Source organism: Chrysemys picta, chromosome 20 (genome assembly GCF_011386835.1).
Source record: "Chrysemys picta bellii isolate R12L10 chromosome 20, ASM1138683v2, whole genome shotgun sequence".
Classification (NCBI taxonomy): Eukaryota; Metazoa; Chordata; order Testudines; family Emydidae; genus Chrysemys; species Chrysemys picta.
Window position 1 is genome coordinate 19,046,789 of NC_088810.1, and position 284,708 is coordinate 19,331,496.

Sequence of the window (284,708 nt, forward strand, 5' to 3'; positions counted from 1 at the left end):
AAACCACGTCCGGCTTGGTCTCAGTACCAGACAGGACAAAACCATAGAAAAAGAGGAGGGTGCAACTCAAAACCGGATGAAGGTCAGCATACCTATGGGGTGCTTTAGGAAAGCCATGCGGCTGGGCTAGGAGCTCTGCTTGAATACGTTCCCACTGGGCTACTGCGAGAAAATGTTGGCTCAGATCCTTGGTGGGGTTATACGGGCTTAGCTCTAATGAAGCCAGTGGGGCTATAGAGATTTAGGGGCTTAAATTCAGGTCTTCAGGGGTCAATGTGCAGGGGGAGGGGAACCAGAGGAAATGCAACTTCATTCCACACTGTCTGTTCCCGTGCTCTAAGTGATCAGTAACCTACCAGCTAGTGCCGTGGCTCTCAACCGTTCCAGACGACTGTCCCCCTTTCAGGAGTCTGTTTTGTCTTGCGTACCCCCAAGTGTCACCTCACTTAAAAACTGCTTGCTTCCAAAATCAGACCTAAAAATGCAAAAGCGTCACAGCGCACTAGTACTGAAAAATTGCTGACTTTCTCATTTTTACCATATCATTATAGAATAAATCGATTGAAATGTAAATCTTGTACTTACATTTCAGTGTATAGTCTATAGAGCAGTATAAACAAGTCATTGTCGGTATGCAATTTTATTTGTACCAGCTTCACTGGTGCTTTTTATGTAGCCTGTTGTAAAACTAGGCAAATATCTAGATGAGTTGATGTACCGCCTGGAAGACCTCTGCACGCCCCCAGGGATACGCGTACCCCAGGTTGAGAACCACTGAGCTAGTGGCCTTATCCCTTACTCCATTGCATTAGCCTTTACCCTGATAAATATGCTTGTCCCATGGACGCACAGAAACCACTTTCACGGAAATCAGTGGACATCACATGACTCTATATCTAATGGGAGAATTTAGCCCCATTGTAGCTACTAATTACCTTGATCCGTAGCATCGTGTCTTTTGTGTAGATTGTGTTCTCAGGTTATTTATATTTCCAGTCTCCCTTTATTGCGGTTGCAGGAAAGATAAAAAGTAATAATTGTGGTGTAATGAGGACTGTGTTGCAATTGCAACACAATCGCTTTGAGTGGGGCGGGGGGTTTCCTGGTCCTGCTTGCAGGCTAAAAGGCTCTGTAGGGACATGTGCAATCTGGGCCTCACAGCACTCAGTGTGCAGATGGACTATAGTAAGGTGGGGTGAGCTGGGCTACTCTGTGTTGGGGAGCAGCCTGTTTTGTCTCTTTTTTGGTTATTGTTCCGAAGGCAAAGCAATAAAGTCATGTTACGTTGCAACCTTCCACCAAAAGTATCTGTTATCTAACTTCTGTTTGTATGCTGCGAAATATAACCAGAAATCACATTTAAATTAATATTGACATAAGACACAGAGGCCTGAACAAAGGCATGTGCATTAGCCAGGCAGAGGGAGGCATAAATATTGAAACTATAGGAATCCAAAACTATTATTATTTATTATTATTATTGAGTTCTGAAGGAACTCAAATATGAAATTGCAGAACTACTAACTGTAGTCTTCAACCTATCATTTAAATCAGCTTCTGTATCAGATGACTGGAGGTTAGCTAATGTGATGCCAATTTTTAAAAAGGGCTCCAGAGGTGATCCTGGCAATTACAGGCCTGTAAGCCTGACTTCAGTACCAGGCAAATTGGTTGAAACTATAATAAAGAACAATATTGTCAGACACACAGATGAGCATAATTTGTTGAGGAAGAGTCAACATGGCTTTAGTAAAGGGAAATATGCCTCACCAATCTCCTAGAATTCTTTGAGGGGGTCAACAAGTATGTGGACCAAGGGGATCCAGTGGATATAGTGTACTTAGATTTTCAGAAAGTCTTTGACAAGGTCCCTCACCAAAGGCTCTTATGCAAAGTAAGCTGCCATGGGATGAGAGGGAAGGTGTTCTCATCGATTGGTAACTGGTTAAAAGATAGGAAACAAAGGGTAGGTATAAATGGTCAGTTTTCAGAAAGGCGAGAGGTAAATACTGGTGTCCTCTAGGAATCTGTACTGGGACCAGTCCTATTCAACAAATTCATAAATGATCTGGAAAAAGGGGTAAACAGTGAGGTGGCAAAATTTGCAGACGATACAAAATTACTAAAGATAGTTAAGATCCAGGAAGACTGCGAAGAGCTACAAAAGGATCTCTCAAAACTGGGTGACTGGGCAACAAAATGGCAGATGAAATTGAATGTTGATAAATGCAAAGTAATGCACATTGGAAAGCATAATCCCAACTATACATATAAAATGATGGGGTCTAAATTAGCTAAATTACCACTCAAGAAAGAGATCTTGGAGTCATTGTGGATAGTTCTCTGAAAACATCCACTCAATGTGCAGCGGCAGTCAAAAAAGTGAACAGAATGCTGGGAATAATTAAGAAAGGGATAGATAATAGGACAGAAAATATCATGTATCAGGGAGTAGCCGTGTTAGTCTGTATCCACAAAAACAACAAGGAGTCCAGCGGCACCTTAAAGACTAACAGATTTATTTGGGCATAAGCTTTCGTGGGTAAAAAAACCACGTCTTCAGATGCATGGTGTGAAAGTTACAGATGCAGGCATTATATAATGACACATGAAGAGGTACTCCCTTCTCTTCATGTGTCATATAATGCCTGCATCTGTAACTTTCGCACCATGCATCTGAAGAAGTGAGATTTTTTACCCACGAAAGCTTATACCCAAATAAATCTGTTAGTCTTTAAGGTGCCGCTGGACTCCTTGTTGTTTTAGAAAATATCACGTTGCCTCTATGTAAATCCATGGTATGCCCACATCTTGAATGTGTGCAGATGTGGTCGCCCCATCTCAAAAAAGATATATTGGAATTGGAAAAGTTTCAGAAAAGAGCAACAAAAATGATTAGGGGCATGGAAAGGCTTTTGTATGAGGAGAAATTAATAAGACTGGGACTTTTCAGCTTGGAAAAGCGACAGCTAAGGGGAGATATGATTGAGGTCTATAAAATCATGACTGGGGTAGAGAAAGTAGATAAGGAAGTGTTGTTTACGACTTCTCATAACACAAGAACTAGGGGTCACCAAATGAAATGAATAGGCAGCAGGTTTAAAACAAACAAAAGGAAGTATTTCTTCACACAACACACAGTCAACCTGTGGAACTCTTTGCCAGAGGGTGTTGTGAAGGCCAAGACCATAGCAGGGTTCAAAAAAGAACTAGATAAGTTCATAGAGGACAGGTCCATTAATGGCTATTAGCCAGGATGGGCAGGGATGGTGTCCCTAGCCTCTGTTTGCTAGAAGCTGGGAATGGGCGACAGGGGATGGATCACTTGATGATCACTTGTTCTGTTCATTCCCTCTGGGGCACCTGTCACTGGCCACTGTTGGAAGACAGGATACTCGACTTGATGGAGCTTTGGTCTGACCCAATAGGGCCAGTCTTATGTTCTTATTACCTGTACGTGGGAGGGCCTAGGAGCTCCAATCCTGGACACTGGCCTCACTGTGCTAGGTACTGTACAGACTATACAAAGAGCTGAGCTGAAACGCAAAGTTCTTCTAGCTGTGAGGCAGCCTGGCCCAGCGGGGAGCGCACTGACCTAGGACACCTGGGTTCTATTCCTCACTCTGCTGCGACACAGTAATTTCCCCTCTCGGTGCCTATGTTTTATCTTCGTGCCCTTTGTCTTGTCTATGTCGATGGTAAGCTCTTTGGGGCAGGGACTGCCTTCACCAGCACCTCGCACAACCCGGTCTCAGCTAGGTTTTGCTGGGGAGGGTTAGCTCAGTGGTTTTGCAGGCTTTGCGGACGGAGGGACAGCTCAGTGGTTTGAGCATTGGCCTCCTAAACCCAGGGTTATGAGTTCAGTCCTTGAAGGGGGCCATTTAGGGATCTGGGGCAAAATTAGTACTTGGTCCTGCTAGCAAAGGCAGGGGGCTGGGAGCAAAGGACCTCCCGCCGAATTGCCACCGTAGCATGAAGCGGTGCTAGAGCTGCCGCCAAATTGCCGCCGATCGCGGCTTTTTTTTTTTTTCCTCCCTGCTTGGGGCGGCAAAAATGCTAGAGCCAGCCCTGGTACAGCTCCGAGCACTAGGGTGACCAGACATCCTAATAGTATCAGGACCGGCCCGATATTAGGGGCTTTGTCTAATATACACAACTGTACCCTCACCCCATGAAAAAAAGGGTCCCACTTTTTCACACTTGCTATCTGCTCACCCTACCTAGCACCCGGGGAGCCTGACCCATGACCGGGGGTCCTGCAGTTTTAATAATACCAGGGTGATAGGCTCTTTGGATTTTTACCAAGGAGCAACCTTGGAGAGAGGAATGAAAAGGGAAAAGGAACGTGTGGCTTCTGAGCTGGAATGGAGTTCCCAGGCCACGTTTAGCAGCACAATTGGATTTTATTTTTAAGGGATAGTGGATTAGTAGGAAGTCACTGGTAATCATGCGTTTTGTTACATGAGGCACAAAACTGGCATTGTTTAGAAGGGAGGCGGGGGGGGGGGAAGACCTTGAAAACATCAGGCAGAATGAAAGGAGGTCTTCTTCCTAAAGAAATTATCTCTTGGCTTACTGTCCTCGAACCTCCTATTCATTCACTTGGGCTCGGATGTTGCAATTTCATTCCCCATGATGCGCTGATTCATAATAAACAGTTACCAAAATATCTTCTTGCAGCAAAATCAGAGGAACAAACGCTCTGGGTTGTTTGTTTTTTTTCTTCTCCCCCTCTTCCTTTTTGCATAATTTCGCCTCAGGACAGCGAGCGTGTAACTGCACGGGCTGCTGCTTACAACATGAAATGAGTTAAATTAGGGCATATGGATTTTCTTGCTTCTGAAGATAATCGCTGCCTGACAGGGAGCACAGGGAAAGGGGAAAATATACTCCTGGGCAAGGCAACTGTGCCACTGAAATCCCATCTAAGGGGTGAAATTCACACACACACACCCCCATCTGCACAGGGTAAATTTCACCCAAAGTCTTTTTGGGCCTGGCTACTCTGGTGACATGGTTATCTACTTTCCAGTACCACCTAGAGTCCTTACCCAAGACCAGGAGCCCCTTGTGGTAGGCATTGCATGTACACATCATAAAACGGGCCTTGACCCGAAGAGTTTACAATCTAAATCACCCGGGCAGACAAAGGAGGAATTATTAATCCCATTGTACAGATGGGGAAACAGAGGCATAGAGAGGGACAGTGACTTTCCCGGGGTCCCCCAGCAGGCCGGTGGCAGAGCCAGGAACCAAACCCAGGTCTGCTGAGTTCTAGTCCAGTGCTCTCTCCTCTGGGAATGTTAGGGACGGGGCACAAGCTATTCTGGCACTTATCAGGCTCCCGCATAACTGCGTCCACATGAGGGGTTGTACTGGCAAAACCAAGCCTGTTAAAAATAATCACACCTCTAAGACACAGGGTGTGTGCACACTACAAGCTGGCAATCACAGCCCCAGCTCGAGGTGCAGACATCTCTCTCCTTATTCTGGCACAAACACTGTGTCTAGAGCAGCCGGGGGGTCCGATTCTCATTGCTTCCCGGGCCCTTTTACCCTGGCATGCCAGCGGGGCCGTAAACTGCATCTAAATGACACACTCTGCCTAGGTGCCACTGCCTTAACCAACTATCCAGGTTGCCAACCCTCCAGGATGGTCCCGGAGTCTCCAGGAATGAAAGATGACTCTTTAATTAAAGATTATGAAACCTCCAGGAATACGTCCTGACCCGAAACTGGGCTGAAGGGGCCGTGCTGTAAATGAGAATCAGGCCTGTGTTTCTCGGCAATTGACTGTAATTTAGAGACTAGTTTTGGAGGGTTTGTTTTCTGCTTCTTCCATCTGTTAAAGGTGCCTGCTGCAATACCTCTTCCTCCTGCTCCCGCAGGTCCAGCGTGAGTGGAGAGGTCGAATGTAACGAGCTGAAAGGGGGAGTCAGCCAGCCTGCTAATGAAAGGGGTAGAGAAGTACTGAACTGGGAGGTGCTGCAAACTCGGCTCAGGACGGGGAGAGGATGTGAAGGGGGCCGGGGGTGGCTGTGAAGGGGCCACAGGATGCCCTTGGGCCTACGGCCCGGCCTCCTGGATGGCTTTGCTGGGAAGCTGTGTGCCAGGGCCCAGCAGCCATGGTGCAGATGAAAACGCAGCTGTGTGCCCTGCTTTGCCCAGCAGGGTGAACGGGGTCTCTCTGCTGACTACGTCGCTGTTCCGGGGTCAGGCAAAGGGCCAGCGAGGATGCACTTTCAGCGGGTAACGCCCTGGGCAGATGTCAGTGCTGGCCAGATTCTAAGTAGCAGCTGAAGCTTGGCTCGGTTCCTCTTTCCAGGGCACGAGGCTGGGTGCATCTGCCTGGTGGATTGCAGGGACAGGGCCTCTGCAGGGTGGCAATGCTGCCCCCAACTCACCAGGGGCTCTGGTGGGGTCGGGGTTGAGTTGGGGGCTCTGGAAAGTGTTGCTCTGTGGGTATCCCACGCCCGTCCCCTAGGGCATCCCCTGGGGCCACGCCCAGGTGTTTAACTCAGATCTGCTGCCTATTGCAGCACGGCATCAGCGCAGGTGCTGGGCGGGTGCTTGGCTTCAGCGTGGAATTCAAATCACTTTTTGTGGGGGGTCCATTTGACAGCCCTCCCGGCACCTGCTGTCGCAGGAGTTTATCCACTATCTGCCCAGCCTCACGCAGACCCTCTCACACGCGTGCATAGTCACATGCATGCAGGAGCCGGCCAAACTGCACAAAAACGGCTTGAATCTGAACTTCAAGGCAACAAAAGCCAAGAAACTTTGGAAGCTCAGATGGCAAAAGGAAAACACTGGTGGTTCAAAGCCTCCTGTCGTGCCAGGGAGCCGCGGGGCTGGCGCAGCCGCTGCCTTGCTGTCCTCAGGCCCCTGTTCTGCTTCCCGTGCACAGAATTTCTGGGTGAAGCCGAGATAATGAGCAGGGACCGAGTTTGTTCACCTGATCTGACTCATTCATTCCCAGCTATATCGCCGATCCGAGGCCGCGCCGTCTTTGCTAATAATGCCACAGTTTGACAGCGCCTTATAAGCATCCAGATGCAGGCCTGGGTCTAGTAACCGCCCCGGGATGACAATTAGCGAGGGCTGGTCGGGCCTTTGAAGGCAACAGCTGTGGTTCGAGTTGCTGAGAGGGCACGGGCGGGCTGTAGCGTTATGGGCATGTCACGGGGCGGGGCACGGGCTCTAGTGGAAAAAGCAGGGGCTGGGGAGTCAGGATTCCCGGGTTCTAGGCCCAGTTCTGCCGCTGATTTGCTGCTTCTTTCGCGCTTTAAAGCGGGAGGATCGGTGGACGGGGCCATTGCACAGGGCTTCGCTCCCTAACAAACCCCACTACAGCGAAGGGCCCTATGGAAACCTTCCTGTCGGAATAACGCACCGCCCCGGCTTCACCCAGTAACTCCACTGAAATCGCTGCCCTGGGCGGGGGGCTGCAATATGGGCGTCTTCCTTGGCGGCTGTAGCTCAGTGGCCTGAGACCGGGGGAAAAGGAGGCGAGCAAAGTGGTGGTGATGCAGGCACCGGAGAGCCGACTGCAGAGCAGGTGGGGGGGGCGAATTCATGCCAATGAATTGGGGGAAGGGAGGTTGCAACTCATCTCACGTGCACACCCCAGCAGTGAGGAGATGGCCCAGTGACAGTTGCTGGAGAGGCCATAAATCACGCCACACCCCCCCCCCCGGCTGATGCCTTATTAAGGAAACAAGGGACCCAGAGACACCTCCTGCCAGGCTTCCTCTCCCCGCCCCTACCCCGCTGGATGGCAGCGGTTCCGAGAGCTGGGAACTCGCAGCATCTTTGTCGCAAGTCTGTGAGTGGCCCAGCCGGCCCCCAGCTGCTGTTCATTAGAAGGGGACGCGGCGTCTGGCTGCAGCTGCTGGAGAATCCAGGGTTTGCAGCTGATGCTGGTTGCTTTACCCCACGGGCCGATTGCAGCTTGGCACGGAGCTGCTCTGTGGCGGAGGGGAGAATAGGGGACCATTTGAAGAGATATTAAGGAGGAGGATCAGGGATTCAGCAGAGGCTGTGGTAGGGGAGCCCGTTCCCAACTCCTCTCTGTGAATGCGTCTGTTTTGTATCGTACCCGCTGGTAGCTAGAGCTGAACAAACCCCCCGGAGCCGTGTCCATCTCCTGGGATTGCTCCTCCCTGCATGGCTTCGCCTGGCCTAGTCTGGAAAGTCCGCTCTGGCTTCCTGGTTTCTCTCATTGGCTCCGCCGGCTCCCCCCACGCGGGGTTGGGAAAGATTTTGCGAGAGAATCTGGCACTTAGGAAAGTGATTTAACAGCCCTAGTGCCAGACCCTGGGCAAGCTTGTTCCTTCAGGCTCTGAAAACATCTGTGCTGACCCACAGCCTGCCTGCTAGCCCAGCCCTGGGCTCCCACCCAGCTCTGCTGGTGCCCCTCAATACCGATCTGCAGCCCTGGGCTCCTCCCCTAGTTGTGTCTTGACTCACAGCCCCCCCCCGCCCCATCCCATCCCTGGGCTCTCCCCTTCCCACCCCAGTGCACTTCAATCCTGAGCTGCAGCCCCATCTGCTAGTCCAGCCTGGGCCACTCAGGGCCTGGGCCAGTCTCAAGCCTGAGTCCTCAAAACTAGGCTCATAAGTGGTGTATTGGCCTAATGCTGCTGCTCCCTGCAGGGCAGAATCTTGTCCGTTCTCCATCAGTGCATCCCCCCAGCATCGTCTACGCTATATATATATATTTACTTCACTTCCTGCCCACAAGTGCTGCTGTGTCAAACAGCTGCCACATTCCACCCCAGAGGTGGCTGCATCCTGTCAGTGGAAGTGTCCGCCGTGCGCATCCGGCGGTTGGGGACGAAAGGCTCTCGAGAGCTTATTCAGCCCGCAGTCCCTGTGGATCACAACTGCAGCCTGGAAGGATGAATTACAAGGCCCTTCCTGTTGGGCAGCGAACGCCTGCGATGAACCAATAAATCCAGATCTGTGGCAGGATTAATCACGCATGCCAGGGAAAGGAGTGAGAGTCTGAATGGCGGCGACTCCGCTCCCGTGCTGCCTTTCTGAGCACAGAACAATGCTGGCCGAGCCATGGATCCGCGGATTGACAAAGGGAACCAGCCTAGCGGGTGTTCTTCCCCCCTCTCAGCACCAGCCCTACTGGTTCCTCTCCAGCCTGGAGCTTTCCCTTGAGAAACTACCCTGGGAAGCGGGTGCTTCAGTGCAGGGGATTCGGTTCAGGATGCCCTACACCAGACAGTCACCTGCTCCTCCGTCCGGCAGGGAGAACAAAATTCTCCTAAAAGCAGTCCCAACAGGGGCTCCCGGACTTTGTTCTCCTCTGCCTTCCCCTGTAAGCGAGGAGGCTTGTAGGTGGCTGTGCCGCAGGTGGAAACTGACTGGATCCCGGTCTGTAGGTACCTTCCTGGGAGGACGTTTAGAGCGGAGAGCTCTGCAATCCAGCAGACAAAGGGAGAGTGAGATCCGGTGTCTGGCAATTGAAACTAGACAAATTCAGGCTGGACATGCAGGACAAACCTTTTAGGGGTGAGGGGGATTAATGATCGGAACAACTCACCCAGGGAGATGGGGGATTCTCCGTTGCATAGAGTCTGTCGCTCAAGGCTGGGTGTCTCTTTCTAAAAGATACACGCTGGCTCAAGCAGAAGCGAGGGGCTTGATGCAGGAATCACTGAGCGTGATGCTCTGGCCTGGGCTAGTTAGGAGGTCAGACTAGAGGATCACCATGGTCCTTTCAGCCTTTAAAAATCTGATGGTGACATTTCTGTCCTCTTTGAAATCAATGGCAAAACTCCCATTGACTGCCAGGGGTCGAGGAGGTCGTCCTATGGCGTCCTTGCATTTAGCTGTGCTGGAGGGGGTTTATTTATTTATTTCGCACCGGGTGTGTGATCCTGGACGGCCCGAGCCTTTGCCTGGCCTGCCCGTTGTGCAGTTGTCTTACACCAATGCGAGTGTAGAACTGCAACCCGCAGCGCTATACGCCCTGCACCTAGCAGCCCGGGAATTGTTCATGAGGAAAGCCCAACAGAAGCAGAAGCAGGTGGCGTGAATTGTTTTGTTTTCTATAGAAGGGGGGGGTCCCTCTGCGACTTCGGTACTAGTGCTGCAACCTCGTTTGATTTTTTTTTCCCCAATTCCCATCAGCTTAATCCTGGCAAAAGAGCGGGACTGGGACTGGGACATACGTCTTTCTGCTCCAGCGAACGGCTTGTAGACTAGCCCAGGTTGGAACAGGCCAAAGGTGCCTTTTAGGACCCTGGCTTTGATGGGCGATTGTCTGCTGGGAGATGGACTGAGACCCAACAGCCCTAGGAGGGAATGGGGACTGAATTGCTCACTTCCCCCTAGAGCTGGCCCACGCAGAGTAACCCACTGGTGTGTACGGGGGAGCCCTCCCCCCCCCCGCCTGGGAGATGAGCCTGTTCTGGTGCCAGCCAGGCAGGCTTCACTCTTCAGCTCACGCGGGAGCAGCTGATGCTTTTAGCGGTGGAGGTCCCCAGTTCAGTCCTCGGTCTGTTGGCCAAACCAAGAGAGGACTCGCCCCATCATGAAATCAGTCTAGCTGCTGGCCACCTTTCTAGGCTCTCCCCGTGCCTCAGTTTCCGTACCAGGAACAACAGCGAGCGAGCTCAGCGGGAGAGGAAGAGGGCGGGAAGGATTCGATCACAGCTCGCCGCCTGGAGACAAACGCAAAGTATCCTGTCCTTAGAAAGAGAAATTACGCTCCCAGCTGTGCAGGGGCCTCCGCTGGCGCCGGCCCAGCCCAAGCCCAGTCTCTGTCGTTTCTGTTCACCTGGTTTTGAACAGCGATTTGTTTTTCCCACAGGGGAGGGCTCTGCCATGGCGCGCCAGGCTGACTGTCTGAGGCCTAGGGGAAGGGTCTGGATTCCTTGGGGCCAGGGGGGAAGGGCTTCCAGGTGAGAGAGCCAGAGAGCCAAGGCTTGAATGGCCCATGTCTGCTTCGGATTAAACTGAGCTGTTTGTTTACCATGACACTTCAATCAGAAAGGAGGCCACCTTACGTGTTTTACTCTAATCTCAGCTTGTGGGAGGGGGGCGTTCTGATCCCACGGGCTGTTATTACTCTTCAGCGGGGGAAGGCGGGAGAACCTGGATCAAATATATGTGTGGGGGGATGGGTCTGGCAGATTTCCCACCAGGCTTGTTTAACCCCCAAAAGCCTGCAGTTGCCAACCCCTGGGAAGGAGACTGCACACCCAAATGCAGGGGAAGGAAACTGCCTAGAGCTGGTTGCAGCTTCAGAAGGGTCAATACACCATTGCAAGCAACCCCAGTGAATCCCCCACACCAAATCCTCTGCGGTCACTTCAGGCAAGGCAGCTCTTTGCTATGGAGTGGAGCTGCCCACTCCCGGCGTGGCCTCCTGGCTGAATAATCCAGCCAGGACATCTGGCTTCATTACGTCTGTCTGTCTCGCTCCTGGCTCCAACAACACTGGTAGCCCCTGCCTTTGAGCTCCAGGGGCTGATAACGCTGGGTGTTCTTGCTGTACGGAGTGGCTTAGTAAGCAGCATAGACTTCCTAGATGCAATCCCCTCAACAAGGCCGGGAGATAAAAATCGTGCCAGTTCCCCGTTGCCACTAAAACCGTGATATGGGAGAAAGGCGGCGATCGTAACCCAGAAGTTGAACAGGGAGGATATCCTCAGCCGGGTGACGTTGTGGGAGCTCGAACCTCTTCCAGTGCCGCTGCTCTCACGTGTGTCCTGGAGCCGGTTCACAACATACGTACGTCCGCCCAATAGGTTCTTAAGCGGGTGGAGAAAGTCCGGGATCCGAATGTCCTTGCTTTGGGGAATTAAACCAGACAGTTATGAATTCAAACACCATAAGAATGGCCACAGCGGGTCAGACCAGTGGCCCAACCAGCCCTATATCCTCGCTTCTGACAGTAGCCTGAGCTAGACGCTTCAGAGGGAATGAACAGAACAGGGCAATTATCAAGTGACCCATCCCTTGTCATCCAGTCCCAGCTTTTGGAAGTTGGAGGTTGCATCCCTGACCATCTTGGCTAATAGCCATTGAGGGATCTGCCCTCGAGGAACTTGCCTATTTATTTTTTTTAACCCAGTTATACTGTAGGCCTTCACAACATCCCCAGGGCAAGGAGTTCCACAGGTTGATTGTGCATTGTGTAAAGAAATACTTCCTTAGGTTTATTTTTAAATCTGATGCCTACTCATTTCATTGGGTGACCCCAGGTTCTTGTGTTATGTGAAGGATAAATAACACTTTTTCTTCACACTATTTGATTTTATAGACCTTTGTCATATCCTCTCTTACTCATCTCATTTCTAAGCTGAACAGTCCGTCTTTTTCCATCTCTCCTCAGATGGAAGCTGTCCCATACCCCTAGTCATTTTGTTTCCCTTCTCTGAACCTTTTCCAATTCGAATATAGATTTTTTTTTTTTAGATGGGACGACCAGAAAGCCCGCAGTATTCAAGGTGTGAGTGTACAGTGGACTTATATAGTGGCATGAGGATATTTTTTTGCCTTATTATCTATCCCTTTCCTAATGGTCCCTAACAGTGTTCGCTTTTTCCCCTCCTGCTGCACATTGCGTGGATGTTTTCAGAGAAGTATCCATAATGACTCCACCATCTCCCTCTTGAGCAGTAACTGCTCATTTAGATCCCATCACTTTGTATGTAGAGCTGGGATTATGTTTTCCAAATGTGCATTACTTTGTACTTAGCAATGCTAAATTTTATCTGACAATTGTTGCCCAGTCCCCCAGTTTAGTGGGATCCCTTTGTAACACTTTGCAGTCCGCTTTTGACTTATCTTGAGTCATTTTGTATCGTCTGCAAATTTTGCCACTTCCCTGTTAACCCTCTTAACACCCTCAATGTGCCATGATAAGAAGTTAATAACTCCTCAGGGTACGTCTATACTACCCCTCGGATCGGCGGGTACTGATCCATCTATCGGGGATCGATTTATTGCGTCTAGTGTAGACACGATAAAATCGATTCCCGATCGCTCTGCCGTTGACTCCGGAACTCCACCGTGGCGAGAGGCAGAAGCGGAGTTGACGGGGGAGTGGCAGTGGTCGACTCGCCGCCATCCTCACGGCCAGGTAAATCGACCTAAGATATGCCAACTTCAGTTGCGTATCTTAGGTTGACCCCCCCGCCCCAGTGTAGACCAGGCCTCAGACACTCTGTGCAGTAGCTAAGAGACGTTCTCTCTGTTTTACAAGATGGGGACAGTGAGCTACAGAAAGACATGCTTGAGGTCACGCAGCAGCTTGATAACAGAGCTGGGAATAGAGCCCAGGTTCCCACTTCCGGTCCCTAACCCACGCCCCTCCCACAGCTGGGAACAGAACCCGGGAGCCTGGACTCCTGCTTCCCTGGTCTAACTGCTAGACCATTCCCCAGCTCCCAGGAGTCCAGCTTCCCAGTTCTAGCCTCTAGCTCATTCCCCTCCTAGAGCTGGGAACAGAACCCAGGAGTCCTGAACTCCAGTCCCCTCTTCCAAGCCCTAGATCACACTGCTGTGCACAGAGATTTCCGGCAACTTCCCCAGGATTCCCCTGTGGACAGGGGCAGATCCAAGCTTGCATCAGCTGGACTCTACCTTCCACTGGCTGCAGAGGAGAAATCGGACCATCCAAGGGAAGCTGTTGGAAAACAGATACCGCGGCTGGATTACAGCAGACAACCTCTCCTAGGCCAGGGCCATGGACGGTCTGGCAGCTCCTGAACTGACGGCAGACGGAAGAGCAAGGGACATCGTCATGGGATCTCCTTTGGCACGAGCTGCCGGTGGGCTCCTTTCTGGTTCCAACACGGTGCATTTGCTTCTCTCCAGAATGCAACATGTTTGAGCTGGCATCTCAACCTCACAGCTGGAGCTGCCTTTAGGAACCACGTACCGGAACCAGAGCAGGGGCCTGCATGGCTCCCAAGGCCTGAAGTTAGCACGTTCTAACCCTCCCCGCTACCCCCTCAAGACCAAGAGATCTAAAGAGGTCACAGCCCGAGGGGACAAGGGAGGGTAGGTTTTTGCTGGGCCGGATGGTCATAACAAAGCAGCTACGTTTCCGGTGCAGACGTTCCCTTACCGTGGGCTTCACACAGTGGCTGAGTCACTGGAAAGTCTCAGTTTAACTTAGAAGGATCTCAGAGGCTCGCTCCTATGAAAGGAGGCTGCTGTGATCCACTGGCCAGAATGGAGTCATCACACACTTCTACAAATAGGGAAACTGAGGCACAGAAGCAACTCCTCATTTGGGGTCACAGAGCCAGGGTCGGGACCACAGTTAGCACTTGCTATAGCCTGGCTGCCAGCCCTATGATCAGGACTCTGGCATGTTCCTCTCCCCCCTCTGCCCTGGGGTTAGAATTCAGGCTACGCTTCCCAAACCATCACAAAACCAAAACCGTCGTTTTTGCCAGAAAACTGAATTTTATTTTTATTAGTGTCACACAAACTTTTCCCGATCACAACACGGGAACAGAAAGGGGGAAGGAGTACAGGGGCCCGTGCTGCTCTCTCCCCCCTTGACGCAGGGGCTCAAGAACGGGGTCAGTCAGGAAAGTAGCTAGTTTTGTGGATATTATAAAAAGGGGGGGGGAGGGGACAAATATCTGGAATCATTTAAAATATAAGAGCTGGTCAGAGTGGGATGTTTAATGAACTTCCAAACATACAGGCCCAGGCCCTGAAAGTTATCGGTGAGGAGCTGGGCTGCAGACAAACAGAGCCAGGGACTGCGAGAGCCCATCCAACCTTTACCTTGGAGGGACCAACACACACAGGAAACTGGAGATTCTGGGCAGCCAGTTGTGGTTATGAAGAGACACAGAAGTAGCTGGGTGTTCAAAGGCGCTGGGCACCCACAGGTAACGTTTTCCCGGGATCTACGATTCCGCCACCTCCCTGCGGTTCTTCCACCGTGCCCCATTAAAGAGCCGAGCAGGAAGGTAACGCCGAGGATGCTGGGATTCCGGGCACGGCGTGGCAGAGGCCATCTTGCGTGTCGTCCAGCAGCAGGACGGACCGCAGGAGCACCCAGCGCTGCTCCGCCGCCACCTGGTCAGTCTGTGGGAGCTCCAGATGGGAAGCGGCGGCGGCCCCCCGCGTTCACCGCCTGCTGCTCGCTCTCGCTGTAACTTGAGAACTCTCAGCGCCCCGGCCGCGGAACCCAGAGGCTGAAATTTCCTCGAGGAAGCTGCCAAGCAGAGAGTCAAAGTTAGTGGAACCCAGAGCCAGTGTTTCATTCTCCAGGCAGATAGTGCCTGGTTTTGAGCCTTCCCTGCAGGCAACGAGCGCCCTGCAAGCTCCGAGCCTACTCTCAGTACCCCGGGATGTCCCCACCTTGCATGTGGAGAAACTGAGGCACAGAGAGGGGCCGGGACCTGCCCAAGGGATAGAAGCCAGGAGTCCCAGCTCCTACGGTCATGCTCAGTCCCCCAGACAATGCCCCACCTCACTAGCAGGTTTCCGCCAGACGTGCTGCTTCCTCTCCAAGGGGGAGGCCTAGAAGAGCCGGGTCAGTGGGCGGAAGGGGGAGAACAGGTGGGCATTGGCAGTTGCTCAAGGTTTGTCTTCACTACGGAGTGCACCCAGGCCTGGGCTTGCCAAGCCAGCCTGTGAGCGCCTCCGCTACTCGTGCATCCCTGGGGCCGGCAGGGACACAGGGTTGGCTCTAGGATTTCTGGGGGTGTCAGAGAGGAGTTATGCAGGGGGAGATCAGAGCAGCTTTCTTCCCTCTCCTATAATGGGCCTTGGGGATTTAACCCTGGGCACACTGAAGTGCAGAGTGGGGGTGAGGGTGCACGCACTGCCCACCTGGTTGCATACACCAAGTACCATGCCAGGCCTGGGGACTGACTGCCCTGACGACCAGCCTGCGGAGCAAAACCCACTGATGCTTTCACTCAGCCCAGCCGTTCAGAATTAAAACAGCAGGGCCCTCCTCCTCCTCCTCCTCCCAGAGGAGGGCTCAGGTCTCTCTCCTCCCCCAGGCTATGAACCACAACACCGCCTGATCAGGGCAGCATTTACTCATCTCCCCGGTTCTGCCCCTGCTCTCCCTTGCCAGGATCCACTCGCTCAAAAAGCCAGGAAGCCACTTGCTCTGGTTTTTCCCGAGCAGCTGCTGGAGCAGAAAGAGGCGAGGGTTGTAACCTCCGGCTAATGCTTCCTTGACATTTCACGCTAGGGGTTGGCGGGGTTCCTGCGAGGCGGGCCCTCTGGCTTCTCACTGCTTCTCGGCTCCCTTGCCACTCGGCCGGACTTAGACACAATGCAAGGGTCTCTTTACTTCCCGGCATTCACAAGTCTATGCGTTCACTTGAGAGATCATTGGTTTAGATTTAAATCGTGTCCAGACTCCTTGGGAGCCCTGACAATTAATTCAGCTGCACGTCCCATTAGACAGAAGGCCCCAATTTGGCAAAGGGTTTAAGCACGTGCTTAAATTTATCCTTAGTGGGTACGGATGGGATTGGCAGGGGAGCTTAAGGGAGTTTAGATTCCAAGGGCAGCTGAGTGCCTAAATCTCTTAGGCAATGTTAAAAAGCCCCAGACTTAAGTACACACTTAACTTTAAACATGTGCTGAAGTGCCAGTGAAGCCAGTGAGACATCAGCAGGCACCCGAGTGCCTCCAGAGTCCAGGACCATTAAGCCAGGCTCATTAAGTGATCACATGCAGATGAGTAATTAACAAACCTGGCCATAAATCAAAATGCTTTCCACTCCCCGACCCCAACACAGCCTTCAGCCTTTCCCCAAACCCTGCCAAACAAAAAGCATAGGGAGCGCACCCTCATTACTGTGGGCCCAGATATCACAATGACAGTATAAGAATTTACACAGAGCAGAGTCTGCAAATCAGTGACCCGCTCCTTGGAGAACCTACCCGCCAGAGGCCAGCTCCTGTGAAACGCACGTGGTTGGCCCTCCCCCCCAAGCAATCTCTGTGAAAGGAGCTTGCGATGCGAAGGCTGGGGTGGTGTGTTAGTATAATAATCTTCTGGGGAGACGGCGGCTCCCCCTGAGCGCGTGAGTTCAGGACTCCTGGGTTCTACTCAGGGCCGGCTCCAGGCACCAGCTTGTCAAGCAGGTGCTTGGGGCGGCCGCTCCGGAGGGGGGCGGCACGTCCAGGTATTCGGAGGCAATTCAGCGGATGGTCCCTCACTCCGCCTTGGAGCGAAGGACCTCCCGCCGAATTGCCGCCGCAGATCGCAATGGCGGGTTTTTTGGTTTTTGTTTTTGGCTGCTTGGGGCGGCCAAAAACCCTGGAGCCGGCCCTGGTTCTACTCCTGCCCCGACTAGCGCACGCCCTTGGCCCATGACTTCCTCCCTCTGTCTCTCAACCTGCCCAACTGCACAGCCGGGGAAAAAAGCTACCCCTCTCGCAGGTTGCAGAGAGTTGGATTTTCTGAAGTGCTTGGTAATGGCCCGACTCGGCTCCGTAGAGGTCCAGGGTAAAACTCCCGTCGGTTTGGACAGGAGCAGAGTTGGGGCAAGGCGGAGCACTTTTAAAAGTCCCGCTCTTACTGCCTGCAAAGCGCTGGGAGAGCTGGTCGTGGGCAGGGAATTCACGGTTATCAAGCACGTCGAGGCGTTACTGTTGAGCAGTGTTTGCTGTAGTGCCTCGTGCTCCCGGCTGAGATCAGGCCCCACTGGGCCGGGTGCTGCTTCGAGGAGTTGGCAGTTTCACCCCTTCTGTGATCAGACGGTCTGAAGAGGCTGGGATTATCCAAACCCCGAAACGCACCCCTGCTGCCAGTGTAAAGGTTTGCTCCTGTTGGGAGCATGGAGTCACTTAGCAGCTGGGAGAAGGCGTAGTTGGAAGAGGAGGTTGCAGGGGGTGTGTTAGCAGGAGAAGCAGGGATGTGTGAATGTGGGTGCTTGTTAGAGCCAAACGGAGATTGTCTGCATTAAGGACCCAGTCAGGCAACCTGACCCATCACAAATCACAGGGAAACTTAATCCGGGGATGAGCGCACGTGAGCGAGAGGCTAAACCTTAGGAACACATTGGTTTAAATACGTCTCAAAGTGGTTTACGGGTTGGGGCTTTAATTCAATCCCTTCAAGAAAAACAAACCCCCAAAGGATAACGGGCTAAAGCCACTTGCATTGTTTTTGATTCATTGTCGGCTTTTTTCTGGCTCCTGTGGTATCTAGAGGCAGTGTGGTCCAGTGGGGAGAGCACTGGACCAGGCCTCAGGACACCTGCATTCTGCTTCCACTTAACCCAGCCCATCATAATTAAAGAAGCAGGCATCCCCACCCCAGCAGGCCTTGGTTCTGTTCCCAGCTCTGCCACTGAGCTGCTGGATGACCTTTGGCAAGTCACGTCCCTGCTCCGTGCCTCAGTTTCCCCACCCATCTTTTATTACCATCCCTTCGAGGCAGGGTCTGTGTCTGTGCAGCACCTGGCCGATGTGGCCCTGGTCTCAGTAGGGGTCTCTCACACTACACCAATATAAATAACTATAGCACCGCGTTGCATCTGGATTGAGGACTATCCTCCCAGCCCCCATATGAGGCAGGGAAGGAGCGTCCTCCCCATTGTACAGACGGGGAACAGAGGCACAGAGAGGGGAAGTGACTTGGCCAAGGTCACAGGGAGTCTGTGGCAGAGCCCGGAACTGAAGCCAGATCTCCTGAGGCCTAGTCTAGTGCCAAGAGCTCCCTTTTACGCTCTTTCTGGACCCCCCTCCCCGCACACAAACACTTTACAGGTGTGAACTACAGGGCAGACATGGTATGACTCTTATGCAAAAGCACTCTGCTGCTGGTGGGATCCCATCTCCCACTGGTCATGGAATGGCAAAGGAAGGAGAATACCCACCAGCCGCTAACACCGCGGCAAGCAAGCAACTTAATTTTGTTCACACAGCACCTTCCAGCCAAGCATCTCAAAGCCCTTTACAGACAATTCATTCAGACTCACCACCTCACTGTCAGTTGGCTTTCATTGCCCGGGGAAACCTGAGCTACTCCAAGAAGTAACTTGCCCAAGGTCACATGGCAGGCAGTAGCGGAGGTTTGATTAGAACCCAGGAGTCCGGCCGACCAAGTCCCTTGCTCTGATCTTGAGACAACACTGCCCCCAGCGTAGGTAAGGCAGGAGAAGAATCGCATGATTGGGTTGAAGTGCTGAGCCAGGAACACACCCCTTTAGCCCTGTATGTCCGCACGAGCACAGATGCGGCCAGAGGCCGAGCCGATGTAGATCAGTGTTGCCCCGCTCAAGCCAATGGACTGACACCAGCTGGGGATCAGGCCCCACCGACTCCAATGGAGCGATGCCCCTTTACACCGGCTGGGGATCTGGCCCGGCACAGCCTTTGTGAAGCAGCTCTTGTTTTCAAAACAAAAGGGACGCCCCCCTGTAAGATCTAATCAGGACCTGGGCTGCATGGAGGATGGTTACGCACGCAATGTTCTACACCGTTACCAGGCTCTGGGTTGATTCATTCCCTCAATGCGCTGATCAAGTTACTTTCAGTGTTAAAGTCCCTTTAAAAAAAAAATAATAATCAGGTGACACTGCAAAACAAAACAAAAGTCCTGTGAAATGTTATTTCCCCCAAAATAGATCGTCAGAATCCAGGGCTGCCTGCCAAGGTGGTGAATCATGAGGCTTTGAAATCAAGCACCGAACCAGATGCAAATGCCTGCACCATTTTAAGCCCTGCATTCTGCAGCGGGTAACGTCCCGATTGATGGCGAGGAGAGCCGGGCCCGCGCACGCGGTGGCCGCTCAGTTCTTTGAATGCAGCTGTAAAGTTCCGCCTCCCCGTTTTATTTTTAGGTATTAAAGGCAGCAGATGGAATCCATAACAAAACCACAGGGAATGACTTGCTTTTCAGTTTAAAGGGGACTCTTGCTCGTTAGCTTTATCTCCAGGAGCTGGATTCACAGTCTTAACTCCCCTTCATGCCAAAAGGGGCCAGAACTGGCCCCTTGGGAATCTCCCCATGGAGTGACCCTCCCCAATTAGAGTGGAGCTGATGAGGGTCCTGCTCCCAGCCCCCGCAACAGAGGGTGGATCAGGGGCACAGCTACCGTGCAGTGTGCTGTAGCTATCCTCCACTTCCCCGGGGAATCAGAGAGCAACTCGGAGCAGCCTTGAGGTTGCTCTAACTCCTACTCCAATTTATACGGGAAGCCAGGTGGGCCTCTGCCCAGACCAAGAATACAAGGAGCACAAAGGAGTCTTGAAGCCCCAGATACAGGAACAAAGTGACTGAGAAGCAGGTGCCTGTATCTATAAAGATCAGAAGCCCGGTAAAGATCAGGAAGCCGAGAGCTGGGCAAAGCTCTGCCCAGTTCACATACCCCTAGCCACACATTTACTCCTACATCCATGTAGCTAGCACGGGTAACCAGCCTCCAGCTGCATGTTAAAAACCACATTAAGCACCAGATACTTCTTGTATCCACGCAGCTCGAGCTATGGGAGCTCTGCTGAGTAGGGACACCCTGGCTGGGGAGTGGCACATGGAAAACAACAGGGCTATTCCTGTAACTGGGTAACTGGGTCACCCTGTACATTCCCTGGGATTAGCCGCAGCAGGATTGTGCTTAACCTGCGCCCTGGACCCGTTGGCTCCAAAGCCGGATGTTCCTACCACTCTCTCTCTCTCTCTCTCTCTCTCTCTCTCTCTCTCTCCTCTTTTTAACCAAATATCTGTTCTTTCCCCGCCACCTCCGGCGGCCCTGAAACTACCAGTCCAAAGCACACAACTCTCCAGTGCTGGAAAACAGCCTTATGGCTCCCTAGCAAAGGGTCAACCCTCCCTGTGAATTTCGTTAAGGGGGGGGGGGAAATGGCTCTCTCCACCCGCAGCCCAAGGAAAGGGAGGGGGAAGGAACGGTGATGGCAGACCAGGGTTTTAACTGCCCTGGTGCAGTTTCCTCTTCCTGAGGTGCTAGGCAAGTTCTGAGAGCTGCAGGGTGTGGGCAGGTTTGCACAGAACAAGCCAGCAGAGAAATTGGTCAGGTGGGCGTGGCGGAATTGAACAGGTGACTCAGTAGGGGGCGCTCTTCCGTCCCTGTCAGAACTGACCCCAGTGGCCCAGCGTGGGATTAGGGGGTGCTGTGCTGCAGGACAGGGCGTGGGGGAGTCACTCGTGGGGGGCTCTCTTTGGAGTCAGTGCGGACTCCAACGCTTGAGCATAGAGGTACGATGGAGCTGGAGATGCAGATTTTTGGAAATGAGGGAAAGCCATTGGCACATAGATGGGAACAATTCCAGGGAATTTCAGTATGAGACAGGACATTAGACTCCAGAATCCTGGCCAAATTCCATGTCAGGGAACTCCATTCTAGTGGACTTCTCCCCCATTTCAATAGTGTTCCACATTTCACTGCACGCTCAACACTGTTGAACAGCATTGCAGGTGGCTGTTAAACAGCTGCCACGTTCCACCCCAGAGGTGGCTGCCTTTCAGTGACGAGCGAAGGACTCTTGTGTACATGATAGAGATACAGTTTTAGAATCCTTCAGGATGGGAAGCAGTAGATAAAGACCAAGACATTTTCCTGACAGCTCTGGACTTATTCTGTTGAACGGATTCGCCCCGAATCATGCAGGCAACTGCAAAGATTGTTAAGATCGAAATTCAGGACTGGAACCATGCCAGGCAGGGACATTTGCCTGCACAGTAAATAAAATTAAATAAAAAAAAAGACTAAATTATGTATATATATAAAAAGAGGATCTACCATTAATACCCCAAGCTTTTCAGCCCTTCCATTACTGTTCATTATGCTAAAGAAAGAAGCAGATGGGAGCTCGAGTCAGAGGTTTATATTTAGCAAGTGGTTCCACCAACGGGTAGATGCAGGGAAATTGCCTTGAACCTAATCTTCAACGTAGGCCTGCTATAAAAGAATTTCATTAAGTGGACAGATGTGGCAGGTTGTCCCTCATACACCAGGTCTATCTTTACAATGAGTCACTGCCTGGTGTTCTTCACGCACAGAACATGGCCACAAAGGCCCTTTTACCTTTTTGATAAGTCATAAGGGTATTTTTAAGCAGATCTGCCAGCTGTAATTTAAAAACAAGGGAGGGAGCCCGTCTGATTTTATTATGAAGACATGGAAAATTCCTTAACAGGTATTTATACCCTGCTAGTGTTGTCCATCAGAGGCTCTGAAAGCATTTTGCAGTCATGAATTTTCAGCTTTGTGGGGAGATGAGTGAATATGAGCCTCTGTTTACAGGCAGGTTAACTGAGCCACAGAGAGGATAAAGACCTGGTTTGCACTAGACTCTCAGAACTGGAAGGGACCGCGAGAGGTCATCTAGTCCAGTCCCCTGCACTCATGGCAGGACTGAGTATTATCTAGACCATCCCTGACAGGTGTTTGTCTAACCTGCTCTTAAAAATCTCCAATGATGGAGATTTCACAACCTCCCTAGGCAATTTATTCCAGTGCTTAACCGCCCTGACAGTTAGGAAGTTTTTCCTAATGTCCAACCTAAACCTCCCTTATTGCAATTTAAGCCCATTGCTTCTTGTCCTATCCTCAGAGGTTAAGAAAAAATACATTTTCTTTCTCCTCCTTGTACAACCTTTTACATACTTGAAAACGGTTACCATGTCCCCTCTCAGTCTTCTCTTTTCCAGACTAAACAAACCCAATTTTTCCAATCTTCCCTCCTAGGTCATGTTTTCTAGACCTTTAATCATTTTTGTTGCTCTTCTCTGGACTCTCCCCAGTTTCTCCATATGCTTTCTGAAATGTGTCCAGTTCTGGGTGCCACAATACTCCAGTTGAGGCCTAATCAGCACGGAGCAGAGCGGAAGAATTACTTCTCGTGTCTTGCTTGTAACAGTCCTGCTATTACATCCCAGAACGATGTTTGCTTTTTTTGCAACAGCGTTGCACTGGGGACTCATTTAGCTTGTGATCCCCTATGACCCCCATATCCCTGCTGCAGTTCTCCTTCCCAGGCAGTCATTTCCCATTTTGTATGTGTGCAACTGATTGGTCCTTCTACATGGAAGGAAACTGGGCATGCATGACTCCAGATGAAGTCAAGGGGATCTGTAGCAGGGCAGTGCTACTACCCCGCATTGTACAGGTGGGGAAACTGAGGCACGGAGAGACAAAAGCGACTCCTTCAAGGTCGCATGGGAAGTCTGTGACAGAGCAGGGACTGGAACATGCATCTCCTAGCTTGGGAGTTGGAGCGCCAACCACTGCACCATCTGCCCTAGTTCTGCACAGATACTCAGTCTGAAGGTCACACACCGGGCTGAATTCTCCTTTCCACCGGAGCGATATAACCAGGCCTTAGTGCAATCAAGAATCAGTCCCCCTCCTTTTAGACTTGTGCTGATGACTTGCCAAGGTGGTGAGCACGGACACGAGCCAGATCACAAAATAAGGCAGCGACACAACAGCGAGGAGTACGCTGCAAGTACCCGAACAGAGCCGAGCCCCTAGGCTTCCAGACCTCTGCTCTAAACACTAGACCACAAAGAACGAGTCCTCTACAAAACTCACACCCCTAGGTGTGGCTATGTCCCTGCGAGCTGATCTATGCGCACAGCCCCTGATTCAACATACAGCAGAGCTCTCGTGTGACCCAGCCATTGGCATCTCTGCAGGCCAAGACATCTTCTAGTGTCGCCTCCCTGCGATGGCTTTCTGGCCATGCGTAGCTGCACAGGCCAAGCCAGGAGTTACCCCTTAGAGTTTAGTGCTATGGTTACGCTCATAAACTGAGCATGTGTCCACAGCTCTCGAACACTATGGTAAGATCTGCATATCTCAAAGACGCTGATCAGATGCGACGCGATGCCCCTCCCATGGGAATATGGGGCACTTTGTCATTAAGGCAATTCCAAATTAATAATAATAATTAAAAAAAAAATCAGCTGTTATTATTTTGCGGCATCCCAGGATAAAAAAACCACACAGGCCTGCCAGCACTCAGAACCCCCGCCAAGCGACACCCCCTGTGATACGTACAGAGTGCTCCCGATCTCTCATTCAGGAGAGGAACACGTGAAGCAGCGAGGCAGGCAGAGGAAGGGATGGAGACAAACCCGCCGGGTTGGAAGAAGCTGCAATCTGGCCCTAGAAGCTGGCCCCGCGCTACTAGATATCAGCGGAAACTAACGCTGCTGAACGGTTCTCGCCCTGGAGAAACGCTACTGGAGTCAGAACCGCTCCGGGCAAACCGCCCAAAGAGAAAAGCCTGCTTTCGTTGAACTTCATCGATAAGGCCTTGACCAGTGACTAAGGCGCTGGGATGCAGGGGGATTCTGTCAAGCCCAAGCTTGAATTTCAAATCCGTTGCAGGCAGGGTGTTGAATTCCACACAAAAAGGAGTACGACGCTGATCATTTACCAATGGAAGGAGCCTGGGCCAAGCCCATGTGCTGTCCCAGTGGAGGAAGGTCACATGGAGGAACAGATGTCCTGAAAGGTCCCAATTAAATTTTAAATGGGAACGCACCCTATTCAGAGCTAAGTTACCGCTCTCTCTGTGTGCGCTCAGGCCTAATCCAAGCGGACGCTTTAATGTTTAAATAGCTCCAGGCTCTACAGAGGAGCTGTTGCTACAACACTAATGCGGCTAATGTTGCAAATGTTTTAAAAGGGCAGGGTGCTGGAGAAACCCGACCCAGAGCTTTGCCAGCAAGGGCGAGCACAGGGATGGCAGAGCAAATCTTAAAGCTGCTGCAAAATGACATTTGCTGCGAACAGACTGTGCAGGAGACAGGGATACTCGGGGCTCAATCCTGTGCAGCAGCCGGCTCCTTCAATGCCTGTTAACACTCAGCCTCTCTTAGGAGCACTAAGTACTTCACAGGATCAGGCCCCGTGGCCCCTGGATTCCAACCCTGCTGAAGCGGAGAGGGGTCCTATTGATTTCAACAGGCTTTGCATCAGGCCTTAAGGGATAGATTTTTAGGAGCCTAGCTCCCACTAAAGTTAGATTTTATCTGCTGTTTTAGTATCATTAAGGCCCGAGGGCCTCCAGGTTGGTAATATTCTAGCAAACAACCCCCCTGTTCCTTGTCGAATCACGGGCATTTCATTCATTTGCAAGGATGGACTCGATTAGTGGAACTTGTCACATTTTTGAAGTGTAATTTACTGACATGGAATTCCTTGGAATGCATGCTCCACTGCCACACACACACACACACACACACACACACACACACACTTCGCTCACTGTGCATGTATGGATATATACACAAAGTGAGCGAAGTATAGTTGTGTGTGTGTGTGTGTGTGTGTGTGTATACACACTCCCCTCCCCCCCAGCTCTGCCCGGCCAGATGCTCATTCACACTACGGTTCCTTTACGTTACACACAGATTTTTGCCCGCTTTAAGGCCCCTTTACACTGCCGAAGTGGAGCAAAGGGGCCTTAATGCCAAGGAGAATAAAGGCTCCCACGCTGCAAAGCCGCCATTCCCCAGACCTTCGGCTTACGCCTATACATCGTACAACGCGCGGGGTATTTTAAACAAACCTCACAAAGATACGCACCACAACACCACAACCAGCTCCAAAAGCGCATTCGTCTCCTGCTTAGTTAAAAACAACCAAGAAAGCAGAATGGCTCCCCCTGCCCAATAGACACAGCTGTTGATCAGGGAGCGTAAGCTGGACTGGTAAGGACAATGAAAGCGGAGAATTAACGTGCTCACGCTGGCTGCTCAGAGTATTAATATAAAAATCTCTTTGTTTATTGTGAGCGATCAACTCTAATCCAGGAGGAATAACAGATAGTTCATTACAGGGAGGCCGGTGGATTACCAGAGTCAGAATGTGATGGAAATACAATAAAACCCTGGGAAGGCTTCCTTGTATTAAACAGCTCGGTCACAGCCTTCGATCCCACTGCACTTTGTTAAAAACCTCCTCTTCATGTGCAGTCAGTGAGATGGGGGTGAAGTGGAATTGTCTAGGTCAGGGGTTCTCAACCTTTTCCTTTCTGAGCCGCCCCCCCCCCCCAACCTGCTGTAAAAACTCCAAGGCCCACCTGTGTCACAACAACTGTTTTTCTGCATATAAAAGCCAGGTCCGGCTTCAGCTTTGTCCTGGGCGCAAGCAAGTCTAATACCAGCCCCCCTGAAACCTGCTCACGGCCCCCCAGGGGGCCCCGGATCCCTGGTTGAGAACCACCGGTCTAGTGCACAGATATCACAAAGAAACCCCAGGGGATAGATGTGTGTCTGATTCCCTCAATAATTAATAATGAGGAATCTGCCTTGTTTGAAGTTTGGGCTCAGGACAGTAACTGGAGGAAAGTCTCTGGCCTGGGTCACGCAGGAGGTCAGACAAGAAGATTAGAGGTTCTCTTCTGGCTATAAAAATAAACCAATCTACAAACCTCACATCCTGGGATTTCTAAGTAAGTTGCAAATATTTACACAAAAAAAGCGATGAATCCAAAAGGATCTGAAATTAGAACCGTTTGCCCTTTTCTCCGGAACAGATCATTAACAAATCCCCCAGACTCTTTAGAATGGAGCCATAGGACGACATGGCTTTAGGGTTCTGTTCTTGCAGGGTCAATACTGCACTGGAAATTTACCAGGTCTCGCCAGATTTAATATATAAAGTCCATTAGTAAATAATCTTACATTGCCGTGGTGCTTTTTGTCTGAAAGGCTCCTGAAGTTTGTAAGGCACTAAAGGAATTACGGAGTCTACTGTCCAAAGGCAAATCACCTCTGGGGTGGAACGCAGCAGTTGCTTTCAATGGACGGCAAATGCTTTGCAACAAGAAAAATGACATACCCAATAGATATGGCAGGAGGAATTTCAGGTGGGAAGGAGTATACAGCGTTAGCCAAATTGAAAGTTAGCTGCAACACTGGGATTCGCTGAATTGTCTCAAGGGGTCAGACCCTCCATTTGGTCTCTCACCTCCAGCAATACAGCTTCTCCTAGCACCGTGCGGGGGAACATTGGTTCAGCACGAACCTGGGGAAGAATACCTCCTGCTGTGCTACCTGACCCTCTCCCTGTAGCGTGTCGGATTTTCCCCTCGGAGCTCTCCCATCCAAGTACTGGCCCACGCCCAGCCCGGAATGGTTTATAAGACCAGAGATCACAGCCAAATGCAAAACGACGGGATACCCTGTCAGCCAGCTCCTTTCAATGCATTGCTCACGTTGTTACAGACGTTCTCCCTGTGGCCTCATCCTGTATCACGGCGCTTGCAGACATGCTGTAACTACCCAGAAATTCATAGACTGTACGGTCTAAAGGGACCGTTGCATCATCTCGTCTGACCTTCTGTATAAACCCAGACCAGAGAATGCTTCCCACTTACCCTTGGACTGAGCCCAGTAACTTGTTTGGCTAAAGCAGCTGCCAGCAACACACCCAGTCTTGATTTGAAGACATCAAGAACTGGAGACGCCACTGCTTTCTTTATCAGTTTGTTCCAACAGGGACTCTCCCTTGCTGATAACGATTTGTGCCTTATTTCTAATTTGAATGTGTCTGGTGTCAGCTCCAGCCCAGGGGTCTTGCTCTGCCTTTGTCCGCTGGATTAAAGAGCCCGTTAGTACCTGGTACTTTCTCCCTGTGAAGGTCCTTATATTCTAATGGAGTCACTGCTCAATCTTTTCGATACCCTATCTGGCAGGCGTTGTTCCATCACTCAGCCATGGCCTCATCTTCTGAGAACGCCCAGAGGGAGCCAGTTGGTGCCAGCTCTGAAGCGGCTGGCTTTTGGGGAGAGGAAAGCCTGGCCCCTGGGAACTGGTCTGAGACACCAACTCCTTTGGTCTATGTGACACCAAAGAACCATCAGAGAGAGAACTTTCAATCCCTACCAATCCGGGCTGGATCTGAACCAGTGACCTGCAGAGGAACAGGGGCGTGGGAAAGATGTCTGAGCTGCCTACGGCACTCAAGTTCATACACTATGGGTTGGACCCTTCTGTGTCTTGCACCTTGTGTCATAATTTACACCAACGAAGAGTGAGTGCAGAGGGGGTGTAGGATGCTGCTACTCTGATCTGGTTTCATTTTACCCCCACCATGCACCGGTGTGAATGACTCTGTAGGGCACAAGAGAAGTGGAAAACCAGACCTTTGTGTATTTGATGGTCATGTTGCCACAGCCACTTCCCTTTACTTTTACATCTAAGTCTCAGATTTTAATTAAAACTGTATTTTCTTTGTCACGTCACGGCTCCAGTGCACAGCTTGTCATCCACCTCGTTCCCTGCAGAACAGGAGTTGTAAAACATCCGCTCTCCTTTGGAGACTGGTGCAGCTGACGGTATTTTCAACGTAACTGGCTTTTCTCCTCTTCCTGGTTTGCCTGCGATCTTGCCCGATCGTAGGAGTGCCGGAAGTGAGTCACTTTGCTATCGGCAAGCTATGCATCCACAGAGAGACGTTATTCTCTTACCCAGGGTCTCGAGTAATTGTGCTCGGAGTCTTATCCGTGTCCTTGGTAAGCCTCCAGCTCTCCCATCCGTGCAGGACAGTTGACCACATGCCGCACGTCAGCAATCTCGTGCAGATTTTTAATAAGAAAAGTCCTGACATTTTGCCCAGACACGACTGTACCCCAGTGCTCTGCAGGTCAGAATCACAGGCCTTTTCAACTCCCTGGACAAAGCCTGCAGCAGCAAAGGCACGGTCCCGAGGCTACACTGCTAGACTAGGAATCGGGAGACCTGGGCTCGGCTCAGGTCACTTTGCCCTTCTCTATATCCTTCAGCTTCTGATACTTGACCTTCCTTTGGAAAATGCTTTGAGATCTACGGATGGAGAGCACTGACTTCATCAGCATTACGCGGATGCTTGCCTCACCCAGTGGGTGAAAAAGTGCAAAATAAAATAATCGAATTCATGTCCTTTTCAGACGAGGCTCCCTGCTAATCCCCATCCAGGGATGTGTGGGCAGGAGCCTGCGAGAACACGACATCCATCTTTTTTCTATCCTCCTTTGAAATGCAAATGGTGTTACTGCATCCTACCTTTTCTGTAAATAATTCAGAGACGGCGCCAAGCGGCGGTCAGGCGAGAAGGCCTGACGTTACTCGGTACAGCAGGAATCTAAACACTGTAAGGGTGGCTCCAGCACTCGGCTTCTGGGATCCCGTACCAAAAAGACAACGTGCCAGCTAATTTACAAAAACCAGCAGCACTTTGCCTGGAGCTACAAGAACAGTCAGCAGTCTGGCATCCTCTCGGGTGATCAGAGCAAAGAACCCCTGTCTATATCCCGGTGTGGCATTTTCACTGACAAATTCCTTCTTCTTGACCCTTCAGCGAAGGCCAAATGCTCGATCAGTTTAATATCTGGCGTGCACCCTGGGGACACCCAGGTAGAGAGAGTGCTTAGATACTATAGTGATGGGCAGTGGTATACATGTCTAAGAGAAGCTTTTCCATCTCTGTGGTTTACCTTCCTCGCAGGGCCCTGGTAATTCTAACACCGTCGCTACGGCTAATATAGGTCCTCTCTTAGCAAGACTGCTCCATGATTAACTGAATCACGCTAGTGCCTAGAAGTCCCAGCCAGAATCGGGACCCCACTGAGCAAGGCCCAGACACAGAATCAGAGAGGGTCCTGATCGAAGGGTGTGTCTGCACTGCAATCTGAAGTGTGACTGCAGCACAGGTAGCCAGACCTGCACTAGCACAGCTGAAAAAAAAGCAGTTTAGATGCAGTGGAACAGCTGAAGCATGGGCTAGCAATGCAAGTACAAATTCCGGGTTCTGGGCAGCTTGTACGGTGTAGACATACCCTAAACAGACCAAGGGTGGGAAAAGAAACTGAGGCACAGACAGGGCAAATGACTTGCCCAAGGTCACACAACAGATTAGTGGCAGAGGTGGGAATGGAACCCATATCTCCTCATTCCCAGTCCAGTGCCTTATCCATTGGACCATGTGACCTCTTCTGCCCTCCTCTCGCCTAATCAATACACTGCTGCCAAAGTCCTCTCTAGCCCAACCACGTCACCCCACTCCTCCAAGCCCTTGGCTGACTTTGATCTGTATCAAACAGAAGCTCCTTATCCTCACAACCAGGGACCCTGCCTATGTGTGTGCCATCGTGACACAAACACACACCCTCTCTCTCTCCCCGCCTGCTCCCCAACCCCCAGATGCAGAACCATGCAGCGAGTACTAAAAATGAAGGGGTGACATTTTCAAAACCAAGTAGGTCAGCGGTTCTCAACTTGGGGTTATGGGCTTTGGTGGGGTAGGGTCCGGGGTCACAGCCACCTAAATTGCTAGAAGGGAGACAGTAAAGAGCCTCTGGAGGAAACATCTGGAGAAGTTCCCTCGCTGAGCCAGTGAAACTTTAAGCCTACCATCAAACAGACAGGAAAACCTGGTTAAAGAGCCCTGCCTCCCCTCTGCTCTAGGGACACAGCTAGGAGATGCGGAGCTGTTCAGCAGAGCGTGTTAATGGTATTGCAACGACTTTGCAGAGCCTTTCCAATCCGCGTTGTCTCCAAGTGTTACAATGTACATGTAGTTTAGTTCACTGGTGAATCAATTACACAGATCCTCTTTCAAGGCAGGGCTCAGCCTTCAATACTGGGTGAAAGTTATACCCGTCAGGAGAGCTCGGCTATCGGTTACGCTCTGCCATTGCTCCGTATTTCATTACGGCGCAAAGGCGGTCAAGCCATCAAGATTTGCAATGGGGCTTCTGTTATAAGGCTAATTTTGCCATTCACCAAAACATCTGATCAGTCTCAGAATGGGGAGACTGGACCCGAGGCAGAAGCTTTTCCCAAAATTTCAAGTGACACAAATTGGGGATTCTGGGATTATGGCGCCCTTAGAGCTGTTCAACACTTGAGCCTGGTCTCTACTGGCAAAATTACCTCTCGCTGACAACAGGTGTCAGCGACGGGTGCATCGAGACACGGATTAGCTGCAAATGTAACACAAGATTTTCAGGACCGTTTCGGAAACATCAATTAAGAGCTGATACGGGATTCAAACGGAAGTGGGGACAGGACCTCGAGGCAGGTCCTACAAAAACAAATAGCCGTGTGCTTCGAGCACGCTGGCTGAATGGCACCATGCAAGAGCAAAGTGATAGTGGTACAAGAACGAAGAATCGAACATTCAAGAGTGACGAGTCCAAAACATAGTCCCTTGTTCTAAAGTGCACTGTGGATTGTAGCCGAGTTGCTGGGGGGGAAAAGGGAGGGGGTGGGAACTCTGTCATCCTCAGGAGCAAGGCCTGGGATCATATTTTGGACCCATCACCTGCAAGTGGAGTCATGACAGGAAGGATGGTTCAGTGGTAAGGGGGGGGGGGATTCTGCTCAATTCCTAGCTCTGCCACAGACTTCCTGGGTGACCTTGGGCAAGCCTCTTAAACCTCTCCGTGCCTCAGTTTCCCATCTGGACAACAGGGATAACAGCACTGTCCTGCCTCACAGGGGTGCGCAGGATAAATACATGAAAGATGGGGAGGCGCTCAGCTACAACGGTGACAGGGCCAGACAAGGACCTTAGCTAGACAATGTCCTTTTAACGGTGCTGTGCGATTGTCCAGGTTATGCAGGTTCTCCAAGCTGGGGAGCACCCTCCAGCCCTTCTCACGGCTTCTGTTTCAGGGTCATTAAAAAGGAGGGATTCAATTGTAGGCAGTGCATGGCCAAGTACGCCAGTAGTGAGGGGAAGATGTGCAGTGAGGGATGTGCCAGGACTAACTCACTAGCTGGAAAGGCTAAAGTTTCACGTCTCTGAAATAGAAGCCGCCGCCCCCCCTGCCCAGTCTTCTCTGGTAACTGTCTCTGCCCTGCCCCCCCCCCTTTTTCCCCATGCACCCTGGGAAGAGCTTATATCAACAGCAATGATGGCACTTGGCAGGCCAGCCCTCTGGGCCTCTGCAAAATGCGGATTCTGGATTGTCATCGTAGTGCTACCAAGGCGTTACAGGACAGCCTGGGGTATGTGTACACTGCAGACGGGGCATAATTCCAGCTTGGGCAGAAGTCCACGTGCTAGCTCTGCTCGAGCGAGGGCGGTACAGAGAGTGGCACGACAGCCCTGGGAGCAGTTTGGACTAGCTGCCTGAGTACGTACCCAGGCTCTTAGATGGCGCTGTACTCTGGTAGCTAGTCTAGGCTGCAGCCTGGACACCGCCATAGATGTAGGCGATTAAGCTCAGGCCACGGCCAGCCTCCTAGAGCGAGGAGCTTAGCCACAGGCCTTCAAGAGTCATAGACCAGGAGTTCTGTTCCTGGTTTTAATACTGACTTGCCATTAGCCTAGGGCAACACCCCCCCCTTCCTTTGTGCCTCAGTTTCTCATCTGTAAGGCAGGGATAGTTACTGCTTACTTCAGAGAGTCCCCCCTGGGTAAGGAAAGGCTCCCTGTTCAGCACCACGCTAAGTAGATGCTTAACTCCGACAAAGCCAATGGGAATTCAGCACACGTTTAAAGTTAAGCATGTGACTAAGTGCTTGGCTGAGCAGGAATGAACTTAAGCAGATGCTTAAATGCTTTCCCGAACCAAGGCTGCTGGGAGAGGCGGTATGATTTAATTAGCCTGGCATTTTCCAAGGGGAGTTAAGTGCCTACCTCCTTTAAGCTCTTGGGGGAGAATCACAGCCCCCAGGTGTGTAAAGCGCTCTGAAATGATCTGGCGGACGATGTTATAGAAGCAGTAGTATTAGGTTAGCTTCAATAGTAAACAAGCCACTGCTGAGAACGTTTTCCGGGTTCAGGCTCCTTTTCCAAACTAGAGATCTATAGGGTGTGGGTTTTACTTTGTTTCTCTAATTTGGGGACCCAGGCTGCTTATGGTATCTATCGCCTCTAAACATTCCTGGTGAATAGCCACCAGGTGGGAGGGCTTTGACCCAGTTTCCAATCCTGCAGGAAGCTGTCTTTCAGCTTGGAAATGGATCTAAACAACCACAGGTGCATTGCCGGCCTCTGCGCCACACCCTGGGGTTTCTTGGCTCTTGCATTTGGGAGGGAATGTGCGTTGGGCTGCTTGCTGGGAATTAGAGGAAATGGAACTCCAGGAAACTGGTTTTCAAAGTGATTCAGGAGCAATGGAGCCAGTTTACAGGCCGGGTGCATCTTTCCAATTTTAGCAATTCCCTTTTTCCTGAGGGCCTATTGGACAAGGAGCAGTGAGCAGGACTGCAAAGTACTTTATCTTTCAGTTTCTAGCAATGCCGTTTAGCTCAAAGGCTAAACGTGGAGAGGGGGGAGGGATGAGACTGGAAAGCTAGCTAGTTTGGGTCGGATTTGGTCACAACGTGGGCTAATACACACTTGCCTTTGTAGCCCAGTTCATAAGAGCCACTTGCATCTGGACTGGTGTCCAATTCGAGGGCTTTATTAACTGAAGGAAAAACTAACCGATTTCAGAGTGGACACTGCTGCACATATGTGAAAAAATATGTTTGGTGGGAGTGGGGGTGAAAGCCACTGGATCGTGCAATACGATACAAATTATTGCCGTGCAACCTGAATATATCTCGCGGGAGACGGAATTAGGATGGAGGTGCAGAAATGAGGCATTTAAAAGTCCAGTATAATAGGTATGGTAGCAAATATGCGTCTATGTGGCGTAAAAACCAAGCCACTTTATTATCTCTGCCTATACATACACTCTGCCTATACATACATTTGAACTCCGGCCTTAGAGGCACAGATCCTGAGGCCACGGTGGCCATCTAGTCTGGGCTCCTGTATAGCACAGGCCAGAGAACTTCCCCAAATTAATCCCTAGAGCAGAACTTTTAGAAAAAACATCCAATTTTGATTTGAAAATGGGCAGTGATGGAGAATCCCCACGAGCCTCGGGAAAATGTTCCAGTGGTTCATTAGTCTCACCGTTAAAAGCGTGCACCGCACTGCCAGTCTGAATTTGTTTAGCCTCAACATCCAGCCATTGGTGTGTCAGACCTTTCTCTCCCAGACTGAAGAGCCCATTATTAAATATTTGTTCCCCCTGTTGATACTTAGAGACTCTGATCAAGTCCCCCCTTCGCCTTCTCTTCGTCAAGCTAAATAGATTGAGATCCTTGAGTTTATCACGATCAGGCTTAGTAACAGAAAGATCAAAAAAGTGTTCAGGAGTCTAACTTTTTATAATACACTCCATTAAGTGGAGGTACACCCACCCACCCACCCATTAGGCTCTCTTATAAAGCCGTGTGAAACTTACGTAAGGAAATCCAAGTGAAGCCAATTACACATTCAAAAACCTGAATCGAGGCCATGAACCTCTGCCATGGTGCCTCTATGAAAATCATTCACTTAATAGCTTGAGGGTCAGATGGGGTAGTTGGCATTTAGTTTAAATATTTATTGGGCTAAAATTGCGAGAGAGAGAGAGAGTGTGATAAATTGAATGTACCCAAATGGATCCCTCCACAGGCTTTGATGTCGTTTAGACTGCAAGCTCTTCTGGATGGGGACTGTCTCATCCTGTGTGTTTGCACAGAGATAGCACAATGGAGTCCTGATCTAGGCACTACCAGAGATAGAGGCTCACAAACTTTTCGGAAAACTTGGTCCAGCTGGTGGACAAACCTGGGACAGATTTATGGCTTCAGCAGTCCGTCCAACCTTGTGGGTTGGATGGCTGGACCCAAGAGCAGACGTGGGTCCTTGGGGCGTGGGGGCGTGCACTGCAGGCCAGTTAGAGTGTCTATGAGAACGTGAACACTCAGGAATTGCAGAATGTGAGGCAGAGATTTTCAAAGCTGTCTAGGGGATTTGGACGCTCCACTCCCGTTCCTTCTAAACAAGTCCCATTTGCCCAAAGCCCTTAGTCAGCTTTGAATATTGCAGCCTGAATGTTTAAATGTAACATCGCCTTAACGATACGGTTTGCATTTACGTTTAATGAGGTCTAAGCCTCCCCTCCATCCATCCCTACAGAGCAGAGTGGGTGCGTTAAGTTCAGAGCAGCTGTTGGACAACTCCAGGGACTGCCCCAGCTCTTAGATTTCACCACATTTTCTGATAGAGCACATGGGATGGATTCAGGTCACCTGTCACATTCCTTCTAACTTTACCCTCCTGTTCCCAATCAACTGATTGGCTACCGGCCAAGGAGACTTAATTATGAAAGGGGAGAGAATGGGATATTTGGAGGGATGTGGAGGAAGAATTGAAAGAATTCTTGGTTCTCTGCTTAGCTTGCAGCTGGCATGGGAGAGAAGGAAGTACTCCCGTCTGTTCCCCCGCTCCCTGGCAGGAGGTGGTACAGATGTATGGTCTAATTTCCCCCTTATTAGGATAAGGGAATCCTGACTTGGACACTTTGATCAGCACATAGGCCTGTGAAATGGTGCCCATGTTTGGAAACTGGGCTCGTAAGTTTCGTCAGCTGATCACATCACACAAGTCCCAGTTGTTTTCTGGAGAAAGCAAGATGGTATTCGTAGGAACTAACAGGGAATTTTAGGATTGATCACCTGCTTCCATTGCTGTGGAAATGCTATGCCATCGGCACTGCCCAGCACAAACCCACTAAGAAATTAGTTGCTTGGAATGTTTCAGGGGCGGCACCGGCAACATAGGAGCAAAGAGAATTAAGGGTGATCAGCACACCCAAGAGTCTTGCAGGATCAAGCCTGCACAAATGACTCATCTCCTAAGGGAGGAGATTGAGGTGCATGGTGGGTTGGGAATGAAAGCTCCTTTCGTAAGAGAGCAATGCGAAGAGCAGTCGGTACTGCGCAGATCTGCAGAGATTGCAAGCACAGAGCCTGCTTCCGATCTCACTTACACCAGTGGAACCCAACTGACCTCAGCAGATTCACTGCTGATTTATGCCGGAGCGACTGAGAGCAGAATCAGGCGTGTGGTCTGGATTTCCGGGCATTCCCTTACCTTCCCATTCATACTACAGTGGGCAGCAAATTCAAAGCAGGAGAAACTATGCACATACGCCTCTCTGTACCCAGAACTTTTATCTCTGACTTTCCAGTTCCTTAAACCTTCAGCCTGACAATCTCTCCCAGAGCCAACAAGGCACTGGGGCGACACCTAGCAGGCAGGGTGGTTAGACCAGAGATCTGACTATTCAGCGGTGCCCTGGGGCGCTGAAATTCTCCTCTGTGTCACAGATCTAGACTCAGATCAACCATTTTCAAACCCATGGGACAGGGCTCCGGGCGTCGTTACCTTTTCGTGTTGTGGATGGTGGTCCCGCCCAATACGATCCGGACCCCAGGGGTGCTGCGGTTAAGGTTATACACAGTTAACGCCTCTTCATAGGTTGCTCCTCCAATGATAAACACAATAATATCTTGAGGCCTGCAATGAAAAGGGAGCGCTCTTGAAACGGAGCAGGACAAAGCATTAGACAACACAGCCTAGGGATAAATACCGCCCTGGCCAAGGACACGGATTGAGCAAGCCAGTGGATGTTCCCTATAATCGAAGGTCTGTGACGTACAGGGCCCTGGAGGGGGCAATGATGCAGTAGCACATAATGTGGCATTTAAACAAACACGTATACAACGTGCTAACGGTTCTGAAAAAGCAGTAGCACCTCGAGCGACGCCCAGGCAGGATCTGTATTCCCCCCCGGGCTCCACCGTGACACATCCACCAATGTTTAATGCATGAGCATGACCCTGCTGGGGCTGTTAAATTAAAATCAATTTAGGAGTCAAATGAGGGCAGCGACCCGTCTGGGTTTTGGCTCGAATCAGCTGCAGCCTTTCTGGCTCATTACGGAATTGGTGGGATTAGGCCTAGTTCACCTCGGAGATTATAATCCCTAAGGAGCCTAGGAACACAGGATTTTACAGGGAAGTCGCAGGGCTGGGCTGCCTTCACCTGGGTACATGCAGAGACAGACACATGGCCCTGAATATTTTGACTTCCCCCAAGAAAGCCGGCACCTCGATCTCTTCCTCCTCACACCCACTACCCCATTTCTCACCCCCCCCGCCCCCCTCCCAAGTCACCCAACTGGCTCAGAGGTACAAGAAGTTGGCCCTGGCTTGTGAGCCACCTTTGCTGTCGTATAAAAGATCGGTGAACCCTGGAGTGCACTGCGTGGGTTCTACAGGATACGGTGCCGTGCATCCTCTCGGGCGACTCCAATAACGTCCCTTGCGGAGTCCAAAAGCATCTCTCGACAGGGCAGGTAAGTCTGGACACAACCTCCTGGTTCCCTTGCTGCTGTGCTCTCTAACCCCTCAAGCTGGTTCTCTGTACTGCAGCCAGGTATTCTCTTAGACCAGAGCGGCTTGCTTCAACAGTCGGAATCGCAGCAATTCGTCTGCGTCGGCCACGCTAGCTCCTGGTCAGAAGCAAGGCCAAAACTGTCAGAAAGTAGTTTTGAGTATAAGGTGCCCAGAATCTGGCAACTCAAGCCAGATTTTAGAAGTTCTTGGAAGCTGCGGGTAGTTGGCCCATCTGAAAATCAGATCCTGGGTGCCAAAACTTTAGGGGCCTAATATTACAGGGCACTTGGGAGAACATGGTTCTCCGAGTTACGTTAAACAGAGAAATTGCTTCCTGAGGCATTCAACAGACTTCAACACAAGTTTCATCTGCAGTCAGTGTAGAATCTTAGCTTCAGCTGTGTAGCTCTCTCGAAAGGACAGGGTTTTTAAATCAGAGAGGAGTCCCTTGTAGAAAAGGCCTGAAAAGGTACATGAACACGCCAGCCTGGCTATTCCACACTTGAGCTCTGCAGACGCAACGGTGCGATTTATCATGCAGATGTTTTGGGCCGTCAGTCGGGAGCAGTTATACGGTGGGAGAACTCTCAGGATTTCAGCAGCACAGCATTCACAACATTCCCAGCGAGCCAGGATTCTGTGCAGCGATCGCTCCCCGAAGAGTCACAGAGTCCCTTGAACAAAAGCGAGCTGTGAAATCTTCTGCACTGCAGCCGGAAGATAAGCAGGTTATATACAGCGACTGCATGTTCAGACGGTGCAGGTTCACATGTTTCACTACAGCAGACGACAAAATTTCTACGCACGAGCAAGGATGCGAGTCACTGAGCCAGCCCTGGAGGATGGAGACTGCTGTGCCGTGGCTTTTAGCTGGGTTCAGACATGCCTCTTTGGAAACTGCATGCAAATTTGCCCAGCTCTTTTGGGGATGGAGGAGGGGGAAATCGAATAAACCATACTTTGCTGTATTGGAGATACTGGGTCTTCAAGACCCAGTTCTGCTGTGATGCCTGGGAGAGATCAGCCAAATCACTGATGGCTAGAAAGAGGGGCCAGTGGCACCAGTTGACAGTGTACTTTATAATAATTGAAAGAGGGGTGTGTGTGTGTGTGTGTGTGTGTGTGTTGGGGGGGTGGGGGTGCGTGGGACTGCAAGGTTAATAGATAAAATCCCTACTTTATTAGAGAGTTGGAAGTGTGGTTGCAGGATACAGCACACTGGGAATCAGGACTTCGGGCTCTATTCCCAGGTCTGCTAGCGACCTGCTGTGTTACTCCCGGGCTCTTTTGGGAAGTAGGTATAACACCGATCTGCTACGGGGGTCACAGTGGTGATGTCTCACAAATCCCAACCAGCCAATTACATCTGTTAAATTGAACTAGTGACTGTAACTGGATCAGTAAAGCAACAGGCAAACAAAAGAAGCAATTTAGCAGAGGGTGACAGTCCCTTCGTTACAAGCGCCACCCACCCCCACTTCATCCACGGGGTCGGGCTCCAAGCAGCTCCAGCTCACAAGGCCTAAGGCAGGGGTCGGCAACCTTTCAGAAGTGGGGTGCCGCGTCTTCATTTATTCACTCTGATTTAAGGTTTCGCGGGCCAGTCGTACATTTTAACGTTTTTAAAGGTCTCTTTCTAGAAGTCTATAATATATAACTAAACGATAGTTGTAGGTAAAGTAAATAAGGTTTTTAAAATGTTTAAGAAGCTTCATTTAAAATTAAATTAAAATGCAGAGCCCCCCGGACCGGTGGTCAGGATCCGGGCAGTGTGAATGCCACTGAAAATCAGCTCGTGTGCCGCATTTGGCACACGTGCCATAGGTTGCCTACCCCTGGCCTAAGGGATTTACGTCCCCAAATCCCCAACTACCTCCCTTTGGCTCCTTCAGAACGCCCAGCCTGAAACTCGGCATCCCAGCATGCTCCAGGTTTGCTTAGTCACCGCACAGTCACCCTTGTTTCCAAGGCTCCATGCACCACCACCATACAGTGCTTTGAGATCCGCAGATCCCGGGAGGTACAGTAGCCCCAGGCAGGCAGCGAGCCTGCCCTAGCAGTCAGGGCTACGTTACTGTGCAGGAAGTCGATCCCAATGCACGAGGCCGAGAACGCACACTATCAGCCTAGCGGCTCCGGCACGGCAGGGCACTGCATTCGCTGGAGGGAGCAGCGGGGGGCTTACTGCCCAGATGAAGCCCCAGACAGAGGGGTCCGGCATTGGCTGTTCTTGTCCCTGGGTCCAGAGACAATCAGATCTTGGCTGCTTCCAAACAGATTTTTTTTTAAAAAATCACCCCAGCAAAGGAGGTACCCAGAATGCATATGAACGTATCAACGCAGCTCATCCTGACATTACTCCTCCGCCCACGCTACCCCTGCAGTAGCTGCAGTGACAGCACTAGCGGTCTTACAAATACATCGGGGAGGTCTAGTCATACTTAACATCATGGCCCAGAAGAGGCAGATCAGAGTCAGGCTGTTTAGCTCTGCAGTTGATAGTAACTTGGGAGGAGAGGTGAGGACTGAATTACTTTGACGGTGTCAACCCCTCTACTGCTCCCCCTTCTCTATCGCAACGAACCTAAGCTGATTGAAAGTGAATACCTGGCCCAACCCCCACCTATCTATCATCTCTCATTTGCTATGGTGCCGGCCTCCACTGCCCACTTGTTAAATTTTCACACAAGCGAGGAGGGCGCTCCCCCTAAACATCTGCCTTCAAATCCCTCCTCCTCCAACCTCTCTGCCCTGGGGCCTGCTAAAACCTTCACAACAGTTCGGCTGCTGGTGTGCTGAGACCGCTGCCTATTGTCACAGACTAAGATTGTCTCATTGGTTAGTTGTACTCCCTGGCCTGTGGGTCTCCACCCATTTGTGGAGAAGAAAGGACCTTACCCGTTCTATGGAATCCTGGTCAGACCAGGTTTCCAAACATGGGGATATTCTTATTCTGAACAGGACAAATCCTCATTTGAGTGGAGTCCAGGTCACAGAAGCCACCGCAACTGGCACCCCATAGCGCAGCTCTAGCTAACACAGTAAGCTGAACAGCTGCACAGCAAAGCCATTGTCAGACAAAAGTGTGGCAGAATCGAGCCTGACAAGCATTTTAAGAGGAAAGATGGTCTTGTGGGTAAGCTGCTGGGCTGGGACATGTGGGATCGTAGCCCTGCTACAGATGCTCTCTGACCTTGGGCAAGTCACTTCATCTCTCTCGGACTCAGCTCCCCACCTGTAAAACAGGGATAATCATCCTTCCTTTCTCCCACCCTGTGTGTCTTGTCTATTTAGACTGAGAGCCCTTTGGGGAACAGACCGTCTCGGACTACATGCACGTACAGCGTTTAACACAATGGGGCCCTGATCTCAGCTGAAGCGTCTATGAGCTACTGTAATACAAACAATGAGCTTTTGGAGAGCTGTAGCTAGCATGACTCAAGCAGTAGTGTCGATGGGCCTGCATTTGTATGGCAAATAGGAGGAGAATGACATTTAAACAGCAGGAGGAGGAGAGCTGGAAGCGAAAGATTAAGTGGAATCGCTTGGAACTCTGCTCAATACTTTACAGAGATTCCCCTCCCCCCTTTGCTGCTAATTTGGACCAGAAGCTTCTCCTCCCCCACAAGAGCATAATATTTATTACGGAAAGACTCGTCCACTCACACGGAGAGGCCTTTAGAAATTCTTCACCGTTCAAGCGGTTGCCTCCCTTTGATGGTGAAATCCAAAGCGTTTCATCCTGCCCTTTAGCTGAACTCGCGTCAATCACTGTAACGCCGTCCGCTGAAACCACAAGCAGCAACACAGTCTAGTCCCGTTTGCCCTGGGCTGGGTTTTACGGGATTCCCTGACATGTATGATCAATGTTGTCAAGTTTATAATAAGTTTAAGGTGGCTCCTCTCTCAGTTCCTTTGGAACGTTTCAGGATAGATTTTAAGACCTAATTAATTTTCCATCAATCTATCTAAGGTACGTCTGTGGCCCCCATGACCCTGGAACCTAAGTACCTCACGATCTAAGATATTTATCCTCTATGGGAGAGCTGGACTGCGATCCCCATGGTACAGACAGAGTGAGCTGTGTTTATAATTCCTGCACTAGGTCTGATTGAGTGCATGGGCCGCCGGGGCTCGCCGCTCAAGTACATCGCTAGGTTCTCGGCTGGGACTGGACTTGGGGTGGCTAGCTTGTCCCGCCACCCCACCGACACGTCTATTTTCAGTGCGCTAACTTGATCAGAGCTAGCATGCTTAGGTCTCCTTGGGCCGGGAATCATCCCCAGCTTGAAGTGTAGACGTACCCTAAGCGACTTGCCCCAGGTCAGACAGGAGCAGAGAACTGAATGCAGGTCTCCTGAGTCCCAGGCTAGTAGCATAACCACTGGGCCATCTGTACATTGAGCCCTGGATTTCCAGTGCCCCAGCACCTTAAACTCACTGGGGTACGTTCTCCCCCATCAGTGCCTGCAGCCAGACCATCTAGTGCTCTGAGCCAGCCTCATGAGGCAAGGTGGGCCTGGAACCAGAGATCGGTGCATGAATCTCCAGGGGGCGCTCCGCCCCGAGCCAGTGCTGCTGAACCTCATGCCACAGTGGCACTGGGGGAAAAATACACTGCCACCCTCTGACCTCATCTTGCATTTCTGCTGCCTTCATCCCCATCCTGGGACAATCAGATGCCTTTCCCTTTCCAGCAGCCCCTCCCACAAGCCCCAAAATCCACTGCTGGATTTTTCAAGGAGCATCTGGCATGAGGCAGAGATTTCCTGGCACGTAGACAAACAATTCATCTCTGATGCCCATAATTCTTTTCTCACTCAGAAATAAAGTGGTTAATGGGCCTGGCTGTCAGGCTGGAATCTGGACGCCTTTCCGGTCTGAAATATGTTTTCACTTGTATCAGCTGGATCGCGACGCCCTATGGTGGGGGTAAGGAAGGAAGCGAAAGCCGTGCAGGGTGTACCTCCTAGAGCCAGAGAAATTAACGAGCACGTCCTCCCCTCCCACTGAACCTCGGTCCCGAAGTCTGCGTCCCTTCTGCTCTAAAGCGGTGTGCAGTTTTAATTTAACCCAGCCTGCCCTGCAACAGCCACCCAATTTGTTGAAAACGTTTTAGCTCGCAAAATGTGGCAGCTGCTGATAAAAGCTGGCAGGATCCAGCGTGCGAGGGGAGTGATGATCGTTGCAACGCTCTGCATGTAAAGCGCCTTCCCCAGAGGGCAGCTGAGCGCTTCACTGTGCCAACCCACCGGAGCTCATCACCGGGAAGTGAACCTGGGGTATTCAGCATCAGAGGCACAGGTGTCTACTATTGGAGCCAAAGGAATAACTCTAAGCTTGCAGCAATGGTAGGCTCGTATCCTCTAAGCAGATCGCTCATTAGAAGTGGCTTGAACACCCTGAACCAGTATATTATAGAAGCAGAAACTCTGATTTACAGATAACCCCTCCATGCCTTAGTTTCCCTACGTAACTGGTCCAAGAGCTGGGAATAGAAACCAGGTCTCCAGCCTCCCAATCCTGTGCCTTAAACCACAAGGCCATGACTTCCTCTCAGATGTCATTAAATCATTGGAACCTATACCTGCCTTTAATGGCTATATTGACAATGGACCAGCTCAGCCCTAAAAGGGCAGACGCATTCTTTTTCTGTTAGGACTACTAGCCAGCTTACTAGCCACACTGGGCAAGGTCAGATTCTCACCCGAAATAACCACCACCAGCTCAGGAGGGCGTTAGCCATTGGGCTCTTTTTGGTTCTCTCCAAATAAGGCCCCGGTGCCTTGGAATGGGGTTAGAGCGCACGGTGACTTCAGCAGATGAACACCCTGGAGGCGTGGGGCAGTGGTCTACGCATCTCATCCAGGCTCTCTAGAAGCACCTGAGTGCGGTACAGCCTAGCACGTGGCCTAGCAAATACCAGGCTGACAAAGAACAGAGCAGGTCATTTCAAGCCTTCACCCTGCTCAGCCAATCCAGCAGGTCAGAGAGAAGCTGTGTGATCAAGAGAGCGCTCGAGACATTTCCCCGGCAGTTCCAAGGACTCTTGTTCTCTTCGTGCCAAGGCAGAGGAGGGCAGCCGGAGAGGGAGGGAGTGCAGCCGGGTTTGTCCATCCATCTGTGTGTGTCACCAGTCTGTCCCCATGCCCCTTCATGACTACACCATCCTGGGAAGAGCGGTACTAAATTCTAACTCTTCCAGCAAGCCCTGACTCCACTGGCCAGAGATCTGATCCATCAGTAGCCGCACAAAAAGCTGGAATAATCACACTTTACACTTGCAATGCTAGCGGCTCTCAAGGGAGGCTCTCGAATATTGCAATGAAGCCTCACCACCACCTTGTGAGCTACGCCAGGCGTTCTCCCCAATCTACAGGCAGGGAAATCATAGACGATCAGGGTTGGAAGGGACCTCAGGACGTCATCTAGTCCAACCCCCTGCTCAAAGCAGGACCAACCCCAATGAAATCATCCCAGCCAGGGCTTTGTCAAGCCGGGCCTTAAAAGCCTCTAAGGATGGAGATTCTACCACCTCCCTAGGTAACCCATTCCAGTGCTTCACCATCCTCCTAGTGAAATAGTTTTTCCTAATATCCAACCTAAACCTCCCCCACTGCAACTTGAGACCATTACTCCTTGTTCTGTCATCTGGTACCACTGAGAACAGCCGAGCTCCATCCTCTTTGGAACCCCTCTTCGGGTAATTGAAGGCTGCTATCAAATCCCCTCCCCCCCAACTCTTCTCTTCTGCAGACCAAATAAGCCCAGTTCCCTCAGCCTCTTCTCATAAGCCACATGCCCCAGCCCCCTAATCATTTTCATTGCCCTCCGCTGGACTCTCTCCAAATTTGTCCACATCCCTTCTGTAGTGGGGGGCCCAAAACTGGACGCAATACTCCAGGTGTGGCCTCACCAGTGCCGAATAGAGGGGAATAATCACTTCCCTCGATCTGCTGGCAATGCTCCTACAAATACAGCCCAATATGCCGTTGGCCTTCTTGGCAACGAGGGCACACTGCTGACTCATATCCAGCTTCTCATCCACTGTAATCCCCAGGTCCTTTTCTGCAGAACTGCCGCTTAGCCAGTCGGTCCCCAGCCTGTAGCAGTGCATGGGATTCTTCCTTCCTAAGTGCAGGACTCTCCACTTGTCCTTGGTGAACCATATCAGATTTCTTTTAGCCCAATCCTCCAATTTGTCTAGGTCACTCTGGACCCTATCCCTACCCTCCAGCATATCTACCTCTCCCCCCACAGCTTAGTGTCATCCGCGAACCTGCTGAGGATGCAATCCATACCATCATCCAGATCATTAATGAAGATGTTGAACAAAACCGGCCCCAGGACCGACCCCTGGGGCACTCTGCTTGATACTGGCTGCCAACTAGACATCGAGCCATTGATCACTACCTGTTGAGCCCAACGATTTAGCCAGCTTTCTATCCACCTTATAGTCCATTCATCCACCCCATACTTCTTTAACTTGCTGGCAAGAATGTTCTGGGAGACCGTATCAAAAGCTTTGCTAAAGTCAAGATATATCACGTCCACCGCTTTCCCCATATCCAGTTATCTCGTCATAGAAGGCAATCAGAGCGGTCAGGCATGACTTGCCCTTGGTCAAATTGAGACACCGAGATGTTAAGCGACTTGCCTATGATCAAACAGCAAGCCAGTGGCAGAGCTGGGAAAGAGAGACCAAGTTTCAGTTCCCTGCTTCGCCTCTAGAGAGCGCTGCTCTCTCAAGGCAACTGGAAGGAATCAAACTGACAAACAGGCGAATACTCTTAAAGCAGAGCTACAGGGCAATTCCATGCATGCGGCTGTCTGAAGGCAAAGGGAAAAATATGGGGGGACGATTTCCAGAAACGCTCAGCAATGGACTAACTCTGCTGTTATTACTTTTACCGTTGATAGGCCAAGACCAAGTGCTATGGAGTCCCCTCCACATCATATAGTGGTCATTAAACAAAACAGCACGATGTTTCCTGAGCGTATGGACATGGGTATTAACGATCCCTTATTTACCCCAAAGGGGTTCTCCTGTCCCCAACCCGCCCCCTCCGTACCTGTCCCGGAGCGTGCTGGGACCCAGGTAGGGGTACTGGCCATCCTTAAGTTTTCCTTTGATGAGCTGATCTAGAGTCTCGTGCAGGAAGGGCTGATGCTGTGTATACACGTTCTCAACGCCCTGCAATACAGAAGGAAAGTGCTTTGAATTCCGATGCCACAAGGCAGGAAGCAGAGAGAGTGGGCCAGCGAAACCACGATCCAGAACCAACAGCAGCCAACGGACGCAGCGATTGTTGGCCCAGACCAACTGCCTCGTGCCCTCGCAGTGCGCTGAGCGCACAAATACTTCAACCTCTGGAAGCCAGGAAAGAAGGTGTACACCGGCCCCACCCCGCAACCTTAGCTCCATGCCCAGAGCTGGCAAGAGCCACTGGAGATTGTTTATTAAAGGGCAGCCTTGGCTGAAATATACACAAGCCGACTAAAGGTGCCACTGCCCCCTGGCATTGCCCGCTCATCGACCTGCATGCAATCCATCCGCCCTGCGCTGCGTTAGGGACAGCTCTCGAGTGGTGCTGGCTCTCATGCGACGGCCACACGGCAATGCTACACGGAGCCCCTGGGGTCCCCTGCCTGCTCCCTGTCCTTGTCTGGGCTTTGCCAGGGACCACGTGGCAGAGCTCTTAATACCTTCAGTCCTTTGAGGAACTGCTTGGTGATGGCGACAGCATCCTTGGGGCTGAAGAGATCGCTGCCCCGGACCCGCTTCCCACCGTATTCCACAACCGCTGACACCAGCTGTCCAGAGAGAGAGTGGAGACCGGCGACCAATTAACATGGGGAACTAGCTTCAGGAAGGCTTATGGGGATTTAACATTGATGAAGGTGCTGAAGCGATGCCCAAGGAGCTAAAAGGGACTCCAGCTAGCCCCCACCCGACACACACCATGGAGAGGTGCAGGGAAGTGTCCCCCATATACTCCCAGCAAAGTACCCCTGGCCTACCTTGGTGGGGTGCCTTCAAAGGGTTAAGAAGGGAGTTTAATCTCCATGGTCTATTCAAGCCACAACTTCTCTGCCAAATGGGGACCCACCCCCAACCAAGCCTCTCTTGGTGTTGGGTCGGAGACCAGTAGAAATTACAAGCAGAACACCGCAGCAGAGAACCGAATAGGCCATGGGGCCAGAACTCCTAAGTGGGTTAGCAAATCCAGCCTACCCCCGTGAGAGTTCGTACAGCGCCTCGCACAACGGAGCCCAGGCATGGATCAGGGCCCCAGGCACTACTGTAATAAATACGAACAGCAGGGATAGGGATTTTGAGTTGGGTTTGAATTGTTCGAAATGAGTGGTTTACTTGGGAGGTGGGAGTGGAGGGAGGACCTGGGACATGGACTTAGGAGGATGCCGCCAGTCTATAGCTCCATTCTCACAGCGGCTCTCAAAGCGCTTTGCAGACGTCAACCAAGGCCGTTGGGGGCATTTCAAAAGGCAATACCAGGATTGTCCTTCTAATTATAAGGCTCTCGTCACCCCAGCATCTGATCACCCATCTGAGCCAGGGGAAGAGTCGCCTCGGGCGGGGAGAAGTCAGCAGTATCCAGAGAGACGGGGACAAACTCCAGAAGCAGAGACGTTCTCCCAGATCATTAATTGTATATTTTACAGTAATGTCCAGACCAGGGCCCCGTTGTGCTAGGTGCTGTACAATGTGTGAGGCGGATACGGTGCCCGCCCCAGGAAAGCTCACAAGGAACACGAAGGATGGAGGAGAGGTACGCAGACAACATCTCGTAGTAATTCAGATATTCGCTCCCACCCGGGGACAGATCCATTGACTCCGATGAAGCTATGACAATTTATACTAGCTGAGGATATAACCCCCCCTCCCCCCGACCCGCGGTGTTTTCCTATCCGCTGCCTATTTAACCCATCCTTCCAGAACCAGGACAACAGCTGCAGCTACCTTCCGATACTTCTCGGAAACCCCTTTGTTCTTGAGGTCCATCATCAGGCCGGGCAGACTGTTGCTGCTGTGTCGCTCATAGTGCAGGGCGTAGAGCATCACCAGCCGCGCGGCATCGAACTCGGTCACCTTGGGATTCTGCAGGAGCCGCCGCACGTTCTGCAATGATAGAAGGGGGTGCCCCGAACGCAGCATTCAAGGGCTGGGTTGTTTTTTTGGCCCTGCGCATTAGACCTGCATTTCTAGAGCAATTGGGTAAATCCCGTCTCAAACCTGCTGCGTAAGGACAACAAAGCCGCGTGTGTAGAAGGCAAAGTCTCGGGCAATTTTTGGGCAGGAGGAAGCATGCAGAGGGGAGAGGAGGAGAAAGTGAGAGGGCATCAGAAGTACGTGATAGGAAGAGAAGAGAGGGAGGAAATGAAGCACTAAAGGAAAGATGGTTTTTGCACCAGAGGCAACAAAAACGTACTGCCATCCCGTTTCCAACATTACGTTCCCAGGCAATCCATCGCTTTAGCTGCTACAGGGACATGAAACTGCAAACAGAACGGGAGGTGTCCACTAGGGAGTCTGCCTATTAAGGGCTTGTCTACACTACAAAATGAAGTCAACCTAACTTACGTCAGCAGACGGTCGTGGCAGTAATGACATTGCCCGTGCGTGTGTGTGCGCACACTTTCTCCTTGTGCCGGTGTTGCGCGGCCTCACCAGGAGCGCTAGTATCGATTGTACTGTCAGCGTGGGGCATTGTGGGAAGGCTCCTGAAAGCCAGTGACAGTTGACGTAGGCAACACAGCAACTGCACTGACACTGCACTGTCCTGAGTACATCGACTGTGACTCCACGCCGCTTGTGGAGGTGGGATTATTAAATCACTGTCGCTGGGCAGTCAGTTTCACTCCCGCCAACATGAAGTGCAGACACTTCCATAGTTAGGTTGATGTAAGATGCCTTGCGTCGTCCTAACTCTAGTGTAGGCCAGGCTAAAGATGTGGTCCACGTTATAAAAAGTTTCAGTACCCCTGCTGTATCCCACTAGCTCAGTGGCCCCCAAACTGTGGGGTATTCCCCCCTACGGGGACACAGCAGGGCCTGGGCCAGCCCCCATGGGAGGGTGGGGCATGCCACCCAGCCCCGCTCTGCCCCCAGCTCTGCTCCGGCCCCACCCCTGGCCCTGCCCCAGCCGCAGCTCCAGCCTCAGGCCCCACTCCCGGCCACGACTGCGGCTCTGCTCCCAGCTGTGGTCCTGGCCCTGCTCCCAGATCCCAACCGTGGCTCCCCGGGGGCCCAGACAGATTCCATTATGGGTAAAAGGGGGGGGGGGGGACCATTGCATTAGCTGCCTAGGGGGTTGAGATGGGCAATTATATTCTGTGCAAATTGGCCTTTGACCAGGATCTACCAGCCCAATGTTATTCCTTCCCATTACAAGAAACAGCACCATTACTTCTCTCCTCCCCCCCCTCCCCCCCCCCCATCAGTGTGCACTTGCTGTCGGACTCTGCAAAGTTGTACAGTCGAGATAACGGTGCAAACAGCGCAGCCAAGTTGGCAGAAGCTTAAGGGAGCATGGGGACGAATAAACCTCTTAACTCTCTCCTTTGTGCTGGATGCCAGAGAACAGGCGTCAAGGACTGAACGAGCCTGCAGTCCTCCTGTTAGGGGCTGATAGCTTCTGGAGGATCCTCCAGACACTACAAATCTGCCACAGATTCAAAAGAAAAGCCAGCCTGTGTCACCTCAAAGGCACAGAAACGAAGGAGGCTCCGTCTTTGTGATGAACTAGAGAACGTGGTCTCACCTCCTAAAGGGAAAGGCCAGACCTCCGAGTGTTCTAGCCCTTGCTAAGGCGCTATGGGATATCCCCCAGAACGCACTAGCGCAGACACAGTCAGGCAAAGCGGAAGCACAAATCTGGTTGAGTCGAATTGCGAACGGGTTCCCGTCTTCGGACACAAGTTGCTGTAACTGGATTAGGTGGCAGCCATGAAAACGTAGGGGGAAATCCTGGCTCCACTGAAGTCAACAGCCAAACTGCGGTTCATGTCAACGGGCTTTCACCCGCAGCATGGATCCTGCAGGGATGTTTGCTTGCGGATTTTGGATCCCTGGCTGGGTGCGTCGTGACAACGTCCATGTAAGAAAGTGGGCAGCAGATGAAACAGAAAAGCAATTGTCCACTCAGGAGAAAATGGGATTCAAAAGCTTCCAGGCAGTCGTCTCTTCAAAGACTCATGTACAATGTCACACTTACTAAGAGACCAGGACAGGAATAACCGAAACGTACTGTACTCCAGGGGCCTAGGGCGCAAGTGAAATTAGCCATTGCTGAAGTGACATTAGAGGGAGAACAATTCCTTCTTTCTTTGGTGCACTGGGTTATTCTTCATCGTTTCTGTGGCCTTTCCCCTACGCTACCAGTAGGAGACTGTGACAGAGAACAGCCTGGGGCAACACAGCTAAAGATATACCGATCACAGGCATTTCCATGTTAAAAAAAAAAGCCAACTGAATGGTTTGCACGTATTTATTTTCTAGCAGCTCCACAAAGGTCCAGTCAGGCACTGGCTGTACCATAATCTCCTTTAGCCAAGTGGCCGCAGCACACTCCAGGAGAGCTTGTGCAGTGGAAGTTGGAGCAATACTCCGAAAGGTTTCTCAGGTGTGCAGTTCATAATGCAGCTGCCCCATTGCTCGTAAAGGTGCATCTCGGTCCTGCCAGGATTAGGGCCAAGGGGGGATTCCATTAATGGTAGAACATTAAGAGGTGAGACCTATATTTTCACGAGTGGGCCTTGATTCCAAGTGCCACCTAGGCATAGATTTTTCAAAGGCGCCAAGAGCCTGCAGCTCCGGTTGGCTTCCATTGGAACTGCTCAGCCCTGGGATACAAATGGCTCTATCCGTCTGAAGATGGGCACCCAAACACTGAAGCATCCTTGATTAGAGGCCACTTTAAAAAAAAAAAAGTCACAGCAGATCTTCCAAAGAGTGCATCTGTTGTCAGAAAACACGGCACGTTCTTTGTGTGCGCTCGGGCCCTAAGTTCTCAGTTACAATAAAGCGCGTTTACACCACTCTGAGTGCATCAAGGGTTCTTAGGGTGGGTGCACCTCACCCTTTGCACTCGCCTTGAATCCCTTTCATACTATGGAAGTAAAACCCATTTATTCACGTTGGGATATTGGTGACATCATAGCAGAATTTTCAGAAGCTCTCTCAACCTGTTGCTGGCTTCAAAACACTTCCAGCGTGATCTGCCCGCACACCACCTATCCACCTCCTCGCTGGTCGTCCCACCACCATTCCTTCCATGCTAACTTTCTCGAGGTTATTTCCATTTCTAGGCCTGATGTGACCAAAGTACACTAGTTTGCGCCTGTTCATTTCCAACAGCAGGATCAGCTTCTCTCCAATAATGCTTCTAACAAGCTTTCATCTTGTTCTGAGTCCAGAAGATATGCACAAGATACCACATCTCAAACGTTTACATTTCTTCTTGCCAGCAGCATTAATTCCCTCATAATCCCTTCACACTGCCATGGCGGTATACATGGATTTTAGTGCAAGTCCTTGTCTACACACAAAACATTATGCCATCTTAACTGTAGCAGTATAGTTAAAACAGTATATTCCCCTAGCGGAGCCCAGTTACACCAATATAAATGTGCTTATACCAGTACAGCTTATTCTCACATGGGAATGAAAACCAGTTATCCTGCTATAAGGCATTTTTATTGTGGAGCTCTTTGCCAGAGGATGTTGTGAAGGCCAAGACACTAACAGGGTTCAAAAAAGAACTCGATACATTCATGGAGGATAGGTCCATCAATGGCTATTAGCCAGGATGGGCAGGGACAGTGTCCCTAGCCTCTGTTTGCCAGAATGGGCGACAGGGGATGGATCACTTGATGATCACCTGTTCTGTTCATTCCCTCTGGGGCACCTGGCATTGGCCACTGTGGGAAGACAGGATATTGGGCTAGATGGACCTTTAGTCTGATCCAGTATGGTTACTATTATGTTCTTATATCTCTGTACCTGCATCCACAGTAAGGGCTCTCTTGGGGAAAACAACTGTACACACACTTCTAACCAACGTAGTTACGCTGATACAAAAACGGTGTGTAGACAAGACAGAGGCGAGAACTGGGCTCTTAGCATCTGTGTTTTCCAGCCCCATCATTGCTACCTAACAAGTTCTTACTCCCATTTCCCCTGCAAGGGCTGATACGGCTACAAGAGAGGAAGATGGAGTCTCTTCTGCCTCCTCCATCACGGAGCGCATCACCAGTTAACAGGATTTATTTTGCATTTTTTGTTAGCACTACGTGCTGGGCACTTTGCAGAATCTCTGTTACTGCTGATGTGAGAGGCTGAAAGATGGCAGCAGGTGCAATGTGGTGCTGGCAATGAGAATTCAAACACTGATTTATAAACAGCTCCTAGATCACGTTTGCTCCATGAGACAGCATAAGCCAAGGACTCCAAGGGGGTGTTTTAGCAAGTCCCTTTTATGGCTAAGACGTCACATTAGTACATCCTTATCAGAACACAGCAAATGAACACAAGTCAACCAGATTCACAGCTGGCATAAATCTGCATTGACTTCAACCGCATGATGCTGATTTATGCCAGCAACACGGCTATGCTGGGCTCTGTACGTGCACATCCGAGGCTCTGGCCTACAGATTAGACTATCTGGACAGCTAATATCACATAGCCACCCTCTTGGAGCACTGACCACCACAGATTAGAAAGAAATGCCTTTCAAATTCTTTGCAAATGCTGATCGCTAACGTAATACTTTCCTACTGTGGGACAGCATTCATCACACTATAGAGCTTTCCTTTTAGTGAAATCTCTTTTTGAAAGTCACATTTTCAGGACATAGACCGGCAGCGTTTTAAAAACGATAAATACGGAGTCTGTGGCTGCATTCTGTGTGTGTCATAACACAGTCCCCCTCAGGAAAAAAAACAAACCAGCAGCATTGTTTAGTCAACAGCCTCAACAGATCATTATTGACGTACTGTCAGATTCTGGGGCAGGTCATGGAATTATATGAGCCATCAAGGGGTCAGAGCATCAGTCTACACACTCAGCTGTCAAACAGAAGTCCCTTTTCAAGGCTTTCTGAGCCTTTTGCCAAAGAAATCCTTTATTTAAGCAGCTCCATCCTGTGTAAAAAACACCCAAACCCCAAATAAGGGCAGGGCTCACAGGCAAGGGCTTTTCCCAAACACAATCTGATCACAATTGGATTTCATGTTTTAGATGGTTGATTCTTTTCAGTTTCAAAGCTGTAAGGCCGGTTCATTCTTTCAGTGACATAGTCATAAATTACGAAGTTTGTTAATGCTATTTTACCAGTACTGTGTGTACAGGGAAGAGTGGCAGAGACACACTAGCCCTATAGTTTTGCTCCATTTAGGCTGGTTTCAAATATAAAGAAGAGGAATTGGGATTTTACAACATCGAACAGGAATAAAAATGCTTGGGATTTTTTTTTTTGGTGAATGTTAATCATAGTAATGTAGTGGAAGGAACCTCGAGAGGTCATCTAGTCCAGCTCCATGTGCTGAGGCAGGACCAAGTAAACCTAGACCGTCCCTGCAGGGGTTTGTCAAACCTGTTCTTTAAAACCTCCAGGGACGGGGATTCCACAACCTCCCTTGGTCGCCTGTTCCAGAGCTGAACTAGCCTGGGAGTTTTTTTCCTAATATAATCTAAATTCCTAATTTAAATCTCCCTTGCTGCAGATTAAGCCCACTACTTCTTGTCTTCTCCTCAGGAGACATGGAGAACAATTGATCACTGTCTTCTTGAGAAGTCTTCAAATATGTTAAGGACTGTTATCAGGTCTCCCTCAGTCTTCTCTTCTCAAGACTAAACATGTCTAGTTTTTTTTAATCTTTCTTCAGAGATCAAGTTTTCTAAACCTTTTCTCATTTCTGTGGCTCTCCTCTGGACTCTCTCCAGTTTGTCCACATCCCTCTTACAGAGCGGCGCCCAGAACTGGACACAGTACTCCAGCTGAGACTTCACCAGTGCCGAGCAGAGTGGGACAATGACCTCCCGCAGCTTACATACAACACTCCCGCTAATACACCCCAGAATATTAGCCTTTTCCACAACACCATCACATTTTTGACTTGTATTCAATTTGTGATGCACTATAATCCCCAGGTCCTTTTCAGCGGTACTTCCAACTAGCCAATTATTCCCTATTTGTAGCTGTGCATTTCATTTTTTTTTCTCTCTAAGTGTAGTATTTTGCACTTATCTTTACTGAATTTCAGACCAATTCTCCAATTTGTTAATGAAAAATCTCTTGATTTTGTCTTAAGTCATTTCCTTGTGGCTTTGGAAACCCAAACACAGAAGCATGGTGCTAGTCCAGGAGAATCAATGGGACCTTAGTCAGTTGCAATTCTGTAGCTGGACCCCATAGATCACGTGCAGCCTCATGGACACCACTGGGGCTTTTCATGGACAGAGGGTTCCACCCAAATGGGAGTTCATTGTGTCATAGAGGCCTGCGAATCCTACTGTGAAACTGACTAATCTAGTCACCTGCAAAATGTGTGTGCGCGCACGTGTTCACTCGCACAGAGCTCATTGCATGATCCCGGCCTGCAAACCACAATGTGAAACCAACCAGTCTAGTTAGGTCAAAGTACCACGCACACCTACAGTGCTATAGAAGCAATCTCGGTTTCACATGTGAAGGCGAGTGAAGTGCAAAATGCGAGCAAACAGCCCAAATGAGGAAAAGAAAACTGTCAGAATCCTTTCTATTCTAATCATCCTCTGGAGTATTAGTAACCCAGGGAAGGACTGCTACTGACAGCGTCCCTTTTTAATCAACTATGCATGGGGCATTCATCAGATGACTAATTTTAAGTCAAGGCAACTGACACTTCTCTCACCACCTGCTTTACGTGAACATAGCAAATCATACATGCCCTTGCTCACACTTAGCAACTGTCTCAAAAGGAGCTCAGAAGCGACCCCCAGGGATTGAGAAATAACATTCTTGTCTCTAGCCTAGTAAATGTGACGTGGGACTCGCACTCCAAAAATATACATGCCCAATAAGGACGCTTGGGCATAGCTGTCACAGAGTGAACACCAATAGGAATAGTTGGAGCGCTAGCAAAATCAACCCAAGTCCCCCAGCAAAGCACCCCTACTAGCGTCTGTAAGCACCAAAGGTCCCACCATAGAGGGATGCTCAAATTTCATCCGACCGATGGCTGCACTGGCAACTTGCCATGAGACGGGGGCTGCACATGATGAACAGACAGGCGAAGGATAGTTGTATTCCAGGGTCCTACTCTTCAGGCATGATTCAGACGCTCCCCAAATATAGCAACAGAGCATGTTCAACTGATTGGGGCTTGCAAACTGTGACAACCATTTGTGTTAGTTATCATTACTCAGGATTCATTCCCGTCTGAATTATATGGATGGCAGTGGAGAAGCTAGTTCTACCATCCGAGGTCCCAGCCCCGTAGGCTCCACGTGCACAACTCCCACTGACGTTAGCACTAGTTCCACAAGCAGAAGGGCTGCAGGATCCACCCTGCTGGAAACAGATAAAGGAGGTTTGGTTTCTGGGCTTTGGGTTACCTGGTGAGCACTGGAGTGGTCATTCTGGCAGGCCAGTTCCTGCTCGACCTCCGACACCTCCAGCAGGTTCCGCTCGCTGGCCAGCCGGGAGAGCTCCCCCACCACAGTCACATGCTTCGATACCGTGCCCGACATCTTCTTGAACTGCGGGTAGTTCTCCACAAACGCCTGCAACGGGGAAGTTGAAACTCAAACCTCTTGAAAACGGCGAGCAGAATATAGTAACCAAGACTTGCACCGGGTTTGCATCAGTGCATTTCCACTGGCTTCAGTGGAACTTACCTCCTGATGTACACCGGCCTGATGAGATCAGTGCTGCAGGGCGGGTACTCCAGGTCTCCCCAGAGAATCTCTGCATGGTGTGCCCTGCAGGGGAGCTCTGCAGCTGGAAGGAATCTTTACAGGGAGCAGCTGCTCTCAGCAGCTCACTCTCTTGGCGTCCGGAGGGTTTCCTAGTGGAAATCCACCCAGGTGTTGCTGCTACTTCAAATCCTGAACCCTGGCAGACTGGGGGCTGGAGAAGCCCCCGTTGCATGGTTCATTGGAGGTGGGTGGCTGTGCTGAAGAGGATCTTATTAAGCAGGGAGGAGGGTGCAGGCGCAGAGTACTGGGATAAAAACAAGGAGTCTGGTGGCACCTTAAAGACTAACAGATTTATTTGGGCATAAGCTTTCGTGGGTAAAAACCTCACTTCTTCGGCTGCATAGTACTGGGATAGTTATTTGTGTTGCAGTAGCACCTAGAAACTCTAGTCCTTGACCAGGACCCCGTTGTGCGAGGGCTGTACAAACCAACACAGCCCAGAGAGACGGCTTCCACCCCCAGGAGCCTACATGCCACAGAAGACTGAGTCACCAGTATCAGAGCACGAAGCAGGGATGTGGTAAACGCTGGTGATTTGCAATGTCCTGCAGTGGATTGTTTCTAAGATGCCTGGTCAATCACATATGTCCTCTTTACCTTCATATCCGCTATGGACTCCAGCTTCTGCTGCTCCTTCGGTTTCCTCCGCTGGAAATCCTCCATTAGGTTCTTGATATTGCTCCCGATCTCTGCAAAGTTCAGGTACATGTTCTGTGGACGACAGACAGGGGGATGGTAGGGAAGGCGGCTCCCAGGAGAGCGGGTCTCTTTGGAAATCACCGCCCCCAGCTCCCAAAGCTCGAAGAGGGTCTATTGCATACTCCCATGCTGCGCTCTGAGGGCGAGCGACGAGCTCTGGGATACAAAATGGTTTCATTTAGGCAATATGAATGGGCACTAAAGCCCGCCTGGGACACTGCTTGCTTAGAATTATGAATTTACCTGGGACATCGGTCATCATCATCATCATCATCTACAAATGGGGAAACTGAGGCACAGAGCAGGGACAGATCCTGCCAAGGTCACATAGCGACTCAGTGGCAGAATCAGGAATAGAACCCCCAATTTAGACCGCCTGAGAGCTCTCCCTCCCATCACAGCACCCAGCTACCTACGTTGGCGTAAAACTCGTCGTTCTCAGCAGACAGAACCACCTCCCTGAGATCCTTGCTGATGCCGGGTACTCGAGAGAGGTCGATTCGGTTGTTGTTAATCCCCAGCAGCTCATGGACCATGGCCTGGTACGTCCACTAAGAAGGGTTGGGGGGTGGCGGGGAAGGAGAGACAAACATTTGACTTAAATCACAACCAATTTAAATCAAGACTAAAATATAAAGGACCTAATTTGTATTTACAGTAAGGCCCCTTTATACCACTCTGACATATAAGGGCCCACCTCCATGGCAGCTGGGAGCGGGCTGTTAGCTCATGTAGACGTACCTGTTCTAGCTGCGCTCTAGCCAGCTTGCTAAAAATTGCAGTGAGGACGCTGCGACGTGGGAGGCAGGGTGCTGCAGCCCACGCTGAAGCCTGTCCCATGGCACTCGCTCACTGCTATTTTTAGCGAGCTAGCAAGAGTAGAGCTAGCATGGAACGTCTACACGAGCGGCCATGCGCAAGTAATCGGACCCCAAGGAGACCCTTAAAGTGAATTATGGTTGTACCTACTTTAAAGCACCTCTGCACTGCCAGAGACGTAGCGTAAATGAGAATCAAGACCAACGTTTTTTAAAACGAAACTGACAACATTCCCGATGCCTTACACCTTGTAAACTGGAAACTCCCCAGGCCGACTGCCAGCATCTTGTAACAGATATCACATTTATTATTGCTGATAAGTTAGCACCTGGGGCCCCCAATCCAGGATCAGGGCCCCACTGGACTGACACCCAGGAACACAGTCACGGCTCCGGACAGCTTGTTGTATTTGTATTCAAAAGCAACCCATGTACAGCAAAGTAAAGACACCAAGACGTGACAATGGGGGATTAATATTCCTGTTGGAACCCATTTGCTTACTACTGTCATCTCTGCCCGTGAACAGGAGTGTATTTTTGGCTGCAGAGCCACTGCTCTTACAAGCTGTACCGTCTCCCGCTTGCTCTTCTGCAGGAGGAGGAGGAGGAGGAATGTGTGGTTTTGGAGATCAGTGCGTTATATATTTAGCCCGAGAAGCCTAATGTTATCGGAAGGGAAGTTTGCGAGCTGATCAAAGCGTTGACACGTTTGCCACCCCATTTACTCTCATCTGAATCTCTGCCCTGGGTCTAAAGAAGTCTCTGTACCACAGGTAACGTTCTCCTGGGACCTCTCCTGCCTGCAGTCCTTAGCCCTACAAACCAGGGCTCCACTGGGCTTCTGACACTGCCAGATCACTCTGGTCGATGAGCCAGAAGGGCCCAGGGCAGTAGAGAAATTCTTCCCTACCTTTTGATCTGAGTAGCAGATGAAGTCACCCTACAGGCACATTTAGCATCTAGTGGGAGGGGGGGCGGGAAGCTGTCTACGTGCTGAACGAGCACAGGAATGTGTCTAGAGAGACCTTTAGAATCCAGCTACGCTAAACACAACTGCATCAGGGACCAGGTTACTCCCACATTCCATAACTAGTGCATGTCCCAGGCTTTAGGTGACAGAGTCCCATCTATGCTACAAACTGGAACAGCAGGAGTGGGCCAAGGAGTAGCCGTGCTGTAACCAGGTCTCCCGACACAGTTGTGTTTGTAGCATAGATGGGGCCTTACCGGTAAAAGGGGAGGTCAGTCTCCATGGCCCGCTCAGTCCTTGGCCTCTCTGCTAAAGTTCAGTGCCAGCGGTGATGGTGGCTTTTGTGGCTGGGGCATTGGCCTGTTGAACTGGACTGAGACTCAATGAATTGATTTTACACAGGCCGAAGAGGCTAAGCGTTTACTGCCCTCACTGACCTGTGCTGGATTTAAATCAGTGCCCATGCAGGGAACAGAGGCTCCTTTCCCAAACCACTGAACCATCCAGTCACCTGAGAAAATTCCCCCGGCCAGAAGGAGAAAAAGTACTGGATGAAAACTGAAGAGATGTTTCAGCTCCCAGCGTGTGTCCCACCATCAATCCAGATGCCCTGGCTGCCCTGTGAGAAAGCATTGCTCTAGAGACAGCTATTACCCACCCATCAGGCCGACTGGCGCCCGAACACATCCAGATGAAATCAAAGGAGACAAATAATGGGCTGTTCGATGCCAAAGTCTGCAGCACAGCCACGGTACTGCTCAAAAACCCACCACCCGCCACACAATCCATGCTAGTGCTCATCCATAACGCAGCAGGGAGAACACGCTGATGCAAGGTCATTTGATAGATGTGCTGCCAAGGAGGCGCTGCAAATAATCCGTTAAGAGGGGCACGGCTAAGACGTTTAGGACCTGCATTTAAAGCGTGTTTTACGATACACAAATGGCTGGCGTTTCCGGAGGCCACCTGGATCTGGCGATGCTGAAAACTAGGCCAGAGACGGTGAGAATTTTTTTAAGGAAGTGCTTTACTTTAAATCTTTCCCTTGAGTGCTCTGAACCAAACCCCAGGACCCTGAGCTAGTGCCAGAGCGCCATGGGCACTTCAGCATCCCACGTTCCCATCCTCCCCATCACTTCCAGCCGAGCAAGAGCTACTTTCACCTGGTTCAGAAGTGGGGTGATGGCATCATCAGACCGGTCCAGAATAAGCAGTAACGGAGGAACTTCGGTGCGCCGGAAATCAAACAGCTCGTATTCTTTAGTAATCACTTGCTGGAGGAGAGAAAGGCAGATAAGTCAGTCAGTCCTAACTGCAGAGGGGAAGAATTCCCTACAGCCTGGGTGCTAGGCAGTGAGAAGCAAACAGAGAGCGCAAGAGAGAGTGTGCTGTTATAAGTAAGCACTGCTAATGGAATACCTTGCATTTTGCCAGGGTTCTCAAAACGCTGGACAAGAATCTATTCGTTAATCTCCACAACACCCCTAAGAGTTGGGGGAACAAGCATTCTACCTGTTCCACAGATGGGGAAACTGAGGCACAGAAAAGGGAAGCGACCTGCCAAGGTCATGCAGCAGATCAGTGGCACAGCCAGGAATCTCAAAAAACAGCCCCCAAAAGAATATTTTTCTCCTCTTAAACGCTGCAGATTTGTGACAGGAAGTACAAGTAGATTGCCAGGATCAGTGCAGGGCAATTCCATACCTTGACGCATTCAGCGAGCCTCTTTGCAGGATCAGAGGAGAGCTGGTAACGAATCATGGGGCACTTCTTCAGAGACAGGAGCAAAGCGGTCAGCCCTTGGGCTGTTCTGGACAGCTGGGCCAGGTCCCAGCTGCGACCCTGAAAATGAAGAATACTTTTGATTCCTGGCAACTGCGTCAGGAAAGAGGGACCGCAGCCACCATTTGCTGAAGCAGCTGCTAATTTGGGGTGTCGTGGTTTTTGGGGTGCTCAACCTGAGGCCAGATTTTCAGAGGTCCTGAGCAATCCAAACTGAAGTCAAAGGAAGCCGAAGGTGCTGATACCTCGGAGTTCAGGATGAAGGGGGTCTCAAATTGAGTGTCCAAAATGTGATACACAACACAAATTAATGGATGCTTTTCAAAGCTATCTAGTCATATATACAGTTCCCAGAGCCTATATTCAAAGGCAGAGCAGCAGCACTATTAGATATTTACTGGACACAGCAAAAAAAAAAAAAAAAAAAAAAAAAAAGTATTTAGGATTAATTAATTTGGATCTTCTGAAGAATTTTATTTCAAAGGTGTCACACAGGCCTCAACCCTGCTGTTTTTGCTTGTGTATAATCTCTGTCGATTTCAATGGGAGTTCTTCCTGAGTGAGGACTGCTGGAGGAACATAGGAATTGCCAGACTGAAGGTCCATCTAGCCCAGTGTCCTGTCTCAGACAGTGGCCAGCACCAGGTGATTTAGAGGAAGGCACAAGAAACCCACATTAGGAATCATCCTGACCTCTACTGGCTTATACCCTGAAGCATGAGGTTTTATAAGCATGAGGACCTTAGTATTTTCTTAATTGACTTCTCTCTCTTTCAGGTTCCTTGCCTCCTCCAGGAAATGATCTAGGAGGTTTCCAAGTAGCCCTATGTGCATCTTCACTCATTCTTTCTGCTTGGTCGTTGCCTTATGGAATGGCTTTGAACGGTTTCTTATTGAAACCGTCCAGGCGGCTGCACAGAAGACAAGCTCCGTGACACTTGAGAGATGAAGGTGTTGGCTTGACAGCTGTGGGGTTTGAAGTCCACAGAGCAGGTGCAACATGGGCAGCAATTCAGGCTCAAAGTAACCCATCCCTGCCCCTCAGGGAGTCCATTTAACACTAAGGGGGAGGACGATCTACATAGCACCTCCAATCCATCGCCTTTCATTTATTGACAAAGTGATCCGCTCCACAGTAAGGGCTGCTAGCTAGAACATCCTAGCTTCCCAGGGTGTCCAGTTAGTTGTGACCATGTTCTGGTGTCCTTTAATCCCAGCTATCAACCAAACTGAGACCCTAGAGGAGCATTAGCCTTTTCCATACCTGGCAGCAGCCCAGGAGGTTGAGGGAAAACACGTGTGGATTCACGGCAATATAATCTCCGTAGAACTCCTGCCAAGAAACACAAGTAAATACAGTTAGCGTCCCACCAACACTTACACCTCCTATGCGAGCAAATGTTTCAACACCAGCAATTCAGCCCGAACACCTGAACAGAGGGACACGTCCTTAAAGTTGTAAGTGATTCACAGCCCCACTGACTCACAGCGTCCTCACTCCTCCCCCTACAACTCTCAGAGTTCCTATCTCTGCTGGCATTTCCACTCTGTTCCCGATATATGGCTTTTACTCCACCTTTTGCGTGTATGCCTGTCAGTCACCGCTATGGGAGACACGTACCAACCCTGCTATGGCAGAGGAGCTCTGGCAGCTTGGGGCAGATTATTTTTAGACAGTGTGTACATTCTTCTAGCCCTAAATTGCTGCATAGTGTTGTTGTGCGTGTACTGTTCAACGGCTGCTGAGGTTATTCCCCAGAGGTGGCTGCAGTGACAAGTATATGTAGCCTGTTGATCAGTTCTGAAAGTACTTTGCGATGGGGAGAGTCATGTAAAATATTAAATAATATTACACACACCTGAATTTCCGCCACAACTTCCTGCTCGTCAGCCTCAGCCAGTGACTTTACATCACTCTTACTGATCACGTTACTGAAATCTGAAAGGAGACACGCGAGACACAGCAGGTCAATAATGGCGGTGATAATTATTGTAACCCGATTTCCCCCACACGAACATCACGTGATGATTCAGGGTGCTGGGTTGATGGCCATGGAGACTGAAGCTTTCCTGTGTTTAGACACAGAGCGGGTACAGCATGGATAGTGGCACAGGATGTTTCCTCTTTATGTTGCTCCCAATCTAACATGTGTCCAGCTAGGGCACTTTGAACTACAGCAGCAGCACCAAGCCCATGATATACTCAGTAAAATCAATAACAGCATCTCTTGCAACGTGTTTGTACAGCACCCAGCACAATGTGGCCTCGATCTCAGCTGGGGCATCTAGGCACCACGGTGTTCATTTATTTCTAATCTGTATTGAGCCACCATCACCTTTTACTGCATTTTTTTCAATCTAGACAAGTGTTTCTTCTCCGGCTTCATTGTGTTCGTACAGATCAACAATGACATCTAGTGGCTGGTTGAGCCCACTCCCATGAATCTCACAAGGCAGAAAGAAAAAGGGTTGGGAACCTGTTTTTTCAAGAGAATTTAAACCCAATACTAAGTGTGACTAGAAGTTCTAGAATTACACAGCATGAACACAATACTTGAGAAACACCAGGCTGGGCCAGTAGTCAGTGAAAGGTTCCGTCTAGTTGTTCTAGGCACCCATGGACCAATACATTCCACTAAATTCTAACCTTGGCTCTGGTTCAAATCCAAAGTGAAATAATGTCACTCTCTCAGCCTACCTACCTCAGTTTCCCCATCTGTAATATAGGGATGGAAATGGCCTACTTTTCCCGCCGGTGGGAGGTTAAATTCACGCCTGTAAAGTGTTGTGAAGATGTAAAGCCCTAGGAGTGTGAAGTGTTATTGCTGGTTGTGGAATATACTGCCAACTGGGGTCAGCGTTCATGTTGTCAGCCCACTCCCTCAATCCTAGGGCAGCCGGTTTGGTCGTGTCAGAGAAGAGAAAATGCCGAGGAAGAGGACAAGAATCTCTCATAATTTTACAAGAGACTGCTCTGCACAGCTTATGAGCATTGCTGATGTGGGCAGCTGAGAACGAGATCTGGTTGTAAGATTGTGGTACTAGGAATCACAACCCCTGGACGCTGTTTCTGAACATGACACGTGCTTCTTGTGTGACCTTCCAGTAAGCGGATTCACCTTTCTGTGTCTCAGTTCTCCCACTGGAGAATAAGAGCGACCCACTGCCCAATTGCTTTGAGATCCTTGGATGAAAGAACTTTGAAGGACAATGCATTTTTCAGTGCCCGAAGTAAAGCCTGGAAGGACGAGTAGCTCAGCATGAGGTTACTTGGAGGGGGGAGAGGAGGGACATATTGCAAAAAACTCAAGACTAGTGGCACGCAGGAGGGGAAGTAACATCCAAGGGCTTGTGTCTATGTAATGCTTTAACTATATGGTTTCAAACCAGTCTAATTGAAGTGGTACAACCCCCTAGTGTGGGCACAGTTATACTGGTGCTTAAACTAGTATAGCTTATTCCCATCAATTGGGGGGGGGGGGAGGGAATATGCTAACCCTGTATAAAGTTCATTTATGGTATAGCTGTATCTATACTTAGGGTTGTACAGATTTGACTCTCTTGATAAAATGGAAACAAAAACAACCCACACCAAAAGAGTTAAATTGGTACAAAAATCTCTATGTAGATCAGGCGTTCCCGAGGTGAGACTGAGCATCAGAAGGCTACTGAATGAGTACAGAAACAAGGACTTTAAGAATGCTTCACATTTAGAAGAAAATATTTGCATTATATCAGAGTCTGCCTAGAGGGTCTGAAATACTTGGTGAACCAGGACATACGTACAAATATAATAGATGCTGTACTTGGGCCTCCGTAGCTCCTGAATGAGGTATTCCACATTCTCCTGGATAAGAGGAAAACCCAGACGGAGAAAAATCAGAAAATGTCCCAATAATTATGCAATAGGTGATTAGACTAATGCTTCTAAGCTGGCAGCACTCTGGACCTGATTCTGCAAATCACTGTGCTCTTGCTAAAAATCACTGGAGGCCAGGGTTTTGCAGCAGCACCACCATTCTGGGCGCACTCAATACCGGAGCCGGGTGGAAATTGGTTTGCCGGTCCTTTGAATATTTTCAAGATATTGAGAATTTTTCCCCTCCCGAATCAGGACAAAAAGCCAAAATTCTGAGAATCTTCCCAAACTGAAATTCCAGGGGAAAAAAAAAATTCAGTTTGGGGCAATTGAAATGGACTTTCAAACTATAATTCGCTTCAATTTTTTAATGGAGGCATTTCAACCTGGGATTTTTCATTGAAACTAGTCAAAACTAAATGTTTCAACAATTTCTAAACTTATTTTTCAAAAAAATTGCAAGTAAGAGAATTCATCAAAACTGACCCTTCACTGCTAAAGGTTTTGGTTTTGACTAATTGGCATTTTCAGATCAAAAAAGTTTGAAAAAACCAGCTCTTCTCAATATTTAAGGATTTGCTCCGGCAAGAGGCCAGACTGGAATTCTCCTCACTCGTAGAAGAGGGAAAATCTACAGGAAGGATCTCCCTGCATGCAGCCCTGGACGCAGCTGACTTGGGGTACGTCTATACTACCCGCCGGATTGGGGATCGATTTATCTAGACGCGATAAGTCGTCTAGACGCGATAAATCGATCCCAAAATCAACACCCGTATCCACCTCGGCAGGAGGAGTAAGCGGAGTTGACAGGGGAGCCGCGGCGGTCGACTCGCCACCATGAGGACAGCCAGGTAAGTCGAACTAAGATACTTCGACCTCAGCTACACGAATAGCGTAGCTGAAGTTGCGTATCTTAGTTCGACCCCCGCCGCAGCTAGTGTAGCCCAGGCCTTGGCTGCTAGGCCCATGTCCTCCACAGTGGCCATGCATCAGAGCTCGTGGCTCCAATCCTCTGGCCTCCCTCAGAAGGTACAAACCCTCCAGGACCCGCCCTTTGAGGCTTGACTATCGGCCTGATTTTCAAAGGAACTCACGGCCAGATTTCCATGTGCTCAGCGCCACAACTGGAACCAAATTTTCAAGAGGTCCCATTTAGGCACCTAAAGCGGGGCCAGATTCTCCTGAATCCTCAGTAGCTTCCAGGGACACAGTTAAGAGCAGATTTTCAAGAGTTCAGCCCCTGATATGACTGACTGCTGAGCTCATCTGAAAAACTGGCCATTTATTTACAGCCTGGCTCGGAACTGGGCTCTTTTCAATATTCTGACCTACATTTGTGCTAAGCAGTATTAATAAGAAAGAAAAATTAAGCCATGAGGCAGATGTCTCTCTCCCTCTGGGAATTAGACATGGGAAAAAGCCTACAGGATCATTGAACCCATCCTGCAAGTTCAGCAGACAGACCCCCAGCTACTACAGTGAGTATTATAGACACGTATTATAGACTAAATAAATGTGCCATTTTGCATGGTGGGTCGTGACCCACAAAATTCTGTTTCATAAGAATACTGCTCCAACATGATGCCACCTCTCACAATTCTGCATTTTTCTTACAGCCCCAGCTCCTGGAGTCATGTGACTACATGAAAATTCCATTATCAATTAAAAGAAAAGAAGGAAAGAGTAAGGTTCTATCCCCTTGTGGTTGAAGAAAATAGCTTGAAAGCATGAACCTTACAGGATCTAAAATCAGATGTTCAAACATCAATCATGATATTTTTCCATTTTGAGTTAGCAATACTACTCCAAATCCAAAGTTCCTTCAACTTAGACTAAAGGCTGAGCATTCTCAGTAAGAAGTTACAGGGAATTGTTGGTGGCTTTCATTATCTAATTTATTTCATGAATGAAATAGTTTTCATCTTTGCAAAAACTACCAGGAAATTTACCAGCCCAGGTACAACATCAACTTGCCCACACTGTATAATGGGGCCATTTAGGGGTTGGGGGGAGAAGGGGAGGATTAAAGGTTTTTGTTTGTTTGTTTAATTATTCACTCCAGGAAAGTGGACAAGGTAAAGTTTGTACAGCTATCAAACTAAGGCATTGATTGTGAAACACAAACTTGTTCTTAATTTTATACACATTAGACGTCCTGATGAATTCATTGGCACTGCTCAGAAGCATAACTCTAAGCATGTGGGAAAGTATTTGCAGGATCAGAGCCTTAGATACCAGCATTATCTGCTCAACTTGTACATAGGACCGGGGCAGAACAAATGCCAATGCAGACAGCAGTTGCTTTTACAAAAGAAGCTTACCTTTGTCGGTCGCAAAAAACAGATTGCTTTCAAGTGTTTCATAGTCTCTCTGTTCAAAGAATCGATGCGCTCAAAGAGGTAAACTTCCTTCTGAAGGATTTCTGACTGTGTATACACCATGCTCACGATACTGGTCTGCAGGGAGAAAGAAGGAGAAGCCAAGTTATGCTGGACTTGCTGGGGCAGGCTCATGAGATACTGAGACAAGGGAGTGTTGACTAATGGTTAGTGCACAGGATTGGGAGTCAGGCTTCCTGGGTTCATTCCCCCTGGCTCTGCCGCTGATTTGCTGTGTGACCCTGGATAGATCATTTCACCTCTTGTACCTCAGTTTCCCTGGATAGTTCATTGCAATTTTATGTCAATATGCAGGTGTGCGGCAGCCCTCGGTGCACTGGGCTAACACTGCAAAGCATGGTCTCCGCAGTGTTCATGGAGCGGGCGCGGCAGAAGATTTATTGGTGTTTGAGAGCAGCCATCTCACACCATTCCTTGATACCCCATTCTCCAACCTCCTCCTCGTCCCACTAAGGATACAGAGCAGAACTGCTTGCAGCCTGCTCCCTCGTCCAGCACTGGCGGGATACTCCCCCAGGAGCAAATTGCTTAGGAAAGGACACCAAGTCTGCAAATTATTAGAGCCAAGATGAGGAAAGAAGGAGGGTCTAGGAAGCCATACGCTCCCTCTACTCCCTGGGCAGGGCATGCACACCATCACAAGAGGAAGATTGCAGCCTGTGGTCGGGGTAAAAGCCAGTGTGACCCCAATAGCTCACGAAAGACAAAATGACAGAGGCAGTAGGAGATGCCATTGTAAATACAGAAGCCATAGCGGCCTAGCTCACCGTTTCTTTATCCATCAGGAGGACCTTCATCCCAGGCCCGCTGTCTTCAATCATCTTGGACACATATTGCTTCACTGCAAAGACCACGTTCATTTTTGCAAGCGATTGGCTTTCCCCTCCCCGTCCCTTCTGCAGTGGGTAATACTAGACTAGGCACGGAGCAACCAACTCCTCCTTTCTCCTGTGCAGCCAGTTGCTTCCTTCCTTGTTTCCTCCTATTGCAGCACTGGGAGTTGTAGTTCACAAGGCGGAGGAATGTACTGCCAGGCAACACCCATCCTCTTTCGTAGGAAGGGGTTGCAACTACAACTCCCAGCAGCCTCAGCATAAATGCAGTCAGTTTCCTGCAGCGTGGGTGTGTTTTCAATGTACTTTACGCTGTGGAGCTGTCAAGTCTTTCTCCTGTGGAAGGGGGAATACCCCACTGGGGATTCATTTTGGAACAGTGCTTAAAGGAGCACCCTCTTGCAATGAAGCATTTTCCTGCAGGATTCCCTGAGATGCAGCAAATCACCCTCAATGTTGTTATCACTGCTTGACACCTGGGGAGATTTTGTTCCCTTTTGCCCCTGCAGATCATCAGGAGCTAAACTTTATTTAGGCTGCAAAGAAAACCTTCCAAACAAACAGTGCGGAGGCTGTTGCAGCCATTGAACGACAAGACAAACAGTTGCACAGAATCCCAAATGACAATTCTCCCACAACCCTTAATTCTATTTATTTTTGGCCTAAAGCTCTAGCCTGAACCCTGAGAGCCTGCACAATTTTGACGCTCAACCTGCGAGAAAACAAGGGCATGCCTAAGACCTGGAGAGAGGAAAAAAGAGCTGGGTTATGCTATGGACAATTGCAGACCTCATTAAAGCTGATGGGTGGGCTAACCACCCTTCTTTCAGGAGCAATTAAACGCCCCTTTGGATAGTGATAGCTGGAAATGGTGGGAAGCCACATCCCAAGACAATGGGCTGCATGGCAAGGATGACGGAAACTTTCCTGGGGAAAGATTGCAAACACTGGGGCTAGGCGTTGCAGTGGGTCTGTGTATGAAAGGCAGAAAGCAAGAGACGCTGTGATGAGCGTGGCCCTGGGACAAAGCCAAGAGACGGAGGTTCTTTTGGACACAGGGAAAAGCAGACCTACATTTCTGAGCAAGGAAACTGCCTGCTATTGTTTGTTTCTATTGTGTTTAGGGAAACAAGACTTTGTGTACGTTCTTTGTAAATAAACAGGATAGCACCAAAGAAATATCTGACTCCTAATTTCTCCTCTTGACAGAAACAATCTGCCAAAGTCCCAAATATTGACTAGGTGCTTGGGCCAAAGGGGGTTGTGTAAAGGTTGAGCAACAACCTTGAACTTCTGTTGACTCACACTGAGGAGAGTAAAACCCCCCATATGCTGCTCCTGCCCCCCCAGTGTCAAGCCCCCTGACTGCTCCTGCCCCCCCGTGCCAATCCTCCCAGCTGCTTCTGCACCCCCGCAGTGCCAAGCCCCCCTACGCTGCTCCTGCCCCCCCATGCCAACCCCCTCTGCTGCTCTTGAGCACACACCCCAGTGCCAAGTTCTATAAGCCAAATTTGGCCTGAAAGCTCAAAATTTGGGGCACTTGGGGGTATAACTGAGGGCAGCCTTTGGCTGTACGGATCATCTCTCAGATGGAGGGCAGCAGTCAACTGTGCCACATGCTGACAATAACGGTGTGAATTTCTGCCAAGAATAAATGGGCAACCCCCTCTCCGCTAATGAAACCACAAGATCTTAGAGATACAGGACCTCTCCTTAAGGCCCCTCCCCCCCGTACACTCAATTTACCCCCCACTGGGGAAAGATGGAGGGGGTGGGGTGTAAGTCTGAGTCATATTTTGCCGTAGAAAGGAATCCCCTGTGAAATACTGGAATTAAAAGGGTCCGTTTCCAAATGCTGTGTCAGTTTGAAGGTGCCATGGCCGAGTTATTTGGTTTCCTGGCTGCTGGCTGCAGCGTCTTCTGCCCAGTTTAGAGCTTCAGAACAATCGTTCCTCTGCTGACCATTTTGTTTGGCTTTGTGCAGGAAACGCTGGTTGTTGCCTCGGAGCCTTGGGCAGGGCTGACCTGAAAGGGCTTCACTGCACCCGCAGTGCCAACCTGCCCTCCACCCTGCCCCATTCAGCTACCCAAGTGAGCCAGCTCCCAGTAGGGATGCTCCATTAGCTGCTCCTGCCCTCAATGTGCCATTTTCTCCCCCAGCTCTTCCTATGCCACCAGTTGCTTGTGCCCCACAGTGTGCCATTCCCCTTCATGCTTGCTCCTGTGTTCCCAGGGTCATGCCCTCTCCAGGCTGCACCTGCGCCCCCAGTGCCAATCCCCCCAAGTGTTCTTATCCTCCCCCTAATACCTAGTCTTTCCCCCGTTTCAGTCCCTCCCAGCTGTTCCTGTCCTCCCCTGCAGTGCTAATCCCCCAGCCCCAAAGGCTGCTTCTGCCCCCAGAGGCCAATTCGCACGCATGCCACTCCTGCCTGCCCTGCAATGCCAATCCCCCCACAGGCTGCTCCTCCCTGCCCCCTCAATGCCAATCCCCTACCCTCCCAGGCTTCTCCTGTCCTCGCCTGGCAGTGCCAATCCCCCCTGCTTCTCCTGCCCCCCCCGTGCCAATCCCCCGCAGTGCCAAGCCTCCCCAACGCTACTCTTGCACTTCCCCCCTGTGCCAAGCCCCCCCATAGGCTGCTCCTGCCCCCCAGTGCCAAACCCCCCAACTGCTCCTGCCCCCCAGTGCCAATCCTCCCTACTGCTCCTGCCCCCCAGTGCCAAGCCCCCCCATAGGCTGCTCCTGCCCCCCAGTGCCAACCCCCCGACTGCTCCTGCCCCCCAGTGCCAATCCTCCCTGCTGCTCCTGCCCCCCAGTGCCAATCCCCCGACTGCTCCTGCCCCCCAGTGCCAAGCCCCCCCATAGGCTGCTCCTGCCCCCCAGTGCCAAGCCCCCCCATAGGCTGCTCCTGCCCTCCCATGCAATCCCCCTTGCTGCTCCTGCCCCCCCATAGGCTGCTCCTGCCCCCCAGTGCCAACCCCCCGACTGCTCCTGCCCCCCAGTGCCAATCCTCCCTGCTGCTCCTGCCCCCCAGTGCCAAGCCCCCCCATAGGCTGCTCCTGCCCCCCAGTGCCAAGCCCCCCCATAGGCTGCTCCTGCCCTCCCATGCAATCCCCCTTGCTGCTCCTGCCCCCCCATAGGCTGCTCCTGCCCCCCAGTGCCAAGCCCTCCCCCCGCCCCAGCTACAGCCCCCTCCCCGCAGCGGCCTCGCGCTCCCCCCGTTCCAGCCCGGGCCGTTGGAACGCGCGGCTCGAGCGCGGAGCGGCCGTTGCAGACCGGGAGGCCGCCGCCAGGGCCGGGTGGGTGCGGGGCGGGGAGAGACAGGCCCGGGGGGTGGATATAGGGATTTTCACTGTGCACCCCAAGTCCCTGGGGTGCATGGGGGTGTCTGGGGAGCCCCCCAAATCCCTGGGGTGAATGAGGGAGCTGTGGGAAGCCCCCCAAGTCCCTGGGGTGCATGGGGGTGTCTGGGGAGCCCCCAAGTCCCTGGGGTGAATGAGGGAGCTGTGGGAAGCCCCCCAAGTCCCTGGGGTGCATGGGGGTGTCTGGGGAGCCCCCCAAGTCCATGGGGTGCATGGGGGTGTCTGGGGAGCCACCCAAGGCCCTGGGGTGCATGGGGGTGTCTGGGGAGCCCCCACATTCCTGGGGTGCCTGGTGGCTGTGGGGGTTTCACTATAACCCCAAATTCATGGGTGAATGGGGGAGCTGTTTGTGCCTCCCAAATTCATTGGGGGCATATGGGGAGCCCCTGAAATTCCTGGGGTGAGTGGGGCAGTGTGCGGGTTTCACTATAGCCCCCGGGAGATAACTAAAGTGGAGGTTGTGAGGGAGCCTTACTATAGCCCCTCAAATTCTTGGGGTGCAGTGGGGTTTTCCTTAAGCCACTCCCCAGATTCCTGGTTATGAATGGGGGGGGCTGTGAATGTTTTGCTGTGCCCCTCCCAAATCTCTGAGTGTGATTAAGGGGGAGATTGGGGATGTTTCATCCCCACCCATTACATGGGAGGAATTCGTGTGAGAGCCTCCCGTTGCCACCCCACAAATTACAGGGAGGTAAAGAAGGATGGGGTGGACTTTCTCTTACAGCGTCCTCCACCCCAAATTCCAGGATGAAGAGCAAGGGGGGGAATTGGGGTTCTCCCTTTAGCACCCCCTCCCCAAATTCGTGGGGAGTTCTGGTCATCTAGCTCATCTCCTGGAAAGTGAAGCTATGGGCTACCCCCACAAGTACTTATCCAAGGGTCCAGGAGGGTTTGTACATCCTGCACCAAAGCTGATCTGTGGATTTTGTTTTACTTAGCTCTTAGAAACAGACCTGATAGGGTATGAAGGTTAAAAATGGTAGCATCCCTACAAGGAAGGAATAACTGTAGATTGTAGCCTAAACTCATCTCTGTTTCTGATTTCAGGTTCCACTCTCAAAATGCCATTACTTGAAAAACATGGTACGTTCTAATCCTTGGATCTATTTATGTGAAGTGTCTCACACGGTAAGGTATGAGGCCAAAATGATAGTTGTTAAAAATCACTCTTCAGGAATGACAAAATAATCAGATCAACCTTTCCAATCAATAATTTATTTCCGACCTAATATTAGCCAACAAGCAACTACGGATGAGAATGTAAGGTCCAATTCTGCAAGGTGCTGAGCATCCTCAACTCCCACTGAAGGCAGTCTCAGAAGAGGTATTCAACATCTCAAAGGATCAGGCCCTTAAGAAGCCTTAGACCTGATTCTCCATTCACTCACGTTGTTGTAAATCAGGAATGATTGCATTTAAATCATTGGGGTTACATCAGTGTGAGTGAAATCCAAACTCAGGCCCTTGGCTACATAAGTCTCCAGGTCAGTCGAAAGACAAGTTTAAAACAAGCAGTTCATTATACTGCTAGGACTTAACATTGTTTTACTGCAAACTGCAGCCCTGCTCCCATAAATTGAGCCGCATGGGCAGATCTCTGTTCCCACATGGCGCCCCACTGAAGTGAATGTGAGGGTGCAGGGGTCCGCCTGCATTGAAAAACTTGCAGGATTGAGCCCTATATAGTTTTTGCTTTAAAGCCCTGGGTCTGTGTGACACTTATTCTGCTACTATTGTTATTCCTGATTATGACATTTTTGGAACAGGGCTATGATGTTCATTCAAGTCTAATAATATAATGCATGCATGTTTCATACAGAAAATGGTGAGCAGGTGCTGGTGAAAAATGAAACCTATTTGCAAATCTTGTAAGTACCTTTTCTGAGAAGCTGAGCTCTTTCATATGCTGTGCCTTTGTACTTCTAGTTCACTTTTTATTCTGTTTGATTTACACTTAATGTACATCAAAATACATTTAAAAACATGAATATAGTCTAAAATTCCTGTATTTTGTAGGAAAAATAAGGATCAGAGAAAGAGACTTGTCCATGAAATCTGTTCGTTTTTAGACAGCAGTCAGTCTGTAAGTAATACAAAACCAAAAAAAAAGATTTCTGAAGACATTTACATATGCGTTATTAATGTTCAGCCTGTGAAAACCAAGGTTCGTGTATGCAGCTGAGACTCTGTGAGGTCTGGTCCACACACTGTTTTCAGATTGGTATAACTATGTCTATTAGTCGTGTTGTGTTGTTTTTTTACTAATATAGTTATATTGTACAATCACTAGTGTGAATGCTCTTATACTAGTGTAAAGGTGCCTTATATTGCTATAACTTATTCCCCTTCCCATATGGAAGGGGAAGGAGCTATACTGGTGTAACTGTTAAAATAATAATAATAATTAATAATAAAGTAGTACAACTTCTGTGTGTAGGCAAGGCCTTCTTTTGCTAAAAATGACTCCTCTGTTCACCAGATAACACAACATAAACCAACAGAACCAGCAAGAAAGTAATTTTCCTACATGTGAAGGGACACAGTGCTCAAGCCAAAAAAGTCTCCTTCCCCATTCTCCTTCTGTAAACATGGCATATTCCACTTAGATGCACAGGGAGCGGATAGGAGAAGGGAATCCAATAGTATCTCCAGAGTGAGACAGACTGTAACAGTCTTAAAATCCCAGTTTATAGTTTGAACAACCAACTGAATCAGACGAGGGCACCTCAGTTGGGAGTCAGGGGGTGCTGAAGTTCCCTGCGATGGGGTCAAGGGATAGGAGGGGGAGTGAGGGGCGGTATTGAGAGCCAGCTCTTGGCTGGGAAGGTGGGTTCCAGGGATTGCAAACTTCTCCCAAGCCTGTTCCAGCACCTCTGGGTCCCATTCTCCACTCCCTACCTAGCCTGACCCGGGGTCCTGCGGCAACAGCTCCAGCCCCTGTGGATCTAGCTCTCCCCCCGCTGCCCTAGATGCATGCAAGTTTACACAGGGGTGGAGCTCCCACAATATTTCCATTGCAGGGGTGCTAGTCCCCCCTACTTCCCTTTGTTCCACCGCCCCTGACCTCGGTGTCACCTGTTCTCTGCCTGTGGCACACAACTGTTTAGTCTAACTCAAGTTATTGGGCTCAATAGAGGGGTAGCCGGGTGAAACTGAATGGCCCATGGTACACAGGAGGTCGGACAAGATGATCCAATGGTCCCTTTTGGTCATAAACTCTATGAAATCTGGATTTGTTTTTAACATGGCATGACTGTGTGTGTGACATTGAGGAAGGAGTAAACCTCACAACAGTCATTACATTTCTTTGCTGGCTTCATTTTTGTGATCCATCTGGGTAGTAACATTCTGCTAATTACATTATACTTTTAAAACAATGGCCCTGTTCCTGGAATATACTCTCTGTGTAGAATCCTGCTCTTGCATGGAGCACCAATGAAGTCATGTCACAGGATCAGAGCCTGTGTGATTACACTATTTATTAACCCAATGTGATTATCATATTTATTCAGCATCAGTAAACGAATTAACTTTCTTAAAGTTGTTTACAGCATATACCTAACTATAGAATTAAGAACAATATTACAGGTGTTTTAAAATTTGGCAAGTATATTGTAATAAGCCCTGAAAAAGCTGACATTAATTTCAAGAGCTACAAAGGTGACCCAGATGTTAAAATTTTCCCAACACAATTATTGATATATTTATTTTTCTTTCTTAGGTCCAAGAAATTGATGCTTTGAGGACAGAAAATAGGAAGCTAAAAAATGCGGTATATATTTTTACATAATATATTTCAATTTTTAAGTGGTTAAATGAATGACAGCTCTCTGCAGTTGCTCAGGGAATAATTACAGAAATCACTTTAGCTAATTCTGTTTTTTCAATATAGAGAGATTTCAATATTAATGTTTCTATATTTGTGCCTAATACCATTTTCATTCTGTTTCGTTTTCATTAGAACTCAAGGCTGCGTTATAAAACTAAAGGTACGTAATCTAAAAAGAACCTAGAAGTTTCCCAGCTGGATTAGAAACAGAAATTGAAGATGAAATGTGTGGGTTTGAAAAGGTTTAGATGCAAAATTATGGTAGAAAAATGATGAAAATGAAAAAATTGGATATGTATTTTAAAATTAACCACTGATAAAAATGAATTAGACTTTCAGGTATATACTCTGGCCAAAATGTTTAAACTTAGATGCCTTAAATTTAGCACCTAATATGTGTCCTGAGCTTCAGAGGTGCTGAGCACCCACATTTCACCTTTAAGTCAATAGAACTTTGCCTATAAATCCATGGGTAAGGTATGGCTGTCTTAGACCCCAATCCTGCAACATGTAGCATGTTGACAGAGGACTGCACCTGCATGGAACCACGTAGAAAACAACATGTTGCACACCACATTTTACAGGATCAGGCCTTAAATTGTTTGTGAACAGACTTAGTGAAAGACAAAAACGTCCACACACAAAAAAATTATCTGTGGAAAAATTTGCATAGATCTTTTAATGTTGGAAAATAATGGGGACTTGTACGGAGTTTGATAAACAGAACTTCACCGGGTTTTTTTGGTGGAAAAATTAATTACTCCTTTTTTCTCCCTTCTCTTCCTAGATTGGGCATTAAAGAAAGAAGAATATGAAAAGTAAGGTTGATGCACTAGCATTTTCTTACACAGGGTTTAAAATGGTCCACAACTGTGCTAAAATGTATTTGTTTTCAATAGCACTTCCAAATTTTGCAAAAGATGGATTCTTTCCTATCAGAGGTCATTTAGAAAAATCGGCTCACTTTTGTGCCTGTTTTGCATCTGAATTCCCCTTGAACCACAGTTTTTGCTTGTTTTCCTTTTTCCTACATGAGATGAAATTAAACAAATGCAAATTTAGGCTGAATAGCAGGAAAACTTCTCAACAATGTGTTCTGGTATACCATGGAACAACTAAGGCCATTGTTTAAGTCACTGAAAACTTGAAATGAGAAACCACTAGAGAACATAAGCCCATCTGACTTAATTGGGACTTAAGCACATGCTTAAAATTAAGAATGTCGTGAAGTGCTCTGATAAATTAGGGCCATTGGGAACATCTCTACATTGGCTGGGGTGAAATTCCCCCAGTACAGATGAGCCAGCTAAAGTTCTAGAGTGCATTTAAGCCCGTAGCATGAAACTTAAATGGACTTGTAATTCCGCTGCCCAGGGGTGAATGAATTTCAGCTAGATAAATAATTTTTTCCAACTTCTAGCTGCTATGATTTGAGGATAAACTGATGTCTTCATCAGTTTTGTAAGTTAAAATAGTTCTGGTGAGTGACACGTCTACTTGCATTTTGCTTTGTTTTCAAAGTGAGATTGAGAGGCTTTCTGGCGAGATATCTAATTACTTAAATGTCACCAATTTCTGGGTGAGTATATCTGTATTACTAACAGTTCTGGGGGAGGTGGTTGATGGGATTACCTCTCTGGAGTATGTTGTTGTGCTATCAGCTAGTGTGATATAAAAATAGTCAGACCCAAGAAAAAAAGCCCAGGGACATTAATTCTACCATTGATTGGAGTTCATTCCATTTGTTTAGCGGGATTAGAAGACTATCAGAGACAGAAAAAGTATGAATCCCAAAATGAAGCAAAGAAAGACCAATTATAAATCTTTGTTTTATCTCCTCTACCTGCATTAGGGAAACAGATGCAAGTGATGCATTTAGGAATGGAGTACTTCTGGTTATGTCCCAAAGTGGATTTTTTTCACAAAAATGCCTAACTTTTTCTTACCCACGAAAGCTTATGCTCCCAATACTTCTGTTAGTCTTAAAGGTGCCACAGGACCCTCTGTTGCTTTTTACAGATTCAGACTAACACGGCTACCCCTCTGATACTTAACTTTTTCTGATTGACTGAAATGAACTGTCTCTCTTCTTTAGTATGAAGAGTCAGAGCTTTTGAATGGCCCAGGTATGTTATTTTTAGAGATCGCGAAGAACATTTAAGATAGTTATAAAAGTACTTTTCTCTGTCTGGCTGTCATGTTTTTTTGTTTGTTACAAGGCTACAAGTGTGTACCTCAGCTGTCTTATACCCTGCCATAATTTTCACTGGTTTGTACTGAAAACATTGATCCAATATTCGAGCATGAACAGCAGCATGCTAATTTAAAATATATCACAAAGCAAATAATGTGAATGTGGTGTTAAGGCTGAGAAATCAAGCCTTAATCGGGAAATTCTAACATTAGAGAGACCATAATACATTTGTACATTTAACAGATAAGAGAGCACCGAGGGAATCGACCAAACATGTGAGGTGAGCAATGGAGCAGGTGGCATTTACTAGCTACCATTTGAAAGGAAATGATAACGAGATAATACCATGATGTCATCGCTCCGCATATTGTGGAGTTTGAGCTGAATAACTCTCAGGTGAACTTTCTGAAAATAGATCGTGTCTGATTTGCAGAGGTGCCGAGCACTCACAACTCCCATGGACTTCAATTAAGTGCTGGGTGATGAGCATCACTGTAGGTCAGGTCTATACTGTCTCAGGACCAACACCCCAAATTGGTAGTCACTGTTGAACCTTTTGTCTTTGGCTTTAAAATGTTCAAATGTAAAATGCATTTTGTGTCTTAAAGGAAAATCTTTCAAAGAAAGTTGCAATGCCACTTCAACATTATTTAACTATACATTTTAATTTTGAAGTACCTACATTTAGCATTAAATTTGTAGGAGCTGAGGGCAAATAGGAAGTTAAACATAAACAGTCTGGGGGTTTTAATATTATAAATACCCAAAAGCTGCAGTTTAAAGGGCTAATCCTGAATGATCGATGTCTTGTTGAAATGATTGTACTTGCATTTGAACTTCTACAGCACTCAGACAGAGGGCGCCCTTGGATCGGAGAAAAGGTAACAGCTGTTCTTTCTATTAATTCATTAGATAGATATAAACTCACGTAAATGTTGTGTTTTTTGTGGTACTTACACTAGTGGGATGGTTTCCATGTTGAATTAAGTGGCCACAGTCTTCCATCGACTGTAGGGATGCTGTAAAGGGCCAGCACTGCCCGAAGTGTGGATGATGCTGGCAGGGCATCCTCTTAGCTTTTGGGAGGATTGGTGAGGAACTCCCAGTGGGATTTAAAACTAGTAAATACCGCAAGCAGTGTCACTACCATGCCCCTCCCTTGGGGTAAATCTCTTCTGAAAGAGAGGATGTGTCACTTTCATCTCCCCTTGCACCTGGTTTAGTGAAGATCCATAGGAGGGAATAATAAGAAAAGGTGAATTACAAGTTGGTAAATATAATGAGAAGATCTGCTAGACAGCATCTTTTGGAAATGTTTGGACAGGATTAGCCAGTCTCAGAGTCCTTTGTATATAGCTGTGATACATGGGTCCCTAAATCTGTGTGTGCATTGAAATAGCAATAACTTGTGAAGGATTCTGCAGCCAACTATAGTCTTTGATTCCTTAAGGCGTGAACTTTCAGTGTGGTGCGTTGGGAGTCCAACCTTCCGTCTGCCTTTACTGTTTGAAAGTTGCATAGCTAAATCTCTGTGTATCTTGCTAAAAATGTTTGTGCAACCAGTTCTCAGTATGAGAGTGGTCTATAGATTAGAACCTGGCACTGGGATTCAGGAGTTCTTATTTCTCCCCCTGACTCTGCCACCCACTCAGTATGTGACACTGGTCAACACACTTAACTATCTCATGCCTTGTTTTTCCTATCTACAAAATAGGAATAATACTAAGACACTTTTCTAAAGTGCTTTGAGATCCTCTGAAGAAAATTGCTATATACATGTCTTTATTGTTAATTTGTCACTAAGACATCTAGTGAATTATCCAGATTTATCAGCATCCAACCTCTTTGCCTCCGCATGGATGTGCAATAGAAAATGTATATCCAGAATTAGATCTAAATTAAAAATATCTCAGTTGCATTGACCTGAGAGACCTTTATTAAATAAATGGGGATGGTTTAGTGGTCTGAACATCTGATTTGCAGTTACCAAACTCCCTGTCAACACAGATTCAGGTTTTGGCAGGGTTCATACCTGCAAATACTTAAGACTTGGGAGACTCGAGTTCAGTTCCCTGCTCTGCCACAGACTCCTTGTGTGACCTTGGACAAGTCACTTAATGTCTCTGTGCTTCAGTTCCCCATCTGTAAAATGGGGTTAATAGCACTTCCCTGCCTCTCAGGAGAATTGCAAGGATATTGCATTAAAGACTGTGGTGCTCAGGTGGGGCTCATGTAAGTACCTATGACAGACAGACATAGCTCTTCATTTTTGTAAGCAGGGATGGGTGCTTTGCTAAATGTGTGATAAATAAATAATGACCACAGTTGCTCAGGACCTCAGTTTTTCTAACTATTGGTATCATTTCTGTTCTTTTCTATGGATCTTATTTAAGGAGTGTGTTTGGAAGCATCCCTAGCTTTTATTACTTGCTTTATCTAATTGCTACAGCTATGCTTGGTCTCAGTGGAGTTATTTGCAGCTACATTTGTCCTTAAAATGAATGTGAATCAGTGAAGGGAGTGGGAGTAACCATTGAGCATACACCCCGGGTGTCAAGTGGCAAAGGCATTGGCTGGCAACCTTCTCTAAGCATTTGGCATTGAGAGTTGCCACCTGCTACTTTCCTAATTAATTCTTCAAGAGTGTAAATGTGGGAGCAGCTATAGGTGTGACACAAGCCCAAATGCCATTCTAGTTAGGTATTTCCTGTGCTGAGGATACAGGTAATAAATAGGACTCCACAGATGGAGAGGGCTTATCAATTTGCTCAGATGTCTTGTATAACCAGTTATTGGGACGTCATGCCTAATGAGTAATTCAGCTAGTGAATAAAGGTTTTTCATAAGAGGCAGTGAGCAGAGACTTATCTCGAAACCAAAAGCGAACATTAAACCTAGTGTGAGAAGGATGGGCCTTGAGACATGTGGAACAAAGGAAAACTCGCCACCGCTGGAACTGGTCAGGCAGCCAGCATATATGCAAGATTGGTTACCATGTAATAGGAGGAGTCTCTCAAGGAACAGAGTGGAAGAAATCCAAATGTATTTTGAGTAGAGTAGAGACATCCTGAAATCCCTTGCAGCTTTTCTCTTCAGTGTTGTTAAAAAGCAGATTTCTGGGAGCATTCTATTGTTTCAAAAAGCTATGACGTTTCCTTTTGGCCATTAGGCATACAACCTATATGAATAAATCCCTGTCAAACAGAAACTTGTACTTTAAAATCAATGGGAGTTAGGTGGCTAAATACCTTTTGAGGATCTGGGCCTAAGTCCAGTTTTTATAGGTGGCAAGGGAGTATTATACTGACTGGTCCACTTATTTCTTTCCTTTGTCAGATTCTAGTATTCAAGGATGCCTCTTTTTGTCCTGTGCTACCTATTGCATCTCATCTGTTCAGTGGTTCCTGGTCATAACGCTGACCATAAGAAAGATGGCATTACAACTTTGTTTTTCTAAGCCACCTGGTTTTTTTTTTTTTTTTTTTATAATTCATATTTTAAAAGCTTTCTCACTCGCTTCTTTTCTGTGCTTCCCTTCCTCACCTCCTCCAACTTCTCTGTTGCTTCTGCCCCTAATTTGAGAGTGGTGCATTCAAACAGCTGCAGAGATATTTTCCTTCCAACCCCGGGAAGTGGCTTTGGCTTCAAACTGTCACCAAAGCGGTTTGTATCAAATCTGAGTGATCAGATTGTTTTGTACGGGGAAGCGGCGTCTTCAGCATTGTAACTTCTGTATTACAGGCTTTTATAACTGCCTAAGAACCAAGTGTCTCTGTTACTCAGAACTAAACATGGAAGTCAGCGCCTGGCAAATCAGACTGTTGTAGCCCTTGGTTTGGAGTACCAGAAAGGTTTCTGTTTTTACAGGAAAGGAGCTAATACTTCTTTTAAAGAATATCAGCTCTGATTCATTAATATTGAAGAACAGAGAACAGCTCTTGGTCCTGTTAATCTCAGTAAGAATAGCATTTGGGATTAGAAGCTATTCCTAGCATGAGAGAGCTAAGAAAAGAGGTTAAACATAGTCAATCCAGTGCACCTCCATTATAATGTCACTATTTATAGAATAATTTTGAATGGATAAATCCTGCCTTTCAGCTCAAATTAAGCAATTCTCCTTATCTTCATCTTGTAAAATATGTATTGGTTGCCTTTTTGATCACAGGTGTGACTGTGTTTTATTTCACTTTGCTAATTTATGAGCTCTCAGATATATTCCTATAAGAACTATTGTAGGCCAAGAAGCTACACACACTTAGAGATCTTTATACTGTACTGTTTTGTATGTTTTTAAAAGATCCATAAGAAGGTATTTTCTAAAGACCAAATTTTACCAGTCATATTCCCTTACTCTAGGAGTCAATGGGACTGCACTGCACATAGCATAAAGTACTACTCATCGTAGCATCAGATTGTAAAATCAGGTCTTGAATTAGGGCTTAATTGCATTTTGTTGTTTTCTGGGCCTGTTTTGGTTTAAAATGCTTTGATAATGTCTGGAAAGCACTTATTTAATTATTTGTTCTGTTTCTGTGGAAATGCTTTTGTAATGATGTCAGTGATGTGACTTTTGACTAAATAAGCGTAGTATGTTGTCTCCTCTTTAGAAATTCATCTTTGTAATCGTCCTTGAAAGAATAAGAAATGTCTTTTTGTTCATTCACCAGCTTGTATTGTGTTGGATTTGCCAAAGTGAATTTTAAAAGCTTAAAGTAGATTTAATTTTCTGATCTTAAAACTAATATCGTACTTAAGAAGGATGCAAAAGACATGTAATTAATCTGCTTTTGTTTGTTTTTGCAACACAGGACTGTTGCAACTCAGACTGGTGAAGATAGCTCAAGGTACCATATGATGACACTGAATGTTTCTTAAAAACATTGCACTTCAGGTGTTAGCAAAGCACTTTGTTTCTAAGCTCATTGTACATAGGTTTTTACTTAATTTCACATTTAAAAGATGCAAAATACACCCAAAAACTCAAGTTCAAGTGTTTGCTGTTAAAGTATCTATAATCTGGGGCTGGACGACATGGGATGATCACTCAGTAATTGCCCTGTTCTGTCCATTCCCTCTGAAGCATCTGACACTGGCCACTGTCAGAAGGCAAGATCCTGGGCTCAGTGGACCATTGACCTGACCCAGTATGGCTGTTCTTATGTAACCACTTCATTGGTATCAAAGGATTTGGCTGCCTCTTTGTATGTTTGGATGGCCAACTTGAGACACATAGGGCCAGTTTTTCAGAAGCATTAAGCATCCATAACTCCACTTGAACGCAATAGGAGCTGCAGGTGTTCAGCACCTCTGAAAATCAAGCCTAAGGGTGAAACCTTGGCTCTGCTGAAATCGCTGGCAAAGCTCCCATTCACTTCAGTGAAGCCAGGATTTCACCCTATATGTTTAAAGTCAGGCACTCAAAAATGGAGACACCCCAAATGAGTTTTAAATTGTGGCCTGAGCCTTGAGCCTAGCTTATAAATCAACGGTAGCAGGATTGTGGTTTTTTACGTGTCTTGAAAGCTCTTTGGTCAGGGAATGCCTTTTTGTTTTCTGTGTTGTACAGCACTTAGTAAATGGGGCGCTGGGGCTCCTCCATGCTACTGCAGTACAATAAAAATATTTTAAAGCATCTAGCACCCTCTTGGTGCAATACAAATGCATAGTCATATCGATTATAGATTAGTCTTATTGAAAAATGTAAGATACGGTAGCAAAAACTATAGTGCTTTGAAAGGAGTGGTGTAGTAGTTGTTCAATAAAAGAGTTTAGTAGTTGAATAAAAAGGTGGCGTAGATCTCATGCTGGAGATATTGATATCTCGTTTATTTGTTGTTTTTCTTCTAAACGCAGCTGCATAGTTGAAGAGTCATTGGCACAGGTAATCAAGATCTCTTGGCTTTGCCTCATTTGAATCCAGCAGACTGTAGGCAGGTGCTATGCAAACTTCCTCCTACCGAGTTTTGTCAATGCCCCTCACTCCTGACCCTGTGCTGTTCAGACAGCATCAGTCAGGCCAAAGTAACTGTGAACATACGGGAACTAGAGCGAGACCACAAAATTGATTCCTTTGCCATCTTAACTGGGATTTGAACTGAGATCACCAGAACTTCAAGGCTGCTTTGGTAGGGTCAGTGCTGCAACCCATACTCGCTCTCACATACAGGCCCATTGAAACCAACAGGCCTACTGTAGGCACTAAAGATTTCTTAGAAAAGAATTGCAAGATCAGGCCCAGGGTTTTCCTTAAATACTTTTTCACTGTGGCATTTTTCTAACTGCAGAAGACTGATATCTTAATGCCACTATTGCTTTGAGGAAGAATCAACAAAAACATTATCTAGCTTTTGGGATAAACTGAAGTCGTGCTTAGACTTCCGCGGCATAAAAACGAAGCACGTTTTATTAACTGGAATTGGTTTATTCTGATCTACTGATTTTTTTTTTCCAAATTAGTTAATAAAGAATATGATAAAAATTTTCCACCGCTACCAGAAATGAAGTGGTTCAAATTAAAAATAGCTCAGATGGTTCTTTTATTAAACATGCAGAATGAAAATTTTCATGTACCCTTATAGGAAGTTAATATGTTATGTTTAGAAAAGACATTTCCAGCAACTGTTTTGTATTTCAAGGAAATGGTAACCATCTTGCCTTCTCTTCACAGGATGAGTCTGAATGGTAGAAGAACAATTTCACTTTAATTAGTCTGGCTGCTGGACAACATATTTGACATTGTTTCACATTTAACTCTTATTGAACAAATTATTCAAATATATATATTAAAAATAAAAACCTATTCTAATCCCACTGATTCTTTATTTTAGTTCAGTTATTTTTAAAACATTCTGATGACAAAAGGATTTCTTGGAGCCAGATTGTGTACCCTTATTTTGAATGGCTCCCTACTCCAATCCCAGTGAAGTCAATGAGATTTCTGGAGCAGTAAAATGCTATTCAGTGTGAGTAAACGGATCAGAATCTGGCCCTTGTCATTTAAAACTAAATAGATTTTCCTTTTCTCATTTCAAAAGGAAGGATGACAGAGGCAGATTCTGCATGGATAAGGGGGTTTACTGTCATTTTCTTCAAAATAATTTTATTAAATTCTCACTTAAAATAACCACCTTCCACTAGTTGTACCTTAGCATATAATCCTGGTCCAATTTGTATAGCTGGCCCGTCTCGTCAGGTTACAGATTTCTATGCCAACCATTCAGAGCAACAAGTTTCCAGATACTGACACAGCAAAGCCTAAGGGATTGGCTTGGGGGTGGTTTCTCCTGATAAGAGTGAGACTCCACAAAGTCATTCTTTACATGACATTCATTCTCTTTGAGTAACTTACTTGACCTGTATCAAGTAGCTTCCTGCAGCTATAAAATTTATGCCATAGATTTCTATCATACCTTTACTTGTGACATTCATATATAGCTGCTCCAGTTGGCTTGTTTAATCAGAAATCTATAAATGAATTCCCAAAGAGAAGAAGTAGTACTGCAAACTATATCTGGGAGGACAAGAAACCATCCTGCACAAAACAAAAACAGAGTTACGGAATAACTTTTCATGTTATGTTTACATGTTGCCGCTTGAGATGTTATAAACACTGAGATTCACTGTTTGTAAAAATTTTTCTAAGTAGCAGCCGTGTTAGTCTGTATCTGCAAAAAGAACAGGAGTCCTTGTGGCACCTTAGAGACTAACACATTTATTTCAGCATAAGCTTTCGCGGGCTACAGCCCACTTCATCGGATGCATAGAATGGAACACACAGACAGAAGATATTTATACATACAGAGAACATGAAAAGGTGGAAGTACGCATACCAATTGTAAAAGGCCAATCAATTGAGATGAGCTATCAGTAACAGCAGAAGAAGAAACTTTGAAGTGATAATCGAGATGGCCCATAGAAGGTGTGAGGAGAACTTAACATGGGGGGAAAAAATTCAATTAGTGTAATGACCCAACCATTCCCAGTCTCTGTTTAGGCCTAAGTTAATTGTGTCTGAAATAAATTTGTTAGTCTCTAAGGTGCCACAAATACTCCTGTTCTTTTTGAGAAAAAAATTTGGATGTGTCCACTTGAACCAGCTGTCTCAGTTGTTCTGACATCAGTGTCTGTTTTCCGCTAATATCAGATCTGCATGATGAACTGGTTAGCAAATTACAACATTTCAGTTATAAAGCTCCCATGCCTGCGGGTGGGAAGTACCAGAACTGCAGTGAGACACATGATCAGATATCAAGCCATAGAAGATAATCCTTCTATACATTCTGTCATTGTTTCATGTGCAAAGCTTCTGTTGAAAGCAATGACAGCACTGCATGTGAAAGGATTGCAGGATCAGATCTGTGTATAATCATGCCACACCCAGCATGTTAACCCTCTTGTCAGACATTAGGAGTGAAATGAGGTCAGTTTCATCTCTGTGAGGGATAGAATAATTTTTAAAAGCAGCGGAGTCTTATGATGAGAAATGCATGTTGGAAATGTTTCCTTGGATCTCATTCCTGCCTGTCTGTGTGTGTCATGGGAGACTAACCACATTCTAAATGTGCAGGTCTCTGCATGTCATCAGAAAATCTATTGCCTCTCTTGTACTTCTTAGTTTGACATCCTGGGCCAAATTCATCTTTTGTGTAACAGGATATGGCTCTGGGATTCCACTCACACACCAGGTCTGGATCTGGTCCCGTAAATTAATATTTTCAATGCACAAACAAAACTATTTTCCTATCCTATCACTAAAGGGGTAATAAGCTACAGTGGATCATTAGATCACCAGCAAAAGTAACAACTTGTTTAAAGAGCTGCTAGTGGAATGGAGCTCATGAAAAACTGATAAATATAGTAGGTGCTTAGCGACAGTAATGCGTCTATGTCCCCTTCTTTGTGATATTTCTCCTTCCTCTGGTTGTCTGGAATATTTACTAGGAAACATTCTAGTATATTTAATGGGTTCATTTTCCTTTGCTATCTAAGGTACTCCAATGGGATAGTGCACTGGACTGGGACTCCGGAGACATAGGTTCTAGTCCTGGCTCTGCTGCCGGATTCCACAGTTTCTCCATCTGTAAAATGAGGATAATGATACTGACTTCCTTTGTAAATTGCTTTGAGATCCATTGATGAAAAGTGCTAGATATTATTACATGGCCCCCAGTGGTGTAATGTCTGTCACCTCTCAATCATTAATGTATTTATCCTCACAGCACCCGGGGGAGAGAATGATTACTATTATTCCCATTTTCCAGATGGGAAACCGAGACACAGTGGCTAAGTGATTTGTCCAAGGTCACAGAGGAAGTCTGTGGCAAAGAAAGGATTTGAACCCAGTTCTCAGGTAGTGCCATTACCATCGGACCATACTTATTTCTCTACTGAGCTCCTCATCACAAGGCTGATCCAACTCCCATTAATGTCAGTGACAAGACTCCTGTTCACTACAATGGGACTTAGATCAAACCCCATCTTTGGAGAGCTGATGGTCCATAAAGCCATAACTTGATTTGACTTGATATGATATATGAGATGTCATCTGCCATTTAAACCTCTCATTTTCTTATCTAGTAAATCCATCCGTCGTACCATGAGTATGCATGTCTTTTTTTCTACCCAGTTATGTCATTAGTAAATATGAATAGCTGTATTCAACTGCCTTGGGGATAGTCTGTATTTATTGAACAGACCTACAGTAAAGTGTGTTTTATGGTTTCCTGCTGGTCATTTGGAAAATGTGCATATTCATTATCTGGAATGGGCTGCATCACTTCATTATTTTTTTTTCATAATCTAATTCTTGCTTCCTGTCTTACAGAGAGGAAAAACAAACAAACAAAAGGTCTTTTTCTATCCAGAACGTTATCAAATGCCCTTTGGAAGCTGCATAGATATGTCAATTGTATCAATTTAATTACCCACTCTATGAGCTGTTTGGGAAAAAGTCAAGTAAGTTTTAAGGCAAGAAAAGCTTTCACTAACCCCAGTGCCTTCCGGTTAGCTAAGGCCCTTATCATCAAAGTCACTTCTCATTGTCTCCTTCACAAATCAGTCCAGTATTAACTGCTCGATTCTAATTCAAGCTGAAAAGGCTTTATGCTCCAAACCCCGGTGCTTTGTTGTGATCTTTTTCTCTCCACTGAAATATTTTCTATCCAAAGCGCAGACAATAGCAGTCCTAGCTTAACAAATGTCTTCCCTCACCTACGGTAGTATGTTGGCACGCAGGCCATCTGTTCCTGTGTCTTTATCCCCTTTTATTCCAATCCCTTATCCTCTTCATTGTGCTCTTCTTACACTAATGTCCCCTAACATATCCATGTGATCTCCCACTAGTCATAGCATTGACTCAGGACCTGCATCTTAATCTCCCTTAATATCACTGATGTAAATTTCCATAAAGGTTCCTGTTTGCCTTGGTGTCAGCCTGTTGTGAAGGTGGTAAGGGCAGAAACACCAAGCCCTGAAACAGTACAGGACTTCTGCCAATGGGCAATGCCTGATGCTTCCAAAGGAAGCGGAAAATCTCTATGCTGGGCCTGTTCCGTGGAACCTGAGCTTTGAGGTTTTTATTGCCTGTGGAGCCATGGAATATTGTTATCGAGCAGAGCCTGTTTACATAGCGTCTTAGTAACTGGGAGACTCGAGCTAAAAAGCTTGACTGCAATAAAAAATAGCGGGGGTGGCAGGGGGAAAGCTGGGTTGAGATTTGGATATTCAGGGTCAGATCCACAAAGGTATGTAGGCCCCTAACTGCAGTTGATTTTAATGGCAGTTAAGAGCCTAAATACGTTTGAGGATCTGGGCCTCAGCTCTCATTAATATTAAGAGGAATGGGGCATTCTAAATCCCCTAGGTCACTTGAAATACTGAACCCTACAATATAAGCAAAAAGTATTTTACTGATACTGACCAATAATAATATAATAATCATCATCTTTATTTGCCTTGCTTCTTCTGTATCTACATTACTGACTCAGTTGTCATTGGTTATCCCTTATAACTCACTCCTCATTCGAGTCCATTCTCAAACCCCATTTCTTCAAGGAGCCTTATGAACTACATTTATCTCTCTTATAAATGAAACAGACATAGTTACCGTCAAGCCGCATTCATTAGTCTCTGAAGTGACCATCTTGTTGGGGCCTCCTGCACTTCCTTCTCCACCCCATAGTATTCTCAATATAGATTGCAAACAATTTGGAGCAGGGATTCCATTGTCATCTGCTTTATTTAGTGCCATACATAGAGATCTACAGTGCTGCAGAACTACTAAAAAAAATAATACAATTACCCCCTGGCCCAGTTACAATGTTTAGTGTAGATGGGAATTTAACTATATTGCGTAGCTGACCTAGAGTCCCAGAAAGTGGCTAAGGTCCCAAATACTCTGCTAATTGGAACTGCACTGTTACTTAATCTCCTGCCTCAGCTGCAAAGCCACAAAGACCCCCTCTTAGGGACAGAGATATAGCCCTCTCAGAAATTAACTGAAATCTACAACTTGTTTCACATCCGATGGGAACAATCTTTAGTAAATACCAACCTGGGTTGTAGTTGAACTGGCACCATGGAGATGAAAAGGCTCTACATCCAGATACCCACCCCCTGAATTCATCCAGGCGAACGTTTTAACCTGCTGTTATAAAATTCAAGTCCACTACGTAATGCACCATATGTGAACACAGGGGATTCTCAGTTTTATTTCCTTAATTCCCTGAGACCTGCAGTGACCCAAAGGGGAAAGTCCGTATGCAGACAGACAGACAAGAGACTAGATTCTCAACTGGAGTAAACCAATGGATGTCCATAGAGCTATGCTGATTTACATCAGCTGAGGATCTGACCCAAGAAGTTATTAACTTCATGCATCGCATCTTCTCTTTTTGTCTAGCTATAGCTTATAGCAGATGAAGACAATAGGTCCAATATACCCAAATAAACGCAAACTTGGTGTTTTAGTTCAAAGAACATACTGTTCTTGTGAGTTCTTCATTTTTTTTGCTTCCAAGGCATTAAAACCCAGACAAACAGCACCAGCTGTAGCCTAGTTAAACTTAACAGTTCACAGGTGAGCGAGATTTATCCAAATCGATCCACTCTAGTCTAATATTTGCTCCTCCTTTGGGGGGGAAGGGGGTTGCAAAGAAAGGGTCATATGCCAGGGTGCACCTGCTCTGGCAAAACCACTCCTGGGCTTCCCCCAGGTGGAGCAGCCACCTTGGGGAACTGTATATCTGGCATTTGCCAGGGTAGCCACACCCGTGCATTTCCCATCTTTCTCTTTTGATCGGTGTAGCAGGATGGTCACCCGCTCCTGCCTTAAAAGGCTTAAAACAGCCCAGGGAGAGTGCTGTGGCAGAGAAGGAAAAGCGGGCTGATTGGGGAAAGCAGCCTCAGTTGGGGGCCATGCCCCAATCAGGCCGAGGCTGGCTTAATGAGGGCCCAGCTGGGCCCTTATAAGAGGGCTGGGGCCATAGACTCTCTCTAATTTTGAGAGAGAGGGACCTGGCTGCAGGGAGCTGAGAGAAGGTACCTGGAGTGGAGCAGGGCTGGAGGGAAGGCCAAGGGAGCTGGGGAGCTCTAGCCTGGAAACCCCCCCCCCCCCAGGCTGTGGCCTAGTGGAAGGCCAATTAGGTACTGGGATTGCAGGGGGCAGGCAGAGGCAACAGGTCCAAATCCTCCTTGCCTATGATGAGTGGCTTTTACACTGCAGTCTGCCCCAGTGAGTGGGGGCTAGATGGTGATTGGCAGTAACCCATGACTGAGGCAAGGTGGGGATAGAGGGTTGGGGGGTTCCCTTGGGTGGGGAGACCCTGAGACTGCAGGGGTATTGCCAGGGGGCAGCACCCCAAAGACAAGGGGCACTGGGTCCTGGGAGGGACATGGCGACGGACCAGTGGTAGCGGGACACCGGCCCGCAGAGGGCACTCCGGAGGCTGGAAACGCTGATTCCCTGGACGACCAGCAGGAGGCACCGCAGTGGTGAGTCATGCACCGTCACAATCGGTGAGGACAATCCAGTTAAAACTAACCAGATGAAGGGTCCAATCTCACTCCAAAGGACTGGAGACAAGTGGAGATGGAGCGTTGCTTTCAGTACCAGCTGCTTGGCTCCGTCATTTAGCTCGACTCTCCAAAGGGGTTGAAACCTCCTTTTCCAACAGCGGTCACTCTGTTCTTCGGGCAGCATTTCTGTACTTTGTGCCCTGCTTGGGAGAAACAGGAGCAAATTCCCTGTGGTCAGCCACAAAACCAGCTCATTGTCCTCCCTCAAATTCTCCTTTGCTGTGATGCCTGCAAAAAACTTGACACCGGTTGGACAGCTGGTGGGCTGAGACGGCTGCCTATCATGCTAACCAATATCGTCTCATTCTTTCGCTGTAATCCCCCATCTGTCAGTATCCACCTGTTGTTTCTCATCTTTTACTTAGATTGTAAGCTCTTTGGGGGTAAGGATAGTCTTTTTGTTCTGTGTTTTGTACAGCACCTAGCACTGTGGGTCCTTGTTCGTGACTGGGACTCCTGTGTTACCATAATACAAATAATAATCCTGTTTTTCAGCACACTGGCACATTTAGCCTCTAAGCTCCAGCATATCCCGTTCTTTGCCTCTTGACTGAGACTCGATGTCATATGCAGAGCTCCTCTTACAGAGATTACTTTACAGTTCATTTTCATGAGTGATGCTCAGACTTTGCAAACCTAAGGGACACAACCAGCCTCTGGGTATGTGGAATTTGGAGAATCAGGGTTGTACTCTTCCAATTTGTAGAGCTTAGAACAGGGCACTGGGAATCAGGACGCCTGGGTTCTCTTCCCAGCCATGCCACTGACTCACTGTGTAAACTTGGGTAAGTCACTTATCCTCTCTGTGCTGCAGGTTCCTCCCCCTGCATCTGTAAAATTGATACAATAAAATGGACTTAGGCAGCACTGAGAGGGTTAATCCATTAACATGTGTAAAGTGCGCGAGCTCCTCAGATGAAAGGCCCTTTAGAAGTGCAAAGTATTATGATCTCTTTGGCCTTTGAAGAGCAACTCACGCAGTGGCTACTGAGACGTTTCCAACCAGGAAGCTCCAAAAAAGCTTTCATCTGAATACAAAAATCCGTAAAGAATCTCCGCAGGAAAGGAGCAGCCGGTTCAGAGCTGGTGTTAGTGAGCGAAACTGTTGAAGACGACGGAGTTGCACCGACTTACATCGGGTCAGAATTTGGCCTGGCACGACTGACGGCATCATGTTGTGTGGTAAGAAGCGACCGATGCAAGCTCTTAGAGAACTCCAGCGCCTGTCATCAGAGACTGCATTGTGCTTCCTGATATCAATAATCTTTCAAGGCAGCTCCCTGCCTAGGTGGAGTGTAGGGAGACAGGCATGGAGCCTCGTTTGTGCTGTCCCTTTCCCACAACCTTGGTTTCGAGTCCACGGAGGGGTGGGCTGACCTGGAGGGCCTGGTCTTAGTTATTTTGTTTTGACACTGGGGGCCGGGATTGGTGTGGGGGGTGGGATGAAGGTGGTTTTAAGACACACTTGCATTCCATGTATTCTGGGAGGCCCCTGGGATAAGGTAGCCCTGAGGCTGCTCTAACTTATGCTTTGTGCCCCATGGCCCCCAGGAAGCAGAGAATAGTCATAGCATAGTGTTCTCTGGCCATGTCCTTGACCCAGCCTTTTATTGGGGGCTGGGAGCAAGGCCTTTACATTAATGCCACACCTGCTTAGGGGGATCCTCAAAAGGCTCTTTTCACTTCAAGGCCCCTTTATTCTGCCGGAGCAGAAAGGGACCCACGGGTGACTGAGCATCAGGCCTGGAGAGTTTAGTGCTTCATGAGTGTCCCCCGTTGGGCTGCACCAACACTCCCTTTTTTTTTTTTTTTTTGGTTACGATTTCCCATCTCTGGTGGCAGCAACAGCAGGCGCTCCCACAACTCCACCAGAGTTGTGAGCATGACCGTGCCTAGCCCTGTTCACCAGCCCGCCCGCTGTTGGTGCCTCCACTGTGCTGGCTAATGAGAGGGTCCTGCTTCTGCACCAAGAAGGGGTCTCGTTACTTGAGGTTGTTGTAATGTGGCACTTCTGCGAGCAGCAGCAGGGAGCAGCGGGCCAAGCCCATCAAGAGAAATTTGGGGCCTGGCACCCCAACCCCTCCCATTTCACTTTACTTACAGAGATGTCGGGGGGGGGGGGCGGTACAGTTGTCCCCCCTTTACGCCTCTCTCAACAGCCTTGCAGAGCACTACGCTGAGTGGGAGGGTGTGGTTTATAGTGGGATGATGTATGCAGTGGTCAGAGACTGGCCTCCACTGATGAGGGCATTGATCTGCTTCGCTGAATTCTCATTGGGGGAGATGCTGGTAGCACCCGTTACAGGCAGGTCTGGTAAGTACAGCATCGTTATTCATCGTTACTAATATTTCTGTAGCACTGCCACCGAGATACCCCAAGAAAGTTTGCGCCCCCTGCCCCAACGAAACTTCCACTGTCAGTGGACAAAGGGTGGGAGAGGGGAAGTGACTAGACCCCAGGACTGCAACATGCCAGGGTACTGTGCTGCCCTGCCCTCACCGTGTCTAGGGTGACCAGATGTCCCGATTTTATAGGCACAGTCCTGATTTTTGGGTCTTTTTCTTATATAGGCTCCAATTACCCCCCACCCCATGTCCCGATTTTTCACATTTGCTATCTGGTCACCCTAACCGTGTCCCACTGCCCCCTCTCACTGCTTCTTGGGTGAAACCATGGAAATCAGTCTCCAGGTTTGTCAGCTGTTTCCAACCCCAGAATTGATGCCAACCCATTTTTGAAAGGGGAACCACCTGAAAATACCTCCCTTGGAGGCTCTGGGCATTGACTGCCCCGAGTGAGAATATTGCCTCCAGCACATTGGACCGCAGTGCCTGCGCTTTTGTTCCTCTGCCATCCCATCTTGCTCAGGCAGCCCAATTCACCTGGCGTCTCTTATTAGTTTTGGATTCCAAAAACTAGTTCCCTGGCTCTTGAAATTTACGAACAGGCCCCTTTTCCGCCGAGCCACCAAAGGTGCCAAGATGTATTTTAGGAACCATTTTGCTTCCAGGTTTGGCCTCGGTACTGCCAGAGCAGCCGCTGCCGGGAATGATTAGGATTGCTAGATGTCTGCCCGGATCCCAGGACGAGGCTACTTCACAGAAGGGCTTGAATTGCAGTGACAGGACCACAAAGTTGCAGAGCTCCAGACGAAATTCACTTGACTGGAGCAGCAGCACTGAGATGCACATGGGTAGGTGAAATACGTGCACGGCTGCTGGGGGGGGGGGGGGTGCAGCTTCTGGCTTTGCGTCCTGAGCTTAGTCTTCGAACGCTCTGCAGTCGGATTATTAGAGCTAGACATGAGGTGAGCTGCAAAGTTGGCTCCTGGATGCGCATATCCTTATTACTCTGTGTTATGGGAGGCAGTGTGGTCTAGTGGATAGAGACTCAGGAGACTTGGGTTCTAGTTCTTGCTCTGTTGCTGGGTGCCTCAGTTTCCCCGTCTGTAAAATGGGGACAATAATACTGACCTGTGCAAAGTGCTTTTAAATCGATAGATGAAAAGAGCCAGGTGTTATTTGCATTGGGGTAGCGTTTAGGAGCTCCAGCCAGGGACCAGGACCCCAGTGTGCTAGGTGAGCAAAGATGGTCTCTGTCCCAAACAGCTTACAGTGACAAGGAGAAGACAAGAGACAACAGGTGGCTAGAAACAGACAGGGGAGCACAAGGAACCAATGAGACAGTATTGGCCAGCATGGTGGGCTGTAGTTTCAGCAAACCAGCAAGCTAACTGTTGTCAAGTTTTTTGTAGGCATCACGGAAAAGGAGAGTTTTAAGGAGGACAAAGAGGTGACTTTGTGGGTGTCTACGGGGAGCTCCTTTTGAGCTTGAGGGGCAGCCTGGGAGAAACCACAAAGGGGCTTGTTTGCACGGTCACCCCCAATTTAAGTGGATTGGGGTTAGTGGTTTGGGCCAGCCCATCTGAAAGAGGTACATTTCTTGGGGACGGTGTTGCACTCAGCTGTTCAAATCCTGAAGCTCTTTACACCGTTTGCATCTAGCCAGACTCACATTCGAGTCACCGGAGGGCCTGATTCTCTGTTGCCTTGCATGTTGCACAATCCTTTACGCCAGGGGAAAAGAGCTCTAAATGCTACCAGGTCAGAATGGGCAGCGTCTTTCACTCACTTTACACCAGTGCAAATGACCGTGCAAGGTGCAGGCCAGTGAAGCTGAGGATGAATTTGCCCTTGTTTCTCAACAGCTATTATTAAAGCTTGATTGGTGACCCAGAGACTGGGCGGGGGCGGGCAGTGCTACAAAACCAGAGTCCTGCAAACCATCCGCTAACGGGGATAGTGACAAGGTGAAAATTGTGCTGGCCGAGTGAAAGTTCAGCATAAAGCAGGTTCATGCAGGGTTCCCATGCTTGTGCTGACAGCCCGGCTGCATATATATTGGAGAGAGCTGCATTAGCAGCAGCTTGGCTTCAGCTGCCACATATGGCGGGAATATTGACCTGCCGCCCCATCGTGCTAGATAGCGCCAGAGTGGGACACATGCTGTTAGGAAGCAAATGGAGGAAGCTTAGCGGCAGTGTGTGCATCTCTCTGTGTGTCTCCTCCTGGAACCAATTCAAGGTCTCTCATATTCACTGTGTCACTTGGCCTGGTGCTGTCTCACCTCTTGTGATTCCACCTGACTCAACACGCTGAGCTAGGGTGGGCTTGTTCCCCATGTGTAAAATGGCCTTGCCATCAGTGAGAATCGGGGTTTTTTGATGATGATGATGATGATGATGATGTGTGTGCCGTCACCGCAGCTGCTGCGTTTCAGCCCAGAAGTGGCCGCATTTCAGCGGCAGAGCAGAGACGTCCCTCTGCGTGGCCCCTTTAGGTTTGTCAATCTCTTTGGAATGAAAGGGGCTGTGGAAATGTAAGCCGATGTTATCTGAACTGGGAGGAAGCCCCGTTTCTCTGCTCCCGCTGTGGTGTTGGCGGAGGTGAGTTCATTGACAAATAATTTCTCCCGGGCTATGCAATCAGAGGGCCTTAAATAAGAACTGGCAGAAAAGGGACAAGCAGACTTTTTATTTTTTCTTACACTCTGAGCCTCTCGCGTTGATCTGTGTGCTCCAGGCTGCTGGAAAGAAGCAAACCCTGCAAGTGCTGAGAAAGGAAAATCACACACAACACACTAGTGATAGGGAGCTGGGACCATCTGAAATCCTGTTTCGGTTGATTTCTGTAAAATCACAGTCACTCAGAAAGATCTTTGCTTAAACACCGCAGTGAAAATCAAGCCCGGCCTCACAGGGGCCGACCTTGAGGGCACAGCCTTTCCTTTCTTTGCTGGACTTTTCTATGCCTCCGACACGATAAACAATCCTTTTGTGTCCGACACAAACAACACCAGGTTGCTGGACAAGAACAAAAGCCGCGATTCATTCCCTGGGTCAGCTGAGCTGTCCACATGACGAGCACCATCCTGCCTTGACGTGGACGGTTGCCACTGAAACAGGCCTGAGAGCAACAGCTCCTCTGATTAGAAGAGCAGCGTTGGATTGGCGGAGGGGGCCCCACTCTGCATACAGTGGGACTCCTTATAAACTCACGGAGGATAACATGTTGGTGGGCTTGAAACCGAAGGAGACTGAGAGGGTAGTGTGGATGGAAATATATGGCACAAAGCTAAGAAGCAAAGCTTCTCTCCCGATCCTGCAAAGGCGTCCTCATGGGCAAAGCCTCTGGGCCTTGTGGTCATTTGCAGCAAGCCCTGGATTGGGGAAGGGGCGGCGGATGTGCTCTGCTAGTTCTATGAGAAGAAATAGAGCTGAAGCCCTAAGCAAAGGGCCCACACCAGGTTCTGGGCATCGTGTCACTTCTTCCTGGGCGAAGGGCTCAGCTCCAGAAGCCTCATGGGCATGTGGTGCCTAATGCAATGGGGCTCCAGTCCATGAGTGGGCACCTAAGGGTACCTTGATGCTGCATCGCAAAGCTGGGTCCGGGAGAACCTGCCCATGAGGACTTGGTGTTTTCAAGCGTGAGCGTCTACCCTGCATCGTAAATCTGGGTTTACAATTGCTGGACCCAGATCTCGCAGCCGTGCTAACACGTCCACCCAGACCTTCTGATTGGGCGCTGTGGCTTGAGCTGTGTCCCTGGTGCAAAATGGCAGGGTTTGGATCAGAGTCTCAGCGAGACTTGGGCTTGGACTCCCCTCTCCGGGTGGGTCCTAAGACCTGGGTCCTGAGCGCTTGCTGACCGGAGTCAGACAGATTTGTGTGGGAATGGGAGGGGGGTTGGTTGGGCTCAAACCTGAGTCTGGGCGTGGGTTTACCTTGCAGTGTAGACATACCCTCATATAATAGAAAATGGAACTGTGCGGGATAGACCTTTCTGTCTGAAAAATGACTTTTCCCCTTTATTAATGTTATGAAAGGTCCCTTCAGTCCTCAGTTAGGCGGCTAGCAAGGGAGCTGATCAGTGCCTTGGGGGCTGGCTCTTTGGCCCATAGAAACTGAAACCCATCAAAGCATCCCTGAGGGGTTAGCTGGTTCCAGCCTCTCGTCACTACTGACGTGAGCTGGATTGGACTAGGTGACCTCCATATCCTGGCTTTCCAGCCCCCTGAGCAATACAAGCCCATTCATCAGGGTTCGGTGGCTTAGTTTTGGCTTTCTACAGCAATATGACTGGGCTGGGACATTGACATTGGCAGAGCGGTGAGGCCCAGTGGCTCCCGGGCTCAGCCAGGAGTAAAGACAGCTGGGTTTGATTCTTCACTCTGCTGCTCACCTCCTGCGTGACTATAGGGAGGTCACCTTGTGCCTCAGTTTCCCCATCTGTAAAAGAGTGGTGATGATACTGGCTTTCTTTTGTAACATGCTTTGAAACCTATGGATAAAAATAATGATATAAGAGCTAAGCATTATTATAGACAGAAGCCAAGGTGCTATTCCCCACTCTGGTGCTAGTAAAGAGAGGAAGAAAGGGAGGTGTGTGTAGTACTGTGGGATTCAGGCTCAAAGTACAAAGCTTGGCTTCATCTTGCACAGAAGATAGCAACCTGTTACTACAGCTACTCTTCTAGCTCAAGGGGAGGGATCTGTGCTTTGGGGCTGAAGGTCTGCTCTGCAGTTGAAATCCTACTGATGTTCCCTAGGGGGAGTTGTAAAAATAAACTACCTCGATGCTGCTCAGCCCCAGATGTTGGGATCACACACCTGGATAGCTACTGAAATGCAGCCACTTCTGGGGTGGAACTCTTCAGCATGACACAACATTGCCCCTTAATGCAAATGATATGTTGATTACTATTGGCTGATGGAGGGGCTAGAAATAAGAACTAACTCATCAAAGCAACTAAAACTGATATCTGGAGAATCAGTCCTGGCAAATCACTTGTATTAGTAATGCCTGGACTCTAGAGGCCCCAGCTATGATCACTCTGCTGTGCACTGCACATCTCCCTAATGTCTGCTAAGCCCTGCCTCAGGTCTCTTTCCCCTCCCACCCTCTGTGGATGGTAACAGACACACGGACAGGGAAAGGGACTTGCCTCTAGTCACAACAGGTTGGAGCCAGGAACAGAAACCAAATCTCTCTCCTGAGTCCCAACCCAGCACCACATCCACCAGATGCCTGCAGGGGGCGGTGTGAAGCCTTGCTGTGCTGTCCCCTGGGCCTGATCAAACCAGTCAGAAACCCAGCCAAAGTACCAGGGGTGACCCAGGCTCCGTGGCTGTGCTGGGATTGTTACGGGCACCCTAGCACATAGGTTTGGTTATAAACAATGCTGGCAATAGAAATGTTTTGGAGATTTTAAGACGTTATTCTACCCAACAAAAATTAAGGCATCCAGCAATGTGGGGCACCTCAATTTTTAGGGACCCAAAATGAGACACGCCCCCCGCCCAGAAAAGGGCCTGGTTAGCAGAGAGTGGGTGCTCTAGGGAAGCGGAGGCTAGAAAAAAGAGCATCAGATAAATGTAGGTGCTAGAAGGCCAGTCCCATGGCTGCAAACACTCTTCCCTGTCGTGTTTGCTGTTAGCAGTGACCCCAGTGCAGAGAGGCACATCTTTAGCCAGACTCTGGATTGACAACTCCTTCCTCTAGTTGACAATTTTCAATCAAAGACGGTTTTCAACCCACAAAAAAAATTTCACACTAGTCCTGACTCCGAGTCCTTTGCTCCTTGGGGAGTTATTTCTGGCAGGGCAAAGTGCATGCAGAAAGCTACCCCAGGGGAACGGTAACATTTTGCGTGGATGTAAAGGACCGCCCAAAGTGCAGGGCAATGGAGAATCAGCTTTCCTGCATCCTGCTCTAACCACTAGACCCTGGTGTCTGTTAGCGCCTGCCCACTGGCATGCAGAATAAGCGCAGCTAGCACATGCTGTATGGATTACACCCTGCTGACATGCTGTGATGGGTTCCAGGGTACTGTTGCCCTCGGTGCTTTGGTTTGATTTTAAACTTTGATGTGTAGCTGCAGGCCAGTCGCTCAGCGCTGCCTCCTCCCTCGCTCACCAGAGCTCGGGGAAAACGTGGGCCTATTACACATGCGTTGCAGTGAGGTCTCCTTCCTACGTTGGCAGGGTTCTCTCAGCCCTGAATAACTCCCCGTCGCTGCAGGACAGATCCTGACCTCAGTCGCGCCTGTGCGAAGCCAGGGGCCACTAGAGTTACTCTGGGCCGGCGGCAGAATCCCATGCGGCGTGGCTATCGGAACCTCTGCTTGGCTTTGGGAGGATGCATCCTCCCTGCCTTTAAAAATAAAATCAATGGCAGCTGATGCGGTGCATTTTCAGCATGCCTCGCCTGTGAGCGCTGGCAGCCTACGGCCGGGGGAATGCAAAGCACTTGGTGCCCCTTAGCCCATACGGTACAAGCCGTCCCTTTCCTTTCAGGGTCTGAGCGCCAGGGCAGCCCACAGAGCATTGTTCCCTCTGCTCCCTCATCTTCTATGCCCCAGACTTCCTGGGGCACCCAGGCCAAAACGATTGCAGAGGAGGAAGAAGGAGCTTTTATGATTTCATGGCAAAGGCTTAGGCATTCCCCCCCCCTCCCCCAGTGGTTAAAAGGATTCCAGACTGGAGAGAGGACAGAGCGAAGGGGGCAAGGGATACTGGGTATGAGTCAATGACCTTTTGGAAGGTCCTGCTTAAGGGTCTGATCCTGTCAGGTGCTGAGTGGATAAGGAAAAGTTATTTACTTATTCCCATAATACAAGAACTTGGGGTCATCAAATGAAATTAATAGGCAGCAGGTTTAAAACAAATAAAAGGAAGTTCTTTTTCACGCAGCGCACAGTCAACTTGTGGAACTCCTTGTCTGAGGAGGTTGTGAAGGCTAGGACTATAACAGAGTTTAAAAGAGAACTGGATAAATTCATGGTGGTTAAGTCCATTAATGGCTAGTAGCCAGGACGGGTAAGGAATGGTGTCCCTAGCCTCTGTTTGTCAGAGGGTGGAGATGGATGGCAGGAGAGAGATCACTTGATCATTGCCTGTTAGGTTCACTCCCTCTGGGGCACCTGGCATTGGCCACTGTCGGTAGACAGGATACTGGGCTAGATGGACCTTTGGTCTGACCCAGTACGGCCGTTCTTATGTTCTTATGTTTTCCTTCAAATCTTATTGACTTCAGTGAGACTGCTTGCCAGAGGAAGGATCTCAAGATGAGGCCATTAGTCCATATAATACAATATCATACTTAAGAGCAACCACATTCCCCGGGCCTCGGACATTTCCACTAGCTTTGCAATGGGTTGGCCCTAAGGCCCTGCTCCTGCCCCCAATGAAATCCATAGCAAAAATCCCAGTGATTTCAAGAGGAGCAGGATTGGGCCCCAAATCACTTTCCCTGCTCGATCCAGCCCCTTCCCTGAATTTTCACTGCTGCTGGTGCAAGAGCCTTCTCCTCCGCAGCTCCTGCCATATGGAACATTCTCCCTGCATTGCTGTACGTCAGCATCTCAGTGACCATTACGCAGACCTTACTCAGGGCTCATCCACATGGTGAGTTAGTGCACAGAAAGCCAGGACGTGAAGCTACAGCGTGCCACTTTGCTGCGCACTAACTCACCATGTGGACACTGCTACTGTGCAGTGAAAGTCCTGGAGTGATGGTAAGTGACCACACCGTGCGTTAGTGCATGGCCCTGTACATTCACACCCTGGCTTGCTGCACACTAACTCACCATGTAGCTGCTGTGGGGAGGGTTGCACTGAGGAGCTTCTTCGTAGTGGGTGGGGGCTTCAGGATAGCGCTGTGTTGTTTGTGCAACAGACAGAGGCACCATCAACTACCAATCTCCAAAAGTAGCAATTGCTTGCTCTTACCTAGAGGCCACAACCAACATCAGGGCCCCGTTGTGGTAGGTGCTGCACAGTCACATAACAAGAGACATCCCTGCCGCAAAGAGCTTGAAATCTAAATAGGCAAATGAAGCCTTATCCCCTTTTTACTGATGGGGAATTGAGAAATGACGTGACTCCCCCGAAGTCACACTGAGAGATGCTCTTGGCAGAGCCAGAAACAGAACCCAAATTTTCTGAGTTCCAGCCCAGCATTGTAACCCCACATGACCATCCGGGTTATCAAATTCTCCCTTCGGGCTGAAATTTTCCATGCTTGATCTCAACCTATCAGAGGGGTAGCCATGTTAGTCTGAATCTGTAAAAAGCAACAGAGGGTCCTGTGACACCTTTAAGACTAATAGAAGTATTGGGAGCATAAGCTTTCATGGGTAAGAACCTCACTTACTTGCATCTGAAGAAGTGAGGTTCTTACCCACGAAAGCTTATGCTCCCAATACTTCTGTTAGTCTTAAAGGTGCCACAGGACCCTCTGTTGATCTCAACCTAGAGGCTATACACTGGAGCCAAATCCACAGAGCAATTAATGAGTTAGTGAAACAGTGGAATTTTTGGGGGGGGAGGAGAGAGGGTTAATTTTTTTAAAATGTATTTGCTGAACTAAAATGGATAAAGACTAACACGGCTACCACTCTGAAATATTCAAGTAACCCCTCTGCCTAGAACCTACAGTCATGGGGCAAGAGATCAGGTCTTTGCTGAACAGGTGCTAGGATGTAAAATTCACTACCATTTTGCATCTGTCTGTGTCTTCCTCACAACTCCTAGACATCATTATTCCCTTATCACACCCAAAGAAAACCCCTCATTTGTTCATTTCTACTGTTTCAGCAAGTGTTTTTTTCAGAAATGCAGTCTCTGCACCAACCCCAACCATTCAAAAATCATGAATCAGCCCCCCCCCCCCCCGCAAACTATGAAATTGGCTTAAAAATAAGCATTACTTTTTAAATGATCTTTTAAATTAATACTTTTGGGTCTTTCCCTTTGCTTTGGTGGTTTCTGAACTTTTAGGCTACCGTTGGGATCATATTTTCCAGCATTTCTCTAGAACCATAAAGGCTAGAAACTGACTGGTTTGTTTGTTTGATTTTTAATGAAAGCTGAGATACTCACCTAGTCACGCAAAAAGAACAGGAGTACTTGTGGCACCTTAGAGACTAACAAATTTATTAGAGCATAAGCTTTCGTGGACTACAGCCCACTTCTTCGGATGCACATAGATCACATGCTTCCAGAAGCTGGGGCTTTGAGAACACCAAATATCATGAGACTTGTAATAAAATCTCAAATTAGCAACAAATACTTTTTGGCCTTGACAGCTTGAGTGAGGGAGCTGATCTAACAAGCAGATTGTAAAGGCCAGGGGAAGTATTTCTGTCGGCAGGGTGGGAGAACGATACTCCTGGCAATTGCTGCCCTTGGATGTTCTGGGGGTGGGGGTGGGGGATGCACTATACAGCAAAGCTTTTTGCACACCCAGACTTTTAAGGGACCATCATGATCATCTAGTCTGCCCTCCTGCGCATGGCAGGCCACAGAGCCTCACCCACCCGCTCCTGTAATAGCCCTCTAGCCTCGGGCTGAGTGCCTGGGCTGCACTGGACAGCGTTGTGGTGGGGGCTGCAGGGGTTGTATCGGGGATGCTGGGGGCGGGAGGCTGCCAGGGAGGCGATGCATTGCACGGGGGAGGGTTGGCACGTGGCGAGGGGGCAGGGTGACTGCACGGGGGAAGGGCCGCACGAGGTGGTGCACGGGGCGGGGGCAGGCGGGGCGGCTGCTGTCGCGCGCCAGGGCAGGGGCCGCCGGCGCCGCGCGCGCGCGCGCCCCCTCCCCGTCAAGCCCACACCCGCCTCCAAGGGCCGCGCAGGCGCAGTGGGGGGGAGTGGCGGCGCAGCGCTGTGATTGGCCCCGGGCCGGGGGTGGGCGGTGCCCGAGTGTCCCGTGTCCCCGGGAAAGACGTCCGGGCGGAAACCCGGGGGGCGGAGGGTTCGGAGCGGCGCACACCCCCCTCCCCCAGACGGGAGAGAGCGAGGCGAGCGGCGAGCAGGCGGCGGCGGCGCAGCGAGAGGGTCCCGGAGCGGCCTCCGCCAGACACCCGCCCCCGGGCGGGGACCCCTCAGCGCCGGCCGGCCGGGGACCCCGAGCGCGGGGATGGAGCTGGAGCTGCCCACGGGTAACTTACCCCGTCCGGGTCCGCTGCCGCCCCCCCTTCGGTCCCCCCTGCCGAGCCCCCCCCCAATGGCTCCTCCCGGTCCCCCCCCGCCGAGCCCCCCCAATGCTCCCTCCGGGTCCGCTGCCGCCCCCCTCAATGGCTCCTCCCGGTCCCCCCCCCGCCGAACCCGCCTCCGGGTCCCCTGCCGCCCCCCCCCTCAATGGCTCCTCCCGGTCCCCCCCCGCCGAACCCGCCTCCGGGTCCGCTGCCGCCCCCCCTTCGGTCCCCCCGCCGAGCCCCCCCCCAATGGCTCCTCCCGGCCCCCCCCCGCCGAGCCCCCCCAATGCTCCCTCCGGGTCCGCTGCCGCCCCCCCTCAATGGCTCCTCCCGGTCCCCCCCCAACGAACCCGCCTCCGGGTCCGCTGCCGCCCCCCCTTCGGTCCCCCCTGCCGAGCCCCCCCTCAATGGCTTCTCCCGGTTCCCCCCGAACTCGCTCTCCGAGATCTATGTATAACCCCCCATCAACCCCTCCCAGGTCTCTGACTCAGCCCCTCCCTAACCTCTTCCCGTTCTCGCCCTTAACTCTGCCCCCACGACCCCCTGCCTCATCTCCCCGCTCCCCTCCCATAGCCCTTTTCACGAACCTCTGGCCTCAGCCCCTTCCAGGAGTCCCTACTCACTGGTCTTCCCCCTCATCCCAGGACCCCTAGCCCTGGCCCCCTCCTTCCTGACAGCACTCCCCCACTGCTCCCTTTAACTCCCTTCCCTGCCCCCGCGGCCTTATTCCCCAATATCCCACCTTAGGGTGACCAAACAGCAAGTGTGGAAAATCGGGATGGGGGTGGGGGGTAATAGGCGCCTATAGAAGAAAATGCCCCAAATATTGGGACTGTCCCTATAAAATAGAGACATCTGGTCACCCTATCCCCCCATCACTCCCAGCTGTTCCCCACGGTGCCCACAAGCGGGCCAGCTGGCTACGCAGTCCTAAGAAAGGTCCTTGCTCGCCCTCACTCACTTCGCTCCAACTCTCCCTTTCCTCCTCGCACCTCTCATTACAGCTTCCTCCCTCTTTCCTCTTTTGCTTCAGCACCAGGCAGGGGCCAACTCTCCCTCACCTCTGCCCCCTTTCTGGCTGATGATTTTCCCCTTCTCGAGTTTTGTTTTTCTGTGTTATCTCCTTGACTCTTATTATTTTTCATTACGCTTAAGGGTGACTTTGCTGGACAAACAGCTGCAGGCAGTGTTTGCTTTGTGGACTCTCTCTCCTGTGATAAGCAGTTAGGGACCCATGTGTCTGAAGCCTCAATGCAAGGTTTAATTTGTTTAATTGGTCTCACTAAACTTTCTCTCTTAGGCTAGTCAGCTCTGATAAATGAGGTTGAAATTGGGTAACCTCTTCCTTAGGCTACACTGGTCACAATGTCATTAGCTTTGAAACAGCTTTATCTTAAGTGCTGTTGTTGTGTCCTCAGAGGGTTGTTTTGGTTTTCTAGTACAGTGTCCTTTCAGTCTTGGTATGAAAGGGTGATGAGCTGCCCTCTTGTTTTTAGAATGCTATACAACTGCTAAGTTAGTATTTGGTGAAGCTCTGTGTGTGTGTGTGTGTGTGTAACACAAACCTGTTAACTTGAAGTTGCAATGCAAACAGAAACTTTAGGAGATGCTGATGACTAAGGCTGATTTCCTGTGTCTGTAATTCATAGGTTAACTGTGGATAGGGGTGAACATAATGGGGATTCCTAGCTCTATCTGTTTACTACTCTTGTGTATTTTTAGACTGGCTACCCTCAGTGGCTCACAGCAGTTAAAGATGGAAAAGCTATATTATACCATCAAGTCCAACCCTGTCTTCTGCACCTTATCATGCATCCACAAGGCTATAGGTGAATGATCATGCATTCACCTATATCTGCATCATTGGTTCTTCTCTTGAATTCAAAAGAAAAATGGGTGTTTACTCCCAGTGTTTACTCACGATGTAAAGTGTCTTTTACTTTCAGTTCTATTTATCTCTTGATCTTTTGACTAATTCCAATGTAGTAAAGAGTTTGTCACATGCGCTCAACTAGGGACTTTGCACTGCCCTGGCAGGGGGATGGACTTCATCAAAGTTTCTAACTCTTATGATGCATCAGTAATTATTGGCACCTTCAGTATGCTAGGGCTTTCATGAACAAAGATGCAGGTGAGGTTCCTGTCCTGAGAATTTTAATGATGACTCCAGGGATATGTTACCTATGTTAAGGCCTGAAGTTGAAAAGAAGTATGCAGTTGAACAGCTTTATTTTTGGTAAAGATATATTAGATGACCTGGATAAAGTGGGAGCAAACTTCTAGCAAATTTAATGGGTTTCCTCCCAAATACTACCCAAGAGAACCTTTCAAAAAAATCAAGCCTTCATGTTTGCACTCTGCAAAATAGTTCCTAATTGGGGCATACTCTGAAATAGCCCAAGATTCGACTATAATATTTTGTCCTGCCAGAAATGCTAGTGCATATGTTAATCCTAATGGAAGTCAATAGCTGCATAAATGTCTGTGTCTGAAGTCTTGCTGCTCAGTCAGTGATTTCTAACTTGGTCTTGACTAGGACCCTGGTCTTGCAAAGAGCTCCACTTAGCCAGACTCCTGGTGAAGCCATTGGGGCTCTGTGCAGGCAGAGGGCTCTGTCTACCTGTGCCAAGCTTATTGCAGGATCAGGGCCAAAGTAGTTTAATAAAGAGCACTAAGGAGCTGACCTGGAGTGGTGCTGAACAATCTCAGTTCCCACGGTGGTCAGTGGAAGTTGGGGCACCTTGCAGGTTTAGATTCTGGGACAGAATAATCAACTTTTATTTTCTGCAGATGGCAGCCAAGTCAAACAAGATGTCATTTTGTTTTATGGTCCTATAGAAATGAAATAATACGTTTTTGCACGATTATATTAATATTAAGGAAAAGATCGAGTGGCGATAAAGCCACTGTGAGAAGTCCAAGAGCGTTGTTCGTTTCTCATTTGTCATGAATAATAAATACTACTTTTGAGTGACAGTGGCACCCACAGGGTGCGATGGTTCACCGTTGTGCTAGGCACCCATTGCACTTCTAGATCCTGCCCCAAGGAGCTCATAGCTAAGATAAAATGCAGGTGGGTGAGTGAGGATAAGGGCAGCAGTGACAGAAAGTAGTGCAGAACTTTCAGGTTTGAAGGTTGCTTTTTAATGGTAAACAAGCGGGACAGTGATGTCACCGGTTCCTTCTGGCCACCTGCCTCCTCGTGAGGTTATTAAAATGTTTTCACTGGCAAGGGAGTAATAACTAATCATTTTAATCTGTTTAGGCTACTCTGATGTGGACCAAATAGGATTAATATTAACAAACTAGAAATCGACGTGGCTTGCAAATGCCATCTTTGTATGTAAATACTACTTTCTGATATAAATCAGAATGGACTGTGCTATCATCCTGCCTGGTCGCACTAAGGATTTCGTTTTATTAGAAGCCTATTGTCTGTCATGTGCCTGCTATTTTTAATGGTGCCAAATACGAGCTAGAGATGCGTCCTGCTGATAAATGCTGGGAAGCAAGGCTTTATATTGCAGTGCAGCATGCGCTGTGTGCGTATGAGTGTACAGGCTAGAAGAAATTCATTGCCTTGAAGTGAGCGTAGTGAGGCAATGACAGGCTTAAAAACAAGACCTGAGTTTACAAGTCTTAATCTGATGAGGAAAGGGAGTTTCTTGCCTTGATAATTAAAGGTTACCTCACTGCAGAACAGTAGATTCTGTGTGCTTTCACTGTGGGTGAGAGGGCTCATGACTCACCGACTTCATCTATTGAGCACCCCGGACAAACCCATGCTTAAGGGAAACAGTCCTTGCATTGATGTTCGATAGTGGGAGTCACTATGTAAGGAATGCAATAACGGGACAGGTATTCTGTATGCTTTCAGGAGGCAGTGTTGTCTAGTGGTTACACTAGAGACACAGGACGGCTGGGTTCTATCTGATGTCTGCCACTGAGTTGCTGTGACAATTTATGATCAGTTTACCTGTCTGTAAAATGGGAATAATACTTAAGCATTCCTACGAGTGAAACCTTTCCTTTTGCTTTTGTTTGGTGATGAGCTCCTGTGTCCTAATAACCAAATGCTACCACAGGTTAGCAAGAATGGCAGTCTTTGCTCGGGAGATATCTGATGGTGAAAAAGGAGTGTGTTGCTAATGAAAAATAGGATGTACTGGCAAAGTAGTTGTGTGGCAGTTGGAACAGCTGCCACCTTTTGCATCTCCCTTTGTGGAATGCCAGATTGGAAGAATTTTTTTTAAAACGTCTTTCCATTTTTATGTACTAAAGAAGTCAACTTATACTGGGAGTGGGTGAATTCAGCTGGTAGTGTATTTAAATTGATATATTTTAAAGGTAAATCCAAGGAAGAAATCTGTTATGCATGCACATCTTTAAGGGCTTGTTCCCTCCCTTCCTGTCTTCTGGTTGATCCTGCCATGAAGTCATAGACTCTATTTACAGTTTCCCCAACATTGCCATAGCACCAGACTGTGGTGCTGCAAAAAACAGTGTTATAACTTCATTGCAGGACGGAGCAACAGGAAACACTACACTGCGTGGTGGGGAGAGTTATACAAGCACAAGGAGTCAATTATAGAAATTAGGGTTGAGGACCTTTTAGGTCCCATCCAGCTCATCCCCTAATCAACACGGGTTTGAGCCCCGTAATACGTTTTCTGATGCATTGTCGAGTCCTCTTGCTTTGGGAGACTGCTCCATAGTTTAATGAACTTCCAGATACTCAGAATTAACTTCCATTTGTTTAACTTCATCCTATTTATTTGTAATTCTATCCATCCTCCTAAACTGCTTTCCCACCAATGGATGCAATCCTAACTTTGTTGAAATAAATTGAGTCAGGATTTCACCATTTGTGTTTTATGCATGTGAAATTCCTCCAAACTTAATATAAGTGGGTTATATTTAGCTCTGTAAACTTTCCTCCGGACTTGGTCTCTCCAGCGCCTTAATTTTTGTTACTCTTCTCCAGAGTTTGCTATCTTTCTGATGAGACCACTTAAAGTTCTGGGCATCCCACTGCCAGAACCATATATAAAGCAATATCTAATCTTTGTTCCCTGACATGATGCTTTTGCAGTCTAAAATGGCATTGCTGTCTTTTTTGGTCAGTGTTGCAAAAAGAGATGCTGAATATCAGGCAAATAAATCTCTTTGCCTAAATGTGTTTTTCCTCAAGTGTCACAGCTGTAAAAGTTCTTTAAACAGGTTGACCATAAGTTACTCTTTAATGTGTCCTGTAAGCTGTATGAAAACCGAAGAAATATCTATACTGTCCAGAAGTTTACTAAATCAAAGATAGTATATGTAAGAGTCAGTGCCTAATAGTGTAGTTAAATCTCTTACAGCCTTATTTTCAGAGGTGCTGAGTGCACTCAGCTCCTATGGGAGGTCAGTGAGAACCGAGATGGCTCAGTAGTTTTGAGAATCAGGTCACTAAGTATTTCCAGCCTAAACCCTGACTTTTATGCAGGTGCGGTTTTCTCAAACTTTCTATCCGTGCAGATAGCCAATAAGAAAACTACTTGTGTTTGTTTATATTAGATAAGTGCCTCGTACTTGGCTGAAGTGGGGGAAAGATTCTAACTTGATTCATTAGGTATTATAATTTCTGTAATGTGACTGTGTGGCTAAGAAACAGTATTAGGGTTGCATAGGGATCATTCACACATTGTTTGGCGCCTTTGAAGCTAACTGGCTCTGGCACTGTAAGAACACGTGTGAGTCTGTACTTACCCATGCTTAGAAATGTCATGAGAGCATACATTGCTTAAGCTGTTCTTGGAAGGGTAATGTTTTTAAAGAAGTTTTTTTCATGGTTTTACAGTGTTTTCTTTTTGTCAAGTTCTAGCATAAAAAAGGCTTAATTGTGTAAAACTTTCTGCATTGTCTTCCCATTGCCAGCACAGCCCTTCACCCTCATGAGGAGGTTAAATGCAACACTGTGAATGTTACAGTATAGGGGTCCTTAGGACAAAACCTTACAATCCAGAATTTTGTCTGCTTTGCATGGATATTAAAGATCCGATGGCAGTCTTCATGAGACTCCTGGTTTACTCTGGGTATCTCAGGCCAACCATTCCTCCTCCCTTAAGTTGTGCAGCCTCCTGTAGGCTGCTGTTATGACTGGTTGCCATCCTTTCCTCTACAGATGTCTGCATTACATATGTACTGTATCTATATAGTTTGTGCAGAATTTTGGCAACCTATCTCAGTGCTGATGCTATAGAAATTATCCTAAAGGATGAATGGTGCTAAATAATACTGTTGAAACTTAGATGGGCACAAGCATTGTTTGAAAATTAGTCACTGAACACACACAGTTCACTGCTTTTAGTATGAAACACTGTACTTTAATAATAATAATAATAATGCATATTAACATAATGTATATTATTTAAGATTCAGCCCTTGCTGCATTTTGGTCAGTTACTCTGTCTTGGCGGCGCTCTGAAACTGAAAACTAGAGTTTTTAATTTAACCTGAGAGAGAAACACTTTAGAACTAATATGTAAAATGAAGGGTGAAGTCAGTCATGCATTTACTGGATAGTGGTGAAGTGGGTAGGAGCTCAGTGTTACTCAGACAGCCTCCTTTCTGTCTAGAGACCTCTTTGCATTTCATACTACTTTGAGGTTTAACCTCTAGACTCCTTCAAACCCAATCGGGTTGGAAACGTCTTAAGCTCTCGGCCTTAATGTTGAAATTGGTTAGGTCATATTTTAATGCTAGCACAAAATACAATTAATTAGGAAGATGCAACTTATAAAAAGTGTAGTTGCCGTTTTTTACAAAAGTTAAAACGTCCTTAATTTAGAAAGGGGACACACTTCTGTTTCAAAATGTTTTGAAACTACTTACTTTTAGCATTATTACTATCCTTGCTTAGCAGCTGGTTTTTGTAATGTGCATACAGCTTTTGGACCCAGGATCTTCAGTTAAAAATGTCTTGCCTCCCGTGTCTGAAAACCCCACTTGGGGGGAGAATACAATTTGCTATCCTGCAGTAGCTCATCTCATTACAAAGGATCGTCATTCAAGTTGAAACTTAATACATTTTGGCTTTTTGGATGTCTCAGACTGGGACAGGTCTTCACTCGGGCTATCTCAACTGATGGGTTTTTGGCAATGGGAGGAGAATAGGTATCCTTCCTCAAGGCTGCCCAATAACCAGGAATTATTTGTATGTTGTCTTTTATACAATGCTAAACATAGTCAGCACTTAGCAAATATAATAAAGGTGTTGGATCACATCAGGCTCATTGTGTTTGTCGTCTCTGCATTGTGTTACTAGTCTGGCTTTGGTGTGTGTTGGCTATTTTAGAGTACATTAGACACCTAACCAGCGTTGCATATGTCTGATCAGCAATGTTCTTGGGAAGGAAGAGAGGTGTCTAAAAGCGAACTGTGACAAAAGTTAGAAACCACCCTGAAAGACTTCGTGTTTTGGATCTCATGTATCTGGAACAAGGCCAATTGTGTAGTTTGCTTTGCGAATAGCTATTTTGATAAGGAGCAGGGTTTGATCAGAACAGGTGTTGGACTGCTTAACGCACGGCAGTCTTTCCTGCCTACCCTAAGGATTTTATCATGAATATTCCATTCAAGCAGGTTTTCAGTGCAAGTCTAAGGAGGCCATATTTATAGGAGGAACAAAAAGAAAACGTACCACTTCACTTCAGGGTTTTTAGTGGGCTTCTGGGTTTGAGGTTTTGACAGTAAAGTTAAGATTTAGGTATGCCAGGGCATTGCAGCACATATGGGGTTTCACAATACAAGACACAATACACCTCTTTGGGGTGATTCCTTCTGTGTAACTGTATTGTGATAAGAGAGGAAGAAAACATTGCACAGTGCTCGTATCCAGATGCATCCTTGCTCTTTAACTGATGAAATTGATTCCCAATGGCATGTTGTGTTGTCTCGTGTTCAGGGACTTCCTAATAGGGTTGTGGTATGGGTGACACAAGTCCTATTTCAGAATTTAAAAATGTTTGAATATTTTTTTAAAAAACGATGGGCGCTTTCAACTTGGTCAGCCTCCAAAGCTCTCCCAAATTGTAGGTCTTGTTCTTGTAGGTGTGTTTGTTATAGCTCACATTTATTTAATTTTTTTAAAAGTTGCATCTTCTGTCACGTGTCATTTGAGGATCTCCAAATACTTTGCAAACATTTTAAGCGTCCCAGTACCCCTGTTTAAAATGCTCTCATCCATGTTTTATGGTTTGGGGGGGCTATTGAGCCCCAGAGGACAAACAGTGAATTCGTAACAGAAATGGGATTACAGCCCTGAAGTCCTGGCTCCCAGCCTCATGGTCTATCCACTAGTCTGTGCTTCCTCCCACACAAGAAGATCACACAGTAAAGCTGGGGAAGGGGTGTATATGTTTTAAGTTTCATGTTCCTAATGTATTTCTTTGGAGATATTTTTCTGGATTTACCTAAGATGTACTACACAGGGTTGCATTTAAGATCAATGTTAATGCTTAACTTTGGCAGTGGCCCTTATGAAATCATAAACTACTACTTTCCAGTAAAATTTAAAGTTTTAACAAAGCAGCTGTTCATCTCACTTCATTTTCTTTACGTTTTAAAGTGTATATTTGATCATGTGAAAACTCTCAAGTTCTCAATCCTGGAACTAGTGTATTGGGTGGAGGCATGAACAGTTCCTTTGATACGGTGGTTTTTACTTGTGTTCTGGTAAGATGCTTGGTAAAATTTGACACTTCGTTCATTATGCTCTGGAAGACACAAGTGACTTTAAGAATGTATCTAATGTGCTTAACTTACAGTAAGTGAATAAACATACTTCATCAGTTGCAGTTTTATTCTTTCCCCTTTCTCTTTGTCTATTCTCATGTTGAATGTGTGTATAATTTAGACTGAGATCTTTGGGGCAGGGACCATGACTCTAGTCTCTGTAAACTGCCATGCAAAATTATGGTTCCTTATGTTTGTTTTTGATTGTAGCATGCTAATTAGATTAATAAATTCTGATACTATCTTTGCTACATAAACAATTGCAAGGTACTACTTGTATCCACCATTATGGTAACAGTGGACACTGTACCATAAAAACAGGAGTACTTGTGGCACCTTAGAGACTAACAAATTTATTTGAGCATAAGCTTTTGTGGGCTACAGCCTACTTCATCAGATGGATAGAATGGAACATATAGTAATTAGTAAGAAGATATATACACAGAACATACCAAGGTGGAAGTAGCCATACCAACTCGAAGAGGCTAGTTAATTAAGATTAGCTATTATCAGCAGGATTAAAAAACACTTTTGTGGTGATAATCAAGAAGGCCCATTTCAGACAGTTGACAAGGTGTGAGGATACTTAACATGGGGAAATAGATTCAATCTGGGTGCCACAAGTACTCCTGTTCTTTTTGCGGCTACAGACTAACACGGCTGCTACTCTGAAACCAGTGAATACCATGTGTGCTTAACAGTGTAATTCTGTTGCGTAGCTTGATGGTTTGGAAAATAACTCCTTCTTTTTTCAGAAAGTTTGGCTGGTATGTGTCTCATAAATGATCAGAAAGGCAGATGCAACTCAGAAAGATACTGACAGATCAGCCTCGGTTTATATTTGGGGCTGTATTTGTATGAATGCTGTTCAATACTTTCTGAAAACCTGGCTCTAAACATTAGCGAATGGAATATGAGCTTCATATACAACACACTGATTAAAGGGTTACTTATATTTGTGAATAGTTTGTTTGGTTTGAAGGTAGGATTGTCCTAAGGACAGCAAGTTCCTAATACAAACTATTAACAGCTTTTTCCTCTCATGGACCCCAAAGGATGGATGGTTTCAGAGTAACAGCCGTGTTAGTCTGTATCCGCAAAAAGAAGAACAGGAGTACTTGTGGCACCTTAGAGACTAACAAATTTATTAGAGCACGAAAGCTTATGCTCTAATAAATTTGTTAGTCTCTAAGGTGCCACAAGTACTCCTGTTCTTCTTTTTTCAAAGGATGGATGTTCAGGATTGCTTTTTTTTTTTTTCATTTTGGGTTTTTTAAACTTGTCTATGGCCAGATCTTTATTAAAAACTTTTGCTAGTATAATTTTGATTAGGGGTGTGATATTTTTATGACATTTCTGTACTGGCAAAAGTCATAGTGTAGATGCAGTATGCTGTCAAAACCCCTTTTTTTATATTGTCATAACCTGTGTCGACGTTCTACATTAGGAGGGTTTGCCAGTACAGCTTTGCTAATTTGTCTAGTATAGACATTGCCTGATTACATCTATTATGCTACAGTTTTGCAGTAGTTCAGTCCTGTATGTAAGACTCAACAGTGTCTTGTTTTTTAACCATCCCGGGGCACTACAACATTTATAACCGTCTTTGCAACATGGTTAACTTTTGCTGGGGGGCTGCAAAAGTGGGTTGTTAACTTCTGTAAGTGTCTTGTGTGCTTAAGCTTTGCGTGAATAATCTAAAGATTTTGTACACTTAAATACTTGACCTTATCAATATAGCCTTGTTCATACTAAAAGTTGAAATACAATTCAACCCTATTTGGCAGTCCTGTGGGCTTGTCTCTTGCACTACCAACTTAGGAGTCCAGGGAGGAACCCTATGGTTACTACATACTGAATGCGGTCTGCTTTCTGAATCTGATTCATACAAATTGTTTTTCACCTCCTGTTCAGAGATTAGCAGCTACTAGGCCTGTCTGAGTTTTCCTGATAGGTTGGCCCAGTTCCTCACTCAAATGGCTCCATCAGGGTATGGTTACAGCTAAAAGTGATGCCTCCTTTTCTGTGCATTTACATATCTATCGTTTCACTGCTAAGAAGAAGGCAATTAAACTTAGTAGTGATGAATATGGATGTTCTTAATGTGACTTAGTACTTATGGCATTCGTTTTCTGTATTTCTGTGGGTGTGGTGGCCAAGCAAGGAGTATTATTCATGTAAGGTTTATTAGACATCAGAGCTACGTGTGGCTCATAGTGCACAGTGCAATCTTAATATTGTTTTCCCAATGCTTCTATGTAATAACATTTTGAGCCACAGTTTAATTTATGGCTGCTAACCCTATGTTTAAGTAGTGATCGTTTTGTTAAATATTGCACACTCAATTTGGGGTGAAGGGAAGGAAGGGGTAAAAATGCAAGAGAGAAACTTAAAGGTTACTTAGCTTTGAAGTTGCTAGCATTAGAGTTGTATCATAACTTAAATATCGTGGTATAGGTTTTGTGCCTAAAATGTTCCCCATATTAAAAAAAAAAATCCTATATCGTGAAGTTAGAGAATGCACTAGTAATTAATTAAATTGGAATCATAGGCTCTAAAGATGGATTAGGACCCACTTAGTCTGCTTTTGCCTCACTATCCCTGGTGTACATTTACTAATGTTAAGTACATCTGCATTAAATTCCTCCATTCTACCTCACAGCCTAGACCATCTTATGACATAGTCTTTCTGACATTTGACACACCCAAGCCCTATTAAAAACAGGCTTCTGTAACTTGGCTGGGAACTGCACATACCCATTCCAATTTCAATGTATATATTTTTATTTTAAACAGCACAGGAAACGTTTGAATGTACTTGAAGTTAGGATAGACATCTTCTTTGGCTGCTGTTCTTCATGTAAAAACACCTTTAAAAATAAAAGGCAAAGTCAGATCAACAACTTTAAATTCTTTGGCAAATGAAATATATTTCTTGGGCTGAAATCACAAAGATGCCCAATGAAGTGCTGGGTGTTGTATAAATAAGTCACCTGTGTGATCATGAGCGAATAGGAAATTGACACAAAGTACTGTAAACAAACAGGTGTGCACATACTATGATTTTCATAGTTACTTTAAGACAAAAATGCTTTCTTGGGCATTTTTAAGAGCCTGTTCCTGCAACACTTACCTGCATGAACAGTCTCGTTGACTTCCACGGGGCTGCTGGATTTGACCCAAAGGCTCAAAATCCTTTAGCATCCTTTAAGAATGTTCTTTCTTGAAACCTAAACCTTGAGAAACCTTAAACAAAACAATGTGTGCATGTGTGCACTCAGTCTTTTCATGAGTAATTACTTAAAGTTGGGCAAAAATAAATACCAAACCTTCCCCCCCCTGCCCCCCCCCCGTTCAGTCTGCTAGTGTTGTGCCAGAATCAAGATTGGATACTGTACTACTGGCTTTGATAAGATTGCCTGGTTTTCTGAAGGTCGACTTATTATAGAAGCCAAATTATTAAAATTCTTAAACAATTGTAATGCAAGAGGCTCTTATCAGTCGTGCTGAAAGTACAGTTGCCAATTTGAGAATCTGTAATGTTTTGCTTTCATATTTGTGTACAACCGATATAGCAACTGGCAGATTGATCTGATTCAATGCCAAATGCAAACCTGGGAACGGTTTTTAAAAACAAAGTTTGGTGTGTAGCTTTTTTTTTTTTTTAATTTGACAAGTGGTATTGACAAGGCAAATGACTCCAGTATTGTAGGCTGTGGACATAAGGACTCTGTCATTGTTGGCAGAAAAGTTCTGTAGTGTAACTCAATATAGTATTTTGCATAAACCTATATCAGGGCTTGATCTCTCCAGAGGCCCATAAGAGACCACAGAACTATTCTGATTTTTGCATTGTGTTTGTTAGAGACTTGGGTAAAATACCAGATATACTTCGCTTCTGACCAATAAAAATGGCTTGGATATAACTTTTTATGTGTCTGTGTAAAGCTTTATAAATTATACAGAGGGGTGACTTTACCCACTGCTCAAATGCAGCTATTTCTCGGGTGTTTTAACAGCAGACAACTTTGCCTGGTGGTTCTCTCCGTTGGCATAGGAGTGTTCTCACCTAAGCACTGCACCTGCGCCGATGCGGCATTTTTCACATCCAAGCAGTGCAAGGTCAATGGAAGAATTCTTCCATCAACCTAGCTACGCCTCTTGGAAAGATGGATCACCTGTGTGTAGCGAAGTCGACGGAAGAATTCTTCCATTGACCTTGCAGTGTCTAGACCAGGGGGTAGGTCGGTATAGCTACATGTCTCAGAGGTGTGGATTTTTCACACCCCTGAGAGATGTAGCTTCACTGATGTAAATTCGCAATGTACAGCAGCCCTCACTCAGTTTGCTAATCTCTGCTTTGTGAGAGATCTGTCTTGAGCACAGCACATGGTGGTCAGCTACAAGCCAGTATCAGAGGAAAGTGCTGAACTTCTAATGTCTGATTAAAATATCATGCTCGCATCTAGGGGGAAAAAAATCAGCCATTTAAAAGGTCACAAACAACTCCTAAAGGGAATCTTGATTTGACCACATGCCTCCAGAGATTAATCAGAGACCAGGCCTAATTCATTCACTTAGCATCGCTGCCATCCTGTCTCTCTGTTTTATTTAGTGCACTGCAATTTATTTAAAAAATGATGTACCACTCTGGAGAAACTGGTTTCCTCAAAAGGAGGTTATTGGTGCCTGAATATCACTCTTGCAGTATGACAGTATGTACAGAGTAGGACAAACCAAGTTAAAAATCCAATAACCAAAAATCCAATCATCTTCTATCCAAATACAAAGGAACGATCCATGAATCAGACTGAAATCCTCAACATGTAGTTCTGTGATGTATAAGGATGTGCCATGGCTGAAATACGTATGCGCAACCGGATAAGTGCAAAATGTACTAATAGCCTTTATTCTACTCTTTTCCTCATTCTTGTTGACCCTGTGGTTATTATTACATTTTAGAAGTATTTCATTTTTTTTCTTTCAATCCCAATAATAATTCTTTTAACTCCATTTTGGGGCAGAATTCTTTAAACCTAATACACGAAGAGAGGATTATCTGGACACAATTCTATTCTTGAAAGTCCACTGGGATTTAAAAAGTTTTTAGTTAGAGGAGCAGAGAAAAGCAACTGAAACTGAACTGACACTTTGCACATGGTCTTTGGAGGTGCCGAACACTTATTAGGATTGGATTCCCCCACTGATTGACTAACTTAAACAACTGTAGATTTAAGTCTGAGTAAATATTCAAGTCTCAGCATGATACAATCAAGTCATAAACTGCTTAAACAGGATGTGATAAAAGTTGAGAAGACCCTCTGTAAAGGTGATTTGCTACTATAATTCATCGTCAGCTGTAATAAGTTCAACCGTGTGTGTGTGTGTGTGCGTGCGCCTTTAAAAATATTCTTTCGTATTTTGCACTAGAAGTTGAATATTGAATAAAACCAATTCCTGTGTGTACTAAGATAACAGGATTTCTGTTTTCCAAACTTTTTTCTTGAGTTTACGCCACTTTTGAAAAATAAATCATGGAATGTTGTCCAGAGGTTTGACCAAGGTACTGAAATTGAGGCTTGTTCTTGGCTGTACCTCATGGTCTCAATCTGTGACCGTTCCCTTGTGTTCTCAGTTTCTCATCTGTAAAATAAGACAGCAAATACTTACCAACGTGTCATAACGGTGAAGTTAATTAGCCTTTTTATAGCTTAGTTAATGTCTGTAAAATGCTAAGTAGCCATCATGACATCACTATGAAGTGGGTATTTTTGTTCTATTAGGATGACTAACTGATGTCTGCAAAGCACATGGAGATCTGTGTAGGCAAAGTACATATTTATTTATTTTTATTTTATGGGGGTCACCCATGCTGCATCATAGTTAAGGTAGAGCTATATGCATTCTCTGATTGTTTTGAGAATTGGTATGCCTCGCTGGGGCCTGGAATAGGGTTAGTGGAGCAAGTTTGGGGACACTTGGTCAAGGGGTTTCTCAAGATATAGCTACACCTAAAAATGATCTGGCTTTTAGAATTTTCAATTCTTTTAACATTTCGTGGGGCAGAGCTAGGAAAAACAGTTAACCTTTGACCCTCGTAAAACTCATATTGCTGGACTGCCCCTGGGCTCAGCTATTCAGTGGCATGAAGGACCCATTCAGAAATATGTCAAAGTATTGCTATACAAGAGCTTGAGCACCTTAGCTTAATAGTGTCAGCTGTAAGTGCAGTTTTGATGAGGGTCAGCAGCCTATCGGCATACCCACGATGCCATCTAACTGTCTGAGCCTCCCCTTGGGAGAATTTGGTGGGTGGTACTGTCTGGGATAGGAAGCCTGGAACAGTGACATGAGGCTAGGCTGCCATACTGAAAATGAGATGAGGGAGGTACCCAAGAGTCCTTGACAGGATGAAACTGTGCTAGGAGGGGTTCGCTGAACTCTGCAGCACTGTGTACCACAGTCTGAGTCTGTGCAGGGAGGTAAGAACAGGGCTGTTTGGTGCCTGACGCAGGCATGCAGTGCTGAGATTGCGCTGGGGAGCTGAGAACAGGCATGCTCCGTGCATGCCACAGGCATGCAGTATTGAGGGGAGATGAGACTGTTGGGCTTGTCTACCTGCACTGTGGTTCAAACCAGGGGTTCTCAACCTTTGAGGCCCCCGCAACATGCTATAAAAACTCCATGGCCCATGTGTGCCACAACAACTGGTCCTGGTTTTTTTGCATATAAAAGCCAGGACCAGCATTAGGGGGTAGCAAACAGGGCCATTACCCAGGGCCCCATGAAGCTAAGTTGCTCAGGCTTCAGCCCCATGTGGTGGGGCTTCGGCTTTCTACCCTGGATCCCAGCAAGTCTAATGCAAGCCCTGCTTGGCAGAGACCCTGACACCTGCTCGTGGCCACCCAGGGGGCCCCAGGCTCCTGGTTGAGAACCACTGGTTTAGACTGCAGGGGTGCAAATTGTAGAGTGTGCCAAAATGTTGCACTCTCCGTGCAAAGTGTGGACTGTGTTAACCTTTAAAGGTACCTTTAGTTTGCAGCAGCTTCCACAAAGGGCTGCTGGAGTGCAACATTTTGGTGCACTCTGCGTTCACACCCTGTAGTCCACAATGGGGTAGAGTGGAGACATAGTGACTAAGTGGATACTACAGGCACAGACCTCTGAATTCAGAAGGGGCTGGAGAACTCCCATTAAGATGAATGGTACAATTTACACATCTTAGAGCTGTTGTTTCAGGCTATGTACATCTCCATGTTGCGCTTCCATTCTGCTGAGATCATCCCACTGATTTGATTGAGCCCCTTCACACCTCTGAGTTTATTTAGGGGTGCGGTGGGACATGTTACATGTATGGTTTGGGGTTTTCAGAGGTTTATGGTAAAGTTTAGTTATCCTTCGCCTTCTAGAAGGGCGCAAGGCAGTGCTAAGCAACCTTATGCCATATATCTGATTATGAACAAGCCAAGTTCTGAGAAGGCATAAAAAGCCATCCCTCCTGTGATGTAACCAGACTTTAGTAAGCTTAACAGCAGCTTTGGGGAGTAGAGACCAAACTGTGGCTGAACTGACTTACTGCCCATTTGTAGTGAATAGGAAGAGAGATAAAACTAAGTCATAATTTAGTTCTAGCTTTTACAAAAATTGTTAGCGAAATCGTACAGATTTCATAGAGGTATCCTGAGATACTTCATCCTTTCAATAGGCTTCCCTGAAGAACTAGCCAGTTGAACTTACTGCAATGAGCTGTCATGTTAATATGCTTATAATAGGTGTCCATGTGGTAGACAGTCAAGATAAAGAGGCTGATGGTAAAAATACAGTAGCTTGCAAATTAATTTTCATTGTAATGTGCTACTGAAGCTTGAGGTGCTGACAGGAGCTGAACACTGTGTTTTGTATGCACTTCTCGTCTGCAGAGATGTAAAGGTGCACCTATGTATTCATCCTAACATGCCTTTCAGAAACAAATCCGCAATGGTGCTAATAAATTGTACTTCAGACTGCTTAAAACAAACTGGGATTTTGTAAGCAACGTTGTTGTAATCTTGTCAAGATGAGCAGTGCTCATCTAAATTTTATTTATATATATATATTACCAGAAAAAGGTAATTAAAAAAAAAAATTCAAAATTATGCGAACTAGCAGCATTTGACATTCTCTAGCAAAGTTCTATAGCTGATTTGATGTCTTTATCGTGCCCTAATTTGTTTGGTGTGGCTGAAAATTCGGTTAAGTTTAATTTCTAGTGGATCCTTCTGTTTCCTGCTATTTGGTGTTTGTCTTCTGTAGACTTGGAAGTTTTTGCCAGTGTTTGTCTCAAAGAGCGGTTTTCTTAATCAAGAAGTGCAAGACATTTTATCAGCCTGACTCTACACGGATCACTCCTCATGTTTTGCATGCATATTTCGGAGTCTGCATCATAGCAGAAGAGGCGTTGAACTTTGAGAATTCCTAACAGTCTTGGACATTTGTGGTTTTAAAATGAGTAGTCTTGCTCCATTAGAGGAAAATATTGACATCATTCTCAATAGCCTAAAATAAGGCTGGGGTGTTATTTACATCTCAAAGTCGCCAGTTGTTGAGATGCTAGTGGCATTGCTACTGCCACAACTGTGGGAGGTTTATTTTTGCTTGTTTTCTTTATTAAACAGCTCTTCTTTTGACTCTGAGGATTACCTTTTTAATCAAACTTCATTGCATTAAATCTTTTTTTCATGGTTTTCCTCTTTGATTTTGAAGGCTGGAATTTAATACATACGAACTGGTATGTTAGACTTGGAAGGACCTATTGTATTTTGAAATTAGGCAGCATTTTAGGAAAATACGTATGAAAGCTGTATGGAGGAAATACTTAATAACTTACAGTATTTTACAAAGGTAAAATGTTCTGTGCCCTGAAGATCTGGTAATCTAAGTAGATAAAGCAGAAGAGCACAGGACAGCAGTTGAAAAAAGATATTGTGATGGGCTTATTGATTATGGGAGATTGCTAGGAGAGATTTGAAGGAGGGGGAAGATAGTGTGTTTGGGGACAAGGAGAGACTGCTCCAGGGGCTGCCTGAAACAGAATAGAAGAAGACAAAAACAGTAAAACGAGAGGATTCGAGTGAGCATATATAGAACTTTTGTATGAATGTCATAATTGCAAGATGTACCTGCCAGTGCCAGGTTCTGAAACTGAATTTTAGTGAGATTTGTTTTGCCAAATTGTGGGGTTGTATACAGTAAGATTTGAGTCTGTAATATCATAAACTCAAGCAAGACTTAAATGTTGGAGGAGGGGAAATGTCCAGACAAATAAACTATTACTGTTTTGAAGTGTTTGACCAAGAGGAAGTAGGGTTTAAAGTTGCTTCGATGAATGTATTATTCTAGTGGGAGGGCACTTCCTGGTAAGTGGTTATGGTGGGCTTTATGGTTTTCCGCTATGACCTTTTGTCAAACCAGTCAATTTACCATGAAATGTCTGATCTAGTGGGGTGGTGATTGTTGGCATAAACCATGGATAATAGAGAAAATGTCAAGAAAATGAAGTGGTTTAAAAGTTGCAAGCTGTAAAGATGTGGTGTTCTCAATAGTAACCAATCGGTGAGCATTACTATGGTCTCTGTATTCCATTAGTTATAATTTACTGCATTTTCAATGCACTGGTGACTAACTATTTTTCCTGTTTTCATTACATAAGTTTATACCTCAGTTGTTTTTAACGTGCCGAACACAGAAATGCGTGAGACAGAGTTCTCGGAACATAGATCTCAGTGTCGTGCCATTGACGAGCAATAGGTCAACTGGAGTGCACGTGAGAACAGTGACAAAAGTAGGATGGCAGCAAGGCTGCTAGCCCTTGTAGTTTAATAGTTGTGACAGGATCCCGTGTGGAGACCAAGGGCTGGTCTACAGTAGAGTTAGGTTGGCTTAAAGTACATTGCTCAAGACTGTAAAAAAAAAAAAAAAGTCACTCCCTGTTCAATGTACTTATGCCAACCTGAGCCCCAGTGTAGACATTGCTAGGTTGATGGAAGAATTCTCCTGTCAACCTAGCTCCAGCCTCTCGCAGGATTTACTGTAGTGACAGAAGAAGCCACGCCATCGCTGCTGTAAGTGTCCATGCTCCAGCAGCGCAGCCGCAGCGTTTCTAGAGCGGATGTACCCCAAGACTGGAAGGGGAGCAGAGCAAATTGGAGGGGAATTGCATTAGAAGGAAAGAACCAGGCTAGTAACGGCTGAAAATGAGGATAGAGACTAGAGGGCCAAAGCAGAGGAGACTGTAATAGCCCATAACGTTTAGGAACTGAAGGCCCAATGGCCCATTTAATTTAATTACTAGAATGATCTCTGCAAGTTGCTTGTCTGGAATGCAAAGCGCTTCCTTAAATTGTCTACAAACGAAAGGCTGATTTAGGTGGAGCTGGCTAGGAAGGAGTGGAAATAACTGTAGAAACATTAACTTGTGTAGATTGTAATGTCATGTATGCTAAGATCTCCCAAAACCAATATACCATGTCCTTTTCATTGAGAAATAGGATACTATCACTTGGATTTACAGCTCTTACAAATCTGAAGGTCTGGTTGTGGTATTTATGTGACAGTTGCACCTTACGTGCTAGAAACTGTACAGACTCGCTGGAAGACTATTCCTGCCACAAAAAGCATATTATCTAAAATAATTTCAGCAAACGGTATCTGAGGATAAGTAATGGACATATAGCTATACATTTAAAGCCGTCTGGAAAGCTTCTATGTATTGTGCCATTCAAACCATAGGAAGTATTTTCACACTGACTTCCTGATGCAGCTCTTTACTTCTCAGGTGATCTGACTGCTGAAGTCCTTATTCCATGCAAGTTTCCAGATGGAAGGTAAACACCTCCTGTAAGGTCCAGTTCAGAATTAAATTCTTCAACCTCTGTGTATAGGGCTCCCCCTCTAGGGGAAAATCAATAATGCACCATTCTATATAGTCCAAATGAGGATTTCAAAGCGCTGTAAATATTAATGAATTAAGTATCCCAACTACTCAGTGAAGTAGTTGCCACTCCTGTTTTTAGATGGACTGGCCAACTTTAAACATGAAAGTATCTGGCACTACAACCAAGTCTGAACCAAGAAACCCACAGGTATCTAACCTATGGGTGAAATAGATATGATTTGTAATGTTTGATGGCTCTGGTCTCAGAAATCTATTTACAAAGCAGGTGCCCTCAGGGGGCATTGTGTTTGACTGTTTTGATTATTTTATCTGCGTGTTCATCCTGGATTCTTTGGGCAAAGGGTTTAAAATCAGTACCAAAAAGGAGTGGATAAGAGCCTTTTGCTTCTAGGCAAAGAATTGTTGCGAGGGAACCGCTGGGTCTTTTCACAGCAAGGAGGGTTATTGTAAGGAATTCTCACCTGGTGCATATACTTGATGTCCATTTTGTTTTTTAATTGTTTTTGTTTTTAATGGAGATATCCCATCTCCTAGAACTGGAAGGGACCTTGAAAGGTCATCGAGTCCAGCCCCCTGCCTTCACTAGCAGGACCAAGTACTGATTTTGCCCCAGATCCCTAAGTGGCCCCCTCAAGGATTGAACTCACAACCCTAGGTTTAGCAGGCCAATGCTCAAACCACTGAGAAATACTTCTTTAATATATCTAGTGTCATCAGTTATGAAGCTTCACTGATTCTGGTGTCTTTGTAAACCAAACCTAGGTCTCGTCTATATTTAAAAGTTAGGTTGACATAGCTACAGCACTCAGTGTTGTGAAAAATTCACACCCCAGAGCTCTGCCAACCTGATTGCAGGTGTAGATGCAGCTAGGTCAATGAAAGAATTCTGCTGCTGCTTGGAGTAGTGAGTTACCTACAGTAATGGGAAAAACCACTTCCATCGCTGGAGAAAGCATCTACGTTACGGTGCTACAGCAGCTGCAGTGTCATTGCTGTCCGTAATACAGACATGGGCTTATAGCTTCCAAGGCTAAACCTTTACATTAGTGGGAATCATTTCAAAGTGTTTCAAAATAACAAACATCCTGATTCGGGGGGAAATGCATTAAGGAACTGCCTTTTATGGCTGTCTGAAAATAGAATTTGGAAAGCCAGCATGCTTCCCTTAATGTTTAAATAAATTGCTTACTCCTGGAAAGCTCAACAGTGAAATTAAATGAGTAGAGAGAAACATATTCAAGGGAAGCATCAATGGGATATTTTCAGATCTCCCAAAAGAATATGGAACTTGGCAAATGTTCACTAGAAGAAAAAATTCTGTAGGAAAAAACCTGCCCAAATCATTGGGATGCTTGTTTCTGCCAAAGTTTATTTTATCAGTTAGGAATCTTACCGCAGGCCTTTAAGACAGTGAATGCATTGGACCACACAAAAGGAGAATTTGAGAACTGTGTTTTCAAATTATTTTTGTTTTACACAAAAACGGAAACCCGTTTTTTCACACACACAGCACTATAGTTTACACAGTTTATAAACCTATAATGGTCTCTTCCCCAAAAGACTTAAAATGTAAGTAGTCAAATAGAAAAATATTTTTTCTCAACTATTAAATATGTTGAGTATTTGTAGAATTCAGAAGGATAACATATAACAATTGAATGTCGGTTATACAGTCGGTTTTGCAAATCAGAAATCGTAAATGTGATGAATTATAACCTATTGTAATATCAAAGAAACTAAAAAAAAAAAAAAGCCCGTCAGACTAAATAAAGCAAACTAAAACATTGTAAGAATAAATAAAAAATTTAGAGTGGCATTTTCAAAAGTGCCTGTGTAACTTATGATTGCGAATCCCATTGACTTCCAATGGGACCCTGTTTCTAAGTGACTTAAGTGCTTTTTAAATTTCACCCTGAATTTTTCTGTAGTTACATGCTTGGGTCATAGCATCCAGGGAAACAAATTATGCCTTGGGTACTAAAGACTATTGATTGGATTCTCAGTTACGCTAAGGCCCCTTTACACAGTTCTGGCATTGTTAAAGTGGTGTAAGGCTTTATCTACACAGAGTTACACTGGTATAACCTAGGCCTAGTCTTCACTTACCGGCTGGTCCGGAGGCACGCAATCGATGTTCTGTGATCGATTTATCGCGTCTTAACCAGATAGATCGATCCCGGAAGTGCCCACAATCGGCGCCGGTACTCCAGCTCTCCGAGAGGAGTATGCAGCGTCGACGGGGGGGGACTTCCGGCCGCGTCTGGACCCCGGTAAGTCCGGACTAAGGTACTTTGAATTCAGCTACGTTATTAACGTAGCTGAATTTGCGTACCTTAGTCCGAAGTCCGGACTAAGTGGGGACCAGCCCCTAGAGTGTGAATTTAAAACTAGTATAACTAAACTGATGTAAATGCCTATGTGGACACTCTTTTATAAGCTAGAGCAGGTATTGGCAGGGCTGGTGCAAGGAGATTTTGCGCCCTAGGCGAAACTTCCACCTTGCGCCCCCCCCCTCCCCTTCGTAGCATTGCTTATTATAAACTTTCAAAAATGAATACTGCATAATGTGGCATTGTTCATTAGAATTAATACACGTTCGGCTTGAAAATTTATTAATTTCATTATTTAGTCTACATATTTAATGAAAATAAATGAATAACCTGACAGTGTTGACATTGTTATTGTTTTCACTTTGCACAACATAGCATGGATCTTAAAATAAATTACATACATTATACACAATACATTGTCACAGAGTAACATGTTACAATTTAGAATTTATTTTTCCATGCTTTCAGTGTAGCAAATTTAGAAACAAGTTCCTCCAAGTCAATGCTGCGAGCAATGTCATGTTTTATTGACAAAGTAGATAGCCCAACAAGTCTTTGTTGCAACATTGATGTTTGCATGTATGTTTTTATCAACTTGAGTTTCGAGAAGCTTCGCTCACCACTGGCCACAGAAGCTGGGAGAGTCAAGAGGATGCAAAGAGCAGTAACTGTGTTGGGGACGCTATCTGTCAGCTTATTTTCCCATATGACGTTCAATACATCTTGCGATGATGCACTCTTTTGGACTCGTCTTGCAGTAGCTTGCAATTCATTGCACAAGTCAAAGGCATCAGTATCTTTGGATTCAGCATGTTGCAAAGCTTGCTCCAGATTCAAGCGATGTTCCATAATTTGCTTTGGTGTTGTATTTTGCAAACTGTAAACATCATATAGGAAGCCAAATACTGACTTAATTTGCTGCATCAATGTGAATCTTTCTTCAACCGAATGTATTGCTGTGTCGATGACTGCAAAGTAAGAGTTCACTAACTATGAGTCACTATTTGAATTTCATCAACTGTTTGACGTAAACATTGATAAAGAGATCAAGATGACTTTTCCTTAAAATTAAGCAATGTTGATTGTAATCGGAAATGCATCCTTTTTAGTCACGTATACTTCCTTCCTTCATTCTTCATCCCTTGGCCCACGCCGCTGCCCACAGCCCCCATTGTCCTGGAACGGCGAACCACAGCCAGCTGAAGGTAAACAAACCGGCCCGGCCTGCCAGTGGATTTCCCTGAAGGGCCGTGTGTCAAAGGCTGCCGATCCCTGAGATAGAGTAAGGCCATGTCTACGCTACCACTTACGTTGGCAAAACTTGCGTAGCTCAGGGAGTGTGAAAAAACACCTCCCTAGTGACATAAGTTTTGCGGGCATAAGTGGTAGTATGCACAATGCTATGTTGGTGAGAGAGCTTCTCCCGTCAACATAGCTACTGCTACTCGTGGAGTGTTTTTATTAGACTACGGGAGAGCTGTCTCCCGTCAGCATAGAGCAGCTACACGAGCGATCTTACAGTGGTGCAGCTGCATTGGTACAGAGGTGCCGCTGTGAGCCCAGTGTAGACATGGCCTAAGACTGATTTTCTTCAGATTTGCTGAACTTGGTTAGGAACACATTTAAGTTAAACCAAACAAACTACTCTTTTACCCAGTTTTTTTGTACTGGTACAAATATTTTGCATAGGGATGTGAATTTTTTTTACCAAAATAGTTATACCGGCTCATCTAGTGTGGAAGCAGTTAGACTGGTTTAGCTTTATTCCTTTTCCTGTACAGGGAAAGCTATACTGATAGAGGGTGCTGCATCCCGCCGGGGGGAGAAGGGGAGGTTGGACTGCTTTAACTGTACAAGTGTAGTTCACAATACAATTTCTGTATACAGACGAGCTTTTATACTGAAATGATTGTCCTCACAGGAGTTTGCGCTGGTTTACTTAAGCCAATTTAATTAAACTAATGCAGGTTTGTGTACAGATAAGTGTTGTGATGAATTCTCCATCACTGGCATCTTTTAAATCAAGATTGGATTTTTTTAAAGAAAGAGATGGTATAATTTGAACAGGAATTATTTCAGGGTTGTTTGACCTCCTGTATAACATAGGCTGTAGGACTAGAATAAATGATCACAGTGGTTTCTTCTGGCCTTAGAATCTGTCACTATATGTATAATTACTCTAAGGCTTGGTCTAAACTGAAAAATATATCAGCATAGGTATGTTGGTGAGGGGTATGGAAGAAAAATACCGATGTAGCTCTGCAACAAAAGCCTCGGCAGAGACACATCTATGTAGACGAAAGAGGGCTTCCATTGACATAGCTAACTTCATTTGGGAAGGCGGTGTTCCTATACTGACGGAAACGCCTGTTGGTGTAGGCTGCATCTATGCTATGGCGTTGTGCCAACACGTGGCCTCGTAGGGCTGGTCCACACTAACCCCCCCACTTCGAACTGAGATACGCAACTTCAGCTACGTTATGAAGTCGAAGTATCTTAGTTCGAACTTACCGCGGGTCCACACGCGGCAGGCAGGCTCCCCTGTCGACTCCGCGTACTCCTCTCGTGGAGCAGGAGTACCGGCGTTGACGGCGAGCACTTCCGGGATCGATTTATCGCGTCTACACAAGACGCGATAAATCGATCCCAGAAGATCGATTGCTTACCGCCGGACCCGGAGGTAAGTATAGACATACCCATAGTCTCCTTAGTGTAGACATATCCTCGCTTTAAGGCCCATTTACGCTGCCGGAGTGGTGTAAAGAAACCTTGGAGTAAATGCCTTTGCCTTTAGGCGCAAACTGCTAGGCCATGGGGTCTTCAGAGAACGTGACACGTCAACTGGAGAAGGAAAATAGGTTCTATAAAGAACTTTGCGGGAGGATGTTTATGTTCAGCTGTTGCATTTAGAGTTGGTTTTGAAGACCTACTCTTATTACTGGTGGCAGAAACAAGAGGAAGCATTCCCCAGTCCCTTAATATTTACCGAGCACCCTTCACTTGTATGGCAACACCATTTGTTCATCTTTCTAAAGTATTGAATGTGTTTGTCTGGAGATCAAGGAAGCTATATTCATCACTTTGCCAGTACTATTCGTTTGTGTCCATAAGATTTTTTTTGTTTTTGTTTTTGCCTATCCTGCATTTGACAGGAAGAAAAAACAAAGCCTCACTTATTTTTATTATTCCTATTACAATGCAAGCTTATCCTTCTGGCCATTCAGAAGCTAACAAAAGCTTGTGTTTTGTTTTGTTTTTTTTAAATGGTCTCGGCTGAGGTAGCGCAGTATGCTAAAGAGGTCTGATGCCGTTTCCTGTGCTTTATTCTCAACTCTGTTACTGCATCTGAAATGTTCACTGCATTGGAATCTTGACAAGGATGAATTCTGGAGTTGATGAACCTTGAAAGACCTGTAAGTGCTGTGTGTGTGTGGCACTTCCATTGGTACTGCTGATACAAGAAATAAATGCATCTGAGCATTGCTGCATTTATACAGTCCGGCACAGCTGTTTCATTGTCAAAGGCACTTTGGTCCCCTCCACAATACAAAAAGCTACTGTGTCGGGGGACCTAGTTACAGCGCAGCTTGGAGTTGCAGTTTAGGCCCTTGTCTAAATTCAACTTACCCACTGGCTTAATTAAAGGTGTGATTTTTTTTTTTAATCCATTCAGTTAAATTTGGTTCAAAAGGTTCTGTGGACTCTCCTAATCGGATTTAAACCTGGTTTATGTGGGTTTAGCTTGTATTAGCAAACTTAGAGGTGCGAGCTAAACACATCTAACCAGTTTTAGATCAGTATGTGTGTCCACATAAAGGTTTGCCCCAGTGTCACTGAATCCATTTTCAATCTGATTTTAAACTGTTGCGGTTTGTCTGTATGCCAGTCCTTAAATGAGGTTGACCTGTGTAGTAAGTAGATGTACAGTATAGTAGTAACTAGGTACCCCAAGATATCTGCTTTCTATAGCAGAAGTAGAATAAACGAAGTATCCATTGTAAAAGGTGAAACGGCAAGGAAAGACAAGAAAATCGTGGTGTCCCATAATGGCTTATTAAGAGTAACAACTTTTTTAGATATAAAGAACGAGGAGTACTTGTGGCACCTTAGAGACTAACACATTTATTTGGGCATAAGCTTTCATGGGCTAAAACCCACTTCATCATCATTTCATAGCCCATGAAAGCTTATGCCCAAATAAATTTGTTAGGCTACGTCTACACTACCTGCCTGGATCGGCGGGTAGAAATCGATCTCTCGGGGATCGAATTATCGCGTCTTGTCGGGACGCAACAATCGATCCCCGAATTGACGCTTGTACTCCATCAGCGGAGGTAGGAGTAAGCGCCGTCGTCGGGGGAGCCGCGGAGGTCAATTTGCTGCTGTCCTCACAGCTGATACGTTGAATTCAGCTACGCTATTTGCGTATTTTAAATCGACCCCTCCCCCCCCCACCCCCGTAGTGAGGACATAGCCTTAGTCTCTAAGGTGCCACAAGTACTCCTTGTTCTTTTTGCTGATAGGGACTAACATGGCTACCCCTCTGAAACCTTTTTTAGGTGTGAATGTGTTGGCTGTAGGAAAGCCTTCATCAGTTCCTTTTAATCTGAGTGTGTGGGTAAATGTTGTGACTTGTCAGTAATTCCTCCTCTTATATTTTGTGTGTGATCAGAAAGATGGGGGTTTTTTTTGTTTGTTTTCATTTTAAGAGGTGGTAGCACTATCTCTCAATGAGTGAATGAGACTGATATTGAACTCTGCATGCAGTGTTGTAACCATGTTGGTCCCAGGATATTTAAGAGACAAGGCGGGTAAGGCAATATCTTTTATTGTACCAGTTCCTGTTGGTGAGAGTTTACACAGTGCTGGAAACAATCGCTTGGGAATTAGTGAGGAACTTGAGGTGGTAGAGGTTAACCTCTGTTGTGACTGTCTGGTTTAACTTCAGTGTTGGCTCACTTTAAACGGAAGTGATGGTATCCCATCTCATTCAAGGCAAACTTGGGTTCAGAAAGTGAATTACGATAATATTTAGGGTATAGCAAAAGCTGAAGCCAATAATAAAACAAGTCTCAAATACTGATTTATCTGAAGCTTTTCTGATCCTGTTTACATTTAGTCATCTGAATCTAACAGAGAAACACTAATGGGGGTGGAGGGGAGAGATTGGGTCGTTTATTTTCAAAAGGTGGGCCTTGTAAAACGTTTGGGTTTTTAAAAAACACATGATGGAAAATAACTTAACTTTGAATTTAAAAAAAAAAATAGTGAGATGTTTATTTGTGTTTAACCCACCTCAGTGTTTTGGTTGTGGTCAGTACTTCAGCATTGTGCTAACGTGTCTTGAAAGTGAAACTGACTGAACTAACTTTTATTACGCAGGATGAATGCAGTGTGCGAGGTAAAACTGCATACATGGTGAAAAGTACATTTAAAATAAAAAAGACACTTACATTTTGTTTAAAACCAGTTTTAAACAGAATCTTAACATTATGCTGACCCATTCCCATGTGGATTTCGAAGGGAAGAGATTAAAACAAAATGTTCCCTATGAAGCACAGAAAGGACTTAGCGTCCACTGGTGTAAATGTTGTGTATGTTAAAACCAGTCCTAACACTTTTTTGCATTAGTGTTTGTTGCTTTTACAGCAAGCAGGAAACCCTACTCATGGGTTACATTCCTCAGTTGAGCTAATCTTATTTATAATCTGCTTTAGACAATATGTGTAGATGAGGAGGTGGTAGTTCTTGTGTTTTAAGACATTGATTGGGAATCGGGAGATCCTAGATCTGCCACAAGCTTCCTGTGTCACCTTGAATCAACCACCAAATCTCTGTGCTTTGGTTGTCTATCTGTTAAATTGGGGGGTGGGAAAGAAGGGGGTGGGGTAGTTCTCTTCCTCACAGGAGGTGTTGAGGATGAATATATTAACACTTCTGAAGCAATCAGATAATTTTGCAGTTAAAGAAATAAGAGCAATGACTGGAAGTTGAGGCTAGTCAAATTCAAATCGGAGTGTGCATTTCTAATTGTAAGGGTAATTAACTGTTGAAACAATTCACTAAGTGATATGGTAGGTTCTCCCTCACTTGACATCTTTAAGAAAGACATCCAGGCTTGATTTAGTGATGTGCTGTAGTTCAGCTACAAGTCATTGGACTGGATGTAGGAATTACTGGGTGAAATTCGATGGCCTTTGCTAAACAGGATGTCAGACTAGTTGACTACAGCAGTCCCTTCTGACCTTAATCTCCGTATGAGCTATTGCTTTTAAGGCCAGCATGTGTGCTTGTGCTTCATTTCTTTCAGGTATTTGTTGTAAAAATATTTGGCATTGGTGTGGTGAGTAGAAAGCACTCTTATCCTAAACAGAATTTTGAGGCCTTGGTCTAGTTTTGTCTGGATTATGAGATAGTGACTTCTAGTCTGCATGGTGCAGCTCCAGTTTGTCCTCGCTGTAGCCATAGTGATGGTGAAACCACAAGTAGATGTGTTACATAAAAACACAAAACCCGAAAACTAATGAGGGTGTGGATGTTTCTTCGTTTGAACCCTGGCAATTAGTCTGCTTAAAGTTCATTACTGTGTCTTCGGAACTGAAGTTTTCCGTCTGTTTCACTTCTGAGGTATTGCCATTCGTTTGCATGAGGGAGTTTTCTAAGCAACTGTAAATGCTCTGGGTGAATGGGTGTAGGCTGTTTTTGCTGCTTTTTTCTACATTTCAAAGGTCAGTGCTTTGCTATGTAACTTTTTAAAAAATTGCTGAAACCATCAAAAGGAAATATGAGATTATCTTTGGTTCCAGCAATACACAAACTCTCATCTAAAAGCTGTGTAAACACTGAATAGAGCATCTGTCAGAGGTTAGGTGGCATGTAAAGGATACGAGTGTGTGACCCAGAGCTAGAATGTAGAGACGTTTCTATACCTGATTACCATAACCACCGCAAGGGTCCCCACATATTGCCAGCAAAAAAATTGCTTTATACTTGCATATGCTAATGTTTTTATGGCCTACAAATGAGGACAGTCCAGAAATTGCACAAGTTATGATAAATATTGTGGCTTTTCCATGTGTGAAATTAATCCATGTGTGATTAGCAAACATACAATTACATTAAGATAACAAAAAAGACAAAATTCGAAGTTAATGTTTGCTTACTTTAGTTAGTTTGAGATCTTTATGCCATTTTGCAGTTTTGCTCATCTTTCATAGGCCTAGAAACTTTTGACATTTTGGTAGGGTAAATGGGTTAGTCTGTCTTGGTAGAGTACTGGAAATATCTTATCTTAATCAACCTTACACGCACTTCCCTCCCCCTCTGATTTTGTATGCCAAGTTTCAGTTTAGAATGAAATTTTCAAACTGTTTATATTGCCTGAAAATAAAGGTTTGAATCTAGCCGCTTAGCTACAGTGCTGCTTAATCTCTCCAGGATATTTGCTTGGTCCAAAGTTCTGTGGATGCATACTTCAATTTTTATCTAGAGGAACATAGCAAATCTGGATTTGTATGTATAAGTAGGAGCACACACCTTACATGTGACTTCAACTCTTTGGAACTGCTTACATTTAAATTACATAAATCTTGCATCTGGACTTAAATTTTTAGGACTGGCTTGTTTGTTTGATTCGTAGGAAGAGATTTAGCCATTGGAAGGATCTTTTTTTGGTACACCTCTTTCCAGAGGCCTTTCACTGAGGAGAGTAGTGACTAGGGGTAGAAAGAGATCTTGCACGGAAAATTACAAAGGCTGCTAAGCCGATTCATATTTCCACCAAGCTGAAGTACATCATCATTGTCTTTACAAGGTGGACTTGGAGGGTTTTGTAACTGGAAAGTTTTGCAAATGAAGCTGTTCACTGGCTATTTCATAGCTTTATTCATGGTTTGTTTTTTAAAGCAAGTGCATGCTGAAATGGTTTCTTCCTAGTACAGAGTTTGATTGGTAAACTATTTTAGTCCAAAGGAAGGATACTTTTTTAACCTGAAAAGTAGTTTGTTTTGTACAGACTGCATCTAGTAATGAAAATCGGTTTGTTCTAATTTTTTTCTTGTGAATTACAAACATGCTTTGAAGAAGAATGTCTCTAGATGAGAGGTCAAGGATGTACTGCTCTCAGTACAGATATTGAGATAAGAAAACCTTTCCGCAAATTCTCTCGATAAACTAATTTATTTTGCTAACTACTTGTCTACTCTTTTGAAATAAAAGTCCAACTGACTAAAGGAATGGCTTTTCTTAAGTGAGTTAGCTTTTATATTCCTTTAGTTAGTAAAGCCACTTATCTGTACACTGAATATTCTTTGCCACTGTGTTTCTGGTTTTGGATAACATCTCATTTAGGTTTAGTTAAAAAGTTCTGGTATCACAAACCATTAGGGTTCCTGTCACATAATTTAGGTGTATTGAAACAATTAGGGTTGTGTTCCAGGAAACAGGAATAGCAACATAATTCATATTCGCTATCAATTAGTGAACAGTCAGGCAAGCAGCCACCTCTAATCCTGAAACAAAATGAGTTTTTAAAAGATGAGACTGAACCATCTGATATTGGATACTTCCCAGTTTGCTCATAGCCTGCATTGCCAGGCTAATTATTTTATACTTTGTAACATGAGCTGTGTACATTTCATTCTTAGATTGAAGACTAAGCTTTGATCTATGTCCCAGCTGTTTCCAACTGCCTGCAAGGAATTCATGATCACATGACCCTGGATATGGATGTCGTCTTGTCGGATTTTGTTCGCTCAACGGGGGCGGAGCCAGGACTGGCCAGAGACCTACTTGAAGGTAAAGAGTGAGTGATGGGGTAGGAACAGTTAATTCTTTAGTAGGTTTTGTATTGGTATAAATGATAGAAAAAGGAGTCGAGAGAGTGGCAGGTAGGTTGTCAGTGGGGGTAGTACTACACATATTAAGATTACCTTTATAGCACAGTTAGTGAAATCTTGGCTTGATCTCATGTTCCATGGCACTACAGTAACGAACCTCAAATGATTGCTAGGGGTAGAATGCATAAAACGGAAGTATAGTGTTGGAATATGCCTTTTATTCTTGCATGGTGCACACCATAAGCAACCATCTAAAGGGCTAAAAAAAAAAAAAAAATCTGTTCAGAGGTGTTTTCTAAAGCTTGAACAAATTGTACTGGAAAAAGAGCCTTTAGTGTAGTTTCAATGTACTCTACCATATGGCTATTTCAGACTTTTGTGAGTGATTGTGTTGTGAAGGTGTGAATTTCACTTGTGCCCTTTTTGCCTCTGAACTACTCCCTTGCAAACTTTTCTGCTATCACTCTTATTACTTTGCCCTAACCTTGATCTTGGATTAAGACTTTATACAAATGCAGTAAACTTGTCTCATCTCTCAGATTAGTAACTTGCCATGCATTTAGTAATCGGACAGCTTTTTATCCTAAAAAAAATTGCAGCTTCCGAAAATGTATACAACCGTGGGGATGTGTTGTGCTTTAGACATACAGATCCCAAAGCAAATACAATCTGAATTGTAAAATCTGGTTCGGAACAGCTATTTCTCATTACATTAATTCTACATTTCTTATCAGTGTATTAATATTAGCTCTTGTCTACGTAGCATTCTGATAGCATGCAATTTTTGTTTTTTTCATAGGAGCATAGTGTAGGTCAGTGGTTCTTAACCAGGCTACACAAACCCCTGCAGGTACGCAGAGCTCTTCCAGGGGTGCATAAACTCATCTAGAGAGTTGCCTAGTTTTACAACAGACTACACAACAAGCACTCGCAAAGTCAGTACAAACTAAAATTTCATACAGACGATGACTTGTTTATCACAGTATTTATATTCCAGTAGATTTATAATTATATGGCACAAATGAAAGTCAGCAGTTTTTTAGTAATTGTGTGCTGGGACACTTTTTGGTATGTTTGATTTTTGTAAGCAAGTAGTTGTTAAGTGAGGTGAAACTTGGGGTACAAAAGACAAATCAGACTCCTGAAAGGGATACAGTAGTCTGGAAAGGTTGAGAGCCACTGGTGTAGGTTAATAGTCTATCTTTGTTCTGAAAATAACTCTGTTTATCATTTTAGCTGTTTAAAATGACATCACACTTCAGTCCAGTCTCCCATCTAATATTTATAAACACTTTCAACCTGGTAGCAGAGTATTGAGGGGGGAAAATGAGCAAGTCTTCTCCCAACCACTGTCAACCTTAACTATAGATATTTTAAAAATTCCAGTTTCGGGTAGGTGTGGGTTTTTTAAAGTTATAATCAAGTTATGATGCTAGGATGCAACTGCTTTTTGTTCTTTAATGGGACATGTTGTCAGTTTACTACTAGTGCTAACGAAGAAGGGACCAGCTGCCAGTGTTTTTACTGCTGTCATGTAGCCCACTTAGAGAACATCTACACCCAACTTGCACTAGTTTCTCTGCAGCTACTACCACTTTGGAGCTACAACAGTAATGAGGTGCAGGTCCTAAAGTTGTCCGTATAGATGCAAATTGCTTCACCTCTTAGCTCCCATTTTCCCCCTTGATAATGCCCCTCGAGGGCTGAGGGTTGGCTCATACTCATATATAGAGAGCTTTTGCTCTTCAGATTACTTTGGGTGATGGGCAAAGTTCCCATTTACTTTACTGGAGCCAGGATTTCACTTTGTGTTTACAGATGGTAATATTGTCTAGAAGGAAGTCTGTCGAGTGTGGGTTTTGTGGTGTTTATAGATCTTCTGGTTTCTAATTTAAGTTCGTGTTTCATTTAGGGATTTTGAATGTTGTCTTTCAGGGGAAATATTTGAGCTTGGGACGGAGAGGTATTTTATGATTTTTCTCTCCCATTCTAATACTTGTGTGGTTATTTATTTTGACAGCTGTAATCTTAATTAATTTTCATAATGCACTAGCAGAACAACTGCAGTCTTATCTGTTTTTTTTATTTGCATTATCATAGTGCCTGGGAGACTCAGACATGGCCCAGGATCAGTGGTGCTAGGCACTGTATGAACACAGAACAAAAATAGTCCTTGAGTTTACAATCTAAGTATAAGACGAAATAACAGAGGGCTACAGAGAGACCAGCAGGGAAGCAATAAGACCATGAGGGTTAGCATGATAGACTGTGGTCTCAGCACACAATCCATCTAAATGTTGTCCAGTCTTTCTGTTGGCATGGCAGCAAAGGAGAGTTTTGAGATGACTTTTTGAAAGAAAATTAGTTTGTTTTGTGGATGTTTGAGGCACTCCTCCCAAGTGTGGGGAGTAGCATGGAAGAAAGCATGAGGTTGCCTGTTTGAATATTTAACAAGTGAGTGATGGAGGCTGATGACAGTTGACTTTTTGATACTGAATGAGAGATGATAGGTAGGGTTGGGAATAGGCCGTGAAGGGCCTTGCAAGTGAAGACAGGTAGATTATGTTTGATGTGATGGAGAACAGGGAGCCAGTGGAGGGATGTAAAGAGAAAAATGACATAGTTAAAGCACAGGGTAGGAAAATTATCCTTGCAGCAGCATTGTGAATGGATATGATGGGGACAAGATTGCATTTATCAAGACCAGGGAAAAGAATGTTGCAGTAATCGAGATGCGAGGTGATGAGAGTTGTAGCTGTGTGGATGAATAGGAAGGCGATACCTTAGAGTGAGATGTTATGCAGTGTGTAGTCTGTTAATACAAAACCTTATTTAATTGCATTTGCTGATCAATGTTTGAGAGGTGGGGCAAGGCAGCTAGGCTGATTTTTTGGGGGGGGGGGGGATTCCTATGGTTCTGCTGTGTTCTTTTGGAATAGGAATATTTTATAAAGTTAAATTTTCCAAAACCTTGACAATTTAAGAAGGCTGAAAGTATGCAGCATGGCCCTTTTTGTGTAGAAAGAGCGATATGCTTGTGTCCACTATACAGAGCTGAACATATGAATTTCAAGCTGTCTGACTCTGATTACACATTGTCCTGTATCTTAATTATTACCTTTCCTACACCCAGACGCACAGCTACAGGTTTTTTATACCGGCTTTGTAGCTGGATTAGAATCTAACTTTACTAATGCTGTTAAGTGTAAATGGCTTGGCTTGGCAAGACCTGGTGTTAAGTTTCAGGTGTAAGGATTTCAATTCAAAAATAAAGAATCTGGAAAACGCGTCATTTGGCAAGATCATCCATGCTTAATGTTTTAAGTTCTTTTGTCTTCCAGTTAGAATGTGCACTGTTAGATTTTCTTTTTGTGGCCTCCAGAAACAAAATATTCTGCAGAAATAGTTGACAGATCTCAGTTGTCCATGGTGAATTTCCTTTTCGTCTCCACTGAAGTTCTAACCTCTGGAATACCCCTTTATTTTCAGTCTGGTTATTCAGATGTCAATGCAGTCTGTGTGAAATTGGATTAATTCATGTTGCCATTTGCTTTCAGAAACCATATGGGTATGAGCTACTTAAACCACGCTCAGTTTTCAATGAAAATTTACTTTAGCCTCATTCACAGCCATGTATATTAAGTTATAATAGAATATTTAAACAGTAGTGCCCAGTGGAGCACCCTTTTCTCCAAAATAACTGCATGCAAAATTTAGTTTTGACAATATTTATTTACATGTCTACCAAAATTACTTTAAGCAGTGTTGTTGTAGCTGTCTTGGGCCCAGGATATTAGAGACAAAGTGTGTGAGGTAATCTCTTTTATTAAATTGGTCTAATAAAAGATATTACATCACTCATCTTATCTCTCTAAATTACTTTGCTAATGTGTTATAGTAAGAGTTTATTTATATAAATATCTGATATTATTGGTGGTAGATTAAAAATGGCAGTGTTGTGGTGGGGTTAAATCTAAAACTTTATTGCTAATCTAGGGACAGCTCTCTTCCAAATAGTCTGGGAGTTTGTAGGACACCCTGAAGATAATATAAAATATCATAACCAGAGTTTTTCTTGGCTTCCTTATCTGGCTCCTTCCCATCCTTGTCTAGTTCAATATTTTATGCATAAGATAAAATGTACTTTTTCAATAATAAAACTTGAGTCTGGAGTAGAGTTGTGTAAATCTACTTATATTAGACAGTTCATTGTACTGTATAATGCTGATGACCTGAAGGAGCTGTAATGTTTTTTGTATAGGATCTATTGAGTTAGCATATCTGCTCTCATCAGTTTGTATGGTAGTGATGTATTACATATGTGAAGTTTCTTACAGTTGTGAGCATATGGAATACAAGGTTGGTGTAAATTTTTGTCTCCGACTTCAGTATATGTGGACAACTTTTTAGTTCTTGAACTATTAATTTAAAGTAAAACGTGAGCAGTTGATCATATCTGGGGGTGGTTACCAGGCACTTGTGTAGTTGAACTAAATTTTATCCGTTCTCATGCAGGCTTTTATTTAGAAAGGAGAAATGCAGTTTGTAGCAGCCAAATATAAAATTGTCCATGCGGTAGCAGGTAACAGAATTATTGTAGTAACAGAAATGAGCAAACTTATCTCCTCCAGGTTAAATTCCAAATTTTGCTTTTTAAAACTTAGTAATTATTTCTAAAACTTAGAATGGCTCAATATTGAAGAATGCTGTTAACCCAATTTAATTGCTGCTAACTGCAGATGAGGCTTTATGAGCAGAAACACCGTGACAATTTCTTTTCAGTAGGTGTCAGTCTGATTCAGATAGAAAATTTGAACCATTATTTCAGGCAGTCTCAATGATGTCAGAATAATTGGCTATTTTTTGTAAGAGGATACTCTACAATAAACAATCTAGTGGTTGCTGGTCTTAGTTTTTAAGCTGTTTAGTGTTGATCTATAAAATCCTTTATAGTCTTTGTTTATATGTAAATCAAACTTCCTCTCCTTGTATTTTAACCTAGCAGCTATCGTTGGCTGGAAGACTTGGGTTGCCAATACTTACATATTTGTTTGTAGTGTTGTTGTAGCTGTGTTGGTCCCAGGATATTAGAGAGACAAAGTAGGTGAGGTAATTTATTAGACCAACTTCTGTTGGCGGAAGGGACAAGCTTTGAACTTCACAGAGCTCTTTTTCAGGTGTGGGGATGGTAACCAGAGTATCAAAGCTAAATATAAAATGGGACAGATTTTTTTAAGTGATCTGCTTCATCTGTATATCCCCATATGCTTAATCTATCCCAATTTGTATTTAGCTTGGACACTCTGGTTACCTTCCCCAGAAATGAAGAAGAGCTTTGTGATGCTTGAAAGCTTGTCCTTTCCACCAGCAGAAGTTGGCCCAATAGCAGATATTACCCTCACCTACCTTGTCTGTCTCAGTCCCCACAGACATACGTCTGTGGACAGGGCCCTTTACTCTGCCTTTCTCCTTAAGGGCTTGTCTACACTACCATGTGGGGTCGATCTAAAACACGCAACTTCAGCTACGTGAATAGCGTAGCTGAAGTTGACGTACTTAGATCTACTTACCGCGGTGTCTTCGCTGCGGTAAATCAACAGCTGACACTCTCCCATCAACTCCGCTTGTGCTTCTCGTTCCGGTGGGGTACCGCAGTCGACGGGAGAGCGCTCAGCAGTCGATTTATCGCGTCTATGACTAGACGCGATAAATCGACCCCTGCTGGATCGATTGCTGCCCGCCAATCCGGTGGGTAGTGTAGACAAGCCCTAAGTCTGACAGAGCTAGAGTTTCATCTTCAGGGCATGTGTGTAAGGCCTTATTTAAAGGTGCTGAGTTCCTGCAGCTTCTACTTGAAGCCTAAAACAAGCCCCTAGGCTCTCTCATATTTTGGTTTTTTATGCAGGGGAGTTACTGTGTGAACTAATACTAGTTTAGCTGACTTCACAGTTTAGTCACTTGTTTTAAATATAAATGAAGTTTGACCAACAGCCTCATCTTATAACACAAATCTGGTGAAAACTTAGTTTGGGCAGCGGTTTCACTGAACAGCTGTATCTGTCTCCATCTTGCATTTAGAATAACGAAGTCATTCAATGCTGAGTCGACTAAAAAAACAAAATACACTAACTCTAGCTATTGATTTTGCTTTTAGGAAGCAGAACTTTACTGTAAATCTGTGAATACTTAAGAATCCTCACAACTGGCACCTCATGGGATCTTCCATATAAACTTAATGTCTCATTGGTGAAAATGGGGAGGGGGCGGGACATTTGGTGAATTGTTTGGCTAATATAGAAATTCAGAAGTTGTAATAATAGTTGAGTCTTCACAGATGTGTATTGCCTCAAGAGCTCAGAAGTTTGAGCAATGTAACAGTAGAAACTGTTGGGTTTGTATGTTTGCGAGTGAGGCAGATTTTGACTTGTGATTGCAAATTACATTTTGATTTAATGGGTCAGGAAATTCCTGATGCTGGTTCTTTCAAATAAAAAGCTTGACTCAAAAAAGTGGATCATTTGCAAGCAGATTGCTGTGCAGAGTCAGTCACTAAACATTATCAATTAAATCCCTCAGAAGAAGTTAAACACTTCAGAAGCATATTGCCTTAGGAAATTAGAGATTGTGAAACTTGTTTTGATTTGGCTTATAATAGATCATGGACAGTCAGCGATGTAACTATTTTTCTTGTAGTGAATGTGCTGCGTGTGTTGGCTTTCTTTTAAAGCAGTAAATAAACAATGTGTTAAGATTCTAGATAATTAATAAATCCTCACTATTGCAGGTTCAACGTACATCATAACCCACTTGGTGGCATCTGTTTTTTCTATATCTAAAATGACAATTTGTTTCTAAAAGGTCAATTTATTGCATACTGAAAGATTTGCATGGTTTAATTTTATATTGATAAATCTTATCTGTGATCCTTTCAGATTGGTGGATAGTATTAAAATGAAGAGGATTTACTTTAACGATACAGTCAATCCCACTGAATTTGCTGTTCAGCTACATTGTTTCTCATTCAGTTAGTGCATCTGATTTTTCTATGTTCCAGCTAACTAGTGTGGCTGGCAACGCTTCGTGCTTTCGTACTTTGGTTTGGTCTCCTATTGGGAGAAATCTCTCTTCTCTCCCTGACATGAATGATCAGAACCTTAAATTCCAAATAAATTGTCAACTTTTAAAAGAACTGAATTTGGCTTTGCCTGACTCTTTGGTCCTAGTGTTGCCCTGCACTAATGTGGATGAGGAATGGAAAGCTGTGTGCTGTGAGCTTTATTGGAGAGCAGTTGATGCTTACGTTGTAATACGTTTCTTAAATACAGTAGAAGAGACTTACAAAACAATATTCAGTATGACCTCCATCAGCTGACCAACCGGTCTGCATAGGAAGTGCTTGGTGAGTGTGAAGGAAGTTTGAAGATCAGTGCAGCTGAACAGACACAATAGGCATCTTTCAAGGTGTGAAATTGACGTAAATACTAAAAACTGTTAGAAGGGGCTTTCCCCTGTTCCATCTTCTACTCCTAAGCATGTACAATGAGTACTATTGAACTGTAGGCTTGGTGGCTGTTTTCATCACATGGTCTTCATGGTTTATTTCCAGGTTAGAGTTAGTGTTTTGATAACAGGCTGATAAATTGCATTTAAGGCATTCCTCTGGGGCCTATATTTCAAAAGTGGTTTAACTCTTTGTCTCTAATGCTGAGAGTTTTCATTATACTTTCCAAACTAGGTAAAAACTGGGATGTGAATGCAGCACTAAGTGACTTTGAACAGCTGAGGCAAGTGCATGCTGGGAACCTGCCGCATTCCTTCAACGAAGGGCGCAACTTTAAATCCTTGGAAAAAGAAGCTGCTCGACCGGTGCGGCCACCGCTCCAGCGGCAAGATGACATTATTCAAGGTAAAGCAATATTTCTAGATGGATTTTCAACTGGATCATATTCACACTCAGTCCTGTGTCAAAGGAGAATGAAAGCCTTTTTAAAATACAGTGGGACAGATGCTGGCCCCTGCTTTGGCAATATAGGGGATGGACTCTAGGAAGGGGAAAACTCCCCTGATGCAGACATGCATTGTAGGGCCACTAGAAGTGATTCTAAGCTACTCCTTACAAGCCTCAGCATAGGGTGCACTGCTGGATTCAGGGCTGCATTGCTGTCTATAGGCAGCCGAGGATGAGATCCTGAAAGTCAGAGAATTTGAGCAACCAGGGGCCATTCTGACTTATGTCAGAGGCTGTTTCAGCACCTGTAGCAGCCCAGAATTCACAGATTGCAAAAGGTGGCACAAAGCCATGTTTGCTGCCCATTTCCATTGGCTTTCACTTTTTGGAAGTGAAGCATGGAAACTGGGCCTAGTCAGTCTTCAAGTGGTTATTTGATGATAAGCTGTATTTGAGTGCCGGATCCAGAGCAGAGTTGTTGCCTCTTCTTTTTAATCTTCAAGCTGGAACCCCTTCTAGGTCTTTTAAAACAGTGCTGTTCCTTACCTGCCACTAGTCCAGGCTGCTGTTAACTGATAGTGAGGCTCTGTACAGTCCGGGCAATTTGTGAGGGGTCTGAGAATCATTTCGTTGAAGTTGCTTTGCACTTTGGTAGCACTTTCCATCTGAGGATCTCAAAGCACTTTCATGAATTAAGCCTTAATTCCTGGTTGATGAAGGCTTTAACTTCAGTGTTGGATGTGGAAATTGAGGCATAGAGAAATGAAATGACTTGTCCAGGGTCACATGCTGATGGTAGGGGCAGAGATGGGAGTGGAACTTAGGACAGAGTCAAGAGACCTGTGGTTTAACGAGTAGGTTATGGTCCTTCTCCACAACCCAGTTTTTGTTTCCCTTCCTTCCCTTTTGGAATTAGAAGTGCATGTCAATTCTATATGCTCAGCGGCGGCTCCAGGCACCAGTGCTCCAAGCGCGTGCCTGGGGCGGCAAGCCGTGGGGGGCGCCCTACTGGTTCTTGCGAGGGCGGCAGTCAGGCCGCCTTTGGTGGCTTGCCTGCGGGAGGTCTGCCGGTCCCGCAGATTCAGCGGCAATTCGGCAGTGGGTACACTGAATCCGCGGGACTGGGGACCTCCCGCAGGCAAGCTGCCGACGGCGGCCTGCCTGCTGTGCTTGGGGCGGCAAAAAAGCTAGAGCCGCCCCTGTATATGCTAAAGCACTTCAGTTTCTTGCCACAAAACTAAAATGCTAGTTGAAGACTATGTAAAATGCTTTTACTTCGAGGGAAAGTGGTGCAGGAAATACGGATAGGCCTTATCTTCACATCTTAATGTTTCTTCTCTTCTTGCTTCAGAGAAACGTCTCTCTCGGGGCATTTCCCATGCTAGCTCCACCATTGTCTCTTTGGCCCGCTCCCACGTCTCCAGCAATGGTAGCAGTGAACATCTGCTGGAGATGCCTATTTGCACTTTCCAGTTACCTGATCTCACCGTATACACAGAGGAATTTCGCAGCTTCATTGAGCGAGATCTCATCGAGCAGTCGATGCTGGTAGCATTGGAACAGGCTGGTAAGTGTTACCCTGATATTTTTGTTCTTAACACTGTTTTGGTGCAGCGGTAGCAATTTGTGCCAGTGCCAGCTGGAATGCTCTGGTTTACACGCTTCTGGCTGTAAAGAATGGAACATGTTATAGGGATGATGCTCTCCGTATCTACGAAGGATAAAGTTGTTTGATCCCCTCTCAAGCATGAAAACAAACCATAGAGTTAAGAGAGAAGGCCCTAAACAGGCTTAAAGCTACTTTGTTTTTGTGTGTAGGTACTGTATGTATGTGATCTGTTCATGTTATTTCTAAATATTATTGTGACGGGGCTCCTGCTGGTCGTCTTGGGGGTCAGCCCCGTAGGTTGGTACGCCCATTCCCGGTGGTGTCTCACCTGCCGTCGCTTCTGCTCCTGGACCCACATCACTCCAAAGTTCGCAGCATCTTCTTCATGACACAGCTCTCTGGCCATGCCACAATCTGCTCTCCGCCCTTCCTGGGGGGCCAGAACTGCAGTCCAACTGTCCAGCCACCCCGTCGGGGGGGGAACCTGGACCCGCTCACTACTCCATGTCCCGGTCCAGGGACCCCTCTAGATGGCAGCCACTTTGTGTCCCCTCCAGCCTCACAGTACATTTCCCTGGGCCATTTTCCTGCGGCCCCAGCACCTTCACCCTTACCTCAGGGCCTCAGCGGGCCAGTCTTAGCAGCCAGCCAGGAGCTCTCTCTAGCGTCCCTGGTCCCTGCTCTGCTCTGTCCAGGGTGCTGGCACCTCTTCCCCTTGCTAGGAGCCTGATATTCCCTCCTTGAGCTCCAGGCAGTTACTGACTCTGCTCTGCCCTGCAGCTCTTCTTATATGGGCCTACCAGGCCCTGATTGGCTGCTCTGCACAGACCTCCCCCTCCTATTGGCTGCTTTTTGCGCAGCCTCCCTAGGGCTCATTAACCCCTTACAGGCCAGCGTGGGGTGGATGCCCCATCACAGTTGCCCAGCAGTACTCCCTACTTCTCCCTCACTTAAGATTTCATTTCTCCTGTGTACTATTTCTTCAGTGATTGATGTGAGAAAGGAGGGAGAGGTTTTTACCTAATATATATATAATAGCAGATGACAATTAATGCCTGTCAATACATTTTAAAATGCACGATTTGGAAAAAGATGCATGGTAACTACCTTAGTGCAGCAACCTGAAAATACACATGAAACTGATGCATAAGTAGTGCAAGTAGAGCTGCGTGCTAAACTTCGGTTTCCCGGAGGACGTACCTCATAGGGCTTGTCTACACTACCGCGCGGGGTCGATCTAAGATACGCAACTTCAGCTACGTGAATAGCGTAGCTGAAGTCGACGTGCTTAGATCTATTTACCGCGGAGCCTTGACTGCAGTAGGTCGACAGCTGATGCTCTCCCGTCGATTCCGCTTGCACTTCTCGTTCTGGTGGAGTACTGGAGTCGACAGGAGAGCGCTCAGCGGTCGATTTATCGCGTCTGACTCAATAAATCGACCCCCCCGCTGGCTCGATCGCTGCCCGCCGATCCGGTGGGTAGTGTAGACAAGCCCATAGTGAGTGCAGATGTGTTTATGGTTTCAACACACTATTTCCCTGTCTCACTATTGATGAAAGGTTACAATGCAGTCTGCAAGTAAGATTTGGTTTGTGTATGAGGGGACGCACACACATTACCAGGGCTTTCTAGAGGGTGGAAGCATGAAATGTATAAGCCAACATGTATTGTGTATTATTATTATTATTTATTTGTAATATTGAAGCACCTAGGAGCCCTAGTTGTGGACCAGGATCCCATTGTGCTAGGTGCTGTACATATATAGAACAAAGACAGTCCGTGCCCTCGAGCTCACAATCTAAGATAACGAGAGACAACAGATGGATACAAATAGACAGAGTATAAGGAAACAATGAGACGGTATTGGTCAGCATGATAGACATTGATCTCCACACTCCAGCAGCCAGAAAATTTGTGTCAAATATAATCACCACCAGCAGTGTAGGCATGCTTTATGTGTGCGCACAGGGTAGATCCTACGTCTCCGTAGTGGATGCTTAATTCAGATACTGGACTGCTGTAATAAAAGCACTAGAGGTGGGGTGTGGGAAACCCTGAATAAAGTAGGAGAAGGGGACTAGTGAATTCTGATGTCTTAAGCTTATTACAATCTGGGTGACTCAAGCTAATAAACTTGAGATTTCTTCAAAATCATCCTCTTTTTAAAAGAATCTGGGCAGAAGACTTGGAGATAAAGTCTTCCAAATTCTAATCTGGTTCTAACACCCCCTTGCTGTGTGAATTTTATTTTTTAAACCTCTCTGCACTTTACCTCATCCTTTTTTGCCTGCACCACCGATACACATTTCTAAATAAAAGACTTTTTCCTCAGTAGGTAACATACATTTTAAGGTAGGTCAAATTTTAGACCGAATCTGCTTGAGTGTGTCTGTAATAAATATTCTGAGGTTTTGGAAATTGATACTTGATATGGGTGATATTGTTACTTGTGGCTTTGCCATTCAGCAGTAGTGAAGCCATTCTTTCTAATGAGAAGAAATTTCATGTATCCTAGCCTGGGGTCATATCTAGATGGATATTAGATATGCATTTTTTTAATCTGGAATGTGTGTTGACACACACATGATTGAGGAGAATTTTTATTTCAAAATGTAACTGGGTAACTCAAATATATTTTATTCCAGTGATTTTGCAGAATTTATATACTCTAGAGCACGTTACGTATCTAGTGGTTAGACCAATGACCTGGGAGTGAGAACTCCTGGATTCTTTCCTGAATTACTATGGTTATAGGCAGTAGAAAGATTCCCATTGACTTCAGTAGAGCTGGAGCAGACCCTTGAGTGTAATAGGGTAATTCCTATCAGATTGGAGGGGTGATAGAGGTGATAGACTGAATTAATAGATGTCTAGAAGGCGCTTTGAAGATGAAATACAACTACAGTCTGTATTTATTTAACTTAAATACTGTAGGTATTTGTTTTTAATATAGAAATATCCTGTGTATTAAACAACATTTCAAATGTTCCAAACTTAATTCAGAACAACACTTGAGGTTCGTTATCAGATTTTAAATTAATTCCTTTATTGTGAGGTTAGTGTGCAGTATCGTTAGTGGATGACATAAGCTTAAGGTCTAATTCTCCGTTACATAAAGGACCCTTTGCTCTACTGGTTGTGTAAAAGGGCAGTGTAATTGACAACCACTTTAAAGTTTCTTTACACCACCAGAGTGGTGAAAACAGGCCTTGTTGTAACTGAGGGCTTGTCTAGACTTAAAACAATGCAGAGCTGTAATGCTGCAGCGAAGACGCTACCGACGCTAACGGGAGGGGTTCTCCTGGTGGTGTAGGTCAGTGGTCCCAAACTTTTGAGGGTCATGGCCCCACCGACCCTGAACTCGCCTTCCCACTCCACCAGGGCCAGGAGCGGCACCATTGCTTCAGGAGGGGAGGGGACACGGACAGGATAAGGGGATCGTAGCTGGGGGAAGGTCTGGGGCCCGGAACGAAGCCATTGCCAGGCTGTGGTGGGACCCGGCAGTTAGGCCCCCGGTTAGGTGCAGAACTGCTCCAAGGCTGGGGACGGGGCCAGGCACGGGGACGGGAATTGAGGCTGGGGGCGGGGCTGGATGGTGCTCCCTCCCTGACCCCATGGGGACTGGCCTGGGCCCACTGTGTCCCCCCCGAATTTTCCTCCATGCCCCCCTACAGGGCTGCACCCCACAGTTTGGGGACTTCTGGTGCAGATAATCCACCTCCCTGAGAGGCAGCAGCTAGGTCAACAGGAGAACTCACTTAGCACTGTTTACACTAGGGGAGTTAGGTTGATTTTTAACTGCATTGTTCAGGGTGTGTGGATTTTCACACCCCTGAGCGATGTAGTTATACCGACCTAATTTCCTAGTGTAGACCAGGCCTGAGAATCAGACCTTTTAATATTTCTCCTTCTGAGCATCCTGAAGCACTTCATAAACGCTAATGGACTGAGTCTTACTACACACCTTGTAAGTATTTTCCTTCCTGTACAGCTAGAGGTGAAGTTACTTGCTCAAGGTTGCATAGAAAACTGTGGAAAAGCTGGGCACAGGCTCCAGATCTTCTCTTCCAGACTTGGGCCTTAATCACACGACCGTCAGTCCTCCCTGGAGATCAGTTCAGCAATGCTGAGTAGCTTTTTAAAAAAGCCCCACCGCATATTGGCAAGAGAACTTCTGCTTTCTTCTATTTATAAGTTACGGTAATACATCTGTGAATCGCCATCTGTAGGCAGACTATTCGAAATTGCTGTATGATGAGGTTAGAACGAAGCATGTCCTGTCATTGAACGCAATTTACCCTGCTGATGAAGAGTCAGCGAGTGAATGGCAAACAGATGTCTTATGCTCAGAATGGAAACCTCCCATTTGTTAACGGGTGATAAGAGAAATCAATACAAGACTTCCACTGGCCTTAATAAAGGTCTTTTTCTATCAGGGTGTTACCTTTTGCCTAGGTTTAATATACAAACAAATGCATACACGCTTCTCCAAGCCATCCTCCAAAGCACTACATATCATGCGTTTTCAGCTTTCAGAGGTTCTGCAAATATTCTGGCTAGTATGTTGTTGGCTAGACTGGCTGTTACTAGAGAGAGGTTCACAGTTAAGTCTGATTCATTGCTAGTTCCATACTGTTTCAAAAGCATCTCTAATGGCTCTCTGGGGATTGGATCACTCACAGAATTTGTAATAAAATATATAGCCTCTCCAGTTTTTGCTGGTCAGGTGCTCCATGCTGCAAACCCCACCCCTCTATCCCCGACTGCCTTTTGTGCTAATTGGACCCTCTGTTGGCATTCTCAGTGGAGAGGCCAATGATTGAATGGGCCCTGACGTGGAATTAACTCCATAGAGATGGTTCCTCAAGGGTTAAGCCACATTGGTCAAGTTGCCGGTGAAGTTTGTGCTACACCATTGCCTCTACTGTACGTTTTCTATAGATACAGGACTTGTGTCTCTGGGGCTGTCACTCAGCATCTTATATGAGCCTTAAATTCACGTAACTTTCTGAAAGGTTGAAAAAGCCCCGTGTTCAAGGAGAGAGCTAACTGTAAATGCATCAGTACATGGGAATAGGCTCTCATCATAGCTGTCAAATTTCAAAGGTAAAAATGTTCAGACTGTCAAATCCGTTTTGTGTGGGCTTTCCTAGCCTTGATGAGGAGAATCAGGGGGTGAGTTAACTACTATTTAATATATAATCAAGAACTATGAAAAAGCAGAAGCTATGATTAATATTTAAAAGAACTCGCCTCAGTATAGACACCAGTTCTCTTAATTGCACTTTCCAAGCTGTCCTCTTTATTCATTTCTTTGCTCTCTTAACCTACTTTAAATTTTGATTCCACCCAACACACCCAATGCTCAGTGATTCAGTAGGAGGAAAAAATGTGCCCAACAGTAAATGAGCAATGTGGTGGTGGGCGTTGATGTTAAATTGGTCGCGTCAGTCTGAGACGCAAGAGGACAAGTAACTCGTGGTAGTTACTGTGCTCTCTTGTTACAGAGGAAGGATGGTTTTGTGGCTAAGGAAGTGGGAGTCGAGTTCTGCATTCAGTCCCTGGCTCTGCTCCAGATTCTCTGGACCATGAGCAGCTCCCTTGATTGCTCTGTTGCTCAGATCCTCATCTGTAAATTGGGAGTGGCAATGACTTTCTTTCCACCCCACCCTTTCTTTATCTTGGGCAAACTTTTTAGCCCGTGGGCCACATCTGGGTATGGAAATTGTAAGGCGGGCCATGAATGCTCCTGAAATTGGGGGTTGGGGTGTGGGAGGGGGTGAGGGCTCCACCTGCGGGCTCTAGGGGGGCTGGGACCGAGGGGTTCGGTGGGCAGGAGGGGGATCAGGGCTGGGGTAGGGGGTTGGAGTGTGTGTGTGTGGGGGGGGTGAGGGTGCTGGGGGTGCAGGAGTGTGCTCTGGGCTAAGATCGAGGGGTTCGGAAGGCAAGAAGGGGATCAGGGCTGGGGCAGAGGGTTAGGGTGCGGGAGGGGGGCAGGGTGCAGGCTCCGGGCGGCGCTTACTTCAAGGAGCTCCCAGAAGCAGCAGCATGTCCCCCCCCCCCCCCTCCGGCTCCTATGCGGAGGCGTGGCCAAGTAGCTCTGCACGCTGCCCCATCCACGGGCGCCACCCCGCAGCTCCCATTGGCAGCGCTTGGGATGGGGGCAGCGTGTGGAGCCCCCTGGCTGCCTCTACGCGTAGGAGCTGGAGGAGGGCATGCTGCTGCTTCCAGGAGCTTCACGGAGCTGGGCAAGCTCCCACAGTTGGAGCCTGTAAGTGCTACTGTAGTACAAATACTAAGAAAGTAAGAAATGGCCATAATAGGTCAAACCAATGGTCCATCTAGCCCACAATCCTGTCTTCCGACAGTCACCGATGCCAGGTGCTTCAGGGGGAATGAACAGAACAGGGCAATCATTGGTGGTCCCCTGTTGTCCCATCCTAGCTTGTGGCTGTCAGAAGTTTAGGGACACCCAGAGCATGAGGTGGTGTCCCTGACCATCTTGGCTCATAGCCATTGATGGACCTTTCCTCAATGAACTTCTCATTCTTTTCTGAACCAAGTTATACTTTTGGCCTTCACAACATCTCCTGACGATGAGTTCCACAGTTTGACTGTGCTTTGTGTGAAGAAATGCTTCCTTTTGAGGTGACCAGAACTTCATGCAGTTTTCAAGGTGTGGGCATACAATGGAATTACATAGCGGCATTATTTTCTCTTATTATCTATCCCTTGCTAACATTCTGTTAGCTTTTTTGATCGTTGCTGCACATTGAGCGGATGTTTCAGAGAACTCTCCACAGTGACTCAAAGATCTTTCTTGAGTTGTAACAGCTAATTTAGACCCCATCATTTTGTATGTAGAGTTGCCTTTATCAACATTGAATTTCATCTGCCGTTTTGTTGCCTAGTCACCCAGTTTTGTAAGATCCTTTTGTAACTCCTCTCAGTCAGCTTTGGCGTTAACTCTTTTGAGTTATTTTGTATCATCTGCGGACTTTGCCACCTCACTGTTTATCCCCTTTTTCAGATCATTTATGAATAGGTTGAATAGCACTGGCCCAGTACAGAGGAGGACCCTGCTATGTACCCCTCTCCACTGTGAAAACTGTCATTTATTCCTACCCTTTGTTTCCAGTCTTTTAACCAGTTACTGATCCATGAGAGGACCTTCCCCTTTATCCGATGACTGCTTACTTTGCTTAAGAGCCTTTGGTGAGGGAGCTTGTTGAAGGCTTTCTGAAAGTTCAAGTACACTATATCCACGGTCACCCTAATCAACATGCTTGTTGACACTCTCAAAGAATTCTAATAGATTGGTGAGGCATGATTTCCCTTTACAAAAGCCATGTTGACTCTACCCCAACAAATAGTGTTCATCTGTGTCCGATAATTCTGGTATTTACTGTAGTTTCAACCAGACTGCGCAACCTATTCAGACACTAACCAGAGTTAGTTAAAAGCCAGGAAAGTTAACTTCCTTGTACATGTTAAAGTTTAGCAGCTGAAATGAGAACAAATTGTCCACTTCACATGTTTTCCTGGGAAAAGGCTTAAGAGTCACTACAGAGGTTTTTTATATAACATTAAAAAAAATGGATGGACAGTTAGGTGTTTAAAATCAGATCTTTTAAGACTTTGGGTGTTGGCATTTGATACAAACTTTGAACCTTTTGAAATGTGCATCTCCTGCTAGTCTCTAAAGCCACTAGCTACTGCAATTCTGGTGACAGGTGGTTTGAGTGTTGGCACCTTTTAGGTACTTGTGGTTACTCTCTCCCTACACTTAAGTCTGCCACAGTGTTCAACTACCTATTACCTGAAATCCATCTCTAGGCCATGGTAAGGCAGCATAATAGGTCTGAGGCTGGAAAAGAGCAAACTGGGATTTTCACTGGAAGTACAAAATAAACTATTCCTGGGTTATTGTTAGCTGTACTTCTCAGTGCTCATATTCATTTGACTTGCTAACCAAAGCCACTTGTAGTGTAATTGTATCTCTCAAGCTAAGGTTGCAGAGAGAACTGGCCTGCTTTTGGGCTAGCGCTGGGCACACAGCTTAAGATAGACTTCTCTAATTGTGTCTGGGTATCTTGTTTTCAAGACTTTTAGCAGGTATCTTGGTCTTTCCATCACCTTGGAAAAAGCAAAACATTCAGAAATGGGTTTTGGAAATGTTTTAAGGGAATGGAGTTGAGGTGCCCACTTTTGCATAACTTGGCACATGTGGAAATAGGTACAAATTGCTACTCGTATGTCCCTTTGGGTGTATGTAGCACATCCTGATTACAGGCTGCAAATAGAAAATGCCTCTCTAAAGTGTGTCCTCTGACTTTAAACTGGTGTTGCATTGCGAGAGGCCATGTCTACACTATGGGCACTACAGAGGCAAAACTACGGTGCTGAAGCTATGCCACTGTAATGCTGTAGTGTAGACGCTTCCTACAGCAACAGAAGGGGTTTTACTGTCACTGTAGGTAATCCACCTCCCCGAGCGGCAGTAGCTAGGTTGATGGAAGCACTCTTCCATCTTCCTACCTGTGTCTACACTGGAGGTTAGGTCTGCATAGGTTTGGCTCTCAGGGATGTGAGGTTTTTCACACCTCTGAGCAGCATAGCTATGTTGATCTACATTTTATATGTAGCCCAGGCCTGAGACTGCACAATCTATTCAGACACTAACCAGCATTACAGTTAAAAGCCAGGAAAGTTAACTTCCTTGTACGCGTTAAAGTTTAGTAGCTGCAAGGGGAACAAATTCCCAGGAAAACATGTGAAGTGGACAAAAGGCTTAAAAGTCACTACGGCAGTGTTAAATTTTGTTTAGCTTTTGTCAGAAGCTGTTTTGTTTCTCAATTTACTCTTCTGGCACCATTCCACTTGGCAAAGGGTTGTTACTTTGCTGTGCCAGAAGCTATATTGACTGAAAATAGCCTGCTTTTCTGAGTGGAGCTATTGTCTTGAGAGGTTGTGTACTAAACAGTTTTCATCTAGAGTGGATTCCTTTTCTAGTCCCAGGAAAAGAAATTACTGGCATCAGATTGCAGTTAGCGCTCCATTTTGTGCTGTCTCTGTTTATCCCTTTGTGGTGATAAAACTTCCTTAATTTAGTTCTTCTGCATCTGTTGTTGGTCAAACTGCAAAGAAAAATCACAAGAAATGTGTGTTCCTAAGTTAAGTGTTGTCTGTATCTAATAACTAGCAGAGACTCTTCACGGACTCTGTGGACTAGACAGCTAAATTGCAGTGCTGGGAAGAGACCTAGTTTTTCTAAAGACGGGTTCACATGCTGATTCCACTTATTTGGAGTAAGTAATAGAGGCACGCCGGCCTATTGCCTGCTGATTGACATTCAGTTGGTCTATTGTGGAGACGTTAACAGTGGCCATTGGGAGCTGGGGAACACGTTGTTTAGAGGACATGGTTTAAAATACAGGGCGAGCCGAATCCTGCTTAAAGATGGCTTGGAACACTTCTGTAGATTTCTCTGCTGGATACTACTGTAAACTAACTTTGTTTTCTTCGTATAAACAAAGATTCAACTTCTTCCAGTTACACTACACATGACCGTGATTCTTAATATGAATTTTTCGAAGTCAGTTTGCTTTTCACATGATCCGAGAGGCCATATCTTGATTTGCAGTGATTCAAATGCTTTATACTACCTGAGAGCTCGGATTCCCAGTTTTTAAACTGTCTAAAGCACTAATCTGACAGTTCACATATTGGCTGCTAAGATCGTGTGGGGAAAGACTTTCAAAGCTGCTTAGTTGGGAAAATTCATTGATCTCACCAAGTCCTGTTCCTGAACTGGCGAACAGAGAAAAAGAACATGGTACGGTATACCTCTGCATGCTTAAGATATGAATGATGAAACCACCAGGAGAAACTAAAAATAGCATTTTGCCGTTGAACATCAGCAGAAAAATTGTTCAAGGCTGAAGCTCAGGATTGGGACCCAGGCCTCCTGGATTCTGGTTCCAGCTCTGCCCCTTAGTTCATGTGACCTCAAGTAAGTCACTGCACCCTCTCTGCCTGTGTCCTCAGCTGTAAAATGGGGTCACTATGGTAATCTACCTCACATGGGTGTTGTGTGGTTTAATGTACTGTATTAAAGCGTGTAAAGAACATGACATCTGATGAAAGACTCATAGACTCATAGACTTTAAGGTCAGAAGGGACCATTATGATCATCTGGTCTGACCCCCTGCATGCTGCAGGCCACAAAACCGTCCCTACCCTTCCCTTGACTCTGCTGATGAAGTCCCCAAATCCTGTGTCTTGGTGACTTCAATTGGCAGAGAACCCTCCTGCTAGCGATCCCTGCCCCATGCTGCGGAGGAAGGCGAAAAACCTCCAGGGCCTCAGCCAATCTACCCTGGAGGAAAATTCCTTCCCGACCCCAAATATGGTGATCAGTAAGACCCCGAGCATGTAGGCAAGAGTCTCCAGCCTGACCCTTGTTAGCCATTATACTATTTACCTGCTATTGCTCAGTATTCCTCAGCTAATATGTTTTACCATTAAACTATTCCCTCCATAAACTTATCTAATTTAATCTTAAAACCAGACAGGTCCCTCGCCCCCACCGTTTCCCTCGGAAGGCTGTTCCAATATTTCACCCCTCTGACGGTCAGAAATCTTCGTCTAATTTCAAGCCTAAACTTCCCCACTGCCAGTTTATATCCATTCGTTCTCGTGTCCACATTAGTACTAAGCTGGAATAATTCCTCTCCCTCCCTGGTATTTATCCCTCTGATATATTTAAAGAGAGCAATCATATCCCCCCTCAGCCTTCGTTTTGTCAGACTAAACAACCCGAGCTCCTCTAGTCTCCTTTCATACAACAGGTTTTCCATTCCTCTGATCATCCTAGTGGCCCTTCTCTGCACCCGTTCCAGGTGCAGAGAATGTTTGAGCGTCTTGCAGAATGGATTTGTTTGGCGTGCATGTTAGTTTAGACTGTAGTTGGTTGTCCATTCACCTTCTGGAAAAGATGATAAAACCCCACCATCCCTGTACTTCCCCTATTATCCCCTGTCAGTGTAGCCTAATGTACTTGTCGCTTATGGCAACTCGTATTCCTCCCTTTTACATCTTTAATATGTGTACAGATGGTAGGGCTTGGCTTTCCAGAGGGGCCAGGGAAGTTTGTCTCTGATACTGGAGACACCAATTGCTATTTTTGTTTAAAGTGCTATAGGGATCTTTAACTTCCACAAGGGCCCTCATCAGATCCAGCCACAGAGAATACCAATGTCTCATTCAAAAGCCGACACAGCCAGCAGTATGGGCCACCTCGATCTATTTAGGCATAACTTGAGTCCCACATCCTTCTGGTTCAGTTGCATGATTGGTATCAACTGAGCCATAATGACACTTTCGCTGTTCAACTACTACTGTAAGAGGGTTTCTCTGGCTGTTTACTTGTTACTTTGAGCTCCTTCCTTATTTTTTTTTCTTCAGATAGATTTGTTCTCTGCTGAAAAACAGATGGGGGGGGGCGGGGAAGGGTCATCTAGGTCAGAAAATGCAATGAAATATGTTTGTTCCCCTCTCCCTTCCCCACTGGAAAGTGGATACATAACTGCTTATTCCTGTTTGTCGGGTGCTGTGAGACAGGCCAAGCTACAATCCGTTCCACCTTTCGCCTTTGAACAGGCAAAGACAACGATTGTTCTTCCTGTGTCAAGTATGAGCTTACAGTGGGGGGTCTCTGAAATATTTCCACAGGTCGCCTGAACTGGTGGGCTAACGTTGATCCCAGCTGCCAAAGGCTACTTCCTTTGGCGACGACAGGCGACGGGAACTGCCTGCTTCATGCTGCCTCCCTGGGTAAGACCTCAAAACAATTCATGGTGAAGTGAAGAACAGTCGTGACTGATCCGTTTTTGACACTTGGGTATCAACAGATGCAGAGAAGTTTTGCAGGCACAACTTCCAACCGCTCACTTGATTTTTATCTCCTCCCTTAACAGCATAGCATGTTATAAAGGACATAAAGAGGGGTCATCAAAGGAGAGAAATAAAACTTGCTACATTTCAGAGAGGGAGATGATCTAAGAACAGGAGTAGGAGTCAGGAATTTGACTTCCAATCCTAGATTTGTAGTTTTGGGCACATCCCTTCAGCTCTCTGTGCCTCCATTTTCCACCTGCTTCACAGGAGGGTGACACAACTAAAGTTTGAAAGGCCCTGTGTAAGTGTGTGTGTTATTCCCTTCTTGAAAACCTACGTAGTCCAGAATAACCTAGGATGGGGCAGTGAATTCTGGTTTGTGCACCTGTCTGCCTTTTTCTGAACCCACCCCTAGAAGAGATTTATTCTTTCCCCAACAGCGTTAGTCCTTTCAGGATGATGCAAGCTAAGCCTGTCTTTCATTTTTAATGGGCTTGGGGTTTTTTCAGTCAAAGGATTTGTATTGTCAGAGTAATGAGGTAGATATGCAGCTGTGGGGAAGTTATGGGTGATTCTCTGAACTGGTGTTTCCATGAAAGACTGAACTAAGAGCAGAAGGGAATAAAAAGTTCCTATTGTGCCAACATCCCTACTTGAGAAGGATTATTTCTTTTTTTTTCTTTTAAATTTTTTTTTAAAGCGAAGCATGTAGCATTTCCCCACTTTGTCCTAGTCCCATTATTTTAAAACTCCTGGTTCTCCCCATCCCACTGCAGTGTCTCTATTTTTAGACATGGATTTCTGAACGAAATGTATGAAGGGTAAAATATGTTCTCCCACTATGAAAGTAGTTTTTTGGTAGTAAGTGAATATCCTTAGCATTGTTTAGAACAGGGGTGGGCAAACCATGGCCCGGGTGCCTCATCTGGCCCTCCAGACATTTTAATCCGGCCCTCGAGCTCCAGCTGGGGAGCGGGGTCGAGGGCTTGCCCTGCTCTGCACAGCTCCCAGAAGCAGCGGCATGTTCCCCCCTCCGGCTCCTAAGCGTAGGAACAGCCAAGGGTTCTCCGCGCTCTGCCTCTGCCCCTGCCCCAAGCGCCTCCCCTGCAGCTCCCGTTGGCCAGGAACCCTGGCCAAAGGGAGCTGCAGGGGCGGCACCTGCGGACAGGGCAGCGCACAGAGCTGCCTGGCTACGCCTCCGCATAGGAGCCGGAGGGGGGACATGCCGCTGCTTCTGGGAGCTGCTTGAGGTAAGCACTGCCCAGAGCCTGCAACCCTGACCCCCTCCTGCACCAGCCATGATCCCCGTCCCACCCTCCAAACCCCTCGGTTGCAGTCCGGAGCACCCTTCTGCACTCCAAGCCCCTCATCCCCAGCCCCACCCCAGAGCCCACACCCCCAACCGGAGCCCTCACCCCTCCTGCACCCCAATCCCCAGCCCCAGCCTGGACTCCTCATTGCTGGCTCCACCCCAGAGGCCTCATCCCCTTCCGCACCCCAATTTCGTGAGCATTCATGGCCCGCCATACAATTTCCATACCCAGATCTGGCCCTCGGGCCAAAAATTTTGCCCACCCCTGGTTTAGAAAATAGTAATGTTATGTTGAAATAATGTAGCTTGAGGTTTATAGTCAAACTTGCATAAAAATCACAGTGTTCAATATTTTATCACCGTTGCGGTGAGACTCAGATCTCAGGATAAGATTGTATGGACTTGATATGTGGCATGAACCGTGCCTGCCACCAAGGTTTGCAAAAGCAAGCTGCTGAAGGCTTCTTTGGACTAGGTTAATGGTTATGACTTCCATAACTTCCAGAGAATAGGTGATATCTCCATAGGGCCAAATTAGCTGCAATTTAATAGCGGTGAACAGCTTTTGAATTGTGGGCTTTCAGATTGGGGTGGGACAAGCTAATAAAAATAGTGAAGGAGAGAGCATGGGTAATAGAGAACAGTAAATGTTTTGCATCCCAAGGCATTGGCTTCAGCGGACCAAAGGGACTTCAATGCTGGGGAGTTGTATAAACAGGGGACCCTCTTCTGCTTTAGGGTAGCTTATCCTCTGGTTTTAGTCCATTTTATGCAGAGAGAAAAGGATAGTCTAGTGGTATAGGAACCTAGCCTGGGCCTTTGGAGATCCAGGTTCAATTCCTGCTCTGTCCCAGACTTCTTGTGTGGTCCTGGGCAGCTCACATAGTCTCGCAATGGCTCTGTTCTCCATCTGCAAGATGAAGCTAATAGCAAGAATGCTGTGAGGATAAGGACGTTAAAGATTGTGAGGTGCTCAGATTCTCCAGATAAGCACCTAAGATATCAGAAGCTTGAGAATACTTGTCTCTAGCCTTCCCTCTGGCAAAGCTTACTGTATCTACCAGGGGAATTTAAAGTAGCAGAACCACCCATTCCTTCCCCACACATGGGATGCTGCCTCCTGGACTGGGACCATTTTAGAAGCCCAAGTTTTAGTCCCCAGTGATCTAATCTCCTGAATGTTGCTATAATATTCTGACTTCAGTGAAGTCAACAGAAGTGGAGTATTTCCTATATGGGACTGGTGCCGTTCATAAGTAGTGAAGCCAGCCTGCCTCATGTAAATAGATGTTATCCTGGCCCCTTGATTGATTTCAAGTAATTTATGGACACAATACTTTACTATCATTGAGTTTTTTGGTATTTTAAATTAAAAGTGGCAACTTTAACTCGAACGTCCGTATTTGTGTGCTACAGAAAAATTCTGTACAGCTGTTGTGTTGTGGATAAGCTAGGGGCTTGGGGTCAGGATTCCTGGGTTCCATTCCTAACTTTGTCACTGACTCTCTTGAGATGTCCTTAGGCAAGTCACTTTATCTACCTGCCTTGGTTTCCCCATCTGTAAAATGGGGATACAGTAGAACCTCAGTGTTACGAACACCAGAGTTACGAACTGACTGGTCAACCACACATCTCCTTTGGAACCAGAAATACGCAGTCAGGCAGCAGCAGAGACCAAAAAAAAAAAAGCAAATACAGTGTTAAATGTAAACGGCTAAAACGGAAAATTAAAAAAAAGATTTGACAAGGTAAGGAAACTTGCTGTGCTTGTTTTGTTTAAATTAAGATAGTTAAAAGCAGCATTTTTCTTCTGCATAGTAAAGTTTCAAAGCTGTATTACGTCAATATTCAGTTGTGAACTTTTGAAAGAACAACCATCACCTTTTGTTCAGAGTTACGAACAACCTCCAGTCCCGAGGCGTTCGTACCTCTGAGGTTCTACTGCACTTCCCTACTTCACAGGGCTGTTGTAAGGCTTTAGTGAGACACATCTTCAGAAGGCAGAGGCTGGAGAAAGGCCAGCGGCTATTAATACTTTTTCCTTCCTCCCCTCCCCCATGTAGGTATGTGGGGTTTCCACGATCGAGATCTCATGCTTCGCAAATCGCTTTATACCTTAATGGATAAAGGTGTGGAAAGGGAAGCCCTCAAGCGGCGGTGGCGATGGCAGCAAACACAGCAGAACAAAGAGGTAGGAGAAGGAATTAAGACTGAGTTCTTAGTTATGACTCGAGGAGGCATGTCCAGGCACAATTTTAGATGGTTCTGGGAGCTGCTTCCTCTTCTGGGGAAAGCTTTGCTTTTTAAACATTTAATGTGAATTTTGGGCAAATCCATAATGCACAGTGAATTGGCTCGCTCCGAAGGGAAGTAGCCATCCATTTTCAGTACAGTTGTGAAACTTTTAAAGAGATTCTTTTCATATGGTAAGGACGTTCTGTTAACTTATAGCTGTGTTAGCAGTATTGGTGTACGTTGTTGTTCCTGATGTGTTAGGTTCCCAAGTGAGATCCAGTATAAATAGGATAATACAACGTGACTGTGAAAGCTCATACTTCCCCATATTGTTAGATTACGATTTGCTGCAGCCATTCCTACTGTGCCTCCATTAGGGATCACATCCTGTCCCTACCAACAAAACAGTTCTTTCAGAGAAAAGAAACGCATCATATTCTGTGTAGGCTTCTCTTGTGATAAGATCAGAGAGACACTTCTCAGTCGGAGCGCTGTGTGGACTTTACCACCAAAAAAGGAAATTCGCACTCTCACCACATTAAAAGACCATTACAGTTGTGACACTAGCCCAGGAAAGCAAGGACGTATGTTTGTCAGGGTGGAAAGTTACCAGATGTCCTTGAGTAGCTAGTTAGAATACCATTGTGTTTAGGTGCTAAAGAACACAGTACGTTTTCCTTAGAGCTGTTTGATTCTTTTAAAAGGTCATTAGTAAATAAGACTTTAAGATTAATATTTCCCGCTTTAGAAAGAGAGCCATCCTGGTTAAAACTGAATATTTAAAAACACAAATTGACTTTTCATCATTTAATGTTAAAAGCATAGGTTTCAGCACCTCATCAGTCTGTGGCATCTGAGTGCTGTCTCCAGCTGTAGACGGACAATAAAGCACAATTATCCGGTGTGCTTTAATGACCTCTAGTGTTATGAAAGACAGGCTTGTGCTAGTCCCTTTGTTTGGAAGATCTGTCTGACCGTTCACCTGGTGACTGACTGACATTCCAGAGTTCAAGTGATGGCTGCCACTAGTTCTTATGTTCATGAGTAAAAGCCCTAGTAGAATTGGGGAAGCATGTTATCCAACAAGCAAAAACATTCTTTGGGTGTAGAGTAAGATACTAAAATAGCGTTGGTATCTCTGAGTGGAGTGACTTCATTTCAGTGAAAGTGGAGCATCCCGTTGGAAATATTAAAGGTGCAGTTGAACTGTTGACTTGTAAGTTAGGGTTTGGATTAAAAAAGGTTAGTGGTGCAAACTCCCCCCTATCCCCAAAATAAACTCACTGTAATGAGATGTACATTGTAGATGCACAGTGAATTGTGCCGATCTGCACAATTTAAGCTCTTCCCCCTCTTTACATGCTTAGCTCAACTGTGAAATACTTAACAATGTTGACGATTAAATGATATCATCGTTATACTTCTGAGTGAACACCTCCCCGAGACCAGCAGGGGCGGACATCGCTGCGTTGGTTCCTCTTGGTTCACATTTTGAATGATTTCATAAGACTAGTGATTTAATTTTCTAAAACTGAAGCTCCGATTCTGGAGCACAAGATAGCAGAGAGGTGTGAATACACCATGCAGTCCCCCATTCCAGTCCTGGGAAATTGGATTTCTGAAATCTGATTTAGTAAGTTTGGCATAACGTCTTGTGTAGTCTAACTTCAAAATCAGTCTGACTTCTTTTTTTTGTGTTTTGTTTGGCGATGTGATGGTTTCTGGTACTTTTTACCTTAAATTGTCCCTCTTTGTGGGCATGTTGGATGTTAACATAGCAACATACGAGCTTCAGCCAAGAGGGCTGATTGAAGATTCCTTATTCCCAAAATGAACAGGAGTACTTGTGGCACCTTAGAGACTAACAAATTTATTAGAGCATAAGCTTTCGTGAACTACAGCCCACTTCTTCAGATGCATACAGAGTGGAATAAATATTGAGGAGATATATATATATATATAAAAAAAATAAATCTCTAATAAATTTGTTAGTCTCTAAGGTGCCACAAGTACTCCTGTTCTTTTTGCGGATACAGACTAACACGGCTGCTACTCTGAAACCTATTCCCAAAATATAACTCTTACTGAATGATATAATTCTGAAAACCACAGCTAAAGAAAACGTAGTCAAGATGGCACCTGTGTAATGCCATTTGCCAATAATCTTTTTAGATTATCAGCTTTTCAGGGCAAGGATTGTGCTTTCATATGTGTTTTGGCCAATAGGGCACCAATCTCTTTTGGAAGACCCCATGATATTTCAGAATCGTGCTGTATATCATGTGAGACCAATCTGTGCTGATAACTGAAATGAAATGAATAAATGAAAGCACTAGAGTAGTGTGTGCAGACTAAAATGAAAGTGGGACTGAAAATGTAAACTCAGTTTAATGGTAACACCTCGAAGAATCAATAATATCTGAGAATCATGTGGGACCTTTCTGGACACTTTGCTGCTGGCTTTCTTGTTCAGTAGGAAGGGAAGGTAAATTGCTTTCTAAAGCAAAACATGCATGTCTGCTAATCCAGTTATAATTTCCTGCTACCTTCTCTCATCAATAGGTTATGCAATCCTTTATGCTTAGAATCAAGATGCCTCTGGTGTAATTTGGGGATATTTAAGTTTTATTCCAATTCTCTGGCTTTAAATATTGGTTCATATTTCCAGTGCATCAGAAACGTATTATCTTTCACATGAACTGTAGATTCTGATTCTAACCATATTAGGAGTTCTGGTTACTTGGTATACCTCCAGATCATATCACTGTACACTCTTTTGCATGAAATCTATCTGTAGCCTTTGCAAAATTCTGTAGAGAAATCGATGCTGGGGCAAATTAAAGCAGCTTGCTTCAGCGAGTTGGTAAACCCTTATTCTGTGTGGGTTTTTTGTTTTTTGTTTAGTCTGGCCTCGTTTACACAGAAGAGGAGTGGCAAAAGGAATGGAATGAGCTAATCAAACTTGCATCCAGTGAGCCCCGCATGCATTATGGTACAAACGGAGGCAACTGTGGAGGGTAGGTAGAAGACAGCTGTGTAAAGATGACAGATGCCACAGGGGGTTGGCGGCCCAGTCAGATAATTCAGTAGTCTTTTGTTTTTCTTTTCCCCCTGAGATGCCCTCGGTTCAAAAACAAAATAGTTTAGTGGTCTCGTAAAACTCACTGGACACCATCGGTGCGTGACTTGCAGTAATTACTTGTGGGGAGCTCAGGACTGGGACCAGAAGGTGCTGCAGGCGCATCCCTCCTTAAACGGTGAACTTTTGGGGCAAGGGGTCATCTTTTTATGGTGTGTATGTACAGGGCCGAGCACAATGGTCCATGATGGGGAGCCTCTTCAGTGCTACTGGCAGCAGTGCCTCTCTGTGTACTCTGGTTCTAGCCAGCGCTTTGTCTCACTAAAACTTACTCAAATGCATCTGACGCAGTGGGTATTCACCCACGAAAGCTTATGCTCCAACACGCCTGTTAGTCTATAAGGTGCCACAGGACTCTGTTGCTTTTAACAGATCCAGACTAACACGGCTACCCCCTGATACTTCACAAATACTAGCGAAGGGCTTGTCTGTACAAACATTTAGTCCGCAGCAAGCTGGGGTATGAATCTACGGTGTGTTAATGCCCATCAGCAGGGTCTGCACAGACAGGCTGCGGCAGGCTAGAGCAGGTAGATTCACACCCCAGCTTGCCATGAATGAATTGTTTATGTAGGTGAGCCCTAAATCTAAAATATTTATTTATCCTCACTCATGAGTAAGGCCCAGATGAATTAGTTGATGCCCTCTAGTGTTTGTACAATTCTCATTTATTGTCTGACCTCTCAGCCAGATGGCAGACTAAAGTAAAAATAGCCACACACCAAGTTTAACAAAGAAGAGGAAAGAAATTTAATCTTCTACGTATTTGTGTTCCTAAGGATTAATGTCTCTGCAAAGGCTACCATGAAATCCTTGTTATGTTCTGATGGTGGAGCACGCTTTCTCTTCACAGTACACACATTTAAGGAGGTGTGTTTCTCTAGTTTAGAGGGATCTTGTTGACTCACAACTCGTGTTTGTGTAACCTTGTCCCAGCCTTCTTCTGCATGGGAACACTGGGGCTTCAGAATGAGCACTGCAGCACCAGACGTGTTGATGCTCCAGGTGGCAGGGAAGTTCGTCAGCACTACAGCCCTCTAACTGGTCTAGGGATTGGCTGTCTGCCTCCATTTCCCATCTGAAAAACAGGAATAATCGCCACCTTTGAGATCCTTAGGATGAAAGGCCCTTTAGAAGTGCCACGTCTTAGTATTATTGGAGATGAGTCATTGTCTCGTCGTTTGGATTTGGATCCATACTGGCCCAAAGTTCAAATCAGTTTAGTCGCTGCTTGCCCCATCTCTGATCTAATATAATAATATATGGAGATAGTTCTATCTCTTAGAACTGGAAGGGACCTCGAAAGGTCATCGAGTCCAGCCCCCTGCCTTCACTAGCAGGACCAAGTACTGATTTTTGCCCCAGATCCCTAAGTGGCCCCCTCAAGGACTGAACACTCAACCCTGGGTTTAGCAGGCCAATGCTCAAACCACTGAGCTATTCCTCCCCCCATCTGATATTAATATGAGCTATGCGGATGCTTGATATACACTTTGTTCAGAGTCTGTTTGTAAAGCAAGCGATTTAAAGGTGAAAGAGGTGAAGGGCTGATCACATTTCTCTTCATTATTTCCAAAGTGTTGACAGCTCTGAAGAGCCAGTATACGAGAGCCTGGAGGAATTCCATGTCTTTGTTCTTGCCCATGTGCTGAAGAGGCCTATTGTAGTAGTGGCAGACACTATGCTGCGAGACTCTGGGGGAGAAGGTAAGTCCCACAGATCTGCAGTCCCCTTCGCTCCACTGCCAAGCTGCTTTTATTAATTCAAATGTATGTGGTGCAATTTAGTGGAATGCTTCCTTCCTCCCTTCACTCAGTTCCACAGGGGCTTTTTGTACCTTGAAATTGACAAGGAGAAAAGATGCATTGCGCTGGCTCTGGGTTATGCAGAGCTGCCGCAGTGAACCAGTTTGGTTCCGATGGAAGCTCTAAGGCATACCACAAACACCTTATAATGTGAGGTCTCAAAGAAGGCATTGAGACAGCATGTACGTGATGTTATTTTCCAAATTCTTTGCCCCCATGTACTCCTGTGCAGAAGGGAAATTCCACTCCCCGTGAACATAATTTTCCACTAGCAGACTTTTTCATTTCCTGTCAGAAAAGATGGATCAATTACTGATCTCGTGTGTCTAAGTTTTGGGTGTTTGTGGAAGAGAAAAGAAGGGCGCGTAGATAAATTTAATTCCGCAATGGTGCACCTCTGATTGTTTTCATCCTTTCTAATGTGGTGGTGTCTGTTACCTCCTCCCCGGTAAAATAATTTAGATAGATGGTTCTAATGTGAAGGTGAAAGTTGAGGTGAAACAAGTTGGCTCGGTCTGTCAGAGGTTGCAATACAAATGGTTCTTAATAACCTATTCTGAAAAATAATGCAGTATAAATTCTTTTCAGCATTTGCTCCTATACCGTTTGGAGGCATCTATCTGCCCCTGGAGGTTCCAGCCAACAAATGTCATCGCTCTCCTTTGGTATTGGCATATGATCAAGCCCATTTTTCTGCTCTAGTATCCATGGAGCAGAAGGAACCCACAAAAGATCAAGGTACCTCATAAGGTTTCTGATTTTTGATTTTCACCAATTAACGGCCCAAGACAAAAAAAGTCTGTTTTTTTTTTTTTTGGTTTTGTTTTAAATCCAGTAGACACAGGAAAAACACCGGAAATGGTTACTTGTGTCAAAAGGCTTGTCTTCATGGAACAGTCATGTGGGCCATGGGGTGGGGGTGATTTCTAGAGAGCACTAGTGTATTGCATGTTAATTGGTCCATGTAGACCCTGCTGGTGCGCATTAAAGGTTCCCTAGTGGGGTATGTTTGAAACAGTATTATGTTAAAGCACACTAGGGAATGTTGTGAACAGATTACTCAGTACAGTTTATACAAAGAGCCCTGGAAAAAAACTAATTTTTAGACATCTACGTAGAACTTAAAACACGCCTCCACCATCCCCAAATTAAATTAATAAACCCTGAAAAACAGGATCTCTATTTATCGAACAAGACCGGTGACTTTAAGTCGTGAGCAATAAGGCTGCCTGGTGGCCAGTCTAAGAGACGCTACAGATCCCAGGCCGTGGGCATGTTTTGGCATTGCACAAGCCACCCTCAAAATTGACACCCTCCTCAGTAGTCAGTCAAAGGCTGAGCCAGAGAGACACTGAATCACTGACTGCGAAAGGTGACCCTCCCAGGGATAGGGTCTGGACACTGGCGGGCTGGGTGATATGAAGGAAGCTTATTTTGTCCTACTGTGTAGATAAACATTTGGCTTCACCCTCCAGAGCTTTTCACTAATACTCTCTTCGCTTTCCAAAGAAAACGATGCCCCGTCGAAATAGTAAACGGTGATTTGCCGTTTCTGCTCCCCACGACCTCTGTCCACTTCCACCTTGTTGGCCAGGCCTTTGTCCTTTCTGGCCCTAAACAAGCTGCCGTTCCTCTTTCCATCACAGCGGTGATCCCTCTGACTGACTCTGAACACAAACTGCTCCCTGTGCACTTCGCTGTGGATCCTGGGAAAGAATGGGAGTGGGACAGAGATGACACTGATAATGTCAAACTAGCAAGGTGAGTTCTCAGCTGGAAATCAAACTGCCTGACTGCAGCTGCTCTGTCGCCTAGCATCCCCCAGCTAATAACGGAAACTTTAATTACTAGCGTCTTGTTTCAAACTTGTGCTTGGTGTGTGAAAATCATCAATAGAGATGTAGCAGCCCTTTTTTCTAATGCTATCAATTATTGTAAGGCCGTGAGACTGTGGGGAGAAGTATTTAAGATCAAAGTACTTAAGGTAGGCGCAGGTTTATGTAGGTTATATGGAACATGTAACCTCTCTGAAGTTATAGATCTAGAGCTGGTAGAAAATTTTCTAGCAATGTATTTTCAAGGGCCAATTGCCTTTTGACCAAATAGACATTTTTGTGAAAAATGGCTTTTGACTGAAAGCAGTCATATTTTTGTGGAGGGAAACACTTATTTCCCAACCAGTTGTATTTAGATTTTTTTCTGTGATACCTGCTTCAGGAATAAGTGCACATCATGTACAAATGACTGGCCTTTTAACATTAATACAAAAATAATCCTGTATGCCAAATGAATACAGAAAAATATTTTTGAATTTGGCCACATTTCACATGCAGTAATTTAATTTTACATCATTACAGTACAAAAGTTTCTGATACTAAGGGTATGTCTTCACTACGATTTATCGCGTCTAGTCTAGACGTGATAAATCGATCCCCGAGCGCTCTCCCGTTGACTCCTGTACTCCCTCTCGGCGAGAGACGCAGGCATTGTTGACGGGGGAGAGGCAGCAGTCGACTCACGACGGTGAAGACACCACGGTAAGTCCAGCTAAGTACGTCGACTTCAGCTACGTTATTCACGTAGCTGAAGTTGCGTAACTTAGATCGACTACCCCCCAGTGTAGACCAGGCCTAAGAATCTCATTGAGGACCTTGGAAGCTTACAGAAAACTCAATGACACTAGTTAACTTTCTACAGCTCAGTCTTGTGTCTATTCTTGCACAGGCTTAAACAAGCCTTATTTTATTCAGTTCCAGAACTTCAAATGGGTTTATTTTTAAAGGCCCCTCTGCTGGACAAAATTAACTAACCTTTTGGTCTTTAAGACCCTTTAAGTGTGGTCAAGTGTCTTAACATTTTACAGTCTCGTAAATTTCAGCCAGTTAAAGGATAGAGCTCTCCTGAATAATTGAAGGCACGATGTATTTGTTCTTTGACTTTGCACGTGCATGTTTGCTGTAACCTAATCCTTGCTTCCTCAGGATCTCTTAGGTGATTTGTTAATTTCATAGGAATTTATCCCCTGGTATGCCAAAGAACAACATAACTCCCCTTTCTGTGTAGGCAGGAACAGAGCCATGATATGTCTGCATGCTACTAAGGTTGAGTTAGAATGCTGGATGATGCTCAAATTTCTCTTGTATTGCTGCTGTCTCTTAAAGGGACACAGACGATAGAAATCAGTATGCAGGAAATTTATGTGACCACTTCACTTTTTCAGCTTCAGTTAACTGAGATCATTGTGGCCAATATTAAGCTATTTTCTTTTATGGAAAGAATATGTAGCATTTGTTTGTTTCACGTTATGTAAAATCAGAAAAATGTAAATGATTTCCAAAGAGACGAGAAAATTGTTGCCTTTTTTTGTTGATAAAAACTGCTGATAAAACTAACGTTTTTAGCGCGTGGTCAGTTTTCCTTTCTGGTTCTCAGGCACTAGTTTTGTCCAAGTTTCTGCAACTGCAGAAGAATCTGAATTTAAAAAGTTCAGTGAAATAACTTTTACAAATCTAGTGTGAACAGAAGTGTTTTTCAGAAATTCCTTTTACACAAAACCTGAATAAGGAGCTTAAATTAAGCTGATTTTTCCAGTTAACTTTTTACATAAATGCTAGTCGTATAAGGAGGAAATTCATATTAAAAAAAGTGCAGGTATCACTCCAAAACAGTGGTTCTCAAACTTTTATGCTGGTGACCCCTTTCACATAGCATACCTCTGAGTGCGACCCCCCTCCCCCATAAATTAAAAACACTTTTTATATATTGAACACCACTATAAATGCTGGAGGCAAAGAGGGGTTGTGGGTAGAGGATGACAGCTCGCGTCCCCCCAGGTAATAACGTCACGACCCCCTGAGGGGTCCCAACCCCCAGTTTGAGAACTTCAAAATATCTTTTGATCCAGTTATTACATTATAAAAATTAGCCAGCAAGTTTTAATAGAAGAAAAAGGCAATTGAAATGTAATTAAATCTCCATATATGGAAAATAGAACCCCAGTTACTAAAATGATCCTGGATTGTTACTTTGTTTCATATCTTTTTTTTTTTTTCAGTGTGACATTATCGTTGGAAGCAAAACTACATTTGCTGCACAGTTACATGAATGTTAAATGGATCACCTTGCCCTGTGAAATGCAGGTAAAGAAACAGGAAATATTTTTTACTCCTTTGAACACAGTCCTGCTTCCTTCCCACAGAGGACTAGACAGGGGATGGACGTTTGCTTTCATTCTTGTACATTTCTTTAACCTGCCATTAGAAGGCCTGGCTGTCCTTGTTTTGCTCAGAAAGAGCAGAGAAATGCCGTGCAGATGGACCTCTTGGATTCTGTGCACACTTTAGTAATAGTTTACGTTAAATGTTAAAGATCTCAATACACAGAGCCGATAATTCAACCTACTGCACTACAGGAATAGCTCAGTGGTTTGAGCATTGGCTTGCTAAACCCAGGGTTGTGAGTTCAATCCTCGAGGGAGCCATTTAGGGATCTGGGGCAAAAATCTGTCTGGGGATTGGCCCTGCTTTGAGCAGGGGATTGGACTAGATGACCTCCTGAGGTCCCTTCCAACCCTGATATTCTATGTTCTGTACACTGCTGGAGCTGGACACTTGCTTTCCAGCAACCAGAAAGTGAATCAAGATATTAAGGTGATACAGCTGTAACTTCAGGGCCTTAAACCTTAAGGGATCATATGTAGTGTTCTGAATACTTCAGCATACTTCGGAAATCCCCATGCTGTCATCTCACCAAGTCACGACAGCTGCATTAGCAGTGAAAACATGGCTTAGATTCTTCCAGGTTCATAGATATTATTTTTTTAAAAGGAAGTTATGGGGTTGGTAATTCAGGACCTGGAATGACTCCTCCAAATTCCGTGTGAACTGTTAAATTTCAATTTGGATCATTTCCAAGAACAAGATGCTGCCATGGTCTGTATGGAAAAAGCTCAAATGACTGCATTTAAAAGTAATGGTTTTCCTTCTGTCCCCATTTCCCCCCCCCCCTTCACCCCCCCTCCTTCTCCCCCATAGATTGTCCACAATACTTGTGAGTCTAAATCCTCATCTGCCATGATGGCCCCAGGTCATTACAAGTAAATGACATTAGTGAACTATGGGGGTATAGTGCCCCCTAGTGAAATGGGCCGCAGGTCTGAGCTTGAGCAATATCTACCATTTTATTGTGGTGTCTTTTTGATTGTGTCAAGTATCAGGGGGGTAGCCGTGTTAGTCTGGATCTGTAAAAAGCGACAGAGTCCTGTGGCACCAGACTAACAGAAGTATTGGAGCATAAGCTTTCGTGGGTGAATGCCCACTTCATCAGATGCATGTGGCGATTCTTGATGGTGGTTACTACTTCCAGAATCCCAGCATTCAAACGACTGCTCCTGTGTCCCATACAGACACACTATAAAGAACCACCCCACTATACTCCCGGATTGTTTTATTAGGTGGGCTACATACATTCCTGCATTTGTCCATTGTGGTGACCTTCCTTGCAGCCTATGAGGGCTATTTCCAGAACGCATCCAAAACAGCTTTTGTAGCTGGCCAGCAGGAGATAGGTCACCCCGGTAGAGCGCACTGACACTTCTAGTTAAGGTCTTGCTTGCCCCCATTTAAATCTTGCACTAAGTTGCTGCATCTGCGGAGCCTACTTGGTAAATGTAACGTTAGGGCTGAATTTTAACTGAGCAGGGGCCTGCAGACAGTGATGTACGTGCAGCCTTGAGACTCGGCATGCCCCTCTGCGGCTCCTGTCTGTGGCTTTTGGGGGAGCCAGCTTTGGTGTGGAAAAGGCTCCCCCTGGTGCATGTTTAGGCCTTTCTTGTGAGCACCTGTGTGCTGCATCCACTCAGAATTTGGCCTGAAGACCTAACTGCTGAACTAATTGGCTTTCTCTAATGGTTGCTTTCTTTCTCCTTAGGCCCCTCTAGCCCAGCCAGAATCCCCTACTGCTTCTGCCGGAGATGATGCCCGCTCAGCGGCGGAGTCCGGGGAGTCGGACAAGGAATCCGTCTGCAGCAGTACCACCAGCAACGGTGGCAGTAAGAGCAGCAAGGACAAGGAGAAAGAGAAGCCGAAGAGAGACCGAGAGAAGGACAAAGACAAGGAGAAAGAGAAGAAACGGGCCGACTCGGTTGCTAATAAGCTGGGCAGCTTTGGCAAGACTTTGGGAAGTAAGCTAAAAAAGAACATGGGCGGCTTGATGCACAGTAAAACCATCAAAGGAGGCGTGAGCAACGGGCAGGGGGAAACCTTGGAGAAGAAGAAGAAAGGATCCTTAAAGTCGAGGAAAGGCAGCAAAGAAGAAACTTCCCAAGGGGATTTGTCGGTCTCTGCTGAGAAAACCTGCCCAGGCCAAGTGACCGCAGAGAAGCAGTCGGATCCCTATAAATACAGCAATGACGTGAAGCTTGGCTTGAGCATCCTACGAGCCGCCATGCAGGGCGAGCGGAAGTTTATCTTCGCTGGCCACCTCAAGACCAGCCACCGGCACCAGTACCAGGAAGAGATGATCGAGAGGTACCTTTCCGATGCCGAGGAGCGCTTCTTGGCCGAGCAGAAGCAAAAGGAGGCGGAGAAGAAGGCCTTTGCGAACGGCGCCGCAGCCAAGAAGCTGGAGCCGGAGGTTAATCTTCACAAAAGCGAGGATGTGCTACTGAATCCATCCTATCCCCAGTTGGCTCCTAGTTACAGCATCCAGACCTCGGAGCAGGCCATAGGAGCTAAAATGACAGCTTTTCCTTCCAGCTACTCAGGGGTCTTTACCATTCCCCGGCCCGCTGTGGTCAACTGTGTAGAAGGCGCACATCCCCCCAGCTATCAAGATACCCGGAGGCAGGTAGCAGGTGGGTCCTGCAGCAGCCTTCCTCCCTATGCTACCTTACCCAGACATTGCACTCAGGGGCGGCCTCACCCATACCAAACCAGCCCTTCCCACCTGGGAAGGTTCTCCCCAACCGAGATGGATGTACCCCCAAATTACCCCGTCGAGTGCGACGACCCTCCCTGCGCGCCCCCCCACAGCAACGGCTCCAGGGAACCCCTAGAGCAGGACAGCTTGCCGAAGGGAGCAAACGGGGACAAAAGCAAAAGCCGAATACTTTATAACGTTCAGCAGACCAAATGCAAGCAGCCGAACTGCAGTTTTTACGGGCATCCGGAAACTGGGAATTTCTGCTCCTGCTGTTACAAAGAGGAACTGAAACGCAAAGAAAGGGAACGAGAAGCACTAATACACAGGTTCTGAAGAGTATGGCTCGCGCTGACATTTGGACCCATGAAGTATGGGGAATGCAATAATCTTCTTTTCCATGCTCCTCTCTCCCTCTTCATAGGAGGGTGGGGATGGCTGGCTGGCTGGGGTGGCAAATGTGATTCCACTACAGTGTTAGAGTGGGGATCCATTTAAAAGGAGGCGGGGGAAAAAAACAAAACTTTCCTTCCAGGAGACTCTGAAAGAGAGAGGGGGATGCTATCAAACAGGTTTCTTCTGGCAAAGGGTGACTAAGATTAGCAAGCCCCTGTAGGAGGCATGGTTGGGTCAGAGCACATGATGAAGCAGGGAGTAAGACCCCAGGTTCTTAAAATGATCAAATCAACAAGACCAAAGCTTTAAGTGAAGGCACGTGGAGAATACCATGACTGTGTCCTTTTAGTGGGATTCCAACTTAAACTAATTTAAAATCGCTTTTCAGAGGAGTTAGCAAAACAGCCCAGCAATTTTAGTTGAAATATCCTGGACCTTTTTAATAAGAGATTTTAACATGGTTTTTATTCTTTGCTGGTACTGAAAAGAATTGAAAGTTGGAAATGGACCGTTTCAGTGTAGTGGCTCTGAGGGGGGCCCTCTCCTCAAGACCCATCTCCATCCGATGTCTTCTGAGCGTGCCTCTTAGCAGCAGTTCAGGACTCTAACCTTTAGATGGGCTTGACTATATTTTTTAAATTTTATTTTTAAACTTTTTGTGGGGGTGGGAGGGCGGCAATACCAAGCGTTTGCGTTTTCTTACAGAAGTACTGTGCAAAACCGTTCTGTTACTGATACAGTCAAACCTACTTAGTAAGAATCAATGTGAAAATGAAGTTGGTGTCTCCACCCAGCAATAACCATCAGTGTGGAGAAGTAGAAGTAGAAAGGACGTGTCAAGCGCCCTGCAGCGCTGGAAGCTAAATCTATACCAGTTTGCTGCTATTTTAACACACACGCACTCACGCTCTTTCTCTCTCTCTCTCTAACTTGGTTTTTCTACTTGAGCAAGTTGTTTCTATACTACCTCTGTTCTGCTGAATAGCATTAATTTGGCTCTATTTTGCTGAGCCATAGCTGACTTTTGAACAATGGGGAATAAAGATATTTTTTGATAACAGGGCTAAAGGAGCTGTAATAAGTAAAGCAGAGCTATGACTTAATTTTAAACACACTTTTATTACATGGTCCACAACTTTCCCTCCCCACCTTCCCTGAGTCCCCTGCAGCATTAGGGTCGGCATAACTTTAGCACTGCAGTGTTTGCACAGACATTTGTAACTGTAGAACCCAAACTGGAGCTGTCCTTATTCCAGTCTTGTACAGAGCAGGGTCAAACATTTGAAATAAAATTTGAATCATAGTGATAAATTAAAAGCTTTACAACATTCCCTTTTTGGTTTAAGAAGGCGTAACTATGCAATTATTTTCCATTTTAAGTCTGCTCATCGTCCTTAACTTGGGGGGAGGGAAGGATCAGCAAAGAAGGTGAAAGTATACTTATACTGGAAAATGACCTTCGAGCCTTATTTTCATTTACACACAGGCTGTGTCTGAACACACAAGTTGCACCAGTTTAACATAAGTGTGTTTTAAAGGACTGATTGATGCCTCGTCTATAGGGAAAAGTTGTACCAGTTTAACTCAAGGTGTGCTTTTAAAATGGATGGACTCTCCTCCAATTAGGAATCCGCTTAAGCTAAACCGAAAGAAGCCGCTCTTAAACCAAAATAAGTGTCCACCCAGGAGTTTGCACTAGCGTAACTAAACTGATTTGTTAAACCAGTGTAACTTTCTTGCGTAGATAAGGTTTTATTTAAAATGGTGCTAACCCCCTGTGGATATTATTTTGGCTGGAATGCCTTTTTTCTATTTAGCTTAAACTTCTTTCTAACTGATTGAAGCTAGAATCAATCATAGATTGATGCCAAGTGACTGTTGATATGAGTGTCCACTTGGCCTCTTCCACTGGTTTCACTAAATTGATTTTAAATCACACCTTTAATTAAACTGGTGCTGCTTTGTGTTTAGACAATCAGAAGCCCCTGTACACAACTGTGGCAGCGTAAAAGGCCCTATAAGTAGAGTAACTAATTGACGGATCCCAATTTACACTGCCAGAGTGGTATTTCCGAGCGTGAGTGTAACAGAATAATGCCCCAGGTGTTTAGTTTGAGTGTTATATTCTCATCGTGTTTCCTGGCTGCCTTTTTCTTTCCCAGGAACCAAAACAGCAGCTCCACATTTCCTATGCTGATAAAACATCAGCCTTCCGTCTTGTATCCTTTTCTAAACAGGGATTCGTATCCCATTCTGGGCTGATTCCAATATGCTATCAGCATTGTTCCATCCAGACCAGACTGATGAAAGAATAATGGCTGTTCTCCCTTTTATCAGGTAAACGAGTCTGCAGCATGCTTCATGAGGATGATGTAAGCCAAGGGTTTTCAAAAGTGCCTAGTGATTTTTGGGCACCCAGCCAAGGCCTCGTTCTCAGAAGCTCTTTCTCAAAGTCAGACCCCTCTAAGGTGTCTGAAGTTGGGCCCCCAAGACTTGAGACTCAAAAGCACTAGTTGCTTCAGAAAATCTTAGCCACACAGAGTAAATTGAAATTAACCAACCGGTTTTAAGGCAACTTCACTTATCTTGTAGGCTGACATCCACACACGCAATACTAGTTAAAAATAACAGACTAGCTAGGAAGATGCGAGCTACAAACACTGAATCAATTCACTCTTCTAAAAGAAATTCATTTGAAATCTCTTCAGCTTTTGCTACAAAGATTCACTGCTCTTACTTTATTCTTTTTAAAAACAGCTTAGCTGGGTGCTTTAATTCTCCAGTGGCAGCGTTCACTGACAGTATATTCTTATTAATGAAGTTTGACTGTATTGTCATCCCTCTCCGAAGACTGTTTGAACCCAGCTTGCTGTACTGTGGTGTGAATGTAAATCTGTACATAGTGGATCGGAGTCTGAAAGCGTGGAAGAGAAACACACAAAGTCAGACTCTCATATGCCAGGATCCGATTGTTCAGTAGTTTGGCAAAGAGACAGTGGAAGTTTAGCAGGTGAAGGGCAAGTTTCCTCAAACGTTTGTTCTCCCATTTAACCCAGCTCTGCAATTTTTGCACAAGAAGAACTCCCTTTGGAGCTGAGACTGCAGGATGGGGCCCTGACCACAGGCTGCTGTGTGTCGTCCGTTATTAGACAGAGGTTTCTGTAGGATCTTACCCTCGCAGTCAGTTTCTGGCATCTGCTTGTCTGCCATTTTTATTGCAGTTTAGGTCTAGTTCATAGCTTTTTTTAAATCAAAAAAGAAAAATTTGAACTTCAAACAAAGTTAAGTTTCCGATTAAAAAAAAACTTGAAGAGTATATTTTCTATAAACCACAGAGTTTCAACTATTACCCTGAGCAGAACTGATTCCAAAGCTTTCTTGCCTTAGCTATGTCATCATGAATTGACTAGAGAGGTATCGATTGAATTTCTTTAGAGCTGCTAGGATTTATTCAGGTCATTTGTTTCCTTATAGTGAAAGTTTTTTTTCTTTTGAAAAAGGGATGATTAAATATAAATTTTATATTTATTGAAAGACAGTATTAACCCTCAGTTTTCCTTTGCATAAACATACCGAATCAATTGCCCACCCAGCATTAAACTTCCTGTGGTGGGGCTGAGTATTTTACGGTACTTTATTTTTTTAAAGGGGGCGGGAGGGGTTGGGGGGGTGGGAGGAAGGAACAACAGCAGTGTGGACTCCAAAGCACCTTTGTTTTACAATGAGCACCAAACGCTCCGCTCTTCCAAGAACCAAACGGGAGGGGGCTTTTCCGGGGTCTGGGCTGGCCCGGCAGGATGCACACGCCCCAGAGGCAGAACAGGCTCCTGGAGGACTTGCGTAAGAGACGGAAAAAGGGGAGGATGCCATTTGATTTGGTCTTAAAACAAGTGCACTTAGTGGTGCAGTTGGAAGAAACGTTGCTTGCTGTCGAGACCTGGATATTCCGGTGTAGTCTCTTATTCTGCACTGTCCTGGCTCCTGAGAGAGACTAGAGGCTTTTTTATAGGTTAAAATATGTAATGAACCATTAAAGAGCATTTTAACTGTGTGACACCTTTGTTTTACACTCCAGCTCGGTTGCAGGGGAAGCACCGTAGGATACATCGTTTATAGTATTTCACCTACTAGACTTTAATTCTACACGCCTTGCTGCATCATTTGATTTTAAAGAGCAACTTTTAGAGCCATGGATGGGATTTGCAGGCCTGGAGAATCTCCATAGAAAGGTTTGGCACATAGCCTGGTTTTCACCAGTCCTACGAGAAGTGACCTGAATTAATTCTTCAATTGCTTATTGACAAAAAACTTTTTTTTTTTTTTTTAATTTAAATATTGGGTTGGCAACTGTTTACTCTAGTTGAAATGCACTGCTGTAATGAACACTAGATGGCGCTTTGTAATCAGTCTTATTACACGGTATACTTTCATTTATGCTGCCGTAGATTTCACTGACCAATAAAAAAGAAAAGTTCAACTAACAGCCGCCGAGGAGCAGCCATGGCTGTTTTGTCTGCTTCTTTCTTGGATTGCTAAAACCAGCTCTGAGGGATGCAACTTTGCAACTACACAAACCAAACGGCCTGTGTGGGCGATTATTTATTGGTATTGCAGGAGAGCCCTAGTTATGCTTCAAAGAGTCCTGTGGCACCTTCTAGACTAACAGATGTATTGGAGCATAAGCTTTCTTGCCACAGGACTCTTTGTTGCTTTTTACAGATCCAGACTAACAGGGCTAGCCCTCTGAAACTAGTTATGCTTGGTGCTCTACAAACAGAACAAAAAGATGGTCCTCCTGACCCAAAGAGCTGACCGTGTGGAGGGCTGTCAACCTCTTGCATAAGAACATAAGGAAGGCCATGGTCTATCTAGCTCACTATATTGTCTTCTGACAGTGGCCAGTGCCAGAGGGAATGAACAGAAAAGGGCGATTGAGTGATCCATCACGTGTCGCCCACTCCCGGCTTCTGGCAGTCAGAGGTTTAGGGACACCCGGAGAATGGAGTTGAATCTCTGACCATCTTGGCGAATAGCCATTGATGGACCTGTCCTCAACAAATCTATCTAATTCTTTTTGGAACCAAACTTCTCTTCAGAGGTCAAGTTTTCTAACCCTTTAGTCATTTTTGTTGCTCTGCTTTGGACACTGTCCACATCTTTCCTAAAGTGTGGTGCCCAGAGTACAAATTGTGTGGAATTTTCTCCTGGAATTTTCTCTTCGTGGCACTAACTTCTGTGAACAGAGGAAGGACATGGATTTAGATGTGTATCTGGTCCTTGCACTTCCCCTTGGCACCTTTTCAAACTTCCACCTTAACCAGTCTGGGCTACGCTGCTTTTGTATCCATTTTCTTCACTTTAGTTGTTGGCTCTTTTTAAGTATGTAATGTAGCATCCCATTTCTACTAGCTGGCAGTGCTGCTATAGGGTTGTGCTAAACGTCCAGTTTCCCTTTATTTGGGTAACAAATTTTGGTTATTCTACTAAAAACAAGCCAGGGAAAAGGCTTCCAATTGCCAGTACATAAATGGTTCTGTGCCGTTGTTTGAATTAAAAGGGTTTTTTGAATGTAAACCGTCCCCGGACGTGTTAGAAGCTTAACCACAGCAGTGCTGGCGCCGACACATAAGAACAAGAAGGTGAAACTGACTTCTTCATCCAAACTGAGAGGAATGCAGAAAAGTAAACCCTATAAATCTGAGAAAGGAGTCAATTTAAAAAAAAATAGTGTCAAAGATCTGAGGATGGCTTTAATGATGAGATAAAGATTTAAGGCACTGAGTCCAAATAAATAAATAAATAAAAAGCACTTAAGTGCATCTTAACTTTAAATAATGCTTAAGTGCTTTGTTGACTTGGGTGCAAAATTAATTCCTTTGGCTCTCTCCTGTGTTCCAAAGCCCACTGAAATCAATTGATTTCCGCTCAGTGTAATGGGCTTTGAGTCAGGCCCGTAATAAGTAACCAGGGTAAATGGCCTCGGGTTTACCATGAGTTTCTTTAAATGCTTTCAGATGACTGTTTGGAAAATCCACACTTTATCCTATTTTAGGTTTTTTTTTATTCTTTGTAGAGGATTGTCGACAACTGTGCTGGAATCTGCTACCAAGCTGGAATTGTGCCTCCTGTTAGTTGTGTTAAATTAGAAACACAGAGCATGAATAATGGAAGGTCTTTGTGGAATGCCAAGATTTCCTGCCCAAATCCTCCCACTTTTTCGGATGCTGATGTTACCTGCATGGAGCATGCTTAGATGCATTTGCTTAGCAGCGCATCTCTCGTTGTTTGCCAGTGTCTCCTAACTTCCTGTTTTGCCTCCATACCTGGTATTGGTTTTACATTGTATGAATTAACAGTTTAGTAAATGAATAAAGTATATTGGCTTTCCAGTTGGTGTATCAAATAAGCCACCACTTTCCAGCGTTCTCTGACCCCCTCATCCTGGATTAGCACTTTGGGATTATCCCATGATGTTTATCCCTAGATTTATTTATTTTTATTCTCACTGGTCGCTTTCTCACCCAGCGTTAAGACCGGAGAGGGATTGGCTTCAACCTGTTGCAGACACACGAGCAAAGGTCTTAAGCATCCCAGCGTACATCTACGTTGCAAAAAAACAAATCAAACCCTGCGGCAGCAAGTCTCGGAGCTTGGGTCAGTTGACTTGGGCTTGCGCTGCTAAATATAGCAGTGTAGATGTCCCACACCTGCTGGAACCTGGGCTCTGAGAACCAGCAAGGTTGGGGAGGGGAGAGGGTCTCAGACCGTGGGTTCCAGCCCAAGCAGGAATGTCTACACTGCTTTTCAGTTGACCCAGGCTCTGAGACACTCTGCCATGGGTTCCTCCCCCACCTGTTCACTCATTTGTCATAACAGAAACCTGCCACGTATCAAAGCTACATCCTCTTGCTTTGTGGGGTCAGAGCTTCATGTTAACTGCTCTGTCCTTCTGGTTGGCTGCTTCTTTCTCAGCCCTCATGCGCTCGTGTGGTGGTCACACAGCTGGCCAGAGAGAGTCCTGGTTACCTGACCATCACACTGCTCTGGTTGGATCAAGGACTCCTTGCTATTATATGTTCCTGACTAAACTTCTAGAGGCCCACAAAGGTTTTTTTCCACCCAGCCCAACATCTCTCTGACTGTTCCATGCATGCATCTCTAGCCACCCTCCCCTGCGCTGCTTATAGTGAATATTAATGACGGCATAATAGATACGTTACAGCTAAAACTGACCATAACTTAAACATCCTCAGCTCTGTGGCCTCTTCTTTCTCTGGATTCTACTTAGCCTCCAAAAGTGGGAAGTCCCCCAAATAGAGGATCTGGATTATTGCTCGTCATCCTTGCTTCCCATTGGTACCCTCCATCTAGCTTGACTTGATGGGCAAAAGTCCCAGCCTGTGCTGTGTGTCAAACAAACAGTTGTCAAGCACTGGTGTGCACCCTCCTCAAACCACGCTACTGACTCTCTCTGGGCAGTGAGTTAAAGCTATAGTGACTGTGCGTGACCATCGTTTTCCAAGCCTGAAAGTGGAGAGGTTGAAACATACTTGCGCATCTTGTGTGTGTGAATTCTCCCCTGTTGAGATGCTGGATTTCAGTTTCTAGTGGCCGCAGGCAGACGTTTGAGCACAGCTGAGAGGATCGCAAACTGTCACCTCATTTTCTTTTTCCAGCACAAACCATTTTTTTTAGCATCACTTCACTTCCTGTCCCCCCACCCTCCGGTGCAAAAATAATCTTCTGAATTGATCCCTTTTTCTGAGGACTGGATGATATTAATATTATGGAACGCAGCATGGTTTCTTTCCATAGCTGTGAACTGAGTAAGCCTAAAAAAACAACACCTCCGCCCAATAATACCATTATAGCTGTAGAAATTCAGACCCTGTAAAAGAGATTCAGCATCTGCTGTGTGCTCATGTATAAATACTGTCTTGTTTTTTCATTACACTTTGCACTGTGCTGATCTGGGTTTAGCATTTACTGTGAAATCCTTTTGAACTTCAGCATCGGAATTTAAGATACAATAGTCCAAACTGTAACATTCCAGTTTTCAACTCTGTGCAATTCATTGGAACTGTGGAACTCCTTGCCACAAGATATCGGCGAAGCCAAGAGCTTCACCAGATTTAAAACAGGACTGGACATTTATATAGCTAACAAGAATATCCAGATTGACAAGGGTAAATATACTGGTAGGGGTATATATGGAAGGGATAATAAACCCTTATGTGTCAGGGCATATGTCAGTGGCTAACTACTGGGGGCTAGGAAGAAGCTTTCCTTGGGGGTAGGTTATCCCATAATTGCCTTCTGTAGGTGTTTTACAGTTTCCTCTGAAGCAGCTGGTGTTGGCCACTCAGACACTGGACTAGATGAGGTAGTGCGGGTCTAGTGGTTAGGGCACTGGATTTGAGAAGCAGAACACTGGTTCTATTCCTGGTTCTGCCCCTCTCCGGCTGAGTGACCTTGGATGAGTAATTCCCCTTCTCTGCCTTTGTCTCCTTCCATCCTTTATCTGTAACCCATCCTTTAGTTAGCTTGTCTAGTTAAGTTCTTTGGGGGCAGAATCTGTGGGTCTAGGCAGCGCCTGGCACAATGGGGCCCTGATCTCAGTTGGGGTCTGTAGGTGCTACCATAATAGACTGCTGCAGTGTGTCAGTGGCTCTCAACCTTTCCCGACTCCTGTCCCCCTTTCAGGAGTCTGAACTGTCTTGCGCACCCCAAGTTTCACCTCCCTTAAAAATGACCTGCTTACAAAATCCAACCTAAAAATACACAAGCGTCACAGCGCACTAGTACTGCAAAAGTGCTGATGTTCTCATTTTTACCACAGCATGATAAAATAAATCGATTGGCATATAAATACTGTGCTTACGTTTCAGGGTATCGCCTACAGAGCAGCATAACCAAGTCTGTATGAAATTTTAGTTTGTATCGACTTTGCTGGTCCTTTTTATGTAGCCTGTGGTAAAACCAGGCAAATATCTAGAGGAGTTGGGTGCCCCCTGGCAGATCTCTGTGTACCCCCAGTGTTGTGTCCCGTCCCCCCACCCCCGGCTGAGAACCACGGCAGTCTGGCAATTCCATGCTCCTGTTGAAGCCAATGGAAGTCTTACCACTCACTTTAATAAGAGCCAGAAACAGGCCTTATGGTACATGTCCTTGGGCACCCTGTACCTCTGTGCACTCTCTGAATTGGTCAGAGAGTTATAGAATTTAAGGCCGGAACTGGCCACCGAGTCATCTAACCTCCTGCCGCTAACCCGTGCTCTGTTCCCCTGGCACTGAGCCCAGTCACTTGGCAGAGACCAAAATATTACAGCCCAATTCGCGGTGGTATTGGACCTTCCATTAGAGTCCAGCCTGACGTGCAGAATAAGCCCCACGGTCTCAATATTGCACTCGTGGCATTGAACCATTACGAGAGCGAGGGCTGGGTTTCTCCAGCTCATACGCTCGAAAAGAATGCTTTTGTTTTATAACCCTGGAGGAAATTCCTCTTTCACGAGGTGCCAGATTCTGAGCTAAGTTCAGACAGCATCCAACTTCTCCCTTAACAAAAAATGGAATGGCTGGAATTGACTGGAGAGTTCGTTGTTGGCGTAAGTCATTGGACTGTCAATTTTCCTCTTTTTTTATTTTTAATGGGTCTTTGCTTCAGTCCCCTGCCCTGGCTTTAATGATCTCCTGCTGCTTGAATGCTTGAAAGAGAGTCGAAACGCATACCAAGCATCTGGGAGCACAAGCCTAAATAAAAGGAATATGTGTCGTCGATACTGGTGGAAAAACCTTCACCCCAAAAGCAAGCTAGGATAAGGGAGCAACTATCCACCCACCAGCAGCTTTTCCTGCATTGTCCTTGTTTGCATTCAGTCTTAGTGCCGTCTTGCCACGGCTCCTTTACCAAAGCCAGAGACGACCCGATAAAATTTCCCTTCTCTGTCTGACTTGGCTGTCATTGGGCGACTCCAGTTGAGAGTGACGCCTGCGCTTTAAATGCCATGGACCGGCTTCCTCACGCTGTGATACACGCAGTGAGTTCTGATGGATCACCGGGGCTGTGGGCCTGGCTTGGCCGACTGAAAAGTTGCAGTAACTTAGCATCAGACGTGTTAGTGCACTTACAAAATGTCCCTCTGCAAATCTCAAGGGAGAGGTGGTATGGACTAGAGACCAGAGCAGCATCTGGGCCTCAAGGGAGCTGGCTGTCAGACCGCTACTCTGTGAACTAAACCATCCCACCTCCCACCTAAACCTACAGCTGCCTTGCTGGGGGGTGGCCTGTTCGCAATCTACCTGCAGTAAGGTCTTGTCTAAACACACACAGCATCCCAGTGAACTACACTGGTACAGTTAAAGCAGTGCGGACACCTTCATTTGAATGCTGTTAGATCAGGATAAAGGGGTTTATACCAGTGTAGCTTATTTCCATATAGGAAAGGAAATAAGTTATCAGGCTGTAAGGCGCTTATATTGCATCCGCGCTTGAAGTTGTACCGTTATAACTGTATCGGTAAAATTAATCACCACCTAACCCACGTAGTTATCCTGGGTCAAAAGCTGTCTACCAGGCCTTTCTGCTTCAATCGGCCTCAGTCCTGCGCTGGCAGACACGCTAGCGAGGGGTGAATAAAGACATTTGTGTTACCAATGTGTGGTCCAATGCGGCCAGTTTCTGCAAAGCTGTTGTGGCTGCTTGGCTCTAAACTCCGTTACCCATCTTTGATTACAGGAAAAAACCATTTTGTTGAGTTAATGATCCTAAATGCGCCTCCCTGTGTGAAAGAACATACATCTCCAGCAATTCCCCCTGCTTTCTACCCACACACACACACTTCTGATTTTTACAGGGGAAAATCTCTCTTAACTCTGCATCCCTTATGGTATCTGTTAGCCTAGACTTAAATCTACAGCCGGTCCATCAAACTTGAGTTCCAATTCAGGGCTGAGTTCATGCTCGCTTGACTCTTAGCTGTGGAATTTTTACCGATCACGAAGTTTGAATGATGAAGTTTAGCAGGGTCTTCGGGTGAACTTTCACAGCACGTTCACTGGCCAATCCCAGAGGGGGTAGTCTTCCGTTTCTTGTTGAAAACCCGTAGTGGTGAAAAGCTGCACTGACTGGCCAGAGCCGGCGGAGGCTTGTGTCCAAATACATTAGAGCATTAGGTGGCATTTTGGAAGTAAAGCTTGCATTTTGAACAGGGAATCCCATAGGCAGGACCCAAAACAAGTTAATAAGGCAGATTTCACAGTTGGAACTAACAGCTGTGTGGGGGAGAGGGTTAAGTGAAAGAATCTTAACTTTTTTAAACCTGCACGTGATTGACTTAAAAGGGGAAGGGAACAGAATAAACTAGGGTAATTAAAACACTAGTTCTAATGCTATTCCGGCAGCACCTGGCCCTCCCCATAGTGCTGGCTGTTGTCCAGACGTTCAGGGTACATCTTCACAGGCTAAAAGCTAGCCGGTGTGTGAGTAGCCGCGCTGCACCGCCCTGGCTGAGTTACCCCGTCCTCACTAGCACGGCGCTTTCCCCGTGTGTGTCGCTAGGGCTTCTGGGACACAACCCTTGGTTCTTAGCTGAGTCTCTCCCAGTGAATGGTGAGAGAATTTCTGTCTTCCTGGGCCCATTGGAGGGGAGGGCACTGGGAAGACATTGGGGGGACTCACCTGTGCCAGTTGGCCTGGGTTGAAAGCACAATCAAAGTTGGGTGAGAGGGTTTGGTGTGTGGACAGGAGTGGGGTTAGGAGTAACCTCAGCTCTGTAGTGAAGACAACCCCCTAGTGCGAGGCAGTCCCTGCACTGAAGAGTTCCCAATTTAAACAGACAAGCCGAAGGGGGGCAGAGAACGGAGCGGTTATACCCATATTATAGATGGGTAATTGAGGCTTGATGTGATGTGACCAAGGTCGTGGGAAGAACGTGTGGCAGAGCCCACACTGAACCAGATTTTTTGAGAGCTAGTCCAGTGTCTTGTCACCCTTCCTCTCTGTCAGTACTTCAATTCCTGGTTTGGACCCGATGCCCCTCATGATCTGCCAGCATCCTGCAGTAGAACGTGTGTCGATGATGCCACTTGCAAGGTTAAAACAATTCAGTGGCATTAATCCTGTCAAGTCAATGGGATTTCCCAAAGGCTTTGTGCAGGGGGGGAAAAAGCTTTTAAAGGTGTTTTGGAAAGGAAAGAGCCCCTGATGTTCCTGGAGTGGAAAGGGAGAGATTTCCTCCATCACGGACATAGAACCAAATAGCCTTCCTGCCCCTGCAGGTTGACAGGTACCAGCAGCCTATGGTCCCTTTTGCAGGACTGGGAGAGAGAAGAACCAGGAGCTCCGAACCTAGCAATCAGAGATCCCGAGGGAAGGGTCCTTGACTAAACCAGAATTTGGCTCTCGCTCCATGTGCCTGCAGGCAGCTGGTGAAGGGGAGTATGGCCGGAGCAACCCGTTTGCCTTCATCCTCCTGAGAGAGCTGCAGCTGAAGGGGTCAGCCTCTCTGCTAGCCGTTGTAGTTTCACCTTGACTCCCCAGGCCTTGCTGCATTTCAGCGCCGGGCCTTCACGGTTGTGATCTGTGATTGCAATCCGGTGATGATCTCAAAGGCTCATTTGGGGTGACTGATGCCTGTTCTGCTGTCAGATGCGGGTACAGTGCAGTCTAGACGGTCCTTCCAGCAAGCAGGAGGTGCAGAGAAAAGCCTGCTGCATTCCTACCATTCCCTCTGTGCTCCGGCGGCCTAGTGTCTGAGGGCTGTAACTTGCATGTGCCTCAAGCCCCCCTTTTTTTTTTTTTGGCAAACTGGGAATGCTTTCCTGGGAGTGCGGGCTAGTGGTTAGAGCAGCATACAGGCTGTCAGGACTCCTGGGTTCTCTTTCTGTCTGGAGGAGGAGAGTATGGTGGTGTGGTTAGAGCAGGGCACAGGGCGTCAGGAAGCTGGGGTTCTATTGAATCAGGGAGGGGAGTGCGTGGACTAATGGTTCGAGCAGGCTGGGTCCTGGGTTCTAGTCCTGACTCAGGGACGGAAATGGGTAGACCCGGGGACGGGACTGGGGCCTTGGGGGTTACGTTCCCAGGCTATGGGACGAGTGTGTTGCGAAGTATTTTAGTCTTCACATGGTTAATCCCTTTCGAGTTCTCTTCATCGCACAGTGGGTTGCGTCGAAAACAGCCGTCCAAACCGTTCTCCTTTGAAAGCCCCGGCTCCTTTTATCCGCTGTCCATAATAGGCCCTGCTTTTAACATTCAGCTCCACGGGGCGCGCCACAGAACCTTTCTAACCCTCTCCGTTTCCAGCTGAATGGATTCCTCCTTTTATTCTATCTTCATTAGGAGCGAGAGGCGGCTGTGATTCCCCAACGCCTTCCAGCAGTTGGAGGGGACGGAGTCTCCCCCCCCCACACACACACACACCCTCGGGAGCTGTTCCCCATCAGCTGAGACGACTTCGCCTGCAGTCAGCCTTTTTCCACCCTGGCTATTGGCAGCCGGCTTTGCTGTGAGCGCGGGGTGGGAGCCGTGCCTGAGAACTGGCTGTACCGAAGCTTCCTGCAATTTCCAACAGATGGTGTCTTGCATAATGACCCCTTTCATTGAAGCCAGGCTTGGGATGTCCCCGGCCAATCTCTCTCCGAGGCGGCTTCCTGGGCTGACACGCACCTTTTTGATTCGGAAAAGGAAGCCGTTTCTGAAGCTGAGGCGGAGAGGGATCGGGGCCCGCGTTCCACTCACCTCTTGCTTGAAGTAATCTCTTTATAGCTATGCACGCAGCGGCGTAGGGCTTGTCTACACTAGGGTGCGGCTATGGCCCTATACCCCCCCCCCCATAGTGTAGACCCATCCTACAACGACAGATGGGTTTTTGTGTTCCTTTAGATACTCCCCACCCCTAGGTGCCAGCAGCTTGGTTGCTGGAAGCGTTCTCCCATTAGCCTAGCTGTATTTACACTGGGTGGTGTTGGCCGAGCCGTGGCCTGGAGGGGGGTGAATTTTTATGACCTTGAGCTAAGTTCTTAAGTGTAGACCAGGCTTTAGTTTTCATAACTGCCTGGAGAACGCCTGAGCTGGCTTCGCTTAACGGGAAAAGAAACTTCTGCTGGATTCCAAAAACGAAATGGCTGATGAGTGCCAGCTGCTTTGAGATGATGGCGGCTTAGTTAAGAGACCTAGCTTGGGGGACGGGGGTTCTAGTCCCCGCTCTGCCACCGGCCTGCTGGTGCCCGTGGGCAAGTTACTTCCTAGCTCCGTGCCTCAGTTTCCCCTCTCACCTTTTTCCCTTGTCTGTTTAAACTGTAAGTTCTTCATTGCAGGAACTGTCAATCATGTCTGTACAGCTCCTAGCACTAGTCTCAATTGGAACCTCTAGGCACTACGGTAATAAATTCCCCTAGGTCTTTAACTTCCAGAGTGCAGATAGCATCTCTCTTAGCCCCCCAGCTCCCATTTCTTTCCCCTGAGCAGAACTGCCGCAAACGAAAATTCCAGGGTCCTGTGTGCTCTGAACCCTCTTGTTTGCCCATCTCCTCTGGGCCTCCTTCCACGTCCCCAGTGCTTGTTTCTGGGCGCGTGAGATGTCCGATCAGCCAATAAAATGAAGCCAGGCTAAGGAAATTTGCCGGGCGTGACTCCTGCGGGTGGATCTCCCTGGGTTGTTAGCGGAAGACTCCAATGTTGCTTTGGGGAGGTCGAGGAAGCTAATACGTGTCGAACGGCTGAAGTTGCCAGCACTCATCCTACGTACGACATGGACCCACAGTTTAAATGGTACAAGCTGTTCCCATGTTTGCATAGAATGTGCCTTGCCATCGATTAGAGCCGTGCTGTAGGCGGGGCCGTTGGGATAGTGGGGCTGTTAACGATCCTTGTGCTTCGGGTAGTAATATTTACAACGTGTGTTCCAACGGGGGCTCTTCTCACCCTGACTGTGTGGGACCTGACTCTGGGGATCAGTGAGATACTCCGACCCACGCTCAATAGCTGGGAGCGGCTCTTTAATGCGACTCTTTACCGCACGTGATATTAAAAGATGGTTTGGTTTAATTGACCGTGTTAACCAGTTGAAGTTGATACAATAATACGTAGTCAGTCATTTTGCAGTGAGAATTTTACATATATAATACACACTCTCTCTCTCTCTCTCTCTCTCTCTCTCTAAATAGTTCTCATACCGTTTCAATATGAATGGATAGTGCGATAGTAAATGAAACAATGAATTCACGCTCCTGTGACTCCCTTGGCTACCATTGGTCACTAATTTGGCTCCTGAACCATTGAGGCCTGAGTATCACAGCTGTATATCATCAAGAGATGACTTGATTAGAGTATAAAACTCATAGATTTTAAGGGGATCATTGTGATCATTTAATCTGACCTCCTGCACATTGCAGGCCACAGAACCTCACCCACCTACTCCTGTTATAGACCCCTAACCTCTGGCTGAGTCACTGAAGTCCTCAAATCATCGTTTAAAGACTTCAAGTTCTAGAGAATCCATCATTTATGCTACTTAAAACTTGCAAGTGACCCGTGCCCCCCGCTGCAGTGGAAGGCAAAAAACAAACAAACAAAAACAGGGTCTCTGCCAATCTGACTTTGGGGAAAATTCCTTCCTGACTCCAAATCTGGCAGTCAGTTAGACCCTGAGCATGTGGGCAAGACCCACCAGACAGACACCTGGCAAAGAATTCTCTGTAGTAACTCAGAGCCCTCCCCAGCTACTGTCCCATCGCCAGCCATTGGAAATAGTTGCTGCTAGCAGTCGCAGATCGGCTACATACCATCGTAGGCAGTCTCCTCATACCATCCCCTCCATAAACTTATCAAACTCAGTCTCAGTCTAGTTGGTTTTTTCCCGCACTGCTCCCCTTAGGAGGCTGTTCCAGAACCTCGCTCCTCTGATGGTTAGAAACCTTCATCTAAGTTCAAGCCTAAACTTGTTGATGGCTGGTTTATATCCATATTATGTTATATTAAATAACTCCCCTCCCTCCCTGGTATTTATCCCTCTGATGTATTTATAGAGAGCAATCCCATCTCCCCTCGGCCTTCTTTTGGTCAGGCTAAACAAGCCACATTCTTTGAGTCTCCTCTCATAACGTAGGTTTTCCATCCCTTGGATCATCCTAGTTGCCCTTCTCTGCACTGTTCCAGTAGGGTTAGAATATACCAGGAACGAAAAGGCTCTTGAATCTAGCAGAAAAAAGCAGAACAAGCACCACTGGGTGGAAGTTAAAGCCAGACGAATTCAAATGAGAACCCAGTCACTCATTTTGACCAGTGAGGGCAATTAACCAGTGGAACAAACTGTCACGGGCAGATGGGGGATTCTCAAGCTCTTGATGGCTTCAGATCCAGACTGGCTCCCTCTCTGGAAGATGCTTGAGCCTAATACAAGACATTGGGTTCAATATAGAGATAACAGAGGGATTCTCTGGCCCGTGCTATGCATGAGGCCAGACTAGATGATCTAATGGTCCTTCATGGGCCTAAAAATCTGTCTCTAACTGGCCTTCATTGTTGTAGTATCTCTGGCCAGGTCTACACTACAGGGGCTCTACCCACAATAGCTACGGCCCTACGCTATAACCCTGTCGTGTAGATGCAGATTACAGCAGCGGAAGGGGTTTCCCCATCGTTGTGGGAATGCCACCTCCTCGTGTGACAGTAGTGAGGTTGATGGAAGCATTCTGCCACCCACCCACCTGCATCTATGTGTAAAATATAGGTCAGCAAAGCGACAGTGCTCGGGGGTGGATTTTTCACACCCCCGTGCAGCGTAGCTGGGCCGACCTCGCGTTTAAGTGCAGACCGGCCCTCAGTCGCTCGGTGTCACTAATGAATTTTGTCCTTGTCACCTCCCTGGGGGGAGCAGCACGATTAAACCAATTTCCTAGATGGGTCTTGGAGACCCAGAGCGCGAGGTGCCTTGCCACAGACCCTCTGGCAGCCAGTAGCCGAACTTGTGGTCCCCCTGTTCCAGTCGCAGTCCCTCCTCCCATGTCGAATCTCAAACAGTGGAAGACTCTTGCAAACATGCTCCAGGTCCCATCAGCTGAATCCTGCTCAGCTCTGTTTAGACTGCAGGGACAGCTGCATCAACCTACCGAGAGACGGGCCCAGTCCCCAGAAACTTACCACCTATATAGACAACAGGTAGAAGGGGAAACGGACTTGCCCAAGGTCACCCGCAGCTCAGTAGCAGTACTGGAAACCGGGTCTCCTGAATGCCAAGGTGGTGCTGTAAGGATAAGGCCTAAAGCCTAAGGCAGTTGTCCCCAACCTGTTTTGTCTGGCGGGTGCTGGACGATGAGCCACGGAGGACCGTGGCGGCGGACAAGCATCTGCCAAAATGCCGCCGACAAGCGGCGTCATCCAGAGGCGTCGCTGCCAAATTTTGGCGGCATTTCGGCAGCGACGCCTCTGGATGACGCCGCTTGTTGGTGGCATTTTGGCAGATGCTCGTCCGCCGGCCAGTACGCGGGCGCACTTAGACACCCCGGCGGGTGCCATGGCGGGGGACCCCTGGCCTAAGGCCTTCGTCTGCAGCCAGATTAAAAGAGCGGCCGAGCAGTAACCGTTAGCAGGAAGTCCCATCCTCATATTCCATCTAAATCACATTAAAACACTGTCATATCAGGCTGTTAAGAAGGAGACCCTGTCCTCATGGCACCACTATCGCCAGATAACGAAACAGATCTTGAGATGGTTAAAGAAAACTTAGTCTGACAGCATCTGTCTGGCAAGAAACCACTTCTCAATAGTTGTGAAATCCTCATTTCTTTGTTGTTTTGTCATTCTGGTTCCCACTTCCCTATTGTTTATCTGTATGGTCTCTGGTTCTTTAATTGTTTCTGTCTGTTACATAATTAATTTTGCTAGGCGTAAATTAATTAGGGTGGTGGGATAGGACTGGTTAGAGAATTTTGTTACGCTATGTTAGGATTGGTTAAGGTACAGCTAAAAAAGACTTAAATTCACTCTCTAAACTGGGGTCCAAAAGGAAGTTCTTTGGGAACCAACACCAGGACACAGCCCCAAAGATCAGAGCGGCCAGACCTCAACACTCTGCCAACGACGCCGTGCAGAGACTGAAGTCCCCCAGATGGACCTGATCCTGACTGGCCATGAAGAAAAGTTCATCTGTCTTATTGGGAGCGGTGAGCCCTGTCTGTGCAGCGTGTGCAGTCTGGTTTGGGTGATTGTTAATGAATAGAGGTGATGTAGGATATTACTGTGTAAGGCTCTTTCACCGGTAAAAGGTCCTGCAAACCTGCAGAAGTAGTATACACCCAGAGCCCTATGGATTGGGAAAGGGGGTGGGTACTTACATTGACCAGGTTAGTTGCACCCTGAGCCCTATGGATTGGGTAAGGGCAGGTGCTTTTCGCCTGGAGCCCTACGGCCTGGGAAAAGGTGGGGTGTCCGAATGTGTGCAGGTAACAGTGCCTCGGCCATGCCGCCTTCCAGGAGTGAGTGACTCTGGCAAAAGGCCCCGAGCTTCTGTGTTGCCCACAGGCAACGGGCTCACCAGGGGATGTTTCTAGCTTCCGGGGCTGCAGTGTAGCCTGAGTGGATGGCTGTGGAGGATGTGCAAGGCCGACTGGACTCCAGCTCCCTCTCCAATGTGCGCTGCCGCATCGAAATGGGGGTGCAGGGGGTTGTGTGTGTGTGTGTGTGTGTGTGTGTGTTGGCTCTAGCACCAGCCGTGTCTTGGAGACACACAGCCAGCTCCTTGGGCGGGAGCAGAGGGAACTATTTCCACTTAGAATCCAAACAGTCTCACCTAGCTTGAAGGGCTGGGCCTAACTTACTGTTCAAGGATGGGGATAGCTGCCCTGCCCTGCCATGGCTGGATCTGTAGCATCGGCTCCCCCTGGACACTCCTCCCCAGCAAGTCAAAGGTCCTTCTCTGATTGCGGATCAGTGGGAAAGCATTTACCTCTCCTTTACCTCGCATTAAAATTACACGTCAAATTGAGACCCTTGAATTCTAGGAATCTGAGCTGGAAGTCTGGGAGTCAGGACTCCTGGGTTCTGTTCCCTGCTGGGGTGGGGGGGAGTGTGATCCGCTGGGTAGAGCAGGGATCTGGAAGTCAGCTCGGCCCCTGCCTCATTGTGTGACCTCAGGTGCGTCATGGTGTCTTGCTGTGCCCGGTGCCTCAGTTTCCCCATCTCTCTTCTCCGTATAATACCACTTCATTCCTTTGCCAAGTGCTTGGAGAGCCCCAGCTGTGCCACATTACAGACAAGCAAAATATAATTAGAACTGGCGTCTCACTGTGATTTTTATAGCACAGCAGTGCCTGCCTTGGGTACCTTGTTCACTGGGGAAACTCACCTGCTGACCACGCCCTCTGCTATTTATAGCTCTGTGTTTACTCTGTTGCTGTAACCTGCTGCAACCTGTCTAGAACGCTACACCATCCCTGGGCTGGCCGCTGGGGCACGTGACATTGCAACTGCTTTGCAGCAACAGAGCAAAAATAAGGCTCCTTGCCCAGGCTTAGAAGTTCTTTCCTCTCGCTCACCCCTGGCAGCCCTGTAGACAGCACAGCTGTGCTGCCGGTGTAGGTTAGGAACTCTGCCCTGAAGGATGGCCTCTTAGTCGGTGAACGTGCAGCGCCTAGCGCGGTGGGGCCCTGATCTCTCTTGGAGCCTCGAAGTGCTACCATAATAAACAAGAGTACCCGCTACTTCTGCGTTAGGACATCAGGAACTGTTTTTTAACTCACAGGCTGCTTGGGGGCTGCTCCATTGACCCTCCATGAACAGAGCTCCAGTGGCCTGGAACGCATGTGGCCAAGTGGCTGAATGAACCCCTTCCTTTGTGTCTTAGGCCTTTGGCCTATATCATGTGTGACTCCCACTCTCCCCATTAACCAGCTTGCCCCACCTCCACGCACACTGCGTGGCCTCTGAAGCGTCATCTCCTCTTAGCTCTCGGCCGTAATAATCTGTTTCAGACCATAATTGGCCAGCGTCTAAAATGGTCCCTGCTGGGACCAGCAGTGCAACAACAGAGGAACATAAAAGAACAGAAGCTCCTCGTGGGGTTTTTGCTTGGAGCTAAGTTTGTCTTTCAAGGGAACGCAGGCCCAGGGCTGGAGGAGTTTCTCTCTCTATGGGAACAAACCCCTCTGTGCCGTTAGAATTTACGGTCGAATGCTGATTTGCAGCAGATGTTGCATATCGCAAGTGACTGCCTGGCTTCTTCACAGCAGCTTGCCTGTCTAGAATTGGAGCAGACAATATTTGTGTAAGCTGGGAAAACAATGTGGGTATTTTCCTTTCCAAAAGGCAGAGCTAAATAAACTCGAGTCTGAAACTTATTTTACCCTTTACTCTGCCCCGCCCTGACCTCACCCTGAGGGACATTTTTGTGGCTGGAAATTTTCTTTAGTTTCCGTTTAAGCTTTGTTTGTATTTTTTAAATAGACAAGATGGAGCAAAGCGGGAGAGTGCATCTAGTAGGGAAATAATAAACTGATGGACGGGCTAGGCAGTAACTTTGAAAGCCCTGAGAGCTCAGGCTGAGATCCTGGCAGAGTTGGCTAAACCCCTCTTCATGCTAACTTCAGTAGCTGCTGTTTGACATCCTCCTGCAAGTGTTAGCAACATCATGTGATGAGACTACGTCTTCCCCCCAATACAGAACAGAAATATTTGCCTTTCCTGCATTATTACTGATAATCCTATCATTTCCATCGAGTAATGGACCGATACCATTGTCAGAATTCTTTTTGTTCCTACTATACTTTAGAAACTACTGCACATTGTCCTTAACTCTGCTGGCCATAGATTTCTCCTTGTATCTCTTTGTTTCCCTTATCAATCTTCTACACTTCCTAGCTTCCGATTTATATTCAGTACTACCAACTTCCCCTTTCTTCCATTTGTTATGTTGTTTTTATAGCTGCCTTCACTTCCCCTCTAAATCAGTTTTTTAACCAATATGGCCATTGTCCTCCATTGTGGCTTTTTGGGAATCTACTAAAGTCTTCTTAAACAATTCCCGAAGATCAGTAACAGTTTTCTGATTAAATTTTTCCTCCCAGCAGATCTGGCTCCTAATTATTTTCAGCGTTGTGAAACTGGCCCTTTTAAAGCACCGAGTATATATATTACTGCTCTGGACTTTATTCTGTTTGCACTTTATAAGTGTGATCAAGTCCTGACTACTTGTACTTAAACTTCCAGTAATTTTCAGCTTGGTTAACAGCTCCTTTTCATCCGTCAAGACAAGGGCTGATATAGCACGCGGGAGGCTCTTTAGGAAGAAAAGTGAAATCCGTATAGGCACAGATGGCTGGAACTGTAACAGCAACATCGTGCTACATTCAACGGGGGTCTCATTAGATAGGGGGCAGGGTTTGGGGCATGAGCTGTAGGGGTAGGTGCCGGGAGCCATGGGTTCTAATCTTGACTGTGCCACTGCCTTGCTCTGTGGACATGGGCAAGTCACTTGAACCCTCTAACTGGGTACAAATGCTCGTCTCACAGAGTTTCATTCAGTTAAGGCCGGCAGGGACCATGCGATCACCCAGGCCAGAGAATTTCACTCAGCTCTGTAGTGAGCTCAATAACCTATGATGGCTTCTGCTCAGTTCCTTGCTAGCCATGCCGTACTCGATGCATGAGTCTTAATGCAAAACAAGATCAAAATCTTTACCATTGTGCTCTCTCTCCTCCTTGGCTAATGAACTAAGTTCCAGAATGGCTCTGTTTACAGGCACCATGAACCAAGCCCTCAGGGAGGGGTGAATTGGCATAGTCCACTGCTGTCCACGGGTCCGTATGGACTTACAAGAGCCTTGGAAGTCTCGCTCTGTGCGGTAACCAGCTAAATGCTCCTGGTGGAAGTGGATGCTGCATGTGCAGTGTGATAGAAAGGGCATGAGCCCTACTGGGGTAAAGCCCGCCAGAAATGGGATAACGGAATAGCCGGGGGAGCCCAGGGCAGTGCGTCTACACTGGGGCTTTGAACCACAGCTGCTCTGTGGCCCCAGAACCAAACTCCCCAGCGGAGCTACATGCTTATTCACACCCTGGAGCCTGTGCAAATGAGCTGGGCTTATCTGTTCCCAGGGCTTTGCAGCGTCACAATGCCAATGCTGCTGTCTCCTCCGTCAGCAACTCTGGTGAGTGGCCTTCTAGTTTTCAGGCCAATCGCTCCTGAAGTGAGCACAAGGAGACAGTGGAAATGACCTCCACGTGTACTGGATTAGAGAACGAAATAGCTAATGTGAACATTGGAACCACCGCATTGAGATGAAAGAGGATTGTTCACACCTGAGCTCTTGCTCCAAGATCTCTCCTGCTGCAGTTCTGTGCATGTTACTTTATCCACGGAGTTGCTGTGGGGCTGTAGCCATCAGGAGTGGAGCTGGGGGCAGAGCAAGGGCAAAAGGTGGGCCCTGAGTACCTAGTGAATTGCCCCGGGGCAGTCAGGACCCGGTTTTATTGCACTTTTCCAGAGGACCATCTGCCAGCGTTACCAGCTTAACAAGCTCGAATGCACGTTCCCGTCTCACCCAGCCCTAGAATGCAGTTGCCATGGGCCCAGGCCCAGAGCTCCCTGACACTGGGCTATCCATTACTAGTCCTGTTCATTACGGTAGCGCCGAGGGAGCAGTCAAAAACACGGCCCCCTTGTGCTAGACGCTGCACAGTCACAGAGTAGGAGACAGCTCCTGCCCCAGAGACCAGACTAGCAGGATAGGGGAGCGGGATGGAACAGACAAGGAAGGGCAGGAACATATGAGATTAGCTGATTTGACATTTGGCCAGGACACGGGGGCTTGCATCCTCACTCTCGCTATTTGTACCAGGGGATGTTGTTTATTATGGGATGTCAGGCCCTATGACTTTATGTCTCAGCTGGGAGGGGGCGTCTCTTTCTGCCCGGTGGCTCTGTGGTACCATGACGGGCCTTTGGGTTCAGGACTGAGACGGGGAGATGCCCGTGAGGCGGGGAGCCTGCCTTTCGGTTTCCAATCTAATTTCACGGCATGCTCTATTTCCCCTGGACCGGCACCCTGGAGCCAGCTGATCTATATTGCATGAGCATGAACGAAAACCATAAGGGCATTATCTGATACAGCGCTTGTGCTCCTGCCAGTCTGCATTTCGGCTTGCATGCCTCTTCTGCTCTCTCGCTTCCTGCTTGGCTGATCTTACGCAAGCCCCGCCCAGAAGGAGCGGCCAGTCAAGCATCCGCTGCTCCTGTAGGGTCAACCAGTGGTTCTGCTGGTTGCGTGGGTAGTCCCAGCTCCCCACAGGACCCGGTCCTGCAGTGGTGGGGGCAGCTGCTAGCCAGGGGGAAGTGCTTAGGAGTGAGAGCTGTACCGTCGAGCTGGATTTAGAGTAGGGGTGGCCACGTGGCCCAGGGGGTGGGGAGTCCTGGGTTCTATCCCTGCTCTGCCACTGACCTGCAGGAAAACTCATGAGGAAAATGGCCCCAATCCTGCAAACGTTGTTTAAAATAAGCCCAAAGCGCCAGGCCATGGGTGAGCCCAATGTCTCCCTCCCATCCCAGGAACACGTGGGCAGGGCCGGCTCCAGCTTTTTTGCGGCCCCAAGCGGCGAAGCAAAAAAAAAAAAAAAAAAGATAAAGCAATTCGGCAGCGGGTCCTTCGCTCCCTGTCTTCCTCTTCGGCGGCACTTCGGTGGCAGCTCAAAGAGGAAGAGAGGGCCTGAGGGACCCGCCGCCGGAGACCCGGACGTGCCGCCCCTTTCCATTGGCCGCCCCAAGCACCTGCTTCCTTCGGTGGGGCCTGGAGCTGGCTGTGCACATGGGCCCTGAGGCGCGTGCACCGTGGTTTTCTTTCGCAAGGATTTAAGCCCTTGCTGTGACTCTCTGCTCCTTTGTGGCACTGAGCAGCTGCCCGGGGATCTCGGGCGTGTACCCAGCTACGGCGTAGCCAGGGCCGGCTACAGGCACTAGCTTAACAAGCAGGTGCTTGGGGCGGCCAAGGGAGAGGGGCGGCACCTGCGGCAATTCGGGGGCGGCAGGTCCCTCACTCCCTCTAGGAGCGAAGGACCTGCCGCTGAACTGCCGCCGCCGATCGCGGCTTTTTTTTTTTTTTCCAATTGCCGCCGCTGATCGCGATCGCGACTTTTTTTTTGTTTTTGCTTGGGGCGGCAGAAATGCTGGAGCCGGCCCTGGGCGTAGCGTTTCAGAAACAAGGGAGCGATGCGCTCTGCTGGGCAGGGGGCTATAGACTAGTCCCCTGCAGGCCATGAACCACAGCGCCAGTGACAAATGGTCACTCAGGCAATAGACTGGAGATGAGACAGGGGCTGAGTTTCAATTGTAGAGTGTAAACCCCTCAGGGCAGGGCCTGGCTTTCTGTTCTATGTTGGTACAGCGCCTATTGCCCATGGGTCCTGATCCACGCCTGGAGCACCTAGGTGATACTGCAGTATGGATAATAATAATACCAGTGACGTTACGCCTGATGTTGTGTATTACGGTAGCACCTACACAGCCGAGCAGAGATCAGGACTTTGTTGGGCCAGGCACGGCGCGGTCACAGGCTGACAGACAGAACGTCCGGTCTAAATAGACCAGACAGACAACGGAGTAGGAGGAGACGCAAAGGCACAGAGAGAGGACCTGCCTTGTCCAAGGTCCCGCAGCAGGGCCACGGCAGAGAGCGCACGTCCGTCACCAGACTCCCCTTGCATCCGGGCATAGGTGCAGTTTATGCCACCGCTCCTCACCCTGTTTGCGTCAGCTCAGATATGTCAGCCCGGGCCGAGAACCTGGGTTCGAGCCAGACTCAGCGTCCCAATAAGCATCTCCCTCTCCCAGCTGTAGATACATCCGTCCACTCTCTCTAACCCTTGAGCTCTAGGCGGAGTGAAAAACTGCACCTGGCCAGGTGCGACTTCAGCATATTCAGGCTGCAGGAGGTTTGAAGAGCCCTGGCAGAGGAAGGCTGGGCCTCCGGATCCCTGGGTTCTAGTCCCAGCTCCGCCACTTGCGGCCTGGGCCAATGACTTATAGCTGATTTGATTCCCGTTGCCTTGATCTCTGTGGTCATTGGATCAAGTCGTGAATATCTCTGCGTCTCACTTCCCGGCGCTTGCTTCCAGTGGCTGGTGTCGCTTTAGACTGTCAGGTGTTTGGGGGAAGGGACTGTTTCATGCTCTGTGGCTGGGCAGCGCCCAGCGGGTGAGGTCATCATCTCAGCCGGCGCCGCATGGTGCTATAGTTCTAATAGCAAACTGCGGCTTCCTGGGGCTACCCAAGCGTGGCGCTGCTTCCCTGTAAAGCCACGCTGGCTTTCAAAAGGAGATGGGGGGCTTTAATAACACTAATCCCTAGCTCTCCCCTAGCATTTGTCAGACCTAGAGTTCAAAGCACTTTACAACAGGGGGGAAGTGTCATTATCCCCATTTAACAGATGCGGAAAGTGAGGCACAGAAAGGGGCAGTGACTTGCCCAAGATCACCCAGCGAGCCAGGAGTAGAACCCAAGCCTGAGTCCCAGGACAGTCCTCTACCCGCTGGACAACATTACCTAACTTGGTGCTGTGAAAGATACCAGCGTGACAGCCTATTCGCAGTGCAAGTTACACATCCATGCTACCTCTCCATGTGCCTTTAGCTGGACTGATCCCCAGGCTCGTTCTGTCAAGCTTCAGGTGTAAACCAACCTCCAGCTAGTGGAGGTCAGGAGGGAATTTCCCCTGAGGGCAGATCATCCCTTGCTGGGGTGCTGGCCGCTGTGGGAGACCGCCGACTGCGGGGCTACTAGCCCCGGGCTTGGGCCCCCCTCTGGCGCTTGCTCTGGCTTTATGCCACAGCTCAGCACCACACGGATGTGAACCCCCGTCCACAACACACAATGGGGCCCACGGCACAGCTCTCTCCTGGCACCGACTTCCAGCGGCTACTGGACTTGAACGGGTGCCCCTGCTGCCCCCATCGCTGTGCCCGGCCACGGAGAGACGGGAGGGGAGCTCAGTCCTTACAGCCCATTTTCCCCTTGGCTTCTCTGCTGTGCCAGTGGGAGCTGATTGAGATGGGGGGGGGGTGGGGGGCTCTGGGTTATAAAGCCATTTGGATCATCTAGTCTGGCACCTCCTTCCCCCTCTGCTGCATAACCCAGGAGCTGGTTTCACCCGGCAGTTCTGCCACTGAGCCCCAGGACGTGCAGCGAAGATGTTTTAAAGGTGGGACTGTTGCAAAAACAACGCTCGTTCTGTTCCACTCTCCAGTCCGGCACCTTCCCTTCCATCTCCCTCTGCAGCCGTCTGCTGCCCTCCCCCCAGACGTCGGCACTGCCAGCCAGCCCAGTTTAAGGGCACTGACCACACTGTGACTATTTGCACAACAGCCGGAGAACCCCCCGAGGGTGCAGTGGCAGCTTTGCCACCTCTATCCGCCCCCCACCAGCCACTCGCATAGGAGGTGGAGAAGGGGCAGGGGTGTGTGGCTGGGGTGGTCCTTTGCGTTGGCTGCTTTGAGGCTGCTAGAGGGCATGGGGCAAACCAGCCTCAGGAGAGGGCAGAGGCCAGCTGCCACCTCCCCGTCCCGGCTCTGCACTGCCACAGGGATGAATCTAGCCTTAGAAGACTATGGTGTGGGCTCAACCCTGGTGGTCCCATAGCCAGGGCCCAGCTGCCATCCCTGACCGCCAAGAGAGCGGGTTCCATGCGTTACCAGGGCCCAACGCAGCCTGGCTTCTGGGTTCTGTGACCTTTCCTGCCTGGTTTAGAGGGCAGACGCCGGGTTCTGGGTCCTGCTGAGTCGGGCGCGTCGTTGATGACTTAGGGGAGCTTGGTTCCAACCTGCTCCTCCGGGAACCTGCTCCCCTGCGAGTTCATAACTCAGCTCCCCCAAAGGGGAAGCGCTGGAGCCGGAAGGCATGGGAGCACTCCATGAAGCCTTAGAGGGTTCATCGTCACTGCACCAGCGAGCGCCACGCCAGCCCCAAGCTAGAGATTTGTGCATGTGTGTGTGGACAGGAGGCAGGTTAGGGGCGACACGGGCGTTATACTGTGAGCTAATACCCCAGTGAAGACAAGCCCTGAGTACTTCTCCAGCCCCGGGCACTGCAGCGTCTCAGCACCTTGCAGTCGCAAATCGATTTGCATCCTGGGGCAGATACCGATGCGATGGGGGAGGAACTGAGACCCCGAGAAGGGGCTTGCCCCAGGGAGTCTCCAGGGAATTTGTCTCAGGTCACTTGGGCAGGGTCCTAACCACGGGACCATCCTTCCTCTCTATGAGCCGTTTGTGGGTCGAGAACCAGCATTAACCCACCAGAAGCAGCACCCCTCTAGCAGCAGGCACTCACTGGCAAAGGGTTTGGTCTAGTCACGTTCTACTACAGCCTCCAGGTAGCTGGGCCCTACAATATTTCAGGGGTGCTGATCTGCAGAGCCCCCAAAGCCAGCGCCTTCCTCTTCACTTCCTATCTCCCTCTTGGCGTGGCCTTTCCCCCAGCCTGCTCCCAACCTCGCCCCAACAGCTGCCGAGGTTCAAAGGTGGGCTACAGTGTGGGGACAAAGGTCCAAGGGGCGGGAGCTGAGGAAACCAGTGTAGGGAGCTCTAAGTGATGCAGGAGGCATTTGGTATAGGCAACACCCTCCAGATAACTGCACTTTGCTCTCCTTAAGTACTCGTCAGCTGCAGATCTTAGAGCGCTTGGTAAATATTCACTGCTGCGGAGGCTGAAAAACATACTGTTGCCAATGCTCACTGTATTTGGTGTTTTCATTAAAGCCCCAGCTCCCGGAATCATGTGATTACATAAGCACCCCAGCTTTCTAGCTGTTGTGGTCATACAGAAAAGCTTGAAACTGTGACCTGAGTGTGACCCCGAGTGCTCCGAGCCCAGAAGACAAATGAAAATAATTGAAATAAAAAAAATCATAAGTTTTAAGGCAGTCTCACTATTGTTTGAGGCCTGATACATTTTTTAAAGTGCTTTGGCCTGGCACTACGGGGAGGTTAAGTGACTTGCCCAAGCTCACGGAGCGAGGCGGCAGTCAAGCTGCAAATAGAACCCAGGAGTCCTGGCCCCCCAAGTCCCTTGCTCTAACCAGTAGCCCACACTCCCTTCCAGGAGCCCTGATTTCCAGCTCTCATATTTAACTGCTAAAATCACGCTCCCTCTCCTGAGCTGGGGATAGATTGAGGACTCCTGACTCCCCCGGCCAGCTCTCACCACTAGACCATCGTCCCCCGCCAGAGCTGGGAATAGAACCCAGGAGTCCTGGCTCCCGGTCCCCCGCCTCGCCGCTTTGCCCGTTCCGCGGCCAGCCGTGACAACGGGATTCAATGAAAAACTGGCTGGCGACGGAGAGGGGGCGTGTGTGGGGCTGGCGGGGCAGCGCCCAGAAAAGGGTCCGGGCTCCTTTAAGACTGCGGCAGCCTTCAGCCTCTTCCCAGGACCCAGCGGGTCAGTTTCCCCGGGCGAGGGGGGGGGGAGACCCGCAGCTGAGCGGAGCCGCCCCCCCGGGAAGGAACCGGCTCCCCCCCACCCCCAGCACCTTAGAAGGGACCACGAGCCCCGCCCCCGCCGCATCCTCCCACCTGGGGCGGCCTCCTGCCGCGGCTGGGAGGCGAGTCTCTTCCAAGCCGGCTCGCCATGCAGGGCCCCCCGCCAGCGCGCCCCGGGGCGCCTCCCCTGCCGCGGGGCTGAGCCCGGCCCCAGCCGGGCACCTTCCTCGCCATGGACTGAGCGCGCTGCCGTCTCCGCCAGGGACCGGGACTGGCCCCTTGCTCCCCCCCTTCCCTTCCCTGCTGGGGGGTTCGTTCCCCCCGTCTCCTCCCCGCTGGGTTTGTTTTTATGGGGCAACAAGAGACGTGACCATGTTATCGGGCTCCAAAAACTCCTTTAAAATCCAGCAGCACCCGCCGGGCCCTGCGGTAAGTGGAAAGGGGGGGGGGGTTTGAAATGCTGTGTGTGTGGGGGGGGGGTAGAAGGGTTGTATGTGGGGGGGGGCTGCAACCATGTGCATGGTGTGTGTGTGGGGGGAGCCACTGAACCAAACTGGATTCCCTCCAGGATGGAAGGAAAACCCCCTTCAATCAACGGGGGTGCTGGTGCACCCCCAGTTCCAGCACCTAGGGTGGCCGGAGGTGGGGGTGGATGGGGAAAAAAAAGTTTATATGCGGAGTCTCCCACCCTGCCTGGGTCCTGGGGGTGTCTCCAGCCGGGGTCCTGACTGTTGGAAGCAAAGTGATTATTTTTTGGGGGGGGTAGCATTGCCCCCCTCCTTTGTTTTGTAGCCTTGGTGTTAAAATGGCAGTGGGGGGCTGCAGGGGGCGCGGCTCCTTTCGGTTCCGTCCAGCCCCCGGGGTTGCGGGGGGGGGGGTGTTTGGTGCTCCTGGCGCACGCCAGCCCAGCTCCGGGGTTCCCAGCCAGCAGCCCCGCTCCCCACGCGCCTGGCTGGCCGGGCTCGGCTCTGTCCGACGCCAAGCGCCGCGTGTGGTTGCCCCAAACTCGGTCATTTTTAGCAGGGCTGTTTGCACGGTACATTCTGTCCTCGGCTTCGGAGCCTGGGCAGGGCCGCTTCCTACCCCCCCATTTCTGGGACCAGTTTTTGCGCTGTCCACCGGGCTGGTAACCAGGCGACTGGAGCCTTTTGTCCAAAGGGCTTTGTTCTTGCTCTTGCAAACGGGGTGACCCCCCCCTTTCTTCTTGACCCCCCCCCAAACCTCCAACACGTCCCGCGTTTGCGCAGGGCTTCCCTGGGGCTGGAACGGGTCAGCTGGCAGGGAAAGTTTGCCTTGGCTGCGCGTCTCTGTGCATTCCTTGCATAATGAGACGATTGTTTTCCACCGCCGAGCAGAAATATGCTCCGGAGGCGCCAAGAGCGCCCTGGCAGGAGAGCCAGCGAGTCTTTAAAGACTCAAACAAGCCTCATTTGTTGTTTGTGTTGCATGGAGCCTTGGCCCAGGAGCCCCTTCCGTGCTAGGCGCTGGACAAACACAACACTCAGCCCCTGCCCTGCCCCAAAGAGGTGACAATCTAAGTAGAAGACAGGTGGAGACAGACACATGGGGGAGCAGGGGGAAATAATGAGACAATAAGGAGGGAAGATCATTGCTATGATTTCAAGGGGGGAGAAAACCGCTTTATAAAGGGTGTGGGGGGGGGGACCCAAGTCTTGGTTAGACCTTTTCAGTGCTCTGCACTGGGACTCAGGAGGCCTGGGTTTTGTTCCTGGCTCTGCTGGGTGAACTTGGGCCGGTCGCTTCCCTGTTCTGTGCCTCAGTTTCCCCATTGGTAAAATGGCGGTGATTATACTGACTGAGAGGATTTTGAGAGCTACTCGTGGAAAGAGCTAGGGAGTATGCGCTCTGTCCTGGTCCCTGTCAGTCAGGACAAGGCTGTTCCCTATCTCGCTAAAGATCTAGGTTCGATCCCCATCGTATCTGACGGAGCACATCATGGATTTACCCTCACAGCCCCCTGAAAAGGCAGGGCGGTTATCCCAAGGGGGAAATGGAGGCACGGAGAGGCCAAGTGACTTGCCCAAGTCTGAGGCACCGCAGGAAATTCAACCCTAGGAGCTAAACTTCCTAACTCTGCTGCCTCCCATCTGTTGCTCGGTGCTTTAAATAAGTTTGTTGCCACTCCTCTTTGGACTCTCTTCCATTAGCCCTCATGGTTGGGAAATTTAGCAATTGGCTGCCAGCTGTTCTCCCCACCCCAGGGAGAACCTCGCATGGAATGAATAGCTTGCTGACCCCGAACATTTTGGTCCGTGCTTGGGGGCTGTCTCCCCCTGCTGTCATGGCATAGCTGGGGGCTGACGGGGCACTGAGCCTCCCATATGCTCAGTGGCGTCACTAACCAGTTACTCAGGGCTGCTCTTAGACAGTTTTTGTAGCACTTTACGCAAGACCTGCCATGCTGGGTCAGGCCAAAGGTCCATCTAGCCCAGTATCCTGTCTTCTGACCGTGGCTGGTGCCAGGTGCTTCAGGGGGAATGAACAGAACAGGGCAATTAGTGAGTGATCCATCCCCTGTCATCCAGTCCCAGCTTGTGGTAGTCAAAGGTTTAGGGACACCCAGAGCATGGGGTTGCGTCCCTCACCATCTTGGCTAATGGCTATTGATGGACATAGCCTCCATGAACGTATCTAATTCTTAACTTTAACCAAAGCTGTTTGCAATGGCTATAATTAATGCAGTACAACCCCTAGTGAGGATGCAGTTATTCTATAAAGGTGTCTCTGTCAATGTAGCCGAATAAGCTATGCTGGTATAAAACCCCTTCACGCTGGTATTACTTTACTATTGTAATGTAAATAATAACATGCCGGCTGCAGCATTGGAGTAATGCAGCCACTTCAGGGGTGGAGGTTGATAGCCAACAGCCAAGGGGGAAGGTGGGATCTGGTCCAAGGACACTGAAAGAATGTTGTTAAAAAGTCAGATTTAAAAAAAAAAAAAAAAAGGCAGGAGAGAAGGGATCAGAGTCCTCCATTCGCCTGGCTGGGGCGCAATACAGGAATATCCAGAGTGCTTTGTGCTGCAACATATCCCAGGGAAGGGAGCCTGGAGGGAGGTTTGCCCGGATTAGATTTTTGCTAGTAAATGTTGATGAACGTCAATTTCCCCATGCGCACGTGCCACCCAACGAAAAATCTTTCCATCGCCGATAATCGAAATGGACAGCTAGGCAAAGTGAGAACAACGTTGCTTGCGAATTTATTAGCGTGATTTTAAGGCTGTTTACGTTGCATATTCTGAGATGTGCTGTTGACAATTTGTTTTTTTTTTTAGTGGCGAGAAAGCTTTAACTTTTTGGGGTCTTAGCCCCTGATGTCATTAAGCAATTACTGCCTGACCCTCGCCCCCGCCCCACATTGTCTGAGCCACATAATTTCGCACACCTGTGAAAAATTATTTTAAAAAATTGAATTCTGCGAAGAGGTTCTGGGAACAAGGTGCGTGTGCCTGTTCTGTGTGTTGAACTGCAGGCATTAAAGGAGGGGTTGCAGCAGATCTGTTTGCCTCAGGGTGGTTCTTAGCAGCCAGGTGGCCAGGCGTGAAAATGCCAGTCGGCACTGACTGGCCCCTCTTTCTGGCAGCCTCAGAAGTGAGGTCAGACTAGATGATCTGGCCTTGCAAGCTACCAATGGGCCGTGAAGACTAAACTCCCCTCTCTGCCCTATAGGGGATCTCTCCAGAATAGGGCTGAGTTGGGTGGGAGTGCGTCTGGGTGCCCACCAAACTTCCTCAGAGATTGCCAAGGTCCCAGGGGCTGTCATCTTGTCCCTTTCACCAGCTCTAAGATCCCTGGGGCCGAGAGTGGTAAACGTTTCTGGATTCTACATTTGCAGTGACTTTGACTTGCGCTGCTTTGGGCCCTGAAGGTTGTTTACAGCTGCAAGGAGGTTTCCGGCTCGCTATCTGATCGGGTAGAGGAAGGTATACTGCAGCAGTTCCACTTCATTTGCTCGCTCTCTGCTTAACAAAAATGCCAGATAGCCTTCAGTTGTGGTTTAGGTTTCAGGCAGTTATGTTCCGGCTAATCTTTCCTCTATGTAGCTGTTCCCTGGTAGCATGGCACTCAGCTCTTACCCTGCGCCCTCGGCTGGCATTAGCCCACTGCCCTCAGTTGGCACTAGTGGTCAGGAGACGTTGGCTTGCAGGGGGGTAGCCAAACCAGCATAGCAATGTGGCTAGCTGAGCTTCATAGCTTTCAGAAGGGACAGACCACTGTGACCATCTAGTCCAGCCTCCCGTAACACCGGCCAGAGAACTTGCCCAGAATAATTCCTCGGCCAGATCTTTTAGAAAAACACCCCACCCTGATTTAAAAATGGTCAGTGATGGTGCCAGGACTCCTGGGTTCTATTCCCAGCTCTGGGAGAGGAGTGTGGTTTAATAGGGTCTGGGGATCTATTCCCAGCTCTGTTGTGTGACGTTGGGCAAAATCATTTGAATCGCATCGTGCCTCAGTTTCCCCATTGGTAAACTGAACTAGAAAGGTGACGTGATGTACCCAAGGCCCCAGAAGGGAGTTAGGGTTGGAGATGGGACTAGAACTCAGGAATCCTGGGTCCTAGTCCTGTGCTCAGGCCGCCCCCCCCCCCCACCCAAAAGCATCAGATTTTAAAAATATTATTGCCTGGCCCCATTTAAACAATCACCACCACTGAACAGCCACTCGTGAGCTGGGGCACAGGGAGGGGAAGTGACTTGCCCAAGGTCACCCAGCAGGCTAGTGGCCAAGTGGGAAATATCCCCCCCACAGCTCTCCTGGACCTCAGTCTACTGCACTATCCACTAGACCACGCTATCTCTCATGCATGCCATCACCGTCCTGCCGTATGATTGTAAATGGAAGGGGGTGGAGTTTCCAGGTAAGAGCCACTGCTTGTAGATCCCAGTGTGGCTAACCCCAAGCATTCAAACAAATAAATCAGAAGCCCTGTCCCAAAATAACCATGAGATTGGCATCAAAATCAGGAGATTTTAAACAAATGTTTGGTTCCTTGTTCTTTGCCTCCTGGTTTCAAACCCTTTAGAGGTCGTGTTTTGTCGCCTTTTTTTTTTTCCTGCAACCACCAGGCCGGGAAACTTCCTTTCATTCAAAAATAAAAGCTGAGTTGCTCCGGACTCCAGGGAGTCAGGGTTTTAAGAAATATACCCCAGAGGCTGGCCACTCTGAGATCCTTGCGACTGGCTGAGACTTGTGCTGTTGGAGGGGATGGGGTCAGAAGTCAGGACTGCAGATGAAGAAATTAACGAGCGGATCGGGTTAAACATTATTTGCTTTGCAGCGCTCTAGTTAGGGCCCCATTATATGGACATAGGCTAAAGAGACAGCCCCTGCCCCAGAGACCCTGAAAGGTGGCGTCTGGTTCTCCACTGTCTGTGCGTTAGCCCACAGGAAGGAAAGGGTTACATCCAGTTAACAGCAACCTGTTCTCTTTCTTTACAGCTGAGAGGTCCAAAGTCCTCTGACATGAACAGCAAGAGAAACAGAAACGGCCAGGCTTTCCCGTGTATCCCAGGTATCCCCGCTGGCTACGCGGGAGCACGTGGCTTGTGTTTTGAACCCCGGGTTGGGTTTCCTTGGCGCTTTCGCTCTGGTTCTAATAATAATAATCCCTAGCTCCCATTTAGCGCTTTCTAGCTGCGGATCTCAGTCGCTCAGTATCACAATCCCCGTTTGATAGGTGGGGACACTGAGACACGGAGCAGGGCAGTGACTTGCCCCAGGTCACGCAGCAGCACTGGGTATAGAACCCAGGTGTCCTGAGTCGTCACACGGTGCTCTAGCCACTAGACCGTGCTGCTGCCGAGCGCCGGAAAGGACCAGCAGCAGTGGTGTCTCTTCCCTGTTCCTTAGCCGCAAGGCTCGGCTCCCCACTGGCCTGTGCATGTGACACGCTGGTGACCAGACCTCCTGTGAGCGCCCTGGGCGGGGGGGGGGGGGGGAGGGTCTGTGATGAGGTGTCTGTCTCTCCCCCCCGAAGGCTCAGAATCTGTCCCTGGATGTGTCAGAATCACAGAACTGTTGGGCTGGAAGGGCCCCCGACAAGCCCCCTGCGCTGTGGCAGGACTAAGTGAACCTAGACCAGAGCAGACTAGACCTAGAGTCCCCATAGAGTCTAGTCACATGCTGCTCACCTGTCCCTGGCAGGTGGAGGAGCCCTTCCTTCCTTCCCTGGCCGCAGCCACTTCATAGCTGTTGCTGCTACTGGGTTGCAGGGTCCAACGTCTGCTGTCGGCCCAGGCTCCCCCAGGGGGGTGGGGTGCCAGGACTCCTAGGTTCCCTCCCTGGCTCTGGGAGGGAGGCAGGACTCCTGGAGTATAATGATTGGAGAGTAGAGAAGAAGGATGGTCCACAGGCTTGGACACTGAGAACTGAGTTCAAATCACTGCTGTGCCACAATGCCCTGCATGACCTTGGGCAAGGCCCGTGGCCTCAGTTTCCCACCTGGACAATCAGGAGAACAGCGCTGCCCTGCCTCCCCGGGGGTGTGCACGAGGGCTAATACATTGAAGGATGAGTGCTTGGATATGATGGCGCTTTAGTGCTTTTATAAAAATCACTAAGCTGGGCCCGATCCGGATCCCCTTCCTCCTTAAGAGCCTTTTACTCTTGCTCCGTGTTCGAGGCATGAAGGGTTAAATCGGGGCTCCGAGCAGCAGCTGTCTGAAGGCAGTTTCTGGCTAGGATGACGAGCTGCAGGCAGTGGCCGGAGCAGCTGCTTTGCTGAATTCGTGACTAGCAAAGAACAGCTACAAAGGCACCTGTTACCCGGGCACTTCCCTTTCATGCCCAGCGTGAGCGGCAGGGCCCGTTCCCCAGGCCTGGGCTAGGGGAACTCGAGCGGGAGTGGATCCATTGTTTGGCTTTTCATCCCCCACACACCCCCCGCCCACGCTCCTGGTGTGGACCAGCCCATCCCCCGCTATTTCAGGGCTTCACTGCAACGTCTGGCCAGAGGCTCTGTGTGCCCCCCCCCATTCTCCTCCCTGCCCCATGCCGGGGGCTCTGTGTGCCCACCTTCCCCACATGCAAGGATCCTTGGTCAAGAGAAAACCGCCCCTACCCACCCCCCGTTGTGAAACCCCCTAGCAGGGCCAGCTGTTCTGAGCACGGCCTCCGTTTTTCCCCATGGAGGCGTTCTGTGGGGCAAACCCCCTTCCCCGCAGCTCTGCTTGTCGTCGCTTGCGGGTACGATTTGCTGCCTGATCTGGGGCCTGCTTCACAGCAGCGCTGAGCCCCAGCCGCTCCAACTGCAGCCCGCCGAGGATCAGGCCTTCGGACCTAGACACCGAAAGTTACGCCGGCTTATAGCTGTGGGCGCAAAGCCCACCTGGTCTGGTTACGGCCGGGCTGGATGTCACGTCCTGAAAGGTCCAGATTCTCCTCTGGGGTAAATCCACCTGGTCCCGCTGCAGCCCACAGAGCTCCATCAGTTTACGTCAGGGAAGGATCTCACCCCTGTGGTATTGCACGCCCCTAGCCCAGTCTCTCGCACGGCTCAGCGTCACTCCCCAGCCAGCCCTGGGCTCCTGCCTCTGGCCCCCTCCTTTCCAGCGCCCCGAGGAGCCGGCTTCACTGGCCGTTCCAAACCACGGCGTTCTCCCAGCTCGCCCTGACCCCTTCCTCTCGCCCCCCGCCCTGCAGGGGAACATGTCCTGGAAGAGGCAGCTCGCGTGAGGAAGATCGTCCGCTCCAGGGATGGCGAAGGATCCATCCTGGGCACACTGTACTGCACCAACCTGAGAGTCGCCTTCGTGCCAGAGCCGGCCCCTGGTGACACGGTGGGGGTGAGTTGGAGGAGGCCTGGCGGGAGCCGGGACGGTGTCGTCGTTGGCCGGGCGACGGGGGTGAGGGGGCCTGGCGGGAGCTGGGATGGTGCTGTTGGCCGCCGGTCAATGGGGGTAGGGGTGCCTGGCGGGAGCCGGGACGGTGTCGTCGTTGGCCGGGCAACGGGGGTGAGGGGGCCTGGCGGGAGCTGGGATGGTGCTGTTGGCCGCCGGTCAATGGGGGTAGGGGTGCCTGGCGAGAGCCGGGACGGTGTCGTCGTTGGCCAGGCAACGGGGGTGTGGGGAGGTCTTGGCGGGAGCCGGGACGGTGTCGTCGTTGGCCAGGCAACGGGGGTGTGGGGGGGGCCTTGGCGGGAGCCGGGATGGTGTCCTTGTTGGCCGGGCAACAGGGGGGGGCCTGGAGTGGGCCGGGACGGTGCCGGCGGCCACTTAAATTGCAGCCCTGACACTCTCTGGCAGACACCATCTTCCTGGCCCGCCGTAGCCCCTTGGCCGTGGTGCCGGGGTGGGTCCCCTGTGCCAGCCAGGAGGCAGGTTTTGCGAGTGGGGATGTTCCTTCCCCGTGCCGGGGGAGGGGGAATGGGCTTGATCTCTAAGCGCTGCTCCTTTCCCACCGTAGGCCCCTCGCTGTTCCACTTGCCTGCACAGTGAGCACGACGTGGCCCTGCCCTGCATCGGGAGGCTGGTGGCAGGTAAAGGGGGGGGCAGGAGGGGTCCACCTAATCAAGCCGTATCCCCTCCGCCGCTGTGACGAGTTTGGCGGCTCTCAGCCCATGTGGCTCACTGCCTCCGTCCCAGCATCCACCCCCCTGGCTGGTGCTGTGAGCCCCTCGTGGGCCGTCCCAGTGGCAGAGAGGCCAAGGCTGGCCTGTGGCGACCCAACTGTCCCCTTACCTGTGGGTAGGGCTGGGGCCGTGGTGCCTTGGCGGGGGGTGGCGCAGGAAGACTTGCCCTTGCCGTAGTTTGCAGGGCCACTTTTGGAGTGATCCGTGTACTCTCCCCCTGGGCTTCCCCATCACCAGGGCAATCCTGATAGGCCGTTGCCAGCTCCCCCCCGCACCAGGAGCGATCTCCATGCAGCTGGCTTGGGAGCCGATCCTGCCCCGGTCGCCCCCACGCTGGAGGCTGAGTCTTCCCAGCTGCCCCAAGACTCTGATTGTTGCCTGGCCTCCTGGGTCTAAGCCCCCTTCCTCCACCTGGTTTTCCCCTGCAGTGAATAGCTTCACCAAGGCCAAGGTGCTGACAGCCAACTCTACCCTCAAGTTCATCCCGGAGGAGCTGGTCCTCTACTGCCGGGACTTCCGGGTGCTGCGTTTCCGCTTCCGCGACAGCGGCTTGGAGCCCCGGGCCTGTCAGGTGAGCAGCTGCCATTGCAAACAGGGGCACTTTCCCCGGCCGGTGATTCCCAGGGCCCAGCGGCTCAGGGCTTCGGGACCCTTGGATACGGATGGGCACCTCCAGTGGACTGGCTCTGAGCTGGACCCGCTTGGGACTCAGGGGCTGGGCACACCGGGGGTTGTTGCTCTGTGTGTCGCCTGAGTGGGAGGATGGGACCTTCAGGGGGTTGTTTGACCCCTCGGTGTGGGGTCTGGTGGATTAACACGGGACTAGGAGCCAGGAATTCTGGGTTCAGTTCCTAGCGCCAGGAGGGGAGTGGGATGAAGTTGTTTGGGGGGAGGCTGACTCCGGGCAGGGATGTCCACACTGCTCAGCACAGGTAGGCAGACTCCTGCTAGCCCCACTTGAGCTCCCGTGCTAAAGACAGCAGCGAGGGCGTTGCGGCCGGAGGGCGGCTCAGAGCCGGGGGCTGGGCGGGCTTGGACTCCAGCGACAGGCTCGGGCCACAGTGTCCACACTGCTGTTTTCAGCACGCTTACGAGTCTGTCTCCCCGGGCCGGGAGCGGCACCGTCCAGCTGCAGGACAGATGCAGCCTGTGTGACCTGGAGCAAGATGCTTCGGTTTCTTCCCTCTTTCCCGAGGTCCCTTTCCTCAGGAATCTACGTCCCACAGGGGTCAGAGCCGCAGAACCCTGGGCAAGGCAAACCCCACCCTTCCCTCCCCGACCCCGTCTAGCGATCCTCTGATGCCCTGATGCACCCCGCGTCCCCAGCTCTCGTCTCTGCCTTAGCTGGGACCCGCCAGCAGCTCCCATTGACTTCACTGGGGGTTGTCAGCTCGGCGCCTTTGAAAACCCAGCCTGTCACGCCCTGCCCCGGAGAGAAGCCCCGAGCGGCGACGCTCCGATTCAAAGCTTGGGGCGGGGTTTCCGCTCCAGCAGGCTTGGCCGGGGTCCCGTCACGACCCTTCTGTTCGGCTGTCTGGCTCAGCGATGGGCCTGCAGCTGCAGTGACTTGCGCTGGTGATTTGTCCTGGGCTACAAATCTCCGTGGGTCCATGCTGCAAGCGCTGCCCTGCTGGGGGCCTTCCTGGATCCTCAGCCTGGCATCATACCCTCTGCCCTCCCATTGGCATCCAAACCCTGCCCACAGCCCCAGATGCCGTGAAGATCCCCTGCCAAAGTGCCCCCATTGCTGCTGTTTTCCAGGTGACGCTGGCCATCGCGCAGGCTCAGGAGAGCAGCAACGCCAGCGCGGGGACGTGGTACGACAGTGGCGCTATAAGGAACCTGGGTAAGTGGTATCTCCGCTTGGCATGCAGCTCTATCCCCCAGGCCCTGGCAGCTTGAGGGGCCCATCCCTGGGGTGGCTGGACCCACGAGGCACTACCCTGCTCGCCCCTAACAGCCATCCCTCCTGTGCGGCTTCAGAGAACGCCTGGCTGAGCACGGAGGAGTCGTTGTCCCCCCCGACACTGCTCTTCGAGAGGCCCTGCGACTGGGAGAAGGAGCTGAGGCGGCTCGGGGCTGCTGGCTGGAGGGTCAGCCCCGTCAACGAGCGCTTCGACATGGCCACCAGGTAAAGCGCGGACCGGGGTTGGGGGGCGAGTTAGAGCCTCGTGGACAGCTCTAACCCCGGCCCATGGCATGGGAGCGTGTTACAGCCAGGGGCGGCGGAAGCGCCCTAAAAGTGTGTGGGGGGGGGGGGCACAGGTGCCTGAACTGTGGCCTCACCCCCTTATGCTGTCCTGCCCATTCCCCTGCCCTCACGCTGCCAATTCCTTCCCAAGGCCCCGCCCCTTCCCTCAAGGCCCCGCCCCATGCTCGCACTTCTCCACCCCTTCCCCGTCACTCGCCCTTATGGCTGGTAAAAAGTGGGAGGGCCCTGCCCCGCCCTGTTCTGGTGCCCGTGGTCACAGCCCCTCCAGGTGCACTCCAGTAATTCAGACTCCCTAAGCTACGGAAACGCCCTTGGACCCCCTTTCTACAGCGGGTTTGGTGCTCGGCCCTTGGCTACGGTCCCAGGTCCGTATCGATGGCCCCCTACTGGATTGAGCGTCCCTTCCGTGGGCATGTAGCTTCCTCGAGTGGCCAGAGAAGCACAGTGAAAATGTTCACGATTTTGAACAGTGTTTCGGTCCCGAAGGCAAGGGTGGTTGGGGGCAAGAAGTCAAAATCTCAAACGTTTCCTTGAACTGGAAAAACTTTTAGTTTCCTTCCTATTTCGACCCTTTGACACTTTTGTTTTACTCTCATTTGCTCAAGTTTCTAAACCAAATGGGGCTTTGAACCGGAAAATTGAAATTCCCGGTCTTGCAAATATCAAAACGAAACATTTTGACAGCTTTGGAGTTTTTCCCCCGAATGATTTTATTTCACAAAATGAGCCAAAACTAACCACCTTTCCCGCGGAAAGCTCCGGGTTTCGACAAACTGACACTTTCTGGGGGAAAATCCTTAGCCTGTCAAATTCCCGAGAGCTGGAGGTGGAAGGCCTCTCTGGGGAGAGCTGGTGTGAGCTCTCTTCTAGCACACGTGGGAGGGGTGCTGGCTGTGGGCCAGCAGACCCCGAGTTCTCTTCTCTGTCTGTGTGTGTTAATTGGGATGGATCCGGGGAAGTCTTGTGAGTTGTGGGGGCGGCAGGCACCCTGCCTACAATCCGGGATTTGGGAATGGCCTTGTAACAGGGAGATCTGCCTCCTTTAAGGGCCAGGGGCCATCCAGCCCTGTCTGAATAGCAGACCTGGTGAGGAAGGGGCAGGTGATTCCTGTCAAGGTCTGAGAGTGCTCAAAGGGGGAGCTCTGTGAAGGAGGCAGGTGCTGGAGTAATGGAGTGGGAGAGGCCTCGAGGGTCCCCCATCCCGCTTTGGTTGTAAGGTTTGTGTGCAACACCTGAACAGGCTCGGGGCGAGGCAGGAGCGCTGCCTGGGCTGGGGAGATGGGCCGGCAGCCCTCCGCACATGCTCTGAGCCGGCTCTCCTCCAACTCTGCTTCCTCCCGCAGCCTCCCCAAGTACCTCTGGGTCCCCAGCAGGCTCCTGGACAACGAGCTCAAGAGGGCCTTCGGCCACTTCAACGCGAGGCGCATCCCGGTGAGTGTCTCCGGACCCGGGAGCAGGCTGTGAGCCGCCGCCTTGGGGTGGGGAGGGCGGTTCCGAAGGACCTCACCAGGTTCTGTGGATGGGGCAACCGTTGGGGGGTGCCGTGGGAGGGTGGGGTTCTTACTGAGGCAGGGGCGCATTTGGCCAGCAGGGTGGAATAAGGTTGAGACCCTTCTCTCCCCCCCCCCCCCCCCCACACCAGGTTGTGTTTCCTGCGGCTGGTGCCCTATGAAGCTGGCCAGCTATCAATAGGTGACTACACCACTCCTGAACCAGCCAGGGAGGGAAGGCTGAGGAGGGAGGGTCTCCACCAGGTTGTTTGGTGGGGGTGTATCACAGAGCCAGTTATGGGGTGGCAGGTCCCTGGAGCTGGGGGGAGAGGAGGAAGGTGGGAGACAAGGCCCCAGGGCGCGGGGCCCTGGCGTGCGCAGTGGAGAGCCTGCAGCCAGTGGAGTTTCATTTCGTTCCGTTTCCCTTTGCCTCCCCAGAGGCTGTGCTGGCATCACCCGGGAGGCAGCGACCTGCTGAGAGCCGCCGGCTTTCACGCCGATTCAGACCCCGAGAAGGAAGACGTGAGGTATGAGCCTCGAGGACTTGGGAATGGGGTTGCGCTGCCCCAGTCTGGGAGCTCAGGGGAGCTGGGGTGGAAGACTCCCAAGGAAAACCCAGCTGCTCTGGGGGGGCCTCAATAGGGAGCGCTCTCCCCTTACAGTCAGTGCTGGCCCCAATGCCCCAGTGCAGCACTAAGGGGCGCTATGCTGCAGGGAGCCGTGTGGGTGATGTAATGGGGGTGCTGTCCCCTCATAGCTGGTGCTGACCCCAAAGCCCCAGTGCGGCACTAGGGGGCGCTGTGCTGCAGGGCTCCGTAACCCTGACCGAAGCAGTGATTCCACCTCCCCGGTGCGGCTGCGTTTCTCCGCAGGTCTGTGGAAGCGCTGATGCTCGCCGGCCACGCCCAGTGCGTGATAGTGGAGACTGCCGCCGACCTGCCCAGCCCTGCAGAGATCCAGCTCTCTTACCTCAAGCTTCGGGCCCTCTGCCTTCCTGGTGAGACCCGGCCTTGGCCCCGGAGCTGAGATCCCCTCTCAATAGGAGTCGCTCGCCTGAGCCGATGCCTGGGGAATCCCAGGCAGTAACTAACCAGCGCTTCAGCTGGGAGAACCTGGTTACTCTGGATTGGATCCCACTTGGGAATCCTGGGACCATTATCACTAGTTTGTATCTGATGCACCTGTGCTAGATTTCCAGTTTCCCCTCTCTTGCTCGAGGTGCTTGTCTAGCCCCACCATTGTCATAGTGTCTCGATGCTCTGGGTTATATCCTCCCAATCCCCCGGCAGGTGGGGAGGTATTACCCCTGCTTTATAGGGGGAAAGGGAGGCCCAGGGAATTACATGATTTGCCTAGGCTGATACTGTAACCCCCAGGCTCTCTCCCCCCTCCTGGAAGCAGCTGGCTGTTTGACGCAAGGAAGCCAGGGCTCCCTAAAACAGGCCTGACTAAAGCCAGAGCACGAGAGGCAGATGGGACTGGAGGGTCTCTTCCTTCCATGTCTCCTTCCTTGTCCTCTCTCTGGGACAATTCCTGACCTGCCACAGAAAGGGCAGCCCAAAGGAACTGAGGAGACCTGGGTTCTGTTCCCATCTCTGCCACACACTCCGTCTGATCTGGGCCAAGTCACTTTACCTCCTCTGTGCCTCATTTCCCCTGTCTGACCGGGGAGAATCGTTCGCTCCCTGCCAAGGGGGTGGTGAGGATTAAAACCCAGAAACGATAACATGGCGCAACGCGGATGGAGGCCGGATAAACCCCTCCGCAGCCAAGGTAGTAATTCGGCGTGGCTTCCTTTCAGACTCCTCTGTGGCCGATGAGAAGTGGCTCTCTGCCCTGGAGGGGACACGCTGGCTGGAGCACGTCAGGTAAGAGCTGCCCCCCATACGCTGACCCCTTAAATCCAGGCACACAGGCCCTACAGAACATTTGGCAGGTGGGTGGGGCTGGGTAGCTACCATCCCTCTGTTGGGAGCTGTCCCCAGCCGGGGGGGTGGAGCTCCCTGGGGGAAGTGGCTGGCAGGACCATGCCTGGCTGGATGAGTTTCAGATGGTGCTGCGGGGCGAGGGGGTCCTTTGCTTCCCATTGGCTGTGGGGTCTTTGTTGTCAGTAATGACCCCCTCTCCTTACAGAGCTTGTGTGAGGAAAGCGAGCGAGGTGGCTGCCCTGCTGGCGGAGAGGTCCCGCTCCATCGTCCTGCAAGGTAGAGTAAGTCGTTCCCTCCTCTGGCACAGGCTGGATGCCCTGAGGCTGGGCCAGGTGTGGGGTGAGCTCCTGGGTTCAGGCTCTGTGATGCCTCCCAGCCCTGGGTACTCCCAGGAAGCACCTCGCTACTACCTGTCCTTTGCGTGAGGCAGGCTTGTCTCCCTGCCCCCACCAGCCACAGGCCAGGCAAGCACTCCCCTCTAGTCCTAGGTCGTGTGTGCCCTGTTGGCTAGCGATTGGCCCACCGAGCGTCTCCGTGGAGGGTCCCGCCCCGGTGCACTGGCCACTGGCCGCTTTCACCGACTCGCTACTCCCAAAGAAGCAGCGCACCCCAATTTCCTAGTTCCCGCTCCGCTTACCACGCAGCACTTAGATCTGCTTTACATGGCCGAGTCCAGAAATGCAAGGAGTAGCGAATGGCAATGTGGGGAAACAAGTGGTTACACCTCACAGCAGGCATTCTAGAGCGCCCCCGAATGAACAAAGTCCTCTCCTGTCTCCTAGAGCAACGCTCACCCCTTTACAGCCAGGGTCCAGCTTGGCTCCTAGGTGAAGGCCCCAGTGCTGTTTTTTGCATCCCCAAGATATGTCAGCCCCACCCTTTGTCAGACACCTCCCCTCCCCCCCAGTGTTTGTTTCCTCTTGTAGATTTCACAGTTTCTTATTTCCTCAATATGCAAATAGGTCTCCAATGTGAGGCATACAATACACAATAGCCAAACTGCCAGGCAGGGAGATAGGTTTCTGTTACCTCCTGGTGACCTGCCTAAGTCCAAGACTTTAAGAACGTACTTTTCAGATCCCTAACACCCTAAATATTATCCATCCATCCAGGTCGCAATTACTGTGAAGACCAGTGGGCTACTGGTTCTTGGTAGAGACCTCACATGTCACCCTTGGGTGAACTATTGTGCATATATCTGATCCCTGGGAAACCTTATGCAACCCTGTGCCCTCTGCCTGTTGGCACCAAGGGGTACCTCGATTACAGGCTCCATGCTGGCCACGGGCTGACTGGCTCTGGGCATCGGGGACAGACAGAGGGTCATTGGGTGGGTCCCAATCCAGATCCTTGTGGGACATCACAAGAGCTACTGCCGATCAGCCTCCGCGTTGGCAGCTGCAGCAGAGAGGTCTGTGGACAGTGGAGCCATGACGCTCCTCTTGACCCCTAGCCGAGGTCCTTCACTGTCTGTACCCTTCCCCCCTCGCAGAGTCAGACGACCGGGATCTGAACTGCCTGCTGGCCTCCCTCGTCCAGGTCCTGTCAGATCCCCACACCCGCACCCAGTCTGGGTTCCAGAGCCTGCTGCAGAAGGAGTGGGTGGTGGCAGGGCACCCCTTCCTTCAGCGCCTCAACCTCCTCCGGGACAACGACCGCGAGGAGGTGAGTCTCGGAGCACGCGCGGCTCCGGCTTGATGCCTGGCTGCGTTGGCCAGACGGGGGGGCGCTCGAGAGCGATGGGAGTTCTACCAGCCTGGTCCAGGTGGCACCGAGGTGTCGAATAATCTCCCGGCACGTGGGCTCTGCTCCGAGCACAGCTGGCCGGGAGCGTGGCTCGACGGCCGTGCAAAACCGAGAGGGTTCCCTGGACTGACGGTTGCCTTCCCTCCTCCCCCTCGGGCCCAACTCAGAAAGCGGCTCTGATCCAAGCGTCTGCCCTGCTCAAGCGCCCTGGGCTCTGGATTTCCCTCTGCCGCCAGTCCTGTTGGAATCTGTTATGGTGGGGCTGGGACCAGGGGGCTGGGTGGGAGCAAGTGGCTGTGAAGGCAGCAGCTAGGAAGGTGCGGGGATGGCAGGGTGGGGATCGGAGTTAGCTCCAGAGTGAGAACCAAACCCAAGCGACCCCTCTAGGCTTTGTCCAGTGGGAGACTTGGTTTTCTTGGCTCAGGTTCCGCTGTTGTGGTGGGGACCTCTGCTGGGCAGTCTGCGCATGACACTGGTACCGGCCCGCGCGGGATTCCAGTGGGGGCAATTAGCCATTGGAGCGGCTGTTTGGAGCCTTTGAATGGGGAGTGTTTGGGCTCTTGCCAAAAGACGCGCTCCAGTTCAGCTGCAAGCGAATGGGCTCGGTGGAGGAGTCGCTGGGTGACGTTCTCTGGGCAGAAGTCGGCTGAGATAGGAGCTGGTGAGGAAAGATGCCCTGGTGCTTCCGTGCTAGCCTGGATGCGCTGGATTCCTTGGTCCAATTCCCCGCTCTGCTGTTGGCTCCCTCTCGACCACAGCTCCTCATCCGTCCAATGGGATAATGCCCCTGCGCCACTTCCCAGGGAGCCGTGGGGATAAATGCGCTGGAGATGGTGAGATGCCCAGATGCTAAGGAGCCAGGGATGGAACACAGATCGTTTGCTCCCGTGCGGGGGCCGGGCCTGAACTTGGATCCCCAGGGCAGGTTGTTCAAGCTGCCCCAGTCCATCGCGGTGTTGCCGCGAGCAGTGTGACGGTATTTCCTTTCTGGGTAAATCTCTGCAGCATTGCTGCACAGCTGGTCAGCGGCTGCTTTTCAGTGGTGGGAGAACGATTGCTGTGCAGTGTTGCTGCAGGTTGTTTCGGGAGCTGCTCTGTACCGCCCCAGAGTTGGCTGCATTTTTGCTGTTTCCCCAGGGAGGTTCTTTTTTCTTTCTGTCTCTTATAGTCTCCGGTGTTTCTGCTTTTCCTGGATTGCGTGTGGCAGCTGCTCCAGCAGTTCCCAGCATCCTTTGAGTTCACAGAGACCTACCTGGTGGCCCTCCACGACAGCAGTTACATACCCTTCTTCAGCACCTTCCTGTTTAACTGCCAGTGGGAGAGAGATCGCAGGAATCAGGTGGGTCCAGCATGGAGCCTCCCAGCTACAGTGAAACACTCGGCTGCTCCGCAGTCACTGCCCCAAGCACTATCCTACCACGGGCGGAGAAAGGGGAAATCCGGTGCCATGGTTAATGCACGGCCTGGGAGTGAGGACTCCTGGGTTCTATTCCCAGCTGAGAGAGTGAGGTATGGCCTAGAACAGGCAGCTGGAGGACAGGACTCCTGGGTTCTATTCCCAGCTCTGGGAGGGAGCACAGCCTAATGGTTAGAGCAGGAGGCTGGGAGACAAGACTCTTGGGTTCTTCTATTCCTGGCTCAGTGCCTGACCTCAGGTGAGTCGACGTGCTTCTTTGTGCCTCAGTTTCCCCACCCATAGAACAGGGCGGGGCTCATGCTTCTCTTCCACCTCTGTGAAGCGCTTTGAGATCCTCAATGCATAACATTCCCCGCAAAAGGCCCGCTCCTGGCCCAGCCTCAGTGGGATATGGAGTGCAGCCTCTTGTGGGGGCTGGGGGGGAGCAAAGGGATACGGATGCGCATTCGCTGTTCCTTGCAGAGACACCTCTCACACTCCCTGTTCATCCCCCAGCACCGTGCCTCCAACCAGATCTACGCGCCCGTCAATGGCTGGCGGGAACTCCCTCCCCTGGAGATCCTGCAGAAGGGTGGCCGCCTGGCGAAGGAGAGAGGGGGCCCCTATTTGCCCACCATCTGGGACTGGGCGCTGCGCTACACCACCCAGCAGAGGGCGCAGTTCAGAAATCCCGCCTATGCCAGGGGCAGCGGCAGCACTACCGTTCCGAATGGCAAATCTGCCCCACTAGGGGGTGACAAGGTGAGTGCGCTGGGCTCCAAACACTGGATGGGACACTAGGAGCGATTTGGGGGCAGGGAGTGTTGCCTGGCGGTCACGCCATGGGGCTGTAGGAGTCAGGACAGCTGGGTTTTCTTGATGGCCGCGAGGCCTTTCTGAGCCTCAGTTTACTTTTTCTGTGTCATTAGTGGAGCTGGAAATAGAACCCAGGAGTCCTGAAGCCCAGTCCTCCCCTACAGCCTCCAGCCCCCAGTCCACACTCTCTCCTAGGCAGGTTCAGTAAAGTATCCTGCTGGGGTGGGAAAACGTGCTTCATCCACGTTTTGCTGCTGGGTTTTACTGTCCTAGATTTCCCCCCCGCCCCATCTCTCTCTCTCTCTCTCTCTCCAGCTGGAAGGTGCCTTGTCTGGGAACAGGGCCGTGTACCTGTTTGCCAAGGGGGCCCTCTCGCCGCAGACCCACCTCTTCCCCTGGAAGAACGGCTCGCTTTCCAAAAAGGGCTGGTGGCGGGCTCAGTCCTCAGAGAGCCTCAGCGAACAGGACCGGTCCTTGAGGAGCAAACCCAGCGGCTGCCCCCTGCTGCCTGAGGGGCTGCTGCTTCCTGCCTCTGCGGGCCCCCTGATCCGGCTCTGGAGAAGGTGTTACCTGCGGGGGAGCCAGGAAGTTCAGGTAACGCCAGCACGGCGGGGACATTAGCAGACAGGGTGGCTGTGGGGTTAAGGGACCTAGGAGCCACTTCCCTGCTCTACCTAGCAGATAGAGCACCGGCCTGGGACTCGGGGGGGGGGGGGGGGGGTGTCTGTTCCTGGCTCTGCCACAGACTCTCTAGGTCACCTTGGGCAAGTCATCTAGTTTCTCTGTGCCTCAGTTTCCCTGTATAAAATGGAGATAATCCTGCCCAGGGGGTTGTGAGGATAAATCCATTAGTGGTTCCATGGGGATACCACGGTGATGGGTGTCCGATTAAAAACTGTAGATTAGTAGCAAATTACCTCTGTCAAATCCAGGTGCGGGGACAGTAATGAAGATACTCTGTGTATCCCCTGTAGGTAGTTCAGTATTAATACCCCCTTGTGCAGAGGGGTAAACTGAGGCAAAGTGCAGGTGGCACAATGAGTCAGTTGCAAGAGAACCCTGGAGTCCTGATTCCTGTATTAATTCTTGTTACGATGGCGCCTGGAGAGCAGAGCCCTGTTGTGCTAGGTGCTGTACGAACAGATAACAGAGAGGGTCCCTGCAGAACAGAGCTGGGCCCAGGCTTTTAGATCCAGGGAGGCTGCAGCTGACCCAACTGAGGGGGGCGTAGCTACACAAACATCAAAGAGCCCCGCATGAGAAACCTCTTTCCAGAGGGACCCATAAACAAGCGGTCGATGATGCCCTGTCACTTTCGGTTTCCTTAAAAAGATGGTGATTAGAAACAGACTTCCCCGGCTGAGCCTCCAGGCACTGCGGTGCGCTGGCCGTTAGCTAACTACCGAGCCGCTTCCTCTCCCAGCACAGCCTGCCTGAGGGCATCGAAACGTTTCCTGGGCACAGGCGTTAGAGGAAGAACATAGCACGTGGCTCTGGTTTGGCCACTGGCATGGCTTAGATCTCGTTAATGATCTCAATCCGCCTGAGCCAGAAGACGCAAACTCTCCGGCAGTGGGCTCATGCCAGGCCTGGCTGCTCCGGTGATTTGTGTAAAATACTTTTTTAGTCTCCCTGGGAAAGGCCCAGGGCTGGAACAGCTGGAGGGGCATCGGCCGAGCTGGGCGTATTGCGGGGGGCTGGTGGAACCGCAGGCCTGGGATAGCATCTGCTGCAGGTCAGGATAGACGGGGATTGGTGGGTCTGCACCGGGCACCCAGCCTGCGACAGGATGGAGGGGCATGAGCAGAGCCGTGTTACGTGCCTGGGTTGTTCCAGCCGGGGCTGACTCGGTTGAGGGGAGCCAGTCGGGTCCCCCCAAGCCCTTGTGCCATACCCGAGTCTAGCTGGGGTGCTGTCGCTCGCCTGGTCACCAGCTCCAGGGCCTGTGCTCCCGGTGTGGACTCAGCCAGCCCTGAGCCGCCCTGAATCTCTGTCTCTGACTCTCCCCATCAGCGCGGCCTCTTTGCCTCCACGCTCGCTGAGCTCGCGGAGGAGCTGGACCGGCTTCGAAAGCAACTGGGCGACTGACAGGCGAGGGGACTTGCTAGGGTGACTCAGCGTGGCATCCCCCTGAAGGCGAAATGCCTCGAAGACTGGACAGCCTCGCGTCCCTGCTGCCACGCTGGAGATGGGAGCGCGCCCCTGGCAGAACCGGATCTGTCCACTGGACCAAGGGCAGGACCTGGGTTTTTAGGAATGGCTTCAACAGTCTTTGGGCCTTGCTGTCCCTCCTGACGCTGGGAGCTGCCCGTCCTTCTGTGGCTGCAGGAAAGGGAACCGGGCAACCCCGTCCATCGAAAGGGCTCGCTCCCTCTCATGCAGCTCAGGGTGGTGGGTGCCCAGATAGCCCTGGCTCCTCCCAAGTGCTACCTCCTCAAAATCTGGCCCGACCCCAGAGCCCCCACCCGGCCCTGAGTCTGGTTAACACCCCACCCCCCCCCAATCATGCTGGGTGTTTGGCCGGGGTTCGGATGGTGGGATCTGGACAGGAACCGAACAACTCCAGTGTTCTCCAGTGCTGCTCGGCAAAACGCTGTAGGATTCTGTTACTGCAGGGTTCAGGGCAGGCACTCCAGGGTACTGGGTCCAACTGCTTTTGCTGCTGCTCGAGCTGATCTCTCCGTTCTCTGATCTTTCAGGCCCCTTCACCCTCCTCGCTCCCCCCAGGGGGCCTTACTCAGCTGATGAGACTGGCTCATTCACGCTCCTCCAGCTGAGTAGCGTCCCTCCCCCAGAGGGGCGGCAGGTGGGTGGAAGGGCAGGCGAGGGTTAACCTGCTGCTGCCCAGGCCGTACCCATCCCCTGGATTATCGCTGGCCTCCGATCTCCAGTGCTGTCAGTCTGGCACCCATCCCTGAGCTGCAACTCTGCAAACTCTTAACCCCCTGCCTGGATTTCCCAAGCAACCCTTGGGGGGCGGGAAAAGGGGAGCAGGAGAACCCCATCCTCAGTAGATCACAGGGAGCCCCCATGATCTCCCATCTCTGGGCAGGGCTATGCTACAAACTTGCATCGGCGACGGCGCTGTAGCGCTTCTGGTGCAGACGGTCTAAGCCGACAGGAGAGAGCTCTCCCGTCAGCCGCAGGGCAGGTTAAGTTCGGTATAACGACGTGCTCAGGGATGTGAAAAATCCACCCCCCTGAGTGACGTAGTTGGAGCGGAGTGTGTAATGTAGACCCGGCCTCTGATCCGAAAGCTGCCGTGCGGAGCCAGTGAGTCGGATGCGCTTGGCGCTGTCGTGCTAGCAATGTGCTGGGGCGGGTCTTTGAGGCGCCGGGCATGTCCCAGCGACAGGTACTTCTTGTGCTACCTCCAGAACTTGCTTTCTAAGCCTCGGCGTTCAGGTCTCGACTGGGGAGTCCCCGGAGGGTGGGAATGTTGGGGTCTGGAGCTTAGGGACTCTGTCGGCTGAACAATATACCCAGCTGTGCCTCTGCCAATCATCTGGGCCGCATGTAAGTTGCAGTCGCATTGGCAGGTGGCTGCTAACGGCACTCTTTTGGTACCGTGTGTTTCCCAGGTGAGGTCCCAGGAGCCTCTGTCCTCCATTACCACCCTCGAACAATGGCAATTCCACTTTCAGTAGTTTGGACCAATCCACTCAGTAGTTTCTCCTACAGCACGTTCCCAACACAAGCTTAGGGGGGTACTGGTGCAGTGGTGGGAGCCTTTCCTATCTGCTATCACGGCAGACCTAGGTCAGGTTACCACCTGATGCCTCTGAGGAAGGGATTGGTGGGTGGCAGCCAAGTCCCCATTAAACAAGCATCCGTGTCCCCCAACCTCCATCGTCTTTCCTGCTCTGTGGCTCCCATCTTGATACATGCAACGGAGCGTGAATAGGCCTTGTTCTCACCTTTCCCAGTGCTCCTCCTACATGGAGCCTCCGCCCTGGGTTATGGGGGTGGGGGGCAATTTGCCTGGACTGTACCTGGCCTGGAGGCCTTCAGTTTCCAGGACTATCCCACTGGCATCTCTCTCAAGCTTGGCGGGGAGAAAAAGCCAAAGGCCATCCGTCCCAGTCATGGGCTGCTTGTGGCCTTAAGCCAGAGTTGTCGTTGCTTTTGTACTTTGAATCTGAATCGAAAAGTGAATGCTCCAGATCATGGGCCATGCATTTCAGGGAACCACGCTTGCAGTCCGAACTCCAGCTTTTCAGAGGCCTAACTCACAACCCGGTCACCCACCACTCCTTCCACTTTATAGCCAGCCTTCTTGGGCTGAGACTTTCATCTCCGAGGGGGGAGCGGGATTTGGAACCCAATCTTCTCCCTTCTCACCCTACAGAAGGCACATCCAATTAGTCAATTTCACCAGCCACGCTTGGGCATTAGAATCAACATTTCCATTGGCCCCAGTGGGCATTGGATTCAGGCCCTTGTGAGGGGGATGGAGACTTGCTGCATCTTTCAGGTACCTACAGATGCATGACTGCTGTACCCAGATGGCACCATGCTGCTTTGTCAGTGTTTATGGACACTGGGGTTTGCACAGTTCCTGTACGCTACTTCTTTTCCGCCCTGAGATTTGAGTGCCTACTTTGTATATCTGTCTAACAACAACGAGGAATAACAAAGATTATTTTTATTGGCATTTGTAATATAATCTCTCGGGGCGATATTAGAGATGTTTGTTTTTGTTGAAAAATTTATATTTTATATTAAAAAAAGCGCTGGTTCTAACATTAGTAACCCACAGGAAATGGGTTATTGTATAAGCTAAAGTGTTTAGACAAAACTGGACGATACATTTTTATATATGTATGTGTTTCTCTCCTCTCTCTCACCCACACACAGGGATTGGAAGCCACCAAATTCCAGGATGGATTAGAACAGTTGTAGGGGTAGGGCTACCCAGTAATCCAAGTATTGCAGCACGGGTAGACATGCTGGCATGGCTAAGAGTAGCAGTGTAGATGTGGTGGCACGTGTCAGTGTGGGCTGTACAGGGACCCTGGGTATGTGGGTTAGCAAGGCATCTACTTGGCAATTTTGAGCCATGGTAGTGCAGGTATGTCTTCCCATGCACTAATCACACCTAGGATTGCAGGATAGACTTGCCTATGCTGTTACAGCAGAGGGTGTGATCTTAGCTTAGGAAATTGGTACTGTTCTCTGCGAAACTGTGGAATTGTTGGTGTAAGAGTCCTAGAACTTTAGGGCTTTCAGGCCCTGGGAAAGAACCAGGACTGTCATCTGATGAGTATGAACAAAGTACTTCCTCCAGAACACCCTCATTTCTTTTTACGTGCAAGGTTTCAAGATGGGGAGGGTCTGGACTTTCCTTGGAAGAGTCCTTTGTGATTGCTTTTCCTGGTGGTTACTCCTTTATAACAACTTGGAGGTTTTTTTTGTTTTGTTTTGTTTTTTAACAATAGCACATATACATAAAAGTATTTTGGAGACCAGAACAGTAGGGTAACTCTGTGCAGATCACACATTCCCCATGGATGAGTTAAGTGGAAATCCAAATAAGGGCATTTTTTTTTTCTATTCTGTATATTTTTGTAGTGACGTTTCTATTTAAGAGCTCATTAAAGTGCAGTATTTTTAAATGCAGAGTGGCTGGCTGTGAGTTGAATGGTATGCTCTAGTTCAGGGGTCGCCAGTGCGGTGCCGCGGTGCCCGCCGGGGCATCCATGTGCGCCCGCCTACTGGGCGCCAGAAAAGCAGCCGCCGAGAAGCTGCAACGTCAAGAAGCGCTGCGGCCGAAATGCCGCCGAAATTCGGCAGCACCACTTCGTGATGACGCTGCTTCACGGCGTCATTTTGACGGCCGCTTGTCCAGTGGCCACGGTCTTTAGCGGCTAGTTGTCTGGCACCCACCCTACAGAAAAGGTTGGGGACCATTGCTCTAGTTAAACTAACCGTTGGGACTAGATGCTAGGATCATATGGGGGAAACTGAGGCACGGTGAAGTAGTGACTAAGCGAGTGGCAGGACCAGGAATAGAACCCAGATTTCTTGAGTCCTTGTCCGGGGCTCTCTCTCACTTGGCTTACGGGGAAGCAGCATGGGGTCAGGTGCTGGGATGCTGACCTGTGAGGCAGGAGAGCTGGGGCCTATTTGTACCTCTGCCAATGACTTTGCACAAGATACTTCAGTGCCATGTGCCTCAGTTCCCCCATATGTAAAATAGGAATACTGAGAAGGTGGTCACTATGTAAAGCACTCCCGGGGAACAGTTACCTCCCAAAGAGCGGTAAGATCCTTCCCCTAGCAGGCCTGATTCCCCAAGCCGTATAAGGACTCGCTCCATAACGAAGGTGCAGAAAGGGGCTGGGTTAGGCTCAGCAGGACAATAAAGCACCATGGAATAGCTGACGCTGCTTGTCCCCCTACTACCAGAGCTACTGGCATCGATCCTGGGGGCCTGTGCCCCGGTCAGAGTGGGATGAACCCCCTGGCTCTGGGTTTTTAATTTTTCTCTTGGTGCCCCACGTGGGAATGGGCATTCAGAGGCCCAAACAAGTGCCCTCCTACCACTGCCCAGAGTAGGGTGACCAGATCTCCTGATTTTTGGGTCTTTTTCTTTTATAGGCTCCTATTACCCCCCCCCACACACACACCCCTGTCCCAATTTTTCACATTTGCTGTCTGGTCACCCTAGCCCCTAAGCTCAGCTCCCCTGTACTAGCAGTGGGTACAGGGCCCCCTATCAAACAACAGCTAGTGCCCCCCCCCAGCATTGGGGGGCTCTGCAGGGGGGGAGCATCCCCTGCAGCGGGTATGGGGGGGGCAGGCGGTGGATTTGCTAGTGGGAGCTTATGTCATGACATGTCATCACAAAGGTGTGAACTTTACCACAGGGGTCAAAGGGGAGCAAGCTCTGAACCCCTGGGGGCCAAGAGGGGGGATGAATTACAAGGGGGAGGGAAATAGGGCCCAAGATCGCCACTTCCGCCCATAGGCAACATGGCCACGGGTGCGTCCAAGTCCACTTCCGCCCTTAGCCGCCATGGCTCCTTCCATGCACGGCCACTTCCGGCCTCATCCAAGATGGCCGCTGCCTGCACCGCCCCTTTTCACCCGCGGTGGCCGGAAGTGGGGGGGTGAAAGGGCGGAAGTCGGAGGTCGCCCGCCTGGCCGCGGGGAGGCGGGAGCGCGTTCGAGATGGCGGCGGGGCCCATCTCCGAGAGGAACCAGGGTAAATGGCGGCGGCTGCCAACCCCCTGGTCCCCGCTCACGAGGGGCTGGGGCCCGATCCCCCTGTACCCGGGGGGGCGGGGCTGGGTCCCAGCTTGGCGGTCCTGAGCCTCCCCCCAAAAGCGGGGGGGCTGGGTCCCAGCTTGGGGGTCCTCAGTTTCCCCCCAAAAGCGGGGGGGGCGGGGCTGGGTCCTAGCTTGGGGGTCCTGAGCCTCCCCCCAAAAGCTGGGTCCCAGCTTGGGGTCCTCAGTTTCCCCCCAAAAGCGGGAGGGGGGTCCCAGCTTGGGGGTCCTGAGCCTCCCCCCAAAAGCGGGGGGGCGGGGCTGGGTCCCAGCTTGGGGGTCCTGAGCCTCCCCCCAAAAGCGGGGGGGGGGCGGAGTTTGCGGCTGGGTCCTAGATTGGGGAGCCCGAGCCTCTCCCCCAAAAGCTGGGGGGGGGTTGCAGCTGGGTCCTAGATTGGGGAGCCCGAGCCTCCCCCCCAAAATCTGTGTGTGGGGTGCCAGATTCGGTCTCCCTGCTGTGCATCTGATTTCAATCCATTCATTTGGGGCATTTGGGGGGAGCTGTGGGCCCCATCAAGGGAGGGCTCTCATGGTCAGGCTGCAGGACTGGCCCTCAGGACTCCTGGGTTCCTGGCTCTGTTCTTGGCTCACGCTGCGACCCTGGGCAAATCATTTCCTCTCTTTCTGCCTCAGTTTCTTCCGTACAATCGGTGTCATCACAGCGATTTTCTTTAGGGAGCTTGTGAGGGTTAGTCTAAGAAGAGGTGTGCAGTGCCTTGTGTGGAAAGCTCTGGGGCAGCACAGAGGGTTCAGATCGCCAGGGCCTGCTCTGGCTTTTGGTATAGACAGTGGTAGACTTGGTTGGAAATGCCATAAACTAACAGATTTCCTAGTTCAAAATAGGAAACAGCATTAAGTGGGGTAACTGAAGTTCATGCTTCAGGGCTTGGGCTGCGGACCGCAGTGGTCAGCCAGGGGTTCTGTACCAGTTTGATCTGAAGTATCGACTTTGTGTTGCCTTGGCAATGAGGGGGGACAGCTGACAGTGACATCATCAGATATGGTGTGAGGGTGACACGGTATGTGAAGGTGACACGGTACAAACGTGTGATTTAAAGGGAGCCACTTCTTTGTAGTACAAGGGGAAGCAGTGCGGCCTAGTGGCTAGAGCACTGAACCGGCCCTTGGAACACCTGGGGTTCTATTCTTGGCTCTGTTGGTTGACCTTGGGCTTGCCTGCTCAGTGCCTCAGTTTCCCCATCTGTATAATGGGGATAATGATACTGATCTTCTTTGTAAAGCGCTGAGAGAGCTACTGAAGGAAAGGGCTAGATAAGAGTTAGGGATTATCACCTCTTTGGAGCATGTCTGCACTTAAACTGCATTCTTAATCATTTAACATTGGTTTCTTAGATGTCCATACACTTACTCCAGAGAAGTGTGTTTCATTAGGGGTCCAGTCTTGAGCTGTCTAAGTCGAGGCAAGTTTTGCTTTTGACTTCATGGACTCGAGCGCAAACCCTTAGGGATCCAGAGCTGATCTCTCTGTGGGAGAGTTCTTAACTCATCTGAGATGTTCAAGAGATTGCTCTTCAGATCCAGGTAACTCATCACCATCTCCTCTCCCCCCTCTCAAGATGCTACGGTTTACGTCGGTGGCCTGGACGAGAAGGTCAGCGAGCCGCTGTTATGGGAGCTGTTTCTGCAGGCGGGACCGGTGGTCAATACCCACATGCCCAAAGATCGAGTCACAGGTCAACATCAAGGTAAGATATTGACCGGTCCCTTCAAAGACACGTCTCTGCCAGATTACATATCCACAGGGCTCTCGTCCAGGCAGACACATGTACCATCTGCCAGTATGGAAAGGGTTAAAAATCCCATTTCCAGTCACTTTACATGTCACTTGTAACAATAGTCAGTGTAAAATGTTCAGACAGAACTGAGAATTAGCTGTGTTGTGGTGGCGTGGAGGAGCCCCAGTTGTGGATCAGAACACCATGGTGCCAGGTGCTGTACAAATGCCGACCAGATAATCTAAGTAATTCTCCTGGGTTTCAGTTTACGTACCACATCTCATTCTGTACATTGTCTCATTCCACTTGTTACTTTAAAGAGTAAAAGCTTGTCTCTTCACCAAGATGCACCGTTACTTTTAAAACCAATTTAAATTGAGACTTGGGCCTTGTCTACACTAGAAAGGGGCCGGGGACAGTTATACTGGCAAACGTTCCCAGTGGGGAGACAGTGTACACCAGTAAAAGAGTTCTGTAGCTTATACTGGTTCACTGAATGGAATAAGCTGTAGCAGCAAAAGGACTGACTTGTTGGAATAACTGCGTTTACACTTGGGCCTTTGCTGACACAGCTATGCCATTTAGGGGTATGATTATTTCACACTCCTCAGCAACATAGCAATGCTGGCAAAACTTCTGAAGTGTAGACCAGATCTTAGTGAAACTGGTACAGATCCCTCTTTGGATACTCATAGCTGTTTAAATCTAGGTTAGCTTGCAGCTGTGAATTACTGGTGCAAGCTAAATTGATACGTCAGGTTTAACTTGATGAGTGTCCATACATACAGCTGCACCAGTGTAAATAAATCAGTTTTGAAATCACACCTTTAGACTGGTCCAACCTTGTGTCTAGACCAGGCTTTAGAAGCAGAGGGGGAGAGAAATCAATAGCTGCAGATGAGGGAGGAAGACAGTTTGAAATGAGATGGAGTGGAGAAGGTGGAGACCTAGAATGAGGTGGTTCTGGATGCTAGGAGATGCAGTGAGAGTTCTCCTATCTGTAGGGGGGCAGTTGACCTCCCCAGTTGTTCCAGCCAGTTCTTGATAAGGAGAGGAGAGATTATTTCAGGGAAAGCTGCAGAGGAGAAGATTCTTGCATCAACAGTGGAGAAATGATGGAGGCCTGAGATCAACCAGGGGGATGGTGTGGGTGGCATGGAGAGACTATGGAGTGTATCCGGCTATAAAGGGCTGTGTTGGGGTGTGTGTTGCAGGTTATGGGTTCGTGGAATTCCTCAGCGAGGAAGATGCCGACTACGCCATTAAAATCATGAACATGATCAAGCTGTATGGGAAGCCGATCCGCGTGAACAAGGCCTCGGCCCACAACAAGAACCTGGACGTGGGCGCCAACATCTTCATCGGCAACCTGGACCCGGAGATTGACGAGAAGCTGCTGTACGACACCTTCAGCGCCTTTGGAGTCATCCTGCAGACCCCCAAGATCATGCGGGACCCCGACACGGGCAACTCCAAGGGCTATGCCTTCATCAACTTCGCCAGCTTCGATGCCTCCGACGCCGCCATTGAGGCCATGAATGGACAGTACCTGTGCAACCGGCCCATCACCGTCTCTTACGCCTTCAAGAAGGATTCCAAAGGCGAGCGGCACGGCTCCGCTGCAGAGCGGCTGCTGGCTGCCCAGAACCCCCTGTCTCAGGCAGACCGGCCTCATCAGCTGTTTGCAGATGCCCCTCCTCCTCCATCGGTGCCGACCCCTGTCGTCACGTCCTTGGGGCCAGGTGTGAACCCGCCAGGTGAGCACATGCTGTGCGGTGCCTTTTGTGCTTGCGGGGAACTCTGGCTGCAAGTTTCCATAGGCTAGACCAGGGGTGGCCAACCTGAGCCTGAGAAGGAGCCAGAATTTACCAATGTACATTGCCAAAGAGCCACAGTAATACGTCAGCAGCACCCCCTCAGCTCCCCGCCGCTCCAGCCCCGGAGTCAGCGCCTATGCAAGGAGCCGCATATTAACCTCTAAAGAGCCACAGGTTGGCCACCCCTGGGCTAGAGGGACTCTAGAGCTATGACATGGCCGTGGAGCATTGCTAGGGGGCACTGTGCTGCAGAGTGTGGTGCGGGTGACTCACTAGAGGGCGCTCTGATCTGGATCATGGCTGAAGCCTGGATTCAGAACTGAACTGCATGGCTGCAAACTCTGCTGCTCTATCGTGAACCCTGGTTCCTTAGGGCGCTTGCAGACTGGTTGCAGTTTTCCCCACCACGCTCAGGGGTAAAGTTGGCCATTAGTCTCCAGTGCAGTCGGCCATGTGTTCTGCTGTCAGACCTACCCAAGAGGTCTGCAGGTAGCTGGCGTGATCTCAGTCAGCTAGAACGTGGGGAATGGAGTCAGGACTCCCTGTTCCTGTCTGCCACTGACTGGCTGCGTGAGCTCGGGCAAGTTGCTTAATCCCTGTGCCGCGCTTTCCTCTATGTAAAGTGGGGGTACGACCCTCGACTCAGGGCACTGCGAGGTTATTTTGAGACGCTTGGGTGAAAAGCTCTGTAGACGATTACTGGCTTCGTGTGCTGGCTGAAATCATTGAGGCCCTCGGCCGGTCTGTGGCGCTCCTCGTTTGGCAGAGACGAGATGGGCTCCAACGAAGCAGGCGAGACGCTACGGGAGATGCAGGCTCGCTGGCACTTGCTCGCGCTAGCAGGTGGACATGTGGCTGCTGCCGAGGCCAGTTCATTCTGAGTCCTCTCTGTGGTTTGTAGATGCTGACCCAGGTGATCAAGTTTTTTCTCACTGACTCGTCTCTCTTTTCAGGCATCCCACCCCCAGGATCGTTTCCCCCGCCGGTGCCGCCACCTGGAGCAATGCCCCCAGGAATGCCTCCTGCCATGCCACCTCCACCCATGCCACCAGGTGCAGGTGCCCCGGGTCCTCCTTCAGGGGGCACTCCCAGTGGAGGGCACCCTCCTCACCCACATCCTTTCCCACCTGGCGGGATGCATCATCCAGGTAGGTATCAGAGCGGCAGTGTGGCCTCGTGCACAGAGAACTGGTCTGGGACTTGGGAAACCTGGGGGTTCTGTTCCTGACCTGGTGGGTGACGTTGGGCAAATCACGTCCCCTCTCTGTGCCTCAGCTTCCCCACCTTGAAAATGGGCTGATCTCTGCCAAGTGCTTTGAGATTTACTGATTAAATGCTAGGTAAGAGCTGGGGATTTTCAGGCTTCCTCTGCAATCTGCTCTGCTGAATGCCTTGTTCTAGAACTCCATTGGGACTGCTTTAAAGTTCCGCACGTGCTCAAGTGTTTGCAGGATTGGGGCTAAAATGGTATCTTTAGTTTTTAAAAAAAACCTGGAGTGGCATAAAATCTTTGTCACATTGGAACAAAACTGCTTCGGTGTTCAGACTGCAAAGTGAGCGTGGCTGTTTCTGCACTGCAGAGTTTGTGCCGGCATAGCCGCTAGTGTAGACACAGCGTACCCCGACGGGAGTTTTTCTGGCGGGAGGCGGTGTTCCAACCCCTGCATGAGGTTAGCTAGGCCAACAGGAGCCCTCGTCTATGGACACAGCTGCATCTACACTAGGGCTGTGTCAGCATAGCTCTGCCACTAGGGGGTGTGGCTTTTTCACACCATGACCGACATAGCATGGCAGTGTGAGATTTTTAAGGGTATGTCTGCGTTCTCCTGTCACTGTAGTAAATTCACCGCCCCGAGAGGCGGTAGCTTGGTCGGCGGAGGAATTCTTCTGTCTACACCAGCTTAGCTATGTCTCTCAGGGTGTGAACCTCTTCCATTGCTGTCGTGTCATCTAGTGTAGACGTATCCAAAGTGATTGTGACTTTTTTTTATATGCCCATTCCAAAATGTTCAGAAATACCCTGACGTTAGGCTCCGTAAGCCCATATTTAGGCACCTATGGGTGGGAGTTTTGTAAAGCACCTACAAGATTTAGGAGCATAAGCCCCGGATGGGTGAGTGCAGCCTTTCAGCTTTTCTCCATTTGGGGAAGTTCAGTGTACGGGAAGGTGGCAGGAGTTGCAGACCCAGCACGGGTTATTTGTTTATCAATCTTGCGTGAGAGTTTGTAGCGTTCTTGCAATAAGGGCGTTAATGAGGCTCTGGACTTGTCTTCTGCAGCATAGATGAGGATTGAAGTGTGAAACTTCTTAGTAGGAAAACAAATCTCTATGTAAAATCGGAAATTCGGCTAAAGGAACAAATACAGAACATTCCCTTTATCAGTATAAGACTATAAAACAGGAGGGAAGCAAAGAACTAGCAACGTGGAAACTAAAACAAAATCTGATTTTAAATTTTAAACAGAAATCTTTTTAAAATAATGATTTGTTTTGTTTTTTTTAATCCACCCTGCTCTAAACTGTGAGCCCAGCTCTGTCTGTTAGGAAGTCACCTCTCCCCTTATGTCTGATTAGGAGGCTTTGTATAATTGCAGATTTGGCTGTGTTAGCGACAGATGGCTGCGGTCTCCTATTACACGCTGGCTTACAGTGTTTAAAGTAGGTGGTTACATACCGCAGGGAAAGGTCCATCATGTCACGGTGCCTGGCCTGTGGAGGTGTGTTCGGGCGCCTGGATTTCTGTTAAAGGGGAAAAGAGAAGAATCTGTCTTTTCCCCCTTCCTTTGTCTCTTTATCCCAGTGCCTGGTGTCTGTCTCCAAATTTCCCCCTTTTAATTTGTCATTGGCAGAACTGGGTCATGCCACTACCGCTTGCCAAGGGGAAATTTCAAATCTGCTGGCCATGTGCTGGCTCCTCTTAAAAATGAGCGTGGGAAATGCAGCTGGTAGCCATTGCTCACTTGTCTGTCTGTGCCACGCTGGAGGCTGTGGATGGCACCTTCGATAATGTGCCTTATTAACGGCGCCAAATTTCTTGGTTGGCACTGAAGGGCTCTTTAAATTAGTGGAGAAAGGCAGACCGAGAACCAATGGCTGGCAGCTAGGGCCTGCGCGTTCAGATTGGAAAGAAGATGTTACCCAAGGGAAGTGGTGGATTCTCTGTCTGTTGAGGTCTCTAAATCCAGAGTGGAGGCCCCTCTGGAGATGTGTTCGCCAGACACAGGTCTCTGGGTTCACCACAGGGCTAGCTGTGAAATTCTCTGGCCTGGGCTATGCAGTAGGTCAGACTAGGTGATCTAATGGGCCTTTCTGGCCTTGTATTCTCTGGTACAATCCTCCCACCGGCTGGAATTCAGGTTGCTCTAGTGGCCAGTAAAAATGCTATTGGGACCAGCCCTGTCCTCCGAGCCCTGGTCGCCTCGAGGTCACTGGGATCCTGGAGTCCTGTCCAGCAGCTCATGTGGTCAGTGAGCTCAGCAGAACTTGGTTTCTAATCAGCGGCTTTGAATGTCTGGGTGGGTCTAAAGAATGTCTTGTGCTTTTCCCCAGGGATGCCCCCCATGCAGGTGCATCACGGACCACCCGGGATGGGACAGCATCATCATCCGGGGCCACCGGGGTCAGGAGGCCAGCCCCCGCCCCGCCCACCCCACGGCATGCCCCACCCCGGACCACCCCCAATGGGCATGCCGCCCAGAGGGCCCCATTTCGGATCACCCATGGGTAAGTGGGAACCTGCGAGATGGGACGTTTACTGGAGTCATGGGCCTAATACCAGCCCAGGCCTGTGGCATCCATTTGCTAGTTCAATTGGGAGGTGGGAAGAGGAGGACTGAGGTCTGAAATGGCGGCTGCTTACGTCACAGCCTTGGAGGCCAGCCGTGCGCTCGGAGCGAGATCTCTGGCTGGGGGCCGTTGAGAAGGGGGAACCCCGAGCGGTTTCCTCTGCCTCGTGAGGCTGCGTGGCTCTGTGGCTGGATCAGGGGCCTGGGAACGAGGACTCCTGAGTTCAGTTCCTGGCTCTGCCGCTACCTCGCTGTGGGACCTTGGCCGCGTCTCATGTCATCTGCCTGCCTTTCCCAGCTGTCAAGTGAGGATGTTTCCTTTGAGCCGAAAGGCGCCTGAGGAGGGTGACTAAGGGCTTCCCCGCCGGCTTCCCAGCTAGGAAGGGATCGGTGTGCCTCTTCTCCAGTCCTGCTGGTGGAGCGGGAGGGTGGGGCTCATGTCCCTTCTCCCTCGAGCCCTGTTGCAGGGAATCGGGCGGGAGGCAGGGTCTCGCATCCTGGTACAGCAGTTGCTTTGCGCAGAGCCGTGTCATTTCAGTGACCAGTTTGCTCCGCTGAGACCAGACTCCTGCTTGAGATGTGGGGAGGGCCCCATGCTCGAGAGACGCCAGTAGGGCCATGCCCAGCTCGACGTCCCTCCAGAGCTCCCGGCCAAGAGTCCCGGCTCTGAACAGCCTCTTGGCTTGGAAATAAATTTGTGGCTTGTGGTGCCTGAAATCTCTTGTGCGAGAGGCTCGTGCGGATGGGCCCTGATTCGGAGCTGCCGTCTTTGCTTCCTTCAACTAGGGTTTAATGTCATTACGCTCTGTCCTGCAGGTCACCCAGGCCCCATGCCCCACCACGGCATGCGTGGGCCGCCTCCATTGATGCCTCCCCATGGTTACAGCGGCCCCCCCCGCCCACCACCCTATGGCTACCAGCGGGTCCCTCTGCCACCTCGTCCTGCCCAGAGACCCCCCGTGCCACCTCGTGGGCCTTTGAGGGGACCACTACCATAAACGCAGCCGCATCAGAACCTGGCCAGCAGAAGAACCTTCCTACTGCGAATTCCTCTCTCTCCTACTTTGGATTTTGGTTTCTTTTTGGACTAACGTTCCTGAGAACAGGAAGCGTGATCGGAGCCGTCAGTGTCTCGCTGCCCCTGTGAAAACCCTGCTATTCCCTTTAGCAGTGTTACTTTTAGTTGTCCTCTCCCTGCTCTTGTCCCCGTCGTTTCGAGAAGATAACTTGATTTTAATGAAATGTTTTTCTATGTGAACTGAGATTGGCCGTTTGCAAATAAACACCTTGGGCGTTGCCCTCTGAGGCTGGTATGATTTTTTTTATCTTTGCATTCCACAGCCTGCCAGCCCCGAATTGTCAGTAGGGCCTGGTGTTCTTTGGATCCCAGAAGCGTGTATTATTGAGCCTCACGCACGTTTATTTACATGCTAGAATCCTGTTGCTGCATCGTTGTTCCTTTGGGGGGCTGTTGACAGTGAAGGTAAAGGGCTGGCAGCATTAGCATAATGCAGCCATGCTTACAGGCCTCCTCTGTGCTTCTTGGCCAAGACATCTCTTAGCTATACCAGTATTAGGCTACCACATACAGCTCTATGAACATCCCTCCTAACCAGCCAGCCCACTGCCTCTTCCCATTTAATTCTTAAGAACCTAAGAACGGCCATACTGGCTGACAACAATGGTCCGTCTAGCCCAGTATCCTGTCTTTGGACAGTGGCTAGTGCCAGACGCTTCAGAGGGAGTGAACAGAACAGGGAAATTTATCGACTGATCCATCCTCTGTCCTCCAGTCCCAGATTCTGGCATTTGGAGGTTTAGGGACACCCAGAGCGTTGGGGTAGCATTTCTTCTCACTTAAGTGAGTCCAGCTCGGTTAAGCGAAGGCAAAGGAGGAGAGAAATTTAGGGTGGTAACGGGAGCCAGTTGGGAACTGGAATTTCCATACCACAGGGAATTTTGACATTTTGAAACGCAAAATCATTCCCATGGGAACGAAAAGCCAAAATTCCTCATGAAATGAAAATTCCAAGACATTTTGATTTGGGCCCATCAAGTGTCTTGCTAGGGTGGAAGTGCGGTGGTGGTTGACTTTTATATTATAATATTTCAGTATAATATTAAATGAGACAGATCTAGATAAAGGTAATACAGTAGAAAACGCTAACCAAAATTAATCAAAACCCTAAAAAACAAACTGCACTCAAAAAGAAAGTTCTTTTTGCTGACACAGACTAACACGGCTACCACTCTGAAACCCCCCTCAGTTTTTCCCATCAAAAAAACGTTGTGGAAATCAGTATGTTCCCCTGAAACATTTAGACAAAACTGTGGTGTTTTTCTAAAGGAAAGCTGTTCTTTCTACGTTTTTTGATCAACTCTCGTTCCAACCAGCCATGGGAACCTTAGGCTGAGTGTTAAGATTCTGGCCTTGCTCAAATGTAGCGTGTACAGAGTACCTGAGTGTATATTCTTCAGGGAACGATTCTCCATCAGTTCACGGGGCGGACGCTTTGTACCCAAGGTAAAGCACTCGGCTAGCTGGACTGTGCTAGATGAATTTATGACGTTAGGGGGTCTGAGAGCTCCGGTTAGCAGAGCACTTTGGCATTCTCAGCTAGTTTGTTGGCCTCCAGTCTCTAATCTCATAGCGCAGCTAAGTGTGTGCTTCAATCCAGAGCATACCCAGGGACACGCTTCTCACTCCTCCCTGCACAGCACCTGTCTTGTGTCCTAGCAGCCAGCATCTCACTAAGATAAGAGCTCTTGCATGATGATAATGGCCTGACTGGAATAAAAGCAAGTGGCTTTATTGATGTGTCTTCCAAAGGATAGAGCTTTTCTCTGATTTGCCTCGCTCAGCTGGGTCTGTCACCTAGGACATTAGAAATCTAATCTACTTTGTGCTGTTGTCATTTGGCACTTCACTCAGCTTGCGCTGTGGTAATAGACTAATCAGCTTCCCTCTTGTTTATGATCTTGTGTCTGATCGATTTCACTTTCCGGATGCCCTGCCTGACGTCTGCTTTGCAAAGGTGGCAAGTGCTGTTCCTCTCTCTTCTTGAAGCCTGTTTCCATTAGACTTTGTAAAACAGGGATCAGAGGGGCATTTATCTCAGCTGGATTTATTGAATATATACACCTATCTCATAGAGCTGGAAGGGACCTTGAGAGGTCATCAAGTCCAGTCCCCTGCCTTTACTAGCAGGAACAAGTACCGATTTTGCCCCCGATCCCTAAATGGCCCCCTCAAGGATTGAACTCTCAACCCTGGGTTTAGTAAGCCAATGCTCAAACCACTGAGCTATCCCTAATATGACTGGGGAGACCCCAAACTAAGATCAAGGCTGCATGTGCTGGGCTCTGCACTGACACCCAGTGAGAGACAGGCCCTGCCTCAAAGAACTTACAATGTAAATGGACAAGCTAGAGGGTGAGAAGGATCGAGAGGTCCTAGTGGAGAAGCAGCTCACCAGGCGCTCTCAATGCCAGGCTGTGGCAAAATGGGCTAATGCAATCCGTGGGTGTATATACAGAGTTGGGGCAGGGAGGTGATTTCACCCCTGTATCTGGCAGTGGTGAGATGGATACTGGAATACTGCCTACTGTTCTGGTGTCTGCATTTGAAAAAAAGATGTTGGAGAAGGGGGTCAGAAAGCCCCCACCCCCCAAAAAAAATAATTCCAGGGCTGCAGAAAATGCCTTACACTGAGAAACCTAAAGAGCTGACGTGGTTTAGCTGATTTAAAAGAAGACTGAACGGTGCCTTGATTCCAGTGTATCAGGATCTGCTGGAGACTAAAAGACTCCCCCAGCTACTGGAGACAGTCAGAATGAGAACCAAGGGCTGAAACCAGACAAATTCCAAGTAGGAGCAAGGCCCCAGGGAGGGCGATTTATCACTGGAACAATCTGCCTGGGGAAGAGGTGGCTTCTCTGTCTCTTGACATCTTCAGCTCCAGCCTGGAGGCTTTTCTGGGCTCGATAAAGGGGGAAAATGTAACAGCTCTTAGGGAGGAGGTCAGACGAAATGATCTAATGGTCCATTCTGGCCTTAAACTCTACGAAACTATGAAGTGACTTGCCCAAGGTCCCAATCAGTCAGGGGCAGAGCTAGGAATAGAATCTGGTTCTCACAATCCCAGAGCCGTGCTGCCATCTGACCCTAAACCTCATCTCCTGTGAGAGATCTTTTTGGGAATGAGGTCGTGCTAATCCCCAGCTGGAGACTATGGGGAGCGGGAAGGCCTGGCTTGAAGATGCCGGTAGAGTCTGTGCACTGTCTGGATGACTGCGGGGTTCGGCAAAGCCTGGCATAGCTGTATCTTTAGAATCTTCCCAGCTCCTCTAACAAATTCAATGCGATTGCACGCGTGAAGCTGTTAATTGGGAAGGTATAAAAGCGGAGGTGCCGTGTGGAAGTTTCACACCTTCCTTGACAGCTAGAAAGGGGTGAGGGTGGAGACTGACTGAAGAAAGGCTTAAAAGTCTCCATTTGAAGACGGGGAAGAGACATGGCCATTGATTCACCAGATGCTTTGAAGGGCCGCTGTCATCTTGAAATCCCAGACTTGGAGAAGGGCTCGATGTGAGTTTGAAAGCGTCTCTCTCACCCATAGAAATTGATCCAACAAAAGAGAGCACCTCTCTTAGCTTGAAATCTAGTTAGTTCCAAAAAAAGAAGTCTCCAAGTACTTCCAGGTTCTCCTCCTGCCAGTTTTTGTGGGTTTATAATCCTGTTTCCCCATGTAGATAAAAATAATTCTCTCTTGACTGTTCTGGAGGAGATCTGCACGCAGTACAGATGCCGGTTGTAGCGTTGACAGTGCAAGATGAAATGACTCTGGTTTCCTGATGGTTTATCTTTAAGCTGGTTTGTTTATAGGGCTCTTAGGAGTTAATTAGTACACAAATAACGCTGTAAAAAAATCCAGATGGAAGTACGACTTTTATTCAAAAGTTGACCTCCCCTTTAGGATCCAATTAGAGCCAGGAAAAACTGAGCTGGAGTTTACAACAGAGTGGAGTCTCTCCGAATCCCCATTGCTCCCTTTCAGACATGAAAGACTTTCCTACTTGCCAACGCTGCAGCCTCTCCTCTGGAAAGCCACCCACTGGTTCTGCGCCTCACCCTTTCCCAGGAGTGAAGATGCTGCAGTTGGAAGCTGATGGCTTTGCTGATGCGCAAAGCAGAAGACAGTCCAGCTGGCTTCCCCATAAGAGTCTCTGCCCTTGCAAGGAGTTATTTATTATCTGTGCTGCGATGGCTCAGGCCCCCTGTGCTAGGCGCTGCATAAATGCATTCAGGATGGTCCCTGCCCCAGATTGCTTACAAGGTATAAGAGAAGAGACAACAGCTGATTACAGACAGATGGGGAAGGACAAGGAAAGGAAGAGATTATATTGACCAGCATGCGAGGCAGGGGGGTCAGCACACCAGCTGCCTGGGTGCTGTTCAGTTTTCTGTAGGCACAGGGGAAGTTGTAAGGTGGGATTTGAAGGAGGCTAAAGAGGTAGTTTTGTGGGTGTTTAAAGGCGGCAGCAGAAAGCCTGGAGGTGCTCGTTTGGAAGTGTAACAAGTAGGCGGTGGAGGCTGCCTCGAGGTCTACTCATAGGCAGGACTTGACCTTTTCATAGTGAAGGAGAGATGATGGGGGTGGGGGAGCAGTGGTTGTGAAGGGCCTTGCAACTGAAGACCAGAAGTTTGCGTCTGATGCAGTGCAGCCGGGGTAGCCAGGGGAGGGATGCAGACGTGCAGGGATACAGCCCAGTCGCGTAGCTGGGAGGGGAGTGCCAAAGGGACAAGCTGGGAAATTCTTAGACGTTGTGGGGCTGACAGACTCCACACAAGCCGGAGCAAGGCCTAGGGCACTATGGGGCTAGGGAGGCCCCACCTCTCAGCAGCTGCAGGGTGTACTCCAGGTGGAGGGACCCTTAAAGGGGCACTAGTAGCTGTGGGAAGAGTGGCTCAAAAGGGTGCAGCAGCAGCACTGATAAGACCACTCGGGAAGTGGAAATCCATATCCCCCCCCCACACACACACACACCTTTGTGAGCTGGACACCCCCGAAGAACAGGCTGTGCCCCCCGGCGAGTCTAAGCATGCCCCAACTGGAGGAACCACAACCCGGTAGGAAGCGACCCAGGAGGGCGTTTAAATTAGGGTGGACCAAGGAGGGGACCAGATCCTGCAACGTCCCTTTAGAGCCCTGGGTTGGGACCCAGTGGAGTGGGAGGGCCTGGGTCCCTTTTCCCCTGCCCCCATTCCCCTCTGTCATGCCAGACTCCCAGGAGGGACTGAGGTGGGGCCACCCCCAGAATGAGCAGACTGATGAGAACTGCCTGACCACTAGGCCAGCTGGCTAATGCGCTGGGGAGCTGGGACTTAGGGGTCGGTGGTGGCGGCCCTGGGGATGTTTCGGGTTAGGAGGAAGGGGGTCGTCCTGAGAGAATCACTGCGGTGGCCCTAATAGTTTGGAAGCAAAAATGAATGCTTTTAAACCCTTCCTCCGAGGCTGTGTCTGAGCCCAGCGGGCGAGGCCCAGGCCAGGGTGAGTTTATCCTGCTGCCTGTGTGGGGGTAACTGAAGCTGCGGGCCTGGCTCTGAGGTCTCTCCGGGCCACAGCTGTGCCACTGTGGGGTGGGGGGCGTCAGTTTGTTTGCCTCGCTGGATACTGAGCTCAACAACAACAGAAGTCAGTAAAACCAGCCCCTCTGACCACTAGGTGTCACTGCCCAAATTAGAAATCCACGGGGGGACGGGGGGGAACAAGGGCCTGGCTTCTCATAGGCATTTGGGTGCCCAATTCCTAAAACTCGATGGGAGTTAGGCACTTAAATACCTTGATGCCAAGCCATCAGCCGAACGCTCCTCCTTCCTGCCGGCTCTTCTCGCAGGAGCGATGGCTGCAGCCTTGATCGAGTGCACCTGGGGCTAAAGATCTGGCTCCACCCACTCATTGCAGGGGAGAAGGATCAGACCCTGCATACGCTGAGCCCCTCTGTTCCCATGGGAGCCTTTGGCCCCTTCCTTAGCAGGACTGTGGGTGTACTTTACAGTGGTGTGGTTCACTCAGTGGGGCCTCGTGGATAGAATGCTGGCCTGGGCTCAGGAGACCTGGGTTCTCTCCCTGGCTCTGCCACTGGCCTGCTGGATAACCTTGGGCAAGTCACTGCCATGTTCTGCCTCAGTTTCTCCAGCTGGAAAATGGGGATGACATTACCGACCTCCTTTGTACAGGTCTTTGAGATCTGCTGATGAAAAGAACTAGAGACCCTTGTTAAGGGAGTTAGGCATTCAACTCCCAGAGAGTGCCAATGGGAGTTGGGCACCTTGATCCCTAGGCTCCATTGAAAAGCCTACCCTTAGATACTCTGCACCTTAGAAATACTTCTTATAACATAGCCCCAGCTCTTATCTAGCACTGCACATCCATGGATCTCAAAGCACTTTACAAAGGAGGTCAGTATCATTATCCCCAGTTTGCAGATGGGGAAACTAAGCAATGAAGTGACTTGCCCAAGGTCAGCCAGCAGGCCCGTGGCACAGCCAGGAATAGAACCCAACTCTCCCGAGCCCCCCTCCTGTGCACTACCCTCTCACCCACACTGAGTAGCTGGGTCAACGTAACACCATGAAGTTCTTGACCGCAAGATTGTGCTGTTCGTGTTGCTGTGGGTTGTGATGCCATCGCGGGCTGTTCCACAAACCCAGCGCAGTCAGCCTTTTGGCTATAATCGCATGGCCTATCACCTTAGTATCTGGTCTGCCCTCTCTCTGGGGACCACGTTCTGCAATTGCTGCTGACCAGACTACAGTCTCGTTATTTTTCATCCCTCACTGGTTGGATCTGCCTAGCTAGACCTATAGGAAAACAGCTGCTTAAAAGGTTTAGAGGAGGGGACTGGGAGTCAGGACTCTTGAGTGCCTCTATTTCTGGCTTTGCCACTGACTCATTGTGTGACGGGGCTAAACCCCCACCCCTCTCTGCCTCAGTGTCCCCACCTGCAATACAGGGACGACAACAGGAACCAATTCACACTCATCCCCCCTTTAAGGAACAGAGCAGAGCTGTGAGGGGAAGTAATTATACACCTGCATCCAGCACCAGATGCGTCCACGTAAGCGCTAGCTATCAAGTGACACCTGAGCTCGCTTATGGCCTAATGGCCCAGCCTCCAGAGCCACTGGTTTATAGGCACTGAGCTGAGTGTGATCCTATCACGCATGGGTTTTGAAAGATCAGGATCTGCCACTGATTGTTGGGTCTGGGATTATACGATTTGCCTTTTCTCCTCTGTGCTTTGGTTGTGTCATTAAGGGCTGTGTATACACAAACGCATTGTATTATTTGAACTGGTCGGGTATAGTGAAAGCAGTACGATTCCCTACCCGGTCTGGGGATGCAGCGATAGTGGTAAGTGGTTATGCTTGTATTGCCCATTGCTGTATGGGGAGGGGAATAAGCTATAGGGTAGCACCGATTATAATGAACTATCCTCCGGGGAGAATATGCCAGGGACTAAAGGGCTCCCTAATCTAATCTAGCCGGAAAAGGCAGAACAAGACCCAATGGCTGAAAGTTAAAACCAGCCAAATTCAGATTAGGAATAAGGCACAAATTGTTAACCACTGGATCAAACTGCCAAGGGAGGTGGTAGATTCTCCATCTCTCAAGAGCTTCAGTTCCAGGCCAGCTGCCTTTCTGGAAGTGACGCTTGAGTCAAAAAACGAGTGATTGGGTTCCATGCAGGGGTAGCTGGGTGAAATTCTCTGGCCTGTGGAGGTCAGACTAGATGATCCCGTCTGGCTTTAGAATCCATGACTGGGGTGGTACATTTCCCTGCCCTTTAATTGAATCTGCAGCACATCTCTGCCTGCGTGATGGGCTTTTCTTCCAAAGGCAGCACTCTCTGACGACGCAACTTCCCTGCTTTATATCCGCCCCAGAGCCCGGAAGAGCAGGATCTCATCATACACTAGCCTGATCCCAGCAACTCACCGCCCGTCAGCCAGGAACCAGAGATAGACTTCAGTCACAATAAACATGGGCTAGATTTGCAGCCCAGAAAGTCTCCATGTCCAATTAATAAGCTCCCCGCCCCACCCGTCTTTGATAATTCACTATATCCCGTCTGTGCTGCCCTAATCTTTAATATCTCTTGTATCTAATATCGCTTTGCAATGCAGGTGCTTTACCAGTCCTGCATTCCCCCATAACAGCCCTGTTCCTCAAAGCCATGGCTGCTGTTCGGAGGCCCATCAACACGTCTGCTTCCTCTGTTTGTATTCTTCAGTTCTGAGAAGCCGAAATGCCACGCAATGAAAGCTCTGAAAGGGCCCCGGCAGTAGGACAATTATAGCCTGTAATTTGGTGCCATTTACTGTACAGTTGGATTTAATTTCACAGCCTGCCACTCAGGGAGGTGGTTGTTAAGGCTCCAAACAGACTTGGCGAAATGGGTGGAAAATGATTCTTTTCAAGCGGATCCTGGCGGAAAGTGTTTTTTTCCCTCCCACCCCCACTCTTCTCTGCAATGGAAATAAATTCCTGTGTGAGATGAGTTTGTGCGTGTGTGTGTGTGTGTCTGTCTCAACTTGGTCCCTGGTGACCATTGGACAATTAGTAACTAAGGGAGATGCTCTCTGCTGAGGCTTCCCACGAAGGTGTCAGCCAAGGATTGAAATTCCCTCCCCGTCCCTGTAGGTAGCCAGCCCCCTTGCTGCTCTGCCTGGCCCTGATCTAAGAATCCCCAGAGACCTTCAGGGTTGTCTGTCCCCCTCCCCCTTAAAGGGGGGAGGGATAGCTCAGTGGTTTGAGCATTGGCCCACTAAACCCAGGGTTGTGAGTTTAATTCTTAAGGGGGCCATTTAGGGATCTGGGGCAAAAAAATTGGTCCTGCTAGTAAAGGCAGGGGACTGGATTTGATGACCTTTCAAGGTCCCTTCCAATTCTATGAGATAGGTATATCTCCATATATTATAATCCCACTTACTTTAGTATGTATATTATGGTAGCCCCAAGAGAGATCAAGGCCTCATTGTTCTGCCTAGAGACAGTCCCTGTCCCAGAGCTTAGGGACAAATTTTTAACAGTATTTAGACTCCTCCTAACTCCCATTGATTTCCACTGGCACCTTTGGAAAAAGCTGGCCCTCGAAATCTAAGTAGCAGGGTTATTATCCCCGTTTTACAGATGGAGAGCCCAGGAGAGGCCAACGTGTTCCAAAGTGACCTCCTGGGTATCCCGCATGAGGTGCCTTCAAAGGGTCTGATGCTCGGGAAGTGGTGAGGACCCAGCATCGGGAACTCGGGGCTCCCAAATTGCCAGTCCCTTATTGAAACCTTGGGCTAAGTGACTTTCCCCAGGCCACGCAGCAGGTCTGTGGCAGAGCCAGGAATTGAACACAGATCTCTTTAGAGCGCTTGCTCATCGGGGCAGGGACCATCTCTTTGTATAGCGCCTAACAACATGGGATCTTGAGCTAAGACGGACTCGTAGGTGCTACTGTAATGCTCCTAATGGCCTAAAAATGTACAGCGCCCGGCACAACTGGGACCTGATCCTTGACTGAAGCTCCTAGGTGACACAACCTTTAATAAACCTCCTGAGTCCCATTCCAACATCTCCACATCCTTGAATGGCAACAGATCTATTCAGACGGCCTGAGATCCTTGTTTAATCTCCAACAAGACCGCTGAATGCGGCGGCTTGGTATTTACACGGCCATAAATAATAATGGATAGAAGCAATAAAATGCTGCTTCAGTTTCTGATGATAAAAGCTTCTTAGGGGAATACCAGGGTGGGTAATAAACAGCATATGGTACGAGCTGGGACAATGATTCCGCATTTAATAGCCTTCTCCGCTGCTTAACTGCATCTTTAAAATGGGCTGCGGGAGCACGGACTTGCTGTGTCTTCACTTGATTTGTTGAAGTGGAGCTCAGGAGCGGGGAAGCTGGAGGCGTGACTAGCTGGCTCTGGCCAGAGTGTTCCCCAGTTAGAGCCTGTTTCTCCTCCGTAACTGGTGGCAAAATGGATTGTTTGGTTGTCTGGCACCACAGGGGGGTGGGCCACCTCCATGTGTGTATGGGCTCAGAGGAGCGGGTCTGGCAGAGAAGGAGGTGGCCATGTGGGAAGGAGGGTTTCTGACAGTGCTAGCAGTAGAACCCAGGCATCCTGAATTCCCCATTGCTGGATCAACCCCACGCCCTTTCAGTTGGGAACAGAACCCAGCAGTCCTGGCTCCCCATCCACTCGACTGCACGCCCTGTCAGGAATAGAATGGAGCTGGCTTGAAGGGAGAGCATCTCTTTATACCCAAATCAATTTCCTGGGCCTGTCCCTTTCCTCCCAGCCTCTTCTCCTCCGCTGCTATTTCAGATACCGATGGCAGAACAAGCACTAGTGGCACTCACTGTGTTCTCTGGGTTGGGAAGCCACCAGAAACCACTCAGGGCTGCAGTATATGGGTGTCTATCAGCCTATTCCTACCCACCGCGGTCTGGCTCTCACTTAAACCAGCTTCCCTCTGATTCAATGGACAGTAGTGGGGATGTTCCTTTACCCCCCCCCCCTGCGTAAGTGAGGTCAGATCGGGAGCCCTGTGAACCGACCGGACTTGTCACCCTTTTCGCTGTTGGTTTAACGCTCTGCGCTGTGTTTGACCTGGGCAGAGACTCTGTCTATTCATCGCTGTGACGTATGCTGAGTCTGTGAGGCGGAAAAGGTGCCTGCTCTGAGGTGCGGGCAGGACAGATGTACGGACAAAGGCATGGGGTGTAACAGCAAAGGGCAGTGGAGCCTAGCGTGAAAGTTCAGCCGGTGGCTCGACTGATAGATGTAATACAGGGATCGATTTTTAAGCCCAGGTACTCTGACCTCCTGCAGGGCCGGCTTCAAGGTGGGCAACCGTCCAGGGTGCTGTGGGCAAGCAGCAAGAAGTGGGGTGCATGGCTGTGGAAGGGAGCTTGGGGCAATGGGGGGGAGACAGTGGGGTCTGGGGGCAATAGAGGGGTGGGGAGCCCAGGGAGGCAGCAGGGTTGAGTGGGGACAGGGATGCCAAAATACAAGTTCACCCAGGGCGCTGTTTTCCCTAAGGCCGGCCCTAACACAGGTCAGAGAATTTTCCCCTGGCTACCCCTCTATTCAGCCTAATAACCTGTGTCTGGCTAAAGCATCGTCCAGAGAGGCATGCAGTCTAGATCTGACGACCTCAAGAGATGGAAAATCCACCACTTCCCTTGGTGGTCTGTTCCACTGATTAGTCACCTTCCCTGTTAAAAATTCTCAGGGGTATTTTCCTTCGGCCTGGTAGCTAGTGCACAGGACTGGGGTGCCAGAGAGCTGGGTTCTATCCTTGGTTCTACCACTGGTCTACTGGGTGATAATGGGCAAGTCATGTTCCCCTCTCTGTGCCTCAGTTTCCCCATCCATAAAACAGGGATAATGAAGCCAACCTTTTTTGTAAAAGTGCTTTGATATCTACTGCTGAAAAGAGCTACGGAGTCCTGCCTCAGCACAGGGGGGATAAACTTGGCAAGGCCCCTTCCAACCTTCCCTTTCTAGGAGTCTGTTATTGATTAATCCCAAAGGTGGGATTTTCAGCATCGCTCGCTCAGCGCTGGGCAAACTCTGACGGGAGTTTTACTGTTTGCGTTAACAGGAGCAGTTAGACCAGTGCAGAGTGATTTCTTTTTGTTTCTCCCATGCATTCCATCCTTGTGCCTATTCCTGCTTTAAAGAGAGGGCTAGGCCTTGTCAGGTTCGCTTTCCGCTTCTCCAGCGCTAGCACAGTTGAGTGTTTTTGGCACCCAGGAGGAAAAGTTAATTAAAAAGAAATCAGCTCCCCTGTTTTTCATTCCGGGAGTTTTAAATGGAATGGAAATGTTTCTGCGCCCATTAGGCTTTGAGAACTTTGTTTTTATGTAACAGTTCCGCCACTTCAGGGCTAAACGGCTTGACGGTTCTAACCTTTCCCCCAGACTGATTCTGTAGCTCCTTGATAGACACCCCGCTACGCTATCCCTGGGTCCCTACACAGCTCTGCCATTTCACCCTAATCCTGACTCAATCCCCTCTCCCTCTGCTCTCCCAGTCCTAGTGCCCTGCACAGCTCCCCTGTTATTCCAGTCCTGGGGTTCTTCCCCCACCCCCCGCCGATGCCCTTCAAATCCAACCTACAGTACCCCCTGCTATTCTAGTCCTGGGCCATAAGGCAGCTCTGATCCGGATCGCTCTCCAGTTAGGTTCTTCAGGTGGTCTGACTGGATGTTCGATTTATGTCCATCATTGGCGATCTTATCATGCCTCCAAAGCTTTTAGTGTCCATGTGATCTCCAGCTGCGTAGCGGCATTCCTGGGCACACGCGCTTTGTAATGTGTTTGGTCTTCCATCCAACTAATGCCAAGAAAGCTGCCGAAACTGAACTAACGCTGGTGGCGGCTGCTGGGTTTGGCTTTGAAGGTTCTTGTTGCTGGTCTTGTCCTGCCACTTAATGTGGAGCAGCTGACGAAGACGGCAAGAATCGAAAACGGCCACCTGGTGTTCTTCAGCCTTGCTCAACACCCGCGTTTTGCTGCCGCGCAATCGAGTGGATATAACCGTGGTTCTGTAGATCCAGTTTCCTAGCCAACCTGATGTCACGATGTCCCCACAAAGGCTGATGAATGGCCCAGAACGGGCAGCAACTGGTGCTATATGAACATCCGCATCTTTTGAGTATCCTCTCCCACTCTATCATGTTGCCCAGGTACTTGACTGTTGTCACCTGCTCCATGTCCCTTCCACACAGATTAATGCTGAGCTGTTTGTAATCTAGAGCTGGAGATTGTCCGATGGTAAAGGCCAAGGACTTAGTTTTCCCTGGATTAATAACCAGACTGATGCGCGCTGTTTCTTGCCTGACCAGATCGGTCATTGGCTGCAGCAACCCACCAATGTGAGCCAACAAGACCATGTCATCAGCGTGTGCGAGATCTCGCCGCAGAACGGCGTCCAACTCAACGCCAGCTGTAGCTGCTTCCTCAGTCTTGCCTGTCAAACAGTCAATGCTGATGCTGACCGAAGATGGTGACAGGACCCAGAGAACCGTGCCGCGTATCTGCCTCTGGCTCGAACGCAGCTTGCCACTCCGTTATCGAGCTCTTCTATCAACGAAGCTATCTGCCAAGTCGCCGCCTCGGATCCTGCCAGCTTGCTTGATGCCCTGAATCAATGGTCTGACAGAAGCCTATAAAAAGTGCTCATTAAAGTCAACTGTCTTCTGCAAAAATAACCCCCAAGGTGTATAGCACGCATGGTGTCTAGGTACTGAGCCACAGTGCTAAGTCATATGGACATTTTTGTGCTGTGGGGGAATCTCTCCTAAGTACAAGGGCTGATCTATGTTACCTACTTATACCGATGGACCGGTTATACAGCCGTTCCCTGGTGACATCCGCTGAACCAAAGCAAGGCCCTCTGATACTGGATTAAGTGTTCCCACATGGGCGAATGAGTTAAGGTCCGTTTACATTCAAACCATAGGTTATACCGGAGAAAAGGTTCCCGTCTCGATGCGGTCTTAAGCTGAGACGCCTCAAACCCATTTCATTGGTGGTCGGCATTTGAACCCAGGACTGGGGAAGCCATTGCACCAGCTGTCTACCCCGTGACTTCCCACCTGCTTGCACAATTATGCTTCATCAGAGGCCATGTCACCTGTGCAGCTGTCACGCTGACGGGCAGCAGTGTCTCTGCAAAGGCAGTCGCAGAACTGTCAATCATTCGCCAGGCACTGCAGAGCTGACCTGCTGAGACGCGCGTTAAGGAGTCCCCCAAACAGGCCTTGATGCTGCAGTCTGAGCAGGGTGGATGTGAGTGGCTGGGCAGAGGCACTGGGATATTTACCTGCTGCTGTGAACTGACCTTGCTGGTCAGTTTCACCTGCCCCATTTTCCTGAGTTCCCAAGAAGATCATTCAGTTCAACAGGAAGTCAGTCTCTGGCTTCAGCCCTGCATGAGAACCAAAGCTTTTTTTTTCAGGGGTGGATTTTGCAGCCTGCATAGATCCTGGAAGATTTCACACTCCTCCTCTGTGGGGGCTGATGGGCCCTCCTTTCCCTGCATGTCACGGCTAGCTGCACTGCGAGCTTCCTCGTGCACTGCCCCATGTGTGCGTTCCCCCGAACTGCAGGCACCAGAGGGGAGTTTGGTCTCTGTGTGGCTGATTCTCCAGTCCTTGGCCTCTCTGCTGAGGGCACTAGCTGAACTGGCGTTTGCTGCGGGAACAGACACAATGTCTCTCCTGGGTTTGTATCCTGGGGAGGGGCCCTGACTCAGGAAAGCACTTAAGTGTGTGCTGAACTTTAAGCATATGCTTAAGTCCCCTTGACTTCAACGGGACTCGCACATGGTTGAGTGCTGTCCAGAATAGAGATGTTTTTGTGAATCGGGTCCCCGCTGGCCAAAGCACACAAGCCGGCAGCCCTGGCGTGGTAGTGGCAAGGTGTCCTGACCTCAGCTCCGGCATGGCCCAAGTCACAGGGTCAGATTCCTCATTGTCCTGTGTAGTCATTTTTGAGAGGTAGGAGGGCATAGTGGTTAGGGCGCTAGCCTGGACTCAGAAAACATAGGTTCAGTCCTCTGCTCTGCCACAGACTCCCTGTATGACCTTGGGCAAGTAGCTTAGTCGCTCTGTGCCTCAGTTTCCCCATATTTACAATGGGGCTAATAGCACAGCTGTAACTCACATTGGGGTAGTGAGGATGAATTCATCAAAGATTGTGAGGTGCTCAGATACCATGGTAATGGGAGACAGATAAGGACATTAAATAGATAAACACCTCTTGGAAAGTCTATATGAACCATCCCCATTCTGAAGCAGTTGCACTTTGCACAGAGGTGAATAACTGTGTTGGGCCAGGGCAATGGAAAATCGGGCCTGATGCATTTGGCTATTCAAAGGCCCCATTCCGTGCTCAGCTCTTTGGGTGAGGTTGGTCAGAGTCTGGTTGGTGGAAGTTTGTACAGAGGCTGGCGGAAGCATCCTTTGTCTGCCATTGGCTCGGGGCATTCGTTGTTGTTTGATAATCTTGGCGGGAGAGGCGTGTGACCCACTGAGTAGGACACCGCCCAGTGGCTCAGCAAACCTGGGTGCTAGTCCCAGCTCTGGCACTGATCAGCTGGGTGACCTTGGGCAAGTCCCCTTCCCCTCTTGTCAATGTGCAGCATCCGGCACAATGAGACCCTGATCTTGGAGTGGAGTGGAGTGGAGTGGAGTGGAGTGGGTGGGAGGGGCATGCTTTGAGTGCTACCATAATACAAGCAATATATGTATTTGAAGGAAACTTGATGACTGTTTTATAAATCTACCTAATCAAGGTGTGACTGCTTAGAAACATCCTCCAAGTACATGGCTCTTAAAAGGATTTTGAGTAAAGAGTGTTTCTTTTAAGCCTGTACAAAGGAGTCAGCCTGGACAGAGGGTGAGGGAAGGTTCTAGGCAGGAGCGGAGTAAGAGATACGTGGGAGCTACAGGGATGATACAGTTTTACTTATTAAAGTTCCTTGTTCGGTGTTGGAAGAAAGCGCATCTCCCTCTGATGCTTTGTCACCTGAGGCTCAGGATCCAAATAAGATAATTTAAAGAGCTGGCTACTGCCTGCACCACTGCCCTCCCCTGAACATAATTGGAACGGCTTAGCTGTGTGTCATAGGCCCTATACAGCATACAACTAGTGGTGATTCTCCTTTAGCTCAAGTGGCAAGGTCTTACACATTTGGCACAGGAGGATCTGAGTTCTATCCTTGCTGTTTCTGTGAAGCCCTGAACAGTATCATGGCAGTAACAGTGAAGTCGTCTGTAACTACAGGTTTGTTACAATATTATTTCACTTGATTCTTTGTTGTAAACTTTCCCCACTTAAAAAACCAACCAACCAAAAAAACAAACAAACAAACAAACAAAAAAAAAACCCGAACCCAACCCAATTCCTCCTCTCCAAGGGCAATGAAACGCCATAACAAAGAAACATTGGTGGCTGATTGAAAGGTAAGCACCGCTAACACACTGGAAGTTGGAAGGTTGTCTCGTTGTAAACAGCAGTTGATCTTCCAAGCCCACTGTGCACTCTGCATTACTCAGGGTTTGTCTACGCGGTGGGACCTCCAGTGGCAGAGATGCGGTGCCGTAATCCCCATAGTGTCGACTATCCTGTAGCAGCTGAAGGGTTTTTTTCCATCTCTGTAGGAACTGCCCCTCCCCCAGCTGTGGTACCGAGGTCAACGGAAGTATTATTCCATTGCAGCCGCATCTACGCCAGTGGTTAGGTTGGTGTAGCTACAGCGCTCAGGTGTGCATTTTTAGCACCATAGAGCGATGTAGCTATGTCAATCTAAATGTTTAGTGTGGACCAGGCCTTAGGCTGTGGCTGTGTGCAGCTCATGAACAGAGGAAGGATAATCCTGTGGTTAGGATGCTAACCTAGGATCTGCAGGACTTAGCTTCAATTCCCTGCTCCGCTACAGACTCTCTGAGTGACCTTGGGCAAGTCCATTAGTCTTCTCGTGCCTCAGTTCCCCGTCTCACCTCACTGGAGCATGGAGAGGATAAATAACTCCAAGGCTGAGCCACTCGAATCCCCCAGTGACGGGGGCCAGATAATCTAGCTAGTTTAACTCTGCTGTATTGAGATGTGAAATTCGAATGGCTAACATCAAGGGTTTGGGTTTGTTTGGGTTTTTTTTCTCCCCCAAAAGCCTTTGATTCCTGTTTGAAAAGGCCCATTTAAATGCAGTGTGCTGTGTCTCTGCGGGTGTGATGGGGGCAAAAAATTGCAATCGATGACGGCGAGCATCTCGGAGCAAAAGAGAAAAAAAAAGTATCTTTCTGCTGCCGCCAAGCCTCCCAGCAAAGCCGTGCCGGAGCATTTATCAGCTGAAACTGACTAATAATACACCATTAGTCAGTCTCACCTCCTTCAGTGCATTTCAGTGAAGCAGGTTAAACTGAAATCTCGTCCCTGACGCAGGCAACCTGATCTTGCAGAAGATTCCCACATGCCTGGGTAACCGGCTGGGGGAGGCATTCTCATTTTTTTTTTCTGGTTCATTAAAAAAAAAAAAAATCCCTCCTCCTCCTCTGTTTTGTTTTCTATAGCAGCCGGTCCTGCCACCACCCTTCCCTGGGCTGCTACAATGGACTCTCCCAATGTTCAGTGTGTGTGTAGAAGGCTGCGATGCTAATGCTCATTCTGGTACCCATGAGCTATTTTCTTCCTGTATCCCTGCTGGAGCATCCTTCATAATATCACGCGAGACAGATCCTTAAAGGAGGGCTGTGGCAGATCGGAGTATAGACCAGGTAAGGAGGAAAACAAATGTCTTTGTAAAAACAAGATGCTTTAATTAGTGTAATTGGATTCATAGTTGTTGATGTAGAAAGGTTTTTGGGGGGTATTTTCCCCCTCCCCCTTTGGTGTGGCCATTTTGTCCTGAAAAACCTTGCCTCTAGGTTTTGTCTGTCTTTTTATTTGTGTATGAGTGTTAATAGCGTCCGGTCATCTCACTTGCCCTGTTTATTCCAGATATCCTGCAGCTTGGAATCTATGCAGATAGATCTTTTGTAGGTTGGGTGATGGGCATCTCATGGGAGGGATGGTTCTTTATACCGATGAAACCAACGTGTCTTGAACAGGGGAAGAAATCTGCACCGGGTTTGGGAGAGGGTGTATGTGTTGGAAAATGACCTTGGGGACTGTAGATTTAAAAACTCTCATTATCTATTGTCGCCATGTTTCTTGTTGCGCCTATGAGGAGGTCTCTAAAAGAACGGGGGTTTCAAATGAAGCGAAATCACTTGTTAACCCAAGCCCCAACCCTTTTCAATCCAACCAAACAAATCATCTCTGGCACATTTGGGTTTTATAAGTGTGTGTTTAACTAAACCACTATTTTAAACCCAGAAGTACTGTATTGATCAACAGCTCTGATCAAAGAATTAGCAAAAGGAAATGGATTCAAAAATAAATAACCTTGGCTGGAAACGGCTGACCGTGTTTATTTGCTGAGATGCTCAACTTAAATCTTGGTGCAGATTTTAAATAGCAGCAATGCATTTATACGCGTAGGAGGGTATTTTGGGGGATTCCAACTTTGACGATGAAATGTCTGCTTGTAGATGCTCTTCAAATCAAAACTAGCTCTGGGTTTAAACAGTTTCAATCCTTGATAAACTGCCTTCACACAGCTGCTAAGATTCTCGCTTTAGAAGCCATCCTTTCTACCATGGAGGAGAGAGCCTATGACCTTGTTCCGATAGATCTAATTACATCTGTATTTCCCCTTCTCGAGTCCCTAAGCATATAGCTACGTCGCAGAAAATATAACTGCCTTGACATGGCTTTATTGAATATCGAAAGGCACAAAGAGACTGATGAGGAGACCTGAGCCGGTGTTGGCTGGATGAGAATGACCTTGTCATAAAGAAGCGGGTCACATTGTTTTCTTCAAGGATGCTTATTTGTTTATTTAAAACTTAGCATTTTTCATCCCTTCTCATGTTATTTGATCCCGCATAAAGGAACTTGGAGGGGGTTGTTCAGAGAGGGGAATGGGCGTAGGAGGTAATTTGCGTTGGTTAAAAGTACATCGTGTCGTTCATTCAGAAATCATCTGTCGCCAGCTCCTACGTTTTTAATAGCTCTTTTGAGTCGGTGTGTGTGAACGTGATCTACCTGGGGTGGGCATGGCTACATAGGATGTGTGTGGATGTGACTGGGGCTCGCACACAGAGAATGCAGAGTTAGCAGTATCTATTTTAGACTCCCCAGTTTGCATTTAAATCATGCCCTCTCTCTCTCTCTCTCTCTCACACACACACACACAATATCTCTCAGAAGATGCATTATCCCAGCGGTCTGCTTCCTAAGTGCCTGATCCACACCCCCACTGGTCCCGCTCTGCAAAATTCCACTGGCCTAGGGCAAGTAACAATTCCTCCCCGGCCCTTTAGATGAGTGAATGACCTTTGGTTTCTCCGTCCTCCTTGGAAGGGCGGGCGAGTAGATTGCATGGCTGGACATGCAGGTGATGTTGCCAGGCTGCGCTGCTTGTGCCCACATCCAGGGGTGATGGGAGGTGCAGCCATTATTATTTTAGAAGGGCTAATTTTAACTTGAAATCATATTTCCCCCCCGACACACAGTCAGGTCTGTTTCATCCTGCTTGTCTTACACTTTTATTCATGCATTGTTTTTCTCTCCCCTTTCCTCTCACCCCATCTCTCTCTCTCTCTCTCACACGCACACACACACACACACACACACACACACACTGCTCTCAGGCATGTTTGTGCTGCCAAAGTTTAAAAATAGACTTGCTGGGGGAAGTGGCTGGCTGGCTGGGGGAAGTGGCTGGCTGGCTGAGGGATGGGTTCCTGAATGTATGTTCCCGATTCCCTCCTGAGATCTCACCTTCAAACACATCCCGCGTCCCCCCACTCCGCCCCGAGGAGCTCTGCTTTCTGAGCTGGGGCTGGAATGACCTGCCTTTGCACCACAGCTGGTACCCAGGCTAAATCCTGGAAACGACTGCAGATCCATGAATGTCAGTGGAGCTGCCCCCGTTCATGCCAAGCGGCTGGTTTGATCATCTGGCCTTTCTCCCATTGGCATTAGCAAGAGGTAGGCATGTGTATTGGGCTGGAGCGTTGGATCACTGCTGTGACAGAGGTTTGGTCAGGCCCTGAAGGGAAAGGAGAGTGGGGCAGTGGTCAGAACAGGGTCCTGGGAGTCAGGACTCCTGGGTCCTCTCTCTAGCTTTGCCATGATGCTGGACAAGTTGCACCCTTCCGTGCCTCAGTTTCCCCTTCTGTAAAAAGTGGATAGGGACCCCACCCTCACATTTCTGTAGCATGTCCTCTCCCACTGCCACCGGGTCCTTGCTATCACTCTGGTCCCGGCTTTGTCACTGGGGGTGATCTAAGCCTTTCCTTGGTTGCAGGGGGGCTCCTCCATTTGTACTTGTCTCCCAGTCAGACACATCTCTGCCTAGCAACCCTCTGTAGGGGGCATTCTGCACCCCTCGTTTTCCAGCAGCCTCTGCCAGCCGGCCCTGCAGATCCAGTTACAGGCCCGCTCAGCTGTAGGAGGCAAGCAGGCCTGCCTGTGAGACCTGGGGGAGGAGCTCTGTTTAGTTCTGTTCTCTGAAGCCCCTCACTAGCCTGACCTGCCTGCACCACCTCAAGGGGCATATGGGGAGCATCATTTGCAATGAATGAGCTGAAGCTTGTGAAGATCTGGGCATTTGCTCCTCTTCCAACCTGCCCCGCACCCGCCTTCCAGCCATTCGAGGCGCAAACACTCCAGTCTCTCTAGCTGCCAGCCTGGATTCTGCCGATTATTCATTGCTCCTTCAAACCTTTCTGGAAAGATCTCCCTGAAAGTGACCGTGAATTAGTACCTCACACACCCGGCCACTGGCATATCTGTCATCTCCACAGGGGTTTCAGCACAGCAGGGCAGGATCCGGTTTTCCCGCCCCGCAAACATTTTTGGAGAGGTGGATAAAAAGGTCCCCTTCTGAATCGGGATGAAAAGTCCATCCTGAAAACTTGCGCAAACTGACAGCTTGCAAAAAAAAAAAAAAATCTGGCTTGGGTCAACTGAAACGTTTCATTTTGGGTTTGACCATTTTTAACCCCCTCTAATTCGCTTTCATTTCAAAACAAAAAAGTTGGTTGTCCAGAAAACTGGAATTTTTCATTTAGAAAAGGTTTAAACTCCCCCCTACCTCTCCCACCCCCCCACACAGACAATTTTTCGAGTTGTAAATTCATCCAAACTGACCCTTTCCAAACCCAACCTTTTCTGCAGGATAAACTGGCGTTTTGCTCACAACAACAACAAAAAAAAACGTTTCACGGAAAAAATCCCAACCTGCTCCAGTGTTCTTGGGCCTGGCAATGGAGTGGGTGCCCGGCTGCATTTCAGAGCCCGGGTCAGGGTCGAGGCCTGGGTCACCAGGCAGGATGCTCTGCTACAAGAACCAGAAGGCGCTGCTACCCCTCTAGGAAAGGCTCTTTGCCAACACAGCTTCCCCACTGCCTGTCTTACCCACCTGGTAAATGGCCTGTATTTTTATTGCCAACCAGGGCAAAAGGCAGGAGGGCCAGAAGCCAGGCTGGGCTACTTGGGGCAGGATAGCTCTGTGGTTTCAGCATTGGCCTGCTATACCCAGGGTTGTGAGTTCAATCCTTGAGGGTGCCACTTGGGGGATCTGGGGCAAAAATCAGTACTTGGTCCTGCTAGTGAAGGCAGGGGGCTGGACTTGATGACTTTTCAAGGTCCCTTCCAGTTCTAGGAGATGGGAGATCTCCATTAATTTCTTTTGGCTGCATAAGTATCCCCTGTGTGGATACAAAATTGCAGATTGGATGCGGATACCAAACCTGCGGATATCCGCAGATTTGCAGGGCTCTGTGCGTAAGAGCCCTGGGGCCCGCCTGCCCCCTGTGTTAGGTGGAGCGTGCAGTGCCTGTGGTTTAAAGACCCATCCTCTTATGCAGTTTGGTCTTCTGCCTCCGGCTCTGAAGCCGCTGAGATCCCAGATCTGGGAGGTGTTATTGACCCATCTCTGGTGGTAACTGCGCCTCACTGGGGGTGGGGTGGTTGGGAGAAAGCACCTGGAAAGGCCACGTCCTTTTCCCTGTGTTAGTCAGCAAGGGTGCAGCTTAGGCAGAACGGATCCGATCTAGGTTCATATCCCACGTCCATCGCCATGGTCTCTGGGTGCCACAGACCCAGGTCTCCCAAGGCGGAGTCGGTGCAGATGCTAAGAGCTGAGGAATAAGCTTGCCAGCCCTCCAGGATTATGTCCTGTGATGAAACCTCCAGGAATGCGTCCAATCCAAATTGGCAACCTTAGTGGATGGTGAGCACCCGGCCAGTCCGTTTCATCCCTGAGCAGCGGCGGGAGCAGGGTATTATGGGGACCTTTATTTAACGGTTTCCTCCATTGCCCTGCACCTCGGGTGAGCTGGGTGCGGGAACACTGCCACTCCGACCTGGGGAGGGCTGATACCCACTCGGCACTGGTGTAAAAACGGATGCAGGGCAGCGGCCCGGTGTGGCTCTATAAATTTCCTCACACCTGGCCCACGGTGACAGCAGAGTTGAACCCGGCCCCTCTGGATTTAAAGGCACAGGCCTCTCCGGCCTGAGCTAAAAGGCCCGTCTCCGGTGTCTCAAGGCTGTAGCAGGCTCTCTATGTGGCCCAGGCACCCTCCAGAAGGGGACAGGTGGGCGAACCATGCTGCGCGTTATGGGACGGCTGGGCTCAGTTGCTATGCGTGTGGGTCACTGCTGGCAGGAGGGGGGCCAGGTCCCCTGGCTGAAGCAGGCGGGAAGGGGCGTGTCCTGAGGGCTTGTTCATTTCGGTATGTATCTGATAGGAAACCCCTCACCCCCCAGCCCTCGTGTTACTGCGCCTTGTGGGGCAGCCCCTTCCCCAGGCCGGTGGGGCTACCGTGATCGGACCATGGGCCGGGGGATGGGTGAGGTGGGGTGGCTTTCTCTGTCACGAGGGTAGGGAGTTCTAGGGGCACACGGCCGGGGAGGGGCAGGGAGCTGGGCCTGTGGCTCCAGGGCTCCCAGGGCCATCTTCAGGGCTGCCCCATGGCTCAGGGGCCTGGGTCACACAGGCAGGTCTGGTCTCTCTAGGCTTGACACCACATGAGGGAGAACTCACTGGCTGCCCCACCGAATCCATGGGGCCGGGCAAGCTGGGTGCTGGGCAACCCGAGAGATGCTGCGAGCTGGAGAGACAGAGCCCTGAAACCCCGTGGGCCTCCGTTGGGGTGCTTGGCACTTCTTGGCAAACGAGGTTGCCCCTGGCGTTGATGGATCGGTGATCGACCAGGGGAGAGCAGATCCCAGCGCAGAGGGAAGCCCTAGGTTACTCGATTCTCCCGGCGTGGGGGTGAAGGCCTAGACCTCTTTTGGGTCTCTTTTGCATCGGTGACTCCCTGGGCAGCTGATGTGTGCACTGGGGCAGGGATTTCCTCCTTTGACTGAGCTGAGCTGGCTGCATCACTCAGGGGGGACACGGACCCCCCCCACCCCATAAGGCCACAGACTCACTGTCCAGTAGGACTAGGCAAGTCCCCTAAAGCAGCTGTTGGCCGCGCAATGCGGAAAAGCCCAGTACGTGAAGGGTTAATGCAGCCGCAGGGTTCGGATTAGCTCTGTGACAAGCAGCCCTTCTTGTAAGCCCAGGGACTCAATAACTCCAAGGTGGCAAAAGCACCATTAAGTCGTTCTGTGATCTGCGTTTGCACCAGCCCCTCCGGTGGGGCTGAGCGGCGATGGCAAAATGCCAGGCTTCCTCTGCTCCGGCTGGTCTCCTGCTCCGGCCTCCTTCTCCCGGAGACTTGGGTTCGTAACTGGGGAGCAGCTTACGGGTTTGTTGGCCTTTGTGCCCCTCCTTGTGGATGTCTGTTTCCTGCCCCTAATTGGCAGCTTCCTTTAGGACAGGGGTTCTCAAACTGGGGGTCGGGATGGGGTCGCAAGGTTATTACATGGGGGGGGGGTCGCGAGCGGTCAGCCTCCACCCCAAGCCCCGCTTTGCCTCCAGCATTTATAATGGTGTTATTCATTAAAACCACTTTTTAATATATTGAAGGGGGGGTCGCACTCAGAGGCTCGCTATGTGAAAGGGGTCACCAGTACAAACGTTTGAGAGTCACTGATCTAGGAAAAGTGGTGGAGTGGCGGGGCAGGCCCTGCAGGGCAAGTATTGGGGTGAACTGGCACAGCTGGGTGGGTGGACAGGCCTGCAGGTTGGGATTGAGGGGAGCAGCAGAGCTGGTTATAGGGGGAGCCCAGGGCGGGGGTAGCTGGTGGGAGCCAGGGGCCAGGACCACAGTGCCTTAGCAGAGATGGGTGTGTGGGGAGCCCCACGGTTGGGATAGCAGCGGGGATGGCAAGTTAAGATTGAGGGGGCAGCAATAGAGCTGGGGAGCAGGAGGGGGCCCAGAGCTGGCCTAGCTGAGGGCTTATGGGTTGGGATTGGCGGGGGGGAGTCCAGGTTGGGATTGAGAAGCGTTGCAGGGCTCTGCTGCTGGGGAGAGGCCCCTGTGATCCCCAGTATCCTTTAAGAAGCGTAGGAAATGAATACCCAGAAATGTGCTTTTAAATGAGTTTCAGCTTGTGAAACAAAGCCAGGCCGGCCTCTTCTCTCTCCTCCCCTCCCCCCCACTCTGTGCCAGGCTGCAGCTGGGCCTGCAACCCTGCAGAGCGCTTCCTGCCATGCCGGGAGCTGCTGCAAAGCCGGGCCCAGCTGGGTGCACGTGGGGAGAGCTAAAGACAATCCCCCGTGAGCATCAGTGGCGGCATCACGCCCGCGTGAGTGAGATCAGAGTCCGCCCGGAGTAGCGCTCTGAGCTGCAGATGTCCTGCCTTGTGAAGATGGTTGCCACCCACCATCCTGCCTGTGTGTGGGTCCGGCGGGGCTGTTCTCCCCCTGCAGAGCCCAGATCTGGCCCCCCCGCGGAGGAACGGACCAGAACTGAGCCGAGGGCAAAGCTGGCTGGCCCTGGGGTAAGCTCCCTGCTAGGGAGAGCTGTTTGGCTGTGAATTTGCGCCACCAGGCAGGTGGTCCGGCCTCCGGGGTAGCGGTGCATGAGTCATTGGGGAACACAAGCATTGCCAGACTGGCTCCGACCCCAGATCCGCCTGGCCCAGTGTCCAACAGAGGAAGGGGTAAGAACCCCGCAGCAGCAGAGGTGGGATAATCTACCCTCCCAGCCCATGGGTCTCACCCTCATCTTGAATAGGTAGCAGTGGGCTCCAGTCCTGAAGCACGCGCCTCACGACACGTCTGTGCAGCACCCAATAGAGCGCTGATCTCAGGTGGCGGAGACCTCCAGGTGCTGCCGGAATACCCCTGATAATCCTCCTCTCTCTCGACAGTATCTAGGGCACTTGCAGCTTGTATGAAAGATGTTCCTCCAGGGGAGTTTCGGGGCAGGGGCTGGTTCTGGTTGGCCTAGCGCTCAGTCTCGGAGACAGGGGCCCTCTCTGTGTTACTGGCTTTTTGGCCAGTGGTATAGGTGTGTGGGGCGGGCTGCGTGCTGGCCAGGGCTTGGGAAGATGATCCCCTGCGCAGGGAGCTTTCCTAGAACCAGAGGGTTGGTAGGGCCTGCAAGGATTTGAAGACCGGTACCACGTCCCCCTCCTTCATCTCCTCTTTTCCAAACGAAACATACACAGTTCCTTCAGTCTTTGCTCCTATGGTGCTGGCATTCCATCCCTTGGACCACCTTGCTCGCTCGCCTCGGATCCTTCCCAGTTTCTCTACATCCTTTCTGTACAGCGATGATCAGAATTGGACGCAGCCCTCCAGGAGCTGGCTGCCCCGCTTTCCCACAGTGCCCCCTTCGTGGTGAGGAGAGAGGGCGGCTCGCATCCTTCAGGGTGCTGCAGGTGTCCCCTAGCAACCAGGCTGGGACCAAGGAGCCGCTGGGACCAATGACCCACTGCTCCCTTGCCAGCCATGGTCTCGTGCCAGCGACAAGCAGACGCCTGGCGCTGCAGGGACGCGCAGCGAGAGCCAAACTGCCCCGCGGAGAAGGGACGTGGCTTGGCCAAGGTCAAACAGCAGGCCAGTGGCAGAGTTGCGGATGCAGCCCAGGACTGCTGAGTCCCAGGCCAACGTGCTGCCCGCTAGGGTATCCTTCCTTCCCCATTAGCCATCCCTGCTGTCCGTAGCTGGGTTCTTCCCCCACCAGCTGTCCCCTCCTCTCCCTAGGGTGCTCTGTTGATGCTGCCTAAACAGCTTTCCCCCTCCTGTAGACATCCTGCTCTGAGGTGACGGCTCTCCAGCGGCAGTTTACTGGCCTGGACAGCACCCAAGCCCCACTCTGCCAGGCCTCTGGGCTGGCGTGACGCTGCAGGGGAGCGGGGGGCCGGCTGCCGAACCCCTCCTTGGAGTCTACAAGCAGGAAACGGGTCACCTCACAAAATCCCTGAAGCTCTTGCCCAGAAGCTATTGACAGCCTTGTTATCTGGTGCTCAGCAGGGCTTATCTCCCCGCCGTGGCCAGGTCCCCGATCCCAATCGCGCATCGGCCTCCCTTGTCGCTGTTTTCCCTCCGATGTAATCCTTGAAGGACAGCAGGGAGCGCGGCCGGCCTGGCGGCTAAAGCCCGGGCTCGAGAGGCGGGAAATCCGGGTTCAAGAAAAGGTTCTGCCCCTGCCTGCCTGCGTGACGCTGGGCAAGTTTCTTCATCTCGGCTCCCTCTCTGTACGATTCCTCCTCTGCCCTGTGCGTGGGAGGCAGCAGAGCTGTGACTAGAACCCAGGAGTCCGGGGTCTCAGCCTCAGTTTGCTAGGGCTTTCCTGCAGGGGGGCACGTGTTGCAAATTGATTCGCATTCACCTCTTGGCCATTCATGAGCTATCCCAACCCCCTTCCCCTAGGGCTGCTGGGAAAGGAGGGTCTTCAGGCCAGCCTAGAAATGAGTAAGTTTTGCTCTCTGACGGATCATTTATAATCGGCGTATTAAAGTATACAGTGGCGGGTTTATTTCCCACTAGCTTCGGCCGGCACAGAGTTGTTGGCATCTCTTTATTATGGCCAATTGGTCTGTGATTTGTGTGTAATAGGGTCTTTGCGCCTCGCTGGGATGCTACCGTCCTTTGCCTAAGCGAAATCCGCTTCTTAGTACAGTGCAGGGAATCTTCTTCAAGAGGCATCTGCTGGTCTCAGGAGAATGTCCCGAAGCATCCCCCAAATGTATTGGCCAAGATTCTCACAAGCAGGTAGGGTGGGCTTGAGAGTCAGAGACTTGTGCGCCTAAGTCACCTCTTCAAAGGAAATCAATGGGAATGAGGCGTCTAAAGACCGTTGAGGATCCGGGCCCTGGTTGTTTTTTTGTAAATCCCATCCTTAAATCCTTATTGAAGTGGCTAAATAAGTCTCCTGGTTTTTCAAGTATGGCGCCAGCCAGCAGCTCCGATCTGGGGGCTCTTGGGTCCTCAGCACTTCTTAAAATCGGGATCCTTATTTAGAGACTTAACTGGAGATCTGAGAGCCCAATTTTATCCACCTCTTTTTGAAAAGTCTGCTCCCCCTTAATTAGAAGGCTCAGCCCTGTGAAGCTCTGTCTCGTGACCCCGGGAATGGCTGCTTAAGGGCAATTTCACTGTAACATATTGATACGAGCCAGGGATATTGTTTGGGGGTAATGTCCTCAGAGTCCTGGTTGCCTGAACACGGGAGCAACAAACAGCAGGCAATTTCCTTGTTCAGAAATTCCCATGTCTGCCACTCCAGCGAGCACTGTGCCCGAGCAGCTCTCTCTCTCACTGCTTCCTCCCAGGATCATGCTCACAACTGCTTCTCCTGCCTCTCTGCCTCCAACACACAGGACCTTCAAAACTGATAACTTAGCCCTTGCATTTGCAGCTAGGGAATGCTCCCCTTTGCTCCCAAGCCCACTCAGCTCAGCTCTGACCTGCCTTGGGCAATCCCTCCATTGTTTGCAGCTGTCTCGACTACATAAAGGGGCTTAATTGCTCCTTCCATTGATTCTGAAAGGGAGTGCTTGGAACAGCCATTGACTAGGTCTGTGATTGTCTTTGCCAAAGAGTCAGCTGATGGCACCTTTGAGAATAACTATATATAAATACGGAGATCTCTCATCTGAATATCAACCTGTCCAAACCGTACTTGGCTTGGGAGAGTTTGGGCATGACCAGAGCTAGATACGGGATTCTTATATATACAATATTAATAATCTATTTCCATGTTACCACAGGTCATCCCCAGCTATGGCTTGGCTTTCCCAAGCTAAGCATGGTTGGGCTACACTGATCTTTGGATGGTAGATCTCCAAGCAGGACCCTGGTGGCACAGGCAGTGACACTGGTGAGTCAGTAGGGGGCGCTCTTCCTTTTCGTATGGAGTCAGTGGTTCAGCAGGGTGCTAGGGTGCTAGGGTGCTGTGCAGCTGGAATGCAGTGGGAGACCAAGGTCCTGAGCTGTTGTGGGTGGTCAAAGACCTGGTGATACATTCGTGTTTATGAAGCTGACTTTTGGGGCCGGGATGCCAGGGCCTTTTGCATTCTGCTGTCCTACATCTCCACTTGCAGTGGGGATCACATAGCATTCTTCAATTGCTTTCTCAAACGTGTGCTGTGCGGCTGTTAAACGGCCCCTGCGTCCCACCCCAGGGGCGGCTGCATTTCCACAGCAGATGGTTTAGAGGCCAAGGCCATTTCATAGCGAAGCAATGGGGCTGAGTTAGTATTGGCCGAGCTCCTCCAGTAACTTGAGACAACTAAGGGGGGCCTTGTTTTCAGAGGACGGGACTCAGCACTGTCTGGAAATCAGTCTCTTCCATGGTGTCATAAACTGGACCTCCAAAATGACTAATGACTTGGAATCCTGGCTTGGAGAACATGGGGATCTTTTTTAAGTTATTTATCTGTAATACAGTAACACCTAGGAGTCCCAGCCATGGGCCAGGACCCCATGGTGCTAGGCGCTGTACATGTTCATTGCTATTAGGTGTATTATAGTAGCACCTAAAGCCCCAGTCCTGGATCAGGTCCCTGTTATGTTCAGGCATACGCACAGAGAAGTTAGATAAAAACCATGAATACTCTTGCTGGAAGGTTGCCCTGGAACATGACTTTATTACATAAACTCCAGAATGGTAACACCCAAGGACCCAAAACCAGTGAGAGACAAAGCAGGCTGCTCCCTAAAGTGGAGCGGCACAACTCACCTCACCTTATTCTAAGCTGGCTCCCTGCAGCGCTGACTGTGATTGGACACTCCTGGCTGAGCCCTCTAGCTTGCAAGCAGGACTGGGAAACTGCAAATTCAAGTGATAGTCTGTGATTTTAACAGTTTCAGTCTTCCCATGGCGTTAGGCTCTGTAAGGTGGGAAACTGAGGCATGAGTCCAACTAATTTAGGCTTAATCAATTTTTGCCTTTATTTATACATTTTCAGACAATTGTCACTTATGTTTATGCCAGACAGTAAAGAGATAAAAGGGAATAGGTGGGGACCCAAGTTCTGGGAAGCTCTCCTACCCTTCCTGATGGTTGTCTCACACTCTGGCCTCCGGGCTCCTCCTTCAGTCTCATTCCTTCAGTTTCCGGTCTGGAATTTCTCCGATTTGGGCCCTCGTTCACTTGGTTCTTTCACATTTCCACGTTAGAGTCGTTCGCTTTCCTGCAGCCATCGTTATTTAACATCACACATACCCAGTTCTCCATCGATCCACGTTTTCATGATTTGCTTTTCCATCCTCCCGTCTATGCTGTTTGTAGCAGTGTGGCTGCTTACTGTGCCCGGGGGGTCGTTTGAAAGGGTTTTACCCTGCCCTCCTTAGCCCCCTCTTGCAGACCCCGGAAGTACTCCACATCGCCTAGGCTTGACTGGCCAATAAAGTTCACGCAAACCTCAGAGTCCTTAACCGCAAAATAATCCAAAACAGTCTTCAAGGAAGCCCCCAGTCATGAGCGCCACCTGCTTCCGCCAGCTCTCTCTGGCTGGAGCCCAGCCCTTTGACCCTAATTCCAAGTTTGTGTGTGTGCGTTCCTTCCTTTCCTTTCTCTCTCTCAACCAGATACACCGCTGCACCTTCCTCCTGCCTTTTATATTAGACCACCTGGTTCCCCTCAGGTGGGCGCCATCCTGAAATCAGGATTGGTTTAGCCCCAAGCTCTCCAGCCTATGGGTTATCAAACTAACGCACCGTCCTCCTTCTTTGCCATTCAGCAATTGGCCTCGTGTTTTGGTGTCATCGTCCGCTCCGCATGGGTCATCCTCAGTTATTTGTTGTCACCTTGATTTTAGCTACTGCTTCTCACTGAGGTGCCAACGGGAGAGCTCTCGCCCGTCAGCTTAGAGCATTTCCTCAAAGTGCTACCCTGCCCTGTCAGCATATTTTAAGCTTTTCCAAATGTGGGTTTTCAGGGGACCTTTGCCAACATCTAGCATCCTGCTTGGCAAACCATTGAAAAGCCTTGGCTGTAATTTTGCCTGTTGCGTTTTGGAGGTACTTCATTTGGCGTTAGGGCCTAGATACTGAATTGTTCCCCAGCCACGCGGTACATACAGCAGGCTCCTCCACCGGGAAGTGGCTTTTGAGAGAGGGAGCATGGATGCCCTTTCCTACCTGATAATGCCCCCCTCTGTGTTTGTTCCCCCTCCCAGGACCGTCTCCATCTGCTGCCGCTCAAGGGAGACTCGCCCAATCGACCCGCCTGGCCACTCCGGCGTCTCAAGCCTGGATTAAGCGAATGGGTCGCGGTTCAGTGCCCTCGATCGGCCGCCGTTGGAAAGCTTGTGTGCGTGCCGAAGATTCCCACCGCTGCCCCCTGGCCTGAGGAGACGGGGAGGGGCCCTGCGTGCTCATCCAGGAAGACCCGCCCTCCCCGCCCCCATCAAAGGCGGTTCCCATCCTCTTCTTCCTCACGCCAGTGAGATCTGAAGGCGGGGCGTCAGCAAGGGCAGAGCCATGGATGAGGGGTTCAGGGACCGCACGGCCTTCATCCGGGGGGCGAAGGACATTGCCAAGGAGGTGAAGAAGCATGCCACTAAGAAGGTGGGCAAGGGCGTGGACCGCGTGCAGGACGAATACACCAAGCGCTCCTACTCCCGTTTCGAGGAGGACGACGACGAGGAGGATTACCAGCCCCAGGACGGCTACTACCGCGGCGAGTCGGCCAACGACGAGGAAGGGGCCTCCAGCGACGCCACCGAAGGGCACGACGAGGACGACGAGATCTACGAGGGCGAGTACCAGGGCATCCCCCGCAATGACTCCCTGAAGGCCGGGGACCAGCTGGCCGACAACCAGCAGGTGGTGAGCGAGTTCAGAGACTTCGAGGACCTGGAAGGGGACAAGAAGAAGGACAAGGAGGAGCTGGCCCAGCAGTACGAGCTCATCCTGCAGGAGTGCGGCCACGGGCGCTTCCAGTGGACGCTGTACTTTGTGCTGGGGCTGGCCCTCATGGCCGACGGCGTGGAGGTCTTCGTGGTGGGCTTTGTCCTCCCCAGCGCCGAGAAGGACATGTGCTTGTCAGACTCCAACAAAGGCATGCTGGGTAAGTCCTTGGGATGCCAGGAGGGAAGGGGGGGGAACGCTGACCCTCGAAGGGGAAAGAGGCATTCTGGGGGATGGTGTTCCCGGAGGGAGCCTAGCAACCATAGGCCCGAAGCAGTGCATGCTGGGAAGGGGGGTAGGGAGATATGGGCACTCCCTTTGGCTCGGGGTGGAGTGAGGTCCTCGTGAGCTGAAAGTTCGTTTGGCAACCCCACCCCTCTTGGTGTCCTGCTCCCAAATGCACGTGGGAGTGCTCTGCTGTGGGTGACAGTCATTTTGAGTGCCTAGCACTCTCATGGTTAGCGCATTGCCGGGTTCGAGCCTTTTTTGGGGAGGGGGAACCCCCCTTGCTACAAAGCCTTTCAGTTGGGTCCACCCACCTCCACCCCACCTGCAAGCCTCAGGATTTAGTGTGCAGAGAGCCCCCTCCCTGCCCCCAAGCTCCTATGAGATTAGAGTAATTGGTGTGTGCAGTGGGATAGCGGATGGGGTTTTGCAGAAGCCCTGAGTTGCACTCCTGCCAAGGCCACAGTAAAAGGGGGAGGACGCTGGCCCTGAGTGGGAGTTCAGATTCTGGTCTCTCAGCTGGTGTGACGCAGCTCCGTACCATGCTGGTGGGAGCAAAAGTAGTAAAAGTGGCTCCCAGCCCCATGCAGACCCCTGTTGGTTTAGGAGCACAGGTTGAACCCACCCTGGGTTGTACCATTGCAGGGGGCACACAGGGCGTGGCCGGAATGGGATCCGGGCCCCAATCAGCCAGGCATGTCTGCGATTTTGTTTTTCTTTTGGCCCATGGCTGCAGGCCACCTTCGAAAGCTGGGAGAGGGTCAGTCAGCTTTCGCTCCCACTCCCCTAGCACACGGCAACTGGGGTTTCTGCCTGGCTGTGCTGTGTGAACAGAGGGTAGTCTTGCTCCACAGGGAGTCGGGCAATTTGCTTTCCCAGTGGGTGCACTCTGCCCTCCTCCCGCCCCTCCAATGGGGGTTTTTGGTTTTGGCTCATGTTATTTCTGCAGCAGCTCCTGTGTGCGTGCCTGAGGCATGCCACTACTCCCTGGGGGATGGAATCGGATCTCCCAAGCTCTGTGTCATAGCCCCTGTACTGCTAACAGCTGATGGGGATTCTAAAGCAGCAGGGACCTGGCTTTTCGGGGTGCGAGGTTGAGTTCTATCTGCCCTGCGCCGTATTGAAATCCATCAAGTCCTTGGTAGTCCTGGATTTGGTTTGTCATGGCTCTTCACCTCTTTGTAGGAGAATCTCAAAGTGTATTACAGGTCAGACCCCATGATCCATCCCCTAAGGCTGGTCAATATCCTCCCCCTGGGAAGCAGCGAAGTGAAATGACTTGGGTCTCGCATACAGTTAGTCAGAGAGCTGGGATTGGACCTAGGGGTCCTGACTCCCACAGGCTGCTGCTCTAACCACTAGACCTCGCCCTCCTCCCAAAACCGGGATTGGAACCCAGGAGTCCGGACTCTCAGCCCCTCCCCCGGCTTTGAGACGTGCACGCTCTGTCCTGAGTCCGTTGCGTGTCCCTGACTGTCTGGTCCCGGTGGCTAAAGGCCAGCAGCTCTCGGGGGGCTCCTCCCAACCCCTGCACGGCCATGAAGACGGGCTCTCGGGAACTAGCCAGCTGGCGCCTGGCTCTCTCCTGAGTGGGTCCCTGCGGCTTTGATTCCTGCTGAGTCAGTGCCGGCGTCCGCGTGACGGGAGCCCGGTGGGAAAGGCCGCTGCACCTGAGAGACGCAGGCCCAAGGAAGCGGGGGGGGGGGGGGGGGGGGGGCTGGGACCAATATTGGTAGCTTGTGGATTTGATCCAGCTTGGGACGAACCGGAACCCCCCCCCCCAGCTCCTGTGTCTGCTGCTTAAGATGGGAGAGCCTCCTCCATGACCCACAGGCCTTCCTCACCATGAACGTCCCAGACAGAGCCGACAGTGGGCCTGGGGAGCCCTGAGGGGTGGGGGGTACCTGTGCCCTGTGCCGCATCTCTGGCTAACTAGAGCATTGGAGTCTGGAGGGGCTTTCGGTCCAGAGCTGAATCCACTGCAAGATCCTCGGCTACCAGGCCCCGGCTCCAAGACCGGAGTGCACGGGCCAGGGAGGATGCGCTGGCCTCCCCTTGGAGGCAGTGGCGCCTAGCGGGTAGAGACAGCGTGCCCCAGCTGTGTGGGGGAAGGTTGTACAGCTCCTGAGCCCCCCCTCTGAGAGGCTGTTTCAGGGGACGCCCCTCCCTCTGCGCTGGGTATGGCAGCTCCTTGCCTGGACCAGGCCTCCGCGTTTGGGTTGCACGGAGGTGGCTAACGGCTCTTCTGGGCCGTTGCTTTTCTCTTCAGCCCAGACTGAGATCCCAGATCTCCCGCCACGTCCATCCCTTTGGAGGGGGTGAGCGGGCTCCGTCCCCGGCTAGCACAGCCACCCTTGCTGCAGTCAGAGCTGCACCCGGGTTGCCACCTCGTCTGGGGGGTGGGGCGTTGCCTTCCCAGCGCAGGCAGGCAGGGATCCGCGGCGGGCAGCGCGGCTGTAACCTAGGAGCTAGGAGCTAGGAGAGGAAGCCCCGTGACCCCTAGGGAAGGGTTCTGCGTAGGTCCCTAGGGGACTAAGGCTGTGCCGTGCCAGTGGCTGATGCTGTCCCTCCAGAATCTCAAATGCCGAGTCAATGAACTGAACCTCCCCAGGAGATGGGCCCGCAGCGTTATCCCTGCCTTACACATGGGGAAACCGAGGCAGATACTGGGGCGGTGACTTGCCCTAGGTCACCCAGCAAATTGGTGAAGGAGCTGGAGGTAGAAGCCAGGAATCCTGACACCCAGTCCTCTGCGGTAACCACTTGCCCCTACTCCCCTCCGAGAGCTTGGAACAGAACCCCAGAGCCAACCGTCTACAGCGAAAGAGCAGTGGGAGCTGTGCGGGCAGGGCCCTGTCTGACCCTAATCACCATAGTGTATCAGTACCTGAGTCATGAAAGGACTGGTCCTTCCAACCCCCTGTGAGCTAGGGCACTGCTGTTAAGCCCCACAGTTACAGGTGGGAAAACCGAGGCACAGAGCAGCAAGTGACTTGCCCAAGGTCACGCAGCAAGTTCCTGGCAGAGCTGGGACTTGAATGCGGGTCTCCTGAGCCCCCGGCTGGTGCCCTAACCAGTAGGCAAGCTGTCCCCTTGAGCTGCCTGATATGCTGTCCTTTGCTGCCTTCCAGCTTCCTATGTTGGCCTGGCTGTAAGGAAGGCTCCAGGCTGGCTTGGGAGGTGGGGGGCAGCCTGGGGTGGGGGATCCTGTTCCATACAGGCCCGGTCAGTAGCCGCCTCTCCCTAGTGAGTGGCAGAGCACTGGCCGAGGGAGGAAGCGCTGTTGGGTGGGGGTGATGGCCGGGGTGTAGTCAGACAGCAGCGCTTTAAATAAAGTGCTGCTTCCCCTCCGGAGTGTTACAGCCAGCGAAGCAGAGCGTGGGCTGGAGCCCGGGGTGCGCTGGGCGAGGGAGTTCTCTTTCCTTCAAGTCTAGGTTCAATAACTGGGGAAGGATTCATCCCTCTCGCTTCCTTTGAGAGCGGGCTGCGAGAGGGAGCGTGGTCTAGTGGGGAGAGCAGGAAGGGACCAGGAACCCCAGGACTCTGGGTTCTAGTCTCTGCTCTGGGTGGGCAGTGGTGTCTAGTGGTTAGAGTCAGGGGCCTAGTGGTAGAGTCAGGGGCCTGGGTGCCCCATAGTCCTCCCAACCTGCAGCCCCCTGCTATCCCAGGCCCGGGCTTCCCCCAGCTCTGCCCGTGCCTTTCCATCCCAACCCATGTAGGAGAAATCCCAGGTGGACTGTGAGGTGCGCCCATATCGATATCCTGATGCCCCAGCCTTGTCCTGCGAGGGATGAGCGTGGACGTCAGTCTTTATGGCCCGTTTTTCGTTTTTCTTTTCTGGTGCCCGTAGCTGGGATTTGTAGCCAGGTCTCTGGAGGCTGCGGCCCCCACCCAGGGCACCTGTCGGCTCCTGCCCCCTCTTTCATTTTTAAGTTCTGTTTGACTCCAGTAGTCGAGCCAGGCCAATGACCAGGCGAGTAGTTGGTGAGATGAGGCGCTGCTCTGTGGAGCGTCAGGAGGACTCTTGAAAATCAAACTGCAGTTAGAACCTGGGTCTGGATGGTAGGATTGCCGGCTTGTATTCTGCGAGGGGAATGGGATCTAGGGGGGAGAGCAGGGTTATTTGGGGAGTCAGGACTCCTGGGTTCTGTTCCTGGCAGCGATACTATTTCTCCTAAAAGATCGGCTCTCGGAATGATTTTGGAGCCGCTCCCTGGCCTGTGATACAGGAGATCAGACTAGGGGGGGGAAACTGAGGCGCAGAGAGGCCAAGCTCTGTAGGATTTGCTCAGCGGTTGGAACGTAGACCAGACCTCTCATGTCCCCCAACAGGCCTGTAGCCCAGGTGGGATTCGCACCCGGATTGCTTGAATTGCAGGCGAATGATTTCTCCGTCAGGCCACACTGCTTTCCTCACCTGACTCTGTCTCCCGGATGGATAATTGTGAGGCTAATGACAGCGAAGGGCTCAGGCAAGCGCCTCGCTTGGTAGAAGCCAGCCGGAAATGGGGGGCGGGGGGCTGGATTTGTAGCCAGGGGTGGCTCGTGCTCTGAAATCCCTTTGGAGGCTGCGGCGGGCGAGAGCTCCCGGCCAGCAGTGACAGTCGGTGACTCACCCCCTGCATCGTCCTCCTCCTCCCTCTGCCGTCCTCAAACACCGGCATAATTTAGCCAATGTGAACGGCCCCCCAGCTTATCTCCCTGCACCACTGACAGCCCCTCCAGACCTTGGCACTGCCGCAAAGGGCTTAGTGGGAATTAATTCCATATGAAAGCAAGCAGGAGGAAATCTTGCCTGAGCGGCTGCAGAGAAGAGGAGTGAAGGGGTGGGGCTGCTATAATTGGGGATGGGGGGGCAGGAGTCTGGGAACCCGGGGAAGGCCCAGAGCAGCCTGGATTTCAAGCGAGTTTTGTGCTAGAGGAAGGCACTGGATTGATGCCCCCAGCACGCGGCGATTTGAGCAGGTGCAGGCCGCACTGCGGCAAAGCTCGCTCTCCCGCCCACCTCCAGCACTGCCCGTCACAGCCCTGAGCGGGAGCTACCCCCCCTTGAAAGAGCCGTGGAGATGGGGAAGGGAGCCCCCCCTCCCACTTGTGGGGCGCTCAGTCTCCACGACCCTTTCAATCCTTGGCCTGTCTGCGGAGTCCGTCCGCCCAGGGGCTGTGAGCGGGGCACCTCCCTGTCCTGCTAGGAACTAGACTGAGCCCCAGCAAACTTGTCGCATGCAGGCGTCGTCAGACGACAGCCACGCCCGGGCCTGAGCGTGAAAAGCGCCTTCGCCCCATCCCCCCAGCCCAGACCCCAGGAGCTGCTTGGTCGCTGCTTGGCGTGGCCCTCTGGAGATCTCCAGCTGCGAGAGCTGTTGCTGGCCCCATGCATAGAGCAGGGCAGGAGTGCGCGTGCATGGGGATGCGTGCAAGATGAGACACGGGCAGGGGGTGGGGTGTGCAGGATGAGCACAGGTGGAGGGATAAGCAGGGGGAGGGCGTGTGTGCGTGTGCCAGGGGCCTCGTGTGTGCAGGGGAAACATGCGTGTGTCTGTGTGGAATCACGAGGCAGCGCCCAGCTGTGCGGGAGGCTGGTTCCCGTTCGCGTTTGCTTAGCGGCCGGCCCGGCCCCTTGCGTTGCCCCTTCCAGCACTTTAGGGAGATAGTCACTTGCACTGACGGGATCTGGGCTGTGGAGCGGTTCGTCGGGGAAGCTCCTCGTCCTGCCTTATGCTCCCCATCCCCAGCGGACTCCGGCCCTTTCGGTGAACTCCCACTGGCGGGGCCCGGCATGAACTCTGGAAGCAGTTGCCAGGAATGTCTAGCTGCTAATTCAGTGCTTGGATTTGCTTGGGCCTCTCTCCGTGGTGCCCCTCCCAGAGCTGGGAATAGAACCCAGGAGTCCTGACTCCCAGCCCCCCTGCTTTAGCCCCTCCCAGAGCTGGGAATAGAACCCAGGAGTCCAGTCTACCCCTTGCCTCTCGGTGTAGCTCACCCCAGGACTAATAACTACAGTTCCCTCCCCACCCATGGTTCCCAGGACACGTGTTCTGAATTGGCTGATGACAGCCCCAGTCCTGGCCCACACCTGGCTGTCTGCGGATCTTGAGGACTAATTCCTTAGGCTTCAGGATCTCTCCCTTTGATAAGCCACCACCCGTAACCCTGAGCCTGCCAGTCACTGGCATGTCCCCTCATCAGCTCCTCTCTCCCCCGGCACCCTTAGCAGCAGCCGGAGCATTTCCTTCCCGAGCTTCGCACTGCGCTGCACATCTCATTATGGGGGAGGCTGGCTTTATTCTCTGCCTCCCTCGCTGGCCCTGCAGGCTTCCCGGAAAAGGCCCATCTCTCATGCCCCCCCAGTCCAGCCACCTTTCCGAAGCATGTGCCTTGTGTTCGGATGAAAGGGCCTGTGGCAGGGGCGCGGTCAGGACTCTGCCTGTCTTCTGAGCATGGGGGGAGGCGGGGAGCTGTTTCTGCAAAGGGTCAGATCAACTCCACTTCCACCATCGCTCTTGGAGCCGGTGCGCAGGGGGATATAGGGCTCAGCTGAACATGCTCGGGGGGGAGTTGCAAACACTCTGCTTGGAAACGTTTTCCCCATGTCTCCCTCCTCTCCTCGCTTTACTTGATGTACCCCAGTAGTCTGCAGGAACGGTTACCCCGTAGCCCCAAGCGCGGCCGAGGTGGCTGGGGGCTTTGACTGGAGAACAGTGTAGTGTTTGTCTTTAGGGAGGCTGTGCCTAAAAAGAACCATGAGTGGTTTGTTCCTCCCCCGCCATGGCTGAGCCCCCAATTCTGGTGGGCTTTGGGGGGCACCTCTGTCGGTGTCGAAGAGCTCTTCCGTGCCAGCTGCAGGGCAGAGCGGTGTTGGGATGTCACGCTGCGGCGTTTGACAGTGCCGAATTCAAACGTAAACGTGACCGATAAAGCCGTTGGGTTTGTTACCAGGCCGCGCTTCCGGGGCGCGGAGGACAGGGCCTCCTGCAGACCAGCGATCTCTCTTGTAAGCCCCGCAGAGCTGGCTGGGTCTGTGCCCGGGTCCCTCCTGGGGCCGTGCTCTTGGCAGCTGTTGTGAGCTCAGCCGGATTAAGTGGCATCGGAATCTGGTTGGGAGACTTCCAACGGGGCGACTTGACCCTGGTGCCCTTCCCTTTGAAGCCACGGCCTGGGCAAGGCGGTGCCAGGGGCACTATGGTCACACGAGGCTTTACCCCAGTGCAAGTAGGAGAGCCAGGACTCTGAACAGCTGCCGTGCGCTTAAAGGCTCCAAGCATTGGAAGGGAAGGGTCAGAGGAAACGGAGCTGGAGAGAGGGGAGCCCCCTGCAATACACAGCAGGAATCCAGGATGGGCGGGAGTTTGGAGCTGGCTTGGTGGAGGAGCCAGGGGGCGAGAAGGACGAATCAGCTCTTGGCTGCTCCTGGTTTGGATCCTCCAGGAGGCGCGAGGCGGCTGTTGGAAACCAGAGTGGGGGCTTGCGTCCCCTGCCAGTGCTCAGTGCAGCACGCAGGGCGACGGGGATCCAGAGGCAGGTCAAACTACTGAGCACGGGTGCTGCGAAGGACTGAGCCCCGGGGGAACCTGTGACGCGAGGGGGCAGTCGGGTGGCACCTTGCACACTGGGCGGGGCGTGTGGCCGCGTTGCAAGCCTATTGGAGGCTGTGCAGGGCAAGGCAGCTGGGTTTCCCTGGCATGAAGGGGGAGATGGGCCTCACGCGCCCGGCTCTGGTTGGCATGTGGATTCTGCTGTGGGAGCTGGGCCCCATCAGCCTGGGGACTTCCAGGTGGATCTGGCCGCTGGGCGCGATACGCTGCTTCCAATCAGCAGGTGGGGTGGGGGGAGGACAGACCCCAGGGCCGGTGGTGGAGGAGCCAGATGGGGTATAAGCGGGATGCAGCAACGGGGAGTGGAGAGAAGCCATCTCTGGATCCTGGTGCTGGAGGGAAAGGGTGGCTGAGAGGGGACAGTCCCCGTGTCCCATTCCCGTCCCCTGTGCCAGCCGTTTGATTATTTACCATTGTGGTAGCATCTAGGAGCCACAAGCATGGATCCCTATTGTGTGGGGTGCTGTACGGGCCGTGGGCTGGGACCTCCCTCCAGTGCACGGTGCTGTACTGGCTGTGGCCTGTGGCCCCCCCCCCCCCGTGCAGGGTGCTGTACGGGCCATGGGCTGGGACCCCCCTCCAGTGCACGGTGCTGAACGGGCTGTGGCCTGCACATCCCTCCCCTCCCCCCCGTGCAGGGTGCTGTACGGGCCATGGGCTGGGACACTCCACTCCCCCGACTTCCGGGGCACCGTACAGGCACATAACCAAGAGCTGGGCCCTACCCCAAAGAGCTACCAATCTAAGATGGGAGATTTGCTCCTGGGGTGCAGACCCGAGACCTGGCAGCATGGGCACTGAAGGCTGCTCCCGAAGGAAACAAATCATGCCCGGGCGGACGAGCACAACCTCTTCCTTTAGGGTTGAATTGAGGGGCAATCTCTGCTCTCCCTGTGTGTCCCCCCCAGCCCTGGATTCAATGGGATGGCGCCTGGGTGGAGGACAGTTTCTGGCTGGATTAAGTGGGAGGGTGGAAGCAGACTGGACAACCTGCTGGAAAATGCCCCCTACGGGAACAATCCTGCACCAGCCTCGAGGTTCCGCCAGGTCGTTCCATCTCGAACGTCTCTGGCCCTGATTCGGGGGGTACGTCTGTGCTGCTGTCATGGGGTGTGGTCTGCGCCAGCGTCCCTCTAGCCAGCCTGAGTATCCATCGCTGTGCAACCACAGCAGCGTGGCCTTCAGTTCCAGCCCGCCCCGTACCCTGGCTCCCTCCTCGGCAGCCTGTGCTGCTGCAGCTTCACTGCTAGGGGTACCCGAGCCAGCTAGCTCAAAGCTCCCGCCTCTGCTGTGTGGACGTACTCCTAGTCCCACTCCGGCAGCACAAAGGGCGTGGAAACAGCCCTCTGAGAATCCCACCCCCATGCAAAGGCCTTCCCAGCTGGTGCAGAGCAGGGCCTTGCACCCGCCCTGTTCCCAGCCCCCGGCGTGGGGGTGGATTAGGGGCGTGGCTAGAGAGCACTGCACTATGGGGAGCCTTTTGAGTCCTATAGGAAACAGAATGTAAGTCAGAGCAGCCCCGAGGCTGCTGTAATTTATACCAGGGTTGGACAGAAGCTTGCATGACCCCAGAATATGCGGGGTGGGTAAAGGGGCTTAGGAGCTCTCTTACCTCCCTGCCCCAAGTGTAGGAAGGGCGGGACTATTAATCAGGCACCCTGGTTCCAAAGCCGTGTGGCTCCTGCCAGCTGTAGGCTCGATCGCTTGAGGAATAGGGTTCTTCCTGGCTCCATTTGGAAATGTAGATGCCCCCTTGCCACATGTTCCCCCTTCCCTGAATCCCCCCCAATCTCTCCAGAAGAAAATGGTTGTGGCTTTTTGCTCTTCCATGAGGCCTGTCACCTTGTATCACGCTGACGCATGGCCCTGTGACTGCAGCTCAAATCGAAATGAAAGGCAGGATAAAAATAGCTGCCTCTCCTCTGCGTGCGCTCTGCCTCCCGGCACTCCGCTGCTTTGCTGTGGTGGCAGGCTTCCCACCCCGCCAACAAGCCAGGTCTTCCGGCCCAGGAGCCCTTCTGGACTTTGTCTCTTAGTTTTGCTAGTCAGGGCTGGTTTATGACTCCTCATTGGGCAATTTCTCCCCTGTGTTTTAAGTGGATTCAGCACTGGCGAAAGGGCTGGATTGACCGCCCTGCAGACCAGCGCCTCCTATGCACGCAACTAGGATAGGCGTCGGGGTGAGCTTCCCCTAAATACGGCCCGTCGCGGCCATGCCCCTGCAGGATTCACTTTCTGGGCCTGTGCAGTCCCGGTGGGGACCCAATCTTCCAGCTGGAGCCACCAGCTGCTGCGTGGACCGGAGAAGGATCAAGGCATCACAGACCCTGTCTCAAGGCGCGATCTTTAGGGCAGGGCATGAGCGCCTGTGCTGAAGTTGGCAGGCTTTGTACAGGTTTCCCATTGATTCTCAGGAGCAGGATTAGTGTGGCGGGACATGGGGTGTGGACAGCTCAAGCTTGTACTTATCCCGCTGGTGTCTGCAGACATCGAGAGCACCTGCATGATGTCCCGGCACCGGTTTGGTCCGACGAGCAGCAGCCTCATTCTCCCCATGAATACACTGGTGTAAAACGGGAGTCGGGGGGGTGCAGGAGTCTTTCCTTCATCGGTCTGTTGACTGGTCCTGCAATCCAATCCTTGAGCCCGGACAGACCCTTCCTCGGACCTGCCTGCGTGGATCGATTGCAGGGTTGGGGCCATAGCTTTGGGTTCCCTTTTGGGATGAAAGCCCCTCTGGAAACGTCAGGGAGTCCAGACTGGGTCAGTTCTGTCGGACGTGTCAATTTTCAGGTGAGAAGGGACCGTTCTGATCATAGAATCATAGAATCATAGAATATCAATGTTGGAAGGGACCTCAAGAGGTCATCTAGTCCAACCCCCTGCTCAAAGCAGGACCAATTCCCAGCTAAATCATCCCAGCCAGGGCTTTGTCAAGCCGGGCCTTAAAAACCTCCAAGGAAGGAGACTCCACCACCTCCCTAGGTAACGCATTCCAGTGTTTCACCACCCTCCTAGTGAAATAGTTTTTCCTGATATCCAACCTGGACCTCCCCCACTGCAACTTGAGACCATTGCTCCTTGTTCTGTCATCTGCCACCACTGAGAACAGCCGAGCTCCATCCTCTTTGGAACCCCCCTTCAGGTAGTTGAAGGCTGCTATCAAATCCCCCCTCATTCTTCTCTTCTGGAGACTAAACAATCCCAGTTCCCTCAGCCTCTCCTCATAAGTCATGTGCTCCAGACCCCTAATCATTTTTGTTGCCCTCCGCTGGACTCTTTCCAATTTTTCCACATCCTTCTTGTAGTGTGGGGCCCAAAACTGGACACAGTATTCCAGATGAGGCCTCACCAATGTCGAATAAAGGGGAACGATCACATCCCTCGATCTGCTGGCAATGCCCCTATTTATACAGCCCAAAATGCCGTTAGCCTTCTTGGCAACAAGAGCACACTGTTGACTCATATCCAGCTTCTCATCCACTGTGACCCCTAGGTCCTTTTCTGCAGAACTGCTACCTAGCCATTCGGTCCCTAGTCTGTAGCAGTGCGTGGGAGTCTTCCGTCCTAAGTGCAGGACTCTGCACTTGTCCTTGCCTGATCATCTCGTCTGCCCTCCTGCACAGCCCAGCCTGGAGAACCTCCCCTAGCGATTCCTGCATGGAGCCCGTAACTTCTGGCTGAGCTCGGATGTGTCTCTGAGAAAGAGGTGGCCAATCTGGAAGGATGTTGGGAGCTCGGAAAGGGTTCAGAGAAGAGCCACAAAAGTGATTAAAGGATTAGAAAACCTGCTGGAAGCTAAAGCTAGACTGGAAATAAGGTGTAAGTTTTTAACAGGCAGAGTAATTAACTCACCCAGGGTTGCGGTGGATTCTCCATCACGGGCAATTTTAAAATCCAGATGGGATGTTTTTCTACAAGACCTGCTCTAGGAATTATTTTGGAGCAATTCTCTGGCCTGGGTTATCCAGGAGGTCAGGTTAGATGATCAACAATGGTCCCTTCTGGCCTTACATCTATGAATATAAAGACTCAAGTGATCGAGAATCCCCTATGTCCCTAGGTGCGGTGTTCCCGGGGTTCAGACCCCTCACTGTTGCAAAATGTGTACCTTATTTCTAGTCTGAATTTATCTAGCTTCAGGCCATGTCTACACTATGGGGACTATCCTGGCACAGCTACGGTGCCCTACTATGTTGGCATAACCCCACAGAGTAGACCCAGCCTGAAGCAATGAAAGGGGTTTTTCCATTGGTGTAGGAACACCACCTCCTTGACCAATGGCAGCTAAGTCAATGGAAGCATTCATCCGTTGCCCTAGCTGCGTCTACACTGGGGATTAACAGATTTATTTGGGCATAAGTTTTTTACCCATGAAAATGTATGCCCAAATAAATCTGTTAGTCTTTAAGGTGCCACCGGACTCCTCATTGTTTTTGTGGATACAGACTAACACGGCTACCGCCTGATACTGGGGATTAGGTCAATATCGCTACAGTGGTGTGACTCTCTTGCTGAGACGCAGGTTTTCCAGGCCTCAGATCATTCTTGTAGCTCTCTTCTGAACCCTTTCCAATTTGTCAACAGCCTTGTTGAAGTGCAGACACCAGGACTGGATCCGGCATCCAGCAGCTCCGTGCAAAGCACTGATCTGCAGGGTCTGAAACTGAAAAGAGTGAATGACAATTCTTCGGATTATTTTTTTGGAACGAAACGATCCGTTTCACTCATTTTGGGTTGGTTTTCGGTTCTTTCACCTTTTTAAAAAAAAACTAACATTGAAGTAAAATTTGAAATGGAAAATGGTTTTGAATTGAAAAATTGAAAAGTTTTGCTTAAAAAAATGTGGAAATGAAACATTTCAAAATTTGGGCGGGGGGGTTGGGGGGGCAGGGTTGATTGAAACAATTTAACAAATTTGATACAAATTCGCAAAATGTTTTGGTCAGCAAAAAATCTGCATTTTTTTCATCCTGAAACGATTTCAGATGGAAAATGTTGCTCAGGGCTAGTAGCCGCTGGCGGTCTCACCAAGGCCTTATACAACGGTGATAACACATCTCTGCTTTTGCTGAGTGTTCTCCACCTTATCCATCCAAGGACTGCATTTCCCCGCCTGCCACCAGCCTTGGGTTTTTCCTGTTTCGTGGGTGGGTTTATGACTATAGTCTGGAATTCAGACATTGTAAAGTTGTTACACCAGCTTGAGTGATTTATTGCTAATATTAGTCCGGTGTTACCTCATTGTTTTGCCTCCAGCTGGTGTCTCTTGCCTTATACTTAGAGTGTGAGTTTCTTGGGGGCAGGGACTGGCTCTTTGTTCTGGGTTTGTACAGCACCTAGCACCTGAGGGGCCTGGCCCACGGCTGGGGCTCACGGGCGCAGCCATGATACAGGACAATTAACGCTGACTGTCCCGCGGGGCTTGGAGAGTCCATTTTGCGGCTGGAAAATTGGTTTTGCCCTTGTGCCCTTTGGTCAGGGAATTGACTTGGCGAAAGTCACCCAGCGGGTCAGCAGCAGAGCTAGGAATAGGACGCAGGCCAGCGCCCTCCCCAGGAGCCCATGCAGGCTCCGTAGTTGCCTTCAGCCAGCTGTCTGGGCGCTGCGTTGGTGATAGGTGGCTCATTCCACAGGAGCAGCCAGTGCTTAATTTGGGCCAGGGCCGGCATCTCTGGGCTTGGCAGTTCCTAGCCCCGGCGCCTCTGGGCTTGGCAGTTCCTAGCCCCGGCGCCTCTGGGCCCAGGGCTGGCGCTTCCATTTAGGTGACCTAGGCGGTTGCCTAGGGCAGCAGGATTTGGGGGGGCGGCATTTTGCTGCCCTTGGCGTCAATTCTGCGGTGGGGGGTCCTTCTGCGCTCCGGGTCTTCGGCGGCAATTCTGCGGTGGGTCCTTCACTCGCTCCGGGACCCGCCACCGAAGTGCCTCGAAGACCAGGAGCGTGGAAGGACCCCCCGCCTAGGGTGACCAGATGTTCCAATTTTATAGGGACAGTCCCGATTTTGGGATCTTTTTCTTATATAGGCTCCTATTACCCCCCACCCCCTGTCCCGATTTTTCACACTTGCTGTCTGGTCACCCTACCCCGGCCTAAGGGCGGCAAAAACCCTGGCGCCGCTCCTGTCTGGGCCTGCTGCATCAGTTAGGAATGTAAAAAAAATGGCTTGATTTTCATTATAAGTTAAGGCCTGGGAGCAGATGCCCGGCCCTGGTGGGGGTGTGAGTGATTCCAGGCCGTGAGAATTGGAGGGAGAATCTGGGCTCTGGCTGGCCATGGGCAGCAATCGGGCAAGCGGCAGCCATGAGCTATTGCCATGTGTCCGCCTTGGAGAGCCGTCCCCTGGATTGAACGGGCAGGATTTGGCGAGAACTCCCCTACCATGGTGCAGCCGCGGCATCTCCTGAAAGTGACGTGAAGGGCACGGGGGCTGGGAGAGCCCGCCAGCCTCCAGGGAGGAGTGACTCAGCATGTCTTCTGTGTGTGTGTGTGTGTGTGGGGGGGGGGTGTTCGTCCTTGTCTCAGACCGCTCACGGGGAGAGGAGCTGGGCACGACGCAGATGAGGGTCTGGCCTGCGTAGGCGGGAGGATGTTTCTCTCCCCCGGGCTAGGCCGACAAGCCCGGGCGGCTGCGGGGGCCGAGTTAGCCCTCTTGGCTTTAGCTGCCCGGTGGGCCGTGAAATCCCCGGGACGAGGGATCAGGATTGTGCTAATCACGCAGGTCGACAGCTGCCGTTGCCGGGGTGCGAACGTGCCGCTTTGGAGTCCCCCCCCCCACCCACGCTCTGCCACGTCAGGATCGGAGGCTGGGGGTGAAGGGATTCGTTTCCCCTCCGTACTGATGCGATCGGCGGCTCAGAGCTGCACTGCGACACAACTGCCCCCCCCCCGCGCCCCCATCTCCCCCTGTGCTCACCCTACCCTGCAACATTACAGGGACACCCCACTGCACCCCTGTGCTCTGCCCCCTAACTCAACCCTGCAGCATCCCAGGAACCTGCCCACATCTCCATCTGCGCTCAACCCCGCCCCCCCTGCTCATCTCAGCCCTGAAGCCTCCATTGCCCCATGGGCCCGGCCCCCCCAGCTCAGTTCTGCAGAATGAAACAGTCCCCTCTGCACCCCCTGTTTCCCCCTGTGCTCTGCCCCCCAGCTCAGCTGTACCCCATGGCACATTTCCCCATTTCCCCCTTCCCATCCCCCGCCATGCCCTGCTCCCAGCTACGGCTGCCCGCCTGGCTGACAGTGCCCCGTGCGGCACAGGGCTGCCCCTCGTACCAGTCCCGTTAGCCGGGGCTCCCCTCGCGCCCCCATCCCCCAGTGGAAGAGAAGTGCAGCAAGAAATTAGCCACGGGTTGCTGGGACAACTTGGGAGATCACAGCCCTTGCTGGCAGGACAGGCGGGGCGGGGGTGGGTGGGAGTGGGGGCGCTGGGAGCCGCACAGAGCCACCAGCCAGAAGAGTGATGGGCTGCCCGCTATGGGAGAGAGGGATCTTCATCTCCTATGAGCTCCTAATTCGTTGGGTTTGGGGTTCAGACACAGCATGGGCGGCAGGACTCCTGGGTTCTCTCCCCAGCTCTGGGAGGGGAGTGGGGTCTAGTGGTTAGAGCAGGGAGGCTGGCAGCCAGGACTCCTGGGTTCTCTCCCCAGCTCTGGGAGGGGAGTGGGGTCTAGTGGTTAGAGCAGGGAGGCTGGCAGCCAGGACTCCTGGGTTCTCTCCCCAGCTCTGGGAGGGGAGTGGGGTCTAGTGGTTAGAGCAGGGAGGCTGGCAGCCAGGACTCCTGGGTTCTCTCCCCTACTCTGGGAGGGGAGTGGGGTCTAGTGGTTAGAGAGGCAGGCTGGCAACCAGGACTCCTGGGTTCTCTCCCCTGCTCTGGGAGGGGAGTGGGGTCTAGTGGTTAGAGAGGCAGGCTGGCAACCAGGACTCCTGGGTTCTCTCCCCAGCTCTGGGAGAAGCATGGGGTCTCGTGCATAGAGCACGGGGTTGAGGGTGGAACCCAGGAGTCCTGACTCTTCTTCCCCCTGTTCTAACTGCCTGCCTCCTAGAAGTTGTTGCGCTACCCGCCTGCCGCGCTCCACCCCAGCACCTGCTGCTTGACGTTGGTGGCCGCACGGCCCCTGCATGGACATGCTCTGCTGAGCCCAGAGGCGAGGGAGCTCCAGGGCTGTGCGTTACTGCTGACAGGTGCCGCTCTGTTTGCTGTGTCCCTCCAGGCCTCATCGTCTACCTGGGCATGATGGTGGGAGCGTTCCTGTGGGGCGGCCTGGCGGATCGGATCGGCCGGAAGCAGTGCCTCCTTATCTCCCTCTCGGTCAACAGTGTCTTCGCCTTCTTCTCCTCTTTCGTGCAAGGTTACGGCACCTTCCTCTTCTGCAGGCTGCTCTCCGGAGTGGGGTAAGGGAGGCCCGCCAGGAGCCTGTTGGATGCTCTGCTGGGAGGGTGGCGTGTTCACACCCTCGGATGGGATCCGGTCCCCGAGGGGGCCAAGGGGAAGGTCCACCTCTGGCCGTGTCATGGCAGGTGGATCGAAACAGATCCTGAGCCATTTCCAGTCTCCGTGCACCATGTTTGTAGGTGGGGTGGAAAACCCGTTTCCCGGAGCTTTTAGAGCCACCGAGGTCTCCTCTGGGCCAGGTCAGAACTGGGATGGTCTAGTCTGGGATGCTGGGTGAGCGGTGGTATCCAAAGAGAAGGAGCTAGGTAGACCTGTGGTCGGAGCTGCTACATGAGAGGCAGTCGGGAGGCCATAGCAGATGGGCCAGAGGCTGGATACGTTATGGCAGAAGGTGGGAAACTGGCAGAGATGGGCCAGTGGTCAAATGGGTGGCAGCCAGTAAGGTCTGGTGGGATGCCAGTAAGGTCTGATCTGAAATGGCAGGAGGTGGGGTTACTGGACCATATGGACCAGTGGGTTTGATCCAAAATGGCAGGAGGTGGGGATACCAGACTGTATGGACCAGTGGTTTGATCTGAGATGGTAGGAGGTGGGGATACCAGACTGTATGGACCAGTGGTTTGATCTGAGATGGCAGGAGGTGGAGATACCAGACTGTATGGACCGGTGGTTTGATCTGAGATGGCAGGAGGTGGGGATACCAGACTGTATGGGCTGGTGGTTTGATCTGAGATGGCAGGAGGTGGGGATACCAGACTGTATGGACCGGTGGTTTGATCTGAGATGGCAGGAGGTGGGGATACCATACTGTATGGACCGGTGGTTGATCTGGAATGGAAATGTCCCAGGAAATTCTGTAATATTTTTCCATCTGCTCCCTTCCCCCTTGGACATCCTGCCCAGATTCTCCCTCTCTCCCCTCTGATAATCTCAACGCAGCAAGTACCAGCTCATCCAGGGGGCTCCATCCCCGGTTAGGGTCCCACCCTCGAATCCCCGCTGCTCCTGCTACTGGAGGAGCCCGGCTGGGAGATCAAGGGTGGCCACTGATATGGAAGGTGCGACTTGAAGTGACTTGTCCGAGGTCACCCAGCAAATCAGTAGCTAGTCCAGAAATAGGACCCAGGAAGCCTGTCTCCCTCCCCTGTCCTCTAACCCCTAAACTCTCTTCTCCCAGTGGGTTTATAAGCCAAGTTGCCACTTTGCCTGCTCAAGCTAGCTCCCACATCTGGGCAGGAAAGCAGGTGCTGTAATGAATTGAGATGCTAATGCCGCATGCACCTCTGAATTCATCTTCTCTGGGGAGCACCGCCTGGAATCTGCCAGCAGAAATCTGCTGGTAATTAAGGTAATTAAGAGCAGGCTTCCCCGAGAAAACCAACACTGTGGAAAGGAACGTCCAGACCCAGTGCCGGAATCCGGCCAGGCTGGTGTCTCTGCAATGGATGTGGAACAAGAGGCAGTCTGGGATCTCTTTCCCCCCCCCCCCCACCCTGCCCTAAGCAAACACGTAATTCATCTAGCCCAGGTATATGACCTGCTCCACCCGCTGCCTATCTAACTTGGTATCCTCCACTACCTGCTGCTATATTTGATCAGGCTGATGGTGCATCAGGTCTGCTTTCCTGGCTTCAGAGGACGGTGTTAAAACCTCAGCACCTTGCAGTAGGGCGCGGACGAGTCCTTCCTGACCCCCCATTCCCATTTGGCAATGAGCTTACGCCCTGAAGCATGAGGATCGCCAGCCCTTGCAGGCTCTCTCCTACTGGAAGCTGTTCTGATCCATGTTTTCTTCCTCCCTTTCCCAGCATCGGGGGCTCAATCCCCATTGTCTTCTCCTACTTCTCGGAGTTCCTAGCTCAGGAGAAGCGAGGTGAGCACCTGAGCTGGCTCTGCATGTTCTGGATGATCGGGGGCATCTACGCATCAGCCATGGCTTGGGCCATCATCCCTCACTACGGTAAGAGAAGATGGGGCTAGCTGGTGCTCCCGTCCCCCTTGTGCTGGGAAAGCCACCGTGGTCTCTCCCCTCTTGCTCCAGCAAAGACTGTGTCAAAGAATGGGTGGGTCAGGGGTTGGTAGTAATGGACTATGGAGAAGAGTGGCTGAAAATTTTCCATCCAAACTGTTTCCTGATAAAAAATTGGATTTTTTACTGAATTATTATTTTTTTTTTTTGCAAGAAGTGTCTGCTTCCCTCAGAAAATCCCGTAGTGCCTCAAAGTGGAAACATTTTGATTCAGAAATACCACCATGGTGCATCATGGGAGTTGTAGTTTGGGTGCCTCCTGTCCCCCATTTTCCTCTATGGGCTGGACTCCTGGGCCGGACTCCATCTCCCATGATGCACCATGGCTAGGGCTTCTGAAGATGCACCACCTCCCCTTTCCAAGTGGGGGGGAGACTATGGTGCATCATGGGACATGGAGTCCAGCCAGGCAGCCTGGCCTATAGAGAACGGGGCACCCGAACTACAGCTCCCATGAGGCACCAGAGTTGCATTTCCGAATTGAAATCTTTAGGTATTCAAAATTTTCCAGGGAGGGAACCCCACATTTTTTGGACCAACTTTAGCTCTGTAGCTCCTACCACTCCAGTTCACACCAGTTGTCACAGTTTAGCTGTCTGCGTGGATTGTGTTTTGCCATCCCAGCCGTTCGCACCCCCAGGCTGGCAGCCTCAGCAGAGACATCGGGTGGGCCTGAACTCCCCTCTTGCGCCTGCCCTGGGCCAGGCCACACTGGTAGTGTAGGAGCAGAGGGCATGTGTGTAGGGGGACGCTGGCCCCGAAGCTGATTCTGAGACGTGCCCCGGCTGGGATGTGGATGCTAACAACATCCAGGGCTCCTGTGTGTCAGACCAGGGGCTTTGTTATGTGCACTAGGCTGAACTGATTGCAAGAGAAGGAGTTGGGAAAGAAATTCCCTTGCCAAGGGGGCATGTTGGGGCGGCAGGCAGTCTGGGATGGCATTTAAACCCTGAGTGCCAGGTTCTGGACTGCTCCAAGGGTGTCAGTCACGCCAGCAAGGCTGTCTGCCGGCCACTGGGAGCCGGGCTCCTGCTTTGCTCCTCCCACACTCTTCCAGTTCCCGACCACACCCTCGGGATGGGAGCCGGCTTGGTTGGGGGAATCGGGGTCATGCTGGGGAGGGTGCTGTGCAGAAAGGGGGAAGCTGATGCTTAATGGGGGTAGGCAGGGAAGCCCTAAGGAGGTGGAGGAAGGAGGAAGGGGGCAGGAATGGAGACGAAGACGCAGCTGCTCCTGGTGGGGTGGAAATCTCCCCCCACGCTCCTCCACTTAAGAACCTAAGAACTTAAGAATGGTCACATTGGGCCAGACCAGTGGTCCATCTAGCCCAGTATCCTGTCTCTGACCATGGCCAGGTTTAGGGACACCCTGAGCATGGGGTTGCGTCCCTGACCATCTTGGCTAACAGCCATTGCTGGACTTATCCTCCAGGAACTGATCTTGTTCTTTTTTTAACCTGGTTGTGCTTTTGGCCTTCACAACATCCCCTGGCGACAAGTTCCACAGGCTGATGGTGTGTTGGGTGAAGTCGTACTTCCTTGTGTTGGTTTTTAATCTGCTGCCTATTAATTTCATCTGGTGACCCCTAGTTCTTGTGTCAGGTGAAGGGTAAATAACACTTCCCAAGTCACTTTCTCCCATTCATGATTTTATAGACCTCCCTCATATCCCCCCCCCACCCCAGTTGTCTCTTTTCTAAGATGAACAGACCCAGGCTTTATAATCTCTCCTCGTATGGAAAACATTCTATCCCCCTAATCATTTTTGTTGCCTTTCTCTGCACCTTTTCCAATTCTAATCTATTTTTTTGAGATGAGGTGACTAGAACTGCCCGCAGTATTCAAGTTGTGGGCGCACCATGGCATTATATAGCGGCACTACGATCCTTTCTGTCTTATTATCTATCCCTTTCCTGATGGTTCCTAATATTCTGTTCGCTTTATTGTCGGCCACCGCACATTGAGTGGAGGTTTTCAGAGAACTATCCACAATGACTCCAAGAGGTCTCTCATGAGAGAGAGGTGGTGTTGTTTATTACTTCTCATAATACAAGAACTAGGGGTTGTTCATTCAAATGAAATGAATAGGCAGCAGGTTTAAAACAAATAAAAGGAAGTATTTCTTCACACAACGCACAGTCAACCTGTGGAACTCCTTGCCAGAGGATGTTGTGAAGGCCAAGACCATAACATGGTTCAAAAAAGAACTAGATAAGTTCATGGAGGATAGGTCCATCAATGGCTACTAGCCAGGATGGGCAGAGATGGTGTCCCCAGCCTCTGTTTGCCAGAATCTGAGAATGAGTGACAGGGGATGGATCACTTAATGATCACCTGTTCTGTTCATTCCCTCCGGGGCACCTGGCACTGGCCACTGTCAGAAGACAGAATACTGGGCTAGATGGACCTTTGGCCTGACCCAATAGGGCCAGTCTTATGTTCTTATGTGAATGGTAACAGCTAATTTGGACCCCGTTGTTTTGTTTGTATAGTTGGGATTAGTTTTTCCAATGTGCTTTACTTTGCACGTATCCGCACTGAATTTCATCTGCCCTTTTGTTGCTCAGTCACCCCATTTAAGGAGATCCCTTTGTGACTCTCGGCAGTCAGCTTTAGATGTAACTGTCTTGAGTTCTACCACTTCTCACTCCTCCTCCTCCTGTTTTTCGCTCCTCTCCTGTTCCCCAGGCTGGAGTTTCCAGATGGGCTCCGCGTACCAGTTCCACAGCTGGAGGGTCTTTGTCCTGGTCTGCGCCTTCCCCTCTGTCTTTGCCATCGGCGCTCTCACCACCATGCCCGAGAGCCCACGCTTCTTCCTGGAGGTAAAGGCCGTGTGGCTCGATGTGGGGAGGGAGTCAGAAAGGACTAATCTGTGCGTGTCCGCGTTTGGGGCCCTGGGCTGGGCTGCAGCAGGATCTAAGGCAGAAAGGGGGCACTGGCTGGCTCTGGGGTATGGGGATCGGATCCTGAACTGGCCCCCAGCTCTGCTCCAACCTCCTGCAGTAGAAACTAGAGAGAGGCCAGGAGCAACGTCAGATGGGACTATCTGAGACGGGGCTTTGGGGTCACCGCCCCAGGCCTAGCAACAAACCCATCATCCTCAGTAGTGAACAGCTGCCCCAGGACTGAATTCCACCCTTGCCCCAAAGGGGGGCAATGCAGAAAGCTGGTGCTTCTGTACGAGCTCTGGGGATGGAGAGGTGGCTCCTGTACCTAGGACCTGTCAACCCAGCAGTACCTGTTACCAAATCAGCAGCTAGGAGCAGGGATGGTGCTTTGAGCCCGCTGGCAGCATGGGGCGTCCCATGGCTCTACCGTTTGCTTGGGTGACTCGTGGCCATGCCCCCGTGCACAGGTGGGGCATGATACCTGGAGAGCGGCGACACCTGGCTCAGGGCCTGGTCTGAGAGGGTTTGAGAACAGCTGGCCTAGGTGACCCTAATTCTTAGGGGCATTTCCTGCATGGCTGACCTGCCTTCAAGCCAGGAAGCATGGGGCAGTGGGGTGCCCCTTGTAGGCTGAGTTGCAGTAGCCCAGGTGCCTAGCACTGAGGGGCTCTGGAAGCGCTGGCAGTGGGGGGCAGCCTGCCCCACGCTGCCCCCTTGGATTTTCTCTTGCAGAACGGGAAGCACGACGAGGCCTGGATG

The 284,708-nt window shown here is 49.3% G+C and overlaps 5 protein-coding genes across 8 annotated transcripts in view; 4 read left to right on the top strand and 1 right to left on the bottom strand.

Annotated features, from left to right (window-relative positions):
- Positions 1-14,419: 14,419 nt before the first annotated feature.
- On the bottom strand, positions 14,420-66,712 carry VPS45 (vacuolar protein sorting 45 homolog). Its single transcript, XM_005293649.5, has 15 exons — positions 66,428-66,712; positions 65,583-65,717; positions 63,189-63,249; positions 61,262-61,341; positions 60,667-60,735; positions 59,325-59,462; positions 58,784-58,894; positions 56,249-56,383; positions 55,731-55,844; positions 54,771-54,938; positions 47,136-47,294; positions 45,860-45,967; positions 45,226-45,347; positions 36,141-36,272; positions 14,420-15,205 (listed from the first exon to the last, which is right to left on the bottom strand). Exons 1-15 carry the CDS (start codon positions 66,518-66,520, stop codon positions 15,118-15,120), a joined length of 1,713 nt encoding a protein of 570 aa, XP_005293706.1. The 5' UTR covers positions 66,521-66,712; the 3' UTR covers positions 14,420-15,117.
- A 34,527-nt stretch (positions 66,713-101,239) lies between these two features.
- Positions 101,240-174,104, top strand: OTUD7B (OTU deubiquitinase 7B). 3 transcript variants are annotated; one of them, XM_005293647.5, is made up of 12 exons: positions 101,240-101,451; positions 132,171-132,321; positions 140,098-140,268; positions 141,662-141,877; positions 153,654-153,755; positions 157,194-157,321; positions 160,270-160,382; positions 162,083-162,210; positions 162,898-163,047; positions 163,956-164,070; positions 166,364-166,448; positions 168,238-174,104. In XM_005293647.5, the coding sequence occupies exons 2-12, from the start codon at positions 132,237-132,239 to the stop codon at positions 169,561-169,563; spliced, it is 2,619 nt and encodes an 872-aa protein (XP_005293704.2). In that variant the 5' UTR covers positions 101,240-101,451; positions 132,171-132,236; the 3' UTR covers positions 169,564-174,104. The 3 variants fall into 3 exon arrangements, with proteins under 3 accessions (XP_005293704.2, XP_042699244.2, XP_042699243.2); XM_042843310.2 differs by lacking the exon at positions 153,654-153,755; XM_042843309.2 differs by lacking the exon at positions 132,171-132,321 and having other exon boundaries at positions 101,241-101,451.
- Positions 174,105-197,996: 23,892 nt separating this feature from the next.
- MTMR11 (myotubularin related protein 11) lies at positions 197,997-221,884 on the top strand. Its single transcript, XM_005293646.5, has 17 exons — positions 197,997-198,511; positions 203,548-203,620; positions 205,750-205,892; positions 206,512-206,584; positions 207,106-207,248; positions 208,439-208,523; positions 208,661-208,808; positions 210,233-210,320; positions 210,818-210,906; positions 211,252-211,376; positions 212,181-212,247; positions 212,513-212,583; positions 213,800-213,972; positions 215,222-215,392; positions 215,966-216,211; positions 216,581-216,859; positions 218,279-221,884. The coding sequence occupies exons 1-17, from the start codon at positions 198,455-198,457 to the stop codon at positions 218,351-218,353; spliced, it is 2,106 nt and encodes a 701-aa protein (XP_005293703.2). The 5' UTR covers positions 197,997-198,454; the 3' UTR covers positions 218,354-221,884.
- Positions 221,885-223,319: 1,435 nt separating this feature from the next.
- SF3B4 (splicing factor 3b subunit 4) lies at positions 223,320-232,177 on the top strand. Its single transcript, XM_005293645.4, has 6 exons — positions 223,320-223,472; positions 225,111-225,239; positions 226,484-227,026; positions 228,040-228,234; positions 230,637-230,810; positions 231,689-232,177. Exons 1-6 carry the CDS (start codon positions 223,439-223,441, stop codon positions 231,868-231,870), a joined length of 1,257 nt encoding a protein of 418 aa, XP_005293702.1. The 5' UTR covers positions 223,320-223,438; the 3' UTR covers positions 231,871-232,177.
- Positions 232,178-249,080: 16,903 nt separating this feature from the next.
- The window catches only part of SV2A (synaptic vesicle glycoprotein 2A), a 54,678-nt gene continuing 19,050 nt past the window's right edge, over positions 249,081-284,708 (top strand). The window contains exons 1-6 of one of the 2 annotated variants that reach the window (XM_005293643.5): positions 249,081-249,220; positions 262,086-262,978; positions 278,852-279,032; positions 280,842-280,993; positions 283,750-283,883; positions 284,682-284,708. The exon at positions 284,682-284,708 is cut by the window's right edge and continues 63 nt beyond it. In XM_005293643.5, coding sequence (XP_005293700.2) covers positions 262,390-262,978; positions 278,852-279,032; positions 280,842-280,993; positions 283,750-283,883; positions 284,682-284,708 — 1,083 coding nt within the window. In that variant the 5' untranslated portion in view covers positions 249,081-249,220; positions 262,086-262,389. Of the gene's footprint in view, positions 249,221-262,085; positions 262,979-278,851; positions 279,033-280,841; positions 280,994-283,749; positions 283,884-284,681 lie in introns of those variants that run through there. The other variant, XM_065574082.1, reaches the window with a different exon arrangement.

Excerpts from the sequence above, each read along its gene's own strand:
- VPS45 (XM_005293649.5), bottom strand. The coding sequence starts at position 66,520 with ATGAACGTGGTCTTTGCAGTGAAGCAATATGTGTCCAAGATGATTGAA. Across the intron at positions 59,463-60,666 it reads ACCTCCTGGGCTGCTGCCAG|GGTCGCAGCTGGGACCTGGC; the intron begins GTATGGAAAAGG and ends CTTCATTTTCAG. Across the intron at positions 15,206-36,140 it reads ACCATCCACAACACGAAAAG|CTTCCTCGAGGAAATTTCAG; the intron begins GTAACGACGCCC and ends TCTGCTTGGCAG.
- OTUD7B (XM_005293647.5), top strand. The coding sequence starts at position 132,237 with ATGACCCTGGATATGGATGTCGTCTTGTCGGATTTTGTTCGCTCAACG. Across the intron at positions 140,269-141,661 it reads GCAAGATGACATTATTCAAG|AGAAACGTCTCTCTCGGGGC; the intron begins GTAAAGCAATAT and ends TTCTTGCTTCAG. Across the intron at positions 163,048-163,955 it reads GGAACCCACAAAAGATCAAG|CGGTGATCCCTCTGACTGAC; the intron begins GTACCTCATAAG and ends TTTCCATCACAG.
- MTMR11 (XM_005293646.5), top strand. The coding sequence starts at position 198,455 with ATGTTATCGGGCTCCAAAAACTCCTTTAAAATCCAGCAGCACCCGCCG. Across the intron at positions 198,512-203,547 it reads AGCACCCGCCGGGCCCTGCG|CTGAGAGGTCCAAAGTCCTC; the intron begins GTAAGTGGAAAG and ends CTTTCTTTACAG. Across the intron at positions 210,321-210,817 it reads TCAACGCGAGGCGCATCCCG|AGGCTGTGCTGGCATCACCC; the intron begins GTGAGTGTCTCC and ends TTGCCTCCCCAG.
- SF3B4 (XM_005293645.4), top strand. The coding sequence starts at position 223,439 with ATGGCGGCGGGGCCCATCTCCGAGAGGAACCAGG. Across the intron at positions 223,473-225,110 it reads CATCTCCGAGAGGAACCAGG|ATGCTACGGTTTACGTCGGT; the intron begins GTAAATGGCGGC and ends CCCCCTCTCAAG. Across the intron at positions 228,235-230,636 it reads TGGCGGGATGCATCATCCAG|GGATGCCCCCCATGCAGGTG; the intron begins GTAGGTATCAGA and ends GCTTTTCCCCAG.